Source organism: Thamnophis sirtalis, unplaced genomic scaffold, assembly GCF_051295495.1.
Source record: "Thamnophis sirtalis isolate CommonGarterSnake01/CBP01778 unplaced genomic scaffold, rThaSir2_p1.2 scaffold_10, whole genome shotgun sequence".
NCBI classification, from domain to species: domain Eukaryota; kingdom Metazoa; phylum Chordata; class Lepidosauria; order Squamata; family Natricidae; genus Thamnophis; species Thamnophis sirtalis.
Window position 1 is genome coordinate 8243531 of NW_028261390.1, and position 242500 is coordinate 8486030.

The window sequence follows — 242500 nt, forward strand, 5'->3', positions numbered from 1 at the left end:
CATGAATTGTGGGGGAGGTTCAGCTTATGCTGCTTGCAGCTTTGCAATGATTCTAAGCTAGGCCCTCGCTTGACCTCTCCTTCCAGCCCAACTGGCAGTTTCTGAACAGATACGAAAAGGATAACATTTGAGTTCATTTAGATCAGGGGTGTCAAACTCAATTTCATTGAGGGCCGCATCAGGGTTGTGTTTCACCTTGGTGAGCCAGGGTGGGCATGGCCAGCTTGACCTCACTCCTCTCGGAGACGCCTGTGGTGGGCTGAGCGCTCTGCCAGTGAAAGCGGGCTCCTGAGCTCTGTTTTCATTTGCCATGGCCTCCTGCAACCCTCTATCAGTAAGAACGGAGCTCGGGAGGGCTGCACATGGCCCTCCCAACCCCCATTTTCACTGGCAGAGGCACAACGGGCCTTCGCTGTTTCCAGGGCAGTCCCACAGGCCAGATCTAAGCAACCTTCAAGCTGGATCCGGTCCCCGGGCTTTGAGTTTGATGCCCCTGATTTAGATATATACTACATAAACACCTTATACAGGTGTTCTTCGTGTATGCCAGGGGTGGGTTCCTTTTGACATTACTGCCGGTTCGGCACGCAAAAAGTTTGCGCTCCACACTGGCACACATTTACACCTAAAAAGGTCTGCACATGCGCACCACATTAGAAAAGGGGGGGGAAATTACATTTGTGCAATGAAGATTGTTCTGCGCATGCGCAGAACAGAAAATCAAGATGGCGGCCCCACCAATAGAACCGGTTCAGGGGCGTGGCAGACCGAGTTACTACCTACTCAGCCGAACCGGTAGAAACCCACCTCTGGTGTATGCCATTAAGTTCCTCCCTTTGGTTACATTAAACACAATACTTCTATATTAATTTTTAGATAAACTCTAGGCCACCCCCCACCATATGAAGAGGTTTTTACCCCTATAATACAGGGGTTAATTAATTGGGAGATTTTAAGCCTTGTGGACCTAATGCATTTAGAGAGCATTAGACTAGAGGAAAGATGCTTTATACCTTCTCTCGTTTTCTGTCTTGGGTTATGACCGCATCTTCTATGGTTGCCAACAGCTCTAAAGTCAAATGAAGTTGAAAAAATATGGCACTTTCCATAAATTATTTTAACCATGCCATAAAGCAATTATCGTATAACAGTTTAGTTAAGGTTGTTAAAATGTTGATAATGTGACATTAAATAAGTTTCCTTTGCCAACATTTAATCTTAGAAATACTATCTTGTTAATAAGGAGATAATAAATACCCGTATTTTTTGGAGTATAAGACGCATCAAGGTTTTAAAGACGCATTTTTTTTTTAAAAAAAAAGTTTTTGCACTCTGCAGACCTCCCCAAAACAGCCTGGTTTTTTGCAAAAGTGGGTTGGTTTTTTTTAAAAGGCATGAATAGCCTTTAGGAGGCTTGTAGAGTGCTCCTGGGTGGTGGGCTCCTCCAAAAATGAGCAAAAAACAGCCTGTTTTTTTGTGAAAACGGGCCTGTTTTTTGTCAAAAAAAATTGTATGCATAGCCTTTTGGAGGCTTATAGAGTGCTCCTGGGGGCTGGGAAGGGGGGGGGGAAATTGAGCAAAAAATGATCTGTTTTTCACTCATTTCTGCCCTCCCCAGCCCCCAGGAGCACTCTGGAAGCCTCCCAAAGGAGGCTGATTCTACGAACTACTAAAATTTCTGCTACCGGTTCTCCAGAACCTGGCGCAGCCTGCTGAATTTCACCCCTGCCTTCTGGGTGTTGCAGGGGAAAGATACTGAAAAATTCTCATTCCCTCCCACCCCACTAACCTGCTTTCCAGCTCTATTCTCCTGTTCAGGGCAACAAAAGATCAGCTGGGAGGCTGGGAGGCAGCGGGGGTGGGGCCAGCCTATCTGCTAGTTCTCCGAACTACTCAAAATTTCCGCTGCCGGTTCTCCAGAACCTGTCAGAACTGGCTGGATACCACCTCTGATTGGGATGTTCTGAAGACGGAGAGGGCTCCAGTCTGGAGGAATTTCGAAGCGAAACACCCCAGCTGCTCATTTGTTATATTTCTGCTGAAAGATTCCCAACCTTCCTGGGATCCTTTTAGTGGAAGAGGAGGGGGGTGTCCCATTGTTGTCAGCCTCCCATAATGAAGGTAGTTATATAAATCAATCAAGAGAGGAGGGGGCTTCCCTTCCTTGTCATCCCGCTCTTTATTAAAATGTTTATAGATTACTCTTGTCATTTTACTTCCACTCACTTACCCCTGGGAGTGAATTATTTTCATTGCTTTCATCTTTCCCATTATATTTTATGGAGGCTGGGGGAAGAAAAAAAATTAGAGATGGATTGGAGCAATTTTTAATAAATAAATAAATAAGTAAGTAAGTAAGTAAAGCAGGGATTCACAGCAGTGGTGAAATTCAATTTTTTGCTATCAGTTCTGTGGGTGTGGCTTGGTGGGCATGGCAGGGGAAGGGTACTGCAAAAATCCCCATTCCAACCCCACTCCAGGGGAAGGATACTGCAAAATCTCCATTCCCTCCCAATCAGCTGGAACTCAGGAGGCAGAGAATAGATGGGGCGGGGCCAGCCAGAGGTGGTATTTGCTGGTTCTCTGAACTACTCAAAATTTCTGCTACCAGTTTTCCAGAACCTGTCAGAACCGGCTGAATTTCACCCCTGGTTCACAGCCTTAATTTTTCAACCACAACAGATAATCCTCGACTTACAACAGTCCGTTGAGAGACCGTTTGAGGTTACGACGATGCTGGAAAACAGGAACTTACGACCATTTTTCCACAGCGACAGTCTTTGCAGCAACCCTATGGTCATGTGATCAAAATTGCTTATTTGTACCCTATGACTATCATCAAGCGTTGTACCTTATGATTCTTGACGAATGTATCTTGTCTTTTTATGTACAGTGAGAGCTTATGCACCAAAGACCAATTCCTTGTGTGTCCAATCACACTTGGCCAATAAAGAATTCTATTCTATTCTATTCTATTCTATTCTATTCATATCCCATTCCATCTATTCTATTTTATTCTATTCTATTCTCTTCTATTCATATCCTATTCCATCTATTCTATTCTATTCATATCCCATTCCATCTATTCTTTTCTATTCTATTCTAATCCCATTCCATCTATTCTATTCTATTCTATTCATATCCCATTCCATTATTCTATAAGCAAGCAAAGAAAGAAAAAAACGGAGCACGTAGCCACCGAAAATTTTCACTGCTGCAATAAATGGGAACTACGTAGCCCTATATATGTGTGAATGCTTATTGTGCCCACACGCATGTTCACACAAGCCAGCGCACACCTACATTTTTAAATTCCTTGGAAATTACCTCAGAGCTCAACACGATGATAAAAATGCATCAAGGCCAAAACTGTAATAAGACTCCAGTTTCCAAGATCACATTAGTACAATAATGAATTTCACACAGTTGTTTCCTAATTTGCCTAATCAAATAAAATCAGGCCAACCGTTACATTATCCAAGCCCCTCCTCCCCATTCTAACAAGATAACGGAAAGCCATTCGGAGCTGTAATCCGGCTAATTTTCCTTATGCAGTTAAGTTGGCCAAAGTATTCTTTTTTTTAAAAAAATAATAATAATCAGATGCTTGTGTTAACAGGAAGCGTATCCCGAATTCTCTGCTCAAGAACCCAATGCCTGAAATGTGTTTGCTGTTTTCGTATGCCAATGTGGCTGAGAATCTTCAGGCCAAGACCTGTGACTTCTCAAAATAAAATAACAATAAGACTTAGACTTATATATCGTAATGCGTGGGGGGGGGGGTGCGTGGGGGGGAGAGAGAGACTTCTGGTTTGCTTTGAACGAAAGGGATCTAAAGTGCATTCCTAATCCATGTTCTTTCTTTTCTTCTCTGGAGAAGCGTTTACATTCTGCCCTACTTAATGCATGAAATCCATCCTTCCTTCCTTCCTTCCTTCCTTCCTTCCTTCCTTCCTTCCTTCCTTCCTTCCTTCCTTCCTTCCTTCCTTCCTTCCCAAGCAATAGCAGTTACACTTATATACCGTTTCACAGTGCTTTACTGCCCTCTCTAAGCAGTTTGCAGAGTCAGCCTATTGGCCCCAACACTCTGGGTCCTCATTTTATCAACCTCGGAAGGATGGAAGGCTGAGTCAACCTTTAGCCAATCAGGATTGAACTGCTGACAGTGGGCAGAGTAAACTTGCAATGCTGCATTCTAATCACTGTGCCACTACGGCTTCCTTCCTTCTCATTTCCATTCTTTTCTTCCTTCCTTCCTTCCTTCCTTCCTTCCTTCCTTCCTTCCTTCCTTCCTTCCTTCCTTCCTTCCTTCCTTCCCAAGCAATAGCAGTTAGACTTATATACCGCTTCACAGTGCTTTACTGCCCTCTTTAAGCGGTTTACAAAGTCAGCCTATTGCCCTCATCAGTCTGGGTCCCCATTTTATCAACCTCGGAAGGATGGAAGGCTGAGTCAACCTTTAGCCAATCAGGATTGAACTGCTGACAGTGGGCAGAGTAAACTTGCAATGCTGCATTCTAACCACTGTGCCACTACGGCTTCCTTCCTTCTCATTTCCATTCTTTCTTTCCTTCCTTCCTTCCTTCCTTCCTTCCTTCCTTCCTTCCTTCCTTCCTTCCCAATCAATAGCAGTTAGATTTATATACCGCTTCACAGTGCTTTACTGCCCTCTTTAAGCGGTTTACAAAGTCAGCCTATTGCCCTCATCAGTCTGGGTCCTCATTTTATCAACCTCGGAAGGATGGAAGGCTGAGTCAACTTTGAGCCAATCAGGATTGAACTGCTGACAGTGGGCAGAGTCAGCCTGCAATGCTGCATTCTAACCAATGTGCCACTATGGCTTGCTTGCTTGCTTGCTTGCTTGCTTGCTTGCTTGCTTGCTTGCTTGCTTGCTTGCTTGCTTGCTTCCTTCCTTCCTTCCTTCCTTCCTTCCTTCCTTCCTTCCTTCCTTCCTTCCTTCCCAATAGCAGTTACACTTATATACCACTTCACAGTGCTTTACAGCCCTCTCTAAGTGGTTTGCAGAGTGAAGAAATTGACCCCCCAACAAACTGGGTCCTCATTTTTGCTGACCTCGGAAGGATGGAAGGCTGAGTCAATCTTGAGCCAGTTCAGGATCGAACTGCTGTCAGTGGGCAGAGTCAGCATGCAATTCTGCATTCTAACCACTGTGCCACCACAGCTCCTATATCATATATATATATAACTGTTATTGTTTTAGAACTTGTAACAAATTAAGGGCTAGGCATTTATTCCACGTTCTAGAAACAATAGAGTCTACATTTTCTTTTATTTATTTATTTTTTATAATTTATGTAAACATTTTTCTAAAGCATATATTAGTGCTTAGTAAACAGTGTATTGTCTGGGTCAATTTATATTATATGTAAGTGAATGACTGAATCAAACAAACAAACAAACAATCAAACAATCAATCAATATTAAATTGTCTGCAAACAGATTTACTCAGATTAACAGAGTTGGAAGGGACCTTATAGGTCATCTAGTCAAACCCCAGGAGACTCTACACCATTTCTGACAGATCTCTTCTTGAAGGCCTCTAGTGTAGTCTCTTCTTGAAGGCTTCCAGTGATGAAGCTCCCTCAACTTCCAAAGGAAACTTTTGCTCCATTGGTTGATTGTTCTCACTGTCAGAAAGTCCCTCCTTATTTCTAGGTTGAATCTCTCCTTGTTCAGTTTCCATCCATTATTCCTTTCCTGGCCTTCAGGTGCTTTGGAAAATAGCTTGACCCCTTCCTCTCTGTGGCAGCCCCTCAAATATTGGAACAGCGCTTATCATGTCTTCCCTGGTCCTTCTCTTCACTAGACTAGCCATGCCCAGTTCCTGCAACCGTTCTTCATACGTTTTGGTCTTTGGCTCCAATCAAACCAAGTTGACCAAGCTCCAATCAAGCAACCTATCAAGAGATTATGAAGGACTCTTGAAAGCACGACAGAGACTCCCTCCCTTCCTCCCTTTAAATGGATCAAGGCAAGGACATTTTGAGCATTGTTGTTTTTTCTTTACCCTCTCTTGGTTGATGTTTGCATAATGGACATTGCAATCCTTCTTCAAGGCCATCTTCTCCATAATGTTTGCCTCCTGAAAGATACCAACTTCGTTCCCTGCCAACTTTCTGAGTCCGGAGCCGGTTGCAAAGAAGAGCATCTGATATTATTCCAGTCCCTTCATTTCTACGGTTTTCCAGTCGCCTGTCTGTGAGACATCACTCTAGCCTTCACAGCTGGTACCCTAAGCTTAAATAGCAACTGCTTGTGACTTCTCAACCTGTTGTTCCATTTCTTTGGAAGAGAGTTAATCTTCCGCCTGCTGGCGTGCAGTCCGGCTTGTTAATGTGATTTCTGTGTTTTTGGCTTTTGTAAAACTGGGGAAGAGCTAGAGTGACTCCATGGATCTTCTCCCTGGGCAGCCGTCTTGACGTTCGGTTCTCGCAGCTGCGTTTCTCCTCTCTCCTATGTGGGTGCTTCAGGACTCAACTCTCTCCCACCGCTATTTGTCACCTGCGTGAAGCCACCGCGGGAGGTCATTTATTAGTGGAGGATGAGATCTCACATATGCGCCGATGATAATTATAATCGTTCTGCTTTAGGTCCTACGAGCGATGCTGTTGAGATTCACACCTAACGTCTGGAGGTGGGGTGACTCTGGATGGGGAGGAACAGGTTGTGACTCAACCCTAGCATGACTAAGTGGCTGTGGGGGTTCTTTTGGGCCACCTGGATTGGGGGCTTTCCATTTAATAGCAATAGCAATAGCAGTAGACTTATATAGCAATAGCAATAGCAGTAGACTTATATACCGCTTCATAGGCCTTTCAGGCCTCTCTAAGCGGTTTACAGAGAGTCAGCATATTGCCCCCAACAATCTGGGTCCTCATTTTACCCACCTCGGAAGGATGGAAGGCTGAGTCAACCCTGAGCCGGTGAGATTTGAACCGCTGACCTGCTGATCTAGCAGTAGCCTGCAGTGCTGCATTTAACCACTGCGCCACCATTTCTGGCTCAAGATGAAGGCAGAACCCCCCCAAGGATGAGTTGGTATGCAATCTGGTCCTTCTAGGTTCATGGTTCCTCCTCAAGGCACACGTGGTACCTGTAGCTAGGAGGGTCTTCAAATAAATTCATCCTGTGCACCCATTCCTGGATCATGAAGATCTGCTCATGGCCATTCATGGTCACTAACTGGCAAAGTCCTCTCTATGGAGCTGCTGCTCTTTGGAAGCCTCAACTGGTCCACAATTCAGCAGTAGATAGAGCTAGAGGCATATCAAGATTTGCATACATGACATCCACTGGACAAGTGGTCACCAGTACTCACCTTCTGAGTGCAATTTTAAAGGCTGGTTATCATCTTTAAAGCTCTGAAGGTCACAGATTACCCGAAGAACCATTATCTCAGCCTGTCCTACCAACACCAGAGGCTGGACAAATTCCAGGTCTCCTCTCTGAAATATTATCTGTGGCAGTCAGAAGATGCCAGTGGCCCCAAATTCATTGACCTTCTGGGAGATTGAATTGAATTGAATTGAATTTATTATATTTCTATGCCGCCCTATTCCCAGAAGGGACTCAGGGCGGCTCACAACCCAAGTCATGGGCGGGGGGGGGGGATACAAATAGGGAAAAAAAGGATAAGACAATACCACAATTTAAAAACAATCAACAGCCACACCATTCGAGCGGGGACAAGAACTTATCAGCCCCAGGCCTGTCGGAACAGCCAGGTTTTTAAGGCTTTGCGGAAGGCCTGGAGGGTGGTGAGGGTCCGAATCTCCACGGGGAGCTCGTTCCAGAGGGCCGAAGCAGCCACAGAGAAGGCCCTCCTCTGGGTGGTCACCAGTCGGCATTGGCCAGTGGATGGAATTCGGAGGAGGCCTAATTTGTGGGATCTCATCGGTCTAGTGGAGGTAATTGGCAGCAGGCGCTCTCTCAAGAGATTGTGAAGACTCCTCAGGCATCAACGTTTCTCAACCCTGACAATTTTCAGATGGCTGGCTAGAGAACTCTGGAGGTTGAAGTCCACCCATCTTAAAGTTGTCAAGGTTGAGAAACACAGCATTAGACACTAGGGGAATGTACGATAATAAAAATGTATGAGAAAAAATAACAGAATAACAGAGTTGGAAGGGATCTTGGAAGTCTGGAGACAATTCGTTCCACTGATTAATAGAATGGAATAGAATGGAATAGAATGGAATAGAATGGAATAGAATGGAATAGAATGGAATAGAATGGAATAGAATGGAATAGAATGGAATAGAATGGAATAGAATGGAATAGGAATAACAGAGTTGGAAGGGACCTTGGAGGTCTTCCAGTTGAACACCCTACTCAGGCAGGAAACCCTACACCACTTCAGACAAATGGTTGTTCAATCTCTTCCTAAAAACTTCCAGTGTTGGGGCATTCACAACTTCTGGAGGCAAGTTGTTCCACGATTAATTGTACTAACTGTCAGTGGTGGGATTCAAATAATTTAACAACTGTTTCTCTGCCCTAATGACTAGCTGGGTAGGGAGGGCTCGGTGGTCATGTGATCATGTGGGCGTGGCCAACTCAATGTCACCCACGTCGAAGGGCGCTTCGCCTTAGCTGTTACAAGGTAATAAGGGTTAACCGGAGAGGCAGTTTCTGTAAGCAGGGCAGTAAAGATGAGGCTAGAAACAACATCAAAATGTTTCCTTCCTGCCTTCCTTACAGGATTAGCCCTGTAAAGTGGGGGGAAAAACAAAAGGAGATTTCTTCCAACAACCGGTTCTCCCAAATAGGTGCAAACTGAATCCCACCACTGCCAGTAACTGAACTACTAATAAAAAAAGTTATTTGAGTTTCAAAAACCTTCTTAGCACCTTTGCTAAGCGTCAATGCAGAGTCTCATTTGGACTGTTGCAATTTTTAAAACAAAAGTCCCAAATAAATAACAGCTTTCTGAGAGTGCCCTATTGAGGCCATCTATCCACATTAGATCATCCCAATTCTTATTTAGCCTGTGCCAAGGTATTTCCAGCACTGTGAAGTAATCATTGCAGAACAAAACCGATGTATTATTTTTTGACTGTACTCCCTAACATCGCGAAGCAGATGTAGAATCAAAACTATGACACAACCTTAACTGAGCCTACAGAAAACAGATTTGCAAAATAAGAAAAACGGATTCATCAAGTCCAATAATTAACTTGTTGGAAATTATACATGGGATATTAAAGAGAAACTCGCCAGGAAATGTGCTCATGTTTATCAGACAACGGGCTTTATATTGAATTATTTTTGATACATACTTCCTGCCAGTGGTGGGATGCTGCTGGTTTAACTGGTTCGGCGAGTATGTGTACATGTGCTTCGTATGCGCAGTGCTGAAAATGGAGCCTTTAGAAGCTCAGCTGCTTACCTTTCAAGTTAGCAATGGTAAGTAAAACAGCTGGAGGGGGGAAATCAGCTGTGCCACGTGATTGAGATGAGATAGAAAGCAGGAAATAAAGTGCAGGATAGAGCAGGTGTAGATGGGCGGGGCCCAGTGGTGGGTTTCAAAAATTGTTCGAACCTACTCTGTGGGCATGGCCTCCTTTGTGGGAGTGGCTTGCCACCCATGTGAACGGATGGGAGTGGCTTGCTGCCCATGTGAACGGATATGAAGATGCCGACGACACTTGTCAGAACCGCCTTAAATTACCTCACACACAGCACTGGCATGCATAAGAATATGGTGTAAACTTGTTTTTTAAAAGGCATCTTTGGTTTGCATTAAAACAACTTCAACACACGCAATGTTCTGATTGCACCACAAACGCAGTAGTCATCCTTACCTTTCACAGAGGCACTGAGTTTTATAAATATGAGCATGATAGTGTAGAATAATCATATCCAAGGACCAGTGGTGGGTTTCAAAAAATTTTGGAACCTCTTCTGTAGGTGTGGCCTGCTTTCCGGGTCCACTGGTGGAACCTCTTCTAACCGGTTCGGTAGATTTGACGAACCCGATTCTACCGAATAGGTGCGAACTGGTAGGAACCCACCTCTGATTATCTGAGCTGCCGGTTCGCCTGAACCAGTCCAAACCAACTGAATACCTCTTCTGCTTCCTACCCATTGGTTGAAAATGTTTTTTCATGGTCCATTTTGCCACTTGAGGTCACTTGATCGTTATCGCTATCAAATTCCACGACTGAAACTTCTTTTCTCTTTGAAATGAATGGAATTTGAAGCTAGATTCTTGCCTGATAATGACATCAACATTGAAACCTGCTGATGGGTGTGAGAATGCGCAGAGCTGCGCCGAAGAAAAGAACAACTCAGGAATCAGGGTAGACTTGGGAGTAAAGGGGAAGGTAATTGGCCTCTCCTGTAAGAAATAAAAGTGGAGCAAAAGAGGAGTGGGCTTCTGCAGGAAACAATTTGATCGTTCGTTCATTAGATTCCTTTCAGGAGTGTGAAGATCTGTCCGTGAATCTCCGAGACTCTGTGCCCAGCCTTTCCTCGCACAGCACCTCATTTGGACAATATTTACATGGCAGCTTTCCAAGATAGATAAGGTCTGTGGTCATAAATCCACCTTTGAAAGACTGTTTGGCAGGCCTTGCTGAATGTAAATGGGAGGAATTCACATGCATTTAATAAAAGGGGTTTTGTCAGGACCAGGAATCTGCCTCGTGGTTTTTGGGACAGAGTAGTGGGGAAGCTGCAGACTTTCAGCAATAGCAGTAGACTTATATACCGCTTCATAGAGCTTTCAGCCCTCTCTAAGCGGTTTACAGAGAGTCAGCATATTGCCCCCAACAATCCGGGTCCTCATTTTACCCACCTCGGAAGGATGGAAGGCTGAGTCAACCCTGAGCCGGTGAGATTTGAACCGCTGAACTGCTGATCTAGCAGTAGCCTGCAGTGCTGCATTTAACCACTGCGCCACCTATTCTTTTGAAGACTCAAAAGAATAACAGTACTTGCAAGCTTTCCGTCACTATCTTATTACCAAGAATGCCATACGGCCACTGAAAGAAAAATTGCGACCTTTTTTAACCAAATTGAATAGAATCTGATAGAGGGACTAATCCTCTTTTTTTATTTTGCCTTTTCTCTGACTGCTTAAGGCAAGTATCTTAAGGTCTCCTCCAATTTTATTTCCATAAGAGAAGAGCATGAATTTTCAACCCCTGCTAGTCCCTTGTCCACTGAACTGAGCTTGAATGGAGATTTGTATGAGAAGACATGGGGGTCTTCCATCTGAATTGTAGTTTTAAGTCACAGTCCATTTTACTTGATGTTCCTCACAGCTGCCATGAAGCCCAATGGAAAAGTAATTTACTGTGGGCTTTTTAAATATATTAATGTATAAGCAGCATGAACGATCCTGCTGCCTTTGTGAGGCTTTAAGTATCTTAGAAATGATGGCATCAAATATTAATTAGCTAATTTATTTACAGCCACTTGTATCCTGCTTTATTATGTCCGGATCGAGTGCTCTCAAAGCAGCGTGGAAGAATGCATTCTCTGCAACACATTTGTCTCTTCCTCATTATTGACTTTTGAAGTCTCCTATTCTGGAAATCTTTAAAGAAGATACTTTTGGGGGAAAAAATGTCCTTTGGTTTCAAACTATAATGGGGAGTTAGACCAAACCAGGGACCTTTTTTTCCCATCCAAGATAGATTCAGGGCAATCGAGCACCGACGGAATTCCAAGGAGAAAAATCTGTCCTTCCTTCAAAATAATTTTCTTACATTGCAATAGATAAAACGGTCAGAATATTCATGACCTGGCAGAGACATGGTAACAAGGTCAGCCAATGAATAGACATGGTACCAGGTCAGCCAATGAGGCTTATTTGGAAACATAAACTTAAGGAAGGAGCCTGGGCGTGGCTTACCTATGTAGCTCTGAGATCTAAGCCAACTCAAGAAAAATGCTTAACAGGGATCTCAGGAGGGGGGGAAAAAGCCCCTCTTCACTGAATTGAAAATTTGCACATTTATCTCTGTCCCACCTTCTAAAAACAAAATGAAGGTGGGCTTATTCTCAGTTTCTTTCTCACTTTCCTCTTTGCATAACTAAGTCAATGGAGCCGAGGTGGCGCAGTGGTTAGGGTGCAGTACTGCAGCCACTTCAGCTGAGTGCTACTTCTGCAGCTCGGCGGTTCAAATCTCACCGACTCAGGGTTGACTCAGCCTTCCATCCTTCCGAGGTGGGTAAAATGAGGACCCAGATTGTGGGGGCAATATGCCAACTCTGTAAACCGCTTAGAGAGGGCTGAAAGCCCTATGAAGCGGTATATAAGTCTAACTGCTATTGCTATTGCTATTTTCAACTCCCAATGCTTTTTTTCCTTTTATTCTTTCTCTATTCCTTTACATTCTCACAGAGCACTTCCAGATTATTCATATAAATGTCCATGGCGTGAGTAAAGTTTTTTGGGGGAAAAAAACCCTAGGAATGTCACTGGAGATGGGGTTTAAAGCATCAAGAAGGTAGCCAAGCCTGCATGATCGAAGTATTATCGCCTTTAATGCATCTGACACATATAAAAAGGAGCAGGCCTTTCATTATTGTGGCTGCCATTTTGAATTTTTGAGTCTCCTGCAGAGGCCTTTTGTCCCAACTGTATCCACAGGGAAGACTTCCTTTCACAATTTCATGTATACATACCTGCAGTGAATGAATGCCAACTAACCAATCACTGCAGGCTTTTAAGAAGAGATTGGATAGACACTTGTCTGAAATAGTATAGGATCTCCTGCTTCAGCAGGGGGTTGGACTAGAAGACCTCCAAGGTCCCTTCCTGCTCTATTCTGATTGATTGAACGAATACTCATGACTAGACATATTAATCCCATTAAGATGTGTCAGATATTTATCAGGCTTTGATAAATCCTGATATTCTGTATTTTGAATATGTAGAATCAGAAGGAAAATGGGGCAGATAAACAAGATGTTTAGAAAGCACAAATATTTTTCATACATTTCATCAATGTTATGCATGAGCACCGTAGGATATTGTGTTTGATATATGAATGACTAGGTATTGGTTCAGTAAGATTTAAACAACAAAAGATTTGTTCTTAATACTTCACTTTATAATACATAACTGTAATTCAGCACTTAATTTAAGGCTCCAAGGGGGGAAAGTGGAATGTTAAAACTGCTATTCAGGACTTACTGAAATTCTCTATATTTGTATATAGAGAAACAACAATTCTCTGTTTTTACATCTCATATCATTTCCAATACATGTTTGAGAAATTCAGGATAAAGAACTGTTTACAATTATTTTCCTCAACTGCATCTTTAGGTTCTGTTTCTATGTGGCTGAAATTATTTTCAAACCCTTTAAAATTTTATAATTTTACAATATTTGAAAACTAAAAATGAAACGAACACCCATTCAGCATTGGTATAAATACATAGCTTTAATTCTTTTTATATACGTTATTAATTTAATAATGCTTTGGTTATTTATAGTAAAGCTAATAGGACATGGACTTGGTAAGTACAGCCGAAAACCTTTTAAAACAGATCTTAAACTATGTTTTTCCCCCTCCAAGTCAACAATGACATTAGCAATCATTTATGTTATTTTTAACAGTTGAATTAAATAATGAAAAGTTGTACCCTGAAAAACCTTTGCTGTACCACAGAACGGTATATAAAGAATTAGAATAGAAATTATTAAAGATGGAAATACTGCATATGATCAATTTTATATATGATCTGTTTGAATAGCTAAGCTCATTAACCAATGCCTTCTCTGTTAATATATCTATTTTGAGATTGGTGCAATCTCTCAATATACTTTTATTAAAGGAAGGAACTCAATGTTGCCAGTAACAAAACGTACTAAACGGTTTTCTAAACAAACAAAATGTATTAAGCCATTTTCTAAACGTTTGTCTTGAAATATTTTGGATATGCAATATGAATTAATTTCAAATTCTGTATCAGAATTTTCCAGGTATTGATCCAAAACTATAGGAAGTGGATAGGAAAGTGAAAAGATTTGATGTTTTCCTTGTTCTTGCACAATAAAAGAAAAAAAAACCCCACACAGATAAACAAAGTTATTTGCTTGTGAAAAATTGTAGGTATTAAGCAATCTGAACACCAAACAATTCTATCATTTTATATTCTTACCAGGTCTGTGGATCTGGTTTGAAAGCTAGGAGCTAAACCCGAGTTGGAGGATATGGTGGTGCCATATTATTGTTACCGCCACTGCTAACCCCACATTTAACCCACTGTAAAGGTGAAGATTCCCCTTGCACATACGTACTAGTCATTCACAATTCTAGGGGGCAGTGCCCATCTTCATTTCAAAGCCAAAGAGCCAGCGCTGTCCGAAGACATCTCCGTGGTCATGTGGCCGACATGACTAAATGCCAAAGGCGCATGGAGCGCTGTTACCTTCTCACCAAAGGTGGTTCTTATTTTTCTACTTGCATTTTAAAAGCTTTCGAACTGCTAGGTTGGCAGAAGCTGGGGCAACTAATGGGATTCGAACTGCCGACCTTTCCAATCGACAGGCTCAGCGTCTTAGCCACTGAGCCACCACGTCCCTCTTTAACACACTGTATAACCAGACAATTTTGCAGAATTATTTAAGCATAAAATCCCCTGAGTTAGCTTGTGGCTTGCCTCCTCACCCTTCACAAAGCGGTATTGGGAAGGCAGCTTCAGTGGTGGAAACCATTAATTGGAGAAGACTATAAATCCATTTAAAAGATGCAACAGCCTTTAAGAACTGCATGTTGAACCTTAAGTCTTTTATCCGAGTGAACTCACATGCTTCCGGTGAGAAAGGTCACCTTAAGCCAGTGGTTCCCAAACTTGGCAACTTTAAGTGAATTGGCTGGAGAATTCTGGGAGTTGAAGTCCACAAGTCTTAAAGTTGCCAAGTTTGGGAACCACTGCCTTAAGCCAAGACTAGGCAAGAATGTAGGACCAACAATTTTGGAACAAGGTTCTTCTTAATCCAGCGTTTTCCTTCTTCACAGTGGTCAGTCAACTGGATGACTCAGTGATGCTCCAAAAGAAGGACCAAGGGTCCTTCTCTCTTTCCCTATTATTGATATCTAAAAGAAGACCTCTCCAACATAGAGTCTTCAAGACAGGTAACCTTTGGTAGACTTCATAGAGTTATCAAAGTCCCCTTTGAAAGCCAGACAAGTTGAGGGCAATCGCCATCTTTTCTAGTAATGAATCCCACAGATTAATTACGTGCTGTCTGAAATGCTTCCATCTCTTTGTTTTCTAAATCTCCTTCCAATAAGATTTACCGGATGACCCCAATTTTAACATTGTGAGAGGAGGAGAACTTTTTCTCCATCTACTTCTATACATTGCATGATTTATACTCAACTTTTTCTAAGCTAAGAAGTCCCAAACACTCTGCCTTTTTCTCATAAGGTGTTAAGAGCTCCCTGAAGATTTTGGCTACCACCTTCCGCACTTTCTCCAGCTTTTATCACATCCTTTTCAAACTTTATAACCAGAACTGTAAATCACGTTCCAGATGCAAATGTATCACAGATTTGTACATGTTCACTCCAGAGGTGGTATTCAGCAGGTTCTGACCAGTTCTGGAGAACCGGTAGCAGAACTTTTGAGTAGTTTGGAGAACCGGGAAATACCACCTCTGACTGGCCCTGCCCCCATCTGTTCTCTGCCTCCCGAGTCCCAGCTGATCGGGAGGAAATGGGGATTTTGCAGTATCCTTCCCCTGGAGTGGGGAGGGAATGGAGATTTTACAGTCTCCTTCCCCTGCCACGCCCACCAAGCCATGTCACGCCCACCGTCACACCCACAGAACCGGTAGTACAAATTTTTGAATCTTACCACTGGTTCAGTCTAACAGTTTGATTTGCAATCCTTTTGTTAATGATCTCTACAATGGAATTTATCTTTCTCACAGCTGCCATACTTTTTGAGTTGACCTCAACTTTCATTCTTGGTTGGTTACCGAGAGCTCTATTTTTGGTTTTTGCCTCAACTTTGACCCGTCTTCCGCTTAACCTCAAGCAACATCACTTATGAACAAGTTAAAAAGCTCCCGCCGCAATACAGATCTTTGAGTGATCCCATTTCTCAGTTCTGCTTCCTGAGAAGAAGGCCTATTACTCTTCACTTTCTGTTTTTTGAGGATTGTGGCAATCCATAAAAGGACAGGCCCACCAGTTAGGTGCACACAAAAGCTTTTGATATTGTCAAATGCTTTCTGGATATTAATGTGTATACATTGTCAACGGAGTCATTTACATCCTGTGCTTGTTGATATCCTAAAGTAACTCTAAAAGCTGACCGGTGCAAGTTCTACCTTGCGTAGACCATGTGACTTTCCTTCACCAATGTTTGTTCTTCAATTCCTCCACATGAACTTGCCTAGATGCTTAGCTTACCATGTTAAGAGTTCCACAGATCTTCTCTGTGTTCCTCTTCCAAACATGATGCCAGATTGGTTACCTCCCAGATCTTTGGCACTGCGCCAGTGGTGGGTTGCAGGTGGTACACCCCAGTATGGGCGTACCGGAGCCTGCCCGGAGCACCGAATACCGTTCCGGTGTTCTGGACGGCCCATCCACCCGCCCGAGCTCCTTACCTGTCTTTTAAGGCTTCCATGCTTCCATGGATGGCACATACAGCACCTGCGCGACGCTCCACTGAGCAGCTAGAGCACTGTGGAGGCTCGCAGAGGTGCTAAGATGTATGCGCACGCTGCACACGGGCCCGTCCCAACCGTTCTGGTTGGAACAGGATTCGGAACCCACCACTGCACTGCGCCCAATTTTTATATTTAACTTCTCAAGTGAACTCTAGTGATTTTTAGACCAGGAGCGTCCAACCTTGGCAACTGAAAGACTTCTGGACCTCAACTCCCAAAATTCCCCCTAGCCAGCCACTTCCACATCCAGGAGAAGTTTGAGAGTTGAGGTCCACAGGTCTTAAAAGTTGCCAAGGTTGGAAATTCCTTACCTTAGACCAGGGGTCAGCAACCTTAAACACTCAAAGAGCCATTTGGACCCGCTTCCCACAGAAAAGAAAACACCGGGAGCCACAAAACCCTTTCCGTGCCTGACGAATTCCGGAGCAACCACAAAACTAGTTGAATTAATCGTTCTGTTTTCTTCTGAAACTTTTCTTTTCTTGGATTTAACTATGGTTGGCCTACCAGGGGTTGAAAAGATAAATAAATCACGTTCTAGCAGGTGTCGCACATTGGCGGTTGTGACACACATTTTGAGCCACAGTGAGCCACAGCAGAGGGATGAAAGAGCCACATGCGGCTCCGGAGCTGCGGATTGCTGACCCCTACTTTAGATCAACCGAGCTAAGGCACAATCTAGGATGTTGAGAAACATGATTTCTTTTCTCTGGCTTGAATCCACCTCAATTGGGGAGAAGCTCAAGTCCTTCATGATTGTAACAGCTTCTCTTCCCGATTTCTTTCACCACCCTCAACATTTTGACCTTAATATCTATCTGCCTATCACATTTGTGGCCAGACAGTGCCTCCCATAGTGATTGCGCAGAAGACCCCGGCTGTCCAACATTTTCTACCACATTAGACTTTATGCCCTCTTCTATCTAAAGAACAGGACCTCTTCCAGAATGCCCTTCCTCATCAGCAAGAGGGCTGCCCGGCGGGGGGAAAGCCTCGCTCAGAGAAAGCGGCAAATCTGGTCATCGGCCAAGGGAATAATTTCATGCCCCTTGAGATTTCAGTGCCAAGCAACAAAGGAGGGATAATTAGACCAACACGCATGCCTTCTCCTTCTCCATCTTGCGCACAAGCATGCCCGCCCAACGTGAAATATTTCCCCTTTCCCCCTCCAACGTGATGGTTGTTGAACTTATTTTTAGTGTCATTTGATAAGCTTCCCTGCTTCCAGAAAGACATCCCACTGACCCAGCCACTGGTCATTGTCTATATCGGTTCCCGTCAAAGTAGGCGCATTTTGTCAGGTTTCGCCTCGAATATCCATTTTCCATCTGAAGTACAGTATCGAAAGTGACTGGATCATTTGAGCCTCTTTCTTCAGCTGCTGCCTTCCTCCCCCCCCCCCAGCCCACCCCACCGAGCTCCCTTTCACGCTAACTCTGTTTGGCATGGCCGATGTGACACGACATGCTTTTTCCTCCCTTTTTTTGGAGGGGGGGGGGTAGGTTATAAATATATAAATATATAATTATAATACCTACTTGGTCAAATGTTTCATGGTGGCTGGCACCCTACACATTTGTTGTAGAAATGGAGAGGGGGAAGGGGGAAAGGAAGTGTCTTGCCTACTCCCCTCCCCTCCCCCCCACTTTCTCTTGGTCCCACTGTTGAATCTCCACCAAAGCATGGTAGCCCCCTCAAAACTGAGCAATGCGCATTCCAGGGATAGGTCATTCAATGTCAGAAGGCATAAAAAAGATGAGCCAAACCTTCACAGGCTGCTGCTTGCTGTTGCCTTTAATTATATTAATTAAATTTTGAAATTCTCGTGCAAAGGGAGTTGGTGGTTTGTGACGTTGAAGAGCCCTTGGAGGTTCGGCGATGGTTCAGGCGGAGGGAAGAGAGAAAGAGAGAAAGAGAGGGAGAAAGAAAAAGGAAAAAAAAATATAAAGACCCTGAGATGCCAGCTTTGCGGTGGCTCTTTATTTTTTTCCCCCTCCCCATCCTGTTACAATAATCCATAAGCCCAGAATTACTACGTATGTTTACAAAGGACAATGTTTTTATGCGCTACTGAGCACCAAGTGCAGAAAAGGGGAAGATACACAATTAGGCGCAGTGCACAACCCTCGACGCCCGAGCGCCCTCGATCTCCACTCAAAATCTTTGGTTACAGGCGGTTCTTCCCGGAGAATAACGCTCTATTAATTTTACTTCCAGTCCCGGGTGCATCGTCGAGAAGAAAAGGTGTCTTCAGAAACCAGAGGGCAAAAGTTTCGCTCGCCACTCGATACCTCCAGGCGCCACGACTGCGTTGGGTCGTACATGTGTACTCCGCAGCGTCAAAGTGACAAGATTTTAAAGTCAGAGGTTTCCCGTAAGGCACAATCTAACCGGGTGGGAGAGCAGGGGGGGGGAACGTGGACCGAGACTCAAAAGATTTCCATGAGATGACACCGCTGTAGGGCAATGAACTCTCCTTCTGTGGTGTGGGGTTTTTTTTCCCCCCCCCAGCCCGGTGGGAATTTTGCTCTCCTCCCTGGGGTAAATACATTCATATTTAAATAATAAGTTCCGTCCTCGTGCCCCTAAAAGAAGAGCACCTCCAGGGAAGAGTCCCATCAAGTCTTGAGTGCTAACATCAGAAAAGGCCAACCTGGTCAGGCACTTGTTCATGGTTTCCTGTGCTGTGGAAAACAAGACACACGACGCCAAAATTCTTCCTCTGGCCACTTGCGGAGTGTATAATACTGTAAGGAAACGCTCTACGAAGCAAGAAGCTGAAAGATAATGGCAGGTGGAAGAGCTTAAAGTGGCAATGGATGACTTTTGCAGAGCCAAACGTCCAAGCTCGGAGCGAAGAGTCATTCTGAGGATCTCTTGATAAGTGCTTCACTCAATGTCTTCATTGGGTTATAATCGTCATCATCATCATAAAATGATGGCCTTTCATTTTTTTCCCTCCTCTTCTTGTTTTACTGAGACTGCACTCTGGAGAAGTTTATGCACCGGCCCTGCCAAGACAATAAATAATAATTATAATTATAATAATTATAACAACAACAACAACAATAATAATAATAATACACCAGACATCACACTGGTTGAGAAAAACAAGGTGACAATCATAGACATCACAATACCAGGTGATAGCAGGGTCGACGAGAAGGAACAAGAAAAAATTGTGAAATACCAGGACTTAAAAATCGAAATTCAATGATTATGGCACAAATCAGCAGTGGTAATTCCAGTGGTAATTGGCAGACTGGGTGCTATTCCAAAAGCACTGGAATTACATTTAAAACAGTTAAAAATTGACAAAATCACAATCAGTCAAATGCAAAAAGCCGCACTGCTTGGATCTGCACGCATATTACGAAAATACGTTATGACGTCCTAGGCCCCTGGGTGGGGCCCTAGTAATCAATGCCAAATCCGGCCAAACAACTGGCCGCTGTGATACAATTGTGTTAATAACAATAACAATAATAATAATAATTCTGATTCTACAAAAATCCACCCTACTTGGAACAGCTTACATCCTTTGACGTTACCTTAACAGTTCCTAGATCCTTGGTTAGGACTCGAGCTGTTGAGCTACCAACCAGCCCCAAAGACTGTGAATCTCACCAAAGATTAACCAAATAATACTAATAATAATAATAATAATCCTCCTCATCATCAACATCATATCATCATCATCATCATCATCATGCAATATTTAATTTGTGGCACAGGAAAAATGATCATTGTAAAATGTTAGCAAGGTTAAGTAATGGCTCTTACCCAAAGGGTGATTTATGCAGGAGGAAATGGAATAGGCTATTATTGGCAACAAAAACAGTGGTCATTTTTAAGAGGACAGGTAATTTAAATAAATATGCATTGTGCCACAGGAAGGAAAAGAATAAACAGCCTGGGACCCGCTTTGAAGATGAACATATTTCTTCCATCTAGCCTTGTTTACCATCAACTCATAATTTTGGTTATGATCCGGATCACCGATCGTCGAATTACAGCCCGCTAATGCAAAGTATCCAGCCCGTGGAGTGGTGGGATTCAGCCCCGCCCCTGGCCCCACCCCTCACCATCGGCTTTATCTTCCAGCAAGCATCCACTCCAGCTGCACTTCTGGTTAGTTATTTCACCGGTTGAACTGCATTTCTGATCACGCTGCCGCCAAAGATAAGGCCGAAGGGTGCTGGGGAGGACCAGCTGACTGAGGGGTGCTCTCGCCAGTGCAGCCACGTGATCCAGGGCAGAGGTGGGTTCCTACCGGTTTGGAACGGTTTGGCCGAACAGGTAGTAACTTGGCGGCCTGTGTCCCGGAACCAGCAGCGACCCAGGGCCCGCTACGCCCCTGCACCGGTTCTCCTACGGCGGTGCCATCTTGTTTTTCAGTTCTGTGCATGAGTTCATTGCAAAAATTTCTTTTTAAAATTTTTTTAAAGGTTTTGCGCATGGGCAAACCTTTTTATCTGCAAATACGCACGCAAAGTGAGCGTGCATGCGCAAAATTTCTGCACTCACCAAACCAGCAGTAATGCTGGCAGCAACCCACCCCTGATCCAGGGTTGGCGGGTGAGTAGAGGAGGGGCTGCTGCTGGCTTGAAAAGCAGCTGTGGTGCCAGCGTGTGAAGTAGTGCTTTAAAACTCTTTTAAAACGCTTTAAAAACGCTTTAAAAACAGCCTTTCAGGGTGTTTTTCACAGCCATAGGGCCGGTGGGTGAGTAAAGTACAGCAAGGACAAAGGCAAAAATGGATTGCTAAATTGGCCACGCCCACTTAGTCACATGACCACCTAGCTACGCCCACCTAGTCACATGACCACCTAGCTACGCCCCCCCGCCCAGTCCAGCCCCCCCCTCCAATAGTCTGAGGGACCGTGAGTCGGACCCCTGTTTAAAAAGTTTGAGGAGCCCTGAAATGATTGCTATGCGCTCTGCTCTACATGGGGTTGCACTTGAATGCTGCTTGAAAACTCCAACTGGTCCAGAATGCACATGGCCCCCTCTATGTTTCCCCAGGTGAAACCTCTGCACTAGCTTCCAGTTTCTTTCCAGGTGCAACTCTAGGTGGTGTTTATCACTTTTAAAGCCCCTATGTGGCACAGGACTATAACAAGGAGACTTCCCACATTCTATCAGTTTAGGTTAGACAGGCTCCTAATCCCTTCCCCTGAATATTGTGCCATCGGATAGGAGCTAGGAAGTGTGCCTTTTCCATGGCTGCTCCTGCCCTATAGACACTCTGGCCCCTGACGTTTGCCCAATCTTTACCCTCCCAGTCTTCCATAGAGCTTTGAAGACGGGGTGTTTCCTCCGAGTATTGGGGAACAATAATCCATTTAGAATGTTGATGTGGCAGAAGGTTTTACCATTTGTTTTAATGCTTTAATCTGTTTGGTTTTACTGTTCTAATGTGATTTTATATATTTTTGATAGATGGATGGATGGATGGATGGATGGATGGATGGATGGATGGATGGAGAGATAGATAGATAGAAAGAAAGAAAGAAAAGATATATTAGGTAGGTAGGTAGGTAGGTAGGTAGGTAGGTAGGTAGGTAGGTAGGTAGATAGATAGATAGATATAGATAAGATATAAGATAAGATATAAGGTAAGATAGATAGATATAGAGAAGATATGATAGAGATAGATAGATAGATAGATAGATAGATAGATAGATAGATAGATAGAGATAAGATATAAGATAAGATAGATGATAGGTAGGTAGGTAGGTAGGTAGGTAGGTAGGTAGATAGATAGATAGATAGATAGATAGATAGATAGATAGATAGATAGATAGATAGATATAGAGAAGATATGATAGAGATAGATAGATAGATAGATAGATAGATAGATAGATATAGATATAGATATAGAGATAGATAGATAGATAGATAGATAGATAGATAGATAGATAGATAAGAAATAAGATAGATATAGAGAAGATATGATAGAGATAGATAGATAGATAGATAGATAGATAGATAAGATATAAGATAAGATAGATAGATAGATAGATGATAGATAGATGATAGATAGATGATAGATAGATAGATAGATAGATAAATAGATAGAGATAAGATATAAGATAAGATAGATGATAGGTAGATAGATAGATAGATAGATAGATAGATAGATAGATAGATATAGAGAAGATATGATACATATATATATATATATATATATATATAGATAGATAGATAGATAGATAGATAGATAGATAGATATAGATATAGATAGATAGATAGATAAGAAATAAGATAGATATAGAGATATGATAGAGATAGATAGATAGATAGATAAGATATAAGATAAGATAGATAGATAGATGATAGATAGATAGATAGATAGATAGATAGATAGATAGATAGATAGATAGATAGATAGATAGATATAGATAAGAAATAAGATTGATAGATATAGAGAAAATATGATAGAGATAGATAGATAGATAGATAGATAGATAGATAGATAGATAGATAGATAGATAGATAGATAGATAGATAGATAGACAGACAGACAGACAGACAGACAGACAGACAGATAGATGGATGATAGGCAGACAGACAGACAGACAGAGACAAACCAACTTAGGCCACCATATCAGCCAAAGTAAACAGCTACAAAGGGGGTGGAAATAAAAATATTTTTTTCATATTTGATCCCCTGCCTTCACACCTGCAAAGCTTTTGCCTGCTCTGACTCAATCAATAAAAGTGGGGATTAAAAAAAATGTCAAGATGGTGGGTACAATAATGTGATCACAGCCCCTCCCATTTTAATGCCCCTCCCGCTTTGGGACCGATGCTTCAACCTGCGACAAATGAGGACCTTTTTATTTTTCCACCCATTTTAGGGGGGAAAAAAAACCTGTTTCAAAGCGACCCAATATTGTTTTACAGAGGGCTTGTAGTTTTCACCTGCAATAATATAAAATGTTGCTGCTACTGTTGATAATGGAGATGTTACTCGGATCAACCTTATGCTCTTGTTTTATTGTTTGATACTGTTTTGTATTAGACGCTCTTAACAGATTGCCCGATGAATGTGGTTTACTGAGCAATCTAAAAACATAATAAATAAACAGATACAGACACCAATGCGTGCACGGAAGAAGATTTTAGCCTTCCTCTAAACATCCTTCAGAAAAGCTGGACTCCATCACCCATCAATTCTAGCAACTCCACTATTGAAGGGTAATTTCAATATCAAGATCTACCAAGGAACCACACATGCTGGTTGGTTTTTGCTGCAATTAGAGTAGCTCAACTCTGCCTCTCGACAAAAATTATCATGATGCAAATTATATGTGACTTATGCTTTTAGGTGAAGCATAAACCTGGACAGCCGCTTCCCTGATATGGTATAGGGCAGTGGTGGGTTTCAAAAAAATTTAGAACTTCTTCTGTTGGAGTGGCCTGCTTTGTGGGAGTGGCTTGCCAGCCATGTGACTGGGTGGGAGTGGCTTGCCAGCCATGTGACTGGGTGGGCGTCCAGGTGGGTGGGTGGAGCCTCCTGCCACTGCTACTACCGGTTTGGCCAATCTGGGCTAAACCGGAAGCAACCCACCTCTGCTCCACTCCACTGCTCACACAGAATACCTTATACTACCAGACTTGAAATTTTGGGCTTTAGACAACTTAGAACTACACCGCCTTCAGTCTGACCTGAGCACAGTACATAAAATTATCTGCTACAATGTCCTACCTGTCAACGACTACTTCAGCTTCAACCACAACAACACAGGAGCACACAATAGATACAAACTCAAGGTAAACCGCTCCAAACTTGATTGCAGAAAATATGACTTCAGCAACAGAGTGGTCAACGCCTGGACTGTATTACCTGACTCTGTGGTTTCTTCCCCAAACCCCCAAAACTTTAACCTTAGACTGTCTACTGTTGACCTCACCCCATTCCTAAGAGGTCTGTAAGGGGCCATGCATAAGCGCACCAGTGTGCCTACCGTCCCTGTCCTAATGTTCCCTTCTATTCATATCCATTTCATGTATTCATAATCCTGTTTATACTTATATCTGTTATCTAATACATGCTTGATGAAACAAACAAATGAACAAATGAATGAATATATGAATAAACAAAGTAATAAGCTGAAATTAATGTTTCTACCTATATGATCCAATAAAAACATTGGACCATTTCTCTTTGTTTCTCAACCTACTGTATCTAATGAATGAAGAAAAAGATTATTCTTAAGGTAGGACCCATAGTTTTAGAAGGTTTACTATGTTTGAATACCGTGGCTATTTATAAAAAAAAAAGGCAGCATTTCCAATTATCGCCCAGACAGAGATTCTAGGGTGCATTTTATCCCTGTAAGCCTAACGTGTAACATTCTTTAAATGCATCTTCCATTAATGTAATCATGATTTGCACCATCACCCAGCAGAAGGCCTTGATTAAAATCAAGGGGGTGAGCAGATTGTTCGGCAGTGAGGAGCCAGATTAAAACATGCATCGTGGGCTGAGGAAACTTAGCTGATTTACATATATTAGTTGCATGCAATTAAGATGATTTGCACATGCATTGTGGGAACAATTGCTGCACTTTGGTCTAGGAGTGTTTTTTGTAAATGGAAAAATAGGGCCCTGGACTTTGAAAAACTAAGGTTGTGCTTTGAAGCTAATTGACATACGGAGGAAAGAAGAGGAGAGGAGAGGAAAGGAAAGGAAAGGGGAAAAGAAGAGAGGAAGGAAAGAGAAGAGAGGAAAGGGAAGAAGAAGGAAAGAGGAGAGGAAAGAAAAGGGGAAAAGGACGAGAGGAGAGGAAACAGAGGAAGGAAAGAGGAAAGGAAAGGGGAAAAGAAGAGAGGAAGGAAAGAGAAGAGAGGAAAGGGAAGAGGAAGGAAAAAGGAGAGGAAGAGAGGAAGGAAAGAGAAGAGGAAAGGAAAGGGGAAAAGAAGAGAGGAAGGAAAGAGAAGAGGAAAGGGAAGAGGAAGGAAAGAGGAGAGGAAAGGAAAGGGGAAAAGAAGAGAGGAAGGAAAGAGAAGAGGAAAGGGAAGAGAGGAAGGAAAGAGGAGAGGAAAGGAAAGGGGAAAAGAAGAGAGGAAGGAAAGAGAAGAGGAAAGGGAAGAGGAAGGAAAGAGGAGAGGAAAGGAAAGGGAGAAAAGAAGAGAGGAAGGAAAGAGAAGAGAGGAAAGGGAAGAGGAAGGAAAGAGGAGAGGAAAGGAGGTAAGGAAAGAGGAAAGGAAAGGAAAGGAAGGGAATGAAAGGAAAAGAAAAGAAAAGAAAGGAAAGAAGGAGTGGGAGTGGGAGCGAGATAGCAGAACCCTGCTATCATGTCTCCCCTAGTCCTTCTTTTCATTAAACTAGCCATGCCACGTTCCTGCAACCGTTCTTCATATGTTTTAATCTCCGGTCCCCTAATCCTCTTTCTTGCTCTTCTCTGCACTCTTTCTAGAGTCTCAACATCTTTTTCACATCGTGGCAACCAAAACGGAAATACATGACCCAAAACACCGCCAATATCGTACCTATGGGTCAGTTGCCAAGCATCTGAACGTTGATCGCGTGGCCGCGGGGATGCTGCAACCATCGTTAAATGTGGAAAAAAAATGGTCATCGGTCACTCCCCCTCCCCCCGTGATGTAGTAACTCCAAACAGTCACTAAACGAAACTGTTGTAAGTCAAAGACTGTCCCATTTTGACTTCATCCTGGCTTTCAAAGATTGCCAGGCTTCCTTAAGGAGAAGCTTTCAATCGAAACACACCCAGGCCAATTCCATCCCAGCCCACCCCCAGTTGTGAGCCTAACTCAACAGAAAAAGCGGAACGTTGGGGAAAATGTACTGGAAGTGCTAATTAATTCTGAAGGTCGGCGCTGTTATATCACCACTGATGTAACAGCAAGGAATCCACGCCAGCCCGGTAAGGAACCATTTGCAACTGTAGGTAATAGAAAATGACAAGAGGTGCACTTTGCAATGCACGGATGCAGAGGGCACATTAAAAACCGCCCTATAAAACCGTAACAACTTTTAGCACGGAAGGAGATCTTCCTTCACCAATCCCCACTGCTCTAGATGCCAGAGCCAGGACTAAGGGAGGCATAAAGAAGGCCCCCAATATTCAGGGCTCGGCGTCTGATTTAATTCTTGATGTCATGGTGCTGGGGTGAGTGGGGGGGGCAAGGGACATATTCTTCTAGCGCCCTGTTTTGTCCAGGCAAGCAACATTTGGGGCAGCGCCAACTTGTGCTTTACAACGAAATCTCTGAATCTTTCTGAGACCTTAGACCAGGGGTCGGCAACCTTAAACACTCAAAGAGCCACAAAGGTCCTAACCGGAAGCCCGCCATTCAATTCTGGAGCCGACCGGAAGTCCGGCTCCCCCACTGTAGAGTCTCCTCCTAGCGCGGCATCCTTTTTCCTCTACCTGTCCTAATCAGAAGCCCTATCAATGGTGGAGCCGACCGGCAACAGGGAGCCGCAGCAAAGGGATGTAAGAGCCACATGCGGCTCCAGAGCCACGGATTGCTCACTCCTGCCTTAGAGCAACTCTTCTATGTTTTAGCCTCCAGTCTCCTAACCAACGAAGAGGATTAGGGGACTGGAGGTTAAAACATATGAAGAACGGTTGCTGGAACTGGGTAGGTCTAGTTTAATGAAAAGAAGGACCAGGGGAGACATGATAGTAGTGTTCCAAGATCTCAGAAGAAGAGGGAGTCAAACTATTCTCCAAAGCACCTGAGGGCAGGACAAGAAGCAATGGGTGGAAACTAATCAAGGAGAGAAGCAACTTAGAACTAAGGAGGAATTCCCTGACAGTTAAACAATCAATACATCCAAATTGAATGTAGATGTATCATGCCTTGTGAATCATTGGGTCATAAACCTTAACAATACCAACATGTAGTTAGTATAAAATGGAGCTAAATTAGTGTCTTGGGGCTATCGTAATTATAATGTGAGTTATGCGAGCATCCTGTGATATTCGTGAACGATCAAGACCAGCTTGGATGGACCACTTTCAGAGGCAAATCCTGCTTTGTGGCTTAAGGAGGTGGGTTTAAGGAACAGTACCGAGTACCAAGAGCCGAGGTGGTGCAGTGGTTAGGGTGCAGTACTGCACGCCACTTCAGCTGACTGTTATCTGCAGTTCAGCGGTTCTAATCTCACCGGCTCAGGGTTGACTCAGCCTTCCATCCTTCCGAGGTGAGTGAAATGAGGACCCAGACTTGGGGGCGATATGCTGACTCTGTAAACCGCTTAGAGAGGGCTGAAAGCCCTATGAAGTGGTATATAAGTCTAACTGCTATTGCTATTGCTATTCCCTGAAAATAAGACAGGGTCTTATTTTCTTTTGACCCCCAAAATAAGCACTTGGCCTTATTTTCGGGGAGGTCTTATTATTTTTGAGGTGCAGGAGGCAACGAACGTGGTCAACTCATGGCTGCTGCTGTGTTGCAATATTTTCAGGGAGGGCTTATTTTGGGGGGAGGGCTTATTTTAGAGCATAAGCTTATTGGGCTTATTATAGGTTTATAGGTTTATTGGATTTATATGCCGCCCTTCTCCCAAGGACTCAGCGGTGATACAGCGGTGATACCGGAGGGGGCCACAACGAAGGACACCCCCCCCACTCCAACTGCGCCCACGCCAACTACCGAAGCCATCTTCCGCTGGCATCAATATCCTTGCCAGCTGCCTCAGCCACTCCCTGCTGATCCAGCCTATCACGTCCATAAGCAAGTGGCAGAAACCCCAGGCAGGGCGTCCCGCCGCCAACCACACCCACGCCAGCAGCTGCAGACGCTCTCCATTCTCCACCAACCGCCCCGTTTCACTCACGACATGCCGGCTACGCAGCAGGAAATCGCAGCTCAAGGGTACCCCTGAGGTCCCAGGGAGTTCTCATAGATGGACCTGGAGTCAATGATGGGATAGGGTACCCCCTGCAAGCCCTGAGAAGGACAATCATCTCCCTGAAGCTCTCCTCAAATGCAACAGGACACCATCTTGGGCATGCTCAGTAGAATAGTATCCGGGGAGGTCTTATTTTCGGGGAAACAGGGTATGAATAAAGTGTCACAAATCTAAAAAAAGGGGAGATCAACTGCGTACTTTATAACTTTCTTTTGGTGTGCAGATAATCCTTGACTTACGACCTTTCACTTAGGGGACCGCTCAAAGTTACAGCAGCACTGAAAGAAAGTGACTTCTGACCAGTTTTTGCACTTCTGACCGTCGCAGCATCCCCATGGTTAGGTGGTCAAAACAACTTCTTTCTCTTTTTATACATACGGACAGGCAATAGATATTTTAAAAAGGAAGATTAACAACTAATACAAAATGCTGGCTGTTGTGGCCTGCCAGTGGAGCTGGAGGCAGACTCACAGTGAGGAGGTTGGGGAGGAACATGGGCCAATCCTGGAGTCTGGGGAAGGCTCGGATGAGGGCTCTGTGTCGGAGCTGCCAGGAGAAGGGAACAGCTAAGGAACAAGGGTCGACTCGGCAGTAAAGCCACAAATGGACGGTGAATGGCCCCTCCCATAGGGAATAAAAGAGGAGCGAAAGGGGAGTGGAGTTTGCAGGAGTCAATTAGTTCAATTCATTCGGGTGAAGATCTGTTCCTGATTTCTTGCCAAGTAATTGCTGCTACAGAGTGGCGTTTGGAAGATATCGGCCTGGCAGCTCTCCAAGCCTGATAAAGGTCTGTAGTTGTGAAATCTCTTGAAAGACTGTTGGCCGGGACTTTGCGGGAAAGGAATTCCCTTTAAACTAAATAAAAGGGGTTTTATCGGGTCTGCGCCCTAGAGACGCAGCTGAATGTGCAAAGTACCGTTCATGGATCCGAAAAGTGGACCCTGCATCTTTTCGAATATGCTAGGGAGGAGGAGGAAGAGGAGGAGGAGGAGGAGGAGGAGGAGGAGAAGAAGAAATGGACACAATCACCCTGTTAACATGGGGCACAAAACCCTAACTACACACCTACCAGCAATTTAACCTTGTGAATGCCAGGTTCACACGACCAAAAGAATACTTCCACTAACCTCATCTCCCGTCACAGAACGCCAACGAAAAAACGAACAAAGACTGGATTTTTTCAACTGAGAGACTGTATACCGGCTGCACTGAGAATGCTCCATGGAGGATACGATAAAGAAACTACATGGCTCTTCTGTATATTAAATGGAAAATGGTCATAAGGCTTCATTTGACCCCCAAGGTATGGGTCAAATTAATCGCTGCATATGCTAATGGAATTCCATTCTTTACAGGGTGGTACAGACTGATCCTTTAACCCTGTACATTTCTTACGTTCCTTCCAAGCACCTCGCCAACTCTTCATAAATTAAATCTGCATTCAGCCGCCGCACGCCGTAGCGCTAATAGAGTTCCTTTAATAGCAACAAGAATTCCACTGTAATAAAGTACTAATATTCATGATGATGATGTTAATAGCAATATTACCAGCAGGATCTGTAGTGATCGTAATTGCGGAACTGATCTTAATCACAGCAAAGTCTATTGATGGCGCGGAATTCATACCGCTATGCTCCAGACTATGCATTCCAAGGCCATATAAATACAATAACTTTCAAATACAAGGAAAGCATCTGAATTGCAAGGACACAGAAACAAGATAAACAGGGCAATTCACGGCAGGAAAAAAATCTATTCAACCAGTGGTGAAATTCATTTTTTTACTACTGGATCTGTGGGCGTGGCTTGATGGGCGTGGCAGGGGAAGGATACGGCAAAATCCCCATACCCTCCCCACTCCAGGGGAAGGATACTGCAAAATCTCCATTCCCTCCCCACTCCAGGGGAAGGATACTGCAAAATCCCCATTCCCTCCCCACTCCAGGGGAAGGATACTGCAAAATCCCCATTCCCTCCCCACTCCAGGGGAAGGATACTGCAAAATCTCCATTCCCTCCCCACTCCAGGGGAAGGATACTGCAAAATCCCCATTCCCTCCCTACTCCAGGGGAAGGATACTGCAAAATCCCCATTCCCTCCCCACTCCAGGGGAAGGATACTGCAAAATCCCCATTCCCTCCCCACTCCAGGGGAAGGATACTGCAAAATCTCCATTCCCTCCCCACTCCAGGGGAAGGATACTGCAAAATCCCCATTCCCTCCCTACTCCAGGGGAAGGATACTGCAAAATCCCCATTCCCTCCCCACTCCAGGGGAAGGATACTGCAAAATCCCCATTTCCTCCCCACTCCAGGGGAAGGATACTGCAAAATCCCCATTTCCTCCCTACTCCAGGGGAAGGATACTGCAAAATCCCCATTTCCTCCCTACTCCAGGGGAAAGATACTGGAAAATCCCCATTCCCTCCCCATGCCTGGGGCGAGCCAAAGGTGGTATTTGCCAATTCTCCGAACTACTCAATATTTCCGCTACCGGTTCTCCAGAACCTGCTGAATTTCACCCCTGTATGCAACGCATAAATTTTAAGTGCAAAGAAGAATGTAAGAGAAGCATTTCCTTTCATTAAGTGCTACCAATGAGAAATAAAATCACTTTCGGCTTGATAAAACTGTATCCCTTTCTTACAGTGTAATAACTATTATAACTGCTGATTACATTTCTTTTGAAAACATTACCTTCCTAATCTCCTATCCCTACACTTATTTTCCTTAAATCTCTACGGTTGTTTCAATTAATTTACCAAGAAGCAAATATTATTATTATTTTGCTCCTAAACGTAATGAGGTTGGAAAACATGTTATAAAGGGAAGACATGGGCCTCAAGTAGTAAGAAAAGAACGATTCGTATTTGTATTTGTGTTTTTTTGAATTTAGATTTTCAGAAGAATGAAAGAAGTATCTTTACTAAGAAAAAGGGAAACTTAATGACAGGAACAGGGACGTGGTGGCTCAGTGGCTAAGATGCTGAGCTTGTTGATCAGAAAGGTCAGCAGTTCGAACCCCTAGCGCCGCATATCGGAGTGAGCTCCCGTTACTTGTCCCAGCTTCTGCCAACCTAGCAGTTCAAAAGCACGTAAAAATGGAAGTACAAAAATAGGAACCACCTTTGGTGGGAAGGTAACAGTATCCTGTGCACCTTTGACATTTAGTCATGCCGGCCACATGACCACGGAGACGTCTTCGGACAGTGCTGGCTCTTCCGTTTTGAAACTGAGATGAGCACCGCCCCTTAGAGTCAGGAACGACTAGCACGTATGTGCAAAGGAAACCTTTACCATTAATAGCAGGAATTGAAAATACTTAGGTATTTCATCCACTGTTCTTTCACCAACCGAAAAAAAAACCCATCTGTGTTACAATACACATAACTTTCTTCATCTTTTGAAAGAATGTTTTAAAAAATCATTTTGTTGCAAGCTCACTTCTCTGATCCACCCAAAATTAGATCTTCCTGCACATCCAAGGTGGCGCAGTGGTTAAATGCAGCACTGCAGGCTACTGCTAGATCAGCAGGTCAGCAGTTCAAATCTCACCGGCTCAGGGTTGACTCAGCCTTCCATCCTTCCGAGGTGGGTAAAATGAGGACCCGGATTGTTGGGGGCAATATGCTGACTCTGTAAACCGCTTAGAGAGGGCTGAAAGGCCTATGAAGCGGTATATAAGTCTACTGCTATTGCTATTGCTATCTGTTTCTTCCTTCCTTCTCTTTTTTAACAATACAGGAGAGAACATTCAATATTGCTCGGAGTGGTGCTATCCGATGCATCTACTCGAATTGCTGGCTGGGAGTCACTGGAGTTGCCAAGACAGATGTCAACCAGGGGTAGGCTGACCTGATTCCTAATCTGCCCTATTTCTATCGTTAAGAATGGCTAATTGACAGGATTTCTTTGAAGCGTTTTTAAATGATCTGCTTGTCCCAATAGATATTAGGCCGGTCACTATGGGAACAAGATGTAGAACAGGACTTTAGTCTTTTTTTGTCATTTCTGTTGATCTAAATGAGTAAGGTGGAAGGGACATTACTCTGCTAAGCAAGTTAATGGAAGGGAGGGGGAGAGGAAGGAAGGAAGGAAAGAAAAAGAAAAGGAAAGAAAAAGGATAGTTGGGGGCAGTATGCTGACTCTGTAAACCGCTTAGAAAGGGCCATTATAAAGCACTATGCAGCGGCATATAAGTCTAAGTGCTACTGCTATTAATGAGTAAGGTGGAAGTCCTATTACTCTGTTAGGCAAATTCACAAAGGAAGGAGGGAGGGAAGGAGGGAGGGAGGGAGGGAGGGAGGGAGGGAGGGAGGGAGGGAGGAAGGAAGGAAGGAAGGAAGGAAGGAAGGAAGGAAGGAAGGAAGGAAGGAAGCAAGCAAGCAAGCAAGCAAGCAAGCAAGCAAGCAAGCAAGCAAGCAAGCAAGCAAGCAAGCAAGCCGTAGTGGCACAGTGGTTAGAATGCAGCATTGCAGGCTGACTCTGCCCACTGTCAGCAGTTCAATCCTGACCGGCTCAAAGTTGACTCAGTCTTCCATCCTTCCGAGGATGTCTGCATTGCTATTACTATTAATCTTCTCATCGTTCCTATCACTCATCTCCTCCCACTTATGACTGCAGGACTGTAACTTTGTTGCTTGTATCCTTATGATTTATATTGATTATTTCCTGCTATGATTTGATTGCTTATTTGCACCCTATGACTATCATTCGGTGTTGTACCTTATGATTCTTGACGAATGTATCTTGTCTTTTTATGTACAGTGAGAGCTTATGCACCAAAGACCAATTCCTTGTGTGTCCAATCACACTTGGCCAATAAAGAATTCCATTCCATTGTTCTATTCTATTCTATTCTATTCTCAGGAGAAAGAATAACTTAAGTATCCACCGAAGGCTGGCAGGATTTTTTCTTCTTCTTCTTCTTCTTCTTCTTCTTCTTCTTCTTCTTCTTCTTCTTCTTCTTCTTCTTCTTCTTCTTCTTCTTCTTCTTCTTCTTCTCCTTCTCCTTCTTCCCTTTCTTCTTCCTCTTCCTCTTCTTCTCCTCCTCCTCCTCCTCTTCTTCTTCTTCTTCTCCTTCTTCCCTTTCTTCTTCCTCTTCCTCTTCTTCTTCCTCCTCCTCCTCCTCCTCTTCTTCTTCTTCTCCTTCTTCCCTTTCTTCCTCCTCCTCCTCCTCCTCCTCCTCCTCCTCCTCCTCCTCCTCTTCTTCTTCTTCTTCTTCTTCTTCTTCTTCTTCTTCTTCTTCATTTGTTTGTTGGATTTATATGCCGCCCTTCTCCCAAAGGACTCAGGGCGGCGTACATTTTCTTCTTCTTCTTCTTCTTCTTCTTCTTCTTCTTCTTCTTCTTCTTCTTCTTCTTCTTCTTCTTCTTCTTCTCCTCCTCCTCCTCCTCCTCCTCCTCCTCCTCCTTCCCTTTCTTCTTCTTCTTCTTCCTCTTCTTCCTCTTCTTCTTCTTCTTCTCCTCCTCCTTCCTCTTCTCCCTCCTCCTCCTCCTCTTCTTCTTCTTCTTCTCCTCCTCCTTCTTCCCTTCTTCTTCCTCTTCCTCTTCTTCTTCTCCTCCTCCTCCTCCTTCTCCTTCCTCTTCTCCCTCCTCTTCTCCCTCCCCCTCCCCCTCCCCCCCTCCTCCTCCTCCTTCTTCCCTTTCTTCTTCTCCTCCTCCTCCTCCTCCTCCTCCTCCTCCTCCTCCTCCTTCTTCTTCTTCTTCTTCTTCCCAGCAAAAGATTAACCTGACAACTCTGAAGTGTATCTCTGACAGCAAGTCTCTGGTAGGCCCTGGGTTTTGATTTACTTGGGGGGGGGGAAATCATCTCAGCATCTTGTCAAGAACAACTGTAGACGCAGCATAAATGCCACCAGAGGAACTGAGCTAACCTTTCATGCCAAGCTGCAGTCTTAAGCAGTGGACGGTTGGGGCGGGTGATCTGAAATGACAGTTCAAAACAGTCTCCTTGCCTTCCGATGACACTCTTCACAAACAAGCCTTGCATTTCAACCTTCAGAGATTGTCAAGACCTGGGCAGTTTCATTGACGGCTCAAAGAAATCCAGGACAGCCTTAACAGGGCCATAGAATTGGACGGCATCTCCAAGGTCATCTATTTCACTGCCCGCGTTTTGTCCACAGGAGGCCACTGTACAAAAACAGGCCCTTCTGGTTCCAACGGAGGGCAAAAACTGGATGCAAATATTTTAGGATTTGCTGTAGCGGTTAAGGTACCAAGCCAGAAATCAGAAGACTGGGAGTTCTAGTGCCGCCTTAGCCAGGAAAGCTGGCTGGGTGACTTTGAGCCAATCACCAGGAGACTGTGAGTTCTAGTCCCACCTTAGTTAGGAAAGCTGGCTGGGTGACTTTGAGCCAATCACCAGGAGACTGTGAGTTCTAGTCCCGCCTTAGCCAGGAAAGCTGGCTGGGTGACTTTGAGCCAATCACCAAGAGACTGTGAGTTCTAATCCCGCCTTAGCCAGGAAAGCTGGCTGGGTGACTTTGAGCCAATCACCAGGAGACTGTGAGTTCTAGTCCTGCCTTAGGCATGAAAGCCGGCTGGGTAACTTTGAGCCAATCACTAAAAGACTGTGAGTTCTAGTCCCGCCTTAGCCAGGAAAGCTGGCTGGGTGACTTTGAGCCAATCACCAGGAGACTGTGAGTTCTAGTCCCGCCTTAGGCATGAAAGCCTGCTGGGTAACTTAAATCAAGACGTTTTGGTACTTGAACTAAAAGGCATTCATAATCGTTACAAGATTGGGGAGGGGGGGGAGAGTAAATCTCTTTGAAGCAAGCAAATTGTGGAAGGCAAAAACGTATGAAGACCAGTTCCTGAAATTGGGTACGGCTAGTCTACAGAAGAAAGTTGGACTATAAGGAAGGCGCCAAAGAATTGAGGCCTTTGAACTATGGAGCTGGAGAAGACTCCTGCGAGTCCCTTGGACTGCAAGGTGATCAAACCGGTCAGTCCTGGAGGAGATCAACCCTGACTGCTCTTTAGAAGGCCAGATCCTGAAGAGGAAACTCAAAGACTTTGGCCACCTAATGAGAAGGAGGGAACCCCTGGAGAAGAGCCTCATGCTGGGAAAGATGGAGGGCAAGAGAAGAACGGGACAACAGAGAATGAGTTGGCTGGATGGAGTCACCAAAGCAGTTGGTATGAGCTTAAATGGACTCCAGAGGATGGTAGAGGACAGGAAGGCCTGGAGGAACGTTGTCCATTATTTAATTAGTTTGTATGCCGCCCACTCTCGAGAGACTCAGGGCGGGTCCATGGGGTCGCAATGGGTAGGACACGACTTCGCAACTAAGAAGAATGACTAGGGGTGACATGATAGCAGTCTTCCAGTATTTGAGAGACTGCCATAGAGATGAGGGGGTCAATTTATTTTCCAAAGAGCCAGGCGGCAGGACAAGAAACAATGGATGGAAACTAATCAAGGAGAGAAGCCACCTGGAATTAAGGAGAAACTTCCTAGCAGGGAGGCCAATTAAGCAAACGATCATCTTGCCTTCAGATGTTGTGGGTGCTTCATCACTGGAGGTTTTTAAGAATTGACTGGACAGCCACTTGTCTGAAATGGTATAGGATCTCCTGCTTGAGCAGGGAGGGTTGGACTAGATGACCTCCAGGGTCCTTTCGAGTTCGATTCTGATTCTGACTTGGTCAAAATCACCCATGCTAATCTCTGAAAATCTCCAGGCCAAAAACCAGCCGAAGTACTAAGCCTTGCAATACCATAGCACCGATGGCTTAAAAACCTACCCTCTTTCCAATTGCAAAAGGGAATTACAGCTCCAGATTACCAATTTTCTCTGTGGCTATTAAAAGATTCTTGTCAAGCGTTTTCTTTCTTTTTTGCCTTGCCTGAGCGGATGAGGACATGGCAGCTTTCAATAATAAAGAAAACATATTTGGATGAGCGATATATTGGCACTTTGCTAGTTTTTAAATATACAGCGTAGCATATGTTCAACACAGAACATATGGGGGGAAAAGAAAAACCAACACTTGATTCCTAGGCAAAACGCTGTAAACTGCCACGGTGCAAAAGCCTACAGCATAGCAGGATAAAAGTCAACAAATTCAGCTGTTAAAACTGGTAAATGGACCCCTCTGATCTGAAATGGTCTATCTTGGGGTGTGATGTCCAGTTTCTATGGTCAGAAAAGGTATAACGCAGAATATCAGACACTGGTTCTATGAGAGAGGTGTGATCTACTATGGGTTTTTTCTGGGCATGCGACGGGTGTTTCATTTCAACCTTGGCGACTTTAAGATGGGTGGACTTCAACTCCCAGAATCCCCCAGGCAGCAAGCAAGCTGCCTGGGGAATTCTGGGAGTTGAAGTCCACCCATCTTAAGGTCCCCCAGATTGAAACGAATCTTTGAGTATTACCTATTAGCAGGGGTGGGATTGAAAATTCTTAGCAACCGGTTCTCTGCCCAGTTGCTGGGTGGGCATGGCCATGGGGGGGGGGGGGGCACTACTCAATCTCCTCACGGCAGGGGAGGGCGTTTTTGCTCTCCCCAGGCTCTGGTGGCTTTGTTTGAGCCTCTGGGAGGGTGAAAATGGGCTCCCCCAGGCTCCGGAGGCCCTCCGAAGGCTGGAAACGGGCCCATTTCCAGATTACCGGAACTTCCGGTAGGCCCATTTTGCACCCTCCTCAGGCTCCAGAGGCTTTCCTTGAGCCTCCGGGAGGGTGAAAATGGCCTCCCCCGGGCTCCGGAGGCCCTCTGGAACCCAGAAACTTCCTGCCAGCCCATTTTTTCGCCCTCCCAGAGTCTCTGTGGGCCCTGTATTTACCTGGCATGATGAATGGGCCGTGTGGAGACTCCTGGGAGGAAGCACGAGGGGGGGCTGCAAGAGGGGGGGCTGCAAGTGTGGGGGGCACCCAGTTTTGGCTGGCAGAGGGCTATCAAAATTAAAAACAAAAGGAGAAATGTTTTCCCTTTTGCCTTTGAGCACGCAAAGAGGGGCAGGAAAGGAGAAAGTGAACGACAAAGAAAAAGATGGGAAGACACCAAGGAAGGAAAAGTAAGGAAAGAAGGGAAGGAAGGAGAAAGGAGAATGAAGAGGGAAGGAAGAAGAAGAAAAGGAAGGAAGGAAGGAAGGAAGGAAGGAAGGAAGGAAGGAAGGAAGGAAGGAAGGAAGGAAGGAGATTATATTGAGAGTGAGGGAGGGTCTGAGGGAAGTCCTGCCTTAGTACTTCGCCACCACAGGTGCCCCTCCCCAAGGTCCCGTCCACCATGGCCATGCCCCTTGTCCACGACCACCACAACCACATGTGCCCCTGGCCACACCACCCGGCCTTTCCAGGTCAAACACAACCCTGATGTGGCCCTCAATGAAATCGAGTTTGACATTCCTGCCCTAGACCATTTCAGGCAAAGGGTTGTCCCATCTCTTCCGAAAACATCCAGTCTCGGAGCACCCACAATAATCTGGAGGCAAGTCGTTCCACTGGTTAATTGTTCTGTCAGGGAAATTCCTTCTCAGGGAACCAACCTAGAACTAAGGCGAAAATTCTTGACAGCCAGAACAGATTAAGATTAAGATTTAATTTATTTGTATGCCACCCTTCTCCGGGAGGGACTCAGGGCGGCGAACAACTCAAAAGGGGAAAGGGGATACAAACACAATACACGTAATTAAAATACACAAGAGTCACACAGCCATACAAGTCGAGAGGGGAGAGGAACTCATCAACCCCAGGCCTGCCGGCACAGCCAGGTTTTGACGGCTTTTCGGAAGGCCTGGAGAGAGGTGAGGGTCCGAATCTCCGCGGGGAGTTCATTCCAAAGGGCCGGAGCTGCAACAGAGAAGGCCCTCCCCTGGGTGGTAGCCAGATGGCATTGGCTGGTAGACAGAACCCAGAGGAGGCCGACCCTGTGCGATCTAACGGGTTTGTGGGAGGTAATTGGCAGCAGGCGGTCTCTCACAATTAATCGGTGGAACCATTTTGCAACCCAAGAGGTTATGGATCAGTGGTGGGATTCAAATAATTTACCAATCAGTTCTCCGCCCTAATGACCATCTGGGCAGGTGGGGCTCGGTGGTCATGTGACTGGGTGGGCTTGGCCAACTCAACGTCACTCAGGTCAATGGATGCTTCGCCTTAGCTGTTACAATGTAATAAGGATTAACTGGAGAGGCAGTTTCTGTAAGCAGGACAATGAAAATGAGGCTAGAAACAACACCAGAATGTTTCCTTCCTGCCTTCCTTACAGGATTAGCCCTGTAAAGTGGGAAAAAACAAAATTCCAACAATCGGTTCGCTGAACTACTTAGAAAGTTACCAACCAGTTCTCCCGAATAGGTGCGAACCGGCTGAATCCCACCACTGTTATGGATGCTCCGACGATTACGGTCACATCAACCAGAACTGAAATGGCACAAAACGTAAACTATGAATGGGAAAGGGGAGGAGGGAGGTTTTTTTGGAGGAGGGCTGACAGGCCGTAACCCTTAGCATATTTAAAATATCTTGGTGCAAAGAGCAGCCTTGTGGCCAAGAAACGACGGAACACAACTTGTGCTGCGTTGCGTTTTTGCAGCTGGAGAGATGCTCGGAGGGCGTGTCGGCAGAGATGCAACCACTGTGAAGCAGATGTCATTCACAAAGATGAAGATAGAAGAGTATTGGGCCTGATGCATCAATCAGGAGTGATTTTTCTCCCTGACACAAGGTCATCCGTCTATAACACAGCGGTGACTTTATTGCCGGGCGAGATTTCCAGATGAAAGATTCACTTTGCCAAAAAGGCCTAAACTTTTGAGATTCCCGAGTGAGGCAGCCATTGACTTGTTAAAAAAAAACTAAAAAGAATTTCAGGGCTGCCATCCATCCTTGAGAAAGCCTTATGTCGACTGTTCAGCATCCCAACTCCAAAATTTTGGAAGCGTGAAGAGGAGGCGTTTGTGGTTCCACAGAAATAGCAAAGGTAAAGGTTCTCCTTGCACAGATGTGCTAGTCGTTCCCGACTCTAGGGGGCGTTGCTCATCTCCGTTTCAAAGCCGAAGAGCCAGCGCTGTCCGAAGACGTCTCTGTGGTCATGTGGCCGGCATGACTCAACTCCCGAAGGCGCACGGAACGCTGTTCCCTTCCCACCAAAGGTGGTCCCTATTTTTCTACTTGCATTTTTTACGTGCTTTTCGAAGTGCTAGGTTGGCAGAAGAGAAATAGTAAAAATTGCTGCCAAAAAAAGAAGAAAGAAGAAACGTACATGAAATTTAGCACCGTGTGGGAACATGACGAGTCGGCTGAGGCGCCATCAAAACGAATTGAAAGATAAAGTTGGAATGGAGAAGATGGACTGATTATATTCAAAATAAATATGGGACGAAGAAACTTCAGTTAGCTTATGAATGAATGAACAAGGAATGTTATAATTTACCTAAAGTTAGCTTTACAAAAGGGGAGTTAAAGTACAAGCGAAGGTACGATGCTAAGGTTCCACCACAAAACCGCGTTCGACTAAACCGCGCTTGACGAAACCGCGTAGCTGACGTCATCAACAGCGCGACAACAGCGCGGAGACAGAAGTACGCTGTAAACGCTAAACCTAAAATTAACACCTAAACCTAAACCTAACCCCACTAAACCTAATCCTAAACCTAACCCTAAACCTAATCCTTAACCTAACCCTAAACCTAACCCTAAACCTAACCCTTAACCTAACCCTAAACCTAATCCTAACCCTTAACCTAACCCTAACCCTAACCCTAACCCTTAACCTAACCCTAAACCTAACCCTAAACCTAATCCTAAACCTAACCCTAAACCTAATCCTTAACCTAACCCTAAACCTAACCCTAAACCTAACCCTTAACCTAACCCTAAACCTAAACCTAACCCCACTAACCCTAAACCTAACCCTAACCCTTAACCTAACCCTAAACCTAACCCCTACCTTAAGTTGAATCGGCTTGCTTTCAAAGCGCTATTTAAAGCGCCCTTCTTTCTCCGCGCTCGCTGTTGTCACCCTGTTGATGACGTCAGCGACGCGGTTTAATCGGGCGCGGCTTAGTCGAGCGCGGTTTTGTCGTGCCACGGATGCTAAAGTTAGTTAGTTTATTTTAGTGTATGATTGTTAAATGCTTATACCCTGTATTTGCTCTGGGAGGTTGGGGGGGGAGGGGATGTGGGATTGGGGGGGAGGGAGGGAAGGGGAAAGGTATACAATTGTAAAACTTATTAAAACTTTTAATTAAAAAAAACGAATTGAAAGATACACGTGGTGGGATTCAGCTGGTTCGGAACAGTTCAGGCAAACCGGGTGCTAATTTTATGTCTGGTTCACCGAACCAGGACTGGCTGGCCCCACCTACCCCACCCCACCACCCAGGAGTCTCCACGCGGCCCATTTTGGATGCCAGGTAAGTGCAGGGCCCACATGGAGGCTCCGGGAAGGCGAAAAACGCTCTGGAAAGGCCTCCCAGAAGTTCCGGAAGTCCGGAAACGGGCCCGTTTCCAGTGTCCAGAGGGCCTCTGGAGCCCGGGGGAGGCCATTTTTAATCTCCCGGAGGCTCGAGGAAATCCTCCAGAGCATGGGGATGGTGAAAACGTCCACCCTCACTGTGGTGCAGGAGACTGAGTAGGCCACGCTCCCATGGACATGGCCCACCCAGCAACTGGGCAGAAAACTGGTTGCTAAAATTGTTGAATCCCACCCCTGAATACGTTTCTTAATTTGAGAGAGGACCTAAACATGTGCAAATTCGCCAGTGTGCAAAAAAATGCAGGAACATTTCTAGATCTCCTCCCCTTTCGTAAAAGCACAATGTGAACTCCACTACCGCAAAATTTTCTCGCTGGCAGCTCAGTTTTTGCCTCATCTGAGTTCTCTTATAATTGTGTTAATCTTGGGTTGTTTTTTCAACCTGAAAAAAAGATGTGTTGTTCACGGACGCCCCGCACGCCTATATTAAATCTTTGGGGTAAACTGGTTTGAATATGAAGTGCCAACCCAGAATTAAAAATAACAAGAGATTGAGAGGGAATCCTTTCAACCCATAATCCCAGCTCAATTAATAAAGCATCTTTAATCACTGACAGTTAGGCCCACAAGCAAATACCAGCAATACCAAGAATATCTCTAACAGAGATCCTAAAATTCTCCTGCAATAAGTTGAAGTTCGGTTTGCACATTGCATTAACCCATTTTTATTCTAAGGGTTAGATTGTGGATGAAATATGCCCTATTCAGGTAGTCCTCAACTTGCAACTTTGTTTAGTGGCCATTCAAAGTTGCAACCCCGCTGAAAACAGTGACAACAAACTTTCCTCCCACAGTTGTTAAGTGAATCACTGCAGTTCTGTTAGCAATAGACTTGTATACCACTTCACAGTGCTTTTTACAGCCCTCTCTAAGCAATTTACAGAGTCAGCCTCTTGCCCCCCAACAATTTGGGTCCTCATTTTACCCACCTCGGAAGGATGGAAGGCTGAGTCAACCTTGAGCCGGTCAGGATCGAACTCCTGGCAGTGGGTAGAATTAACCTGCAATACTGCATTCTAACCACTGCGCCACCACGGCTCTTATAACACGGTTACTGTGAATGTCCATTTGCTTTGCTTGTCAGAAGATCACAAAAGGGGATCACGTGACCCCGGGACCCTGCCAACGTCATAAATATGAATCAGTTTGCCAAGCATCGGAATTTTGATCATGTGACTGAGATGGGAGTACGGTCATACGGGTGAAAAAGTCACTTTTTTCAGTGCCGTTGTAACTCTGAACGGTTGTGAAGTCGAGGACTACCTGTAGATCGGTGAGATACAGGACTCAGACTAACCCGTCTTGTTCCTTGCCTTTGGCAATGTTCGCTTTTGCAGAAATATATATATATATATATGCAAGCATAAGACAATGGACTTTGCAAACATCGTATTAAAAAATAAATAGCTTCGGCTCTTCTGAGTCTATGAGCACCTGATGGTTAAACGCAACCAGAGTGTGAGACTCCAGCTGCAGATGTTCTGTGCTTAGTAGGAAGCTCTTTCCCTGAGACCCATTAAGGGCCAAGCAAGCTTTTTTTTCTTCTTATCTTTTTAAAGGCTCTGGGAAGAGCGCTCTCTCTCTCTCTCTCTCTCTCTCTCTCTCTCTCTCTCTCTCTCTCTCTCTCTCTCTCTCTCCCCCCTCTCCCTCTCTGTCTTTCTCTCTCTCTTTGTCTCTTTCTCTGTCTCTGTCTCTGTCTCTTTCTCTTTCTCTACCCCCCCCTCTCTCTGAATGTTTCTCTCTCACTCTTTCTGCCTCTGTGTATGTGTGTGTTTTTCTCTCTGTCTCATTCTCTCTGTCTTTCTCTGTCTCTGTCTGTCTATTTCTGTCTGTCCGTCTCTCTCTCTCTTGTTCTCTCTCTCTGCCTCTCTCTCTCTGCCTCTCTCTCTCTGTGTTTCTCTCTCTTTCTCTGTCTCATTCTCTCTGTGTGTCTTTCTCTCTCTCTGTGTGTGTCTTTCTCTGTCTCTGTCTGTCTCTTTCTTTCTCTCTGTCTTTCTGTTTGTCTCTCTCTCTGCCTCTCTGTGTGTTTCTCTCTCTTTCTCTCTCTGTCTCATTCTGTCCCTCTCTCTGTCTTTCTCTCTCTTTCTCTCTCTCTCTGTCTGTCTCTATGTATGTCTCTCTCTCTCTGCCTCTCTCTCTGTGTGTTTCTCTCTCTTTCTCTCTCTGTTTCATTCTCACCTTCTCTGTGTCTTTCTCTCTCTCTTTGTTTCTTTCTCTGTCTCTCTGTCTATCTCTTTCTCTCTGTCTTTCTGTTTATATCTCTCTCTCTCTCTGCCTCTCTCTCTGCCTCTCTCTGTCTGTCTGTCTCTCTGTCTGCCTCTCTCTGTCTCTCTCTCTCTCTGTGTGTGTGTCTGTGTCTCTGTCTCTCTGTCTCTGTCTCTGACTCTCTGTCTCTGTCTCTTTCTCCTTTTTATTTGGAGTGCACTTCCAGATAAATGCCAGTCATTTGGCCAGGGCTGACTCACAGAAGGTGCAGCAGGCACAGATGGTACTAATGCATAAATGTAATCTAGCAAAAGAGAGAGAGAGAGATGCCAATGCCAACCCAGAAAAAGTTCCAAATAGCTACAGTGCTTTTACAGGAATATATAATGTGATTGGCAAGATGAACTCCGAGGTTTGCATGAGCTGGCTGTTCCCGAATCAACCATCTAAAATTCTAAGGCAAAAAAAAAAAGGTTAGGGGGGGGGGAACATTTAGGATTGTCCTTGCCAATAAAGCAGCAAAAGTTAATGGGCCCAAAGAGACTCTGGAGAGGGTGCAAAAAAGAGCAACTAAGATGATTCCGGGGGCTGGAGGCTAAACATATGAAGGAAGGTTGCAAATGTCTAGTTCCAGGGTCCCCAAACTTGGCAACTTTAAGACTTGTGGACTTCAACTCCCAGAATCCTATGGCTAGGATGGCTGGAGAATTCTGGGGGTCGTAGTCCACCAGTCTTAAAGTGGCCAAGTTTGCAGACCTCTGGTCTAGTTTAATGAAAAGGAAACTTACACGAAATTTAGCACCGTGTGGGAACAATGGACACCGATTGCTGGAAAACTGAAAACTGGATTTAATCGCAAAGGCAAGAAAATAATTCCAGAATGGCAATAACTCTGGAAAAGAAATTAAACAATACTGCTGCACGGAACAAGGTACTTTGACTACTTAAAGAGTTTTCAGTCAGTTCACGGGCAAATTTAATATATATTTCCCAGGCCCCACCCCACAAATTTAAGTGATTTAAATCTCTATACACCAGTGGTGGGATTCAGCCGGTTCGCACCTATTCGGGAGAACCGGTTGGTAACTTTCTAAGCAGTTCGGAGAACCGGTTGTTGGAAGAAATCTCCTTTTGTTTTTTTCCTACTTTACAGGGCTAATCCTGTAAGGAAGGCAGGAAGGAAGGAAACATTCTGGTGTTGTTTCTAGCCTCATCTTTATTGCCCTGATTACAGAAACTGCCTCTCCGGTTAACTCTTATTACCATTGTAACAACTAAGGCGAAGCGTCCATCGACCTGAATGACGTTGACTTGGCCATGCCCACATGATCACATGATCACCGAGCCCCGCCTATCCAGCTTTGATTTTGATTTGATTTTGATTTTGATTATATTTATATGCTGCCCTTTCCCCCCGAAGGGGACTCAGCTGGTCATTAGGGCAGAGAACTGGTTGGTAAATTATTTGAAACCCACCACTGCTATACACCCTTTTGAGTGTGACAGACAGGAAGTGAAAGGAGGCTGGAAATGGCGGCTTTATCACGATTTTGCAGACCAGAGAGAAGTCATTTTGTAAAGACATTAAAAGATCGGTTGACTTAAGCCCTTAAACACATTAAGTATAAACACATCAAGTATATCCAGCGCTCAAGCTTTTGATCCCACTTAACTTTCCCTCGCAAAGGACGTCTCCGTTTCGGAGGAGAAATTTCACTCTCAGGAACCATCGAATTGCGGTTTGGATCCAAAGTTACAGGAAAATGCAGAAGGAAACAAATAACCAAACCAGAAGCCGTTCAAAGGACCTTTGCAAGCAGAAGCAAGCCACCGCTTCAAAATGAAGCAAAAACCGGCGGCAGGAATGAAGGTCACGATTCCTGGTTGAAAACTCAAAAATCAGTTTAGAATTATTATTTTTTAACAAAACAGCCTTTGCCCCTGATACAGAAAGGCATTAACGCTAGCAAGATTTAATCCTCTGCTTTCTTTTGCGTGTGGGAGATTTAAGAACATTTACTGTTCAGATCACCCACCATGTATACTGGGAAGTTCAAACAATATTTTGCTGCGCCATCATTACATTAGAACTGACAATCTGTTTGGATATCGCTTTTCTTGGATGTATGTACTGCTCGAAAGCATTGGCATTTCTAAGAAACCTATTAACAGATTAACAGAGTTGGAAGGGACCTTGTAGGTCATCTAGTCCAACCCCCTCGCCGAAGGAGGAGACCCTACTCCATTTCTGACAAATGGCAGTCCAATCTTTTCTTGAAAGCCTCCAGTGATGAAGTTCCCACAACTTCCGAAGGCAACTTCTATTCCATGGGTTGATTGCTCTCACTGTCAGGAAATTTCTTCTTATTTCCAGATTGAATCTCTCCTTGTTCACTTTCCATCCATTATTCCTTTCCTGGCCTTCAGGTGCTTTGGAAAATAGATTGACCCCCTCCTCTCTAGCAACCCCTCCAATACTGGAACATTGCTATCATGTCTCCCCTGGTCCTTCTCTTCACTAGACTAGCCATGCCAGGTTCCTGCAACAATTCTTCGTATGTTTTAGCCTCCTGTTCCCTAATCATCTTTATTGCTCTTCTCTGCACTCTTTCTAGAGTCTCAACATCTTTTTGATAGTATGGTGACCAAAACTGGATGCAGTACTCTAGGTGTCTTACTAAGGCTTTATAGAGTGGTATTAGTACCTCCCCTTGATCTTGGTTGCATCGCTATGTTAAATTGTTAAAGAAATAAACAAAATATTTAAATTTTGCTTGATTGCAATTGCTGTCAGGTGATAAGGGGTTTATACTTGTTCAGATGTAGCATAGCTGGTTGGGGAGGGAGATGGACTATTAAAGGTAGCTACCAAATGCTATTTAACTTCCTGATGTTTATTCCACACAAATGTATGCATACAGTACACATATACACCTTGTTAGGCAAGCTCCCCATTGGGAGAGCAAGTACGTTCAGAGAAGCGTTGTGAGAGTTGTGTTGGAGAACACACAAACCAGCGTACAGAGACACTGCAGTTTAAATAGGCTTTTACTTTCGTGGAAATAGAGGCATCAGAGTCCATCAAACAGTCCAAGTCATACATGGATAAGACAGTCAGTCATCAACGTCTTTCAGTTAAGGGATAATCCAAATAATAGTCCATTATCATACAGACAGTCTGGTACTCAAAGTTTGCTAGCAGTTGCAAAACTTACAATAGCTCATGGCACTTTCTAACAGCCAGCTTCCAAAACACTCAGATCAGATCAGCCCAGCATCTAACGAACAGAGAGCTAACAGTCATTCTGGCTCCCTCTTATGGCCAATTGAGGAAAACAGCAACCAATCACATTTTACAGTATGATTTAAAGAAACAGATACAACATTATTACAGTACATGATTTATATATTGCCAACCCAACCATTAGATTATATTCCTAACACACCTGCATTCGTTTTATTTACAAATGGTCCTCGACTTGTGACCACGATTGAGCCCAACGTTTCGGTTGCCAAGTGAGAAAGTTGTTTGTGTAAATTCTGCCTCGTTTCATGGCATTTTTTGCCACACTTATTACATGAATCACTGCCGTTCAGTTCGTAACACAGTTGTGAAGGGAATCTGGCTTCCCCATTGACTTTGCCTGTCAGAAGGTCACAAAAGGGGATCACATGACCCCGGGACACTGCAACCGTCATAAATATGAGTCAGTTGCCAAGAGTCTGAATTTTGATCACATGACCATGGGGATGATCCAACTACCATCAATGTGAAAAACGGTCCTAAGTCACATTATTTCAGTGCTGTTGTAACAGTCACTAAATGAACTGTTGTAAGTCGAGGACTACCTCTATTCAGTTTGGGCCTGTTTCACCTGTTATTTTATCTCACTTTGTTTCCATTTTTAATCCTTCTCATCAGTCTCGTCAATGGGCTTTTTCCCCTTTTCTTTTTTTAATTTGGTTTAATTCGGCGAAACATTCACACATAAACCAAAACATTTTTTCAGCGATTGCTTTTGAAAAAGGTGTAAAAAGAAAAGATTTGAAAAAGAGTCACCCTTTGTTCCCATCTTCACCAGACAAAAGATTTTATCGGGTGTCTTATGATTTCCTCCACCTGATGATTTATGCACCTGGGGGCAGGACAAGAAGCAATGGGTGGAAACTAATCAAGGAGAGAAGCAACCTAGAACTAAGGAGAGACTTCCTGAGAGTGGGAAAAATTAATCAGTGGAGCAACTTGCCTCCAGAAGTTGTGAATGTTCCAACAATGGAGGTTTTTAAGAAGAGATTCGGCAGTCATTTGTCTGAAATGATATAAGGTTTCCTGCCTGAGCAGGAGGTTGGACTAGAAGACCTCCAAGGCCCCTTCCAGCTCTGTTATTTGTTCATACATCACATTTATGTGGCCAAATTTTATTGGGGGGGAAACAGAATCACCCATTTTAGACCAGCAAGCTTCTGCAGATGGTATTCTCCAGTTGCACATTTTGGATGAAACAACGGCATATAGTTAACCGCGAGTGTTTCTGGTTTAAACATGGTTCAGATGAACGAACCAGTAGGGAGCTATAGGGCTGAACATTAGCTTAATTCGTTTAGATTAATTCATATACTGGCTTTATGGATCTTCTCTGTGGAGCAGGCTGGATATTCAATTCTACGGCACCACGAGTACAAAAGAAACGAACATTTAATCCAGCACAACACGGCTTTAAATAGCAGCAAATTCTCAGCTCAGGGCTCTTAAGACTGCGAAGTAGACAAAAACAGACAAATGCATGCAAAGCAAACAGAATATCTTTCCCATCACAAGAGAAGTAGGAAGTGATCCACACTAAGATAAAAAGATGTATTAATATCTCGCTTGAATGCCACTCTGTAATGATAGACTAAGGCGATGGTTTCCCCAGTTGCAATGGATGGCTGTGAAGATTGGACTGTAAGAAAGGCTGAGTGCTAAAGAATGGAGGTCTTTGAACTCCGGTGCTGGAGAAGACTCCTGCGAGTCCCTTGGACTGCAAGGCCATCAAACTGGTGAGTCCTAGAGGAGATCAACCCTGACTGCTCTTTAGAAGGCCAGATCCTGAAGAGGAAACTCAAATGCTTTGGCCACCTAATGAGAAGGAAGGACTCACTGGAGAAGAGCCTAATGCTGGGAAGGATTGAGGGCAAAAGAAGAAGGGGACGACAGAGAATGAGGCGGCTGGATGGAGTCACCGAAGCAGTCGGTGTGAGCTTCAATGGACTCCAGAGGATGGGAGAGGACAGGAAGGCCTGGAGGAACGCTGTCCATGAGTCGGACACAACTTCGGAACAAACAACTTATAAACAGAGAACAATCCCCTCGTCTCTTCTAGCACTGATGATGTTACAATGAAAATAGCAATAGCAATAGCAGTTAGACTTATATACCGCTTCATAGGGCTTTCAGCCCTCTCTAAGCGGTTTACAGAGTCAGCATATCGCCCCCACAGTCTGGGTCCTCATTTCACCCACCTCGGAAGGACGGAAGGCTGAGTCAACCTTGAGCCGGTGAGATTAAAACCGCTGAACTGCAGATAACAGTCAGCTGAAGTGGCCTGCAGTACTGCACCCTAACCACTGCGCCACCTCGGCTCTAAATAAAATCTGGACGACCAAGAATGACTAAATTTAGGGATGAGGTTTTCCTGTTCCATGTCCAAGTAGAAGCCCTTTTATCACACGATTGGGGGAAAGAAAGTTAAAAGGAACCCGGGAAATTCTCCGTGGGTAAAATTCAAAACTGGGAAGATGAAAAGTTTAGGAAGGAAATTTGCTACCCAATACTATGCATGTGTTATTCTTGTCTCAACTGCGGGAACAATTGCAGGATATATAGCATTTTCTATTTCCATTCCCAAACGCGTAAATTGCGCATACGTCATTAGGAACTACTCTTAGGTAAGCAGCATAATTTTTGGGGAAGGCGGATGAACCAAAACAAACAAACAAACAAACAAACCCATTGCTCTTCTTAGCGCTTATACAGAAGCTAATTCTACTTTGCCCACTGTGAAAAAGATAAAATTCAACAGGAACAGAATCCTTCTTATCTACCCAAATAAAAGAATTGCAATTCAAGGAAATGCTTTCCCCTTTAAGGCCCTATGGCTAATCTTACTTGTAGGTCCTGAGGATTTTTGCCCTTCCCACTAGATCTGATAGGGTGATCATATCTCGGTGTCAGGGTTACAAGTAGCACACACACACACCCCCAACGAAATCAAAACGCCAAGGCAGGCATTTTCCTCAAAGTTTGAATTTATTAGAGATGACCTATTGGCACATCTGGGAAAACCCGAATCTGAAAGCCCCCAGGTTTTCCCCACCCAAAGTAAAGTCAAAGTTCCTTCCCCAATTTGCCTCCGGAGGCTGTGGGTGCTTCATCACTGGAGGTTTTTAAGAAGAGACTGGACAGTCACTTGTCTGAAATGGTATAGGTTCTCCTGTTTGAGCAGGGGGCTGGACTAGAAGGTCTCCAAAGTCCCTTCCAACTATTCTATTCTATTCCATTCTATTCCATTCATATCCCATTCATCTGCTCTCTTCTCCTCTCCCCTCCCCTCCAGTCCAGTCCAGTCTAGTCTATTCCATTCCATTCCATTCCATTTATCTCTTCTCCTCTCTTCCCCCTCCCCTCCCTTTCCCTTCCCTTCCCCTAGTCTACTCTAGTCTAGTCTATTCCATTCATATCCCATTCATCTCTTCTCCTCTCCCCTCCCCTCCCTTTCCCTTCCCTTCCCCTAATCTAGTCTAGTCTAGTCTATTCCATTCCATTCATATCCCATTCATCTCTTCTCCTCTCCTCTCCCCTCCCCTCCCTTTCCCTTCCCTTCCCCTAGTCTAGTCTAGTCTATTCCATTCTATTCATAGCCCATTCATCTATTCTCTTCCTTCCTTCCCTTCCTTCTATTCTATTCTATTCCATTCCATTCATATCCCATTCATCTCCTCTCCCCTCCCCTCCCCTCCCGTCCAGTCCAGTCTAGTCTATACCATTCCATTCATATCCCATTCATCTCTTCTCCTCTCCTCTCTCCTCCCCTCCCTTTCCCTTCCCTTCCCCTAATCTAGTCTAGTCTAGTCTATTCCATTCCATTCATATCCCATTCATCTCTTCTCCTCTCCTCTCCTCTCCCCTCCCCTCCCCTCCCCTAGTCTAATCTAGACTAGTCCATTCCATTCCATTCATATCCCATTCATCTCTTCTCTTCCCTTCTCTTCCTTCCCTTCCTTCTATTCTATTCTATTCCATTCATATCCCATTCATCTCTTCTCCTCTCCTCTCCCCTCCTCTCCCTTCCCTTCCCCTAGTCTAGTCTAGTCCATTCCATTCCATTCATATCCCATTCATCTCTTCTCTTCCTTCCTTCCTTCCCTTCCTTCTATTCTATTCTATTCTATTCTATTCTATTCCATTCTATTCTACTCTATTCCATTCCATTCTACCCCACCCTACTCCAATCAGCTTACTGTCCCAACTGTAGCTGACTCCCAGTCATGCCTTCCCAGGGCAGAGAACCGGTTGCTAAAATTTTTGAATCCCATCCCTGGCCACAGCTGCGATAACCTTTGGACTTTGCTTTCTTCTAACACTCGGTTCAAAAACCACTCCATTAGAAACAGAACAGCAAGGGGGGGGGGGAATCAGCTCTTTGCACTAGAATAATGACCTTCCGTTTTATTTCTCTGCTCACATTTTATTTGTCACAGCTGAGCACTGGCCATCATAATGGAGCGAAAACTCAGGTTTCCCTGGGAAGCTTGGAGTTCCCCATAGAAACATTTTTCCCTGTGAATAACTTCATAATTTTGCAACATTTGGGTTTCCCCCAAGCAAGAGGATCGTTTTTAATGCATTTTAAGTGCCATCTTTGCAAAATAGGCAGCAGTATTTATACCAGGATACTGGAAATAGAAGGCATGATTCTAAACTCTCTTGCCTGGAATAAGAATAGAATAAAAAATAGAATACAGTAGAGTAGAGTGGAGTAGAGTAGAGTAGAGTAGAGTGGAGTGGAGTGGAGTGGAGCAGAGTGGAGTAGAAGAGAACAGGAGGGGACCTTGGAGGTCTTCTAGTCCAGCCCCATGCTCAAGCAGGAGAACCTATACCATCTCAGACAAGTTTGAATGTTTGAATGTTTGAATGTTTATTTCATTTATATGCCGCCCTTTCCCCCCAAAGGGGGACTCAGGGCGGCTCACAACTCAAACCAGGGAAGGGGGGATACAGACAAATTAACAACAACACAAAAAACAATACATGATTTAAAAACACACAACAATCATACCATTCGAGGCGGGGGCAACGGTTCTTTAGCCCCAGGCCTGTCGGAACAGCCAGGTTTTAAGGGCTTTGCGGAAGGCCTGGAGGGTGGTGAGGGTTCGAATCTCCACGGGGAGTTCGTTCCAGAGAGTCGGAGCGGCCACAGAGAAGGCTCTCCTCCGGGTAGTCGCCAGTCGACACTGGCTGGCGGATGGAATTCGGAGGAGGCCTAATCTGTGGGATCTGATCGGTCTATTGGAGGTAATTGGCAGCAGGCGGTCTCTCAAGTACCCAGGTCCAATACCATGAAGGGCTTTATAAGTGACGACTAGCGCCTTGAAGCGTATCCGGAGACCAATAGGCAGCCAGTGCAGCTCGCGGAGGATAGGTGTTACGTGGGTGAACCGAGGCGCACCCACGATCGCTCGCGCGCGGCTGCATTCTGGACAAGCTGGAGTCGCCGAATGCTCTTCAAGGGCTGCCCCATGTAGAGCACGTTGCAGTAGTCCAGTCTAGAGGTCACAAGGGCGCGAGTGACTGTTGTGAGGGCCTCCCGGTTCAGGTTAGAAGTGCCTGTCCAGTCTCTTCTTGAAAACCTCCAGTGACGAAGCACTCATGATTACTGAAGGCAGGATGCTCCAATGGTTAATTGTCCTCCCTGTTAGGAAGTTTCTCCTTAATTCCAGGTTACTTCTCTCTTTTATCAGTTTCCAACCATTGTTTCTTGCCCTGCCCTCCAGTGCTTTGGAGAGTAATATTTCCCATTTCCCCATCACCATCTTTTAAAAACAAAAATTGAAGGTAGAAGGGTGGAAATATTTGGGGATTCTGTGGCAGCATAAACAAGTGGACGCTTCTAGAGTTGTGGATAAACCGATGGCATTTTCACGTCACTAACTGCTTAATTGTGTGCCTAAATTTAGGTGGTTGCCCGTATTAAATGATTACTGTATATACTCGAGTATAAGCCTAGTTTTTCAGCCCACTTTTTGGGCTGAAAAAAGCCGCCTCGGCTTATACTCGAGTCAGTGAAAAATTTGCCCGAAATGGAGGAGAAAAAGGGGCGGGGCCATGCCGCTGGGTGACACTCATGAATGGCCCAGTGCCCCTGTGAGTTTCCCCTCCCTCTGTGTCAGTTTGCCGCGCAGTGCGCACCGCACCATCCCCCCTCCTCACGTTCTAATGTAATGCAGGGCTGTCTTACGATTCCCCTTCCTCCCCCTCCTGCCGCTCTGCAACGATGTCCCACCTCCTCCTTGTTATGGCAAGCAGCCACATAGCGATGTCCCACCTCCTCTGGTACAGTGATCCAATGATAGGAATCACTGTGCCCTGTGTCATAGGAGGCGGGACATCGCTCCCGCGGCTGCACGGGACATCATCATCACAGCGGGACATCAGCATCATGAGGTGAGTGAAGTATTTCATTGAATACACCGCTAGTTTACTGTTTTTCTTTGAAATAAATATTCAAAAACATTATTGGTATCTATTTTTATTTTTGAAATTTACCGGTAGCTGCTGCATTTCCCACCCTAGGCTTATACTCGAGTCAATAACTTTTCCAGTTTTTTGTGGTAAAATTAGGTGCCTCGGCTTATATTCGGGTCGGCCTATACTCGAGTATATACGGTAGAACACATTTTAAAACTCTCGTGCTTTATTTCAGTTATTTCATTATCCAGTTGCCTGCGTAAAGACTTGTATCTTTCTTGAGTATCTTTAATCTCTCTATTGAAATTAAGCTGCTTTCCTTTAGATCTGCACACTTTCTTCTTCTTCTTTTTTTTGCAAAATAATGCAAAGACCTGATTGGAATGACCATAATAAAAAGATGATTCTGAAATGATCTCTAGACAGAAAAATCTCAATATACTTGGTCTGTACCAATGTCTTGGCACACTGGGTTAAAACTTGGAAAGAATATTCTTCAATTATTGTTCAATTTTTGAATTGAATTATTGTATGCAATGAAAACATTTAGGAGGACTGAGGGGAAAAACAGCTGCTTTTTGCTTGCAATGGTATTAAGGTAAAAGTTCCCCTGCACATGTGCTAATCGTTCCTGACTCTAGGGGGCGGTGCTCATCTCCGTTTCAAAGCTGAAGAGCCAGCGCTGTCCGAAGACGTCTCCGTGGTCATGCGGCCGGCATGACTCAACGCCAAAGGCGCATGGAATGCTGTTACCTTCCCACCAAAGGTGGTTCCTATTTTTCTACTTGCATTTTTTACGTGCTTTCAAACTGCTAGGTTGGCAGAAGCTGGGACAAGTAATGGAAGCTCACTCTGTGACGCGGCGCCAGGGATTCGAACTGTTGACCTGCCGACCTTTCTGATCAACAAGCTCAGCGTCTTAGCCATTGAGCCACAGCGTCCTGAGCAAACAAAGTCTAGATGCAACTCTAGATCAGCAGTTAGTCTCTCTTTTTATATATATAAAGAAACTATCCTGCCTTAAGAGCAGGCAACTCTTTTAAAACAGGGGCCACGTGGATGCAAAAATATATTGTCCTGTTATGCATAGCAAAATCTTGAAGCCGTGTGTGTGTGTGTTAGTTTTTGCTAGTCTCAGTTACAGTGCTTCAAAATAAGGTAAAGGTTCCCCTCGCACATATGTGCTAGTCGTTCCTGACTCTAGGGGGCAGTTCTCATCTCTGTTTCAAAGCCGAAGAGCCAGCGCTGTCTGAAGACGTCTCCATGGTCATGTGGCCAGCATGACTCAACACCAAAGGTGCACAGAACACTGTTCCCTTCCCACCAAATGTGGTTCCTATTTTTCTACTTGCAAGGTGGCGCAGTGGTTAAATGCAGCACTGCAGGCTGACTGCTAGATCAGTAGTTCAGCGGTTCAAATCTCACCGGCTCAGGGTTGACTCAGCCTTCCATCCTTCCGAGGTGGGTAAAATGAGGACCCAGATTGTTGTTGGGGGCAATATGCTGACTCTGTAAACCACTTAGAGAGGGCTGAAAGCCCTATGAAGCGGTATATAAGTCTACTGTTATTGCTATTATTATTGCTATTTTTACGTGCTTTCAAACTGCTAGGTTGGCAGAAGCTGGGACAAGTAATGGGAGCTCTTTTATATTTATATTTATACCTGCTGCCTTCTACACGTTCTAAATGTTTGACAAACTAATACAAATGCAAATACAGATTCGAAACAAAACAAAAGGTGTTCGGAATGTCCTCACTTCCGAAATGTCAAACCAGCCAGAAGACCCCAAGCTTCACGGGAACGGCAGCACGAAAGGGCCTTGTTATTTCCCTTCAACCAAACTGTTCCTAACCTACCGTATCCAATCATCCTTTGCATTGTATGATGTCAAAAACACTTATTGTACAAGCCGAGATCTGTGTTTCTTTTGCCACAGACAATAAATCTTTAGTGTCTTCTTCTGATACGCATCACTTCACTTGATCTCAAGAGGCACTAAGGACTTTCTCTTCCCCTCTCCTTCCTTCCAACAAGGTCACTTCCTTGGCAGGCAGGTTTGAGCTTGAGTTACAGGAATAACCTTCCCCCCCCCCCCGCCCCACTCAACAGTCTTCTTTGTGTATTTACCAAATTTTGGGAACGTCTATCCATCTGCCAGGTCCCGGCAGAGCTAAAACTGCCAGAATTTACCAGGCCAGCTAGGAATTCTGGGTGTTGCAGTCCCGATAAACGTGGAGGCCCTCAGACTGGGGAAAACTGGCGCATAAATAGTCACCAATGCCGCCGTTATTGGGTCAAAAACATGATTCATACTGTCCAAGGATGCTGCAGGGATGATCAAAAGAATATGCGAAAAAGACTTAACTAATTAAGATTTTCTAAGGCGGACCAAACAGATAGGAATGAAAAAGACGAAGAAGACATCATAAAAGGCAATGATATGTTTACGGCTGTAGAGAAAGTGCTTGTGTTTAGAATGAGGATACATTATTTAAAGCTGCTGGGTATACTGAGCAGGCTCACAAATATTGTTGCATTCTGCATTGTTCATTAAAATATACTTGACTAAGCCCTGACTGTACCTCAAAGATCATAGTAACAACAACATGAAAACTTCAAACCTTTATCCTACTGAGATTATCTCTATCTCGGTCTCTATTTATTTAGTTCTCTCTCTCCCTCTCTCTCTCCCTCTCCCTCCCTCCCTCCCCCTCTCTCTCTCTCTCTCTTTGTCTTTGTGTCTATCTTTTTCTCAGTGTCACTATCCCTATTTATCTATCTGTCTGTCTCTATCTCTATTTATCTATTTCTATCTCTGCCTCTATTTATTCATCTCTGTCTATTTCTATTTCTATCTCTCTCTGTCTATCTCTATCTGTCAGTCTCTATCTCTATCTATCTATCTATTTCTATCTCTGTCTCTATTTATCCCTCTCTATGTCTATCTCTATCTGTCTCTAGCTGTCTGTCTCTGTCTCTATCTCTATTTCTATCTCTGTCTCTATTTATCCATCTCTGTCTTTGTCTATCTCTATCTGTCTCTATCTGTCTCTATCTCTATATCTATTTCTATATCTATTTATCCATCTCTGTCTCTGTTTCTGTCTGTCTCTCTGTCTCTCTGTCTCTCTCTTTTACACATACACACATACACTATATCTATTTCTATGTCTCTATGTCTATCTTTTCCTCAGTCTTTATCACTATCTTTATTTATCTATTTCTATCTCTGCCTCTATTTATCCATCTCTCTCTGTATATCTCTGCCCCATCTATCTCTATCTGCCTGTCTGTCTATGTCTGTCTGTCTGTATCATCTAGCTATCAATCATCTATCATCTATCTGTCTGTCTCTGTCTATCTATCTATCATCTATCTATCTATCTATCTATCATCTATCTATCTATCTATCTATCTATCCATCCATCCATCCATCCATCCATCCATCCATCCATCCATCCATCCATCCATCCATCCATCCATCCATCCATCCATCCATCCATCTATCTAAGCTGGGTTGACAAAACCACAAAAGAGGAGGCAATAAGTCACCCAAGAAAGTCAAGGGAAATAATCAAAGCCATTAAAAAATGAACGTTAGAGTATTTTGGATATGTGATGCAACACTCAGAAAAATATAGCATACTTCACTTAATCCTCCAGGGGAAAATTGAAGGCAAATGAAGTCCAGGCAGAAGAAGAACATCATGGCTTCAAAACCTAAGGGACTGGTAGCACTTTTTCGTGTGGCTGTTGACAAAAATAAGATTGCCGACATGATCGCCAACGTCCGATGACGAATATGGCACAAGAAGAAGATGATGGATCTATCATCCATCTATCTATCTGCAGCATCACATGCCTCAATGAAAGTGGCTTGCAAGGCCCTCTTAATAAATCAATACATCTCCTTTTGTGTAATCACTGATATTTTTGAAGTTTGATTTATATTTATTTATTTGTGGCATTTTCTATGCTTCAGTGAGTTGTTCCTTCAAGAATACCAATAGAGAAACACCACCGCTGTCCTTGGAAGACTGACATTGACCAAAGCATCCAATCATGGTGCATTTACAGGCTGCAAAAACCCTGCCACCTCATTATCAACTGAGTTTTTGCATCCCAGGTCTGATACCTCTACTTTATTATCCTCGTGCCAAGAGGGAGAAGAGATTGCTGGGTCTCTTCTGAACCATTTATACTTTTTTTTTAAAGAGGGACTTTCCTCCCTTATCAAACAATACCAAGAAGTGCAACTTTAATTTGAAGACCGTGATAAATTCTAATCAAGTTTGAGGAAGCAATAGCGGAACAAAGATGAGAGTTGAGCCAAAGATTATGCAATTTTTCCCCACTTTGGGTCTTTTTCAAATGTTGACTTCCCTGTTATCTGAAAGAGATGATCTCAGAAGCCAGCAAGACACCAGGAGGTAGTTTTCAATGTCAGATTTCTTCCCCAAAGCAAAAATAATCTCCCTCATGGGGGAAATCTGTTGTAATCACTCAAAGAGTAGTTACAGCCTTCCAGATAGAATTCCTGGCCCATTCAGTGGTTCTATGGCCCAAGTAAGACTCTATGTCTTAACTTCCTTAAACAGAGGAGGAAGATGACCTCACACAACAGAATAACAGAGTTGGAAGGGACCTTTGAGGTCTTCTAGTCCAACCCAATCTCCAGGCAGACCCAATACCATTTCAGACAAATGGTTATCCAACATCTTTTTTAAAGAAAACTTTCAGTGTTGGAGCATTCACAACTTCTGGAGGCAAGTTGTTCCACTGCTTAATTTTTCTAACTGTCAGGAGATTTCTTCTTAGTTGTTGGGTTGTTGCTCTCCTTGATTAGTTTCCACCCATTGCTTCTTGTCCTGCCCTCAGGTGCTTTGGAGAATAGCTTGACTCCCTCTTCTTGGTGGCAGCTCCTGAGATACTGGAACACTGCTATCATGTTACCCCTAGTTCTTCTTTCCACAAGACTGTTGTTGTTGTTAGTTGTGAAGTCATGTCCGACCCATCGCAATCCCATGGACAACGTTCCTCCAGGCCTTCCTGTCCTCTACTATCCTCTGGAGTAAGCTCAGGCCGACTGCTTCGGTGACTCCATCCAGCCACTTCATTCTCTGTCATCCCCTTCTTCTTTTGCCCTCCATCTTTCCCAGCATGAGGCTCTTCTCCAGGGAGTCCTTCCTTCTCATTAGGTGGCCAAAGTCTTTGAGTTTCCTCTTCAGGATCTGGCCTTCCAAAGAGAAGTCAGGGTTGATCTCCTCTAGGACTGACTGATTTGACCACCTTGCAGTCCAAGGGACTCGCAGGAGTCTTCTCCCAAGACTAGACATACCCAGTTCCAGCAACCGTTCTTCATATATTTCAGCCTCCAGTCCCCTAATCCTCTTCGTTGCTCTTCTCTGCAATTCTTTCTAGAGTCTCCACATCTTTTTTACACTGTGGCGACCAAAACCAAGAATAAAAAGGTACTTTTTTCATAGCCATCTGGAAACAAGGGCCTTTTTTTTTGCTGCAGTGAACACCGTGGAAATAACTTTGAATTTGGAACCGGGAGGGGGAAGGAGCAGTTGAGAACTAAATTAACCGACATTGCTTTAGCTACCACCTCATGTCACTTATCTGTCTGGGCTGACTAAGAGGAGAATGTCCGTTAAATGGAGGATGACAGCTAGTAATTATTGGAAAGCAGTAGATCGTAGGTGAAACAAGGACGGCTGGGATAAGGTGTCAAAAGCAGGTCATTAATGCTGACAAGGCCGGAGTTCAGCTTTAACAGCTGTCTCTCTCTCCCAGGTGTGCTGACCCTGCCTGCTATAATCGGATCTCCGTAGAGGCCTAACTGGGCATAGCTTAGACCCAGGAAAGACACAAAGGAAAATCTTGGATAATATTAATTGCCTTTAAAAAAAAAAAAAAAGGAACCACACAGAGACAGAAAAAATAGTTCACGTCTTGTGAATCAAGACCTGGGATATCTGGATTCCCTTTAGAGAGCATGTGGCTTTCCAGGACTATCTAATCTCCTCCACCTAAAATTTCAGGCTGGGTGAAAACACTTTTGGAGTTCAGTAGGTGGAAAGGTTGGCCACTTACTCCCACATGGGTATGCTGTAACCGTCGTTAAGTGTGAAAAAATAGTCACAGTGCTGTTGTAACACGAATGGGGAACCAGGGCCCTGTTATGACTTGTGGACTTCAACTCCCAGGATTCCTGAGCCAGACGCCCTTTTATAACATGTGGACTTCAACTCCCAGGATTCCTGAGCCAGATGCCCTTTTATGACATGCGGACTTCAACTCCTGAGTTGATTTATTGGAATTATCTTGGATTGAAGTTAAAAAATACATTATAAGATCTGAGTTTTTCAAGTCCACGATATCTTTAGTGCTTGAATTTTTCCTGCTTCGCTTCATCTATTCTTTTGGAGCTCCACATTTCCCCTGGTGTTTTTTTCCCGTCTTCTCAATAGCTATCTTGCAAGCAAGGTTGGCTATGAATTCTGTATTAAAATCACCTGATTGGGAGGGGGAGTCTCAAAAAGAGGACATACAAGGGAATGTCTCTCCACGCTTTTGATTCCAGTGGGTGCATTCGAAGTGTCAAGGTTGGGCTATGAGAAGTCTCAGCAATGGGTTGTCTCGATGGATATGGCCTTCATGATCACCTGTCCGAGAAACAAACCCTAAACTGCATCTAGAGTTTGTTGGCTCAGGACGCGGTGGCTCAGTGGCTAAGACGCTGAGCTTGTTGATCAGAAAGGTCGGCAGGTCAACAGTTCGAATCCCTAGCGCCGCGTAACAGAGTGAGCTCCCGTGACTTGTCCCAGCTTCTGCCAACCTAGCAGTTCGAAAGCATGTTAAAAAATGCAAGTAGAAAAATAGGAATCACCTTTGGTGGGAAGGTAACAGCATTCCGTGCGCCTTTGGTGTTGAGTCATGCCGGCCACATGACCACGGAGACGTCTTTGGACAGCGCTGGCTCTTCGGCTTTGAAACGGAGATGAGCACCGCCCCCTAGAGTCAGGAACGACTAGCACATATGTGCGAGGGGAACCTTTCCCTTATTTTGAAGCACTTGTAACTGAGACTAGCAAAAACTAACACACACACACACACACACACACACACACACACACGGCTTCAAGATTTCGCTATGCATAACAGGACAATATATTTTTGCATCCACATGGCCCATGTTTTAAAAGAGTTGCCTGCTCTTAAGGTAGGATAGTTTCTTTATATAAAAAGAGAGAGAGACTACACTCTGAACTACTCAATTTCTGTCCTAGGAGCCTGTTCATCAATCTCTTCCCAGGAAACTCTCTTGAGTCCTGTAACCTTCATTAGCTGGCGTTTGCTTCACTGTTCAAACCCGTCAGATTCTATCCTTTTACTTCGCTCCTTATCACCGCCTCTTCTTCAGACAATTCATCCCTAAGAAACCTGCTCTGACTCTTGACTTTGGGTCTTAATTGCCTCTGCTGTCAGTTTGGGAACGGTGTTCCTTCAACAGGAAGAGAGGCGCAGAGCAGTTACTGAACCACCTGCAGGCGTCCGGCCCAGCTGTTGGGAACTAACTCAAGATAACTGAAGGCAGCTTTGCAAAGAAGGGGTTGTTTCAAAGCCATAAACTTTAACATTTCCAGCTTGGTTCCAAGGGATCTGATCAAAAACTCCGCTTCTCCGAGTTGCAAGAGCACAACTCAGTTTCTTGCATCAGCAACGGGGACTGCATAGTTGCTGGAACGAGGAATTGAGGATTTGGAAATGGGCATCACTATGACCATAGTCCCTTGGTACAGTGTTTCTCAACCCTGGCCACTTTAAGACGAGAGGGCCTAAAATGGCCAAGGTTGAAAAACACGGCTTTAGTACTTAAAAGGCAGCCACATCTGTAACAAAACAGTTTGACATCAAGTTATGGGGAGGAGAGCTCATTGTTGGGAAATCTGAAGGACCAGGTTAGAGAAGATCTTCATGTAGAAAATCTGTGCAATTGCTAAGAGTCGACACCAACTTAATGATAGATAATAACAATGACAACAGCAACAACAGTAATTGGTGAAGTCAACATCAGATGAGGATTCTTCCAGGGGGACTCACTTTCACCACTATTGTTCAACATCGCATTAATTCCACTGACAATAATTCTACGAAACACAAAACTGGAATATCAAATCTCAAGCCAAAATGGCAAGATAAACCATCTACTATGCATGTATGACTTAAAAATATGTGTGAAAGGCCCCACTTTTTAAGTTATCAAAAATGAGAAGGTGAAGATCTTGTAGGACTTTCGAATACAGATGGATCGTCATTTAGAACACAAAACGCTAGATATCAGTCATCAAAAACCGAAGTGTACAATTTATTGATATCGCAGTACCAGGAGACAACAGAGTCGAAGAAAAAGAACTGGAAAAAATCATGAAATATCACAACCTAGCCATCAATGACCTGGTTATGGATGAAACATGTAACAGTGATATCCATTGTCATTGAGGCACTTGGTGCCATGTCCAAGAATTCTACAAAACACATCAAGAAATTGCAGTTTCCTGAAATAACATCAGCAAAAAACTGCGCTACTTGGAACATCCTAGATTTTAAGAAGATAGTTGGTTGATATCTAGGATGCTGGCAGCAACCTGTACCAATCATTAGCACCAGTCAGTGGTATTTGTGATATATTTTTAAATGTTGTTGACTGAATTTCATGTTTAATGAATAAAAGAATAACAACCACAATCACAACAATTGACATTGGCAATTATGTTATGGCAAAGGAAGTACTTACTTAAACTGCATAATTTTGAGGGTACAATCCCAATATAACTGGAGCACCCCTTGAACATTATACACACTGACAAATTTGCCATCAGTCAGTTGCAGAAGGCGGCTTTACTTGGAACAAATTCCATCTTTCGACAATATCTGCAACACCATCAAACATCCAGATCTGCCTTGGTAAGGACTCGATAGGTAGACGAAAATGGCAAACCCAGTCTGAACATCTGGCTGACTGAGCGATGATCAATAACAACAACAACAACAACAACAACATGGCATCGGACCTGGGTACCTGAGAGACCGCCTCCTGCCGATTACCTCTCTCAGACAATTAGATCACACAGGTTGGGTCTCCTCCGGATTCCATCTGCCAGCCAATGTCGGCTGGCGACTCCCCGGGGGGAGAGCCTTCTCTGTTGCAGCTCCGGCCCTCTGGAACGAGCTCCCTGTTGAGATCCGGATCCTTACTACCCTCCCGGCCTTCCGCAAAGCCACCAAGTCCTGGCTGTTCCAGCAGGCTGGGGGGAGCTGAGAAGCATCTACCTCCACAGAAATTGTGAATGTTGGTTTTGTTTTTAATATGTTGTCTTTGTCTCGTTCCCCCCTTTCCCTTGTCTTTTGTGAGCCGCCCGGAGTCCTCCGGGAGTGGGCGGCATACAAGACAAATAAATAAATAAATAAATAAATAAATAAATAAATAAATAAATAAATAAATAAACAAACAAACAAACAAACAAACAAACAAACAAACAACAACAGAAGGCTTTATTTTGGCAGCTCAAGAACAAGCCTTAGCCACAAGCTACATGAAGGCAAAAATTCAACATGTTACCACCAACAGCAAATGTCGCCTCTGTAATGAGAAAGACGAGACAGTCGACCACTTGATCAGTGGGTGCAGCAAAATTTCACAAACTGACTACCTACAACGCCATGACCGCGTTGCTAAGATCATTCACTGGAAATTGTGCCAAAAAGTTTGGATTTGAGTACAGCAAAAACCACTGGGAACATCAGGCTCAGAAGGTTTTAGAGAATAAGAAAGTCAAGATCTTGTGGGACTTCAGAATTCAGACTGACCGGCACTTGGCCCACAACACACCTGACATAACAATAGTTGAAAAGAAAAAAGTATGGTTCATTGACATTGCAATACCTGGAGATGCACGAATTGAAGATAAACAGCAAGAAAAAAATCACAAAGTACCGGGACTTGCAAATTGCAGTTGAGCGACTGTGGAAAAAGAAATCGTGTATTGTCCCGATTGTAATTGGAGCCCTTGGAGCAATACTTAAAGGGCTACCTCGCTATTTGGAAATTTTAAATTTATCAGACTTGAACATTCTGATTTTACAAAAAACCACCCTACTTGGAACAGCTTATATCCTCCGACGTTACCTTAACAGTTCCTAGGTCCTTGGTTAGGACTCGAGCTGTTGAGCTACCAACCAGCCCCAAAGGCTGTGAATCTCAACAAAGATTAACCACATAATAATAATAAACAGTAGTTTACATTGGAAATTACATTACTGCAACGTAAGTATTTCCTTAAACTGCATAATTTATATGCTGATGTCACAATGCAAGTGTCATCTTTAACCACCCCCAACCCAGTTGTTTGCCAAAGATTTTTTGCAAGGAAAGGAGCCTGAACGAAGTGGAAACACATTGGCAAAAGAGAACTGGAACGAAAAGGCCAGGGCCCTGCCACATTTCGAAGAGAGCTGAAACCTATTACAAGATGAAGCCAGAGCAATCTATTCTAAAGAGCCTTTAGGATGACACTTGTCTTCCTCCGGTGCTAATTTAATGCCCGGAAAGGAGCTTTGGGTAATACCTCTAATCACAACAGCAGCCTCATTCAGCACAAGCAATTTGCTAATACGTTCTGGCCCAGCCATTCCTGTGATCAGGAAACAATAAGAGGAGCGGCTTCCTTGTATCTCAGCTTGGGTTGGCGGCCTCTCCGTAGCAAAGCAGTTCTGTGGAAGCTGGTCCTCGCGGATCTTTACAGCTCTTTTAAAACTCTTTTGCAAAGCAGATCCCCCTAGTCCAGGCATGGCAAACCTATGGCACGGGTGCCAGAGATGGCAAACAGCATCCTCACTGTGGGCACACAAGCCACCATCTCGGCTCAGCTGCACTTGCGCACGGGGCTCCCACCACCCAGCTGATCTTCGGGGTTCTGCCACGCATGCAGGGACACAAGCAGGGGGACCGCCCGTGCATGTGCGGGAGGCAGGGTGCATGTGGGAGAAATGCGCGCATGCACAGGAGTTCGGGAGGGCAGCATACAACCCTCCTGAGCAATGTTTGTCAGAGGCCCTACGGGCTGGTCCTTTGCTGTTTGCAGTTGGCCCCGTGGCCGAGATCTAAGCCTCCTCCTCCTCTGCCGTTCCCTTCTCCTTTTTTCCTTCAGTCTTTCCCAACATCAAAGTCTTCTCCAAGGAGTCCTTTCTTTTCATTCCGTAGCCAAAGTATTTGAGCTTCAGCCTCTGTCCTTCCAAAGAACAGTCCTTTGACGTTTATAAAGTGTGATTTATAACTTTCGTGTAGTGCAGTTTCGACCAATTGAGGTTTATTCAACTTTAGTTATGTACCAAACTACTTAGCTGTAAAGACTAGGGCCGTGAGGGTCAACCTTTTCTGGACCGAGTGCCCGAAGAGTGCAATGCGCTTGCAGCTCCCATGCATGCCCTTCCCCTCCTCCCCCGTGCAGGCGTTCCAGAGTTGTGCTGGAACACACACACACACACAGACACAAACACAGACACACCCCGAGGGGTGTTAGGGGTGTCTTACCCCCACAGTATTTGTTTTCAGAAGGTAAATCATCTGTGTACCAAGTTTGGTTGAAATTGCTTGAGGCGTTCCAGTTATGTTGGAATATGCACGGATGTGCATGCATACACACAAACACCAGTGGTGGGTTCCGGATCCCAGCGGCGTCCACATGGACGCGCACAGCACACGCACGCATGCATCTTAGCACCTCCGTGATGCTCCAGCTGCTCAGCGGAGCGTCGCGCAGGCACTGTACATGCTGTGCGCGGAAGCACTGAAGAATTAAAAGACTGGTAAAGAGCTCGGGCGGGCAAGTGGGCCCTCCGGAGCATCGTACCGGAACTGTATCCAGTGCTCCGGGCAGGCTCTGGTACGCCCGTACTGGGGCGTACCGCCTGCAACCCACCACTGATACACACAGTCATTTATATAGAGAGAAAGTAGACAGATTCAGCAAAGCTGTGGAGTCAAGATTCCGAAGAGAATAACAACATAAAAAGCATTCAGATGAGTTCTCCTACGTAAGCATCAAAGGTGGGTTCTTACTGGTTCGGTCCGGTTCGGCCGAGTTGGTAGTAACTTGGCCTGACACACACTCAAACCGTTTCTATCAGTGGTGCCCAAATGCCGCCATCTTGTTTTTTACTTCTGTGCATACGTATGCATGCGCGCCCCCGAAGCGCGTCAATGAGCGAACTGGCAGAAGCCGGAACCCACCCCTGGTAAATATAGGCAGTCATCTACAATTGCACAAGACAAGAATGTCATTTCTGATGACCACAGCAATGTGCAAACAGGCATTTTTATGTTGGACCAAACATAAAGCCAAGTCTGGCTAGGAAGGGTGAGAAAAGGATGGATGTATAATTTGGCACAGGCCTATTTCAAAACTGTGCAAATTAGCACCAGATCTCTGGATCATGTCGCATTGCTAGCACTGTGCACAAACAAGTGTACGCTTTCCCAAAAAACCTCTGCTCTTCGCAACCCGAAGGACAACGGTGGTTTGTTAAAGTCTCATAAGCAAAGGCAAACAGTTTAGGAAACGCTGGCGTAACAATTCTATCTTACGGAGATAAATATACTTTCCATTTACCTTGACTAAGATGCCACCAGAATACAGATTTTTCTTGAGGTTTTAAAGGCCTCAAACCAATGGAAATACCATCACAGAAGAATCCTGGGAAAGATTGAAAACTCTACGCACATTTTCAGTTTTTATTTTGCGCTTATTCAGAGAGCACTAAGAACGATTTAAGAGTCTGAAAATGACTCTCATGCTACATGCCCATCGTTTTATCACTTCTTGCTAACCAGAGCTGGGTTTATGTGACTATAATCTGACATTAAAAATGCCTCCTTTCCTTATAGGTGCAACATATACCATAAAACTGTCTGTAGCACATTCTGCTGATTCAAACACGGTATTTATCTATGCATCCTAATATTTAACCAATATTTATCCAACTGCTTCCTAATATTTTGTATGCAAACAGTTTCAGTGATCTACATTTTCCAATGGTTAATTAGCCCAAACAATGAGATGTGAAAACAGGGCTAAGAGATTGGGGGTGAAAGACATCATCAGTTTACCTTCCACTTATTTCATAATGTAAACACACCCACACAACTACACCCTACCCACAAACACAGCTTAAAAGGGATAATGGTAAATTTACCGTTGGTAAAGCATCCCAATATTGAAGTACAAGGGAGAACCAGGGGATTCAGCTGGTTCGGACTGGTTCGTGTGATCTGGATGCTAATTTTACATCTCGTTCGCCGAACCGGTAGATGAAAAGATTGGCTGGCCTCGCCCATCCCCTCCCAGGAGTCTCCACGTGACTCGTTTTAGATGCCGGGTAAGTGCAGGGACCGTGCAGAGGCTCTGGAAGGGCGAAAAATGGTCCTCCCGGAAGTTCCTGGCATCCAGAAATCCGGAGCTCAAGGGAGGCCATTTTCACCCTCAGAGGCTCGAGGATAAAAGAGGAGCGAAAGGGGAGTGGGCTTTTGCAGGAAACAATTTGTTCGTTCATTCATTTCAGGAGTGTGAAGATCTGTCCGTGAATCTCAGAGACTCTGTGCCCAGCCTTTCCTTGCACAGCACTGCGTTGGACAATATTTACATGGCAGCTTTCCAAGCTAGATAAGGTCTGTGGTCATAAATTCACCTTTGAAAGACTGTTTGCCAAAGCGTTTGCTGAATGTGAAGGAGAGGAATTCACATTCATTTAATAAAAGGGGTTTTGTCGGGACCAGGAATCTGCTTCGTGCTTTTTGGGGAAGCCTGGGTCAGAACAAATACAGCCTCCATATGGAAGAAGCAAATAAGAGTGAAGAGGCTGGAGTCCTTGGGGATGGGGGTTATGTTAAACAGCAGCCAAAGGCCAGAGGTTAAGCTGCATCTTATCATTATGTTCGCTGCCTGCCGAAGACTATTTAATAAAGAGCGCCAGGCCGGGCCATTTAAATGGAAGCGATTGATTTTCATTTAGCATTTGTCCACTACTACCAAGGCGTCGCTTGAAAAAATCCATTTCAGGGTGACCCAATGCGAGACAAGTCATATGTATCTCTATATATTTAACGGCAGGAAGGAGCAGGGCCCGTAATTGAATTAATGCATGCTCCCTCTCCTCCTCGGGCGGGAGGGTTAAATAAAAAAAGCATACTTTACGTTTAGGCGGCATTAAGCCGGTGACACCAAGTGACAAGCAAGAGCATCGTCAGCATTTGAATGCTCAGAGCCGTGACGCGGTTAAATAAAAATAATTTTAAAAAGAGAGAGATGGGCCGGGAGATCGATGGCGCCCCATCCTTCAAGCAGGTCTGGGCCTCGTGAACTTGGGAAGACGGGGCCATCGAGGGCAACCACACCTGCTTGGCTCCATTCCAGACCGCCAGGAATAAAATGGAGGGCGCCAAGCTCTCGCTCATCCTTCCCGTAAGTGGTTTCATATTTTCATTACTTTATCAAAGTTGGAAGACTTTGGGACGAGGGCAGAGAAGAGCAACGAAGATGATTAGGTGTATTACCTGCGATGGCGAACCTATGGAATGTGTGCCACAAGTGGCACCCAGACCTCTCTCTGCGGGCACGCGACCTGTTGCCCCAGCTCAGCTGCATCGCGCATGCATGCACCTCCCGCCAACCAGCTGATTTTCGGGTCCCTGCTGTGCATACGTATGTGCGGGAGGCAGGGCGCATGTGAGAGGTGCGCCGCCTGCACATCCCCATGGCCCATTTTTGCTCCCAGGAGGCTGCAGGGACACCTACTAGGCTCAAAACAGGGTGCGGCGTGTGTAGTGCACCCTCCCCGGCCTATTTTTGCTCCCAGGAGGCGCAGGGACACCTACTAGGCCCAAAACAGGGTGCAGCGTGTGTAGTGCGCCCTCCCCGGCCTATTTTTGCTCCCAGAAGGCTGCAGGGAGACCTACTAGGCCCAAAACAGGGTGCGGCGTGTGTGATGCCCCCCCCCACAGCCTATTTTTGCTCCCAGGAGGCTGCAGGGACACCTACTAGGCTCAAAACAGGGTGCGGCGTGTGTAGTGCGCACTCCCCGGCCTATTTTTGCTCCCAGAAGGCTGCAGGGAGACCTACTAGGCCCAAAACAGGGTGCGGCATGTGTGATGCCCCCCCCCCACAGCCTATTTTTGCTCTCAGGAGGCTGCAGGGAGGCCTACTAAGCCCAAAATGGGGCACAAGGGGGTCATGCGTGCATGTATGAGGTGTGTGTGTGTGTGTGTGTGTTGCGCATAGGGGCAGGCTCACTCACGCATTGCATTATGGGTGCGGGCGCTCAGGTACGTTTTCGGCACGTGACAACGAAAAGGTTAGCTATCACTGGTGTACACGACAGGCCACTCAAATTCAAGGGTCTGTTTTAGGCCCAGTACTCTTCAACATCTTCATCAATGATTCAGACGAGGGGATCATCAAATTTGCAGACGACACCAAGCTAGCAGGAATAGGCAACGCTCCGGAAGGTGGGCTTAAGATACAGAAGGATCTTGACAGACTTGAACATTGGGGGCTATCTAACAAAATGAAATTCAATGGTGAAAAGAGTAAGGTTCCACATTTAGGCAAGAAAAACGAAATGCACAGGTACAGTATAGGTGGTACCTCGCTCAACAGTAGTAACTGTGAGAGGGATCTTGGAGTCCTAGTGGACAACCATTTAAATAGGAGCCAGCCGTGTGCAGCAGCTGCCAAAAAAGCCAACACAGTTCTAGGCTGCATAAACAGAGGGGTAGAATCAAGATCACGTGAAGGGTTAATACCACTTTATAATGCCTTGGTAAGGCCACACCTGGAATTCTGCATTCAGTTTTGGTCACCACGATGTAGAAAAGATGTGGAGACTCTAGAAAGAGTGCAGAGAAGAGCAACAAAGATGATTAGGGGACTGGAGGCCAAAACATATAAAGAACGGTTGCAGGAACTGGGCATGGCTAGTTTAATGAAAAGAAGGACTAGGGGAGACATGATAGCAGTCTTCCAATATCTCAGGGGTTGCCACAAAGAAGAGGGAGTCAAGCTATTCTCCAAAGCACCTGAAAGCAGGACAAGAAGCCATGGATGGAAACTAATCAAGGGAGAGAACCAACCTAGAACTAAATTTTCTAACAGTGAGAACAATGAATCAGTGGAACGACTTGCCTCCAGAAATTGTGAAATGCTCCAACACTGGATGTTTTAAAGAAAAGATCGGACGAACCGTTGGTCTGAATAATGCCAAGGCACTATAAAGCGGTCATTAACACTTACATTCATCAGTTCATCAATCAATTGAATGCCTAGTTCTAAAAGAAAGAAGAAAATTAAGAGGGGGGGGTGTGGAAAGAAGAAGATGGTTTCTCTGTTGCTTTTAGGAAGGAACAGAAAAAAATAAGCAGTTCTGTAGTGGGTTTTTTGGCACTATGCCTTAGCACCTGGGTTGTGTTACCAACCGCAATCCATCAGCTACTTCCCATTCCACTTGAGCTCCTGCCAACCAACTTTTGAAATTCCTGCAGCACCTGACCTTTCGACCTCATCCCCATCCATTGCCTGCCTCTCTGATTCCCAGAACTTGTGTGTGTGTTTGTGTGTGTGTGTGTGTGTGTGTGTGTGTGTGTGTGTGTGTTTGTTTGTCTTTTTTTTTTCCTATGAAACTACTTTAACAGCCGAAAAAAGTTTATTATTTCACTGGTTGGGAGGATTGATATGGCTTCAATCATTATTATTTTTTTGTCTCTTGTGCTGCTGGTCCTTTTAAACCTTGGCAATCAGCTTTGGCTCCGAATCGCGGATTGGCGTGTAACAATCCGATTGTTTGTTTTGGCACCGGCCCTAAATTGAGCTTCGTTTTGCCAGTCAATCATGTTGGCCTCCTTGCCTGGCACTTCGCAACCGGGCAACTGGGTGCAAGATAAGAGAGATGAGATCACTTGCAAAATTCGGACCCTCCCGCCCCCCCCCCCCCGGTTAATACAGTAGTCGTCGACTTACGACAGTTCCATTTCGTCACCGCTCAGAGTTACAACGGCACTGAAAAAGTGTGACTTGCGACTGTTTTCACACTGATGAGCATTGCAGCATCCCTGTAAGGGCTCCTCTCCTAACTTGAGAAAGTGAAGACTCTTGAAACGGATTGTTTCAAAAGGAACCTTTAATTAAGAAGAATGGAAGCCATTCGAGGCAAAGCAACATCTGAATCCCTTTAGGCCAGTGATGGCGAACCTGTGGCACGCGTGACACAGGTGGCACACGGAGCCATTTGTCAGGGCACGTGAGGCGCTGCCCTGTCAGCTGGCCAGCGTGCACGCGGGCGCTGGCCAGCTGAGTTCACCCTTTTTTTAAAAGCCATTTTCTGCCCTCCCCAGGCTCCAGAGGCTTTATAGGAGCCTGGGGAGGGAGAAATGAGCCTCCCCCGCTCCCTCCGGAGGCTTCATGAGCTTCCCTGAAGCCTCCGGAGCGCAAAAAATAGCAATAGCAATAGCAGTTAGACTTATATACCGCTTCATAGGGCTTTCAGCCCTCTCTAAGTGGTTTACAGAGTAAGCATATCGCCCCCACAGTCTGGGTCCTCATTTCACCCACCTCGGAAGGATGGAAGGCTGAGTCAACCTTGAGCCTGGGGAGATTAGAACCGCTGAACTGCAGATAACAGTCAGCTGAAGTGGCCTGCAGTACTGCACCCTAACCACTGTGCCTCCTCGGCTCCTTAAAAAAACCGGCCCTACGGGCAAACCAGAAGTTCGGGAACAGGCTCAGAGGTTTTGGGCTCAGCTGCGTACGTAAATCAAGGATTACCTATATTGTTGGAAATGTACTTAGATACTGGGTTCATACCAGCATATGCGGTGGACTTGCCCAAAGATTAAAACAAAAAGAAATTGGACGAAAATACATAAATGGTTAGAGAAAATGATAAAGCAACGTACAGATTTAAAGAGTATTTGCCAGTTCTCCGAACTACTCCAAATTTCCATTACAGGTTCGCCCGAACCACTCCGAACCGGCTAAATACCACCTCTCGTGTATGTGAGGCTATATAGCAAGTCCTGTCTTAATAACAGAGGGATGATTCAACAGGAGTCGACCTTCTCTAACTTCACAAGGCACAAGACAGCACCCAATACCTGACATTAATTCAGAGGCTGCTTTCGCCCCGGCGGACGGCGAGTAGTATTTTATAAAGCAATCTGACACACGCTAACAGCCCATAATGGGAAAAGGTTTCTATCCGGGAAGCGGCTACGTGTGTTAAAGAACAAAGAATATAAGATGCGCTCAGCGGGGGCTTCATTTCACAAATCAGGCGGGCCACGGGAAGAGCTTGCTAGAGCGCACGGCTGAGCAAGAACCAGAACTGGCGAGTGAATCTGGGCTCTAAGAGGCCTTTGCAATCCAACAATCCAAGGGCAAAGTTCCAACCGTCTTTCCAATCGCTCCATGGTGGCGCGCATGCTCCCACGACAACAAGGTCTAGGTTTAATTGCCATCACCTCCGATTCGAAAGGTCAGATAGCAGGTGACATGACAGACCTTTGCGTGAAACCCTGGAGAGTTTCCATCAATCAGAGTGAGCAACAGGCTGCCAAATGGGCAAAAAGGCCCTTCTTTGCGTAAAACAGCTCCTAAGGCAGAGTTTCCCAACCTCATAACCGGGGGGGGGTGCAATGTTTTTCAAGGGCTGCCCCAAAGAAGAGGGAGACAAGCTATTCTCCAAAGCACCTGAAGCCGGGACAACAAGCCATGGATGAAAACTAATCAAGGAGAGAGAAGCAACTTAGAAATGAAGGAAAGTTTCCTGATAGTTCGAACCATTAATCATTTCGCTTGAAGTTGCGGGTGCTCCAACACTGGAGGTTTTTAAGAAGAGATTGGACACCCCTTGTCTGAAGTGGTATAAGGACTAGAATACTTCCAAGGTTGCTTCCAACTCTTGTTATTCTGTTCTGTTCTGTTCTGCTCTGCTCTATTTTCTATTCTATTCTATTCTATTTTCTATTCCATTCTATTCCATTTCATTTCATTCCATCCCATCCCACTCCACTCCTCATTCCACTCCTTTCTGTTCTGCTCTGCTCTCCTCTATTTTCTATTCTATTCTATTTTCTATTTTATTCCATTCCATCCCATCCCATCCCACTCCACTTCCTATTTCACTCCTTTCTGTTCTGTTCTGTTCTGTTCTGTTCTGCTCTACTCTATTTTCTATTCTATTCTATTTTCTATTCTATTCTATTTTCTATTCTATTCTATTTTCTATTCTATTCTATTTTCTATTCTATTCTATTTTCTATTCTATTCTATTTTCTATTCTATTCTATTTTCTATTCTATTCTATTTTCTATTCTATTCTATTTTCTATTCTATTCTATTTTCTATTCTATTCTATTTTCTATTCTATTCTATTTTCTATTCCATTCCATCCCATCCCATCCTACTCCCCATTCCACTCCTTTCTGTTCTGTTCTGTTCTGTTCTACTCTTCTTTACAATATTCTATACTACACTCTATTCAGATTTGTGGGCAAATGAGGGGGGGAGGGGATGGTTCCATGCATGTGGCTGGCAAACGCACAGGTGCATTTCCATTTGCACAAGTGGCGGGCAGCGTGCGACCACCACTCACCCAAAGGGAGCATACATGCAAATGCTCGCCGCTGCTTGCGTGAGTGGGGATGCACGCACACACTCAGCCACCACTTCCGCGACCCAGTTCCAAAAGGCTCAAGGCCTGGTAATGGGACACGACCTGGGGTTTGGGGACCCCTGTTCTAATGTACCAACCCTTGACCTGTAAGGCTCATATCTCTTGTCTATCGGCTATGTATCTTCATACAACCCAAATGATTAAAGCTTCACAGTTTTACAGTATCCAATTTTCCAGAAACGTATCATCCTCGTTACATACACACACATATACAAGAGACACAGTGGCTCAGTGGCTAAGATCTTGTCAATCAAAGAGGTAGGCAGTTCGGCGGTTCGAATCCCTAGCGCTGCCTAACCGAGTGAGCTCCCGTTACTTGTCCCAGCTTCTGCCAACCTAGCAGTTCAAAAGCACGTAAAAAATACAAGTAGAAAAATAGGGACCACCTTTGGTGGGAAGATAACAGCATTCCATGCCCCTTTGGTATTTAGTCATGCCGGCCACATGACCACGGAGACGTCTTTGGACAGCGCTGGCTCTTCGGCTTCGAAACGGAGATGAGCACCGCCCCCTAGAGTCGGGAATGACTAGCACATATGTGCGAGGGGAACCTTTACCTTATACACGCACGTGCATGCACACACACACACACACGTATGTATGTATGTATGTATGTATGTATGTATGTATGTATGTATGTATTGTATCACAACCCCTGGTATGCCGAAATATGGGAGGAAGCATACTGCTTCCTTTCTCTGTCTATTGGCTCACCCCAGGAGACCACCCAGACAGAAAGCCATTATTTTTAATGGCTGCAAGGCTCCTAGGGTGGAGCTGAAAGATAAAAGGGAAGCAGTATGCTCTCTCCCACATTTGGGCATACCAGGTGCTTTGACATAACACTTTGTGTGTGTGTGTGTGTGTGTGTGTGTGTGTGTGTGCGCGTTTACAGAAACAAAAAATCAAATTTTCAGAAGCAGGTACTCATCTCTTCTAGGTGCAAAATAAAATAAAATAAAAATAAACGGAGGGCAGAGGTAACACTGAAGAAGACCGACTTTGCGATGAGAAGAAAAATCTTAACGAGCAGACCCAGAGTAATTTCAAAATGTTAATAACTCAAACCCTTACTATTTCCTCCCTCCCCTCCCAACTTTTAGCAACTTAATGAAGCCGTACTTCATTAATATGGGCCACGAGCATGCAAAAAATTAATTGTGAAATTAATAAAATCACAAAGAGTTATAGGGGCCCCATAAAAGAGTGAGAAGATGTAAAATTGGATTAAGTGCCTACTTGAAACCAACTACCTCCTTTTTGGCTCACACGCAGATGAATTTCTCTTGGCATTTCTTGAGCCAAGATATCTCAGAGGTGCTTTTGCAAAAGGTAACTGGACTGGGTTTTTTTTTTCCTTGAGGGAGGTGTTTTGTTTCTAATCAAGGAGCTGGGCATGGCTTGTCTAGTGAAGAGAAGGACCAGAGGAGACATGATAGCAGTCTTCCAATATTTGAGGAGCTGCCACAGAGAGGAAGGGGTGGTCAAGCTATTTTCCAAGGCACCTGAAGGTCAGGCAAGGAATAATGGATGGAAACTGACCAAGGAGAGATTCAACCTGGAACCAAGGAGGAACTTTCTGACAGTGAGAGCAATCAACCAACAGAAGTTTCCTTCAGAAGTTGTGGGAGCTTCATCACTGGAAGCTTTGAAGAAGAGACTGGACTGCCATCTGTCAAAAATGGTGTGGGGTCTCCTGCTTGGGCGGGGAGTTGGACTAGATGACCTACAAGGTCCCTTCCAACTCTGTTAATCTGTATTAATCTATATTAATTCAAGAAGCAAAGACGGAAGTGAAGAAGGTTCTTGGATGAGAAATGAAACAACTTCCTCAAAGAGATATATTGGATTATACTAAATCCAAAGCGTTTGAGGTCAATAGCTACTTAGGCGTCAGAAACAACTGCCTGAATTTACTTCAGGTTTCCCTGAATCCATCCATCCACTCCACTCAATTAGGCTATCCAAATAATAATTTCCCAATAAATACAGAGAACTGCTTTTAATAACAGTCAAACAAGTTCTTTACAAGGCTGTTATCATTTTTTTTTTAATGAATTTATCTGTGTAGTCCCCTTAAAGTCATTGACAGAGAATGTACTCGCTTTACAGTTAACGAAATTGATGCTACTACACTGTTCTTACACAGGCCTGGTTCTGGATTTTAAAAAAAAATCTGTACAACGGCACTACACAACGGCATATTCTGAAACACCACAACTGATGTGCCTGATCTCAAACCCAAGATGTTATGCAATCTGCACCAATCTCTATGCTGATAGTTGAGCCAAGCTGTGTTACCAGGAGCTACAGACAGATTGAAATAAATATGGATATTTATGTAAATTATTATATTTTGCATATAGGGGCTGCAGATGGGAGGGGTATGTGTTCACTTCTATACTCCCATATGCCCGTGGGCCCCACAAGCATAGGGGCCCCATACTAATCTGTGTATGTTAACCCTTCAATGCATATAAATATAAATACAGCAACTGCTGAACTTTTTTGGAGTATAAGACGCACCTTTTCCTTCCCAAAAAGAGGGTGAAAATCTGGTTGTGTCTTATACATTGAATATAGCATTTTTTGCCTCTTGAAACCCTGCCCCTGCAGATCCTGTTTTTCGCAAAAATGGACGTGCAGACAGTTTGGGAGGTTGAAAAGTGCTTCTGGAGGCTGGGAGGGGGGAGGCAAAAACGAATGAAAAATGGACCGTTGTTTGCTCCCCCCCCCCCCACAGCACCCAGGAGCACTCTACAAGCCTCCCAAAGCCTATGCACGCCCTGTTTTTTGCAAAATACGGGCCCGTTTTTGCGAAAAACTGGCAGGTTTTTGCTCATTTTTGCCCCCCCTCCAGTCCCCAGGAACATTTTGCAGGCCTCTCAAACTCTCTGCATGCCCCGTTTTTCACAAAAAGAACGAGACATGCAGAGGGTTTGGGAGGCCTGCAGAATGAAAAATCTTTTTAAAAAAAATTTACCTCTTCAAAATCTTATATTCCAGTGCGTCTTATAGTCCAAAAGATACGGGATATGGCTTAATGAGTGTTATTGTGTTTTTCAGGCCTGGTGTATCCTTCAAATGCTTATCCTGTTGATTAGTTGTTGCTGCACAGCGTGTTTTTAATGCTTCAACCCCGATTTTGTTGGAAGTGCCAATAAAATAAATATATGTTTCATTTTATCGACTCTTTACATTTTTATTCCTGTGAGTAGTTGTCGTAGGGGCCCCAGTAAACTGATTTGCCCGGGGCCCATAATGCTGTTAAGACGTCCTTGTCCATACTTAGACACAAAGAGTTCCATAAACACCGAGGAACTGTTATGTGAGGAATGGAAACAATAATGGAGAAAAGTACACCAATTTTTTCTCTTCAAATGGCACATTTCTATTTACATTTATAACTATTGTTAATATCACACATTTTACGAGCACTACATTTAATATTGATGGCCATATGTATGTGCATTCATCTGTAAATATTGATCTGTATGTGTATCTAACTCACATTTCTCAATATTGTTTTCTACATCCCAATATGTCAACATAATTAATTAGAGGTCACACACGGCAGCCAGTCTTCGACTTACAACAAGTTTGTTTAGAGACCAAAGTTACAACGGCACTGAAAGGGGGACTTTTGACCATTCTCCACACTTACGACCGTTGCAGCATCCCGCTGGTCACGTGGTCAAAATTCAGATGCTTGGCAATTGACTCATATTTATGACGGTTGTGGCATCCTGGGATCATCTGATCCCCTTTTGCGACCTCCTGACAAGCCGAGTCAATGGGTAAAGCAGACTCACTTAACAACCGTGTTACCAACTCAGCAACTGCAATGATTCACTTAAGAAATGTGGCCAGAAAAGTCATAAAATGGGGCCGAACTCACTTAAGAAATGTCTCATTGAGCAACCTAAATTTTGGACTCCATTGTGGTCGTAAGCAGTGGAGGGCTTCAAAATTTTTTTACTACCGGTTCTGTGGGCGTGGCTTGGTGGGCGTGGCGAGGCTTGGTGGATGTGGCTTGGTGGTGTGTGGCAGAGGAAGGATACTGTAAAATCTCTATTCCTTCCCCACTCCAGGGGAAGGTTACTGCAAAATTCCCATTCCCTCCCAATCAGCTGGGAGGCAGAGAATAGATGGGGGCGGGGCCAGCCAGAAGTGGTATTTGCCGGTTCTCTGAACTACTCAAAATTTCACTACCGGTTCCTCAGAAATCGTCAGAACCTGCTGAATACCACCTCTGGTCGTAAGTTGAGAACTTCAGGATTGCAGATTTCTTACAAGTAAAAGATAGAACAGAAGAGAACTGGCATATCTCTAAAGAGTTATTTCTAAAACATAGATGGGAACATGCTAATTTTAAGAACATTTGTGAAATTGACCTGGAGCACTATGTATTAACATGTGAATGTCAGTATCTATCCTCTACCCCTCCCCCTCCCAACATTAATTATTCCCATGTCCAAGTGTTATGTACCTCGGTCTTTAATCAACAAAAATCCTCATTCAGACAGGGCTTTTAATACATTGTCAATAAATCCTGTATCTACACAAACACATCATAATTCATAAAAGAGCATCTGATGCTTCTATACAGACAGTGCATTAAGGACTTTCCTAATTAATAACCCAGATTAAAACGTCTTGGCAATCAATTAAGATTAATGACAGAGATCGCTCTCCATTTTCCGCATGCCTGCCCTCCTTTCTCCTCCCTAAAATTGCTCCGGCCCTTTCTCAGCGTCCCCCATCTCAGACTGCGAAAACCCCGGGATGTGAAACTTTAATCCTGTTATCTGCTCCCTTCTTCATCTGAAAAGCTTAGAGATTAACACGGCAGATAATATCAAATTTACAACCGGCCCTTTGGACAGCTGCCCTATTTTCTGGAGTTAATGGAAAAGGAACTAATCTGGTTAAGAGCGTAAGTCTACTTCATAAATCTGGGTGCCCAAGACAGTTAAAGCTGTCACATCTCCTCTGGAGAGGGGCAGCTGAATTAAACTGTCAGGTTCCTACATGCTGTTTCTGGAAGGCTAGGCAAGACCTTCTGTAAACTGGACTAATGAGATACTCCGGCATTAGCATAAACCGCCTCGGTTCGCAATACTCCAGGCGGGGAGTTTGCATTTTACGATGGAGCACAGTTACACAGCGAAGTCAACTCCTGTCCCAAGAGCAACACTGCCATTAAATACGAGTGTTTGGTTCTGCTGAAACGTTAAAAGTGGGAAAGAAAGAAAGAAAGAAAGAAAGAAAGAAAGAAAGAAAGAAAGAAAGAAAGAAAAAAGAGAGAGAGAGACAGACAGACAGAGAGACAGAGAAATAGAGATGATAGATGGGTGATGATAGATAGATAAATAGATAGATAGATAGATAGATAGATAGATAGATAGATAGATAGATAGATAGAAAGAAATAGACACAGACATAGACAGATAGGTACAGATATAGATGGAGGCAGAGATAGAGATGGATAAATAGAGACAGACAGAAATAGATAGATAGATAGATAGATAGATAGATAGATAGATAGATAGATAGAGACAGATAGAGACAGAAAGAGATAGACAGAGATAGAGATGGATAAATAGAGGCAGAGATAGAGATAGAGATAGAGATAGAGATAGATAGATAGATAGATAGATAGATAGATAGATAGATAGATAGATAGATAGATAGATAGATAGATAGACAGATATAAAGACAGACAGAGACAGATAGAGATAGACAGAGATAGAGATGGATAAACAGAGGCAGAGATAGAAATAGATAAATAGAGATAGACAGAGATAGATAAATAGGGATAGTGATACTGAGAAAAAGATAGACACAAAGACAAAGAAATAGACAGAGAAATAGAGAGAGAGAGAGAGAGAGGGAGGGAGGGAGGGAGGGAGGGAGAGAGAGAGAGAGAGAGAGAGAGAGAGAGAGAGAGAGAGAGAGAGAGAGAGAGAGAGAGAGAGAGAACTAAATAAATAGAGACCGAGATAGAGATAATCTCAGTAGGATAAAGGTTTGAAGTTTTCATGTTGTTGTTACTATGATCTTTGAGGTACAGTCAGGGTTTAGTCAAGTATATTTTAATGAACAATGCAGAATGCAACAATATTTCTGAGCCTGCTCAGTATACCCAGAAGCTTTAAATAATATATCCTCATTCTAAACACAAGCACTTTCTCTACAGCCGTAAACATAGCGTTGCCTTTTATGACGTCTTCTTCGTCTTTTTCATTCCTATCTGTTTGGTCCGCCTTAGAAAATCTTAATTAGTTAAGTCTTTTTCGCATATTCTTTTGATCATCCCTGCAGCATCCTTGGACAGTATGAATCATGTTTTTGACCCAATAACGGCGGCATTGGTGACTATTTATACGCCAGTTTTCCCCAGTCTGAGGGCCTCCTCGTTTATTGGGACTGCAACACCCAGAATTCCTAGCTGGCCTGGTAAATTCTGGCAGTTTTAGCTCTGCCGGAACCTGGCAGATGGATAGACGTTCCCAAAATTTGGTAATACACAAAGACGGCTGTAAATGCCACACTGGAGTGAGGCCGCCAAGAATATGACTTCAGACCACAACTCAGCCCCAAATTTCTCTTGCTAATTGAAAAAGTTGCTAAATGAGTTTATGACCTTTTATTGCCACTGTTGTTAAGTGAATCACTGCAGTTGTTAATAACAAATGAATCTGGTTTCTCCATCGACTTGACTTGCTGGAAGGTCGCCAAAGGAGATTGATCGCGTGACTCTGGATCTCCGCAACCGTCATAAATATGAGTCAGCTGCCAAGTGTCTGAATTTGGATAAATATCGACTATTGAATGAATAGATAGAAGGAAGGAAAAGAGAAGGGCTATATGGTTGTGAAACAAAGATAGACAGGAAAAGAATTAATCAATCTGAAATGAAGAGGGAGAGATTTATCAAACATATGGATGGGATTGAAGAGAACATATTAGAAAGTATGAATTAAAGTCATCCCCATTATTGTAGTGCGTATAAAATAATGAATCCAAAGGTGGATTATAGTGGGATGACCCCTCTTGGAACTGGTGATAATAGGAATATTGAAAGAAGCAGGGATAGATTTTGGGGGAAACGGTGCGATGTTTTCAATGACTGCAAATTCATTCAGGGAAGTTCATTGTTAATCCACAGGAATGAATGGATGGACGCATGCACTGAAAGCATACTGAAGAAGTCAATGGGCCATTCAGAATAACAGAGTTGGAAGGGATCTTGGGGGTCTTCTAATCCAACCCCCTGCTCAAGCAGAAAACCCCATACCATCTCAGACAAATGGTTGTCCAATCTCTTCTTAAAAACCTCCGGTGTTGGAGAACCCACAACTTCTGGAGGCAAGTCGTTCCACTGATTAATTGTTCTCACTGTCAGGAAATTTCTCCTTATTTCAGGATTGCTTCTCTCCTTGATTAGTTTCCACCCATTGCTTCTTGTCCTGCCTTCAGGTGCTTTGGAGAATAGCTTGACACCCTCTTCTCTGTGTCAACCCCTCAATTTTACAAGGATGGTACAAAGCAGCTTAATTCATTAATAAAAAAATAAGAAAAATAAGATCGAGGCTGGTATTTATTTCACCAACCTGGAGGTACCAGCCTTGAAATAAGAACTGATGATTTGTTAGATACTAGAAAATAAGGTAAGGTCGAAATCAGATTTTTAGAATATGAATCAATTCTTTAAGAGAGTTGTTGTTGTTAGTAGCGTCCAACTCATTGCAACCCCATGGACAGCGTTCTTCCAGGCCTTCCTGTCCTCTACCATACCCCGGTAGAGCTCACGCCCACTGCTCACGCCCACTGCTTAAGATTATGACTGCTTAAGATTACGGCAACTGCTTCGGGGACTCCATCCAGCCACCTCATTCTCTGTCGTCCCCTTCTTCTTTTTCCCTCAATCGTTCCCAGCATGAGGCTCTTCTCCAGGGAGTCCTTCTTTCTCATTAGGTGGCCAAAGTATTTGAGTTTCCTCTTCAGGATCTGGCCTTCTAAAGGGCAGTCAGGGCTGATTTCCTCTAGGACTGACCGGTTTGATGGCCTTGCAAGCCAAGGGACTCGCAGGAGTCTTCTCCAGCACCATAGTTCAAAGGCCTCCATTCTTTGGCGCTCAGCCTTTTCTATGGTCCAACTTTCACAGCCATCCATTGCAACTGGGAAAACCATAGCCTTAACTATAGGCACTTTTGTTGGCAGGGTGATGTCTCTGCTTTTTAGTATGCTGCCTAGATTTGCCATAGCTTTCCTCCCCTTTGGGAGAGTAGCATTGTACATTGTTAGACTCAGTGAATGTATTCAGCAGGTGATATCAACCAGGGGTGAAATCTAGCAGGTTTTGACAGGTTCTGGAGAACCTGTAGCAGAAAATTTTGAGTAGTTCAGAGAACCAGCAAATGCCACCTCTGGCTGGCCGCAGAGTAGGGTGGGAATGGAGATTTTGCGGTATCCTTCCCATGCCACGCCCACCAAGCCACATCACGCCCACCAAACCACGGCCCACAGAACCGGTCTCCACTGATACCAACCATTCATAGTTCATCCCCCCCAAAATACGTGCATTCATGCAATGTAAGCATCCAGACAAATATGGCAATAAGTTTTCAACCCAAAGCAAAACGCCACAAAGAAGAACCGAACAAAAAGAGTTGTAGTCCCATCCCCCGTGTCCCGTCCCCCCCCCCCGTCCCCACAAAAGAAAAGTGTGTAATTTAGGTGTCTGTGTGTCAATCCTGATCTCATAAATCAACGTGCAGGAGCCAGCTCAGATTAGCAGCAAAAGAAACCTCATGCTCACACTGAACTTCGTGCCAACTTTCTGTCTACGGTTGCCCCCCAACCCACTCAAAAGACACCCCGAGGAAGAGGCAGAAAAGAACAGCCGACGCCATCTTTTCTAACAGCATGTCAAGATGTCGTTGCGACAGTGCTGTATAAAAAAAAAATTTAAAAAAGCCTCCCTAAAGCGGCTGCAGTGGTTGGAAGGTGAAGAGGAACCTCAATTAAATTCAAGGAGCTTTCTAGGAGAACGGACTCCTGTTTTATTTCTGTTTTATTTTCAACAAAACAGCTTCCAAAGCATCGCACCCTTCCCTTCTCTTCTTCTCTTCTTGATGGGAAATAATTAGCCAGGGCCTCTGAGCACGCGCGGAGGAGGAGTCCCACTTATAAATGATCTTCTTGGGGGGGGTTCCAAAAAGAAACTTAACTCCGATCAAGTCAACAAAGCCGGCTGTGAAAAGGCAAGAGCTCCTGTGGATGACCTCCAGATGTTTGAGGGAAGGTCTTCAAAAGAGTTTGTGAGCTAAGCAGGAGGAGGGGGAGGAGAGGGGGAGGGAGAGAGAGAGAGGCTTGGGCCCCCCACTCTCCATCCTTCCTTACTCCCTGGAAATTTGGTGGCAGATGTTACCGCATTGCACTCCTCTGTAGCGGCTTCCTTTGCTTCTCTGCCCGCCATGACGGGAGTCAAACTACATTAGGGTTTTTTTTCTATTCGTGCCTCGGGCAAGTTTGGGAGCGCAGCTGTGTCCATCTCCAGTCTACCTTTTCGCGGTTCAGCCCCGCCTCAGGCAGCAAATGTGGAGACCAAACAGCCCCTTTCTTCCTCCTTAACTAGATCTGCTGACAACCCAGAGGTCTCCCTGCAAGCGGAGGCAAACCGAAGCCACTGCCTGGAACAGATGCCAGGGACAACCTGCTAGCTCGCACCTGTGCAGGCTGCGCTCACCTCACCAAGTGCCGGCTGAAAAATTTATGACTCCGAGGGGTTCCATCTGCAATCAAAGCCATTTTCTGATCAATGGAAGGCAGCTCTCAAACCAAGCCGGCCTTCCCCCCCCCCCCCCCGCCCATTAATAGCTGGCATTTGTAAGAAAGGAATGAGGGATTTGGGGGGGCGCAAATGAAGGAGGAGGAGGAGGAGGAGAGAAGGGGCTTTTCTCCTCCTCCCGATTCTTCTTCGTGCTTCAACTTCAATGGGCCAAGGGGGAAAGAGCCGAGGTGGCGCAGTGGTTAAATGCAGCACTGCAGGCTACTTCAGCTGACTGCAGTTCTGCAGTTCGGCTGTTCAAATCTCACCGGCTCAGGGTTGACTCAGCCTTCCATCCTTCCGAGGTGGGTAAAATGAGGACCCGGATTGTTGTTGGGGGCAATATGCTGACTCTGTAAACTGCTTAGAGAGGGCTGAAAGCCCTATGAAGCGGTATATAAGTCTAACTGCTATTGCTATTGCTATAAAGCTGGGATTCTGATGGGAGAAGAGCAAAGGTGGGATGGCACGAACGGGTTTTTGGGTTCGGTGGCATTTCAGCCTCACGGGAAGGGGAGAAGGCTCCGTTTCCAGATTTATAATCGTGCGCGAGGCTCTGAAGAAATGTCTGTGCTGGAGGAACTTATGAATAGACAAATAAATTTCCCTTCAGGGTATAAAACGTGGGGTTTTCCCCAGATAGGGCGGATGTATTTACAACTTTGCAAATCCCCATTCAATGATCATCTTTGACTCCCTAGCTAGCCGACAACCAATTTCCTGCAATTAACTGAAAAGGCTTTCTTTTCTCTTGCCTTCCACCAAATGTTTACCAGTGAAATGAGGAATGAGTTGGGGGGGAGGAGGCGGGGAGGGGGCTGATGATTAGGGGACTGGAGGCTAAAACATATAAAGAACGGTTGCTGTAATTGGGTATGTCTGCTTTAATGAAAAGAAGGACTAGGGGAGACATGATAGCAGTGTTCCAATATCTCAGGGGTTGCCCCAAAGAAGAGGGAGTCAAGCTATTCTCCAAAGCACCTGAGGGCAGGACAAGAAGCAATGGGTGGAAACTAATCAAGGAGAGAAGCAACCTAGAACTAAGGAGAAATTTCCTGACAGTTAGAACAATGAATCAGTGGAACAACTCGCCTCCAGAAGTTGTGAATGCTCCAACACTGGAAGTTCTGGGCATAAATTGTTTCAACTCCTACCCTCATAACGACGCTATAGGGCATTGCACATCAGAACAACTAGACACAAGGGCAGGTTTTTCCCTGAACACCACCACTCTGGTAAACAAACAATTCCATCAACACTGTCAAAGTATTTACTAAGTCTGCATCTCATTGTTCCTATCACCCATCTCCTCCCACTTTTGACTGGGTGATTGTAACTTTGTTGCTTGTATCCTTACAATTTATATTGATGGTTTCCTAGTATGATTTGATTGCTTAATTGTACCCTGTGGCTATCATTAAGTGTTGTACCTTATGATTCGTGTCGAATGTATCTTGTCTTTTATGTACACTAAGAGCATATGCACCAAAGACCAATTCCTTGTATGTCCAATCACACTTGGCCAATAAATAATTCTATTCTATTCTATTCTATTCTATTGTACTTTACTCTAGTACTCTATTCTACTGTACTGTATTATTCTGTTTTGTTATTCTATTCAGTTCCATTCTATTCTATTCATATCCCATTGCATCTGTTCTGTTCTATTCTATTTTATTCTATTCTATTCCATCTATTCTATTCTATTCTGTTCTATTCTATTCATATCCCATTCCATCTATTCTATTCTATTCATATCCTATTCCATCTATTCTATTCTATTCATATCCCATTCCATCTATTCTATTCTATTCTATTCATATCCCATTCCATCTATTCTATTCTATTCTATTCATATCCCATTCCATCTATTCTATTCTATTCATATCCCATCCCATCTATTCTATTCTATTCTATTCATATCCCATTCCATCTATTCTATTCTATTCATATCCCATTCCATCTATTCTATTCTATTCTATTCTATTCATATCCCATTCCATCTATTCTATTCTATTCATATCCCATTCCATCTATTCTATTCTATTCATATCCCATTCCATCTATTCTATTCTATTCATATCCCATTCCATCTATTCTGTTCTATTCTATTCATATCCCATTCCATCTATTCTATTCTATTCATATCCCATTCCATCTATTCTGTTCTGTTCTGTACTGTTCTATTCTATTCATATCCCATTCCATCTATTCTATTCTATTCATATCCCATTCCATCTATTCTATTCATATCCCATTCCATCTATTCTATTCTATTCATATCCCATTCCATCTATTCTATTCTGTTCTATTCTATTCTATTCATATCCCATTCCATCTATTCTATTCTGTTCTATTCTATTCATATCCCATTCCATCTATTCTATTCTATTCATATCCCATTCCATCTATTCCGTTCTGTTCTGTTCTGTACTGTTCTATTCTATTCATATCCCATTCCATCTATTCTATTCTATTCATATCCCATTCCATCTATTCTATTCTATTCATATCCCATTCCATCTATTCTATTCTGTTCTGTTCTATTCTATTCTATTCATATCCCATTCCATCTATTCTATTCTATTCTATTCATATCCCATTCCATCTATTCTATTCTATTCATATCCCATTCCATCTATTCTATTCTATTCATATCCCATTCCATCTATTCTATTCTGTTCTATTCTATTCTATTCATATCCCATTCCATCTATTCTATTCTGTTCTATTCTATTCTATTCATATCCCATTCCATCTATTCTATTCTATTCTATTCCATCTATTTTATTCCATCTATTCCATTCCATTCTACTCTCCAGTTATTTAAGGAGAAATCAATTGACGAAAGCACTTCTGCCCCAGAAGTGGGTCTCTTTGAACCATTTAACAGATTCATTTTTTTAGCAGGATTCCCCTGAAAGTAATGGGTTTCAACAGAGCTTCTTGCTGATGACACCTGGAGAAAATTGCCCAGTTAATGTGCAGTTCCACCACCTGTCTCTGAAAGCACCGGTGGCATGAATGAAAGATGTTCAAAGGATTTGAATGATATCCCAGTCTTGCCTTTAACTTGTTCAATTTCAAAAGCAGTGTTACTGAACACTGAAATCTTGATGAATTCTCCCTTAAAGAGTTTTTGAAAGCTCGGCTAACTTTCTGGCTCCTTTCGTTCGCCGTCACGGGCTTTTTAAACATACTACGTGAGAGTTTCTACACATCTTAGTATCTACTAATGCCAACGTTATTGACAAGTTTCATCCCTGACTATTCACGATACACAATCCAGGAAGTCTGTCTTATGACCCTCAAAAGAAGACAAAATTAAAAGTCCAAGAACAAATCTCCGTTTTTAAGATCTACACTAGCTTGCCCAGAACTAGGCATCCTTCAGATGTGTTTTTGGGTGACAACCAGAGGTGGGTTCCTACCAGTTCGCACCAGTTCGGTAGAACCGGTTCGTCAAATCTACCAAACCGGTTAGAAGAGGTTCCACCAGTGGACCTGGAAAGCAGGCCACACCTACAGAAGAGGTTCCAAAAAAATTTGAAACCCACCACTGACACACACACACACACACACACACACACAGAGAGAAAGAAAGAGAAAGAAAGGAAGAAAGAAATAAAAAAGAAAGAAAAAGAGATGAAAGAAAAACAGGAAAAAGGTTCAGAGAGACAAAAGGAAGAAAAGAGAGAGAGAGAGAGAAAGAAAGAAAGAAAGAAAGAAAGAAAGAAAGAAAGAAAGAAAGAAAGAAAGAAAACATATAGCCAGCAAGCCACTCCCACCAGGTCACATGGGCAGCAAGCCACTCCCACAAAGGAGGCCACACCCACAGAGTAGGTTCGAAAAAATTTTGAAACCCACCACTGGTGACAACTCATAATATTCCTGATAACCAGAAATTCTAAAGGTTGCAAACTCAAAGTAACTAGAGGTCACTAGGCTGAAAAAGGTTTGTCATAGAAAATAATATTTGTAACTCAGGGTTGAACTGGAGGGTCCTGGTGCTGTCTTGAATTTGGTTGTTTTCTTGCAGGCATTTCATTACCCAACTAGGTAAAATTATCAGTTCCCTTCATCAGATAATAATTCCTGATTCATACACACAAGGAGAGTCATATGGACAGCATTACCCAGAGGATACTTCCTAGATTTCAAAGCACTAAGGTCAGGGGTGTCCAATCGTGGCAATTTGAAGGCTTGAGGACTTCAACTCCTAGAATTCCTCAGTCAGCCATGAGGAATTCTGGGAATTGAAGTCCACAAGTCTTAAAAGTTTGGAGACCCCTGCATTATATGATCAGCTACCACCGAAGCTTGAAGCATGGGTCAGAAGAGGAAGCTAGAATCATAGCTTTGGATGTTGTGGGAACAAAACACAAGACCAGTTCAGAATTTACACTACAGATGAAGACACCTATTCCTCCTCTTCACCAGATAGCATCTTACACTTCCTATTCCCAATCTCTTGCTTTCCAAACACACTGTTAATGCCGTTTTCATCATTCCTTCTCCGAGCTGTTTGCCACTGAAGTGATCGACAAGGCCAACAGATAAGCAAGCAAGTAATAAAACATCTGGAAGTACTCAACTGAATAATAGGTGCTATGTCAAATAGTGGGGGAAAGCCATCCTATCTAATAAGGAGCTCTAGTTAGATAATCAAATGTGTGAATGTTCCATCCAAAAAAAAAAAAGAAAATAGTTTTCACATCATACAAGATATTCATGGTATAGTATTAGTACTAGAACTAGAGAATAGAACAGAACAGAACAGAATAGAGAGTAGGAGTAGGGTAGAACAGAACAGAATAAGGAGTAGGAGTAGGGTACAAGTATGAGTATGAGTAGGGTGTAGGGTAGAGTAGAATAGAATAGGGAGTAGGAGTAGGATAGAACAGAACAGAACAAGGAGTAGAGGTAGGAATAGGGGTAGGAGTGTGGTAGAATAGAACAGAACAGAACAGGAGTAGGGTAGGAATAGCAAAAGCAGTTACTTATATACCTCTTCATAGGGCTTTCAGCCCTCTCTAAGCGGTTTACAGAGTCAGCATATTGCCCCCAACAATCCGGGTCCTCATTTTACCCACCTCGGAAGGATGGAAGGCTGAGTCAACCCTGAGCCGGTGAGATTTGAACAGCCGAACTGCTGAACTGCAGTCAGCTGAAGTAGCCTGCAGTGCTGCATTTAACCACTGCGCCACCTCGGCTCCTAGAACAGAACAGAACAAGGAGTAGGGGTAGGAATAGAGGTAGGAGTGTGGTAGAATAGAATGGAACAGAACAGAACAGGAGTAGGGTAGAACAGAACAGAACAAGGAGTAGGGGTAGGAATAGGGGTAGGAGTGTGGTAGAATAGAATGGAACAGAACAGGAGTAGGGTAGAACAGAACAGAACAAGGAGTAGGGGTAGGAATAGGGGTAGGAGTGTAGTAGAATAGAATAGAACAGAACAGAACAGGAGTAGGGTAGAACAGAACAAGGGGTAGGGGTAGGAATAGGGGTAGGAATGTGGTAGAATAGAATAGAACAGAACAGGAGTAGAGTAGAACAGAACAGAACAAGGAATAGGGCTGGGAATAGGTGTAGGAGTGTGGTAGAATAGAATAGAACAGAACAGGAGTAGAGTAGAACAGAACAGAACAAGGAATAGGGCTGGGAATAGGTGTAGGAGTGTGGTAGAATAGAATAGAACAGAACAGGAGTAGGGTAGAACAGAACAAGGAGTAGGGGTAGGAATAGGGGTAGGAGTGTGGTAGAATAGAACAGAACAGAACAGAATAGGAGTAGGGTACAATAGAGTAGGGTAGGGTAGTTAGGGTAGAACAGAAGAACAGAACAGCTTTACTGTCCAAATGTGATTGGACATGCAAGGAATTTGCCTCTGGTGCCTAAGCTCTGAGTGTACATACAAACAACGAAGTAACATAATCAGTGTACATACACACATACAAACTACATCTATGTACAAACAAGTATACAGTCCATATAAACCACAAGGTAATATAATCAACAGGTCCCAATAGGAGAAGGTAGCAGAAAAGATGAGAAGGGAAAATAATAATACAGCCATACTACATGGGGGCAGAAGATCTATGCATACATACAACTCCTATAGTACCATCAGAAATTTCTTCCTCTGAACTAAAGCATCCCAAAAAGCTAGAGAAGCGGTTGAGCACATCCTTCAAGGCGCTGAGGAACCCCCCCCCCCAGATACAGCTGTTCACCAACCTCATCTCCTTGCTGCGGTCGCATCAAAGACACTCTGTCGTACTGCCGCCTTAGCAAAGCCCAAAGGGCATCCAGCCGACCCTGTAAAGAGAAGCCCAGGAAGACTTAGGATGAGTTGGCAGAGGTGAGAACCATTTCCCCCAACCCATTAACCATCCTTGAATATGTCTCGGGGCATCCTCTCCAGCCAAATGACGCTGCAGGACAACAACCGCTCCTTAAATGGGAGGCCATTAGGTATCAATTCTCTTTAATGGGAACACATTGAGCCAATGATGCATGAGTAAGTACTTCCTAACGGTGTGTTCAATGAGTTGGAAATTCCTAATTCCGGGCTTTTAAAACATACAGGCTAAGATCAAACAAAGCTTTTCCGAGTAATCCTAAAACTCGTTGATTTTCAAAATGATTGACTCCATAGGGCAAGCTTTCAAATATGTATACAGGTAGCTCTTGGGGCGGTGGCTCAGTGGCTAAGACGCTAAGCTTGTCGATCAGAAAGGTCGACAGTTCAGCGGTTCGAATCCCGAGCGCCGCATAACGGAGTGAGCTCCCGTGACTTGTCCCAGCTTCTGCCAACCTAGCAGTTTTGAAAGCACGTAAAAATGCAAGTAGAAAAATAGGAACCACTTTTGGTGGGAAGGTAACAGTGTTCCACGCGCCTTCGGCATTTAGTCATGTCGACCACATGACCATGGAGACGTCTTTGGACAGCGCTGGCTCTTCGGCTTTGAAACAGAGGTGAGCACCGCCCCCTAGAGTCAGGAATGACTAGCAGGTATGTGCGAGGGGAACCTTTACCTTTACCCAAAATTTATGTTGCTTAAATGAGACATTTGTTAAGTGAGTTTTGCCCCATTTTTACGACTTTTCTTGCTGCATTTGTTAAGCGAATCATTGCAGTTGTTAAATGAGTAACATGGTTGTTAAGTGAAATCTGTTCTGCCCACTGACTTTATTTGTTAGAAGGTTGCAAAAGAACCTTCTAAGACTGTAACCGTCATAAATGTGAATCAGTTATGCAGCATACGAATGTAAATCACGTGAGGATGCTGCAACGGTCGTTAAGTGTGAAAAATGGACATGTCACATTTTTCAGTGCCGCTGGAGCTTTAAATGGTCACTAAACAGACTGTTCTAAGTCTAAGACTACCCATATTTGGCTAACAGGCCAAATATCTTGCTCTTGTGTTATCTTAGATGGTTTTTAATGTGGTTTTATTTGCTTTACTGTTTTTATTGTTTTAAAATGGTTTTTTTTAAAAAAATAATTGTAATATTTCTGAACCATGAGCCACCTGGAGTCATTGACTGAGCTGGGTGTGGCCAAAGACATGGAATGAATGAATGAATGAATGAATGAATGAATGAATGAATGAATGAATGAATGAATGAATGAATTGAATGAATTGTATGAATGAATGAACTGTATGAATGAATTGTATGAATGAACGAATGAAACAAATACGAAGAAAATATGATATATTCAATGATAAAGGGGTCGTCAAGTACCTTAATGGGTGTGTACCATTTTTCCTGGGAGGGCATTGAGGTAGGTCTTGGTTTTGGTGGTCTGTTCGGAATTGGTTCATCTCCTTCCTCGGGGAGCGTCACCACTGCGTTTTTCGCTTTCTCTAGCCGAGCTCCTTCCTCAGTTGACCCTTTGTCACCCCAACGAACCTAAACGAAACAAATCTCCGTATCAGACTTGGCCATGGACTTGAACACAAGAAGCTGGCCCCCTCTTGCCATTCAGAGTTGGGGGAAGTCACCCCTCCTAGAAGAATGAAATATTTTAGGAAATATTAAAAAGGCAGAAGATTACATTTCCCTGGATGAGAAGTGGAGAAACATGGTGGGTTTTTTTAGAGGCAGGAAGCAGACTGACTCTTAATAGCCCCCAGCTTACTCAATAGCCCGCAGCAGATGTCAGCACTTAAAAAGATAGATAGTTCTGTTCATAAGCAAATACCCTCACCCAAGATCCAACAAAGGTAGGATTAGCCCTCAGCCATAATAGGAATTGCCCAGCACCCTTTCAGAACACAAGCTGCTTCATTGCATCACCTCAGTTGCACTACACCCTCCAGGCGTCAACCAAACTTAACTTAGACAACCTACAAAGTTAGCTATGACCCTTACAACAGCCAATAGAACACATGCTCCCGCACAGGAACAGGAAGCTCAAAGGCAAGGCCCAAGAGAGGATATAAATAATCCTCGGTGTCAACTCCATGTGGTCAGCTACCCAGAATCACATGTGCTTGGTGGTTCTGCTTCACCGTTAAACCATCTTTCCCATCAGCTCCATGCTTCCAGTGTCTTTCTCCCCGCTTGGAACTGAACGCAGATGGATATTTCTTCTCAACATTACCAAAATATGGTAACATCATCAGTGCTAGTAAGGAGTTGGGTTTGCTCTCAGTTTATATCCCAGTGGCTCACTCTGTCGGTGTTGATGGGAGTGATCTCGGAGGTTCTTTGGTGGGGCTGTTTACTGTTAGCTTTTTGACAGTTCCTTGATTGGGATATGGTTGGTCTGATGTTAATCTTTAAAAGTTCATCTGTGCTGATGTGGGTGCTGATCAAAAAATAAACAGACCCATTGTAACCCCATGGACAATGTTCCCCAAGGCCTTCCTGTCCTCTCCAATCCCCCGGAGTCCACTTAAACTCACGCCGACTGCTTGGGTGACTCCATCCAGCCACCTCATTCTCTGTCGTCCCCTTATTCTTCTGTCCTCCATCTTTCCCAGCATGAGGCTCTTCTCCAGTGAGTCCTTCCTTCTCATTAGGTGGCCAAAGTCTTTGAGTTTCCTCTTCAGGATCTGGTCTTCTAAAGAGCAGTCAGGGTTGATCTCCTCTAGGACTGACCGGTTGGATGGCCTTGCAGTCCAAGGGACTCGCAGGAGTCTTCTCCAGAACCAGAGTTCAAAGGCCTCCATTCTTTGGTGCTCAGCCTTTCTTATGGTCCAACCTTCACAGCCATCCATTGCAACTGGGAAAACCAGAACCTTGACTATATGCACTTTTATTGGCAGGGGGATGTCTCTGCTTTTTAGTCTGCTGTCTAGATTTGCCATAGCTTTCCTCCCCAGGAGCAAGCATCTTTTGATTTCTTGGCCATTTTTGGGGTATTTCTAATTTAATGAAAATAAAGACTAGGGGCAACATGATAGCAATCTTCACATTTCATCTTCAGGATCTGGCCTTCTAAAGAGCAGTCAGGGTTGATCTCCTCTAGGACTGACCACTTGGATCGCCTTGCAGTCCAAGGGACTCGCAGGAGTCTTCTCCAGCACCAGAGTTCAAAGGCCTCCACGTTTTGATGTTCAGCCTTCCTTACGGTCCAACTTTACTTATTCATACTATTGGAATAATCAGAGCACAGCAAGCATAGAATTGCTGTAGAGAACAGGTCAGGACCGATTCTCACAGCAGTGGGGGAAAAAACAATGGACCACCCATTGGCTCTAATGAGGTCATCATGCTTTGCAGGCATCCCTATAATGTCTACTCCACCTCAATTCCTGGAGGAGAACCCAAAGTCACAGCTGCTTTCTAGCAAAAGTCCTCAAGGCCGTGCACTTCGCAATCATAAAACTGGTATCATTAATCAATAATACAAGAGCCCAGAGAGGTTGCTGCCATCTCTTGATATTCTACGTCCTTCCAAACCCATCAGGTTCCATGGAATCCGCACAAGGTCTTGCAATCATTAGCAACTGAACCTGACAATTCGGGAAGCTCAGCTGTTCTCCCACCAAAGTAGAAGCCCAATTGGCCTGGCTTAGCTTCACACCCGGCAACACAGAGCACCAGGGTCGCCTGTCAGCCACGTCCAATGGTGGGATTCAGCCGGTTCGCACCTATTCGGGGAGAACCGGTTGATAACTTACTAAGCAGTTCGGAGAACCAATTGTTGGAAGAAATCTCCTTTTGTTTTTTCCCACTTTATAGGGCTTATCCTGGTAGGAAGGCAGGAAGGAAACATTGTGGTGTTGTTTCTACCCTACTCTTTATTGCCCTGCTTACAGAAACTGCCTCTCCGGTTAACCCTCATTCCATTGTAACAGCTAAGGCGAAGCATCCATCGACCAGAGTGATGTTGAGTTGGCCATGCCCACCCAGTCACATGACCACTGACCCCGCCTACCCCAGCTGGTCATTAGGTCAGAGAACTGGTTGTTAAATTATTTGAATCCCACCACTGGCCATGCCCCTTCCAAAGTGTGAAGCTGTCTCCCTCCCCTTAACTCATACGACATGGGCACAACAGGTATAATATCAGAAAGTTATGATATGAAAAACGGGCCATTTTTTTGCTCATTTTTTGCCCTCCCCAGCCCCCAGGAACATTCTACAGGCCTCCCACACACTGCACACCCTTTTTTTTTTTTTTTGCAAAACCCGGGCCCATTTTCGGCAACAATGGACCGTTTTTTGCTCGTTTTTCGCCTCCCAAACCTTCCACATGTCACATTTTTGCCCTCCCCAGCCCCCAGGAGCACTTTGCAGTCCTCTCAAACTCTCTACATGTCCGTTTTTCGCAAAAAAATGGGGCATGCAGAGGGTTTGGGTGGTCTGCAGAGTGCTCCTGGGGGCCGGGGAGGGCAAAAACTCTTTTTTTTTAAACTTACCTGTTCAAAATCCTGTTGCATCTTATACTCCAGTGCGTCTTATAGTCCAAAAAAATACAGTAATCAATATGATCATAAATAAGCTAATATAATTATAAATATTGCTATAATCATTAGGTGTATTATCATTATCACGATCAGTATATCTACTGTTCTTTTTCTTTTGTAAAATGAAGTGCCTGGACAATACACTGTCTTCAAAATATTTATATATAAATAAATAAAAATGACTTTTAAAAAAAAGAGATGTCACATCTCGTACTGCAGGGTTCAATTCCGCGCAACTCACCTCCATTCTTTTAATCCCACCAACTCCTCGTCCACCATAGTAGGAAGCATCCACTGTCGGCCACTTTTTGGAAGGCAAAGGATCTTCTTCCTCCTGACGAAAATCGAAGAACATTTTATTTTGGGGGTGGAAGGTGGGAATTAATTTAGGTTTTTTTTTTAAAAAAAGTAACAACATTCCTCATAAATATCTAACGGCAGTTTATTCACAGGCCACTTTTTCCTAATGACGGTGCGAGTCAAAACAGTTGGAACCCAAGGAAAACACAGGTAGTCCTCGGCTTACGGCCATCACTGAGCCCAGAATTCATGTTGTTAAATGAGACATCGGTTAAGTGATTGTTTGCCCCATTTTAGGACTTTTCTTGCCACAGCTGTTAAGTGAATCGCTGCAGTTATTCAATTAGTAGCACGGTCACTAAATGAATCTGGCTTCCTCGTTGGCTTTGCTTGTCAGATGGGGTCATAAAAGAGGGTCACCGTCGTAAGTATGAAGCAGTTGTCAAGCATCCCAGTGTAAATCACATGACCACAGGGATGCTGCAATGGTCATAAGTGAGAAAAACAGTCATGTCATTTTTATTTCAGTGCCGTTGTACCTAGGAATGGTCATTAAGTGAACTGTTGTAAGTCGAGGACTACCAGTATTAAGGACAATAGGCCAGGGATGGCTAACCTTTTTGTCATCACATATGCATGCCCACACTCATAATGCAAAGCGCGCATGACATCCCCCATGCGACCTGCCCCCTGCACATGTGTGCACCGTGCTCCTCTCACCCCGCGCATGCAGGCACAACCTCCTTCCCCGTACCCCGATTTGGACCAACAGGCTTTCCTGCAGCCTCCTGGCACCAAAAACAGGCCACAGGGGGGGGGGAGCGCTGCATGCCCCTGTACTCCACCACCACATGCGCATGCAACCCCACACACATGGGCATACATCTCCCAAATTTGCCCTGCCCCATCCCGCACATGCGTGGCAGAGACCCAAAAATCATCTGGCCAGTGGGACCTGCACATGTATGCATGGTGGAGCTGAGCTGGGGCAACAGCTTGCGTGCCATAGGTTTGCCATCATTGCAATAGGCTATGCCAGGGGTCAGCAAACTGCGGCTCTGGAGCCGCATGTGGCTCTTTCCTCCCTCTGCTGCAGCTCCGTCACCGGTTGGCGCCACAATTTTGAGAGGAGCTTCCGGTGGGGGGAGGGGGGGAGAAAAGCACAGTGCACCAGGAGAAGACTCTATGGCAAGGGGAGGGTTTTCCAGTTGTCTCCACAATTGATAGGGCTTTTGGTTATGACAGGTAGAGGAAAAAGTACGCTGCGCTAGGAGGAGACTCTATGGTGGGGGAACTGAACTTCCGGTCAGCTCCAGAATTGAACAGGGGGCTTCCGGTTAGGACATTTGTGGCTCCCGGTGTTTTCTCTTCTGTGGGAAACGGGTCCAAATGGCTCTTTGAGTGTTTAAGTTTGCCGACCCCTGGGCTATACCTCTGACACAAAATATAAATGTTAAATTAATGTTCCTCGGGGAGTTTCCCACATAGCACCTATATATATTTTAATGGCATAAAATATTAGTTCTACTGCAAGCTAAAAACAGGATAAAGCCTGTTGCTGTATTCTTTTATTTTATTTTTTGGATTATAAAAGGTTTTTAAATTAACCCCCCCCCCAAACTAATTGAATAAAAATTGTCAACATATTTAGCACAGCTTAAATATAGCCATTAACAAATTTCCATCATTTAAAACCTTTCCATCAAAGCAAGGCATTAAAAAATCTACCGCAAATACACCAGAATCGGTGTCAGAAGCTAAACGAGTTAGGGACCAACAAAGTTTCCACAATCTGCTACCCTTCTAAATTTGAGGGACTTAACTTCTAAAATTCACACCCCATATGGCCGTTCTTGCTGGGAACTTTGGGATCTGCAGTCCAACGTATCAAGAGTGCAACGGGTTATAAAAAGCTGATTTGAAATGCTCTCGCGAACTTTCTGAATATTGATTTAAAGAAAAAAAGATTCCTTGTGTTGAGCTGAAGGATGGGTGACTACAGAGAATTATCTCTGTAGTTTTCTCATCAATCACTGAAGAGGTTTGCAAACGCCTTCTTTCCAGAATGTGAAACTTCTTTATTCAAAAAAGGATAGTTTGCTTGCTTCAAACAAGGCACGTTTAAAAAACGAAAGGCGTGCCTTATAATTCACTGAGAATGCACTAGATCAGCGTTCACCAACCGGTGGACACTGGTGGTCCGTGAGAAAATTTTGGTGGTCTGCAGAAAAATCATTTGCATTTTTTATATTGCACTAAATCAGGGGTCCTCAAACTATGGCCCCTGGGTTGGATACGTGCAATGAATGCTTGTGTTGCTGCAGAGAGTCTCCCCCTTCGGGGTCTTTTGATGCAAGTCAGAGGGGGGCAGAAATTCCGACTTGGGGTCTGCTTTAAGAGCCAAGGTGGCACAGTGGTTAAATGCAGCACTGCAGGCTACTTCAGCTGACTGCAGTTCTGCAGTTCGGCTGTTCAAATCTCACCCGCTCAGGGCTGATTCAGCCTTCCATCCTTCCGAGGTGGGTAAAATGAGGACCCAGATTGTTGTTGGGGGCAATATGCTGACTCTGTAAACCGCTTAGAGAGGGCTGAAAGCCCTATGAAGCGGTATATGTCTAACTGCTATTGCTATTCAGCCTCCTGATGGGAGGCTTTGGGCGAAGGCTGGAGGGAAGTGCCACTGGTGGCGAAGAGACGGAGGGCCTCGTTCCAGTGGGACTGCATCATGGCCTGGAACTGGCTGACCATATCAGCCCGCTGAGCTTCCAGGCACCGATACCTGGCCTTGCCCTCCCACAGATCTTCCCTCTGCTTGGAAAGCCTATGCTCATAGTCCTCAGTGAGGCTCTTCTACTGAGCCTCCTTCTCGATCAGATCCAATTTAAACTATCTTGCCAACTCTTTCTCCTGGTGGCTGCTTAGCTCCAGCAACTGCTTCCTGTTGGGGCCCTAAGGAGCCCGGGCGGGGATGGGAGGAGTGGCTGGGAGGGGAAGGGCGAGTAGAGGCCGGTGAGGTGCCCCTTGACATGAGTGACATCGAGTTGGCCACATCGACCCAGTCACATGACCACCTAGCCACGCCCACCCAGCTGGTCATTAGGCAGATCATATTAGTGGGTCTGCGGAATTTAAAATTATGAATTTAGTGGTCTTTGAAGTCCAAAGGTTGGTGACCCCTGCACTAGATGACATCAGTTAGACATCCAAAGACACTGTCCCCGCTCTTGTCAAAATGGTGAATGCAATATCCTACAATGCAAACCTAAACCCTTGGAGCATTTGTGTGATGTACAATGCCTGCACAACAGAGGGAAGGCTTGCCTTATAAGGGTGTAACACTGCTTCCATCAATTTGACCATCATTTATTTATTTATGTGTATTCTCCCTGTATTATTTTTACAAATAACTCAAGCTGGCAAACATATTCAACAAACCTTCCTCTACCTATTCTCCCCAGAACAATAACCTTTTGAGGTTGGTTGGGATGAGAGAGAATGATTGGCCCAAGGTCAACCAATTGGCTTTCATGGCTAAGGAGGGACCAGAGCTCACCATCTCCTGGTGATTGGCCCAAAGTCAACCAATTGGCTTTCATGATTAAGGAGGGACCAGAACTCGCCATCTCCTGGTGATTGGCCCAAAGTCAACCAATTGACTTTCATGGTTAAGGAGGGACCAGAACCCACCATCTCCTGGTGATTGGCCCAAAGTCAACCGATTGGGTTTCATGGTTAAGGAGGGACCAGAACTCACCATCTCCTGGTGATTGGCCCAAAGTCAACCAATTGGCTTTCATAGTTAAGGAGGGACCAGAACTCAATATCTCCTGGTGACTGGCCTAAAATCAACCAATTGTCTTTCATGGATAAGGAGGGACCAGAACCCACCATCTCCTGGTGATTGGCCCAGAGTCAACCAATTGGCTTTCATGGTTAAGGAGGGACCAGAATTCACCATCCCCTGGTGATTGGCCCAAAGTCACCCAGTTGGCTCCCAGCAAGCCAACATCTTTTCCAATCCTCCGTGCTAGCTGATTTAGAAAGAAAATGTACTGGGGAAAAGAACTGGGGTGCATATTCAAACACCCCCTATTGTAGCCTTGCCCCAAAGGGGTTGGCACTACAGCTCCCATTTTCCCCTGCCAGTATGGTCAGCAGTCATTCTACGATTGCAGCTGCAACATCAGGAAAATAACCCAGATTTGCATGTTTACTCTGGTCAACAGCAGTTAGAGAAGTACAAAGAGGATTGATTCTCGGCGTTTCCCAAGGAAGAAGGAATTGTCACTATTCTTGTAGGATCGCACTGAAGTTAAGGCTGCACTGCTAGTGTGTCCTAAACTCCCCTTTTAGGACCTCTGTCTGAATGTACAAATACAAAGCGCAGAACTAACAGGGGGTTTATCAAGTAGAACACCGAAGCAAGAAATACAGATGTGCAAGGCGTTTAATGCAGCCTGATCCGAAGATTATGACCACAGTTTACAATACTGTTTGGTGGAGTAAAATACTCTGCGAATTAAGACGCACGCTTGCTGACATCCTCACCCACAGAATGCATAAACTGAGCATTCCAGTTATGTTGCGAGGAAAATCAATTTGCGGCGGAATGTATTTTGAAGTGCTCATTGCAATCCAATTCCTGTTCAGCTGCCACACAGCCACACTTTCCTCGCGCACTTTGGGGGGATAACCAATCTAACTAACATAGTGTAACCCCATAAAAGGGAATGTCGTGCTTTTAACCGGCTAACTCCCCTGCCTTTTTATTGATAGCTAACCCGATTGGATATCCAGCTAAAGTTGATGGAGATGATTATACAATTTTATGGAACCTCCCAAAGAGTCAGGGGTTCAAACCGTTCAATATAATCAGGGTGCAAAAAAAAAACAACAACCCCAAAACCCAGAAGGATGGAGCGAATAAACATTAGGGTTCAAAAAGCAAAAAAATACAGTTCTGTTTAATTCTTATCCACCCCAACTGTGGCTAAAATACAGAAGTTGAACATCTGTATTTTTCTTTCAGTTTTCTACTTGATAAACTCTGTGTGCGTGTGTGTGTGTGTGCGTGCGTGTGTGCTGTGGCTTGCCAGCGGTTCAGCAGAGCTGGTAGCAGATTCGGACAGTAAGGAGGTTGGGAAGGAACCTGGGCCAGTCCTGGAGTCTGGGGAAGGTTCGGACAAGAGCTCTGTGTTGGAGGCAGAGAGGGGGCCAGGGCCGTCCAACAGTTATCAGCTGTCTTCGGAGTCGGAGATCAGTGGGGCAGAAGAACAGCTGGAGCCTGTTCCCGATGCGCACATGTGCAGAGCTGCCAGACGAAGGGAACAGCTAAAGAACAAGGGCCGATTCGGGAGTTAAAGGCACAGGTGGACCGTGAATGGTCCCTCCCTTAGGGAACAAAGAGGAGCAAAAGGGGAGTGGAGTTTGCAGGAGACTATTAGTTTGGTTAATTAGTGTGGAGATTTCGTGACTCTCAGAAACTCCTTGCCAAGTATTTTCTTGTACAGCGTTGCATTTGGAAGCGTGACCCAACAAAAGGGCGAACGACAAAACCGTGCCCGACTAAACTGCGTCACTAAAACCACGACATCATCAACGCGGCGACAAAAGCGCGGAGACAACAGCACGGAGACAGAAGGGCGCTTTACAACAGCGCGTCAACAGAAAGCCAATTTAACTTAAGATAAGGGTTAGGGTTAGGTTTAGTTTTAGTTTTACAGCGTGCTTCTGTCGCTGCGCTGTTGCCGGCGCGATTCAGCACTCATTCGTCGGAGCGCTTTAGAACACACGGTTTTGTCACTGCGGTTTAGTCGGGCACTGTTTTGCCGTTCGCCCTTTTGTCGGTGAACCATTTGGAAGATATCATCCTGGCAGCTCTCCAAGCCTGATAAGGTCTGTGGTTGTCAATTCACCCTTGAAAGACTGTTTGCCGGGACTTTGCTGGATGTGAATGAGAGGAATTCACATAAGCTTAATAAAAAGGGGTTTTCTTGGGACAAGGTGTCTGCTTCGTGATTTGGTGAAGCCTAGATCAGAACAGTGTGTAGGCAGTACTGTGAAACCTTGATTTTTTTCCAGACCTCCAGGAAATAGACTTCACACGCAACAGACTAAATTGCATGGTGAACACATTTCACTGGCACGATGACATCATTGTACCAATGATGTCATCAGGATTACATCATCATCATACAACTCATTTAAATGATGCCAAGGACAATTTCAGTGATGTAGGAGGGAGGCGTGCTGTGGGCCCCATCAGCCAGGGTATTCTGGCTGGCAGGATCCAGGAGAAATTGTATTTCTAAGTCATTGGCAACATGGCTGTTGTGGCCCGCTAGCGGCCAGCAGAGCTGGCAGCAGAGTCGGACAATGCAGAGGTTGGGGAGGAACATGGGCCAGTCCTGGAGGCTGGGGAAGGCTCGGACGAGGGCTCTGCATCAGAGGCAGAGATAGGGCCAAGGGCATTTGGCAGTTCTCAGCTCCCTTCGAAACTAGACAGCAGTTGAGGCAGAGGAACAGCTGGAGCCTGTTCCCATTGTGCGCATGCGCAGAGCCATCAGAAGAAAAGAACAGCTAAGAAATCAGGGTCGACTTGGGAATAAAGTCACAGGTGTACAGTGAATGGCCCCTCCCATAGGAAATAAAAGAGGAGCGAAAGGGGAGTGGAGTTTCCAGGGAACAATTCATCCCTTCGTTCATTTCAGGAGTGTGAAGATCTGTCCGTGAATCTCAGAGACTCTGTGCCCAGTCTTTCCTTGCACAGCACTGCGTTTGGACAATATTTACCTGGCAGCTTTCCAAGCTAGATAAGGTCTGTGGTCATAACTTCACCTTTGAAGGACTGTTTCCCAGGCCTTTGCTTAATGTGAATGAGAGGAATTCACATTCGTTTAACAAAAGGGGTTTTGCCAGGACCAGGAATCTGCTTCGTGCTTTTTGGGGAAGCCTAGGTCACAACAATGGTGATCTACTTTTGCAAACAACAAGCCATCGGAGGATTTTGGAAGCTTACCTCTATTGGAGCTGCAGGCACGGGTCGAGGAGGATCCTTAATAACCTATTGACGAAGGGGACAAATTAGATGAAAAAGGACATAATGGCAAAGGGTTGACCCCGTGACCATGAGGATGCTGCCTTGGCCGTGTGAAAAGGGTCATTAAAACCACACCATAGCAAGTCATTCTCATTGTGATACTTCTCCGTTAGTCATCTCCACCATCAGCTAAACATGGTTACGCGTAACAGAAAACTCATCCCCATGACTGTTGTGGATCGGCAAAACAACGAATGATTGTTAAAGATACTTAGTCATCATTAATTTGTGTCTCGCCGGCGACTCCAGACGGATAAAGACACAACAGAAAACAACTAAGATATAAAATCTATAATGACCATCAATTTAAAAATATCTAATAAACTAAGAACACCGTATAGACTCCAGTTAACCTAATGATTTCCTGCCTGGGAGCACACACAGGTCTTTGAAGCTTTTCAAAAAAAACCGCAGAGCAGAGGTGGGTTCCTACCAGTTCGGCCCAATTGGGCCAAGTAGATAGTAACTCGGCCGCCCACAGACCCAAACCGGTTCTATTCTTGGCAGCACCATCTTTATTTATTCTTCTGCGCATGCGCAAAGCCATCCACATTGTAGAAATGTAATTCCCCTCCTTTTCTTACGTTCTGCGCATGCCAGTGGTGGGTTTCAAAAATTTTTGGAACCTCTTCTGTAGGTGTGGCCTGCTTTCCAGGTCCACTGGTGGAACCTCTTCTAACCGGTTCGGTAGATTTGACGAACCGGTTCTACCGAATAGGTGCAAACTGGTAGGAACCCACCTCTGGCGCATGCGCAGACCTCTTTAGGGGCACATGCACAGCGAGCAGAAGTAATTGCCCGTAGCAACCCACCCCTGCCGCAGAGATACAGCCAATCGACTCTCAGGTTGCTAATGCATTTGGCTCTTCGCTTGTCTTATTTAAAAAGAATGTGGTTATGGCTCATGGCTTCTTCCATGGGCTGTAAACGCAGGTACGATCACAACGGAACCCTAATTTTTCTGTTGCTAAGCGAGACTGTTGCTAAGTGAGCTTTGCGCCATTTTACGTCCTTTCTTGCCACTGCTGATAAAATGAATTGCTGTGGTTGTTAAGTGAGTAAGCTGGTCGTTAAGTGAATTTGGCTTCCCCGCTGAGTTTGTTCGTCAGGAGGTTGCTAAAGAAGGTCCCACGATCCTGGGACCATCATAGATATGAGTCAAGTTGCCAAGTGGCCAAACTTTGACCACGTGACCATGAGGATGCTGCCTTGGCCGTGTGAAAAATGGTCATGTCACTTTTTGCAGGGCCACTGTAACTTTGAACAGTCATTAAATGAATGGTTACAAGTTGAGGACTATCTGCAATGGAGCCTTCCAGTTAATGAAGTCAAATTTCCAATTGGAAGCCATGCTGCTTCTCTGTAAATGTTGACTGCAGCCAATCTCAAGATTTTATTTATTGGAGGGCCCTGAGCTAATCATTTTTTATTCAGGAGTATGGATCTGGTTTATCTCTTCTCTTTCTTCACTTTTTTTTCATCTCTAAATAAAAAAGACTGTATGTATGTATGTATGTATGTATGTATGTATGTATGTATGTATGTATGTATGTTCCAGCATAACTCTGGAACGCCTCGAGCAATTTCAACCAAACTTGGTACACAGATGACTTACTCTCTGGAAACTAATACTGGAGGAGTAAGACACCCCTGGTGTGTGTGTGTGTTTCTGTGTGTGTGTGTTCCAGCATAACTCTGGAATGCCTGGCCCGTAAAGGAGAGTGAGTGCAGCGTCCTAGAGCGACAATGATGTCAGTTCCTCCACAGCTTCCTCTGGAAAGCCAGCCATGACATTCACCCTCCAGTGGACCAATGGGGAAGCGCCTGATGGAATTGGGGCAAAGCGCCAAGATTGCATCACATCCGGGAAAGAGGGGAAGGGGAAGAGAGAGGGATGATGGGCATAGGAGTAGGGGGAAGAAAGGCCCCTCTCAATGGCTCTCTTTCAGACAAACTCTTCGACGTCTATAAATAACCGGGCAACGCCAAGTTATGAGCTAGTTCTATATGAACTACGGTAATAGAATATATATTTTTTTCAGACTTGGCAAAATGCTTAATATTTGCCTGAAAGAAACAAACATGGCTAAGAAGACCTCTCCCCCACCAAATAACTTTTAATTAAATCAACTTTATTAACAGTTGGCTGGACCCCTCCCGAAAGCATTGGGGGGGGGGGGCTTAAATTGCTTTAAATCCATCTTTTTTTTTTCCACAACCCGGTTCAGGAAGCTATCCTTATATTCCGGCGGGATTGGGGAGGGGGGAGGCAGGAAAGGAATGGAAGAGCGTCTGCAACTTCTCCATCCCTGAGAACTTGCACATGTTAAAAGACATAATATTGCCAAGATGTCAACTATTTCTATTTCATTCACATTTCCTTAAACACCCATCTCAGGAGCCCAGGAGACTAAATCTCCATTTTGTTTACCATATGCAGAGTTTGAGTCTTCTCCAATTTTTAGGGCTTGGTATTATTATCATTGTCAAGAAACAGGCTGCCGAGTGTTTATTTAGCCAAACAAGAGGGAGGAGGGGATTAAAGACTTCGTTTTATGGAGCACAGCCGGTTTTCCTCCATCACAGATCATTAAGCAGACGGACGGACAAATAAGACAGATATGCAAATCGGTAGGTAGGCAGGCAGGCAGGCAGAGAGACAGGTAAAACTGTTGAGTTCATCATTTTTTTATTATTATTTTTAAATAAATTGGTGGTTTCAGGCAACTGTCCCTTGATGTGCTCGTTAACACATCTTCAATGCTTCAAATGTGGTGGGCATTACGAAATGTCAGCGCCAGAGCGCAAAGACCAGCTTGACGCATTCAGATGTTCGCTAACGTTGACAAAGGAGCGAACGAACTGTCAACAGCCAACTCTCTTTGACAATGGTGAAAGAAAGGAAGGAAACGGAAAGGCCATTCCGCAACCTGGCGATGTGCGCGGACTGCAGAACAAGCCCGAAATGAATAAATAAATAAATAAATAAATAAATAAACCACCAATGGGCTCCTGCCAACAATGAAAACAGGATGCCCCAAATCACTGGGCACACTCTAGATGCCAACTGGTTGCTGCCAACGAGGAAGACAGAACGGTTTAGGAGGGAGGAGAGGCGGGTGGGGGAAATTTCTACCTTCAATGCAATTTTGTTTGGTTCCCATCCTGCATTAGTGACACGGGTGGGGTGGGGGGGAAGCTTGCCGTATTTTTCGGAGTATAAGACGCACCATTTCCCCTCAAAAAAGAGAGTGAAAATCTTGGTGTGTCTTATATGCTGAATACAGAAATTTTGGCCTCACGAAACCCCACCTCCTTTGCAAAAATTGTCGTGCATAGCCTTTAGGAGGCTTCCGGAGTACTCCCGGGGGGCTGGGGAGGGCAGAAATGAGCAAAAAACGGGCTGGTTTTGGGAGGTCTGCAGAGTGCAAAAACTTTTTTTTTTTAAATTTGCCTCTTCAAAATCTTGGTGCATCTTATACTCCGGTGCGTCTTATACTCTGAAAAATACAGTAACTAAAATGGTAAAAAAATGGGCTTTTAACTGCAACGAGGCCAGTTGTTGAAAAGGGCCGGCTTATGCTGTTGTACAGAGGAATTATTGAGTGTCATCTGCACCTCCGTAACTGTCTGGTTTGGTTCTGCAAAATATGAATACCTTACGATTGATATTGATTGTTTCCTAGTAAGATTTGATTGCTTATTTGCACCCTATGACTATCATTAAGTGTTGTACCTTATGATTCGTGATGAATGTATCTTTTCTTTTTATGTACACTGAGAACATAGGCACCAAAGGCAAATCCCTTGTGTGTCCAATCACACTTGGCCAATAAAGAATTCCATTCCATTCCATTCTATTCTATTCTATTCTATTCTATTCTATTCTATTCTATTCTACAAACTGAAATATGCAAAAAAATAACCCTGCAGGAATCAAAGTTAGAATAACCCTGGAAGTCCTCAATTTAGGACATTTGAGCCCAAAATTTCCACTGCTAAGCAAGAAGGTTGTTAAGTGAATTTTGCCCCGTTTTACAACTTTTCTTGGCACAGCTGTTAAGTGAATCTCTGCCATCGTTTGGTGAGTAACATGGTTGTTAAGTGAATCTGGATTCCCCTTTGACTTTGCTGGCCAGAAAGCCGCAAAAGAGGATCACCCAAGGATGCTATAATCGTCATAAATAGGAGTCAAGTTGCCAAGCATCTGAATTCTGATCAGGTGACCCTGGGGATGCTGCCACGGTCGTAAGTGTGGAAAACGGTTGTAAGTGTGGAAAACGGTTGTCAGACACTTTTTTCACTGCTGTTGTGACTCGGAATGGCTCCAAAATGAATACTGTATTTTAAGACTATAAGACGCACCGGAATATAAGACGCACCATGATTTTGAAGAGGTAAATTTTTTAAAAAACGTTTTTGCACTCTGCAGGCCTCCCAAACCCTCTGCACGTCCATTTTTGCAAAGGAGGAGGAGTTTCGGGAGGCCAAAAATGCCTTATTCACTGTATAAGACGCACCCCAGATTTTCACCCTCTTTTTGGGGGGAACAAGGTGCGTCTTATACTCTGAAAAATATGGTAGTTGTAAGTCAAGGACCACCTGTACTCAGCATATATGCTATCACCACAATAAAATATGGTCCCTTATATAATTGCGCTAACTATAGCTTTCTCAAAAACTATGCTTTGGGATAAAATTGGGATTCCAGAGCTCCACGCTGTTTTCTTATACTCCCCTATTAAGATTAAAAATGGCTTTTAGAGGTTAAAGGGGGATTTTATCCAGATATTAACATGGGTTCCATGTTTACATTTTTAAATTAGTTTGGTGGTGAATTCAAGGGAATGCTAATTAGCACTAAAGGGTGAGGGAGCATAAACTCCAGAAGTCAACCAATTAATAGGCCTTGTTGATGAGCTTGCAGTTCAGGCACCAGGGGCAAGCACTGTGTAATTCCAATCTAATATTTATATTTGCATTCAATCTGCAAGGAAAGATGCCTCGATAACCTTCTCCAATTTGATTATGAGCAAATCAATGAGACTACATTGGCTATGCTGATCGCCAGAGGTGGCCTTCTGCAGTTTCTGACCAATTTTGGAGAACCGGTAGTAGAAATTTTGAGTAGTTCACAGAACCGGTAAATACCATCTCTGGCTGGCCCCGCCCCATCTATTCTCTGCCTCCCGAGTCCCAGCTGATCGGGAGGAAATGTGGATTTTGCAAGTATCCTTCTCCTGGATTGGAGAAGGAATGGAGATTTTACAGTTTCCTTCCCCTGGAGTGGGGAGGGAATGGAGATTTTGTAGTCTCCTTCCCCTGCCCCGCGCACCAAGCCACGCCCACCAAGCCATGCTATGTCCACCAAGCCACGCCCACAGAACCAGTAGTAAAAAAAAAATTGAATCCCACTTCTGCTGCTTGCCCAAAACAGAGTGAAGACTACAGATCAGTGTTTCTCAGCCTTGGCTACTCTAAGATGTGTGGACTTCAATTCCCAGAATTCCCCAGCTGACCCAGAGAGGGTGGGGGAAATTACTTACCACTTTGCAACACAGGGGCCAAAACCACCATAGAGCAGCAATCCCCATCAACAGTAACAAAATGAGGATAATGATCAGTGCCACGATGCCATTGGTCTATCAAAAACAAAGGTGAAAAGTAATAGTTACTTTTAGTAACTAAGGGTAAAATTAATAATGTCAAGAGTTTGTTGCAGAAAAATCACTTCCAGAAAGCAGGTAACACACAGGTAACTGATTCAGCTGCATTCATTAACTTCTTCGTATACATATTAACACATTTATTTATTTATTTATTTTATTTGTCTTGTATGCCACCCACTCCCGGAGGACTCCGGGCGGCTCACAAAAGACAAGGGAAAGGGGGGAACGAGACAAAGACAACATATTAAAAACAAAACCAACATTCACAATTTCTGTGGAGGTAGATGCGTCTCAGCTCCCCCCAGCCTGCTGGAACAGCCAGGACTTGGTGGCTTTGCGGAAGGCCGGGAGGGTAGTAAGGGTCCGGATCTCAACAGGGAGCTCGTTCCAGAGGGCCGGAGCTGCAACAGAGAAGGCCCTCCCCCGGGAAGTCGCCAGCTGACATTGGCTGGCAGATGGAATCCGGAGGAGACCCAACCTGTGCGATCTAATTGGTCTGAGAGAGGTAATCGGCAGGAGGCGGTCTCTCAGGTACCCAGGTCCGATGCCATGTAGGGCTTTATAGGTAGCGACCAGCACCTTGAAGCGGATTCGGAGACTAATAGGTAGCCAGTGCAGCAGTGCAACACCAAGATAAATGTACATTACCAATATAGGTTTTTTTGTAGTAGTAGTTACAGGCAAACATAGGCAGCCGTACAGCAGAGGGGAGTTTTCAGCTCAGAGTTCAGAGCAGACGGAGTCTTAAGTTTTTGTTTCAATCCTTCGCACAGATTTAGAAGGTTGCAGGCTAAATCGCACCCTGGCCCCTAGAATAACAGAGTTGGAAGGGACCTTGGAGGTCTTCTAGTCCAACCCCCTGCCTAGGCAGGAAACCCTACACCACTTCAGACAAATGGTTATCCAACATCTTCTTTAAAACTTCCAGTGTTGGAGCATTCACAATTTCTGGAGGCAAAAAGGACCAGGGGTGACATGATAGCAGTGTTCCAATATCTCAGGGGTTGCCAGAAAGAAGAGGGGACCAACCCAGTGGTGGGATTCAAATAATTGAACAACCCTCATGGCCTGCTGGGTAGGCGTGGCTCGGTGGTCATGTGACCATGTGGGCGTGGCCCACTCAACATCACTCACATCGATGGGTGCTTTGCTTTAGCTGTTACAATGTAGCAAGGGTTAACTGGAGAGGCAGTTTCTGTAAGCAAGGCAATCTAGATTAGGCTAGAAACAACACCAGAATGTTTCCTTCCTGCCTTCCTTACAGGATTAGCCCAGTCAAGTGGGAAAAAAACAAAAGGAGATTTCTTCCAACAACCGGTTCTCCCAACTGCTTAGAAAGTTAACAACCGGTTCTCCCGAATAGGTGCGAACCGGCTGAATCCCACCACTGGACCAACCTATTCTCCAAAGCCCCTGAAGGCAGGACAAAAAGCAATGGGTGGAAACTAATCAAGGAGAGAAGCACCCTGGAACTAAGGAGAACTTTCCTAACGGTATGTACAATTAACCAGAGGAACAGCTTGCATTTAGAGATTTATTTATTTTTTTAGAGATTTTATTAATATTTGTAGGCCGCCCTTTTCCCTGAGGGGACTCAGGGCGGCTCACATAAAATCAGGGAGGGGGAATACAAACATTGACATAGAGACATATAATAAAATAGTAAGCAACATACATTCATCATTCGGGAGGGGCGGCTATCCTTGTCCCCAGGCCTGACGGGCTAGCCAGTTCTTAAGGGCTGTACGGAAGGCCTGGACGGTGGAGAGGGTACGAATCTCCACGGGGAGCTCGTTCCAAAGGGTCGGGGCTACTACTGAGAAGGCCCTCCTCCTTGTAGTTGCCAGCCGACACTGGCTGGCCGATGGAATACGGAGGAGGCCTAATCTATGAGATCTTATTGGTTGCAGGGAGGTAATTGGCAGAAGGCGGTCTCTCAAGTATCCAGATCCACTACCATGCAGGGCTTTATGGGTGACTAATAACACCTTGAAGCGCACAATTTAGAAGTTGTGGTGCTCCATCACTGAGTTTTTTTAAAGAAAAGACTGGCCACCTGTCTAGAATGGTATATAGGATCGCCTGATTGAGCTGGGGGTTGGACTAGAAGACCTCCAGGGTCCCTTCCAACCCTGATATGCTATGATTCTATCCTCTTCTTACGTTTTATTTCCTCTGAGCACCACCAAATGAGCAATTTAATGGACGTTAACAGCATGTGCCTCTCAATGGGAATCTACGCACTTATGACTGTCTCTAAACCAACTCTGGATTTTAGTGGTTTTGCAATGTTTGGGATTTCATCTCCTGCAGACAAGCTGCGGCTTCTTCTCCGAGCAGAAGTCAGCAAATATGCTTCCTGTTTATGAAAACGACTTTAAAAGGGTCGGGATAACAAATGCCGATTAAGTTCGGTCTAAAAGCATTCTGTGGATTTCCCTTATTAAGCAGCACAAGCTCTTTCAGGTTCTGAATCAGGAAAAAAATTTTTAAGAATCCTGCATTGCTGCAGACCATTGCTGCAGACGTATAAACACTAAATTCCAGCTGCTTTAAAACAAATATCTAAACATGCTATTATTTTTTACTGGTTGTCCAAGAGTGGATTGTTAATATTTTTCTGGCAAAAGCTTTCATTAACCCAGTGTTTTTCAACCTTGGCAACTTGAAGATGTCCGGACTTCAACTCCCAGAATTCCCCAGCCAGCGAATGCTGGCTGGGGAATTCTGGGAGTTGAAGTCCGGACATCTTCAAGTTGCCAAGGTTGAGAAACACTGCATTAACCCACTACAAATAAACATCACCCAAAAAGTAAAACAAACAAACTCCATTAAAAAAAAACCTCAATCTGCATTTTTGTCAGCTGCAATACCGACAGGCCCTTGTGTTTGTGTGTTACTAATAAAAGAGAATATTTGTGGCTCAGCGTTGACCTGAGGGGGTCCCTTGGTGCTCTCTGAGCTTGCCTGTTTTCTTGCAGACATTTCATTACCCAAGGGGACAGGGTGGCTCAGTGGCTAAGATGCTGAGCTTGTTGATCAGAAAGGTCGGCAGTTCAGTGGTTCGGATCCCTAGGGCCGAATGAGCTCCCGTTGCTTGTCCCAGCTTCGGCCAACCTAGCAGTTCGAAAGCATGCAAAAAGGCAAGTAGAAAAATGGGAACCACCTTTGGTGGGAAGGTAACAGCGTTCCGTGCGACTTCGGCATTTAGTCATGACCCCGGAGACGTCTTCGGACAGTGCTGGCTCTTCGGCTTTGGAATGGAGATGAGCACCGCCCCCTAGAGTTGGGAACGACTAGCACGTAAGTGCGAGGGGGGGGAACCTCATAACCCAAATTAGGTAACATCATCAGTGCTACTGCATCGGTCTGGCATGGATGGTGTTACTTAGTTTGGCCAATAAAATGTCTGCAAAAAAAGCAAGCAAACTCAGAAATCCTGATGTGTGTGTGTGTGTGTGTGTGTGTGTGTGTGTGTGTGTGTGTGTGAGAGAGAGAGAGAGAGAGAGAGAGAGAGAGAGAGAGAGAGAGAGAGAGAGAGAGAGAGAGAGAGAGAGAGAGAGAGAGAGAGAGAGAGAATGAGAATGAGAATGAGAATGAGAATGAGAATGAGAATGATCCTTATTTTGGAAGATGATCATTATGATATACATTTGCTTGCAATCAATCTCCTGGGGCCTTTTTCCAGAGGCGAAGGGAAGAGCACTGTTTGTTCTTTAAAGAGGCTACAGATGCATCTCAACAGAGCCTCTCAAGGGAAGTGGGTTTAGGAGCCTTTTATGAGCTGTTGAGTGTATTACCAGCAAAATAATCCTCGTATGTAAATAACAGCAGCGTGTGCCAAAAAAAAAGGGAGGGGGAGAGAGGTTTCCTGGGTGACCGAGGACAATTTGTCTCTTCTTGTAATGAAAACTGGAAGTCGTCTTTATATATTTTCTTTTCCTTTATCCTAGTATTCCTTCTCTCTTTTTCCTTTCTTTTTCTCTGCGCTTTTTATTTTATAGGTGTCATATATGTAGTATATGTGGGGATTTTTTAATTTATTTATTTAGTTCTATCATGGTAATGTAGTGACCCTTTGAGAGCTGTATGCCATGAAATTTCATTTTATTGTTTGCCAATCAAAGTACATTCAAAGTTGCAATAAAGATTATTCTGTTCTGTTCTGTTTTATTCTATCCTATTCTTTCCTATTCCTATTCTATCCTTATCCTAGTGCAGTCCAGTCCAGTCTAATCTGATATTCTATTCTATTCTATTCTATTCTATTCTATTCTATTCTATTCCATCCCATCCCATCCCATCCCATCCCATCCTTTTCTATTCCTATTCTATCCTTATCCTAGTGCAGTCCTGTCCAGTCGTCTGATATTCCATTCCATTCCATCCTATCCTATCCTATCCTTTCCTATTCCTATTCTATCCTAGTCCAGTCCAGTCCGGCATTCAATTCTATCCTATCCTATCCTATTCTATCCTATCCTATCCTGTTCTTTCCTATTCCTATTCTATCCTAGTCCAATCCAGTCCAGTCTGACATTCTATTCTATTCTATTCCATTCCATTCCATTTTTGTTATTTCTCTATTGTTTTTTTTCTTTCTTCAAATTTAGTTTGCATTCGTTTTTATCATTCTAACCAAAAATCCTTAATAAAGATATGGATTACCTAGTTTTGTTCTAAAAATATAGCCCCTCAAATATCCATATGCTTCTTTCTCCCTCTTATTGGCTGTGTGTCAAGGCAGCCTCCCTCAGTAACCAAGGAAGAAACCACTCAACTCCATTTTGCAGAATTAAGAGTACTTTTACTGGCGGTGAGTAGATAGCAGCTAAGCAAAGCAAGATCTGAGGCAAACGCGCGTGTAATCATAGAATTGAATTGAATTGAATTGAATTTATTATATTTCTATGCTGCCCTTTTCCCCGAAGGGGACTCAGGGCAGCTCACAACCCAGGGGATGGGGGTATAAGGGGGGGGGAAAAACACGAACAAAATAATACCACAATTTAAAAACACACAACAACCATACCATTCGAGGGGGGACAAGCTCATTAGCCCCAGGCCTGTCGGAACAGCCAGGTTTTAAGGGCTTTGTGGAAGGCCTGGATAGATATCAATATGTGACCCAACCCCCGCCCCTTGGTAACCCCATCCCGTAGCCCAATCCGCACACCCCACAGGTGTCACGTTGGGGACATCTTCCAAAAGCATCATTAGGTTGGTATGTCGGACAGTTGGCCTTGGCGGCAAATCCTTTATCTGCGGCATGTGCAGTAGATGGTGAGAACAGCTCCCTTTTAACAGTCACTCCTGTACTGATACTTCCCCACCCAAATACCATGCGCCCCCTCCCCGTTTCAATGGCAGCCGAAAGCAAACAGCGAAGCAGAGGCTGACACTGTGTACTTACACATTCTGATGCCGTAATGGTTAAAGAGCTGGAAATAAGGGACTGCCCTTGGTTCAAACTGACAAACACATCCATTGTTCTGAAAGAAAGAAAGGAAAAAAGAGGGAAGGTGGAAACAGAACATTTAATGGTATGCTTTTTTTTTCCTAGAAATTTTTTTTATTTTCCATTTTCACATGGATATAATCACATGTATACTATTACATAATCGCATGTATATATAATCACATGTATACTATTACATATTCAATATCATGTTGTATTATTAAGTAATTACATCAATTCATCTTACCATCAACTACCAAAGGGGGAAAAAACCAGTTATTGGCTCTTCTGCTCTCCATACACCATATTTATACCTTATCCGACACTTTCTTCCCCCTTTCTCCTCCCCTTTCTACATCCTTTCTTCCCTCCATCATTTTCTACTCTACTTCCCCTTCCTTTCTCCTTCTCCTCTCTCCCCTTACCACTCCTCCTTATACACCTCATCTTCCCACTTCACCCTCTCTCCTATCCCTCTTCCTATCTTCTTCTCTCCTCTACTTCTGACTCTTCTACATCCTTTCTTCCCTCCATCATTTTCTACTCTACTTCCCCTTCCTTTCTCCTTCTTCTCTCTCCCCTTACCACTCCTCCTTATACACCTCATCTTCCCCCTCACCCTCTCTCCTATCCCTCTCTTCCTATCTTTCTTCTCTCCTCTGCTTCCCACTCTTCCTCTAATTCACTTGGTGTATTTCAGCTTCTGAGCAAACTCCCTTTTGTGTTGATGGTATTTATAATTCCATTTCAATATACATAAAAAAGAAAAAAATAGCAGTATACATGTACACTCATAATACCTTAAAATCCAACACCCCTCCTCCAACTTAGTAAACTCCGCTCCCTCCCACCCTCCCCTCCAACCTGCCCTCCCCTTACTTCCCAGAACCAATACAAGGTATAAATCCTTAACAAAACAGTTCAAAATATACTTAAAGAAAAATTAGAAAATTAATAACGTCTTTGAATTGAGCTTAGCTCCTCCTTGCTAGGCTAACTATAAACAATTTGTATCATTTCTGATCTTAATCATAAGCTATCTGAAATTTCCTAGACCCATATTTATTTTGAATGTAGTCAATCCATTTTTTCCAGTCTCGTTTACATCTCTCGTTTGAATAGTCCTTAAGATATGCAGCTATTTTAGCCATCTCTGCAAAGTTTGTGACTTTCAATGTTTTAATGATATGCTTACAGACTGGGCAGACCAGATATAATTAAAATGGAGAAGGTGACAATGGAGCCAAACCTTGACCGTGTTTCCTGGTTTGCTAAACAGCTGAAAGCAGAATTAAACTAGAAGGTAGCGCTTGACTTACCACCACAACTGAGCTCAAAATGTTCCATTGCTAAGCGTGACATTCGTTAAGTGAATTTTGTCCCATTGTGCGACCTGACAGTTGTTCAGTGAATCGCTGCAGCGGTTCAATTAGCAACACGGTTGTTAAGTGAAACGGGCTTCCCCCATTGACTTTGCTTGTCAGATGTTCACAAAAGAAGATCACATGACCCCCGGGACATTGCAACCGTCACAAATGTGAGTCAGTGGGCGAATTTTGATTACAGGGACCATAGGGATGCTGCAACGGTCGTAAGTATGGAAAACGGTCATACGTCACTTTTTTTGATTGCCAATATAGCAATAGTAATAGCACTTAGACTCATATACTGCTTCACGGCGCTTTTACAGCCCCCTCTAAGCGCTTTACAGAGTCAGCCTCTTGCCCCCAACAATCTGGGTCCTCATTTGGAGTCAACCTTGAGGTGCCTGGTGAGATTTGAACTGCCAAACTGCAGGCATTCGGCAGTCAACAGACGTAGCCTGCAGTACTGCATTCTAACCACTTTCCAACAATTTTTGAAACCCACCACTGCTAGGGGGTGACGAGACAGCAATATTCCCATATTTGAGAGGATGCCATAAAGAAGAGGAGGTCAACCTATTCTCCAAAGGCACTGACAAGAAGCAATCGATGGAAAATAATCAAGGAGAAAAGCAATCTAGAACTAAGGAGTTTCCTCATCATTAGAACAATTAATCAGTGGAGCGACTTCCCTCCAGTTGTTGTGGGGGGCTCCATCAATTGAGGTACTTTGGAGAATAGCTTGACTCCCTCTTCTTTGTGGCAGCCCCTGAGATATTGGAAGACTGCTATCATGTCTTCCTTGGTCCTTCTTTTCATTAAACTAGACATACTCAGTTCCTGCAACCGTTCATCGTCTGTTTTAGTCTCCAGTCCCCTAATCCACTTTGTTGCTCTTCTCTGCACTCTTTCTAGAGTCTCCACATCTTTTTTACATCGTGGTGACCAGAACTGAATGCAGTATTCCAAGTGTGGCCTTACCAAGGCATTATAAAGTGACTTGGATGGATATACGAAGAACGGTTGCAGGAACTGGGCATGGCTAGTCTAGTGAAGAGAAGGACTAGGGGAGACATAAAAGCAGTATTCCAATATTTGAGGGGCTGCCACAGAGAGGAAGGAGTAAAATTATTTTCCAAGGCACTTGAAGGCCAGACAAGGAATAACGGATGGAAACGAACAAGGAGAGATTCAACCTGCAAATAAGGAGGAATTTCCTGACAGTGAGAACCATCAACCAATGGAACAGAAGTTGCCTTCAGAAGTTGTGAGAGCTTCATCACTGGAAGCTTTCAAAAAGAGACTGGACTGCCACCTGTCAAAAATGGTGTGGGGTCTTCTGCTTGGGCAGGGGGTTGGACTAAGGCTGGTCACCAACCTTTCAGACCTCAGGGACCACTAAATCCCTAATTTTAAATCCCATGGACCATTAATATGATCTGCCTATTGACTGGCTGGGTGGACGTGACTAGGTGGTCATGTAACTGGTTGGGCATGGCCAACTTGATGTCACTCCCGTCGAGGGGCGTCTCGCTGGCCTCTACTTACCCCTCCTCTCCCACACACTCCTCACCTGCCTGCCCAGGCTCCTTAGGGCCCCAACAGGAAGCAGTTGCTGGAGCTAAGCAGCCACCATGAGAAAGAGTTGGCAAAACAGCTCAGTTCAAATTGGATCTGACCGAGAGGGAGGCTCAGCAGAAGCACCTCACTAAGGACTAGGAGCATAAGCTTTCCAAGCAGAGGGAAGACCTGCAGGAGTGAAAGGCCAGGTACCAGCGCCTGGAGGCTCAGCGGGTTGAGATGGTCAGCCAGTTCCAGACCATGATGCAGTCCCACTGGAATGAGGCCCTCCGGCCCTTTGCCACCAACGACGCTTCCCTCCAGTCTTTGCCCAAAGCCCCCCACCAGGAGGCTGAAACAGACCCCAAGTCAGAATTTCTGCCCCCTTCCGACCTGCACAAAAAGACCCTGAAGTGGCAGACACAACACACTTTTCATTGCACGTATCCGGCCCAGGGCCCGTAGTTTGAGGACCCCTGATTTAGTGCAATATTAAAAAATGCAAATAATATTTCTGCGGACTACCAAAATTTTCTCACGAACCACCAGTTGGTGACTGCTGGACTAGATGACCTACAAGTTCACCTCCAGCTCTGTTGATCTGTATAAATATTCCTGGTCCCCATTCAAGTGACATTATCAATGGTTTGCATTCAGTCTGGAAACAGACTGGTAGGCTATGTTACCTTAAGAAACATGGAATGGAAGGAAGACAGTACTAGGGACTCATCCTGCTGGCCTATGGTCCAATGAGACCTAAAACCCTGGACTCAACTCAACTTGCTCAACTGTTCATCTCAGAAACATAAAAGTAATAAAAATGACCATCTGAGTTCTTGAGATTTGAAGAATTACATGGATTCGCTCACTCACGTCCATAAAAATGTCAGGGCTGGCAATAAACTCACTAATTACCACTCCAGCAACACAGATATAGCATAAAGGCCACTAATTAGGACTTGGTGGGGCTTTCTAGGAAGAGAAATTAGGCAGCGGAGAAACATAAATAGGAAAGCGGTTTCTTATTTCTTCAAATAACTTTGGAAAAACCCCAAACACATGGTAAGGATTAGAGATCAGCTGCTCCTGGCCCAAATTTGCACAGCCTCAGCAAGTTCCCTTATATGCTTATCTTTAAGATGGAAGAGTCAGATTTTCTTAGATGTTTGTGGATTTACGATCTCGGGAGCATTTTATCTACTAAAGGCTAAACCACAGCCTTCCTTGAACCAGTTCTGTCAGCTATATGCCAATTTATCTCAACTATCCTTTATAACAGTGTTTCTCAACCATGATGATAGAAGCTTGAAGATAGAGTAGAATAGAATAGAATAGAATAGAATAGAATAGAATAGAATAGAATAGAATAGAATAGCAGAGCAGAGCAGACAACTGGCAGTCAGCAGAAGTAGCCTGCAATACTGCATTCTAACCACTGCGCCACCATGGCTCTGCCGTGTATGCATGAACTACAACTCCCAGAATTCCCCAGCCAGATGCAGTGGCCCAGCCAGCAGTTCACCCATACTCATTTACCTTTTCACAATTCTTAGCATACTCGAACAGCTGAGAATGCTGGGAGTTGAAGTCCATACAGCACACCAAGTTGGCAATGGCGGAGCCAAAGTCTACTTGTAGTCCTATTCTTCTGCATGACTGGGGCAGGTCTGGAACATTCAATCATATACTGTATCAATGGGTGTTGCGCCCTGCCAGTGGCCATAGGAGCTGGCAGCAGAGTTGGACAGTGAGGAGGTTGGGGAGGAAGATGGGCCAGTCCTGGAGTCTGGGGAAGGCTCTGATGAGGGCTCTGTGTCGGAGGCAGAGAGGGAGCCAGAGCCGTATGCCAGTTATCAGCTGCCTTCAGAGTCAGACATCAGTGAGGCAGAAGAACAGCTGGAGCCTGTTCCCAGTGTGCGCATGTGCAGAGTGGCCAGATGAAAGGAACAGCTAAAGAACAGGGGTTGACTTGGGAGTAAGGCCACAGGTGGACGAGGGCCACTCACGCCCTCGTCACCTCAAGACTTGATTACTGTAACACGCTCTACATGGGGCTGCCCCTGAAAAGTGTTCAGAGACTACAATTGGTCCAGAATGCAGCCGCGCAAGCGATATCGGGTGTACCTAGATACACCCATGTTACACCTATCCTCCGCGAGCTACACTGGCTCCCTATCGGTCTCCGAACGCACTTCAAAGTGCTGGTTATTACCTTTAAAGCCCTACATGGCCTAGGACCCGGATATCTGCGAGACCGTCTTCTGCCACATACCTCCCAACGGCCGATAAGATCTCACAGGATGTGCCTTCTCTGGGTACCGTCGATCAGACAATGCCGGCTGGCACCTCCTCGGGGGAGGGCCTTCTCTGTAGCTGCTCCGACCCTATGGAACAACCTACCCCCAGAGATCCGGACCCTTCCCACTCTCTCGGCCTTCCGAAAGGCCACTAAAACCTGGCTATTCCGGCAGGCCTGGGGCTGTTGACCTCATGAATGAAGTCCAGCCCCATCTAGATTGAGTTCATGATGTGTTGCTTTTTAACCTGTTTTCTCTTTCCCTATTTTTAATTTTTATCTTTTTAGAGTTGTCTTCTGTAAGCCGCCCGGAGTCCTTCGGGATCGGGCGGCATATAAATTCATTAAATTTACAATTTACAATGAATGGCCCCTCCCAGAGGAAATAAAAGAGGAGCGAAAGGGGAGTGGAGTTTGCAGGAGACAATTTGTTCGCTTAATTGGTTCGTGACTCTCCGAGACTCCTTGCCAAGTTTTGCAGATATCGGCCTGGCCGCTCTCCAAGCCAGATAAGGTCTGTGACTGTAAATCCTCCCTTGAAAGACTTTGATGGATGTGAATGAGCAGAAATCACAGTCAATTAATAAAAGGGGTTTTTGTCGGGACCAGGAGTCTGCTTCATGCTCTTGGGGAGCCTCGGTTAGAACAATGGGTGCCAAGCTAATACAGGCACTACCCAAATGTTTATCGCTTTTTGAGACAGGGGAGACAGCAATAAGAGCCACTTACTGCTCTCTATGCCAGCTTTCTCTGCGGCATTGTAATTCACTGTACTAGACTGCTTCTCTTAAATAACCAACAAAGAGCACTGCCAGCGAGGCACAACACTAAAACAAATGAGTCCTCCTCGGATCAGGCCAAGCTTTGCTAAATGCGCCCTGCCGACCTGGCACCCCAATGAAATGAGCAAGGAGGGGACCCTTCCCAGGCCAAACTGTGATGCCAACACTCTTGCAAATCTCAACCACCCAGTCATCGGACGCAGCAAAGCACGACACCCCACATGGACAAGTCAATGGGATATTTTTTTAGTGCTGCACACCAGATTTGACCCACCCACCACCCCGAAGCGTAGGCGCAGCAAGCGATAACCATGCTTTCATCTAGTTTTGAAAGTTTTATTTCAAAGTGGCATCCTAATTGATCTTTGCTAGATCGTTTGGAGGCTCTGCACTGATTTTCCTCATCTCTGCTCTCTCGGGGAAATATTTCAGACATTTAGAATAGAATAACAGAGCTGGAAGGGACCTTGGGGGTCTTCTAGTCCAACCCCCTGCTTAGGCAGGAAACCCTATACTACTTGAGACAAATGGCTATCCAACATCCTCTTAAAAACTTCCAGTGTTGGAACATTCACAACTTCTGTTCCACTGATTAATTGTTCTCATTATGAGGAACGTTCTCCTCTATTCTAAGTTGCTTCTCTCCTTGATTAGTTTCCACCCATTGCTTCTTGGCCTGCCCTCAGGTGCCTTGGAGAATAGCTTGACTCCCTCTTCTTTGTGGCAACCCCTCAGATATTGGAAGACTGCTATCATATCTCCCCTAGTCCTTCTTTTCATTAAACAAGACACACCCAGTTCCTGCAATAGATCTTTATGTGTTTTAAACTCCAGTCCCCTAATCTGGATGCAGTATTCCCAGCGTGGCCTTACCAAGGCATTATAAAGTCTAATTGGGCCTATATCACACAAGATCAGGCGGGGTCTCCAAACTTGGCAATTATAAGGCTTATAAACTTCAACTTCCAAAATTCCCCACCCAGCAGGGAATTCTCCAGATAACATGGAATAATTATTATGAATAACACTTTAAAAAAATGTAGAATAGAATAGCATAGCATAGCATAGAATTCAGAATAAAATAGAATATAGAATAAAATAGAATATAGAATAGAATTCAGAATATAACAGAATAGAATAGAATTCAGAATAGAACAGAATAGAATAAAGAATGAAAGGAATAGAATGGAATGGAATGGAATAGATGGAATGGGATATGAATAGAATGGAATGGAATAGAATAGATGGAATGGGATATGAATAGAATAGAACAGAATAGAATAGAATTCAGAATAGAACAGAATAGAATAAAGAATGAAAGGAATAGAATGGAATGGAATGGAATAGATGGAATGGGATATGAATAGAATGGAATGGAATAGAATAGATGGAATGGGATATGAATAGAATAGAATAGAATAGAATAGAATTCTTTATTTGCCAAGTGTGATTGGACCAGTGGTGGGTTCCAGATCTAGATGATTAGGGGACTGGAGGCTAAAACATATGAAGAACGATTGCTGGAATTGAGTATGTCTGGTTTAATGAAAAGAAGGGTGACATTATAGCAGTGTTCCAATATCTCAGGGGTTGCCACAAAGAAGAAGCTATTCTCCAAGGCACCTGAGGGTAGAACAAGTAGCAATAGGTGGAAACTAATCAAGGAGAGAAGCAACTTAGAACTAAGGAGAAATTTCCTGACAATTAGAACAATTAATCAGTGGAAAAACTTGCCTCCAGAAGTGGGTGCTCCAACACTGTAAGTTTTTAAGAGATTGGACAACCATTTGTCTGGAATAGTATAGGGTTTCCTACTTGAGCAGGGGGTTGGACTAGAAGACCTCCAAGGTCCCTTCCAACTCTGTTACTCTAAATTCTAAATCTTCAGTAATACAAGGCTGATGAATTCAAAGCATTACCCTTGTGTCAATGTTGCCCTGAATTATCAATGGATGATTGTGCATGTTCTTGGAAGGAGAGAGATGTATGCTTTAAATATGTATCATTCATATCCTGACGTCCCTTTCTTTTACTTCAATAACTTTAAAATAATGCACAAGCTGATTCACAAAAGTAGGCCAATGTTTTTGAAAGCACACTTAACTATACCATATGCCTCTTTAAATCATTTCTATCAAACAAGTTGTAGAGTTCATTTCAATCTCTCTCTTTTTTTTCCTTTTGCAACCGCTTACTGGTATTTATCCAATTTGTTCCTTTTCTTCTTGCCAAATTGCAGGTTTGAGATCTCTATTAGACAGAAGGACAGCTGCGCTATTGTTGACTGTTGTGGGGGAAAAAAACCATTTTTTAAAGGGGAAAAAAAAAGACTGCAGAAACAGAAGAAGCCAGTGAGAATTGCTCCGTCAGTCAGTATAAAATATAACAAAGTTTGGACATTTTAAAAAGTACTAAATATTGCTCTTTGTGGCTTGTCTCGTTGGCCATCAGCAGAATTAATTAAGCTACTTATTAAGAAGTCTATTTTCTTGCAAATCAGGCAAACAAAGCATTGGCGTTCCTAGTCTCCAGAGCATCCACTGTCGCACAAAACAAGATTTTCAGATATGAATATGAAGTAGTGATGAATTGCAAACATATAAATTCTGTAACAGGGTTGTCAAAGTCGGGAATGCCCTCTACCTGATTCAGTTGTCTCAGCTACAAATTCTCACAGTTTCAGTCACAAATTGACTTCCGTGGACCTCACTTCCTACTTAAGTGGTCCATAGAGGGAGCTTGCATAAGTGCACTTAACGTGCCTATCGTCCCTGTCTCTGTATTTTTATTCTCTTATTCTTGTTCCCGCTTTTGTTTGACAAATGGCAAAAAATAAAATAAATAAAATGAATAATAAAATAAATAAAATAAAGCATAAAATAAATAAAATGAATAATGAAATAAATAAAATAAAGCATAAAATAAATAAAATGAATAATAAAATGAATAAAATAAAACATAAAATAAATAAAATAAAACATAAAATAAAACATAAAATAAATAAACTAAATAAACTAAATAAACTAAAACTAAATAAACTAAATAAACTAAAACTAAATAAACTAAATAAACAATAAAATAAATAAAATAATAAATAAAATTAATAATAAAATAATAAAATAAACTAAATAAAAACTAAATAAAAACTAAATAAACTAAATAAACTAAATAAACTAAATAAACTAAATAAAATAAATAAAATAAATAAAATAAATAAAATAAATAAAATAATAAATAAAATTAATAATAAAATAATAAAATAAATAAATAAAATAATAAATAAACTAAATAAACTAAAATAAAATAAATAAAATAAATAAAATAAATAAAATAAATAAAATAAATAAAATAAATAAAATAAATAAAATAATAAATAAAATAAATAAAATAAATAAAATAAATAAAATAAATAAAATAAATAAAATAATAAATAAATAAAATAAATAAAATAAATAAAATAAATAAAATAAATAAAATAAATAAAATAAATAAAATAAATAAAATAAATAAAATAAATAAAATAAATAAAATAAATAAATAAAATAAATAAAATAAATAAATAAAATAAATAATAAAATAAATAAAATAAATAAATCAGTGGAATTTGTACCCTCTCTTTTCTTACTCTTTCTCTCTTCTCTGTCTTCATTGCTGCAATTACTCATAACTGCAGGGATTCAGCCGGTTTGGCCCCGTTTGAGTGAACTGGTAGTTCCGGGGTCAGCCTACCCGCCCCTGTTCGATTTTGTCCTATATTTCCTTCATTTGAAGCCCAGCTGATCTGCGCAGCCGAGCGAATGGCCGTGTCTCCATTGTTTTACTCACTGGGGCTGCAGGAAAAGGTAAGATTTAGTGCTGATTTCAAATGCAACGTGTGTGAGCGCAGCACCGGTTGAATCCCACCAATGGGAAGTCCCCAGATGTTCCAAGCTGAGCAGCCATACATTTGTCACGGGAATAACTCTTAAGACAAATCACTACTATTTTTGAAAGAGGGATGCTCACCGCCACATCTAAACCAATGGAAACATGTGGGTGGGACTTGCCAAGATGCTCTTTGTCCAGAAGCAGAGATCAATCTCTCAAGCCACTGAACGCTTTCTCATGTGGGTGGCCTGGGCTCTATTGCAACCACCCAAAGGGCCTTTGCAAACCCCAGAAACCAAATGCCTAGTCCAGGGGTGCTATTCACTTACTTCCCCTAAAAGGTAACGGTAAAGGTTCCCTTTGCACATATGTGCTAGTTGTTCCCGACTCTAGGGGGCGGTGAACATCTCTGTTTCAAAGCCAAAGAGCCAGCACTGTCCGAAGACGTCTCCGTGGTCATGTGGCCTGCATGACTAAACGCCGAAGATGCACGGAACGCTGTTACCTTCCCACCAAAGGTGGTTCCTATTTTTCTACTTGCATTTTTTACATGCTTTCAAACTGCTAGGTTGGCAGAAGCTGGGACAAGTAACCGGAGCTCACTCCGTTACGCGGCGCTAGGGATTCAAACCGCTGAACTGCCAACCTTTCGATCGACAAGCTCAGCATCTTAGCCACTGAGCCGTGTGCCGTCCTTACTTCCCCTACCAGGTCACAAATGTGAGTATGCGCACTTTGCTCGCTCGCACTCCATCCATGCGTGTCCTTGGCCTCCCGAGCATGTGTTTTGGCTTGAAAATGTGCCTAAATAGGACGGCATAGAGACGGGGGGGGGGAGGAGGAGATACACACCCATGATTTCCACTACCAGTTCGGGTGAACCGGTCCAAACCGGCTGAATACCACCTCTGGTCTAGCCTTATTTCAAAAGTTGCGATTTCCCCCCAGCTCACCCCCTTCCAGCCCCTGCCTAGCAAAGGACTTTTGTCAGAATAGCCAAAAGAAAAAAACTGTGCACTACGGAGATGCTGCGAGCTAATGAGGGTGGAGCAAACAGCTGGCTTTGAGGACTTGTCCAGCAGCACATTGTTAATTATTTAAAGGAGAGGACAGAGGGAGCCATCAGCACATCTGTCACCCAACGCCAGGCAGAACCGCTTCTCTTCGCAGGACCAGATGTGTTTATTCCGGAGCGCTACTAACTAGCTTCTTAATGGTTCGGCATCTTGCGCCAAAAGTTAATTAGACAAACACACTCCATAGCCGTCACCTTGCACAGCAATCCCTACCCTGCGTGCTTCTAAAACAAATAAAGATAAAACAACAGCACCATAATGTTGACCGGTCCTTGGGTACCATCACTCAGCCTCCAGGGTGAGGCCGAGAGGAACCACTACATAAAATCCACTACATACATTTGAGAAATAGAAGTGGGGGGGGGAGTCACTTCTTCCCTTTTAAAGAAAAAAAAAAGGCCATTGAAAATTCAATGTTGGGGCCTTCAGGCCCAATGGAATGACTAGCAATTATCAAACCAGCAAAGTTTCCTTCATTAGCTGTAGCAAAAAAAAAAAGATCAAAAGCTGACAAATTGGTGAATAAGTTGAAGAAGCACCAACAGAGGTCTGTAATGAACTCCAATATCTGTTGGAACACGTTCAGGGAAAGGAAGGTGCATAGGAAATACTGGAAAGAAATTGGATGGATAATAATATTCTGCAATATCTCACGGTGGTGGTGAGTGTTTATGGAGATTCTCAGTCACCCCAAATGGACTTTCTGGTTTTTCTTTGAAGATATTTGCTGATTCTGTTCTACAGAGGAATCATTGAGTCTGTCATCTGCACCTCTATAACTGTCTGGTTTGGTTCTGCAACCCAATAAGACAGACACAGACTTCAGAGGATAATCAGAACGGCAGAAAAAAACAATTACTGCCAACCTGCCTTCCATCGAGGACCTGTACACTGCATGAGTCAAAAAGAAGGCTGTGAAAATATCTACAGACCCCTCACATCCTGGACATAAATTGATTCAACTCCTAGCCTCATAATGATGCTATAGAGCACTGCACACCAAGACAACTAGACACAAGAACAGTTTTTCCCCGGATGCCATTACTCTGCTAAACAACTAATCACCACAACACAATCATATTATCTACTGTTGCTTGTATCTTTAAAATTTATATTGTTTTATTTGTTTCTGAGTATAATTTGATTGCTTATTAGTAACCTATGACTATCACTAAGTGTTGTATCTTATGATTCTTGATGAATGTTATATTTTATTTATGTAAACTGAGAGTATATGCACCAAAGACAAATTCCTTGTGTGTTCAATCACATTTGGCCAATAAAGAATTCTATTCTATTCTATCCTATCCTATTCTATTCTATTCTGTCCTGCTGTGCTCTGCTCTATCCTATCCTATCCTATTCTATTTACTCTACTGTCCTATCCTATTCTATTCTATTTACTCTACTATCCTATCCTATCCTATCCTATTCACTCTATTCTACTCTACTCTACTCTGTTCTATCCTATTCTATTCTCATCTAAGAAGCTTTTTCAGCTCTGAAAGTCAGAGTAGTAGAATTGACTGAATGTATTTACTCCATTCACATAGTTTGCTTGAATATAATCTAGCACTTTCACAATTTGGAAAAACACATTACAATAGACCATAATAGGGATTCCATGGATTTAGCCAAAAGTGAAATCACTTATGTTTTACAGCAGGGATGTCAAACTCTCGCCAACATGTTGTTGTCAAATCACAACTTTTTTTTCCTGCGCTAAACCAGGGGTGGGTGTGGCCAGCGCATGACACATCCAGCCCGTGGGATTTAAGTTTGACACCCCTGTATGACAACATTTTAGGATGACGTTTCTTCTGTAAACCAAGATTTAAACACTCCATGGCTTGGTTATAAACCCAATCAGAAAAAAATAAAAATCGCTAACAATTATGATCCTATAGAGGAAGTCCTCGAAGTACAACCACCATTAAGCCCCAAATTACACGAGACATTAGTAAAGTGAGTTTCGCCCAATTTTACGACCTTTCTTGCCACGGTTGTTAAGTGAATCGCCACAGTGGTTAAATTAGCAACGGAGTTGTTAAGTGAAATCTGGCTTCCCCATTGAATTTGCTAGTCAGAAGGTCAAAAAAAGGGGATCACGCAACCCCGGGACGCTGCAGCCATCGTAAATGTGAACCAGTTGCAAGGCATCATTGCGTGACCATGGATGTAATTGTGGGAAAGGGTCGTAAGTGTGAAAAAGGAGTCCCTCCTTTTTTCAACACTGTTGCAACTAAACTGGGAATGTTGATCTCGTGACCATGGGGATGCTGAAACTGTCATAAGGGTGAAAAATGGTCGTAAGTCACTTTTCTCAGTGCTGTTGTAACTTTGGTCACTAAATGAACTGTTCTAAGTCGAGGACTACCTGTATACACTGGAGAGTAACTCCTGCTAAAGTGAGTTAAGGTTCACTTCTGAATAGCTTGCACAGGACTGCACTATCTGCATTATTTCTCCTTTGCAAAGTGGTTCCAGGCGCCAGCTTCGGCTGACAGCACAGGAGGCCACCACACTTGTCTACCAAACATATCATATTCTTCCAGAATGACTCAGCTGTGCCTGGTTCATGGATCTGACAATCCCCATGCCCTCCTCTTTAGCCAGATGCTGCTGTGACTTAATAAAATAAAACAAAACTTGCTTTCAAAATCGGTTGGATGCAATAACGCATAGATCTCACTTGAGCTTCCAAGTTGCTTTACAGAAAGAAATGGGTACATTATTACAGCACTGAAAAACAGCTTGCTGGTAAAAGTGGGGGCCGGCCAAGAGAACGGAGAGTCCTCAAGCTACGACGTAGAACGGTGAAGGCTGTTGTTTTCCTTTTTAACAAAAGGCAAGATGGCAAACCGTCCAATGTAAATGAGCTCTAAAGCTCATCCCACATTTCTGTCTGTCTGTCTGTCTGTCTATCCATCTATTTCACCAAGTATGCATTACTATCTATCTATCTATCTATCTATCTATCTATCTATCTATCTATCTAATCTATTTTGCCAAGTATGCATATCTATCTGTGTATCTATCTATCTATCTATCTATCTATCTATCTATCTATCTATCTATCTATCTATCTATCTATCTATCTATCTATCTATCTATCTATTTTACCAAGGATGAATTGCTATCTATCTATCTACTGTATCTATCTATCTATTTATTTCACCAAGTATGCATTACTTTCTTTCTATATCTATCTATCCGTGACCCGTCAAAAGCGCGGACGACAAAAGCGTGATCGACAAAATCGCGCCTTTGACGTCATAACAGCGCGGCGAAAAAGATCGAAAAATTCAAATAAAAATTAATAAAAATTAAATTAAAGCAAGCCGATTCACATAAAGGTAAGGGTTAGGTTTAGGTTTAGGGTTAGGGTTAGGTTAAGGGTTAGGGTTAGCTTTAGAGCGTTAGCGTTAGCGTTAGGGTTAGGTTAAGGGTTAGCGTTAGGTTTTTCGTTACTTTAACGGTTAGGTTTAGGGTTAGGTTTAGGGTTAGGTTAAGAGTTAGGTTTAGGGTTAGGTTTAGGGTTAGGTTTGGGGGGGTTAGGGGAAGGTTTTAGCTTTATTTTTACATTTTTTTGAACTTTTTCGTCGCGCTGTGATGACGTCACAGCGCGCTTTTGTCGAGCGCGATTTTGTCCTACGCGCTTTTGTGGTGGAACCTATCTATCTATCTATCTATCTATCTATCTATCTATCTATCTATCATCTATCTATCTATCTATCTATCTACCTACCTACCTACCTACCTACCTACCTACCTACCTACCTACCTATCTCTATTTTGCCAAGTATGCATATCTGTCTGTCTGTCTGTCTATCTATCTATTTCGCCATATCTATCTATCTATCATCTATCTATCTATCTATCTATCTATCTATCTATCTATCTATCTATATCTATATCATGTATTAGATAAAATATATAAATATAAACATGATTTTGGATACATGAAATGGATACGAATAAAAAGAAACATTAGGATAGGGACGGTAGGCACATTGGTGCGCTTATGCACGTCCCATAAAGACCTCTTAGGAATGGGGTGAGGTTGGTAGTAGACAGTAGAAGGTTAAAGTTTTGGGGGTTTGGGGAAGAAACCACAGAGTCAGGTAGAGCATTCCAGGCGTTGACCACTCTGTTGCTGAAGTCGTATTTTCTGCAATCGAGTTTGGAGCGGTTTGCTTTGAGTTTGTATCTATTGTGTGCTCCTGTATTGTTGTGGCTGAAGCTGGCAGGTAGGACATTGTAGCAGATAATTTTAGGTACTATGCTCAGGTCAGATCAAAGGTGGCGTAGTTCTAAGTTGTCTAAGCCCAAAATTTCAAGCCTGGTGGCGTAAGGGATTCTGTTGCGAGCCGAGGAGTGGAGGACTCTTCTCGTGAAATATCTCTGGACTCTCTCAACTGTATTAACGTCCGATATGCCGTGCGGGTTCCAGACTGATGAGCTGTATTCAAGAATTGGTCTAGCAAATGTTTTGTATGCTCTGGTTAGAAGAATACTATATTACCAGAGAAGAAGCTATGCAAGATTAGGTTAACAACTCTTAATATTTAATAGGAGCCAAGGTGGCGCAGTGGTTAAATGCAGCACTGCAGGCTACTTCAGCTGACTGCAGTTCTGCAGTTCGGCTGTTCAAATCTCACCGGCTCAGGGTTGACTCAGCCTTCCATCCTTCCGAGGTGGGTAAAATGAGGACCCGGATTGTTGTTGGGGGCAATATGCTGACTCTGTAAACCGCTTAGAGAGGGCTGAAAGCCCTATGAAGCGGTATATAAGTCTAACTGCTATTGCTATTGCTATTAATGCCTTTTTGGCAATTTTGTTACAGTGGACACAGGCACTTAGATCATTAGTGACCATCCACTGGGGTTTTCAGAAGCACAGGATGGAGGATGGTACAGGATGACCACAGGATGGAGAATCTAGCGGACTCTACCACTGACTTCAAACCACAAGTAAGGGTTGAATTGCAGAGCGATGGTGAATTATATTTGTCTCCTAGAACGTTTCCAAACTTAGAGCAGCTCATACGGTGCCTCGCTCCCACCCTGTAATTTTCTTTTAAACAGACCTGTAAAGTAGGCCAATCCAATGAAATCCGGGACAGAGAAAGAAAATTCAAACCAAAGTGTCTATTTCAAAGGCTGTCACCCACTGGATCAAAATACAAGTTTATTATAGTTGCGTATTTAATGAAAAGTTATTTGTGATTCGTGAATATCTGCATTCTGTTCTGCACAGGTCAAACAGCACTTGGAATACTGGTAGTCCTCGACTTATAACCGTTCATTTGGTGACCGTTCAAAGTGGCAACAGCACTGAAAAAGTGACTTACGACCAGGGGTGGGATTCAGGCGGTTCGGACCAGTTTGGGTTAACCGCAGTGGTGGGATTCAGCCGGTTCGCACCTATTCGGGAGAACCGGTTGGTAACTTTCTAAGCAGTTCAGAGAACCGGTTGTTGGAAGAAATCTCATTTTGTTTTTCCCCCACTTTACAGGGCTAATCCTGTAAGGAAGGCAGGAAGGAAGGAAACATTCTGGTGTTGTTTCTAGCCTAATCTTTATTGCCCTGCTTACAGAAACTGCCTCTCCAGTTAACTCTTATTACATTGTAACCGCTAAGGTGAAGCGCCCATCAATGTGAGTGATGTTGAGTTGGCGATGCCCACCCAGTCACATGATCACCAAGCCCCACCTACCCAGCTGGTCATTAGGGCAGAGGTTGTTAAATTATTTGAATCCCACCACTGGTTAACCGGGTGTTAATTTTACATCCGGTTCACTGAACCAGTAGTTGTAAGGACTGGCTTCCCCCCACTGCCCTGCCCCTCCCAGGAGTCTCCATGCAGCCCATTTTGGATGGCTCTGGGATGGCAAAACATGGGCCTTCCAGAAGTTCTGGAAGTCTGGGAAATGGGCCTGTTTCTGGCCTCCAGAGCCCGGGGGAGACTGTTTTAACCCTCCTGGAGGCTAATCTACTCCACATTCAAACTGCACTGGAGAAGAGAGGGGAGAGAAGCACTTTGCAAATGGCTAGCGAGTTAGCAACTCAAGTTCGCACCACTCGAACTTTGGGTGGCGTCCAACAACAGCACCAATTATGCCAGTAGAAAGTCAGGAGTTCAAATATGTACATTCGCTTTGGGGGATATATCATCTTTGTGATTGGTTACAAAGCAGCCTTGGCCAAATTTGGTTTCTGCAAAACCACAAGACTTTATATGTCCATCCAAGGAGCTAAAATGAGAGAGAGAGACAGAGAGAGAGAGAGACGGAGAGACAGAGACGGAGAGACACACAGAGAGACACAGAGAGAGAGAGAGAGACAGAAAGAGAGAGACAGAGAGAGAGAGAGAGAGAGACGGAGAGAGAGAGTCAAAGAGAGAGAGACAGAGAGAGACACACACAGAGACAGAGACACACAGAGAGAGACAGAGACAGAGAGAGACGGGGAGAGAGAAACAGAGAGAGAGAAACAGAGACAGAGACAGAGAGACAGACAGACACAAAGACACAGAGACAGAGAGACATATAGAGAGAGAGACAGAGACAGAGAGGCAAAGAGACAGAGAGAGACACAGAGACATAGAGAGAGAGATACAGAGATAGAGACAGAGAGACAGAGAGACAGAGAGAGACATAGAGAGAGAGAGACACAGAGAGAGACAGAGAGACAGAGACAGAGAGACATAGAGAGAGATAGACAGAGACAGACAGAGACAGAGACAGAGAAACACACAGAGAGAGACAGAGACAGAGAGAAAGAGAGAGACAGAGAGAGAGAGATAGACAGAGAGAGAGAGAGAGAGACAGACAGAGAAACACACACATAGAGAGAGACAGAGAGAGGCAGAGACAGAGAGAGACATAAAGAGAGACATAGAGAGACAGACTGAGAGAGAGAGACAGAGAGAGACAGAGAGAGAGACAGAGAGAGAGACAGAGACAGACAGAGAGAGACAGAGACAGAGAGAGAGAGAGACAGAGACAGAGACAGAAACACACACAGAGACAGAGAGAGGCAGAGACAGAGAGACAGAGATAGACATAGAGAGAAAGAGACAGAGATAGAGAGAGAGACATAGGGAGACAGAGACAGAGAGAAAGAGACAGAGAGACACAGAGACAGAGAGAGAATCAGAGAGAGAATCAGAGAGAGAAAGAGACAGAGATAGAGATAGAGAGAGAGACGTAGGGAGACAGAGAGAAAGAGAGAGCGAGACACAGAGACACAGAAACAGAGAGAGAATCAGAGACAGAGAGAGAGACAGAGAGAGAGAGACAGAGAGAGATATAGAGACAGAGACAGAGACAGACATAGAGAGAAAGAGACAGAAACACAGAGACAGAGAGAGACAGAGAGACAGAGACAGAGACAGAGAGACACACACAGAGAGAGACAGAGACAGAGAGCTTCCAGTCTACTCAGTGCTTTCCTGGCCCTGCCATTATAATTTAGTGAGCATTGACTGTAGCAACCCTGTACAGCCTGACAATTGTAGCCCAACACAATAAAAATACAACATGTTCTCCTCGTTTGCACCAAGGTTGGAAAGACATGCGATAAAAACTCAGCACATTTTGTGCTCATTTGGCAGGTTGCGCTGTAGTGATCATCTTGGAGCTAAAACAGATGAGCTCGGCATGATGTTCGGAATGTACCATTTCGAAAGAGTGGGGAGGGACAGAGAAAGGGAGCAATGCTTTTGTGCTTTCGACAGATTAAAAACTATGCATTGTGTTGGCCTAGAATTTTCTACTCAACATGCCAGCTAAGAGTTACTATTCTAACTCTAACTCCCTATCCATACTTGCCCCCCCCCGGGGGGGGCAATGGCACAACCCCAACATGAACCTTTTCTGCATCTCGTTTAGCCTTCAGGCAATAATACTGTGGGGCAATAAAACCCACCTCGGAAGGACGGAAGGCTGAGTCAACCTTGAGCCGGCCAGGATCGAACTCCCGGCAGTGGGCAGAGTCAGCCTGCAATGCTGCGTTCTAACCGCCGTGCCAATCACATGACCTGAAATGTTGCAATTGGCGTAAAGACATGCCAATTGCCAAGTACCCCAATTTCGATCACGTGACTGTGGGGAAGCTGCGATGGCTGTTAAGTGGAAGAACTGCTCGTCAGTCAATTTTCCAATGTCATCGTAACTTTGAGCGAGCGCTAAAGAAATGGTTACAAGGGCTATCTGTACATCCTTGGAGTAAGCTCCCCCCTCTCACCCTGCCTTATGCCTCAACATGGGATTAAAATACTTACTGTCCAGCCTCATGGAGAACGGGTGCCGGACAGAGCATGAAATTAGATTCCACTTTTTCCGGTTGTACATCTAAAAAAATACAAACAAAAGACCAAAAAAAGATCATATATTGTATAATCGGATAATATCTGATTATCAACAAAGAGGATAAAAATGTGTTGTTTCTCTGTGTCATATAATATATGTGGGTATCAGTGGTGGGATTCAAATAATTTACCAACCAGTTCTCTGCCCTAATGATCAGCTGGGTAGGCGTGGCTCGGTGGTCATGTGATCATGTGGGCATGGCCAAGTCAATGTCACTCAGGTCGATGGGCACTTCGCCTTAGTTGTTACAATGATAATAAGGGTTAACTGGAGAGGCAGTTTCTGTAAGCAGGGCAATAAAGATTAGGCTAGAAACAACACCAGAATGTTACAGGATTAGCCCTGTAAAGTGGGAAAAAACAAAATATTTCTTCCAACAACCAGTTCTCCGAACTGCTTTGAAAGTTACCAACCGGTTCTCCCGAATAGGTGCAAACTGGCTGAATCCCACTACTGGTAGGTGTATAGTTAGTTAGTAAGTAAGTAAGTAAATTGATGGATGGATGGACGGATGGATATAGCTAGCTAGCTAGCTAGCTAGCTAGCTAGCTAGCTAGCTAGCTAGCTAGATAGATAGATAGATAGATAGATAGATAGATAGATAGATAGATAGATAGATAGATAGATAGATAGATAGATAGATAGATAGATAGATAGATAGATAGATAGATAGCTAGATAGATAGATAGATAGATAGATAGATAGATAGATAGATAGATAGATAGATAGATAGATAGATAGATAGATAGATACCGTATTTTCACCCATATAACCCGCCCACGCAAATAACCCGCCCACGCAAATAACCCGCGGGTTTTCCGGACCGTGTAAAATATTTTCCGTATACCCCGCCCACGCATATAACCCGCGACGAGTAAGAGAGAAGGGAAACAGCTGAGATGGGGGGGGAAGAAACGGAGAAAGAAGCCTGCGCAAGCTGGGGAAGAGGAAAGGAACGGAGGAGAAGGAAACAGCTGAGATCGGGGTGGGGGAAGAAACGGAGAAAGAAGCCTGCGCAAGCTGGGGAAGAGGAAAGGAACGGAGGAGAAGGAAACAGCTGAGATCGGGGTGGGGGAAGAAACGGAGAAAGAAGCCTGTGCAAGCCTCCGATCGTGTAAAATATTTTCCGTATACCCCGCCCACGCATATAACCCGCAGGGGGGCGCTGTGCATGTAAAAACCGCATATAACCCGCGGGTTATATGGGTGAAAATACGGTAGATAGATAGATAGATAGATAGATAGATAGATAGATAGATAGATAGATAGATAGATAGATAGATAGATAGATAGATAGATGAAAGAAAGATAGATGAATGATAGATAGATAGATAGATAGATAGATAGATAGATAGATAGATAGATAGATAGATAGATAGAAAGATAGATAGATAGATAGATATAGTTAGATGATAGATGATAGATGATAGATAGATAGATAAATAGATAGATAGATAGATAGATGAAAGAAAGATGAATGATAGATAGATAGATAGATAGATAGATGATAGATAGATAGATAGATAGATAGATAGATAGATAGATAGATAGATAGATAGATAGATAGATAGATAGATAGAGATAGATAGATAGATAGATAGATGAAAGAAAGATAGATGAATGATAGATAGATAGATAGATATAGTTAGATGATAGATGATAGATAGATAGATAGATAGATAGATAGATATAGATAGATAGATAGATAGATGAAAGAAAGATAGATGAATGATAGATAGATAGATAGATAGATAGATAGATAGATAGATAGATAGATAGAAAGATAGATATAGTTAGATGATAGATAGACAGACAGACAGATAGACAGACAGACAGACAGATAGCTAGAGATAGGAGTAAGTAAGTAAATAAATAAATAAATAAATAAATAAATAAATAAATAAATAAATAAATTTTTAAAAGGTATGCAGGTGGGTATATGCATACAAATGTATGTAGTACATGGATGCTTTTAAATATTTACTTACTTACTTACTTACTTACTTACTTACTTACTTACTTACTTACTTACTTACTTATTTTGTCATGTTAATGTAGTGTATATTGGAGATCCTTTGAGAGCCGAATGCAACGAAATTTCATTTTAATGTATGCCCATTAACGTACATTCAAAGTGACAATAAAGTTATTCTAGAGGCTTCATCAGTGAACCAGCAAATTTTCTGATACAAGCAACCAGGCTGAGGAGCTTCTGACAGCAACGCAGCCGATTTCTACCCATGTTATGAGAATGGGTCGACTAATCAGCGGTCTCTCTTGCCTCCAGAAGTTGTGGGTGCTCCAACACTGAAGGCTTTTAAGAAGAGATGAGATATTTGTCTGAAAGGGTATAGGGCAGGGGTGTGAAACACAAGGCCCGTAGGCCAGATCCGGCCTGCGATATGGTCAGATCTCAGGCCGTTCTAGAAAATGTGAGGGGCGCGGCCTGCATTGCTTCAGCCCGATCTACCCAATGCAAAGAGGAAACATGGCAACAGTTTGGGAAGTGGCATCAAACTAGCCATGCCCACCCAGTTGGCCAGACCTACCCAGTTGGCCATGCCCACCTGCCGCTCACAAAGGCAAACCACAGCCTTGATGTGCTGTTAGGGCCCTAAGGAGCCCAGGCAGGAAGGCAAGGAGTGCTGGCAGGGGAGGGGTGATTAGAGGCTGGTGAGGCGCCCCTCGACGTGAGTGACATCGAGTTGGCCACGCCCACCCAGTTATATGACCACCTAGCCATGCCCACCCAGTCATTAGGCAGATATTAGTGGTACGTGTAATTTAAAATTATGAATTTAGTAGTCCCTGAGGTCCGAAAGGTTGGTGACCCCTGATTTTGTGGACATCGGAGGACATATATGTAATCTGATTACTCAAATGCTCTGTGCTGTAGGGATACTTACTCAGAGTTGTTCCATTCACCATAAAACTGCAGACGACACTCTCTGGTGTCCTACCCAACGTGAATCCTGTTCCACTTAGAACAACTTGAAATTCCTCTGAAAAGCAGAACCAACAACAAGTCATCAGCAAGCGGAGATGTGCCAAGTTTCCTTACTTTCTGACTTTCGAGAGCAAAATAAGCTCTTAATATTTTATACTCGGCATTTGATGATGTTTATACTTAATGTCTATGATTCTGGAAAGAAAGCAGAACAAGTTTAAAAAAAACGCTTGCCCTTGTAAAACAGCTGGAGAAGGAGGGAAAGAGTGGGAGGTCGGTTGATAGATATCCCCAGTGATAATTCTTTTCACCAAATTTCCCAGTGAATTTTGAGAGGGTGTAATTTGGATTGCAGATGTGTTTATCCAAACCTTCATCTTCTTAATGTCTCTCTTTGTTTAAATTGAGAAACAAGAGAGACACAATCTGCAGCCCTCTACAATCCTTCCAGTAGTTGTCATTAAACTATATATTTTAATTGTTAATTTAATAGGGAATAATTATTAAACACGAGCTGATAACCTGGTGTTGTCTGGGTATTTATTTATAGGGGGGAAATGTCCGGACCGAATGTAATTTCTAATGTTGGGTTCTCCCCCTTACCAGAGGAGGTAAGTACTTGTGGAGTACTGTAAAGCCGTTACCATGGCAACTCCACTGTGCTGTACTGTAGAAGCCAATATGGCAGCACAACAGACTGTATCTTAACAGAACACACACCCCGAGGAGTGTTAGGGGTGTCTTGCCAGAGAGTAAGTCATCTGTGTACCAAGTTTATGCTGGAAAACACACACACACACACACACACACACACACACAGAACCATTTTTAATATATAGATACATAAGGGAATAATCATATGGATATAATCATATAATAATCATATAATTTAAAATAAATTAAATCAAGCTTACTGGGGAGCTTTCTTTGGCTCTACCACAAAAGCCAATTGACTCCCCTAACCACAACTGAACTCCAAATTTCTTTTGGTACACAAGAGAGTTGTTGAGTTTTGACCCATTTTATGACCTTTCTTGCCGCAATTTTGAAATGAATCACTACAGTGGTTAAGTTAAGTGAACGGGCCTTATCACTGACATTGTTTGTCAGGTGATCACATGATCCTGGGACCCTGCAACTATCATAAACTACATGCCAGTTGCCAAGTGTCCAAATTTTGATCAGGTGACCATGAGGATACTGCAAGGGCCGTCGGTATGAAAAACATTTTAAGTTACTTTTTTTTCAGCCATTTTTAACTTGGAACGCCTGCAGTTTTGCACAGACTTAGCCCTAAAAAAGGTTAGTCCACCCTTGAGGTACCCTTGAGTAGGGGTGGGTTCCGGCAGGCATTACTGCCGGTTCGCCCGTATGCACGCTGCGCAAGCTTGATGCGCGCTGCGTGTGCATGCACAGCACCATTAAAACTGTCCTGCGAATGCGCCAAACCGAAAAACAAGATGGCGGCGCCTATGGCGCCACCCAGACAACTGGTTCAGGGGTGTGGCAGGCCTAGGTTGCTGCCGGTCCCAGCGATCCAGGCCGCCAAGCCACGACCGGTTCTGCCAAACCAGTCTGAACCGGTAGGAACTCACCAATGCCCTTGAGGTAAAATATGCTGCCTCTGAAAATATTCTCCTGCCAAGCTTCACGTTGGCACTCTACAACTTAAATGAAATTTTCCACACAGACTAAATCTTTACTGTAAGGCATAAACAGTATGATTTGCAGCTGTAGCCTCCGACAGTGAAAGTCGATCCCCAAACTTCCCTGGATTTAAATCCAAATGCCTTCGCTATCTTCTCCTTTACCTTGCAACAGTAAAGTGGTTTTTATTTCCTACACACATTGGTGAGTGGCAGTTGCCTGTTTACGTTCTCCATCTAGCTACTAACGAAATGCTAGCATGTCTAAATTTAGGTGTTCAATGCATCTCCAGGGCTTGTTTTACTCCTCCTCCTCCTCATCCAAATGAAAGATGGCAAGAACACGCTCCAAAGAGGAGGAGAATACGATAGCAATTTATTTACAGGGGGTACGCAATGGGTTCACTGACAAAACCGCGCTCGACGAAACCGTGCCCGACTAAACCGCGTCGCTGACGTCATCAACAGGGCGACAACAGCGCGGAGACAGAAGCACGCTGTAAACCCTAAACCTAAAATTAACCCCTAAACCTAAACCTAACCCCCCCTAAACCTAATCCTAAACCTAATCCTAAACCTAACCCTAACCCTTAACCTAACCCTAAACCTAACCCTAAACCTTAACCTAACCCTAAAGCTAACCCTAACCCTAACCCTAAACCTAACTCTAAACCTAACCCTTACCTTAAGTTGAATCGGCTTGCTTTCAAAGCGCTATTTAAAGCGCCCTTCTTTCTCCGCGCTGGCTGTTGTCGCCCTGTTGATGACATCAGCGACGCAGTTTAGTCGGGCGTGGTTTAGTCGGGCGCGGTTTTGACGGGTCACATCCTCAATGTATGACCCCTCCAATGGAGCCCCAAACCTCTGTCGCTAAGCGAGACAGTTCTTAAGTGAGTTTGCCTCACTTTACTAGCTTTCTTGCCACAGTTGTTTAAGTGAATCACTGCCCTTGCTGAGTTAGCCACAACGGCTGTTAAGCGAATCTGGCTTCCCCATTGACTTTGCTTGTCAGAAGGTCGCAAACGTGGATCACTTGACCCCAGGACATGTCATAAATATGAGTCAGTTGCGCAGCATCCAAATTTAGATCACGTGACCACGGAGATGCTGCAAAGGACATAATTGTGGGAAAGGGTCATAAATGCGAAAAATGAGTAACTTTTTTTAATGCCGTTGTAACTTTACTCACTGAACTGTTTGTAAGTTGAGGATTGCCTGTATTTTATTCATTTATTCATATCAAATTTGGAAACCACGCACCTTGCTTACAGAGGGTCTGGAATCCTAATTCTTGCTGGACTTTTAAACATGAGATTCCCCACAATAGCTCTTTCAGAACGTGGGGATCTTCGTAGCTATTTTACACAACTAATTTAACAAATCCTTTTGTATTCTCATTCTCTTGCATTTTGGTAATCTAATGACTGTAGGCCTTCCGAGTTTAAGGATTGATATTATATTATAGTTAGGCAATGTTGTTTTTGGTTCACGTGCCACTGACAGATTGAATGCCAAATTATGGTGGGTTTTTTTAAATATAGATGTTATGTTGTTTGTTATTTTATTCTGGAATTTTTAACTGGGTATTTCTTGAATGTCTTTTAACTTGCTCTGGTCTTTGACTGTAACAAACATTGATGACTTGACTTTAAACATGGAAAGAGGAATTGGGGGGAAGAAGAGATGAAAATCTGTGCTCTTAGGCACAAATGAATTAAAACAATTTTTTTACAAAGAACCTGGCTCAAGAATACACAAGGGGAAATGGAATAAGTCAGTCCAGTCACTCACTCCATCACCGACAGTCAGTCTAATTGAGAACTTGTGAAATTAGGTTCTGTAAATAAGAAACAGCTGTTCCAGCCTTTTCATTTCTTTTTTTCCTGCAATAATCCTCATATTTCACATTTTGGTCAGGAAATATCACTAAATGTCCACGAAAAAGAATGATAATAATTTCTAGCAGTTGTTACTAAGGGTCATGGGGAATAAAAGCTGTTTCCCCACAAGAAAAAAAAGGATATAAAATCAAATAAATAAATATAAAAGGTTTTAAAGGTTTGGTCACATGATGATTTCTTTGCAACTCTCATAAATTACGACTGTGATGGTCAGGCTCCATTATAGTCAAACTCAAGGACTAACGGTAAACTTTGGTTCAGCCTGGGCCAACTTGATGTGCTCACCAGCTGTGTGGACTTCAACTCCCAGAATTCTCACCAAAGGCCAGCCTGGCTGGGAAGCATTAGTGGGTTACGACTGGTACGCCCCAGTATGAGCGTACCGGTGCCTGCCGGGAGCACCAGATACCGTTCCGGTACGGTGCTCCAGAGGGCCCACTCACCCGCCCACACTCCTTACCTGTATTTGAGCTGTTCGGGGCTTCTGTGCATGCGCACGGAGTGTACGGCGCCTGCACAACGCTCCACTGAGCAGCTGGAGTGTCGCAGAGGCTTCGCGGAGCGCTGTGGGCGGTAAGTACGCGTGTGAGCGCTGCACGCTTGTGCGCGTGTGCTGCGCACGTTTATGTGGTGGACGCCTGGCCCCGTTGCACCGTACCGGTTGCTGGGAAGACTGAGACTCATGAAAATCAGTGTTTCTCAAACCTTAGCAACAGTGGACTTCAAATCCCAGAATTCCCCAGGCAGCATGGTGTGGCTGGGAAATTCTGGGGAACTCTGGGAGTTGAAGTCCATCCATCTTCCAACTACCAAATTTGAAAAATACAGACATAAATTGTGCTCCCAAGGAAGAAAAGGTACTTTAGCTTCTTTATTTCACAAAAGTATTGAGGAGATGACCTAGAAAGACGTTGATTATAATTCAGAAAATCCTAGGTGTTGAGAAACTTAATGAATCTCCCCAGGTTGTGCGTCCCACCACATACGCAATGCAACATTATTGTAAATATGCCTTCCTTTTAAATCTGCAACTCCCAAGGAGAGGAAACTGCAAGAGTTTAAAATCTGTTAACACAGGCTTTGGCAAACTGGAGCAAGGAAAGGAAAGTTCCTTTCATTCGCATCTTCCTACTCAGCATATGGAAGTACAGTTACACATTTTGCCCAAGGATGTAACAGCAGGATTGTCAATATTTTCACATTGTTTTCCAGTCGCACACTCACCTCCTACACAAACGCTTGAGGGTTCCAGATTTAAGATTTCCGTGCACGATTGCTTCAGTATCTGTTTGGGGTAAAACGGGAAAAAATATTTCTGACAAATGTATATGACAGGGTGTGTTTTTTTTCCAAGGCAACAAGAATTCAGTTACGAGGAATTATTTTAGCAAGGTACTGCAAAGGGTGATACCTGTTTAGGTAGAACAGGGGTGTCAAACTCAAGGCCCGGGGGCCGGATTCGGCCCACGGGGTGCTTAGATCTGGCCCCAGGGCCACCCTAGAAACCGTGAAGAACTGGCCCATGGTTCCTCTGCCAGTGAAAATAAAGCTCAGGAGGCCTCCCGAGCTTCATTTTCCGTGACCTGTCAAAACCACGCTCGACTAAGCCGCGCCCGATTAAACCGCGTCGCTGACGTCATCAACAGGGCGACAACAGCCAGCACGAAGGGCGCTTTAAATAGCGCTTTGAAAGCAAGCCGATTCAACTTAAGGTAAGGGTTAGCTTTAGGGTTAGCTTTAGGGTTAGCTTTAGGGTTAGGGTTAGGGTTAGGTTTAGGGTTAGGTTAAGGGTTAGGGTTAGGGTTAGGTTAAGGGTTAGGATTAGGGTTAGGGTTAGGTTAAGGGTTAGGTTTAGGGTTAGGGTTAGGGTTAGGTTTAGGATTAGGTTTGGGGGGGTTAGGTTTAGGTTTAGGGGTTAATTTTAGGTTTAGGGTTTACACCGTGCTTCTGTCTCCGCACTGTTGTCGCCCTGTTGATGACGTCAGCGACGCGGTTTAGTCGGGCACGGTTTAGTCGGGCGCGGTTTTGTGGTGGAACCTCATTTTCACTGGCAGAAAGTTGCAGGAGGCCATCGCAGCTGAAAACAGAGGTCAGGAGCCCGTTTTCGCTGGCACAGCGCTATGGCTACCACAGGAACCCCCAACACAAGTGACGTCGAGCTGCCCACACACCCCAGCCATGCCCACTCCGTGCCCGAGGTCAAACACAACCCTGATGCGGCCCTCAATGAAATCGAGTTTGACACTTATGAGATAGCGGTTGTTAGATTGTGTCCTCATTCGAAAAAGGAATTCATAGCCACCATGGATTAGGAAATCTGGACAATTTATTATGTAGCCTCCCTTCTGTAAGGGAACCTGTGTATTGTGTGGGTCAGAAGGAAGGCTGAGAATATTAAAACATTCGAGAGGGTCCAGGTGTATTTTACAAGTGCAGTGCTCAACTCCTCTGCTCGTAATAAAATTCCGTATACCACCAGGCTTGAAATTTTAGGCCTGGATAACCTTAAACTACACCGTCTACATTCCAACATGAGCTTAGTGCACAAGATAACCTGCCATAACGTCCTACCTGTTAACGACTACGTTTACTTCAACTGCAATAACACAAGGGCTATCAATAGATACAAACTAAGTGTAATCCGTTCTAATCTTGATTGCAGGAAAAACGATTTCAGCAGCAGAGTAGTAAATGTGTGGAACACCCTACCTGATCCTGTTGTTAGTTCCTCTAACTTCCATACCTTTTACCTTAAGCTGTCTACCGTGGGCCTTACGCGCTTCTTAAGAGGTCCGTAAAGGGGGCATGCATAAGCGCACCAGCGCGCCTACCGTCCCTGTCCTACTGTCCCCATTTATATGGTACTCTTTTTATTGCGTTTACGGCTATGTTTTGCCTATTTATATCCATTTATTTGTGCCATTTTTTTCATGCATTTTTCCTACTTGTCTCCTTGTTGACAAATTAAATAAATAAATAAATAAGTAAGTAAATAAATAAATAAATAAATAAAATTATCTACAGACTCCTCACATCTTCGATGTGAACTTTTTCAACTCCTCCCTTCGTGATGCCGCTATAAGGCACGGCATGCCAAAACAACTAGCATTAAGGACAGTTTTTTTCCCTTGTGCCATTACTCGGCAGGACACCTAATTCTCTAATGTCTATGTCCATTCACCCATGATGAATGGCTGTAGTATGGAGCCGAGGTGGCGCAGTGGTTAAATGCAGCACTGCAGGCTACTTCAGCTGACTGCAGTTCTGCAGTTTGGCTGTTCAAATCTCACCAGCTCAGGGTTGACTCAGCCTTCCATCCTTCCGAGGTGGGTGAAATGAAGACCCGGATTGTTGTTGGGGGCAATATGCTGACTCTGTAAACCACTTAGAGAGGGCTGAAAGCCCTATGAAGCGGTATATAAGTCTAACTGCTATTGCTATTGCTATACTACTATTATTATCTTTCTTATCTTCCTTACAATCCCCTCTTATTGCGATGATGATGATGATGATTACAAGTAGACTTCAACTTACGACCACAATTGAGCCCAGCATTTCTGTTGCTAAACGACACACTTGTTAAGTGAATTTGCCCCGTTTTGCGACCTTTCTTACCACAGTTGTTAAGTGAATCACTTAACAGCTCTTGTCAGAATGTCGCCAAAGCGGATCACAAGACCCCGGGACATAAATATGAACCAAACTGGCAGGCATCCTGCGACCACAGGGATGCTGCAATGGTCGTAAGTATGAAAAACAGTGATAAGTCACTTCTTCAGAGCTGTTGTAACTTTAAACAATCACTAAATCAACTGTTGTAAATCGAGGACTACCTGTACTTAAGTTTGGGATCTCTGGCAGACTCCCACTTAATAGCAATAGCAGTTAGACTTATATACCGCTTCATAGGGCTTTCAGCCCTCTCTAAGCGGTTTACAGAGTCAGCAAATTGCCCCCACAGTCTGGGTCCTCATTTCACCCACCTCGGAAGGATGGAAGGCTGAGCCAACCTTGAGCCGGTGAGATTAGAACTGCCGAACTGCAGATAACAGTCAATTGAAGTGGCCTGCAGTACTGCACCCTAACCACTGCGCCACCTCGGCTCATAACTTAAGTATTGTGTGAGCATCAAACACTACCAATGACAAGATTTGTAATAAACATTTGAAAAAAAGCCTCAATCTAACTCCGGATAGAAGGACTGAGAGGTTTCCTGCCCTTAACGCGACTGTAATTCTGTAATCCTTAACCAATTCCTGTTGCAAAATACAGGAAGCTGGTTGCAACCCCATTACAACATTTCCCAGGATTTCAATTTCCTTTTTAATGTACACATGTTTACAGATGTGGGAAGTACATTTTTCAGAACTGTATTTACACGATTCTCACCATCTTTACCTCACAGAAAGACAAGCCTTAATTATATCTGTTTTTAAAAAAAAAAAAAAACGGTATACTATATATAGATCACCAAGACTGTTGCAGTTTACAGTGAAAATAAATTTCAGTTCAAACCCAGTCCGTTAAACTTAAACTAGTTAACAGATAAAAACAAAGCAAGCTAAAAAAACAACAACGAGGAAACAAAAACAGTCATTAAAAGCCTGTTTTCAAGATGTGCTTTAAAAGTCAGTAAAGATAAAATTATTAAAAAATATCAGGACCGTCCTCCCTGCAAAATTATGAGTTCCATAATTGGACAACAATAGAGACCTCTGCCAAAAGAAAGTATGTTTGTTTGTATGTGTGTGTGTATTTGTGTGTGTACGTGTGTGTGTAAAATGTTGTTGTTGCTGTTGTGTTTTGAGTATTCACACACGCATACACGTGCCCAGCTTCTCATTGTGTCAACATAGGATTGCCAATTCCAGCTGATACCAATCCTGCATATCCCACCACAATCACAACATTAGCCAATGTTTTTGTTGTGCGCGGGGGGGGGGGGTGTATAAACACCCAGCCGCCTTCCTCCAAAATTGGCAATGTTAACGTATCTAATATTAGTTGAATTAATCACTGCTAATCAAAATTCATGGCCTATAAAACTAGGCACCCCCATTTATATAAAGGGACCACAGATTCATTTTACTGTACTCTCCACTTGTAGCAGAAATTGATAGATATTGAGAGCGGAGCAATAGGCTCCACCAAGGTCCTCCGTCCTGGCGGGGAAATACTGAAGCCTGAGTCCTGTCTCATCATTCACCCGATCTAACAGAAACAAAAAAAGAAGAAGGAAAACAGAACAGGGAAAAAGAGACTGGGAAATTTAGCACTGGGAGCCCAAGGCTAACTGGGAAGAAAAGCAAAGAGAAACAAGGAAATGCAGCTTTTTTTTTTAATTGAAAATTTTAGAAAAAAAAAACTTTTACAAATGTTTATCTCCCCCCCCCCACCCTCCCACCCGAACCCCCCCAACCTTCCCCCCCCCCCGCCTGACTACCCAGAACTAGTACAGGGTATAAATCTTTAACAAAGATATTCTAAAATGAACTTAAAGAAAGTTACTATCATCTTTCATTTGTGCTTTAACTCCTCTTTGCTAGGCTAAATCTAAACAGATTATATCATTCCTTGTTTCTTCAGTCATAGACTATCTGGAATTTCTTAGTCCCATATTTAGCAATAGCAATAGCAATAGCAGTTAGACTTATATACCGCTTCATAGGGCTTTCAGCCCTCTCTAAGCGGTTTACAGAGTCAGCATATCGCCCCCACAGTCTGGGTCCTCATTTCACCCACCTTGGAAGGATGGAAGGCTGAGTCAACCTTGAGCCGGTGAGATTAGAACCGCTGAACTGCAGATAACAGTCAGCTGATGTGGCCTGCAGTACTGCACCCTAACCACTGCGCCACCTCGGCTCTTCTCTTCTCTATTTATTTTGAGTATAGTCAATCCATCTTCTCCACTCCAGTTTATATCTCTCATTTGAGTGGTGCTTGAGATATGCTGATATTTTAGCCATCTCTGCTAAGTTTGTTACTTTTAATGTCCATTCTTGAATAGTAGGCAAATCTTCCTTCTTCCAGTATTGCGCCACCAACAGTCTCGCTGCCGTTGTTAGGTTCAAAATCAAATTAGTCTCTATAACTGTACAATCAATAATTATACCTAACAAGAATAACTGAGGGGTAAACTTTATCCTTTTTTAAAAGAACATTTTGCATAATCCACCATATTTTTATCCAAAATGCTTTTTACCTTTTTACAAGTCCACCATATATGGTAATATGTAGCATCGAGAGGAAATGCAGCTTTTGAAGAAGGCAGAAAAAGGGGAGAGAATTCTTCTAGTTGTCTTCGAGCACAGAATGGGACAACTTCCCACAGCCAACTCGCTGCAGGATAACTCGCCACCGGCAGCTCCCGGTGGGACAACAATCTAACAATTCTATTTCATTGTTTAAAATAAATTTGGAAAAAAAAATGTTTTCGTTTTTCACCTTTCATTCTGTCTCGCCTTTTGCATAATCCTTTCTTTCATGGTTTGATTTCACCATTTCTTTAGTATTTGGGTAACTCTTGTCCTGCAGAAAGTTGCCCTGCGGCGAGATGGCCGTGGGAAATTGTCATCGCCCCCCTTTAAGCGTAGCTGTCAGGCCTGCAGCCATCTTTTTTTTGGGGGGGGGGGTCTTTGGCCTGCCACACTTTCTGTTATTCTACTAGGCGTTTTCTATTGTGGGAAAATGGGAGGGCGGGATTGTATGGAGTTAGATGCTAGGTAGCCAAAGCAAAATTCTTTCTAGAAAGCCAAGGTCATCCTTTGTCTTTGCACCTCTGCACCTGACTGGAAGTGGATGGGTGGAACTGCCAGCATGGCAGTGGGAGATTGGACCATGGGATGGGCTTGTGGGTGTGGGGGCAAGATCTGGAACTTTCAACTAGGTGGGGAAAACCGGGAAGCTTTCAGATTCGGGTTTTCCCAGATGTGCCAACAGGGCTCTCTTAATAAATTGGAACTTTGAGCAATACTTTGCCTTGGACTCTGATTTACTTTTGGATGCTCTTTGGAACCCTGACAAAAGCTTCTGTAACTCTGTAAAGTCAACCTGGTCCAATATTGTGCAAGGCTGGAGATTACAGAAGAAAGAGAAAAACAACAGGTCACCGAGATCTCAGTTCTCACAATGCGCACACACACACAAACACACACACACACCACCAGCCAGCACATCTTTGGTTTGTACATGGCCTGGAGTTCGATCCTGACGGGGTTCAGGGTTGTCTCAGCGGGGTTCAATATGACTTACAGCACCTTCCCTTCCCTTTCAAACTTTGCCCCTTTCCCACTTCCCAAAGTGCCGGCACCAGATGATTTTACTTCTGGTCAGATACCGAGTTGGCTCCACATCCAGTTGCCCTGGAGCAACTTGTTCTTTGCCCACCTGGCAGCACCCACCCGGCCACAGCCATGTGGTTGCGTCCCCTGGCCATGCCCACCAAGCCACACTGAGTCATCCAAACCAAATCACCCACCTCCAGCTAGCTGCACCTACTCCTCCGCGCCAACCTGTGTGCCCACCCAGTCATGCCCACCTGGCTCCTGTGTGCCGTCCCATTCCGGACTCAGCCTTCCATTCTTCCGAGGTCGGTAAAATGAGGACCCAGATTGTTGGGGACAATATGTAAATAATTCTATATTGTTAAACCGCCCAGAGCAGGGGTGTCAAAGTCAGGGCCCAGGGGGGGGGGGCACGGGGGCTTATATCTGGCCCATGGGGCCACCTGGGAAGCAGTGAAGGACCGGTCCATGGTGCCTCTGCCAGCGAAAACAGAGCTATGGAGGGCTACATGCGGCCCTCCTGAGCTCCGTTTTTGCTGGCAGAGAGCTGCAGGAGGCCATTGCAGCCAAAAACGGAGCTTGTGAAATCTGCAGGCAGTGATCCCAAGCTCCGTTTTTGCTGGTAAAGGATTGCAAGTGGCCATCGCAGCCGAAAACGGGGCTCGGGAGCCCAGTTTTGCTGGCCACCACAGGTGCTCCTGACACGAGTGACATCAAGCTGGCCACGCCCACCCTGGCCATGCCCCCTCCCCCTCCCAAATCAAATACAACCCTGATGCGGTCCTCAATGAGATCGAGTTTGACACCCCTGGCCCAGAGTGTGCTATAAAGCACCTTGGGGGCTCTCTATATAAACCTAAATGCTATTGCCGTTTACAAAGCCAGAAACAGATAAACCAATTTCCCTGGGTTTTTGAGAGTCAAGGCCCATTCATCCGTCTGGCTTTACGTTAAGCCCAAGTCTCTTGAGGGAGAGATTTCAAACCATCATATTAAAAGATACACCATGACCGGGCAGGGCAGGGCAGAGTGGAAGCTGTCCAGATAACAACAAAAATGCACACAGCCAATCCGTTGCCAAAAGTTACATTTAAAAGAGTTTTATATATAAGGCCACTGCGGGAGAGCAAAGCATCTGTGCAACACGCCATAAGTCGAAGCTTGTCGGTAAACTCTCTTGAGAGAACACTTCAAAGGGAGCGGAAGATGGAAGATGCGATAGCACCTTCGCTTCCTGTATTAAACGTAGAGCCTTCTTCCTCTTCTGAACTCCCTTGCGAAGCACTTCATGATTTTGCCAACCACATTTCTTCTCAAGAAAAGACATTTTGCAGAGCAAAATGCATTGCAAGCAACAACAGCAAAACACCACACCCACCCAGCAGAGTACCCCCCCATCTTTATTCAGAGATTTAAGCAGAGATCTAAGCCACTTTTCTTCAAATAGATTCATTTGTAGAGAAAGGGATCTGAGAAAATGTTTGACACCCTTCTTGTTGAAATTCATCCACAATACATAACCAAATGGGTGGAAGGAAGGAAGGAAGGAACAGAATGAGTAACATTTTGACCGCAGAATATGCTAAAAGCCAATTCATTTTGTGTCGTCGTTTGACTTCCAGAATTTAAGAGGTTTTGGCAACCATTATTGCCATCAATCATGATGTTTTTCCCCTTTGCGAAATCAGTGTAACATCTGGCATCTTATCTTCCCACCAAACAATAGACAAGAGTTCAGATTTAGGGTAAATCTACAGTATAGCTGGATCTAGTAAATCTAGTATAGCTGGGGTGGCAAGGATAGCTGATGCGCAAAATATACATTGCAACGCTTATTGCAAAGCCTCTCAGCTATCTAACGACAACCCGGCCTTCACGTGGTGCCCCCCGTTCCCACCAATCGGGCTCTGTCGACCCTTGGGACTGGCGCCCCCTTGGGTATATCCAGCCGAAACAGCTTCCATGGATCGCCGTATCCATTCCAATCAGCCCTTTTTAGGGCTAAACAATATCGGTTGCCTCAATGTGCAAACATTGCTACAAACAGGGAAGCAGGCCCTTCTCGCTACCAGCGACTGGCTGCACCACCTGACAACCCTAGCACAGGACCGAAAACAGTGGCGTCAAATCTCCATGGAAGTCGCCTATACCCACGATGGGTGAAGAGGCGTCAAGTACAAGTACAAGTATAGCTGGATCTCCCTCCATCACCCAAAAAGAGACACAAATATCCATTTCAATTTAATTTGGCCATTGAAAGCAACGGGGGAAACTGTCCATGAATGAAAAGGGCCTCCAGTTGGCGCTAATTTCAAAAGAACCCCGCTTAGATATTCAAGGTGAGGCAGAAAATATTCAGACCATCTCGGCTTAAGAATAACGGGACGGGCATAAATTTTTGTAGACATTCCTAATATTTAATATTTCTTTCGACGGGGGTGAAATCAACTTACCTTTGCTACCGGTTCGGTAGCTTCACTCACACACGCCACCTCCGCACATGTGCAGAGCGTTAAAACGGGATGAGCCCGCTACCAAGGTAAGTTAAACAGCGAGGGGGGGAGAATCCGCTGTGCTAGGCGATTTAGATTAGCTAGAAAGCAGGGAATCCAATGATTCTAGCTAATATAAACCGTGCGTCACAGCAGATCATCGGAAATACCGGTTCGCGCGAACCAATAGCATTTTTTTTTTAACTACCGGTTCTGGTGAACCGGTCTGAACCGATAGCATTTCACCCTTGTTTTTGGATTTTCATTGTGGATTAATAACACAAAGACTTCTACCTCAGAAGTAATCTACACCGGACACAGAGATTTGGCAATGGTACTGTTTCTTCTAAAGATTGGCAGCGTATCGGATTCCGCTCATAAAATATTTTTCAACATATCATGCTGTGGGAAGCCCTATCCTACCTCCTAGGACAGGGTGTCAAACTCAAGGCCCGAGGGGTGGATCCGGCCCGTGGGGTGCTTAGATCTGGCCCATGGAGCTGCTCTGGAAACCACAAAGTACCGGCCTGCGGTACCTCTGCCAGGAAAAAGAGGGCTCACAAGGGCCAAGGCGGCTGCCCAGAGCGCCATTTTCGCTGGCAGGTGGTTGCAGGAAGCCATCGGGGCTGAAAATGGAACTCAGGAGCCCGTTTTCGCTGGCAGAGTGCACAGGCCACCACAGGAGCCCCGCCATGAGTGATGTCTAGCTGGCCCTGCCCAGCATGGGTTCAAACACAACCCTGATGTGGCCTTCAATGAAATCGAGTTTGATACTCCTATCCTAGAAAAATGCCGAAAAATGACTGCTGATTTTCAGCAAAATCCCCCTCGCAAAACACAATCACACAACCACAAGACGCTGCAAATAGCCACAAATATGAGCCAGTTGCTGAGACCCGAAGGGCAACCATCTGATCATGGGGAGAAGACAACAATCAGAATTTGAATCTGAGTCGTAAATAGTGCCTAGGTAAGTCTGTTAAAACTTTCAGCAGTTGCAAAGCAACCGGTCGTAAGTCAAGAATTACCTGTATGCCCAATTGGCTACCTGGAGTTTAGCTTAGTTTGAAAGAGACTCCTTCGAATCAATATTTAAGAAAACGTTTTTATTGCCTGTATCGCTACTGATTTAACACATAGCCGATGTAAAATGCTGCCACTTTTAAGAATGCTCTGTGCCCTTCGCTACATGGAAATATTCAGGAGCGCAAAGCCCTCGGCATATGCAGCCCATGTGCAGCTATGAATTGTGATCACTTCCTTCAAAAGTGGTTTCTAAGAAACTTAAGCTTTGATGAAGACATTCTGAGATGTTCCGGCTGTCAGATTCAACTTGAAAACACAAGCATTCAAAAGGGGAATGACATAAGACAGAGAGAGGGGGGGGAGAGGGAGAGACAGAGACAGAGAGACAGACAGAGAGACAGAGAAAGAGACCGAGGCAGCACCAAATATACATTAGGATAAATTCATGTTCCCCTTTTAATGCATCTGGTTTTCTGATTAAAGTTGCAGTCATGGAGAACTTAACAAAACAGGGATTGGAGGAAGATCAGCCCAGGTTAAAGCAAAACAAAGTAATAGAATAATAGAGTTGTATTTGGTTACTCCGAACGCAAACATTATGCAAACTACCCAAGTAGTTTACACAAAGAATACACACCACTGGCAGAAGAAGAAGAAAATGGAATAATGGCACCAGCAAAGCATGTTCTGCTAATGCGTTTGTCATGGGACTGTCTTAGAAGATCCCTTATTTGAGCCCACGTACAGAAATTGCTTGAGGTTCTAAGGCCTTTGTAACTTCTTCTGGAAATCCTGTGTAAACGGCTCCATGATTGCACCAAGGAAGAACAAGGTAGAAACGTCACAGATAAGTAAAGCACGTACTAGCAATAGCAACATATACCGCTTCACGGTGCCCTACAGCTCTCTCTGAGTGGTTTACAGAGCCAGCTTCTTGCTCCCTACTACTCAGGTTAACTAACCTGAGAATGAAATATTTGCAGGAAACGAAGCAAGCTGTTAAAAAGATGTGGAGGTTCTAGAAAGCAAAGAGCAGCAAAGACGCTTAGGGGACTGGAGGCTAAAAACATATGAAGAAAGATTGCAGGAATTGGCTACGCCTAGTTTAATGAAAAGAAGGACTAGAGGAAACATGATAGCAGTGTCAAGGAGAGAAGCCACCTACTCTAAGGAGAAACCTCCCAATAGGACAATTAATCAGTGGAACGACTTGCCTCCAGAAATTGTGGGTCTTCTGGCATTGGAGATTTTCAAGAAGAGATGGTGTGTTGGTGTAGAAGACCTCCAAGTCCTTTCCAACTCTGTTATTATGAAAGCTGAAGGAACATCTCAATTCAGGCCAAGAATACCTACAGTATATTCTCCACTTATGAGAGACACAAAGGAGTCCCAGCACTGAAAGTTTCCAGGGACCACGTGGAATTCGAGCTTAGATTAAGCCTTTTGTTGTGGCCCGCCAGCGGGCACCGGATCTGGCAGCAGATTCGGACAGCGAGGAGGTTGGGGAAGAACATGGGCCAGTCCTGGAGGGTGAGGAAGGCTCTGATGAGGGCTCTGTGTTGGAGGCAGAGAGGGGGTCAGAGCTGTATGCCAGTTATCAGCTGCCTTCAGAGTCAGACATCAGTGGGGCAGAAGAACAGCTGGAGCCTGTTCCCAGTGTGCTCATGCGCAGCGTTGCCAGAGGAAGGGAACAGCTAAAGAACAGGGGTCGACTCGGGAGTAAGGCCACAGGTGGACGGTGAATGGCCCCTCCCAGAGGAAATAAAAGAGGAGCGAAAGGGGAGTGAAGTTTGCAGGAGACAATTAGTTCGCTTAATTGGTTCGTGACTCTCCGAGACTCCTTGCCAAGTTTTGCAGATATCGGCCTGGCAGCTCTCCAAGCCAAATAAGCAGTGGTGGGATTCAAAAATGTTTACTACCAGTTCTGTGGGCGTGGGTTTGTGGGCATGGCAGGGGAAGGATACTGCAAAATCGCCATTCCCTCCCCACTCTCAAAATTTCTGCTACCGGTTCTCCAGAACCTGACAAAACTCGCTGAATACCACCTCTGCAGATAAGGTCTGTGACTGTAAATCCTCCCTTGAAAGACTTTGCTGGATGTGAATGAGCAGAATTCACAGTCAATTAATAAAAGAGGTTTTATTTTATTGGGACAAGGAGGTCTGCTTCATGCTCTCAAAAGCCTAGATCAGAACCAGGGATGGGTTTCCATTATTTTTACTATGGGTTCGCTCGCGTGTGGGACACCTCAGCGCATGCGCAGAAGCATCCAGGTGGGCGGCCAGAGCCTCCCACCGCCACCACTACTGGTTTGTCCAATCCGGGCCGAAATGGGGACAACCCACTTCTGATCAGGACACCTTTGAAGGGCTGAAGAAAGGAGAGAATGAATGTGGTTATGGAAAAATAGGGGGCGGATACACGTCTGGAGCTGGGCTTGTTACGAGAGTCGATCGGATTGGTTATGTAATGAAAGCGATCGCAATTTAGGGTATCTGACAAGTCCTCTCCAAATCACCGTTCAAGTGTATGCGTGTGGCCCGGAGGGAATCAACCCGAAGCCGAGCCAAGAGAACCTGGAAACTTATCCGCAAAGTCTCCCCGTTCTTAAGCGGCCATCTGAACACCAGAACCTTATAAGACTTGTAATATGTCAGTGGATGTCAAATTAAGCCCTGCACAGTCCTGAAGGCTAGGAAGAAAGAAATGCTTCATTTCCAGGCCATTGGGCTGCTTTAACAACTAAACAATCTCCACTTTCTTCCCCTCCTCACACACACATACACCCCGCCCCTATTCTCTGCTATTCCCCCATTCCTGCTCAGTGCACGGAAAGCCTTAACAAGTTTGCTGCAAATCGCAAGAGCCGAAAGCAGCTCAGGCGTTAGGCTATTCCATGTGGATTTTTAAAATAAAAACGGACTGATGTAATCGGAATAATTTCCCTTCAACGCTCGGTCCCGTACACCTCCCCTTTATTTGTCTCTTTCTTTCCTTCTCGGACTGTCGAAACTCTTCATGGCTCATTTCCTGATTCTTTCTACAACAAGCAAAATGTAAATATGGTGCTTCCCCCACTCCTCCTGTCTTCTCCTTCAAGGAAACATCCCAATTAAGGGCATTTGGAATTAATCAGATGGTTTCTGTTAATGGAGAGTTTTTTTTTTTTAATTTTGTTTTATAAAATCAAGAGCACTTGGTAAGGATCGACTTTTTCTGGCCCTTTGCAAAAAGCCTGTATTTTCTGCTCGGCCGCACTTGGAGTAGAGGGCTTCCTAAAAGAATTAGGGACACGGTGGCTCAGTGGCTAAGACGCTGAGCTTCTCGATCAGAACGATTGGCAGTTCAGCGGTTCGAATCCCTAGCGCTGCTTAACGGAGTGAGCTCCCGTTACTCGTCCCAGCTTCTGCCAACCTAGCAGTTCGAAAGCATGTAAAAAAGGCAAGTAGAAAAATAGGGACTATCTGTGGTGGGAAGGTAACAGCATTCCGTGCGCCTTCAGCATTTAGTCATGCCAGCCACATGATCACAGAGACGTCTTCGGACAGCGCTGGCTCTTCGGCTTTGAAACGGAGGTGAGCACCGACCCCTAGAGTCTAGCACATATGTGCAAGGGGAAACTTTTTGCTTTACCTAATGTGCATCTTAATGCATACCTGGGGTATTTTTAGAGCCATCTTCCCCTACATTGTGTCTTCAAGATGTATTGGCATTGTCACATCTTGGAAGGACCAATGCAGAGGTGGGCTGCTGCCAGTTTGCACCAGTTCGGGCAAAGCAATAGTGGTTTGTTGGTGTGGGTCGCAGAACCGGCCGCGACACAGGCTGGCCACACCTCCAAACCGGTTTTCCGGTCGCCGCTGGCTTTGCCGGCATGGCTTTTGTCCTTTTTTTTAACGTTCTGCACATTCGTAGAACATTTTACAAGCAACTGCAGCACGTGCAGTGAACCGGAAGTAACGCCGGCAGCAACCCACCCCCTGCACCAATGGTGTATAAATGTAATGATTAAGAAAGCAATGTGAAATAGCAATAGCACTTAGACTTGTATACTGCTTCACGTTACTTTCCAGCCCTCTCTAAGCAGTTTTCAGAGTCAGCCTATTTCCCCCAACAATCTGAGCCCTCATTTTACCCACCTGGGAAGGATGGAAGGATGAGTCAACCTTGAACCTGGTGAGATTCGAACTGCCAAACTGCAGGCAGCCAGCAGTCAGCAGAAGTAGCCTGCAGTACTGCACTCTAACCACTGTGCCACTGTGACTCATAGATAGATAGATAGATAGATGATAGATAGATAGATAGATAGATAGATAGATAGATAGATAGATAGATAGATGATAGATAGATAGATAGATAGATAGATAGATAGATAGATAGATAGATAGATAGATAGATAGATATAGCAGTGTAATAGCAATAGCAATAGCAATAGCATTTAAGACTTATATACCGCTTCACAGAGCTTTCCAGCCTTCTCTAAGCAGTTTTCAGAGTCAGCCTATTTCCCCCAACAATCTGAGCCCTTATTTTACCCACCTGGGAAGGATGGAAGGATGAGTTAACCTTGAACCTGGTGAGATTCGAACTGCCAAACTGCAGGCAGCCGGCAGTCAACAGAAGTAGCCTGCAGTACTGCACTCTAACCACTGTGCCACCATGGCTCATAGATAGATTAGATAGATTAGATAGATTAGATAGATTAGATAGATTAGATAGATAGATAGATAGATAGATAGATAGATAGATAGATAGATAGATAGATAGATAGATAGATAGATAGATAGATAGATAGATAGATAGATACATACATACATACATACATACATACATACATACATACATACAGCGATGTAATAGAGGAAGGATAGAAGGCTGAGTCAACTTTGAACTGGTCAGGATCGAACTCCAGACAGCGGGCAATGAGTTAGCTTGCAACCATCATAAATATGAGCCCGTTGCCAAGCGTCCGAATTTTGAACACATGACAACTTGTCTTTCTGTGGCTTTGGTTTTGCTATTTTTGGGAGCCTGACGTTAATTTACTGGTGGTCATTTAGATTGACACAGGGGGGGGGAAAGGCTTGAGTCTCTAAAATGTTTTGATTCCCATGCATACCCAGCTCCTGAGGGGATGGGTGAGAAGACAGTTCCGTGTGACACCCAGAAATCTTCAGCCAACATCACTGCAAAGCATTCTGCCAGCTCCAGTCCCCATTTCTGAAGGATGCTTGGGTGGGCAGGAGAAGGCTGACATAACAGGATGCAACCACCAAGAACTGAGAGCTGACCACTCAGGCGGCAAACCATACACAAATCAAGCTAAAAAAAATGACAAGCAAGATCTTAGGTCTCGGTGGTTAGCTACAAGCCGATTGTATCTGCAGGATAATAACAGTGATTGTACCCATCTGGAGGACTACTTCTCTTTAACAGATTAACAGAGTTGGAAGGGACTCTGTAGGTCATCCAGCCCAAGCAGGAGACCCAATGCCATTTCTGACAGAGGGAAGTCCAGTCTCTTCTTGAAAGCTTCCAGGGATGAAACTCCCACGACTTCCGAAGGCAACTTCTGTTCCATTGGGTTGATTGTTCTCACTCTCAGAAAGTTCCTCCTTATTTCTAGGTTGAATCTCTCCTTGTTTAGTTTCCATCCATTATTCCATACCTGGCTTTCAAGTGCCTTGGAAAATAGCTTGACTCCCTCCTCTGTGGCAGCCCCTCAAATATTGGAACATTGGTATCTGTCTCCCCTGGTCCTTTTCTTTGTGACCCGACAAATGCGCGCCCGACAACAGCGCGCCGACAAAACCGCGGCAATAAAACCGCGACGTCGACAGCACGCCCACAAAGGTGCGTGGACAAAAGAGCGCCGACAGAAGCGCGATTAAGGTTAAGGTAAGGGTTAGGGTTAGGGTTAGGGTAAGGGTAAGGGTTAGGGTTAGGGTTAGCGTGAGGGTTAGGGTGAGGGTTAGGGTAAGGGTTAGGTTTAGGTTTAGGTTTAGGGTTAGGGTGAGGGTGAGGGTTAGGGTGAGGGTTAGAGCTAGGGTTAAGGTTAGGTTCAGGGTTAGGTTCAGGGTTAGGTTTAGGGTTACCTTTAGGGTTAGGGTAAGGGTTAGGTTTAGGGTTAGGGTTAGGGTTAGGGTGAGGGTTAGGGTGAGGGTTAGGGCTAGGGTTAAGGTTAGGTTCAGGGTTAGGTTCAGGGTTAGGTTTAGGGTTACCTTTAGGGTTACCTTTAGGGTTAGGTTTAGGGTTACCTTTAGGGTTAGGTTTAGAGCGCGCTTCGGTCGGCGCACTGTTGTCGGCGTGCTTCTGCGCTCATTCGTCGGCCTGATTTCGAACTCGTGGTTTTCTCCCCGCGGTTTTGTTGGCGCGCTTTTGTCGAGCGTGCATTTGTCAGTGAACCCCTTTTCTTCTCTAGACTAGCCATGCGCAGTTCATAGTATGTTTTAGCCTCCAGCCCCCTCATCATCCCAGTTGCTCTTCTCTGCACTTTTTCTAGAGCCGTGATGGCAAGCCTATGCACATGTGTTACAGGTGGCACACAGACCCCTCTCTGTGGGCCTACGAGCCATAGACCCAGTTCAGCTTTGCTACGCATGCGTGCGTGCCAGAGTTGGCTGGCTGAATACCACCTCTGACGTAACCTCATTAGCTCTACTTGATCCCGCTCATACTACCTAAACTTTGCATAAGAAATTCAACTTTTTTTCCTACACAATAAAGTGAAAATAAAGTATTTTCCAAGATTATCTTCTTTCGCCACCCAGTTACAGCTGTGAGTCATATTTCAAGGTTCAACAATTGCAACATTTGGAACTGTCACAACTCCCTAAAAAAAAAAAAAACCTTAAAGTGTACAAACACATGCACACAAAAAATAATAAAATGGTCATATGTAGTGATCGGGCACATTTTCGTGGCCTAGATATTCTAGCGGTACTTCGGCATTTTTTTTCCGCAGGCCCGTCAACTTTCCGCTTGTATTTATTTTGACAGGTCTGCGTTCGCGTGAAAGTTTTGTAAACTTGGGAGACGTTAACGGCAGCAGAAAACTCGGCTAAAGGTTACTTGCAATTCAACTGCAGCAGATATGATCTATTGGTGTTCCACTCGGCTGCGTTTGTCCAGATAAAGCTTTCTCTATTCAGAATAATCAGATCCTGCTCTCATCATTATCGATTTGCTTTTTCTACAGCCAAAAATCAAAAATAATTCCACAAGATATGAGTTTGCCCGTTTTTCACAAGATAACAAAATGGCATAATAATATATACATGCATGCATGCATGCATGTAGGTCTTTGGTTATTTGGGTTTTCTCCCACGTAAAATTGGAGGTGTCTTGGTGACGTTTCGACGAAGTCTCATTCGTCATCTTCAGGCTTCGTGCTTCTAGGAGCAATGTGAGATCTCGGGTGTTTCTTCCTTTACATTGCTCCTGGAAGCATGAAGCCTGAAGATGACGAATGAGACTTCATTGAAACGTCGCCAAGACACCTCCAATTTTATATATATATATAATCCAAGGCAAGGCCCCAGATTAAAGTAAAACAACATGATATAACTACAGGGCAGGGGTGGGTTCCGGCCAGCACTACTGCCAGTTCGCTCATGTGTGAGCTTTGCGCAGGGCCGTATGCCAGTGATCAGCTGCCTTCAGAGTCAGACATCAATGAGGCAGAAGAACAGCTGGAGCCTGTTCCCAGTATGCGCATGCGCAGAGTTGCCAGAGGAAGGGAACAGCTAAAGAACAGGGTTGACTTGGGAGTAAGTAAGGCCACAGGTGGACGATGAATGGCCCCTCCCAGAGGAAATAAAAGAGGAGCGAAAGGGGAGTGGAGTTTGCAGGAGACCATTAGTTCACTTAATTGGTTCGTGACTCTCCGAGACTCCTTGCCAAGTTTTGCAGATATCGGCTGGCAGCTCTCCAAGCCAGATAAGGTCTGTGACTGTAAATACCCCCTTGAAAGACTTTTCTGGATGTAAATGAGCAGAATTTGCGTCAATTAAAGGGTTTTTTGTCGGGACAAGGAGTTGTCTTCATGCTCTCAGGAAGCCTGGGTCAGAACACTACCTGTATAGCAGCAATTCCTGGCTCACAGCTGATGTAAAACCATGTCTTGATGTACCAGCTGAACTGGCAGCTATAAGCATTTGACTCAAATCCTTTAATCCACAATGAACAACCCAAAACGAATTCATTAGCAAATATTTTCCAAACATTCTCATTCAAATTTAATGCATTTACATTTGCCGCAGCATATATCTTCCCTTAATGGAGAGTTGTGTATTTATTGCAGCACAGAAATAAATATGCAGAGTTAAACGGTTCCACAAAGCTTTCACACTGCACTTTTCTTTAAGGAAACGAACTCCATCAATACAGTTGTTCCCAGTTGAAGTGTAATTTAAAGACGTAATTCATCTACACAAAAACCATTAAACAAGCCGGTAGGCTCTTATTGAACAATCCTTTTTAGGAATCAAACCCTGCCAGTATAGTTACATTCCAAAATAAGTTCCCTAAAATAGAAACATGTGAAGCTCTCCAAGGGAAATACCATGCACAGAGTCATATATCTTCTCATACTAACTCGCTCAAAAATATGAATCTATCTCAGCTCCCTTCCTATGAATGGAGATCTATAGGAGAAGAACAAACAGAGCTAGGGGGAAGAATTAAGTGCATCATAAGCTTAGAATCATTACATCGCCACAAACAATCAAAGTCCAATTCGTGGTATCTGGCTCCAATTCAATAACGGTAAAGGTAAAGGTTCCCCTTGCACACATGTGCTAGTCGTTCCCAACTCTAGGGGGTGGTGATCATCTCCATTTCAAAGCCGAAGAGCAAGCACAATCGGGAAGACGTCTATGTGGTCATGTGGCCGGCATGACTAAACACCGAAGGCGCACGGAATGCTGTTACCTTCCCACCAAAGGTGGTTCCTATTTTTCTACTTGCATTTTTACATGCTTTCGAACTGTTAGGTTGGCAGAAGCTGGGACAAGTAACGGGAGCTCACTCCATTAAGCGGCGCTAGGGATTCGAACTGCCGAACTGCCGACCTTTCTGATCGACAAGCACAGCGTCTTAGCCCCTGAGCCACCAAGCTGATTTCAATCAAGCCTTTTTACTAGTGATTTAAATCATGCTTTAAATCGCGATTTAAATCAACTTCATTTAAATCAAATCCACCCTGCTTCTAACAGGAGAAAACTCTTCTCTCTTCTACCACCAATCAATCCTTAAAGGTGAACAGATTGCCTACTAAATTGTGACTGCCAGGAGATCTAACAATCATGTCCCATTGGTAAGGAATTTCGGGAGCAGTCGCTCAGGAACATTTGAAAAGCCAGTTTTCTATTCATCTCTCAGAAAACCTCTAGATGCTTGATTGTGCAACAAAGCAATTTTAATTTGTTCAAAATCAACCGATTCCACAAGAAAGCATTGAAGGTAAGAAAGGCCAGGGAACCCATCCTTAAGACAAAAATGAAATAGCTGCGAAAATTAAAAAAAAAATAACAAACTTTGCAAATTAAACAAGAGGCACTTTTTCAAATACTCACCGAATTAATTATCCCTCGGAGAGCTTGAAATCCTTCTCTTACTGGGAAGACTTGATCCTTTGAATCTGCAATGCTTTCCAGCTAGGGAAGTAAGCACAAATGCAACACAGATGAGGACTACCAACCTTTAGGCACAGCTGGACAAGACACGCACACCCAGGATTTAGCAAAGGACAGGGAAATGCACGGCTTAGAGAAAACCACAGGTATAGACAAAATTCTGTTTGCTAATTGTAATTTTTCTTATTCCCGCAGCAAACCAAACTAAACACAATGTCAAGGAAAATTCCCAGTGTTGCGGCCTGCCAGCTGCCAGCGGAGCCAGCGGCAGACTCTAAATGATGAGGAGGTTGGGGAGCAATGTGGGTTAGTTCTGGAGTCTGGGAAAGGCTCTGGTGGATGCTCTGCATCGGACACAGAGATAGAGCCAGGACCGTCCGGCATTTCCCAGCTGCCTTTGGAGGCTGATATGAGTGAGGAGGAAGAATCGCTGGGGCCTGTTCCAGATGCACGTTTGCGCAGAGCAGTTAGGAGAGGTGAGCAACGGAGGACAAGGGGTCAACTCGGGAAGCAAGGAACACATAGACCTGAATGTCCCTTCCCTGGCTGGAAAGGGGAGTGGTGGTTGTAGGAGACAACAGTTCGGATTTCTGAAGATTTTGCTTCATGCCTCAGAGGCTACTTGCCAGAACTTAATTTGCAGCCTTTCAGCTGGGAGCTCACAGCCTTGCAATTATCGTCACGATCATCATGAACTGATAAGGTCTGTTACTGCGGTTAACTCCTTGAAGGACCTTTTTCAGTTGGTGAATGCAATTAATTCGCAAGAGGTAAATAAAGAGCGGTTTCTTTGTGACAAGGAGTCTGTTCCTTGTTTTTGCAAAGGCTGAGTCAGAACACCCAGCTATGAAAGGTCACCAAAAAAACCTCCAAGGAGCAGTTTAATTTACACAATGGTTTTCACTGAATCCGCTGGTTCCTTTCTTTGAAAGCAAACTAACCATTATGTTATCCATGTTTCTCTCCAACTCCATTAAGAAAGAGTATGATGCAAGGCATCGGAGAGCAGCCAAACAATCAAAACAATGTTGAACCCAAGTAAATTATCCAAATTTAGCAGAAACAGGAGCTTCGGGCTAAGGGTCAAACTACATGTTACACGCTGAACGAATAACAGAGGGACGGGCTAGTTGCAGGTCATAATCTATGTGCCTCTTAGTTGTATGAGTGGACCTGACTGTATATCCTGGAACACACACACACACACACACACACACACACACACACACACACACCAAATAAATTATACCTCTGAAATTTGGCAGCAATTCACAAAGCAATGATGGTAGGATTTTCCACCCATTTTAAGTCATCATCTTCATGTAACGACCCCATCATCCCTTGCGGGGTGGAGTCTGGGAAATTGAATGCAGCTAGCAGAGTGTTTTCATGGCCAGATGCCCTTCCTGTCGCCAATGCGGAGTTTTGTTCAGCAGATATATTCACAGTGTGCCCTGAGAGAGAAATATCCGCCTCTACCTAGGATCAAACTCAAATTTCTGCAGGAGCCAATCTGAATCGGTCGCTAGGAACAAATGTTTATTTTTCTAAGCTCATATTGGTGACCATCAACTGGGAACCTCTCTCTCTCACACACATACCAGAGTACAATGGACTATTCTACCCATTGTATTTGTATAGTTCGTGGTTGTTTTTAGCTTTTAGTTGTTAATTAGGATGTTAATGACTGAGTACTGTTTCCTTGTGCCCCTGCACCCTCGGCTCCTAAGTATCTGATAGGCTGGTGATAATTCAGCACTCCAATTGACTGTCAAGAGGCCCGTTTCCCAGGTTTCAATGGCTATTTTTGTCCCAGCTCGGCCAACAATCATAGTAGTTGTGAAATTGAATGCAAGTCCTTCTTCACTGCAACATGAGGCTACTAAAGAATTTGGGTCTCCTCGTCCAAGGAAATTTTGTCAGAATATTCATGAACCGGCAGAGACATGGTAACAAGGTCAGCCAATGAATAAGGCTTAGTAACAAGGTCAGCCAATGGGAGCTGAAACAGTTTGGAGTCTGGGTGTGGCTTAGTTCTGAACCGAAACTAAAAGAAACACATTCTCTTCCTCTTCCTTGTGTTTTTGGCCAGTAACTCTCTACCACGTTGGAAGAATCAGCTATTGGTATTGTATATTTACTCATTTGTTATTGTGTATATAAAAAAGTTAATGAAACTTGCTGAATCGGTTAGCTGTGTGTGCTTTTAGGAAGTGATTTTTGCAACAAACTCTGACAAATTTCTCAAATAAGAAAGCACCTTTGCCGGATATTTTTTTTTTTTTCATTTTGATATGCAGACTCTCAAATTTTTAAGACGGAGGAACCTTACCTGCTCTTGATTAAAATTGAGGACTCCAACGCAGTAAACCCGAGCTCCCATGGACCTAGCACTTTCTGCCTGTAGCAGAGAGAATAGAAAGGGGGAAGAGTTATATCTACGTTTGCCCCCACCACCAAAAAATAACAAGCATATGCAAATGTTGAACTCAACAGGAAATGCTGCTGCACTTCAACCCTCACCTCTTTTTTCGCATACAGTGGAATCAAGCCTTCCAATTTTCCATCTGTCAAGGCAATGATCACACTACTGGACCCTTGTGCTTTTGCAATCTGGTCATTGGCCTGGAAAAAACAACAGAATTTGTGCTCTTACAGTTGCATTTGGAAGTGAAGAATGGCAAGAAATAGAGGACAGAAATGGTGACTGGAAAGGAGTTAAGAGTTCATCAAGCGGCACCCAAATTTGTATGTTTAATGTCAGTGTGAAAGATATACAGGTAGTTCTTAACTTACAATCGTTTGTTTAGTAACCACTGGAAGCAGGGGGGGGGGGGGGGTATACACTTACCTTCCCTACCAGGTCGCAAATGTGAGCTCCCACCTCCGCGCATGTGCTTTTGGCGAAAAAAGGGACTAAATGGAATGCTGTAGAGTGAGGATGGGTGGGCGTGGCCATCCACGATTTCTGCTACCGGTTCGTGAACAACCCATTTCAAGAAAGCATTTGCTTTTACTTTTGTTAGCCATGAAATATTTCTTCAATTCATGGAGTGATTCTTTGTGGCCCTTTTTTCGCCCTCCCCGAGCCTCTGTGCTCACCTTTGCATCCAAAACGGGCTATGTGGGGACATCTGGGAAGAGCGGGATGAGGTGGGCAGGGCCAGCCACTAGTGGTATTTAGGGGTTCTCCGAACTGCATAGAATCTTAGCTAGAGGTTCTCCCAAACCCCTGCGAACCCCCAGCAGCTCACTCCTGACTAGGGATGACATGATAGCAGTGTTCCAGTATTTGAGGGGATGCCACAAGTAAGAGGGGGGGGGGGGTCAACACTCTAAAGTCAAGACAAGAAACAATGGATGGAAACTAGTCAAGGAGAGAAGCAACCTAGAACTAAGGAGAAATTTCCTGACAGTGAGAACGATTAATCAGTGGTACGACTGGCCTCCAGAAGTTGGGAATGCTCCAACACTGGAAGTTTTTAAGAAGAGGTTGGATAACCATTTGTCTGAAGTGGTATAGGGTTTCCTGCCTATGCAGGGGGTTGGACTAGAGGACCTCCAAGGTCCCTTTCAACTCTGTTTTTTCTGCTCTATGAGTCACAGTTCTTTGTGCGTTTATCCATGTGTGCATTTGCATTATTTTATATAAAAGAGCTTTCCAGGGCAGAAGCATCACCATCCTGTGTGCTGCCCAGAATTCTTCAGGAGCAAAGCAGGTTAGAAATACTATCATTTTTTTAAAAAACGATTCAAAAGGTTGAAAGTTCTCAAACGGCAGTCAACTATGCTGCCTCTCCAATTACAGAAAATGCAGAGAACTTACTTTTTGTAATCCTTCGTGCATATACGTTTCACCTCCTGGCTTAACATTCTGTAAATCTTCAATACCCCTCTGAATTTTTTGCCTAAAAATAAGGGGGAAAATCATGAAAAGGTTTCTTAAAATTACTGGCGTTAACTCAGTTCCTAGTAGCTTGGTAGATCTTTGGAGCAAACAAATAAGATACGGAGAAATCTGCAGACTTGATTTTGATTTTTGATTTTACTTTATTTGTATGCCGCCCTTTTCCCTGAGGGGACTCAGGGCGGCTCACAATTCAAGGGAGGGGAAAAACAGACAAGTTACAAACATGAAAACCATACACCGTTAAAAAAAACACAACAGTCATAGCATTCGAGTGGGGTTGCAAGTCTTTAGCCCCAGGCCTGTCGGAACAGCCAGGTTTTAAGGGCTATGCGGAAGGCCTGGAGGGTGGTAAGGGTACGAATCTCCACGGGGAGTTCGTTCCAGAGGGTCGGAGCAGCCACCGAGAAGGCCCTCCTCCGGGTAGTTGCCAGTCGACATTGGCCGGCTGATGGAATTCGGACTTCACATTTCCGAATCACGCTCTGTTTTATCCCTCTCTCCCACAATTGGAAAAGTAGACTAGAGGGGAGGGGGGGAAAGGGCGTTGGTACTTACCTGATACGCCTCTTCTCATAGTGGGGGGGGGAGTATCCAGCATGGGTTGACTTTATCCTCTCGTTGATTGGACTGAGTCATCAGAGCTCTTGGTATAAGCCTCTGGTCCACCAGGCTCCGCCCAGTTTGTAGACGAAGAACTCTATCCGACTCGTTGAACCATCCACTCCAGACCTTGTTAAGGTTTCTACTTTTTATTGAATCCTACTTTGGTCATGTTATTACAACCTACAACCTAGTAAATGTTACCCTACCATGACAGGGGGGGTCTGGATACTCCCCCCCCCACTATGAGAAGAGGCGTATCAGGTAAGTACCAACGCCCTTTCTCCATAGTGAGGGGGAGGAGTATCCAGCATGGGACGTACCAAAGCCAACGTCCCTAGGGTGGGTAATAAGTTGAAGACCCCTGGCCAAATTAAGCCTGGTGAGATGTCTCCCTTGCCCTGTGGACAGCCTGTAGTACCCTGCGCTCAAGCAAAGCCTCCACCGAGGCAAAGGTGTCCAGCTTGTAGTTCCTCACGAAGGGTGAGGAAGAAGACCCTGCGGCTGCCCTACATGTCTCCGCCAATGAGGCCTGTGTAGCCCAGGATGCCAAGGTGGCTGCACTTTGTGTGGAATGTGCTGTGATGGGGCTTGGTGCCTGCATGCCCTGGGATTGGTAGGCTGTAGCAATGCAGGTCCTCACCACCTGCCTATTGTGGTGGAAGTCACCTTTTTACCCAGAGACCACAGATGGTAGGAGACCAACCGGGCCTCGGACTTTCTTTTTGGGCAGGTTCTATCTAAGGTGTGCCACTTCTTCTCTAGGGGGTGAGCAGGGTCCAGACAGAAATTGGGCATGCCCAGGTCCTGTAATTTGTGGAAACATGAACCCACCTTAGGAATGAAAGAAGGGTCCAGCCGCGGCACCTCTCTGTCCTGGTGAAAGATGCATAGGTCGTCCTCCATGGACAGGCCCTGCAGCTGTGATGTCCGCCTGGCAGATTTGATGGCCACTAGGAGAACCACCTTAAGGGTTAAAAACTTTAGAGACATTGTTCGCAATGGTTCAAATGGGCCCCCTTAAAGCGTCCAGCCCTTTATGCAAGACCCAGGAGGGGCACCTGTGTATCCTGAGTGGTGTGAGGTTGGATGCCCCCTTCAGAAACTGACTTGCTAAAGGTTGTTGACTGAGTGCCTGGGCTCTACCCCATAGAAGCGCTGAGAAATGGCCGAGACTTGTCTCCTAAACGTGTTAGGGTCTAACCCCTTGTCCAGGCCTGCCTGAAGAAATCTGAGCACTAAGGGCTCTATCCCCCTGATGGAAGTCTTTCCTCCTTCAGGATGCTCCGCTCAACCACCAAGTGGTCAATTGGAGCCATAGGGGTTCCGGGTGTTCCAGTGACCCCTGCCTGAGGGAGAGCCTATCCTGAGGAATCCTCTGCACTCTGTCCCCCAATAGCGACTGAAGGTCTGCCAACCATGGTCTCCTGGGCCAATAGGGGGCAACCAGTACCAGCTCCGCCCCCTCCCACAGAATTTTTGGATGACCCTGGGAATCCGGGGCAAGGGTGAGTAAGCGTAGAGCAGTCCCCGAGGCCACGGGCCAGGAACCTTCCATCCTTCCAAGGTGGGCAAAATGAGGACCCGGATTGTTGTTGAGGGCGACATGCTGACTCTGCAAACCGCCCAGAGAGGCTGAAAGCCCTATGAAGCGGTAGATAAGTCTAACTGCTATTGCCCCTTCTGACCCCAGGCTTTGGTACCTGGCGTAAACCTTGGGAGCTGGGTGTTTGGGGGGGGGGTGGCAAATAGCTCGACTTCCGGGTGGCTGAGGTGGTCCATCGCCTCTCTGAAGATCACCGGGTGCAATCTCCACTCCGAGTTGTCCACTTCTGCCCGGCTGAGCCATTGGCTCTGATGTTGTGTCCCCCCCGCTATATGTTCCGCCCTTAAGGAGAGAACATTCCATACGGCCCACTGACCCGGCCTTTTGGCCTCCCTCATGAGGGCCTTCGACTTGGTCCCCCCGTCTGTTGAAGTGGGCCTTGGGTGCAATATTGTCTGTGGGGGGGTTCACTGTCCCTGCACTATCTGGTCTTCTAGGTGGGCGCCCCCCACCCTCCGAACAGGTTGGCACCTGTGGCTACCGTCATCCGGTCTGGCGTTCTGAAGAATTCGCCCTTGGTTATCGCCGGGGACGTCCACCCGATCAGTGAGCGTGGGACTATTGCCGGGAGAAGAACCCTGGCCTGGGAGTAGCTCCTGTGCCTTTGCTGGAATGGCAAGGGAACCCTTGTATGTCTCTGATGTAGAGACGGGCCCAAGGAATAATGCCAAAGGCTGAAACCCTGGTGCCTAACCATCTAGACCATGTGGCTAAAGGCACCCTGTCTCCCTTGATTACCTGGATGACTAGTCGTCTTAGCGAGCACTGTCTTTTGGGTGACAGGAATATCTTACCTGCCACTGAGTCTATCAGAGCCCCTAGGTGAATGAGCCTAGTGGAAGGGTAGAATTGGCTTTTAACCGGATTCCCCGAGAACCCGTGCTCCCTCAGGAATGGCAAGGTGATATCTAGATCCCCTAATGCCCCTTCAAAGGATGACTGTATGAGGAGGTCATCTAGGTGGCCTAGAATCCTAACTGGAATCTGCCTCCAGCTCGCTGCTAAGGCAGCCATTACCTTGGTGAAGTCTTGCGGGGAGGGATACCGGCCGAAGGGCAAGGCCTGGTTATGGGAGTGCTGCCCCAGGTAGCTGAACGTGAGAAACCTCCTGTAATCCCTAGTGATGGGAATGTGTAAATAGGCCTCTGTGGGGTCTATAAAAGTGCGGAAGTCTCCCTGTCTGATTCCCTCCAAGATGGAGTGGAGGGAATGTATTTTGAACCTCCTGTAACGATTGAAGCGGTCCCGCCACTTCAGATCCAGAATTGCCCTCCATCCCCGATGTCTTGGGGATTCCGAAAGGGATGGTGTAATGCCCTTGGCCCTGCTGTCTAGAGGCACTGGCTGGATGGCTCCATGTCCAGCAGGAGTTGTATAGCTGCATCAGTAATCTCCGTGCCGGGTTATTTGAAACCGGGCAGCTCTGGAAAAACCCCAGGGGTTTAGACAGGAGTTCCAGAGCCGGACTGTGCCTCATGGTGTTCTGAACCTATTTATCTGATGAGGCACGGTCGCAGCAGTCGGTGAAGTATGCCAACCGCCCCCCTAGGGGGGGGTGACTCGGTTCTGGCCTTAGTTTTTGCGGGAGGGGCATCCCCCCCGCCACATCCTCCGCTCCCTCGGAAGGGCCGCTTCTGCTGCCTGCCCCTCTGCTGCCTATCTTGGCATCTCTGCCTGCCGGAAGAGCCTCCTCGTAATGCCTGGCACCTGAGTACCCCGCCCCTGAACCCCTGAAGGGATCCTAACCCCAGAAGGAGGACCTGAAGTCTTGTCCCCGGGAACAGGGCCGTCTGGAGTAAGGCACCGTCCTGAACTGTCCTCTCTTAGGGGCTGTGGGGAGATACTTCCTCTAGTCCTTATTTTCGACCAGATAGGGGTCCAGAGCGGGTCCAAAAGGGACATCTCCTGTGAAAGGAGTGGATGCTAGGCGCCACCTGTGGTGAACCTCTGCCTGCCACTGTCTCAGCCACAGCAGCCTGCGAGATGCAACAGTGGAACAATTGCCCTGGAGGCAAGCCTGGGTGCAGACAATGAGGCATCTGCCACAGATTGGATGACCGCCCCCAGCTTATTGATGTCCTGGTGCGCTCTGACCTCGGTAATGGGGATGCGTTGTTGCAGCTCCTGCAGCCAGAGCAGAGGAGACCTGTTGAACAATGAGGCGGTGATGGCGGCCTTCACCGCCCAGGCGGCTGCCTGATGCCTCTTCGGAGGGTGAGGCCTGCCTTCCTGTCTTCCCACGTCAGAGCCTGCTCAGGTTCCCCTGGCAGAATCAGGGGTGTTGCAGAGCCAAAGCCGAGGCGCCCCTGGTGGGTGGGATAGCACCCCCTCCATGTCTTGATCCACATTGAAAAGACCTTGTCTGTGGATGTGAGCATGGGAATGGCCCCTTGGCACTTGACCGATTCAAGAAAGGCCCTGGGAGTTGGCACTGTGTCGGTCTCAATGGCCTGCTCCTCAAACCTGGTTTCTGCAGAAAACCCCCTGCTGCTGAGGCGGTGCCTCTGCTGCTCTGTTCCCAAGCCTGGCGGCTGCTTAACCCTTAAAAAGGAGTGATTAATATAACAAAGGCTGGAACAACCCGGTGAAGGTCAGCTTGGGGGGGGGGCAAGCCTATGTCATTGGATAGGTCATCCTCCCTGACTTCCCCCTCCTCACAATCCAGCTCACTCTCCTCCCATGATAAGGCTGAGGAACTAAGCTGTCCTTCCCCTGGGTTTCCAGCCCTTCAGGTATCCTAGGAGAGGATGCCACTGAGGCAGCATTTGAGGCTGCTGCAGCAATGTCAGGCATTGCTGGAAGCCCTTCATCATTATGTCTGAAAATTGGGGGCCCCTGTGGTGCTTGCTGGCTGGGGCCCCTTGCCTGTCTGGGGGGGGGGGGGTGGCAGAGGCTGATCTCAGGGAGGCAGCATGGGGGAGGGGGATTGCCACCTCTGAGGGAGACCCCAAGGACTAGGGGTGTCAAAGGGGATTCTTGCCTGCAAATGGTTGTCTCCCCTGCAGTCCCACCTGCTGTGGGGCCTCCAGGAGCCTTTCTTTCTTTCCCTGGCATGGGATGGATTTGAGGCCACTTGCCCTCTTGCAAATCTGTTCCAGTCTTTAATGCCTCCTCCTTTCTTATTTAGATGGCTTGGGAGGTTTGTGACTCCCCCCCCCCTGCTTTCAGCTCTGCCCTGGGGGAGAGGTGCTTCTTTTTGTCTCTGCCTTTCCTCCCCCCCCCCCGCCTGTTTCCAGCTCGGCGCTGGGGGAGAGGTGCTTCTTTTCGTCTCTGCCTTTCCTCCCCCCCCTTCTCTGGGCCGCCTGAGGGGTGGTCACTAACCTGGTGGGACTGCCGGCTGTTGTTGCCAGTACCTGTGTCCTGCCAGTCTCCTGTTGCCTCTGGGCGCCGCCATCTTGGAACACATGGTCCCTTATGGCTTCAAGATGGCGCCTTTGCCAGGAGATGAAGGCGCCCCTTTTGAATATTCTGGCTGGGCGGCTTGTGCTCCGAAGAGCTGCGCTGCTGCCGTTTTCTTCACTTCCCATGCCGCTGGAGTCCTTGCTTTGCCCGTGAGCCCCCTCCAATGAGGTGGGTCACGTACCAATGGGGCGGGCGCTCCGCGTTTGCAAGGCTCCCTTCCAGGGGGCGGGGGGGCTCCGCGCCGTCCTAGCCTGTCCCTTCTCACGATCCGCGGCTCTTGGGGAAGTCTCCGGCGCTGCTGGCGTCCTTGCAGCCGGGCGTGCCTGCCAGAGGCTTCTGCCCTCTGTCTCCTGCTCACCCGGCAAATTCCTGTCTGAGTGTTGCTTTTCTCACTCAGAAGCCTGGGCGGCGGGCTGCCCGCTGAGGGGCTTTTGGCCGATCCTTACAGTCCCGGGAGTTGCCAGCTCGCCTGGGATGCTGTAGGAGGGAGACACTGGAATTTTCCTTCCTTTTCTTTCTTGAATATCTTCGACCTGTTGGAGATCTAGGATGGTCAACTGTCCATTTGAGTGGACTGAGTCTAAAACTGGGCGGAGCCTGGTGGACCAGAGGCTTATACCAAGAGCTCTGATGACTCAGTCCAATCAACGAGAGGATAAAGTCAACCCATGCTGGATACTCCTCCCCCTCACTATGGAGAAAACCCCCCTTGCAGGAGCCATTTAAATCTGTACTCCCCGTTCTGGTTGCAGCCGAAGACATGCTGTGCGCTATAGATGGCAGCTGAACAAGTTACATAAAGTCAATGCAATCTGTTTAATCCAAAATATTTTACACTCGGCGTCTATTGAAAACAACCTGAAACTGATTATGTACGAATGCCGATTACCAAGCAGACGCTCTCCGGTTGCCAGGGGATGTCTGGCAGACTGTCCGCAGGCTCTGGCAGTTCTTCTGCCAAGAAACAAATGACAAATCAAGTTCCAGGGTTGCGTTCTTTTTTTCTTCCCCCCCCCCCCGAAACCAGATTTTGCAATGCGAAAAATAGCTCTCGTACAATCAGTTCAGTTTTATTTATCCAGCATAGAACGGAGACCTCCCCGCACTTTTTGACACCTGCAGCCCTACGCTTCAACTGTGGAGCCGAATGAGTACAAGGAAAAAACACAGTGGATTCCACGGGTAAAAAAAGAAAAGAAAAGAGGAGATTACCATCTGGGTTGTAATGCTCTGGAACAGGAGGAGGAGGAGGAGAAGGAAGAGCAGGAGGAGCAGTGGGACAAGGAAGAGGCAGAAGAGAGGGACGGGGAGGAAGAAGAGGAGGAGAGGGACAGGGAATGGAGGAGGAGCAGAGGGACAAGGAAGAGGCAGAAGAGAGGGACAGGAAGGAAGAAGAGGAGGAGAGGGACAGGGAATGGAGGAGGAGCAGAGGGACAAGGAAGAGGAGGAAAAGGAGACAGGGAGACGAGGAGGAGGAGAAGGGGAACAGGGAAGAAGAGGGATGAGAAGAGGGGGAAAGGAGGAAGAGCTGGAGGAGCAGGAGGAGGAGAGAGATAAGGAAGAGAAGAGGAAAAAGAGTAGAGAGAGACAAGGAGAGGAGGGGGAAGACAGGGAAAGGAGGAGGAGAGGGACAAGGAAGGAGGAAGAGGAGGAGAGGGAAAGGAGGAGCAGGAGGAGGAGGGGGACAAGGAAGAGAGGAGGAGGAGGAGAGAGAGAAAGAGACAGGGAGAGGATGAGAGGACAGGGAAAGGAGGAGGGAAAGGAGTTGGCGGAAAGAGACAAGGAAGAGAAGAGGAGGAAGAGAGGGACGGGGAGAAGAGGAGCAGGAGGGGAACAGGGAGGGAGAGCAGGAGGAGAACAGAGAAGGGAGGAGTAGGGGAGATCAGGGACAAGGAAGAGAAGAGGAGGGGAGAGAGACAGGGAGAGGATGAGAGGACAGGGAAAGAAGAAGAGCGGAGGACAGGGAAAAGAGGAGGAAGAGAGGGACAAGGAAGAGAAGAGGAGGAAGAGAGGAACAGGGAGAAGAGGAGGAGGGGAACAGGGAGGAAGAGGAGGAGGGGAACAGGGAGAGGAAGAGGGGGACAGAGAGGAGGAGGACAGGGAAAGGAGGGGGAGAAGGAGAAAGAGAACAGGGAAGGGGTGAGAAGGGGGGATAGGAAGAGGAGGTGGAGGAAGAGGAGAAGGAAGGAGACAGGGAAGGCAGGAGGAGGGGACATGGAAAGTAGGAGGAGAGGAAGAGGTGGAGAAGAAGAGGAGAAGGAGGAGGAAGGTGACAGCAGGAGGAGGAGGAAGGATGTGGTGGTGGTGAGGGAAGTGGGGGATCACCAACGGTGGCTGCTGTTTGAGTGAAGGAAATGAAGAAAGTGTAGAAGAAAAATAAAAGTTGCTTATCTTTGTTTAAACCAACCAATGAAGCTTAATCTTACAACACTCCTATTTTCTGGAGCGGAAGGCACACAGAGACTTCATAATGTGTTCTTTTCACTCATCTACATCAGTTTTCTTAACTCCAAGACTGAGCCTTTAGGCTGATGTTGAACACATGAACACTGACAATGTTTTGAACTACAAACCTTGGTTATTTCTCTTGTAATTTTTCTTATTTTGAGATACAAGTGTGGAATTGTATCATGATTGATAAGTTTCTCTAAATCTAAACAGACAAATGAGGAAAGATGTATATTTTCCAGAAGGCTATTTAGATTCTTCAGCAAAAAACGGTGCTTTTAAAGAAAAAAAACCAAGGTGGAAAAAGACGAGAGACCACACACACACACAAAAAAAAAAAAACCTTACAGGTAGATCAAAACTAACTTGAAATCAGAACTAAAGACAGGCAAGGAAGGTAAAGCTGAGAACGGCATGGGGTGAGACGCCAAATGTAACAAAAAGAACTTCTTTCAATATGTTCAAAATAAAAAAGACGAGAGAAAAATCAATAGGCCAGATGCTCAATAAACCCAGAAAACTATCGAAACAGAGAAAAAGTCAATCCCTACTTCCTTCTAGCAAGTGAAAATGGGTTTCATTGGGGAACTGGGAAAAAGAAGGTGAAGGGGATGCATTAAAACTTGCAAATGAAAAGGGAGAACTGAAAATATTCCAGAAAACATCAGGTTTCAACAAAAATAAGACACACACACACCCCGGATAATAAGCCCAATCGGGCTTTTGAGTGCATGCACTAAAATAAGCCCTCCCCAAAAATAAACCCTTCCCTAAAATATTTAACTGCATGCGCAGCAGAGACCGGCCATTTTCGGGGGGGGGAGATGCTCCACGCATCCCACTTGCACCTGCCAGTGGATGCCGCGCCCTCAAATCCTAGCTACCGCACCCCTTCTCTTACTGGCAGCTGCCAAAAGAGCAGCAGGCCCAGTGGCGCTAGGGCTGGTAAGAATGTGCCAGAAACAGTGGATGCTTCCTTTGCATTGAAAGTATGTTTTAATAAATGTGGGACATCTCCACTAAACCCGTGTCTAACAGTCCAGAGCAGTCCGTGTCTTAACAGTCTAGAGCAGCCCCTGTTTAATAGTCTAGAGCAGGGGTGTCAAACTCAAGGCCCGTGGGCCAGATACGACCCACAATGTGTTCGGATCTGGCCTGTGAGCACGGCCACCCTGGAAAATGTAAGGGGCCGACCCACTTCGTGTTGGCCCAGTTTACCCCGTAGGAAGAGGAAACATGCCAGCAGTTTGGGGAGTGACGTCAATCTGGCTATGCCCACCCAGTCAGCCACCCCAACTCTTCCCCTCACCCCCAAGGTCAACCACAGCCCTGATGCAGTCCTCAATGAAATTGAGTTTGACACAGGGATGGGCTACTGGGGATTCGCAGGGGTTCAGGAGAACCTCTAGCTAAGATTCTGTGCAGTTCGGAGAACCCCCAAATCTCACTTCTGGCTGGCCCCACCCACCCCGCCCCTCCCTGGAGTCCCCACGCAGCATGTTTTGGATGCAGGTAAGTGCTGGTCCCATGCAGCGGCTTGGGGAAGGGTGAAAAATAGGCCCACCAGAAGTTCGGGAAGGTCAGAAATGCACCCGTTTCCAGCCTCCAGAGCCTTCTCCCTCCCGGAGGCTCGAAAAAACCTCCGGAGCCCGGGAAAGGCAAAACTCCCCCCTACCTCCACCATGGTGCAAGAGGCCGAGTTGGCCACATCCACCATTGTCACACCCACCCAGCAACCGTGACCCAACAAATGCGCGTACAACAATAGTGCGCCGATAAAACCACAGCGAGAACACTGTGATGTCATAAACGCGCCCACAACGCGCCAACAAAAACGCGCCCACAAAAGCGCGATTTAAGTTAGGGTTAGGGTTAGGGTTATTACGTTGTTTTCGTATGGCGCGCTTTCGTCGGCACGCATTCGTCGGCGCGCTTCTGTGTGCATTCATCGGCGTGATTTCGACCTCGCAGTTTTCTCGCCGCGGTTTTGTCGGCAGGGTTTTGTCAAGCGCGCATTTGTCGGTGAAACCCCAGCAACCAGGCAGAGAACCCCGTGCTAAATTTTCTGAAGCCCACCCCTTGTTTGACACCCCTGGTCTAGAGGAAACTATAATGTATATTGCAATCGGTGGCAACATACAGCTTCAGCAGAACAGGGTAAAATATAATGAAATCTGTTATTTCCTGTTGCAGACATCCAGTCCAAATGGCAATGGGGAAAATAAAAATGATGAAACCATGTGCTGCAACGCCTTGACACTGAACCCAAGGGCTTACGGCACAGAGTTGTGAGGCCGCCGTGTATGTTTCTTCACCATCCGCTCTATGGTGGATGCTCGTTTCTGGACTCTTTCCTGAACACAAAACCTTTCTTCGTTGCCGCCGCCCGCCCACCCACCCACCCCTCGCTCAATTCTGAATCCTTTCTCCGTCGCTGGAAGTCATCGCGTACACATCCAAACATATTTAAACAATAAAAAGCAGACATTTGCACAGCGGAATAGGTGATGGTTTGCTACAGCGAAGGCAAACACCCAACTTCTGCAGAGCTCGGCTATCTTGTAATAACCCAACGAAATCTGGAAGGTTTGCGCAACCCGCTTAGCATCCGAGACCAAAGCAAAGGAAGACAATCCGTTGACGGCAACTTGGGAGGCTGCTTCACAGCTACAAATAGAACATCGCGGTGGAACATATGCAGCAGCATCTCACACCTCTGCCTTTCAAGCAATGCCGCATTTTTATCCCTCACAGTTTTCACGCTGCTTGTCTTCCTTCCAAGCCCCTACTTAATGCTCGTGGCGCCAAGTCCTTCGTTCTCGATGTCGGAACTGGAGAAGGAGGCACGTGGCTCTCTCCCAATTAATACGTTAGCAGCTCCCGCGAATGATTGGGTTTCACCACAAAACCGCGGTAGACTAAAGCGCGGTCGACGAAAGCGCGTACCTGACGTCATCACAGCGCGACGAAAACATCACGCTGTGAGCGGTAAAGTTAAAATTAACGCGAAAACCTTACCCTAACCCCCCCAAACCTAACCCTAAACCTAACCCTAAACCTAACCCTTAACCTAACCCTAAACCTAACTCTAAACCTAACCCTTAACCTAACACTAAACCTAACGCTAACCCTTAACCTAACCCTAAACCTAACCCTAACGCTTAACGTAACCCTAAACCTAACCCTAACCCTAACCCTAAACCTAAACCTAACCCTTACCTTTTCGTGAATCGGCTTGCTTTAAAAGCGCTTTTTAAAGCGCCCTTTTTTCTCCGCGGTGGTATTTGTCGCGCTGCTGATGACGTCAGGTACGCGCTTTAATCGGGCGCGCTTTAGTGGACCGCGGTTTTGTCGTGCCACGAATGATTCTACGTGACTCAGCATCTAGAGCAGTGGGGGCCTCCCCCTCCCCACAACCTTTTTGGCACCAGGGACCGGTTCTGTGGAGAGAGGATTTATCCGTGGACTGGAGAGGGCGTGGCTTCACGTACTGCCAGCACCCCGCGAATGGGGCGTTGTTCCCACCCAGCCAAACCAAGACAATTATCTACATCGCCAAAGCTAACCTACGCCATAGATGCCACAGGTGGTACGCGGAGCCATATCTGAGGGCAGATATGTCAGCTCCAGCACACTGGTCAGCTTATTTTCGGGGGAAGGCTTATTTTAGTGCATGCACTCAAACGCCCGATTGTGCTTATTATCCAGGGAGGTCTTATTTTTGGGAAAACGGGATAGCTTAACAGCTGCAGTGATTCATTTAACGAATGTTGCAAGAAAGGTTGTAAAATGGGGGGACGGGGAATCACTTGACAATTGTTGTGCTTAGCAGCGGGAAATTTTGGGTTCAATTGTGGTGGTAAATCCAGGATTACCTGTATATGAGTCTGAGCCAGAGGTATCTGACTTTAAATGCCCTTAAGGAGATACTCAAAATAGCAATTCAACATTCAACATTCGTATGTCAGGAAAACAGATAATCACTAAGAGGCCCTGAATTTGATCTAACACTACTTATCCAATTATTGCAACTGCATAAATCTAATTGCTGAAAATGTTCACAGTTCTGTTGCTTAAAAAAAAGTATTTAATGGCATTTAAAAACAGGCATTAGAAATTAAAAGGCGCTTGTTCCTGGGGAGGAAAGCTATGGCAAATCTAGGCAGCATACCAAAAAGCAGAGACTTCACCCTGCCAACAAAAGTCAAGGCTATGGTTTCCCCGGTTGCAATGGGTGACTGTGAAGGTTGGACCATAAGAAAGGCTGAGCGCCAAAGAATGGAGGCCTTTGAACTCTGGTGCTGGAGAAGACTCCTGCGAGTCCCTTGGACTGCAAGGCCATCAAACTGGTCAGTCCTAGAGGAGATCAACCCTGATCGCTCTTTAGAAGGCCAGATCCTGAAGAGGAAACTCAAAGACTTTGGCCACCTAATGAGAAGGAAGGACTCCCTGGAGAAGAACCTCATGCTGGGAACAATGGAGGGCAAAAGAAGCATAAGGGGACGGCAGAGAATGAGGTGGCTGGATGGAGTCACCCAAGCAGTTGGCATGAGCTTCAATGGACTCCAGAGGATAGCAGAGGACAGGAAGGCCTGGAGGAACGTGGTCCATGGGGTTGCAATGGGTCAGACACAACTGTGCAACTAACAATAATAAAAACAGTCAATGCCCATATTTACTCACCTATCTTGTGTGAGTGGCAGAATCACAGTTGCTTGCATGGAAAACACGATGAAGGATATTCTCATTCGAGGGCTTTTAAAGAGGAGGAAGAGAAAGAAAAACATTAAATTCAGCCATGTAAGCCAGAACATTTCAAGGATTCTTTCCTTTGACCACACAGAGAATTATCTAGTATCTGTTGGTTGGTAATTCTATATTTCACCAATCCTGAAAGCAGAATGTATATACTGCTCTCTAAGTTTAGTCATTCATTTGCAGACATTTCAATATATCAACCGATAATGTTACCTAATTGGGTACTGAAGTGCCTGTAAGGAAGCAGTTCAGAGGTTGCACAGTTCAGTCCTGAGTTACAGATATTGTCTTATATTGGATCTGATTCAGTGGTGAAATTCAAATCTTTTTACTAACGGTTCTGTGGGCGTGGTTTGGTGGGCGTGGCGTGGCTTGGTGGGCGTGGCGTGGCTTGGTGGGCGTGGTTTGGTGTAAATAAAGAAATAAAGAATAAATAAAATTTATTCTTGCACACAGCCCTCCCAAGCTCCGTTTTCACTGGCAGAGGGTTGCAGGAGGCTGTTGCAGCAGAAAACAGAGCTCGGGAGCCTGTTTTCGTTGACGGAGTGCTCGGGCCACCACAGGCACCCCCGACACGAATTATGTCAAGCTGGCCATGCCAACCCAGCCCACCAAGGTCAAATACGACCCTGATGCAGCCTTCAGTGAAATCGAGTTTGACACCCCTGGACTAGGGTCTCAACATTCATGCTAACCAGAACTGGGCACAGTATTCCAAGCGGGGTCTTACCAGTGCTGATCTTTAATCTCGCCATAAATAGCAATAGCACTTAAGACTTACTGTATATACCGCTTTACAGTGCTTTTACAGCCCTCTCTAAGCGGTTTACACAGTCAGCTTAGAGTCAGAGTCAGACCCACCTTGGAAGGATGGAAGGCTGAGTCAATCTTGAGGCAGTCAGGATCGAACTGCTGGCAGTAGGCAGACTTAAACTGCAATACTGCCTTCTAACTACTGTGCCACCAGGAGGGAGAGTGAGAAAGGGAATTAAGAGAGAGAGGAAGGAAGGAAGGAAGGAAGGAAGGAAGGAAGGAAGGAAGGAAGGAAGGAAGGAAGGAAGGAAGGAAGGAAGGAAGGAAGGAAGGAAGGAAGGAACAGCAATAGCACTTAGACTTATATACCGCTTCACAGAGCTTTTACAGCCCTCTCTAAGTGGTTTACAGAGTCAGCCTCTTTCCCCCAACAATCTGGGTCCTCATTTTACCCACCCCGGAAGGATGGAAGGTTGAGTCAAACTTGAGGCGGTCAGAATTGAACTGCCAAATTGCTGGCAGCCGGTGATTAGCAAGAAGTAGCCTGCATGCTAACCACTGCGCCACCGCAGCTCTTAGGCCTCAACTGACAACTATTCATTTAGTTTGAAGTCACAACAGCACTCAAAAAAGTGATTTACAACTGGTCCCGACACCTACAAGTGCTGCAGCATCCCTATGATTGCACCGTCCAAATTCAATCACTTGGCAACCGATCAACATGTACCCATGATAGCTCCACCATCCTGGGGTCATGCGATCCCAAGTTGTGACTTTCCCAACCTTTACTTTTCACAAAGTAAAGTCAACGGGAAGCCTTAACAACCTCAATAATTCACTTAACGACCATGGCAAACAAGGTTGCTGAGTGAATCCCAGTTGTAAAGATTGTGGGGCTTGAGTGGGTCTCATTTAACAACCCTCTTGCTTAGCGACAGAAATCCTGGTCTCAATTCTGGTTGCGAGTCCTCGGCTACCTACATATTGTTTCTCCTTATGTAAAACACAAATAAATCAATTCAGCGGAGAGATCTTTTCCCTATAAAGGATCATCTCAGAGCTGTCTTCGTACAGTGCCTAGGTCCTACAATTGGCATGAGAGTATAAGGTCATTTTACAGCCCAGGCAGATCCAGAAGGACCCCGTCAAGGATTGGCCCCCCAAGTTGTCGCGAAAAATGAAGGAGGGGCTGTTATCACACAAAGCGGGCTGCTTTGTCTCAGCTAGCGTGGCACAACAAAACCGCGAAGCCCTTATCCGCGGAGATATAAGCGCGTCGCTAAAGCTGCGACATCATCACCGCGCGTCATCACCGCCGCGACAACAGCGCGGCAACAGAAGGGCGCTTTAAAACGGCGCCGCGGCAGAAAGCCGATTTCAATTAAGGTAAGGGTTAGGATTAGGTTTAGGGGTTTGTTTTAGAGTTAGGTTTAGGGTTAGGTTTAGGGTTAGGTTTAGGGTTAGGGTTAGGTTTAGGGTTAGGGTTAGGTTTAGGGTTAGGTTTAGGGTTAGGTTTAGGGTACTGAGTGCTTGGGAATGCACGGATTTGCCCTCCGCGATTATGTCATCGCGGTAGGGTCGCGTTTTTCCTTAGCGTTTCGAACGGCGTGAATTAGTCTTCACGCTTATGACTCCGCGGATAAGGGCTTCGCGGATTTGTGGTGGAACCTTCAGCTAGTTATCATTTAATCTGAGGTCTAGAATTGTATTTACAAAAAAAAAGTGAAGAGATCCCTACAGATGAGAATGTGATTAAGAAAATATTACAAGGTGCAGAAATGAACAGATTAACCCTTGCAATTAAAGGAAAGGAAGAATCACCTGACTATTAGAGTACATGGAGGTTATTTTATCAATGGTTGGAGAATAAATATGAAAATTAGAAATGAAAGCAGAGGAGTGAAATACATGACTTAGGGCCAGTGTACACATGGCTTAGGGCCAGTGTGCCTCCGAGACCGCCTACTGCCACATACCTCCCTGCGGCCGGTAAGATCCCACAGATTGGGCCTCCTTCAGATGCCGTCAGCCAGACAGTGTCGGCTGGCGGGGTTCCACCACAAAACCGCGTTCGACTAAAGCGCGCTCGATGAAACCGCGTAGCTGACGTCATGAACAGGGCGACAACAGCGCGGAGACAGAAGCACGCTGTAAACGCTAAACCTAAAATTAACCCCTAAACCTAAACCTAACCCCTGTAAACCTAATCCTAAACCTAACCCTAAACCTAACCCTTAACCTAACCCTAAACCTAATCCTAACCCTTAACCTAACCCTAAACCTAACCCTAACCCTTAACCTAACCCTAAACCTAACCCTAACCCTAACCCTTAACCTAACCCTAAAAGTAACCCTAAACCTAACCCTTACCTTAAGTTGAATCGGCTTGCTTTCAAAGCGCTATTTAAAGCGCCCTTCTTTCTCCGCGCTCGCTGTTGTCGCCCTGTTGATGACGTCAGCGACGCGGTTTAATCGGGCGCGGCTTAGTCGAGCGCGGTTTTGTCATGCCACAGGCTGGCAGGCCCCTGGAGGAGAGCCTTCTCTGTGGCTGCTCCGACTTTTTTGGAATCAGCTACCCCCAGAGATCCGGACCATACCCACTCTCATGGCCTTCAGGAAGGCTGTTAAAACCTGGCTGTTCCGGCAGGCCTGGGGTTGTTGACCTCATTGTTGAGGTTCAGCCCCGATTAGAATGAATGCATGTTGGGTTTTTGATTTTAAACTGTCTTTTTTTTTTCTTATTTCTTTTTCTCTCTCTTTTTTTCTTCTTTTGTAAGCCGCCCGGAGTCCTTCGGGATTTGGGCGGCATATAAATTTTAATAATAAATAAATAAATAAAATAAAAATAAATAAAGTCTATTGATAAAGTTAAATAAGTCAAGAAAGGGATTGTTATAATAGTATGTTATGTATTGGTTTTAAGAATAGAAAAAAATAATAATGAATATGGCTGTAATTTTAATTATTATCGCACAAAATATTTGTACCCAGATGACACGCTGTTTAATGAAAGATGGTATGTGTGTATTAAAATAAAATAAAAAAATTATTTAAAAAATGTAAAAAAATTATTTAATCCCAGGGAGCCATCTCAAGCATATTCCTCAGTTGATTTTTCTTTGTCTAAAGATAGATCCCATCATTGTCAAATACTTATTTTTTTTACCCTTTTGTGTGTCTGTATTTTTTTTTTTTAATCCCACCATCAAGGAATCCCATTCGGGGAGAAATTCGTAAGCATATTATTATTATTATTATTTAAAATATCCTCACCACACGTTTGAAGCTCTTGGGGGAAAAAAAACCGAACGTGTGTTATGTAGTAACTGCAGGCCTTCATCGTTCAGGCCCAGAAAAAGGGGAGGAAAAAATAAAAAAATTGGGGAACAGATGTACAACCATCACTTGGAGTGATCTAATTCTTATAGTGAAACCTGCCCAGAATTTTTACCATATGCTGCACTGAACAGCATTTGTCAACCCTGAAACTTTCCTCTTTTTCTCTTCGGAAAGAAAAGGAGTGTGTGTGGGGAGGGGGGGGGGAGAACAAGGACAAAATCTCAAAAGCTGTTCAGAACGATTCCACCAAATCCTTTTTTTTCGTCCCAGGCGGTTCAGAAATAAAAGGGTGGAGTTCTTCTCGAAATCAAGAGTGACCAAAAGACTCAGGAATGGGCAAATCAGATCATTTTTTTGGAAGGAACAGCCATCTCTGTTGCCAGTAACTGAAATTCCAGATCTCGTGACCTCTGCCAATTTATTAACTTACATTGTCCCAGGGAAGAGAAACCAATCGGATTTCTTTCCTTATTCTATAGAGGCTTTGTGTTCTGCCCTACGAAAATAGATGCGCTGCAATTAAGAGCCCCTCTTCCACATGGTTTTGCACCAGCTGGCCAAACACAATTGACTAACTGTACTGCATTTTCCATAGGAAACAATTAAGTGTGGCAATGTCTACACAATTGCTTCCAGGACTCAAAGGGTCCTGTGTTTAGCTAGAACCTCAGCATCATCTACACTTCTAAAGTAATCTTGTTCTTGTCTGAGGAGTACCATGATCAAAACCATGCTGCCATTGTAAGGCAGATGTTGCGTACATCTGTGTAATGTCCTTGGAAAGAAGTCAGAAAACTGTAGATAAATGTCTGGTGTCCCACAGCTGCTTCCCTTGAAAATGCACGAAAAGGTGTGATTGTATTGTTGGAAGAAATGTCCACCTGGGTTCAGTTCCACGTGGGGAGAAAGACACTGGAAATATGGCGACTGGTTGGAAAGATGAGAGAGAGGGGGGGGTAGATTTATATCCTCTGTTGAGCTTTGAATTTGAGCTTGTGTTTTCTGCACCTAATAACGGCAGCAAGACCGTTGGTGGCGCAATACTGGAAGAAGGAAGACTTGCCTACAACTCAAGAATGGACATTGAAAGTTACAAACTTAGCCGAGATGGCTAAAATATCGGCATATCTTAAAGATCACTCAAATGAGAGATATAAACGAGACTGGAAAAAATGGATTGACTATATACAAAATAAATACGGGACCAAGAAATTCCAGTTAGCCTATGCTTAAGATCAGAAATGATTTAAATTGTTTAAAGTTAGTTCAGCAAGAAGAAGCTAAGGTAATTTCTTTATTTCTTTTTTCTCAATAGATTTTAGACTGTGTTTGTTAAAAATCCATACCGTGTACGTGTTTTGGGAAGTCGGGGGGGGGAGGAGGAGGGGGGTTGGGGGGGAGGGAGGGAGGGGCATACAAAAAAAATTGTACTTCAATGTTTTACTGATTGAGAAATGATGAAATATTTGTGTTTTAAAAGAAATAAAACTTTTGTACAACAAGAAATATATATATTAAAAAAAACGAATTTGAGCTTGTGTTCTGATTGATTGTTGTCAGACTCCCATGGGGCCATGCAGGAGTAACTTTGTAGGTTATCTTTTGAGTCCGGGCATGGTTGACTCTTGCTGGGTGTTGATGTAATTAAAGGGCTTTGGACAATTCCTATTATGACTCTGCCTGAAGGAGGCAGAATACACTGGCTCAGGCCTTAATGGTCCGTTGACAAAGGTGGGGATGAGTTTCTGCCTCCCTTTTAGAGGGAAATATTCTGCCCTTTGAATATTTCCTAAAATATTTCATTTTTCTAGGAGAGGGGTGGGTGCTAACTTCCTACAGTATAATGAGAAAGAGGGGGGAAAGAGGGAAGAAAAACTAGGTTACCAAAATGGATATCCTGTTTTTTTTGTTCTTTTTTCACCACAGGACTGATTTAGAACAGCTCCTTTCTGCATTCTAATAAATAGTACTTTTTATCTTAATAGATTTTAAATCTTTTCCCACCCCTCCTTTTTTTATTTTTCATTTTTATACCTTTTGGTCAGAATTACATTTGGTATCCTATCACACAGGCTCAAGCACCACTCTTAATGGCCATTTCTGGAGATATTCTTAGCAAGTGTTGGAAATCTTATCTAAGCATCTTCCAGCTTCTTTTTTCAACTTGACCCAACAAAACATATGCTCTTATGTTGTTAAGAGCAAGCCAGATCTCGTTTCGAACTCATTTGCAACCTTATGAAACTATTCGTAGTCTCCAGGGAAAACAGGAAATTAAGAGAAAATAGTTACCAGGAAAAAAGGAAATATGGTTCCTTCTAACTCTTTCGACAACTTACCTCACAAATCTTTCCGTCAGCTGCTTCACAAATTCAACAATTTCTGTCCAGTGTTCTTTTACGCTCCCTGATCTACCAAAAAAAAACAAAAAACAGTGCCAATAATCAGTCAAATTTCTTTTTTTTTCCCTAGAAATTTTTTTTATTTTCCATTTTCATAGCATATAATCACATGTAAACTATTACATAGTCAATATCATGTTGTATTATTAAGTAATTACATCAATTTATCTTACCATCAATTACCAAAGGGAAAAAAAACCAGTTATTGGTTCTTCTACTCTCCATACACCATATTTATACCTTATCCGACACTTTCTTCCCCCTTTCTCCTCCTCCTTTCTACATCCTTTCTTCCCTCCATCATTTTCTACTCTACTTCCTCTTCCTTTCTCCTTCTCCTCTCTCCTTACCACTCCTCCTTATATACTTCATCTTCCCCCTTCCCCCTCTCTCCTATCCCTCTCTTCCTATCTTCTCTCCTCTACTTCCGACTCTTCTACATCCTTTCTTCCCTCCATCATTTTCTACTCTACTTCCCTTTCCTTTCTCCTTCTCCTCTCTCCCCTTACCATTCCTCCTTATACACCTCATCTTCCCCCTTCACCCTCTCTCCTGTCCCTCTCTTCCTATCTTTCTTCTCTCCTCTGCTTCCCACTCTTCCTCTAATTCACTTGGTGCATTTCAGCTTCTGAGAAAACTCCCTTTTGTGTTGATGGTATTTATAATTCCATTTCAATATACATAAAAAAGAAAAAAATAGCAGTATACATGTACACTCATAATACCTTAAAATCCAACACCCCTCCTCCAACTTAGTAAACTCCGCTCCCTCCCACCCTCCCCCCAATCAGTCAGTCAAATTTCTTAAAATACTTGTTTGAAACACTGTTTTCATGAAGGATTCAGACTTTCCTGCCACAGGTAGTTTCTGACTTATGACCTATCATTTAGTGACGGTTTTGGAGTTACAACAGACCTCCTCAAGGCTACCTACAGCCCAGATTCCAAGTTCCAGGAGACACACACACAAACACACACACACACACACACATTTTATACCTACCGCCAATTTTTGTATCTCTGTTAGTAGTAAAATTTTCTAAGCGCCCACCGGTTCCACAGTACAGTAATGGTGATTTGTAAAGTAGGGAAGTAACTTTACTTTATAAAATTTATAAAGCAGAGTTACAGCAAACCCCTACCGCCCACCATGAAAGCTGGAACGCCCACTAGTGGGTGGTAGGGACCAGGTTGACTACCACTGATCTAGATGATGGAATTAATTAGTAAAATGTTAATATGACACAAAGGCTGAGAGTTTTGGTCAACACTTGGAAGACTGAATTGGGAGGAGCAAGACAGGGAAAAATATGGCATGACATTAGCAAGAAAGGAATGTAGAAGACACATGCGGAATGAAATTCCGTGACTTGGAAACATCTAAGATGGACTTGGGTTGAGTGAGTCATTGACAGCAAGCTGGGTAAAGAGCCGAGGTGGCGCAGTGGTTAAATGCAGCACTGCAGGCTACTTCAACTGACTGCAGTTCTGCAGTTTGGCTGTTCAAACCTCACCGGCTCAGGGTTGACTCAGCCTTTCATCCTTCCGAGGTGGGTAAAATGAGAACCCGGATTGTTGTTGGGGGCAATATGCTGACTCTGTAAGCCGCTTAGAGAGGGCTGAAAGCCCTATGAAGCGGTATATAAGTCTAACTGCTATTGCTATTGCTATGATTTAGTAATGTGGGTCAGGCTAACCTAGTTATGAGCTTTGATACCATCTTTGATACAAAACCAAAGATGGTATCGACGACGCAAGAAGTCATTATCTATCGTTATTTATCACACAGGTAGGATCACACCTTATTTGGAGCACTGCTTTTTCAGAAGAACATTGACAGATTAAAGAGGCTGCAAAGAAAGACAGTAAAGATTGGGATCGCGGTGCCAGATGAAGGAATTTGGGATCCTGAAGGAAACAAGAGGTAAGGAGGCATAAAGTACATAGAGAGAAGCTACAAGGATTGTGTTCACAAGAACTATTGCTCCATGTCCACAAAAAAACAAGACCCAAAATAATGGATATAAATTATACTAACCTAATTTTATTTTTTTCTTAAAAATCAGAGGTTGTTTTGTTTAAATCATCCTTGGCAACTTTTAAGACTTAAGGACTTCAACTTCCAGAATTCCTCAGCCAGCATGGCTGGCTAGGGAATTCTGGGAGTTGAAGTCCACAAGTCTCAAAGTTGCCCAGGTTTGAGACATCTGTTTTAAATTGAAAACTTTTTAAAAAGTTTTTGTTTTTTTACAGATCAACTAGACACAAGGACAGTTTTTTTCCCCTAATTCCATCACTCTGCTAAACAACTAATTCCCACAACACTGTCAGATTATTTACTAAGACTGCATTACTATTATTTTTCTCATCCTTCTTAGCACCTCTCTTCCCACTTGTGATTATTACCATGTTGCTTGTATCTTTACAATTTATATTGTTTTATGTGTTTCCTAGTATAATTTTAATGCTTATTAGCAACCTACGACTATCACTAAGTGTTGTAACTTACGATTCTTGATGATTGTGTTCTATTTTATTTTTCTTTATGTACACTGAGAGCATATGCACCAAAGACAAATTCCTTGTATGTCAAATCACACTTGGCCATCAAAGAATTCAATTCTATTCTATCCTATCCATCATCTAATTTCTATTCTATTCTATCCACCATCTAATTTCTATTCTATTCTATTCTATCCATCATCTAATTTCTATTCTATTCTATCCATCATCTAATTTCTATTCAATTCTATTCTATCCATCATCTAATTTCATTTCTATTCTATTCTATCCTATCCATCATTTAATTTCTATTCTATTCTATCCATCATCTAATTTCTATTCTATTCTATCTAATTTCTATTCTATTCTATTCTATCCTATCCTATCCATCATCTAATTTCTATTCTATTCTATTCTATTCTATTCTATTCTAGCCAAATAACTCCCAGGGGTTTCATTTGGATGTTAAAGAGGAAGTGTGAACTAAGGCTGAAAACAACCCCAAGAAAGGATTCCCCAGTCTAATTTCTCCCCCCACTCGTTAAAATGATTGACATCACTTGCTTGGGAAAGAATGGGCCTATTGAAAATAATGCCTCCAGTTCTTGTAATGGCCCAGAAAGATACTCTAGCATTGAACACCATGGAGAAAAGAAGTAAAACCAAGAAGGCTGCATTCCTTCCACCAGTTTCCCAAATAGGTTACCCACAAAAACCAGCAGTGCTATTTCCGCTCCACGCTCAGTGCGAATGCCTTTCAATAGAAAGGCACAACTCACTACGGAACAACAATCATTGCAGGACAATACAACAATTTTCTTTAGCGGATTAAAATAATTTTTTAATAAAAACATTTGAATTTTTTGTCATTCGCGTTTCATTTTGATCCTCCTTTTGTTGTGTCCTTTCTCCAATGATTCTATTTCACCCCTTCTTCAATATTATGTAACTTTCATTGTGTGGCAAGTTGGCCATGGCCAATTCATGGCACGACAAAACCGCGCTCGACTAAAGCGCGCCCGATTAAACCGCGTCGCTGACGTCATCAGCAGGGCGACAACAGCGAGCGCGGAGAAAGAAGGGTGCTTTAAATAGCGCTTTGAAAGCAAGCCGATTCAAGTTAAGGTAAGGGTTAGGTTTAGGGTTAGGTTTAGGTTTAGGTTTAGGATTAGGTTTAGGGGGGTTAGGTTTAGGTTTAGAGGTTAATTTTAGGTTTAGCGTTTACAGCGTGCTTTTTTCTCCACGCTGTTGTTGCGCTGTGATGACGTCAGCTACGCGGTTTCGTTGTGCGCGCTTTAGTCGAACGCGGTTTTGTGCTGGAACCGGCCAATTGACCCATGGCAATTTGGCCACAGCACGTTGCCCGAGGCGAGTTGTTCGTGGCGAATTCGCCACTGTGAGTTGGCCATAGTGAATTGTCCTACGCCCGATTTTATGGTTTTTTTTTTAAACTCGTACAGTTTTTATTAGTTGACAATATAACCTACAAAGAGATTATACAAAATCAAATATTAGGGAAATTAGGAAAGGAAAAAAGGGAAATGAATGGTGAAGGAAAGGAAAAAGAAACAAAAAGGCATTAACTTCGGACTCCTTTGGTGCAGTAAAATAAGGCATTAAGTTATAGCAATAGCAATAGCAATAGCAGTTAGACTTATATACCGCTTCATAGGGCTTTCAGCCCTCTCTAAGCGGTTTACAGAGTCAGCAATCCAGGTCCTCATTTCACCTACCTCGGAAGGATGGAAGGCTGAGTTAATCTTGAGCCGGTGAGATTAGAACCGCTGAACTGCAGATAACAGTCAGCTGTAGTGGCCTGCAGTACTGCACCCTAACCACTGCACCACCTCTACCCTCAACTTTGTACTTTTTCATAATAATAGAAACCAGCGATTTCTGTAACAACAAGAAATGTCTTCTTTCCTAGACCCAGTAATGAGATTCAATTTTTTTTACTACCGGTTCTGTGGCCGTGGCTTGGTAGGCGTGGCAGGGGAAGGATACTGTAAAATCTGCATTCCCTCCCCACTCCAGAGGAAGGTTACTACAAAAACCCCATTTCCTCCCAATCAGCTGGGATTCGGGAGGCAGAGAATAGATGGCCAGTCAGAGGTGGCATTTGCCGGTTCTCCGGACTACTCAAAATTTCCACTACCGATTCTCCAGAAACTGTCAGAATCTGCTAAGTTTCACCCTCGATCCACCCACCCCTTCCCATCTTCCCATCTAAGGAGCCAAGGTGGCGCAAGTGGTTAAATGCAGCACTGCAGGCTACTTCAGCTGACTGCAGTTCTGCAGTTCGGCTGTTCAAACCTCACCAGCTCAGGGTTGACTCAGCCTTCCATCCTTCCGAGGTGGGTAAAATGAGGACCCGGATTGTTGTTGGGGGGCGATATGCTGACTCTGTAAACCGCTTAGAGAGGGCTGAAAGCCCTATGAAGTGGTATATAAGTGTAACTGCTATTGCTATTGCTATCTTCCCGTGGGATGGCCAAAGAACTGGGAAAGGCATGGACCTAAATCATAAATGGTGGGATTTAGGCTAGAAAATTCCCCCATCCATTTCATCTGAATCCACAAAACAAAACAAATTCCTATTTACATTACGAGTCACCTTTTCACGCTATGTACAAGCCAGTGGTGGGTTTCAAAAATTGTTCAAACCTACTTTGTGGGTGTGGCCTCCTTTGTGGGAGTGGCTTGCCGCCCATGTGACCAGATGAGAGTGGCTTGCCGCCCATTTGACCGGATATGAAGATACCGACGACACTTGTCAGAACCACCTTAAACTACCTCACACACAGCACTGGCATGCATAAGAATATGATGTAAACTTGTTTTTCAAAAGGCATCTTTGGTTTGCGTTAAAACAACTTCAACACACGCAATGTTCTGATTGCACCACAAACACAGTAGTCATCCTTACCTTTCACAGAGGCACTGAGTTTTATAAATATGAGCATGATAGTGTAGAATAATCATATCCAAGGACCAGTGGTGGATTTCAAAAAATTTTGGAAGCTCTTCTGTAGGTGTGGCCTGCTTTCCAGGTCCACTGGTGGAACCTCTTCTAACCAGTTCAGTAGATTTGACGAACCGGTTCTACCGAATAGGTGCGAACTGGTAGGAACCCACCTCTGGTACAAGCAATGGCTGTCCTCACTGTATCTTTCTCTCACTTGTTTCATTATTACTTGGGCTGAGTTTCAAAATCCCCCTTTGGCAATGCAAGCCTCAACCCAAAAATAAACCACAACCACTTTCATACTCGCAGGTGATCAAAAGATGAAAACTGTCTAAAACTATTGTTAAAACTATTGTTATGCAGAGAAGAGCAACAAAGATGATTAGGGGACTGGAGACTAAAACATACGAAGAACGAAGAACGGTTGCAGGAACTGGGCATGTCTAGTTGAATGAAAAGAAGGACTAGGGGAGACATGATAGCAGTGTTCGAATATCTCAGGGGTTGCCACAAAGAAGAGGGAGTCAAGATATTCTCCAAAGCACCTGAGAGTAGAACAAGAAACAATGGGTGGAAACTAATCAAGGAGAGAAGCAACTTAGAACTGAGGAGAAATTTCCTGACAGTGAGAACAATTAATCAGTGGAACAACTTGTCTCCAGAAGTTGTGAATGCCCCAACACTGGAAGACTTTAAGAAGAGATTGGATAACCATTTGTCTGAAATAGTATAAGGTTTCCTGCCTAGGCAGGGGGTTGGACTAGAAGACCTCCAAGGTCCCTTCCAACTCTGCTATTGTATTGTATTGTATCTCACAGTGATGTTGCCAGAAAGGATGATGGCTTCTATGTACCTTGTGTGCTTGCTGGCTTTTTTAGATTGAGAAAGAAACTTTGCTTTAGAACAGGGGTCTCAAACTCAAGGCCCATGGGCCGGATCTGGCCTTTGTTGTGGTGGTGGTTGTTAGTTGCGAAGTCGTGTCCGACCCATCACGATCCCATGGACAACGTTCCTCCAGGCCTTCCTATCAGGGGTGGGTTCCAGCAGAGACTACTACCGGTAGTAGCTCAGGAGAGCTCACTCAGAAGTGATGGGAATTGTTTTATCGATGGTTAGAGACTCAATATAAGAATTAGAGGTAAAAGTGGTGGTGTAAAATATAGAAAATGCATCAAGAGAGTTAATATAATTAATAGAGTTAAATAAATCAAGAAGAGGATTATTACAGTATTAGACATTTAAGCTACAGGTGTTAAGCTAGGAATAGAACGATTTGTAAACTTGAATTTTCATTGCACAAAGTATTTTGCACCCAGATGACACACTGTTCCATGGAAGACGGGTTGTTTATACCAAAGTAAAATAAAAACTTATTTAAAGAAAAAGAAAAAGAAAGGAAGATGGTCAACCTCACTTAACCCATGTCTCGCTTAAGGACAGAACTTTGGGGCTCAACTGCAGGGTCGTACATTCAGGGCAGCAGAATTTTGTTTCCCCCCCCCCTCCTCGTTCAATACAAAAAAGCACCAATGAACCTCTGCCAGCTTTCCTCTTATCCTTTGCACAACTTTTTTACACGACTGCAACCGCGCTTCACCCCAGGGCGCCTCTTCTCCAGTTCAGACTAGGGAGAGCATTAAAAAAAGAGGGGAGGGGGATGCAGGGTCTCCCCTGGAACAGCTGCGCGCGCGCACACACACACAACACACACACACAACACACACACAAACAGACAATGCCAGGGAAAACTTGCACGGGGAAGTTTTGTTTTCTCTCCCACCGGATCGCCGCGGGATACAACGTTGCCCCGCGGGTCGAGAGGCGGGCAAGGGGGGATGGCGGGACCCCCGGCCTGCTCCCCTCGCTTTGACTCACTTGTCCAGCACGAAGTAGAGGTCGAAAGCGGCCCCGCAAGAGGGTTCCTCTTGACCCAGGCTCGGCGGCGGCCGCGGCAGAAGAACGAGCAGAATGCCGACCAACCCTATCGGGCCCAGCCGAGCCATGGAGCCGCCGATGAGGAGGAGGAGGAGGAGGATCTGCAGCCCCGGGCAGGGAATCCTTTGGCTTGCGAAGCGGGAGAGGGCGGCCGAGCGAGCGGAGGGAAAGTCCCGTTGGAGCCGAGAAAAGGAGTGGGGAAAAACCTGGATTGGAAGGCTCGCTCGGGCTGCTCCTGGTGCCGCTTTGGCCGGCGGTTTTGGCTGCCCTTCTACCCCGGAGAGAGTCCGCGGCGGTTCGTTGAAGCTTCTGCAAAGCAAAGCGGAGCAACTTCTGCGCGGCTTTGTCCACGCCTTCGGGGGCTGGACTCTTCCCTCGCGTTTTTTTTTTCCCCTTCCTCTCTTTTCTTTTTTTTCCTCCCTCTTTTGGCGCTGCTGCGCTCAACTCGCTTCCGACGACCCAGCGGCCCGTTGAGATAGCAATAGCAATAGCAGTTAGACTTATATACCGCTTCATAGGGCTTTCAGCCCTCTCTAAGCGGTTTACAGAGTCAGCATATTGCCCCCAACAACAATCTGGGGGCTTCCCAACTTTTTCCTTCTGCAGGAGTGAAAACCCACGCTTTCTCCTAAGGGGGGGGGGGGATGAAATAGCCTGGGAAATATTGAAAAGGCAGAAATATTATATGTCCCTGGATCAGAAATGGAGCAACACGGTGTGTGTTTTTTTTCCGGCAGGAAGCAGACTCACTCTTAATAGCCTCCCCCTTTGTCAATGGGCCATTTAAAAAGAATGAGCCGGTCTATTCTACATAACAAAGACCTCCCCCCTTCAGCTCCAGGGCGATGGGATTAAGGCGTGATAGTGTTAGCCCTTTACCCATCTCACCACAGGGCACCTGGGAAGAAGCAAGGCTCAACCAAGCTTGGATTCAAAGCACAGCCTAGAGAGTTGCCCCTGCATGGTCCCCACGGGAGTCTGACAACCAATCAGAATACAAGATCAAGATCAAAGGCCAGAGTGGGCATAAAACCAGGGACTTTCAGCACCTCTGCCCCTTTTTCTTCTTCACCCAACATCTGGAAGCCTGTGATCCCCCTTTTTTCTATTCAGGAGCTCAAGGCCCTGTGATCCTGTCCACCGTTAAACCATCTTTCAAGCAGCCTCCATGTTTCCAGTTTCCATGTTTCCCCCACTTGGAACTGAACCCAGGTGGACATTTCTTCCAACACTTGGGGGGGGGGGTTATTCCCTTAGGAAGGTCAGTTCATCAGGGAGGTGGCCCTTGGAGGCAGTCCACTGCTTCCAACGGCAGCTGAGCCCGAATTATTCCGTCATCCAAGGGAGACAGATTGAACAGATTAACAGAGTTGGGAGGGGTCATGGAAGTCATCTAGACCAACCCCACCACCCAACCAGACCCTACCCCATTTCTGAAAGATGGCAGTCCAGTCTTTCCTTGAAAGCTTCCAGGGATGAAACTCGCACATCCGGAGGCAATTCCTGTCCCACTGGTTGATTGTTCTCACTCTCAGGATTTTTTCCCCCATATTTCCAGGTTGAATCTCTCCTTGTTCGGTTTCCATCCATTATTCCTTGTCTGGCCTTCACGTGCTTTGGAAAATAGGTGAGACTCCCCCCCCCTCCTCTCTGTAGCAGCCCCTCAAATACTAGAAGGCTGCTTTCATGTCTCCCCTGGTCCTTCTCTTCACTAGACTATAACAGAATAACAGAGTTGGAAGAGACCTTGGAGGCCTTCTAGTCCAACCCCCTGCCTAGGCAGGAAACCCGAAACCACTTCAGACAAATGGTTATCCAGCATCTTCTTAAAAACTTCCAGTGTTGGAGCATTCCCAACTTCTGGAGGCAAGTTGTTCCACTGATTAATTGTTCTAACTGTCAGGAAATTTCTCCTTAGTTCTAAGTTGCTTCTCTCCTTGATTAGTTTCCACCCATTGCTTCTTGTTCTGCCCTCAGGCGCTTTGGAGAACAGCTTGACTCCCTCTTCTTTGTGGCAACCCCTGAGATATTGGAAGACTGCTATCATGTCTCCCCTAGTCCTTCTTTTCATTAAACCAGACATACCCAGTTCCTGCAACCGTTCTTCCTATGTTTCGGCCTCCAGTTAAGTGAGTTTTGCCACCTTGCTTGCCGCCATTGTTAAAGGAATCACTGTGATTGTGAATCACTTCTCCAGGCCATTGATACCCAGTTCCTGCAACCGTTCTTCCTATGTTAAAGGCACGGAAGCTAAAATCTATGAGGAACGGTTGCAAGAATTGGGTCTGGCTAGTCTAGAGAAAAGAAAGACTAGGGGTGACATGATAGCAGCCTTCCAGTATTTGAGAGGCTGCTACCCCCCCCCCCCCCAAAAAAAAGCATAGCCCTTTTTAGGCTTCTTGTTGCCTATGATTAAGCAAGCCAGATCAACGCAAAACTCACCAGCCATCTGCCATCTCATCTCCCATCGTCTTGAGCCCCATTAAATAGATCTATCGTTATTTTTTATCATCTATTAACTATCCATCTATCTCTATATACCTATCTATCTATCAGTCCATCCTTCTATCTCGGTTATCTGTCTGAATTTCTATCTTTATCATCTGCCCATCTACCTCTATCTAGTATCTATGTGCATATAGAATAGAATAGAATTTTATTATTTGTATGCCGCCCTTCTCCGGGAGGACTCAGGGCGGCGAACAATTCAAAAGGGGGAAAAGGGGAACATAAAAACGAAGTACAGATAATAAAAAGCAACAGTCGCACAACCATACATGTCAAGAGGGGAGGGAACTCATCACCCCCAGGCCTGCCGGCAAAGCCAGGTTTTGATGGCTTTTCGGAAGGCCTGGAGAGAGGTGAGGGTCCGAATCCCTGCGGGGAGTTCATTCCAGAGGGCCGGAGCTGCCACAGAGAAGGCCCTCCCCCGGGTAATAGCCAGGTGGCATTGGCTGGTAGATGGCACCCGGAGGAGGCCAACCCTGTGAGATCTAATGGGTCTGTGGGAGGTAATTGGCAGCAGGCGGTCTCTCAAGATATGTACATACATGTCTGTTTATCTGCTCATCCTTCTCCCCAAATTGCTGGCCTTTTAGCAGAGGCATTGTCCTGTCTGTTACGCCTTGAACCTTTTGCCAAACCATGTTTTTAAGTTATTTGGCTATCCTGGAAAAAGCAGCTTATAGAAAAGAGCTCTTAACAAAATGCCTGTTCAGACCCAGCTCCCCAAACACGAAAAAAAACCTCTGAAGTTAATTCAAAGATTCCTTTATTAGGAGTACCAGAAGGCCCAAAAAGTTTCTCTCTCTTCCGCAGGCTAACAAGTCTGTTCGACAGGGAGATGAACAGCTGTCTGATACATCTACTCATCTCTGACCCCTGCCTTTTATCCCCAGAGCTAGGATGGGGCTTCACTAGCAGTGGTGGCTCTTCTGTTCCAAGGACCGGCCCATAGATTTCCACTGCTCTCCTCTCCTCTGCCACATCTATTCATCTCCGCTCCTGTCTTTTATCCCCAGAGCTAGGGTGGGGCTTTGATAGCAGCAATGGCTCTTCCGTCCCAAGGACCGGCCCATAGATTTCCACTGCTCTCCTCTCCTCTGCCTTCTGTGCAGCCATGCGTCAGGCACTGGACCCAGCTGTTCCTCCTCTTCCTCATCAGCCACCTCCAGACCTGGGGGGCTGTTGACTCTCCATCGAAGGGCTAACAGACAACCCAGGCTCTGCCTCTCTTTCTCTCTCTCTGCTAGCTCCATTCCCTCTTCCCCCTCGGAGCTCTCAGGTTGCCATGACGGAAATCCTGACTCCCACTGCCTCCTCCTTCTCCTCTGATTTGGCTGCTGGAGGCACCAACAGGCCTCAACAATGCCATTCACTTTGGATGGCCAAGCAGAGACACAAGCGAAGAGCGTTCTGGCAATCTCAATCAACATGGACAATTCCGTTGTGGCTTTTGACTTGTGATACAGTGACCCAGCAACGCCCGAGTTCATGAAATGTGTATCATCTTGATATAAACAAACTGCAGGCAAAGGTGTTTTTTTTTTTTCGTGACGATGAACAAATCGCACGGCAGTGTTTCCAGATCGAAAATCTGTGCAGGGGAAGTTCACCTCTTGGTCCAAAGTCATTTTCTCAGCTAAATTTTCCCCCATTCCATTATAACGAGTCTAACTGACTCATTTCCTATGACCAACAGAGTTACAAAAGGCATCTCTGGGCCCGCAGTGCTAATGCTGTGATTGAAAATGCTGCTCCTTCCCTTTATCTGTATCCCCAGATTTTATTTCCCATTTGCAGAAATTTTCCCAGCGCAAGTATTGCAGCATCCGTACATTACTAGCCCAGCGCCATTATGGCATCAGAGTCCGTAGGAGAAAAAACAACATTTTGCAATCTGCTTTGATGAAAAGGAAAGAGAACTTAACAATTATAATAGAGATATTCCTCAACATATGGCCACAATTGAGCCCAAAATGTATGTTGCTAAGCGAGGTTTGTTTTTTGCCCTGTTTTACGACTTTCCTTGCCACGTTTGTTCAATGAATCACTGCAGTTGTTGAACTAGTAACACGGTTGTTAAGTGAATCCTTTGACTTTGCTTGTCAGCAGGTCGCAAAAGGGGATCCCATGACCCAGGGACATTGCAACCATCATAATGTGAGTCAGTTGTCAAGCATCCAAATGTAATCATGTGCCGATAGGGACATGGGTGGGGTCCGGTAGAGACGACTGCCAGTTTGCTCAGGGACACGCTGCGTGCACATCAGGGGTGGGTTCCTGCCAGTTCTAACCTCTTCTATAGCATGACCCGTCAAAAGCGCGGAGGACAAAAGCGCGGTCGACGAAAGCGCGCATGTGACATCATCACAGCGCGATGAAAAAAATTAAAAATTGAAATAAAATTAAAATTAAAGCAAGCCGATTCACATAAAGGTAAGGGTTAGGTTAAGGGTTAGGGTTAGGGTTAGGTTAAGGGTTAGGGTCAGGTTTAGAGCGTTAGCGTTAGGTTTAGCGTTAGGTTAAGGGTTAGCGTTAGGTTTAGCGTTACGTTAACGGTTAGGGTTAGGGTTAGGGTTAGGTTTGGGGGGGTTAGGGGAAGGTTTTAGCTTTATTTTTACATTTTTCGCTCACAGCGCGATGTTTTCGTCACGCTGTGATGACGTCAAATGCGCGCTTTCGTCGAGCGCGATTTTGTCCTCCGCGATTTTGTGGTGGAACCCTTCTATAGAACAGGTCCCAAAAATCTACAGTGCTGTTTAGAACCGGTTCCAGCTCCCGTCCCCCGCCCGTCTGCACATCATCAAGATAAAGAGTGAGAGGAGGAATTCTGGGAATTGAAGTCCACAAGTCTTAAAGCTGTCAAGTTTGAACACCCCAGGGGTTTTTTTCCCTAAAGTGTTAGTGGTGCACACTTCAATGCCAGAGTTCCTGAGCCAACATGACTGGAAGAGGAATTCTGGGAGTTGAAGTCCACAAGTCTTAAAGCTGTCAAGTTTGAACACCCCTGGGGGGGTGGGTTTCTAAAGGGTTAGGGGTGCAAGGGTCTTGTAGCTTGACAGCTTTAAGACTTGCACACTTCAACGCCAAAGTTCCTGAGGCAACATTTTGGTTGCTAAGCAAGAGCGTTGTTAAGTGAGTTTCACCCCATTTTACAGGTTGGCCACGCCCACCTGGTCACATGACTGCCAAGCCACTCCCACTCAGTCACAATGGCTGGCAAGCCACTCCTACCCAGTGTTATACTTCGGAGCGTCTTATGTTCTGAAAAATACATTAGTTTCTTTTTTTCATATGTCCCTCCCATCAAGAAGCACAGAAGGGCATATCCTTCTTTTCTTATCCATCAACGACTCTGCAAAGTTGGGGACCGTAAGGAAAAACGACTAGGCCAAGATCCTCTGGGAATGGCTATTGGAAGAGCTTCCCCTGGTTCAGCCTGTTAGTCTGGCTCTGGCTTGAGAGCAGCTATATTTGCACAAGGTGGCTCCTTCAGATTACCATGAAAGGCAGCTGCTCGTTGTATCTATGTGCCAGCCTGTGCTAAGACCAAAGCCAAGTGCGACGCTTGGCAGCGCAGTTCCACATTCCACATTCCTTACATGACGGCGCAATCTTAACCATGCCACTTGCAGCCGAGAGAAGACGAAATTATAAAAGGTTTAGCAATAGAGGACAGAACCCAAAATGCATATTGCTAAGTGAGAAATTTGTTAAGTGAATTTCCGCCTCCCCCACCCATTTTACGACCTTCCTTGCTGAAGTTGTTAAGCGAATCACGGCAGTCGTTAAGTTAGTCACATGGTTGTTAAGTGAATCTGGCTTCCCCATTGACTCAAAAATTCTGTCTCCAATGCCAGAATGGGTCTCTTATTCACCCAACAGTGAATTTCACTCAGTATCTTTGTACAGCTTAATCCCCAAATTACCGTATTTTTCGGAGTATAAAACACACCTATTTCCCTCAAAAAAAAGAGGCTGAAAATCTGGGTGAGTCTTATACACTGAATACAGCATTTTTTGCCTCCCAAAACCCTGCTCCTTCACCAAAATGGTCGTACAGAGCCTTTAGGAGCCTTGCAGAGTGCTCCTGGGGGCTGAGGAGGGCAGAAATGAGTGAAAAATGGGCTGTTTTTTGCTCAATTTTGCCCTCCCCCGGGCACTCTATAAGCCTCCTAAAGGCTATTCATGCCCTTTTTTTGGCAAAAAATAGGGTGTTTTGGGGAGGTCTGCAGAGTGCAAAAACTTTTTTTAAATTTGCCTCTTCAAAACCTTGGTGCGCCTTATACTGCGGTGCGTCTTATACTCTGAAAAATATGGTACAACCACAGTTGTACAGCCCATAATTTCTGTTGCTAAGCGGGACAGTCCTTCAGTGAGTTTTGCCCCGTTTTACAATTTTTCTTGCCACAGTTGCTCAGTGCAGTTTTTAAGTTAGGACATTGCAATCTGGCTTACCCATTGACTTTGCTTTAGCAATAGCAATAGCAACAGCAGCTAGACTTATATACCGCTTCATAGGGCTTTCAGCCCTCTCTAAGCGGTTTACAGAGTCAGCATATCGCCCCCACAGTCTGGGTCCTCATTTCACCCACCTCGGAAGGATGGAAGGCTGAGTCAACCTTGAGCCGGTGAGATTAGAACCGCTGAACTGCAGATAACAGTCAGCTGAAGTGGCCTGCAGTACTGCACCCTAACCACTGCGCCACCTCGGCTTTTCAGAAGGTCTTCTGACCTAGGCCTCCCAAGATCATGAAGCCGACGCTTCATCCCGATAAAACCTCTTCTATTTAGGTTAAAGAGAATTTTTCTCCAGCAAAGTCCCGGCCAACAGTCTTTCATGAGAGTTCACAACTACAGACCTTTATCAGGCTTGGAGAGCTGCCAGGCTGATATTTTCCAAACGCAGCAATTACTGGGCAAGAAGTCAGGAACAGATCTTCACCCGAATGAATTGAATTAATTGTCTCCTGCAAACTCCACTCCCCTTTCGCTCCTCTTTATTCCCTATGGAAGAGACCATTCACCGTCCACCTGTGGCTTTACTCCCGAGTCATCCCTTGTTCCTTAGCTGTTCCCTTTGACTGGCAACTCTGCGCATGCGCATACTAGGAACAGGCTCCCGCTGTTCTTCTGCCTCACTGATGTCTGACTCTGAAGGCAGCTGATAACTGGCATACGGCCCTGGCCCCCTCTCTGCCTCCGACACAGAGCCCTCATCAGAGCCTCCTCCAGACTCCAGGACTGGCCCATGTTCCTCCCCAACCTCCTCACTGTCCGAATCTGCTGCCAGCTCTGCTGGTGGGCCACAACACATGCCCCCCCCCCTGAAAGTCCTGTGGCACTGCAGCCTTGAACAGAGGAACAAGTAGACCTGGGATTGGTTAGCACTTTGCCTTTTCATTTATTGATGACATATTTTGCCACTTTTTAAATGTTATCTGCAGGGGGTTTTTACTGTTTCGTTTTTAATTTGATGTGTACACCACTCAAAGTCCCTCTCAGAGAAATTTTAAGTGTAGCATTCTCGAAGTTTATTGAAATCGAATTTAAAACAATAATATTTCAAGAACAATGTATACAAACACCCACCCATAAAATAAAAGCTTGCTGAATATAAAAAGAAACTTGCCTGGGAAGAAAATACCTTGGTCTCTGCAAACGAGGAAATGACAAATATACAACATTAGACTGAATCATTCGCAGGAAAAAGATAATTCACACAGGATATTCAAATATATGACTGTGTGACATGTAGAGAGGATGGTACCGGAGTTAGGGAATGTGAACCTAGACATTTCCCGCAAGCAACCGTCATATATATGATCTAATCAATATATTTTAATGTATAGCAGCCCTCCAGATAGAACAGGCCTCAGCAAGATGAGTCCTAGCGGACAATCAAATATGAGCCAGCAATGTGAAGCAGCTGCCAAAAAAGCCAACACATTTCTAGGCTGCATCAACAGAGGGATAGAATCTGCAGGCCACTTCAGCTGACTGTTATCTGCAGTTCAGCGGTTCAAATCTCACCGGCTCAAGGTTGACTCAGCCTTCCATCCTTCCGAGGTGAGTGAAATGAGGACCCAGACTGTGGGGGCGATTTGCTGGCTCGATTTGCTAAAAATCTGTAAACCGCTTAGAGAGGTCTGAAAGCCCTATGAAGCGGTATATAAGTCTAATAAATAAATAAAATAAATAAATAAAGATCACGTGAAGTGTTAATACCACTTTATAATGCCTTTGTAAGGCCACACTTGGAATATTTGCATTCAGTTTTGGTAGCCATGATGTAAAAAAGATGCTGAGACTCTAGAAAGAGTGCAGAGAAGAGAAACAAAGATGATGAAGGGACTCAATAAAACGGTTCCACCACAAAACCGCAGAGGACAAAATCGCGCTCGACGAAAGCGCGCATTTGACGTTATCACAGCGCGACGAAAACATCGCGCTGTGATCGATAAATGTAAAAATAAAGCGAAAACCTTACCCTAACCCCCCCAAACCTAACCCTTAACCTAACCCTAAATCTAACCCTAAACCTAACCCTTAACCTAACGCTAAACCTAACGCTAACCCTTAACCTAACGCTAAACATAACCCTAACGCTGTAAACCTAACCCTAACCCTTAACCTAACTCTAACCCTAACCCTAAACCTAACCCTTACCTTTATGTGAATCGGCTTGCTTTAATTTTAATTTTATTTCAATTTTTAATTTTTTTCGTCGCGCTGTGATGACGTCAAATGCGCGCTTTCGTCGAGCGCGATTTTGTCCTCCGCGGTTTTGACGGGTCACGCAATAAAACATATGAAGAACAGTTGCAGGAACTGGGTGTGTCTAGTTTAATGAAAAGAAGGACCCAGGGAGACATAATAGCTGTGTTTCAATATCTCAGGGGCTGCCACAAAGAAGAGGGAGTCAAGCTATTTTCCAAAGTGCCAGAGAACAGGACACGAAGCAACGGATGGAAACTAATCAAGGAGAGAAGCAATCAGGAATTAAAGAGAAATTTCCTGACAGTGAGAACAATTAACCAGTGGAACAACTTGCCTCCAGAAGTTGTGAATGCTCCAACACTGGAAGTTTTTAAGAAGAGATTGGACAACCATTTGTCTGAAATGGAATAGGGTTTCCTGCCTAAGCAGGGGGTTGGACTAGAAGACCTCCAAGGTCCCTTCCATCTCCGTTATTCTAAATTATATTCTGCAGATGGTAAGTTTTATCCTGCAGACAAACTATTGCTTCCTTCTCAATGCACTGAAAGTTTTATTTTGATTCCGTTTGATGAAAAAGAAAGCAAAGCCCAGCAAAAGAGATGGGAAAAGATAGGAATGTTAACAAGGAAATGATACCAGCGTGTGGGCCCAAAACACGATGACTGACGTTGGAGGATTAAAGCCAAGTCTGGAAACAACTGATTACGGATAGTCCTCGAGTTACAACCATTTGTTTAGTGGCCATTCAAAGTTACAACAACAGGACTGGAAAAAAAGGGACTTATGACCGTTTTTCACACACTTATGACTGTTGCATCCCCATGGTCAAATGTGATCAAAGTTCAAACTCTTGGCAATTGACTCCTATTTATGACGGTTGCAGTGTCCAGGGGGTGGGGTCATGTTTTTTGCGACCTTCTAAGAAGCTAAGTCAATGGGGAAGCCAGATTCATTTACCAGCTTGACCACTGCAGTGATTCACTCTAGCGACTGCGGCAAGGAAAGTCATAAGATGGGGCAAAAATCACTTAACAGCTGTCTTGCTTAGCAATTGAAATTTTTGGCCCAGTTGTAGTCATAAGTCCATTTGAGTTGAGTTGAGTTGAGTTGCGTTTATTTATTTGCACACTGGCCACAGTGGTGGGCTTCAAAAAATTTTCGAACCTCCTTTGTGGGTGTGGCCTCCTTTGTGGGAGTGGCTTGCGGGCCATGTGACCTGGTGGGAGTGGCTTGCCGGCCATGTGTTCCCTCTCTCTCTCTTTCCTTCCTTTTGTCTCTCTGTCCCTTTTTCCTTTTTTTCTTTCATCTCTCTCACTTTTTCTTTCTTTTTTTCTTTCTTTCTTTTTTTCTTTTTTTCTTTTTTCTTTTTTTCTTTTTTTCTTTTTTTCTTTTTTTCTTTTTTTCTTTTTTCTTTTTTTCTTTTTTTCTTTTTCTTTTTCTTTTTCTTTTTTTCTTTCTTTCTTCCTTCCTTTCTCTTTCTCTTTCTCTCTCTGTGTGAGTATCTCTCTCTCTCTCTCTCTCTTTCCTTCCTTTTGTCTCTCTGTCCCTTTTTCCTTTTTTTCTTTCATCTCTCTCACTTTTTCTTTCTTTTTTCTTTTCTTTTTTTCTTTTTTCTTTTTTCTTTTTTCTTTTTTCTTTTTTCTTTTTTCTTTTTTCTTTTTTCTTTTTTCTTTTTTCTTTTTTCTTTTTTCTTTTTTCTTTTTTCTTTTTTCTTTTTTCTTTTTTCTTTTTTTCTTTTTTTCTTTTTTCTTTTTTTCTTTCTTTCTTTCTTCCTTCCTTTCTCTTTCTCTTTCTCTCTCTGTGTGAGTCTCTCTCTCTCTCTCTCTCTCTCTCTCTCTCTCTCTCTCTCTCTCTCTCCTCTCTCTCTCTCTCTCTCTGTCAGTGGTGGGTTTCAAAAAATTTTGGAACCTCTTCTGTAGGTGTGGCCTGCTTTCCGGGTCCACTGGTGGAACCTCTTCTAACCGATTCGGTAGATTTGACGAACTGGTTCTACCGAACTGGTGCGAACTGGTAGGAACCCACCTCTGACTGGCCAGCTGATTTTCGGCCTTCCGGAGGGCAGGCGATGCCATTTTATCCTCCCCGGGCTTCAGGAAAGCCTCATGAAGCCTGCGGAAGGCAAAAAATGGCCCAATGGCCAAACTGGAAGTTCATTTCCAAACTTCCAGTAGGCCTATGCATGGGGCATGTTTTTGGCCTTCCACAGGTTCCAGAAGGTTTCCTGAAGCCTGGCCAGGGCGAAAAATGGTCCAAATGGGCAAATTGGAAGTCCGGAGGCTTCAATGAAGGCTGCGCACATGCACGGGGTGAGCGCGGGGGGAGGCTTGTGCACACATGCGCAGATGGGAGGGCATTGCATTATGGGTGTGGGCAGAGAAACGTTCACCATCATTGTCATAAGTCGAGGACTACCCATGGTAATCCAGAGGTTCTCCATCATAAAGTTCCATTTGGTTCTGGCTTTCTTTTCTTGAACGGTTTCTAGACAGAATATCTGTCTGTCAACCCATGTATTCTGATGAATCATGCATTAACATTCCTCATCACACACCTATTAGTCAACACTCAAATAAACAGGAACAGTTAAAGAAGAAACAATGTCCCATTCATCTAAAGAGGAGAGCAAACTGCACTCCCTGAGGCACTGAATATATTATCTAGTCTGGGAATGAAATGTCTGCAGGAGGACTACAAGAACCTAATAACCTTCAGATCTGCAAGAATCTCTTAATGTGGCCCACAAATATTTAAGGACAAGTAACTGTGAAAGGGATCTTGGAGTCCTAGAGGACAACCATTTAAATAGGAGCCAAAAAAGCCAACACAGTTCTAGGCTGCATAAACAGAGGGATAGAATCAAGATCACGTGAAGGGTTAGCACCACTTTATAATGCCTTGGTAAGGCCACACTTGGAGTACTGCATCCAGTTTTGATCACCACGATGTAGAAAAGATGTTGAGACTCTAGAAAGAGTGCAGAGAAGAGCAACAAAGATGATTAGGGGACTGAAGGCTAAAACATATGAAGAACGGTTGCAGGAACTGTCTAGTTTAAGGAAAAGAAGGACTAGGGGAGACATGATAGCAGTGTTCGAATATCTCAGGGGCTTCCACAAAGAAAAGGGAGTCAAATTATTCTCCAAAGGACCTGAGCGCAGGACAAGAAGCAATGGGTGGAAACTAATCAAGGAGAGAAGCAACTTAGAACTGAGGAGAAATTTCCTGACCGTTAGAACAATTAATCAGTGGAACAACTTGCCTGCAGAAGTTGTGAATGCCCCAACACTGGAAGTCTTTAAGAAGATGTTGGATAGCCATTTGTCTGAAACGGTGCAAAGGTTTCCTGCCTAGGCAGGGGGTTGGACTAGAAGACCTCCAAGGCCCCTTCCAACTCAGCTATTGTATTTGTATTTGTAAGTAATCTATCACTCCTTTATTTAGAAACCAGAAATCCCCTATGGATTTCTTGATGAAATAAGGGGGCGGGAGGGGGAATGAAATTGTGATTTATAGGTTTGATGATTAGAACGGATAGATTATGGAAAGAAGGAAATTATGACTCAATCTTAGAGAGACAAGGTAAAATATAATGCATTTATAATTGCTGCTTAAAAAAATCAGAGGATGCTTCTTTGTAACTTTTTTCTCCTCTCCTCTTTTTATTTACTTTCCCTTTCCTTTTTATTGTTTTCATTCTTTTCCACCTTCTTATTCCTTTTTTCTTTTTCTTATATTCTTTCTTATCTGTTCACTGTTTTTCTTTATTCGCTCTATTTCTCCCCTAAAAGTTGTATCTTCTCAAAAATGTCTTTAATTAAAAAAAATATTTAAAAACAAACGAATAAAGCGGAATTAGTTCATCTGGTTGTGGTTCTGCCCTACCTTGCAAGGATGAATCAGTCTTGCAGGTTCGAAAGTAAATTTCTCTCCCGCCTACCCTCTACAACTTAAGAGACTAGGGATGGTCCAGAGATGGGTTGCTCCCAGTTCAGACCGGTTTGGGAGAATCAGTAGCGGTAATATTGGTGTGGGTCGCCAAACTGGTAGTGATGGCTGGCTGGCCACGCCCCCGAACCGGCTCGCTCCAATGCTCGCCATGCCTCATCTTTGCCACGTGTATCCACACAACTGCCTCCTACACACAGGTAAGCAGCGCGGGCTGCTCAGGGAGTCCCAAAGCTTTGCAACCACCTCCTCCTAAATGGGATCGAATCTCCACACCTCCTCGATGCAAGGAGGTAGGAGGCAGCAGTTTCGTTTCCTGCTCCGGGGAGTGGGGAGCAGCCAAGTGAGCATGCCAGGATCTGCCGGCTGCGTCTAATCTGCAGTTTACTTGTGAGCACGTTTACTCGTGAGCAAGGTGCTCGGCAGTTGGTAGACTGCTGGCTTGCTTCCTCGGCTGCTGCACACACACACACACACACCCTGGAGCTCACAGGCAGTGAACAAAATCACACACTCTACGGACCCTCCAGTTCTCCTGCATTCAGCTCGGCCCAGCTGCTTTCTTTGGTCTTTTTTTTTAAAAAAAAAATTACAGCATATTTTGTTTCCAATCTGAAACATAAATTTGCCAAGCCACACCCATAAAATAAGCCATGCCCACAGAACTGGTAGTAAAACATTTTGAAACCCACCCCTGGGATGGTCCCGTATGAGTTGTTCATCAGGCCCCCACAATTCCTTCTGGGGGATCACCTTCCTCTTAGTTGACCATCTATGGAGATTCTCCATCATCCAGGTCATGGTTGTCCCAAAGGTGCTTTTTCTACTGGACTTCCTTGTTGTTGTTGTTTTTTCTTTGAAGATGCTTCGCTTCTCATCCAGGAAGCTTCTTCAGCTCTGACTGGATGAGAAGCGAAACGTCTTCCAAGAAAAACAAGAAAGTCCAGTTGCCTCTTGAAAAAAAGCACCCTTGAGACATTGGTAAAACTACACTTGGAATATTGATCACCATGGATTTTTTTTTTAAAAAAAGATGTTGAGAGTCTAGAACTGAGGGCAGCAACTACACAGCTCTGGAGCCGCATGTGGCTCTTTCATCCCTCTGCTGTGGCTCCTTTTGAGAGGAGCTTCCGATTGGCAGGGCGGGGTAGAGAGGAAGCACAGAGGCAGGTTTTCCGGTCAGCTCCACAATTGATAAGACTTTCATTTAGGACAGGTACAGGAAAAAGGACGCCGCACTAAGAGGAGACTCTATGGTGAGGGAACCGGACTTCCGGTCAGCAGAGGAAAAAGGATGCCATGCTAAGAGGAGACTCTGTGGTGGGGGAACCGGACTTCCGGTCAGCAGAGGAAAAAAAGATGCCACGCTTGAGGGGACTCTACGGTGGGGGAACCGGACTTCCGGTCAGCAGGATGCCACGCTAGGAGGGGACTCTATGGTGGGGGGAATCGGACTTCCAGTCAGCAGAGGAAAAAGGATGCCCTGCTAGGAGAAGACACTATGGTGGGGGAACTGGACTTCCAGTCAGCTCCAGAATTGAAGGGGGGGGGCTTCCGGTTAGGAGCTTTGTGGCTCTTTGAGTGCTTAAAGTTGCCAACCCCTGCTCTAAAAAAGGGGGAGAGAAGAGCAACAGAGATGATTAGATTGTGGGAACTGGAACTGTCCTGTTTAACAAAGAGAAGGACTAGAGGTGACAATAGCAGTCTTCCAATATTTGAGGGGCTGTCACATAGAGAAGGGGGTCAACCTATTCTCCAAAGCATTTGAGGGCAGGAGAAGAAGCAATGGATGGAAGCTTAACAAAGATCTAATCTAGAACGAAGGAGAGATTTGCTGTCCTTGAGAACCACGAATCAATGGAGCAGCTTGCCTCCCAAAGTTGTGGGTGCTCCATCACAGGAGGTTTTCAAGAAAAGATTTGTGGTGGTTTAAGCAGGGGTTGGGCTAGAAGACCTCCGAGGTCCCTTCCAACTCTATTATTCTGTAAGTTGAAACCCAACGCATCGGAAACGCGCCAGGGCGGAGAAGTCGTCTTTGCACTATTTTTAATGCAAAAATCAACTAATATTTACCGCGCCTGGGGCAGGAAATTCTCCCCAAGTGAGCGCGTGCGAGAGAAGAGAGAGAGAGAGAGAGAGAAAGTGAGAGAAAACAGCAGAGGAAGCAAACATGGGGATCTCAAGTCAATTTGCCTTCCCCAAGATCAGGGGAGGGGAGAGAAAGTTGCACATGGGAGGAGAAGTGTTAAAAACAGCTGTTTCTAGCGCTGCTGCCTGAAGAAAAATTATGTAAATATTTATGCAGAGACATCTTTGCCGAGTACATCCAAGCTGCATCATCTTGCCAGGGTGTGGATTCAACAACACAGTTTGGATCAACAGCCTGAAAAAGCAGATGTGCCAATTTCCGGTCCTTGAAGATGACGGTCCCTAATTACACTCTCCTTGCACAACTCATTGGTCTGATTCCATTTTGTTTTGTCACTGTGGCAGATTAACATGCTTACAAAAGATGCCTTGTGTTTGGGGGAAATCCCAGCTACCGCCAATGCAGCAAAGTATACAGCAACCCCGTGATGGCAAACCTATGGCACGCCTATAGCAATAGCAATAGCAGTTAGACTTATATACCGCTTCATAGGCTTTCAGCCCTCTCTAAGTGGTTTTACAGAGTCAGCATATCGCCCCCACAGTCTGGGTCCTCATTTTACCCACCTCGGAAGGATGGAAGGCTGAGTCAACCTTGAGCCGGTGAGATTAGAACCGCTGAACTGCAGATAACAGTCAGCTGAAGTGGCCTGCAGTACTGCACCCTAACCGCTGCGCCACCTTGGCTCCTATCACAGGTGGCACACCAAGCCCTCTCTGCAGGCACGCGAGCCAGCTCAGCTCCAGCATGGAGCCTCCTGCCAGCCAGCTGATGTTTAGGTCCCTACCACGCACGTGGGAGATGCGCGCCAGGGGTGGGTTCCTGCCAGTTCTAACCTCTTCTATAGAAGAGGTTCCACAAATCTACAATGCTGTTTAGAACCGGTTGCAGCTCCCTCCTCCCCCTCGCCCGTCCACACATCATCAAGATGAAGAGCGAGAGGAGGAATTCTGGGAGTTGAAGTCCACAAGTCTTAAAGCTGTCAAGTTTGAACACCGCTGGTTTTTTTTTTTCCTAAAGGGTTAGGGGTGCAAGGGTCTTGTAACTTGACAGCTTTAAGACTTGCCGGCTTCAAATGCCAGAGTTTCTGAGCCAACATTTTGGTTGCTAAGCAAGAGCGTTGTTAAGTGAGTTTCACCACATTTTACAAGGTAATATAGTTTCATGCCATTTCCTTTTTTCTCTTTCGTTCTACAGTCTATATGCCAGCTAGCATCCTGATTTGATTTCAGCATTCTTAACCCTCTTATTTTACTCGTAACTATTATTTTTGTGTGTTGTTATATTCTTTCATTGATTTTTGTTTCCAGAAAGAAGCCTTAACCACGGCAGTAAAACTCATTGACTTCATCGGAGGAAGCTCTCTTTGAATCAATCTCTTTTCTAAAGACTTTTTAATAATAATAATAATAATAATAATAATAATAATAATAATAATAATAATAATGGGAACAGAAGACAAAGTTCTCTCCACACAGAGTTTTTCTGGCTTTCCAGGTGACACGCTTTGAAGTGCATGAGTGAACTTTGAGGAGAAGTTCACATTTTTGGGGCAAAAGGAAATCCAACGTTCAGAATGATGGACAGGACTTTATTCATGGCTTGAGATAAACCTTTCGATTCATCTCCGTTACGGATGCTACTGGGGGGAAAAAAGCCTACAAACTTTTCCAAACTTTTATTTTTCCCGGGGAGAGAAGAACGGAGACAGACATCTAAAATGAACTTTCTAATGTTGGAAGAAGTACTTCCAGCTTGCAGTCAAGAGTGACAAGGCCTTGTGCCTGTCTCCGCAGGCAGAAATCTGCAAATACATTAAAAATCCAACAGAACATTTTTAAAAAAAGGTTATTCCTATTAGAATAACCTTAAAAAATTAATGTGGATTTGTAATCATTTCTTGGCCAATGTAGAGAATCATTGGTGATGTCAACAATCTTGCTAAAGATGACCCCATTGACTTGAAGACAAAGAAATGATGCAATGTGAATTTAGTTCAAAGAGTTTTTGGAAGATGCTGGCGTCACTTGTCACAAACCTATCATGGTTTGGTAAAGAGAAGTAGGAAAGTTCTGGTCCTGTTTTCTTCTACATTACATGCAGGGGTGGGCTGCTGGAGGTTTGCACGGATTCGGGCGATCCTCTAGCTAGGATTCTGCCCAGTTCGGCGAATGCCCAAATGCCACCAATGGCTGGCCATGCCCACCCCGCCCTGTCAGGGTTCCAAATAGCATCCGAAATTAAATCAGAGTCCGAGGCAAAGGATTCCTCAATGTTCCAATTTATTAAGAGTGCCATGTTGGCACATCTGGGAAAACCCGAATCTGAAAGCTTCCTGGTTTTCCCACCCAGTTGAAAGTTCAAGATCTTGCCCCCACACCCAGAAGTCCATCCCAGGGTCCAATCTCCCACTGCCATGCTGGCAGCTTCCACCCATCCAGTTCAGGTCAGGTGCAGAGGTGCAAAGACAAAGGATGACCTTGGCTTTCTAGAAAGAATTTTGTTATGGCTACATATCATCTAACTCCATACAATTCCTCCCTCCCATTTTCCCACAATAGAAAATGCATACCAGAAGTTTGGGAAGGCCAGAAACGGGGCCCAGGTAGGGCAACCCCCCCCCTCCCATGACTAGGCCACACCCACCCAGCAGCGGGGCAACAAATCTGTTGCTGCAATTTTTGAAGCCCACCCCTGATTACATGCCTTTTTGGGGTGGGGGGGATGTCAAGATTTATTGCTAATAAAACCAAAAGATGAAAATCAGTATGGAGACCTACAATGCCATGCCGAAGATGGTCCCATCATTTAAACTTCTTATTCAAGCTAAACTCTCACAGGAAGGGAAGAAACAAGGATCAATGAAGGAAGACAGGAAAGCCCAAAAATAGTAGTTAAGGAGAATTCACACACACACACACACACACACACACACACACACACGTATGTATGTATGTATGCATGCATGCATGCATGCATGTCTCACTCACTCACTCGATGCCTCTTCACCCAACGTGGGTATAGGCGACTTCCATGGAAATTTATGGCGATCCATGGAAGCTGTTTCGGCTGGATATACCCAAGGGTCGACAGAGCCCGATTGGTGGGAACAGGGGGCACCACGTGAAGGCCGGGTTGTCGTTTGATAGTTGAGAGGCTATATTTGGCGCATCAACTATCCTTGCCCCCCCATGCATGCATGTATGTATGTATGTATGTATGTATGTATCCAAGTGGTTTAAATTTACTAGGGGTAATCAGCCAACATAGCAGACAGATGAGTAAGATAAGAGGGTTAAGAATGGTGAAATGCAAATGAAATATAATAGAAGGGGAAAGAATATAAGGTGAGCGATATTGTTTGGCAATTGCTATTAGAAAAAACAGGAAGCCCCTGTTCATATTGTATTATGTAAATGTGGTGTACGTCTTTGTGTGTGTGTATTTTACGTGTTTGTAAATATTTTTTTAAAAAAATAAACTCCTTATTCAAGCTAAACTCTCACAGGAAGTTAAAAAGCAGAATTTGGTTGATAATACTGGGGACTATTGAGAGATTTAATAGGGTTTCATGCCAACAAAGGTAACCTAGTTGGTGTGGCCAATTATCTGGGCTGAATATGACAGGAGGACGTCTAGACAATCCACTTCTCTTCTGCACCTTGTGACTAAATTCTTATACAGGTAGTCTAGCTGTTCCCTTCATCTGGCACCTCTGCGCATGCACAAACTGGGAACAGGCTCCAGTTTTTCTTCTGCCTCACTAATGTCTGAGTCTGAAGGCAGCTGATAACTGGCATACGGCTCTGGCCCCCTCTCTGCCTCTGACACAGAGACCTCATCCGAGCCTTCCCCAGAATCCAGGACTGGCCCATGTTCCTCCCCAACCTCCCTACTGTCCGAATCTTCTGCCAGCTCCTCTGGCCGCTGGCGGGTTGTTAGGTAAGCTCCCCGTTGGGAGAGCGAGTGCGTTCAGAGAAGCGTTGTGAGAGTTGTGTTGGAGAACACACAAACCAGCATACAGAGACACTGCAGTTTAAATAGGCTTTTACTTTCGTGGAAATAGAGGTATCAGAGTCCATCAAACAGGCCAAGTCATACACGGATAAGACAGTCAGTCATCAATGTCTTTCAGTTAAGGGATAATCCAAATAACATAATCATACAAACAGTGTGGTACTCAAAGTTTGCTAGCAGCTGCAAAGCTTACAATAGCTCACAGCACTTTCTAACAGCCAGCTTCCAAAACACTCAGATCAGATCAGCCCAGCATCTAACAAACAGAGAGCTAACAGTCACTCTGGCTCCCTCTTATGGCCGATTGAGGAAAACAGCAGCCAGTCACATTTTACAGTATGATTTAAAGAAACAGGTATAGCATTGTTACATGATTTATATATTGCCAACCCAACCGTTAGAATTATATTCCTAACAAGGGCCACAACACAAATGTGAAGGAAAATCAGAATAGATACCATGATATGGTATATGTTGCAGAATGCAAAAGTCAACTTTCTGGAATCTTCAGATTTAATTTTTTTTTTTTATGACAGCGGTGCAAGGTTTTACCCCTTGAAGACACTAGGCAGATAAATTTAAAATTAGACGTAAGATACCAGCAGGCTGGGTGGGAGCAAAAGGAACAGCACAAGGCACACATTCTAACCAAGATACTCTTACTACAAGCTCACACACAGCGCAACTAATCATGGAAATAAAGTGTTATGCCTTCATTTCCATTCTGTGGAGACAGCGCATATTAATTTCCCCTAACACACCAGGACTCCCGAGTTCCATGCAGTAATTTCCATCTGAGCAGAGAAACCACAACAGGCGTGTGTGGGTGGGTGTACACTCGGCGGCAGTGTGTGTGTGTGTCTGTGTGTGGTGCTAAAGTTGTAGCGAGTTATATAGGCTTAAGAGAGACGGGGAAGGGTGGGAAAGCCTTGCAAAAAATAGATCCCTTCCCCCCTCCAATCTTAGATACTCCATTTCTTGCATGCCCCACCTCCCATCCAATTTAATTTTATAATCAAGGCAATGGAACTCTTTTTTTTCCTAATGACCTTCACTGTGAATAGCAGCACAAAAGGGATTGGGAGGCTTATGAGTGAGGCTAAATTAATAGAACAGAACAGAACAGAGTAAAGTAGAGTAGAGTGGAGTAGAGTAGAGTAGAGAAGGGTAGAATAGAATAGAGTTGGAAGGGACCTTGGAGGTCTTCTAGTCCAACCCCCTGCCTAGGCAGGAAGCCCTACACCACTTCAGACAAATGGATATCCAACATCTTCTTAAAAACTTCCAGTGTTGGAGCATTCACAACTTCTGGAGGCAAGTTGTTCCACAACTTGGAATGATTGCAGTATCCTAAGCTCAGGTGATCACCATTTGCGACCTTCCCACCTGGCTTCCAACAAGCAAAATCAACAGGGGAAGCAGGATTTACTTAAGGACCATGTGACTCACTTAGCAACAGCTGCAATTCCCTCATGAGAAAGAGGTCATAAAAGTGGGCACAGTTCAGAAATTCAGATCCCAACTGTCAAGGACTCTTGTCATTGATAGTTTGACAACATAAATCAGTGGATGTTGACCAAAATAAACCCTACCGTACTAAGTGCTATTTACTCCTGAGTAGGACCATTTCTCCGTCTGTAACTTATAACGTTTTCATGCTCTCATTCATCTGAAATGAAACGCAGTATGCCTTCCTTATTCTTCTTTTGCACAATAGTGCTTGGATGAGTCAATAAGTCACTGGTGGGAAATGAACTTTGATTCATACTCTTAGCCCACAGTCCTGGGTATATTCATTTGAAAACATTCTCACAGGTCACCACATTATTTAAAATAAAAAAAATATGTAGAGACTCTGGAAAGAGTGCAGAGAAGGGCAGCAAGAATGATTAGGGAGCTGGAAGCTAAAACATATGAAGAATGGTTGCAGGAATTGGGTTTGTCTACTCTAGTGAAAAGAAGGACTAGGGGGACATGATAGCAGTCTTCCAATATTGCCACAAAGAAGAGGGGCTCAACCCACATTCCAAAGCACCTGAGGGCAGGACAAGAAGCAATGGATGAAAACTAATCAAGGAGAGAGGCAACCTAGAGCAAAGGAGAACAATTAACCAGTGGAATGACTTGCTTCCAGAAGTTGTGGATGCTCCATCACCAGAGGTGGGTTCCTCCTGGTTCAGCCCAGTTCAGCTGAACCAGTAGTGGCGGTTGTGGAAGGCTCCGCCCACCCGCCCGGATGGGTTCCCGTGAGAGTGCATATGCGAGCATGAGCAAACCGGTAATAAATCGGTTAGCAACCCACTACTGTCCATCACAGTAATACATTCATAGCAAACAGAACTCCGAGGCATGCAGGTTCCTCCAAGAACAGCTTTATTAGACGTATCATATTGGCACAGTCTGGTGAAAACCGACATTAAGGGTTCCCCGTGGTTTTCACCTAGTTAAAAGTAAACGTTTTCCCCCCCTTTCCCAAACAATCAGTCACATGGTCCAATCAAGGTGCTGTCCGATTGCTTGGAAACTTCACTCCTCCTCTTTTCAGCCACCTGTGTGGGAATGTCCTTGGTTCTCAGGGGAAACTATTTTGTTTTGGCTACAAAACCCCAGCTGTTCTAGCTGGGAGAACACGGTCAGACAAACGGAGGCGAGCCAGGACTTCAAGTCAGCTAACAGTTTATTTCTAACAGGTTGCCTAACGCGGCACTTCACATTTTACGCGTATTAGCAAACTGGCAACAGCTGAGCCCTGTTTGACAGCTCTTTATATACCCCAGCTGTCAAACAGGTAACCAATCAGTAAAAAGGGCATGCCCCCCCTAGCCAAACGGACCAGAGAGGAAACTGTAGTACACAACACCAGCTATATCTATTGCACCGCTGTGGCAGCCTTGAAGCCTCCAAGATGGCCTCGGTCAGACCAGCTTCAGAGTTGGCACATCCATCAAAATACCTTGCCAATATATTTTGTATCCAACACCCAGAAGTGACTGTATGTTAGCCATTATCAATCTCTTACCTCCTGCAATTCTGGAAGAGAGAAACAATGGCAAACCAATGAAGAAGGACCATGTAGTCCCATGATAGCAAACCTATGGCATGCGTGCCACAGGTGGCACATGGAGCCATATCTGCCATCATACAAGTTGTCACGGTCTATCATGCATGCGCACACCAGCCAGCTGATTTTCGGCTTTCTGGAGGGCTGGGAGAGGCCGTTTTTGACTCCCCAGGCTTCAGGAAAGCCCCCGGAGCCTGGGAATGGCACCTCCCCCCTCTTGTGCGGCAGAGGCCATGTGCTCATGTGCAGGTGGGCGGGGCACATTGAATTGTGGGTGTGGGCACGCGCATGGGTGCAATAGTGCGCATGCACACAATTTTGGCATGCCTTTACAAAAAGGTTTACCATCACTGATGTAGTCCATACCCTTGAACCAAATAGTTGTATCCTAGTAACAACCAATTCACAGTAATACAGATGCCAATTTTATTCTCTTCCTTCTAACAGACGTTTCAAAGATTACAAAATTCTGCCTGATCACCGCTGCTATTTATTATGAGTTTTCCATGTGTGTGAGGCAAAGTCCTTCCTCATTTAATTTTAACCTTGCTTGACTTTACAATGTTAAGTAGCGGTCAAAGTTTTCTAACACATTTACATTCATTTATGCCTCCGTTACTAGAGTTATCAATTAGCTAGCTTAAAAAAAAATCAGTCACCGCCGAATTAAAATTTTAAGTATTTCAGGCCTTTTATTTAAGTGATTGATAACTTGTTTAATCATTCCAGTACTGTAGGAAATTAACTCTGTATATTTTAGATATTTTATAATAACTTATTTAATAATCGTTGATACCTTTTCATCCTAATTATGTTATAATTGCATTTAATTGCGGCAGCTGACTGTAATAATAAACCTGCTATGGCTACAGAAGTTGGGTAGCCTGCTGAAGATCCCTGCCTGTCAAGAGATATGACAGGAGGGACTGCATTTTCTATCCGTACGCTAGTCCTCATGAACAACCTCAAAGTGTATTCCTATTTTCAGAGTCTTTCAGAGACTTCTTAAAACAGTTTTTTCTCGTGGAGTCTGAGTATAGGTAGTCGTACGACCACAATTGAGCACAAAATTTATGTTGCGAGACAGTTGTTAAGTGAATTTTGCCCCATTTTACGACCTTTTCGCCACAGTTGTTAAACGAATCATGGCAGTTCTTGTTAGTAATACAGTTGTTAAGTGAATCTGGCTTCCCCAATGACTTTGTTTGTCAGAAGGCTGCAAAAGGGGATCACATGACCCCAGTGTTGAATACTAGCGCGGGAAATACAAGCGCGCGAATAAAGGACTCCTTCCCTGATTGGTTCCCGGGCGGAGCCGGTTCAATCCTCGCCCTGATTGGTCGAGCTACTCGACGCCCCATTGGCTCCTCGTTCAAACCCGGGGGTATAAATGTTTGGCGCGAACCACGCCACGTTGAATCGCAGTTTACTATGAGCTGAATAAAGTCACTTTCACTTGTCTCTTGTCGCGTCCTTCCCTTCGCTCCAAGATACAAAACTGGCGACGAAGGTGGGATCCCGATTCCCGCGACCACGGAGAAGAGCAAGCCAGCTGCCACCGCGTCTGAACCAGCTCGAACGCTAACTTCAGACTGAGAATTCCGGCAGCGAACGCGAAGTTTTTCTCCGCCTTTCCTCTCTCCCCCTCCGGCTCCACACCTCGATGGCATCTTCGCTTCCTCCTTTCGCGCCATTCGGCGGAGCCAGCGGAGAATCATGGGACAGTTTCATGGAACGTTTCGAGTGCTACCTGATCGCCTCGAAGAACCAGGCTCAGACCGACGAGGAGAAATGCAGCTTCTTCCTATCCTGCTGTGAGCCTTCCATGTTCGCCTCTGCGAGAGCCCTGGCCGCCCCGAGGCCAGCCTACAAACTCGGGTGGAGCGAGCTGATGTCCAGGCTGAGGAACCACTACGCTCCCTCACCCTCTCTCTTTGCACGCCGTTTCGCTTTCCGCCGCCGAGTGCAAAAGCCCAACGAATCCATCAGCCAGTTCCTGGAGGCTTTGCGCACAGTGGCCGCACAGTGTGATTTTGCAGACCTGGAGGAGAACCTCGCGGAGCAGTTTGTGTGCGGGGTCCGCGACGTGCAATTGCGCAGCCGAATGCTCCGGAATCACAAGATTACCCTGATGCAAGCCGTGGAGACAGCGCGAGCGGCCGAACTCTCCGAGCAATCCACGGCCGACATGGAACGCCTCCAGCTAAACCCCCCCGCGCAAGCCGCCGCGGGGCCGTCCACCCAGACGAACCTCGTCGACGATCTCTCTCCTGCTGAAGACGAGGAGGAGGAGGAGGAAACCGTAGGGCAAATGAGGATGCAGCCGAAGCGGAGGCCACCCCAGCAACCGCCGACGCCCGTTCAGCCAGCCTCAAACGCACCTTGCCGCGGATGCGGCGGCCGCCACAGCCGCGCAGCCTGCCCGTTCCGCTCTGCCGTCTGCCGCCGCTGCCGAGGAGAAGGGCACCTCGCCAGAGTATGCCGGGCTCTCCTGCCAGCCCCGTCGTTTATGCAGCCCAGCGACCAGCGCCAGGCACCGCAACGCCGCCAGCAGCCACGTCCCGCGAGGCGCTCCGAGGACTGCCACTCAACCTACCAGCCCCCCAGCGCCGACTGCGTGGTCTACCAGGCATCCCACGTTCCCGCTGGCAACCGGAAAATAAGCACCGCCGTCCGGCTCGAAGGTCAGCTGTGCCAAATGGAGGTGGACTCCGGTTCATCCCGTTCTCTCCTTTCTTGGGCTTTGTTCTCCCGCCTTTGCCCCGGGGTCCCCCAGAGAAAGCTGCGCCCCGCCGGGGTCTCCCTCCTAGACTATCAGGGAAATGGGATTCCCACAGCTGGGATATACCACATCCGGGTGGAATATGGGAATTTTAAAGGGAAACTCCCAGTTTTAGTCGTTAGGAACAACCTGCCCGCTCTCCTGGGGTTAGAATGGTTCCCCGCCTTGGGCCTCACCATAGAAGGGGTACACAGGGTAGTTCCCCTCCCCGTAGATAGCGTCCTAGACGAGTTCGCTGATGTGTTCGATGGGAAATTGGGTTGTTACAAGGGTACCCCCATTTCTCTCTGCCTCGATCCCCAGGTCGCTCCCGTTAGGTTGAAGGCACGCAGGGTTCCTTTCGCATTGAGAGCAAAGGTAGACGCGGAACTTGATAAGCTTATTGAGCAAGGGGTACTCGAGCCCGTAGATCACGCCCGTTGGGAAACCCCCATAGTCCTCCCGGTCAAACCCGACGGATCGGTGAGAATATGTGCCGACTACAAGTCGACCATCAATTTGGCCCTGCAGGCAAACCCGTATCCGGTTCCCGTAGTGCAGCACCTACTCCACTCCTTAGGACAGGGCCGCATCTTCGCTAAGCTAGACATGGCACAGGCCTACCAGCAGCTTCCCGTAGACGACGATGCGGCTACAGCCCAGACCATCGTCACCCACCGCGGGGCTTTCCGTTGCCGCCGTCTCCAATTCGGCGTTTCGGTTGCCCCTGGGATTTTCCAGAGCCTCATGGAGCGGTTGCTCCACGGGCTCCCAGGTGTCGTTCCCTACTTCGACGACGTCCTGGTCGCAGCCCCCAGTCACTCGGAACTCCTGAAAACACTGCGGGAGGTCCTCACACGTTTCAGGGAGGCAGGACTGAAATTAAAGCGCAGCAAATGCGAAATTGCTGTTCCCAAAGTTGAATTCTTGGGGTTCCTCATTGATGCCCAAGGCATCCACCCCACTCCTTCCAAAGTTGCCGCCATCAAAAACGCACCCGCTCCCACCTCTAGGGCGGAATTACAGGCGTTCCTGGGGCTCTTAAACTTCTACGCCCCTTTTATCCCCCACAAGGCGTCACTAGCTGAGCCGCTACACCGACTACTTGACCGGTCAGCGGCCTGGAAATGGGGTAGCCGTGAAGCGCACGCGTTCGCGGCTATAAAGGACATTTTAACTTCATCGGCAGTCCTAATCCAGTACAGCGATAGGATGCCTCTAATTCTGACTTGCGACGCCTCCCCCTATGGCATAGGGGCGGTCCTGAGCCACGTCCTCCCGAACGGCTCAGAAGCCCCCATAGCTTTCTATTCCCGGACACTCTCCTCCACGGAGCGGAACTACAGCCAAATCGATAAAGAAGCCCTGGCTGCAGTGTCCGGCATTAAGCGGTTCCATGACTACCTTTATGGTAGAAAGTTCACCCTAGTCACGGATCACAAGCCCCTCCTGGGGCTACTGGCGGGCGACAAGCCAACTCCCCCCATTTTGTCCCCCCGCATGACTCGGTGGACGGAGTTCCTAACGGCGTATTCGTATACGCTGTTATACCGTCCGGGAAAACAGCTAGGGCACGCAGACGCCCTGAGCCGTTGCCCTCTGCCAGAGACGGACACAGCCCACGTGCCCGCACTCTCTGTTCTGTCCATCGCCGAATCCGACCTCCCCGTCTCGGCCGCGGACGTTGCAGCCTGCACAAAGGCTGACCCCGTCCTATCTCAGGTTGCTTCATGGGTTTTGAGGGGGTGGCCCACGGAAAAGGTAGCGGAAGAATTCCGCCCATTTAAAGCGCGACAAGCCGAACTCGCCCTTCACGGGGGTTGTCTTGTCTGGGGGGATAGGGTAGTGATCCCCAAAGCCCTACGGGCACGAATCCTGCCCGCACTCCACAAAAACCACCCAGGCATAGCGCGAATGAAAGCCTTAGCCCGTAGCTACGTGTGGTGGCCCTTGTTAGACTCGGAAATTGCAGACTACGTTGGCCGATGCAGGGTCTGCCAAAACTCTAGGCCGAATCCCCCCACAGCCGCCCCTCGTGAGTGGGAAATCCCTAGAGGCCCATGGTCCCGTATACACATCGACTTCGCCGGCCCCTTCCACGGCCGGAACTTCATGATAGTGGTCGATGCTTACTCCAAGTGGGTGGAGCTGGTAATCATGACCTCCACCACAGCGGAGAGCACAGTGAGGGCCCTCCGTAAGATGTTCGCTACCCATGGGTTACCGGATGTGATAGTTTCCGATAACGGGCCCCAGTTTACCTCCACCACGTTCCAAGAATTCCTGGCCGAACAAGGAATCAGACACGCGGCCACGGCCCCTTATCACCCAGCTAGTAACGGCCGGGCGGAGCGAGCAGTTCGCTCAGCGAAAGAAGCTTTGGGCCGCATGGACCAGGGCGACTGGCAAGAAAGAGTAGCGGCCTACCTCTTGAGCCAGCACTCCATACCCTGTCCGACGACCAATAAAAGTCCCGCGGAGCTCTTGATGGGTAGGAGATTGCGGACCCCCCTAGACAGGCTCCATCCATTATACGCAGGGGATCCGCCAAGCAACCTGGGGGCCCTTCCTTCCCACGCGTTTAAGCTAGGGGACCCTGTATGGGCCCGTTCCTTTTCTGGGGATCCACGGTGGGTTCCCGCAACCATCACAGCTCTGACCGGCCCCTGTTCCTTCAGGGTCGCCCTGGCCGACGGAACACAATGGAGGCGCCACGTGGACCAGTTAAGGCGTCGCCTTCACGCAGAAACAGACGGCCCAAGCCCCTCAGACACCCGCTCACACCAGGAGCCACCCTCGTTGACCTTTTCCCCAACGGACCGTTTCCACCCGGGGAACGGGAGGCATGCCGATGCGAACTTGCAGGACAGGCGCGCCCCAACCGGCTACTCTTTTCCTCGAAGCCCTTATCGAGACTCTGAACCTACACCCCAACTAGACTGCGCGGGGCCGCTACCGGACACTCCTGTTGCCACGGAGACGCTACCCCGGACAGATGGACATCGGGCACGGGACCCGGGGCCAGCGCCTCCTCTCGGGGTCACGCCGCACGTTCACCGCCCCACCACGGACACTCCTCCACCGGCGGTTCCCCCCCCGTCGACAACCGCCGGGGAGCCACGAAGATCGGGACGAGAACGCCACCGGCCCGCCTACCTACAGGACTATGTTTGCCCTTCCTAAAGGAACTCTTTGACTGGGGGGGGAGGGGTGTTGAATACTAGCGCGGGAAATACAAGCGCGCGAATAAAGGACTCCTTCCCTGATTGGTTCCCGGGCGGAGCCGGTTCAATCCTCGCCCTGATTGGTCGAGCTACTCGACGCCCCATTGGCTCCTCGTTCAAACCCGGGGGTATAAATGTTTGGCGCGAACCACGCCACGTTGAATCGCAGTTTACTATGAGCTGAATAAAGTCACTTTCACTTGTCTCTTGTCGCGTCCTTCCCTTCGCTCCAAGATACAAAACCCAGGATACGGTCATAAGTGTGAAAAGCAGTCAATAAGTCACTCTTTTCAGTACCGTCATAACTTCAAACGGCCACTAAATGAACTGATATAAATTGAGGACTACTTGCAGTCACGTCCATCCACCCCTTCATGGCAAGGCAGAAGTAAGGAAGCAAGAATTGCAAAGGCTGTGTTTTTAATATCAGACTTAAGGGGTAAGGTGTAGGATTTTCGAAACACTGATAGAATTGCCATTCATTCTCTTACAGGTTTACAGCCAGTTGCTTAGCAACTGGTTGAAGTTACAATGGATTTGGGTGGGCTTCAAAATTTACAGCAATGGGTCCTCTGCTCGGTCCTGGGCGGGCGTGGCCATGGTGGGCGTGGTTGCTGGGTAGGCATGGTCATGGTGGGAGTGGCCTAGTTGGCCTCCTGCACCACGGGAGAGGAGCGCTTTCACCTTCCCCAGGCTCCAGAGGCTTTCCCCGAGTCTCTGGGAAGGTGAAAACTGCTTTCCCCGGGCCCCCGGAGGCCCTCCAGAGGCTGTTAGTGTCAGCCACAAAGAATTAGAGTTATGCATTAAGTTCCAGTGAAGCTGATTTATTGCTCATGCCAACTCACAAGAATCTGGGCAACTAACGGTCAGCACTAGATAAGAGTCAATGGAATTCTAGGGGGCTGGAATTGGTTTATTTGTGGGAATATAATGATTCCAGGCTGATTCCTCTCTTGATTCCACCTCCAGAGTCCTACTCCTACTCTTCTCCTTCTTCTTTTCCTTCACCTTCTCTTCCTCCACCACCTCCCCTCCTCCTCTTCTCCTTCTTCTCCTCCTTCACCACCTCATCTTCTTCTCCCCCTCTTCTCCTCCTCCTCCTCTTCTTCCTCCCCTGCTCCTCCTCCTCCTCTTCTTCTCCTTCTCCTTCTTTTTCCCCTTCCCCTTCTCCTCCCCCTCCTCCCCCTCTCCTTCTCTTCCTCCTCCCCTTCTTCTTCTCCTATCCTCCTCCCCCCTCCTCCTCCTCTCTCCTCCTCCTCCTCCTCCTCCTCGTTAATTCATTAGGATGAAGTATTTGACTTTTGTGGTTAAATGCAGCACTGCAGTTCAGCAGTTTGGCTGTTCAAATCCCACCAGGCTCAATAGCAGTAGACTTATATACCGCTTCATAGGCCTTTCAGGCTTCTCTAAGCGGTTTACAGAGAGTCAGCATATTGCCCCCAACAATCTGGGTCCTCATTTTACCCACCTCGGAAGGATGGAAGGCTGAGTCAACCCTGAGCCGGTGAGATTTGAACCGCTGAACTGCTGATCTAGCAGTAGCCTGCAGTGCTGCATTTAACCACTGCGCCACCTTGGCTCAGGGTTGACTCAGCCTTCCATCCTTCCGAGGTGGGTAAAATGAGGACCCGGATTGTTGGGGGCAATATGCTGACTCTGTAAACCGCTTAGAGAGGGCTGAAAGCCCTATGAAGCGGTATATAAGCCTAACTATTGCTATTTAAAAAAAAAAATTATTGCTATTTCTTCTGGCTGGATCTGTTTTTGTAACATAACAGCCTTTTTAGTTGTAAGGTCAAAACAAGTCGACAGGATGGTCAAAAGTGAAGCTATTGAAGCACTGCTACTTTGCAACTTCTTCTCCCTATCTTAGCTGAAAAGGTTGAAGTATTTGTTTATTTATTACAGTTTCTTATTCATGTATTATGATTTGGAGGCCACCTTTCCAAGGCAACCTTGTTTAAAATAAATAAGTGAACGTGTGGGTGTGTATACACACACACATGCTAGTCTTTGTAACCAAGATCTCCCATGACGGCTTACAACACCTGCTTCCTATTTCAAGGATCTGCTCCTTATTGCGGATTAAGCGGTAGTGTGTTCCTTTTCAAGTTAATAAAGAGCGCAATTTGTTCTTCATTTTATTTAGCCCTGCTTTTTTGCACTTGCGGTTAAATTAAAGCAATTTTAATTTAACCTGCCATCTGTTTAAATTGTTTGAGATTTCATTGTTATCCAGTTCTGCTGCTTCCTTTTTAATGGTTTGTTTCAAAATTGTTTTTGCTCTTTATCAGGGGTCGGCATTTACTCCAAGGTACTCACGCAAAGCTCCACAGATTATTTTATATTTTATTACATCAATATTAATTAATTATAATAACTAACTTAAGTCCTATTATTTCCAACGGTGGCAGTTATGATTAACCGAGTCCAGTGCTACTTCTTAACCCCAGAAGCAACCTGCATATAAACCCAGTATATAAATATTAAATCTATGAATCTTCAAATCCAGCACCTGTCTGTATTAATGCTTGGATTTTTTTTCCCCACATGGACATGAGAGGAAAAGGTGCTTTTTCAACAGTGGACTTCTGAAAGCTTTTGCTTTCCTTTTCAGGGTCCAATTAAACTCTGAGAAAAAACTGGACTGTGTTACTTGTTAGGATAGTTTTCAAAAATCCGATTCATTGAATTTATTTATTTATTATTTATTTGTTAAATTTCTAGGCCGCCCAATCCTGGAGGACTCCGGACGGCTTACAAAGAAAGAAAGAAAGAAAGAAAGAAAGAAAGAAAGAAAGAAAGAAAGAAAGAAAGAAAGAAAGAAAGAAAGAAAGAAAGAAAGAAAGAAAGAAAGAAAGAAAGAAAGAAAGAAAGAAAGAAAGAAAGAAAGAAAGAAAGAAAAGCAAAATAAAAGAATAATTTAAAAATTCCCAACACGCATACATTTCTTATCGGGGCTGGACCTTAACAATAAGGTCAACAGCCCCAGGCCTGCCGGAACAGCCAGGTTTTAACAGCTTTTCTGAAGGCCATGAGAGTGGGTAAGGTCCGGACCTCTGGGGATAGCTGGTTCCACAGGGTCGGAGCAGCCACAGAGAAGGCCCTCCTCCGGGGGCCCGCCAGCCGACATTGTCCAGCTGACGGCATCCAAAGGAGGCCCACCCTGTGTGATCTTATCGGCTGTTGGGAGGTGTGTGGCAGTAGGCAGTCTCGCAGATACATTCAATGCATCAGAATATGTATATTCTAATGTTCTTCATGTTTTGTCACACCAAATAAAAGTTGTCTTCCACTCCAGGGGTGGGTTCCAGATCCCGTTCCAACCGTACCAGTTGGAACGGGCCCGGCAGCGTCCACATGAACGTGCGCAGTGCACGCATGCGTGTTAGTGCACACATGCGTCTTAGTGCCTCCGCCATGCTCCAGCTGCTCAGTGGAGTGTCGCGCAGGTGCTGTACGTGCTGTGCTCATGCGCGGAAGCACCAAAGACTTAAAAGACCAGTAAGGAGCTCAGGTGGGCAGGTGGGCCCTCCACGGTACCGTACCAGAACGGTATCCAGTGCTCCGGGCAGGCGCTGGTACGCCTGTACCAGGGCGTACCGCCTGCAACTCACTACCGTTCCACTCACAAACATTTGTTTAGTGACCATTTGAAATTACAATGGCACTGGAAAAAATGAGGTATGACCATTTTTCAGATTTATGACCACTGCAGTGGTCACATGATCAAAATTCATGCGTTTGGCAACTGGCATGTATTTATTGTGGTTGCAAATGTCCCTGGGTCATGTGATCCCACTTTTGTAGCCTTCTGACAAGCAAAGTCAATGTGGAAGCCTGATTCACTTAACAACTGTGTTACTAACTTAACAGCTGCAATGATTCACTTAACAACCGTGGCTAGAAACATCATAAAATGGGGAGAAACTCGCTTAACTACTGTCTTGCTTAGCAATGGAAGTTTTGGACTCCGTTGTGGTTGTACATCGAGAAGTACCTATTGTTCTGACCGAGGCTTTCTCAAAAAGCACGAAGCAGATTCCTGGTCCCGACAAAACCCCTTTTATTAAACCAATGCAAATTCCTCTCCTTCACATTCAGCAAAGGCTTTGGCAAACAGTCTTCCAAAGGTGAATTTATGACCGCAGACCTTATCTAGCTTGGAAAGCTGCCACGCAAATATTTTTCCAAATGCAGTGCTGGGCAAGGAAAGACTGGGCACAGAGTCTCTGAGATTCACGGACAGATCTTCACACTCCTGAAACAAACTAACGAACGAACGAATTGTTTCCTGCAAAAGCCCACTCCCCTTTCACTCCTCTTTTATTTCCTATGGGAGGGGCCATTCACTGTCCACCTGTGGCTTTACTCCCGAGTTGACCCTGATTTCTTAGCTGTTCTTTTCTTCTGGTAACTCTGCGCATGCGCACAATGGGAACAGGCTCCAGCTGTTCCTCTGCCTCACTGATGTCTGACTCTGAAGGCAGCTAATAACTGGCATATGGCTCTGGCCCTCTCTCTGCCTCCGACACAGAGCCCTCGTCCGAGCCTTCCCCAGACTCCAGGACCAGCCCATGTTCCTCCCCAACCTCCTCACTGTCCGATTCTGCTGCCAGCTCTGCTCATTTGATTAAAACTGAAAAGAGTCCTTATTTCGAACCTCTCCGTGGCCCCAACCTATACCAGCATTTATTAAAGTTCCTGTTTCTTGTATGACTGCCTTTCAACTTTTGAGTGACTTCACGAGAAGGTGGAACTCGTAAGCACTCTGAGAAGATAAAAGGAGAGAGAGAGAGCTGACTTGGGAATGGAAAAACAAATCCTGAAAATAGTCAGAAAGAATGGCTGAGAGCAATTTTTCCCGTTGATTTTCTGATAAATTTCACAACTGATGGCCAAATATGCCCTTTTTCAGGCTCGTGCCTCGGTGTGCATGTTTTCCAATGAGACAAACCGAGACAGAAAGATCATTTTTGTTAGGACTCAGGCTTCAGTGATAACAACAGCTCTTTATTCAGCAAACTATGTACAGATCCAAAGCTGGCCTATTGCTCCAGTCTCAATATCTAACAAATTACAATTTCATTGCAATTTATCAGAATATTCAGACGAAAGGATTCCTCATTCAAAGATGGAACCCCGATCTTTAGCTTAAATCCCTTTTTACAGTTACCATGACAAAGAAATCTGAAAGAGGACAGTTGATTGGCCCGGATAATAGCAGGCATGTTTATCAAACTGAGGTCTGAAGGGGAATAAATTGTAAGGAGAAAGCTTGCTTAGGGTTCTCAAAAGAGATAAGCCAGGCCCCAATTTGTACGAACAAACTTTTCTTGTCTGGAGCTAGTCTCCAGCTTGTTTATCAGTTTAGGAATGTTAAAAGCTAATAAATCTTGAACGTCACTATAAAGAAAGAATATAAAGCAGATTAAAATACAAAGTAACTGATCTGTTAGTTAACAAATAATCACAAATAATAAAACCCATGTTATTTGTCTCTCATAACCAGGCAGGCCAGCTTTGGATGCCATTTTGAAATAAACAGCCATTTTGAGAATTCAGTCTAAGCCTTTGAATGTGCCCACTGGACCGAACATTAAACTATTCTTGTGCTAAATCTTCCTGGGTACAATATTCTTTTCACTGGAACGATATCTGAAAAATGGGGGGCTTTCTTTCAGTTTTGATGAAGACTAAATTCTCATTTTGGGTCCCATTTGATCTTTACACAACTCATAGATACCGTATCCAGGCAACACTGTATCCAGTCGTATTGTAAATTAAATTTAATAATCCTGGGTAGAGAAAGAAGGAAGGAAGGAAGGAAGGAAGGAAGGAAGGAAGGAAGGAAGGAAGGAAGGAAGGAAGGAAGGAAGGAAGGAAGTCCCACTAAATTATTACTGCACAGAATGAAATTTTATGCTAAAATAAAAATAAATATCTGTTCCTGGGATTTCTTCCTAGGAGAAGCGGGGAGTACACAATGAACATCCTGCATAATAAAGAAACTGCAATAGATTAGAATTTAGTGGGCCTTATCTAATGAGATATCAGCTATTGTCTGCAAATGTGATTAAGCTTAACTAATGGCCTTCTGATTCATATATTTATACCCCAATCTCTGAAGAAGCAAAAGGAGAATTTAATTAACAAATAATTAAAAGCAAATAAGGGCTTTTTTTTTAAATGCCAATTGGAATGTAGCATTCTAAGATATTTTAGGAATATATTTGAAAGATAGACAGGGTGTGAATTCCCAAGAGAAAAAAATGACAAAATAAGAACCATTAATAGTTTTTTTTTTAAAAAAAGGCAGGAGGGGAGGTTTTAACAGTAACCTTCTCTACATCTTGACATTCAGGCATAAAAAAACCTAATTTTCCAGCTTCAACTTTTATGCCACTCAGTTGTTTCCATGCTAATGAGTTAGTATAAACGAAAATTAGTTTTTGTAGAAGTGAATGAGTCTTAATCTGATTAGATAGTTCATCCTGGATTAATGGCTATTTTTTTTCCTACTCGGCCAATATCCTGTTTCTTTATCATTTTTTGATGAAAAGTCTTAACTTTACCCAATTATCATCAAAGGTTTGCAGCCATTTGTTCTGTGAATGTCCAGAGAGATTGCCCCAAGCACCATTTTGTCATTCTTCATCGCCCCCCCCACACCCCTAAATGGCACCATATATCTTCAATTGGCGCTGTTTTTCTCAAGAAGCCACATATGGGTTTCAGCACCTGAGCCTACATCACATGGCATAAACATGCTACAATATCCTTTCCCTCCATCTCTGCTCTTTCCCTTTTCCATTGTTTTCATTTGTTCCACAGCCTCAAATAGACTTTAGCTGCTCATTCAAGATTTGGTCACTGTAGCTGTAGCAATAGAAGTAGTTTTAGATCCACATTATATGGCATCGATTTGTTAGTCTGGTCTACCTAATAGAAGAGTTAAAGTATGGAGGCCATGGGATTGGCAATGGACATGGCAAAATCTATGCCATTATACTTTTTTTGCTATCTCAAAGATGGAGCAGTTCAAATAACAGAATAATAAATCTTGAAGTCTGAAGGGACCTTGGAGGTCTTCTAGTCCAATGGTCCCCAACTTTTGCAGCTGTGGGGGGAGAGAAGAACTGGGCCATGCAAGTGGCGGTCCTGCAAGAATGCACATGGGCACAGCTCAACTTGCATGAGAGGTGGGCTGGCACCAGAGGTGGGTTCCTGCCAGTACTAACCTCTTCTATAGAAGAGGTTCCAAAAATCTACTGTGCTGTTTAGAACCGGTTCCAGCTCCCTCCCCCTGCCCATCCGCACCACGCTTGCCCCGCCTACCGCTCACTGATTGGCTGGCTCACCAATCCCCCGCCCCCCTCTAGGAGTCCTATTTAAACCTTAAATTCTTAACGCTGTCACGTTTGAACATCCCTGGGGTTTTCTAACGGGTTAGGGATGCAAGGGTCTTGTAACTTGACAGCTTTAAGACTTGCGTGCTTCAAATGCCAGAGTTTCTGAGCCAACATGACTGGAGGAGGAATTCTGAGAGTTGAAGTCCACAATCTTAAAGCTGCCTAGCTTGAACACTCCTGGGTTGTTGTTGTTTTTTCCTAAAGGGTTAGGGGTGCAAGGGTCTTGTAACTTGACAGCTTTAAGACTTGTACACTTCAATGGCAGAGTTCCTGAGCCAACATGACTGGAGGAGGAATTCTGGGAGTTGAAGTCCACAAATCTTAAAGCTGCCTAGTTTGAACACCCCTGGGGTTTTTTTTCTAAAGAGTTAGGGGTGCAAGGGTCTTGTAACTTTAAGACTTGCATGCTTCAAATGCCAGAGTTTCTGAGCCAACATTTTGGTTGCTAAGCAAGAGCGTTGTTAAGTGAGTTTCACCACATTTTACAAGTTGGCCACACCCACCCAGTCACATAGCTGGCAAGCCACTCCCATCTGGTCACATGGCCGGCAAGCCATTCCCACCTGGTCACATGGCCGGCAAGCCACTTCCACAAACAGGCCACACCTACAGAAGAGGTTCTAAAAAAAATTGAAACCCACCATTGGCTGGCACATACATGCATAAGTGTGCAGTTCGCCTTATGCAGGTTGAACTGCTTGCCAATGTGCACACGTGCCAGCGTGCTGCTTGTAAAAGTCGAGCTGCATGCACACATGTGGGCATCAACCTGCTGTAGGAACTTAGCACCCATCGCTCTCCCACCTGGTCACATGGCCTGAAAGCCACTCCCACAAACAGGCCACATCTACAGAAGAGGTTCTAAAAAAAATTGAAACCCACCACTGGCTGGCACATAGATGCATGAATGTGCAGTTCACCTTATGCAAGTTGAACTGCTTGCCCATGTGCACACGTGCCAGCGTGCTGCTTGTAAAAGTCGAGCTGCATGCACACATGTGGGCATCAACCTGCTGTAGGAACTTAGCACCCACCCCTCTCCTAGGAAAATGAAATATTCTAGGAAATCTTAAAAAGGCGGAATATTATACCTCCCTGGATGAGAAATGGAGAAACATGCTTTTTAAGGCAGGAAACAGACTCATTCTTAATAGCCCCCACCCTCCTCAATAGCCCACAGCAGATGTCAGCACTTAAGAAACAGCTGGGTCTATTCATAAGCAAATGCCCCCACCCAAGATCCAACAAAGGTAGGATTAGCCCTCAGACAGAATAGGAATTGTCCAAAGCATTTTCATTACATCATCACCCAGCAAGGTTCAACCAAGCTTGGGACTCACGACACTACAAAGTTACCCCTTCATGACCCCATGGGAGTCTGACAACCGATCAGAATACATTGCTTACACAGGAACAGGAAGCTCCAAGGAGGGACCCAAGAGAGCGCTCTCTCTCTCTCTCTCTCTCTCTCTCTCTCTCTCTCTCTCTCTCTCTCTCTCTCTCTCTCTCTCTCTCTCCCTCCCTCCCTCCCTCTCTCTCTCTCTCTCTCTCCAATTCTTACTAAAGCTCTGCTGAAGAAGGTAGATCTGTTATGTAGAATAGACTGGCTCAAGCCTTAATGACCCATTGACAAAGGTGGAGCGGGGAGGACAATGAATTTCTGCCTCGCTTTTAGGGGAAAATATTCTGCCCTTTTAATATTTCCTAAAATATCTCATTTTCCTAGGAGGGGGGTGGGTGCTAACTTCCTACATTTGAACGAGACTGTGTAAGAGTGCAGTGTTCAAGCACTTTCCAAATTCATTTCATCGATTTTCTTTCCTGAAACATTCAAAATTACAACTTGACAGCCTGGTGATCTGTTCTTTTCTAAAGACAAAATGATGGTGCTCAGCTGTTTTCCTTTTTTCTCCTTCCAAATTCAGACGACCCCTCTTTCTCTAGGAATCTGACATTCCTGTGGAGAACAAAGGAGTGGAATGTCGAGGAAGAAACACCATGAAGAAGGTGGGCATTTTCCTGGAGTCACACAGTAAGTAACACAGTTGTGCCCCCCCCCCCAAACAAAATAATTATGTTTTTACGTGCAAGCTAAAACGGAAACAAAATCTTACCCACTCTTTCAACCAATCCTGAGTTTGGAGAAGGCTTTCAAACTTTCTTCTCACTCCACCTACTGCTATTTATAGAGAACTGCATGAAAGGAAAAAAAAAGTCTGTTGTGTGACCAACTTTTTTCCCTGTTTTTCCTGAGTGGGAAGGCAAAGTCTGTTACTCTGTGTGTGTAGTGTATAAAATAATCTCTAGACGCATAAAAGTGCAGCTAGGCTCCTAAAATGCATGTTCTCTGCAAAAGATACACAGAGGGAGGGAGAGAGAAAGAGGGACAGAGAAAGAGAGAGAGAGAGAATGAGGGAGAGAGAGAGAGAGAGAGAGAGTGAGGGAGAGAGACAGAGAGAGAGAGGGACAGAGACAGAGACAGTGAGTGAGAGAGAGAGACACAGACAGATGGACAGAGAGAGAGAAAGAGAGAGAGAGAGCTCTTCAAATATTATTAAATAGAGACTTTGAAAATGGACTCTTAGAGGCAAGTGCTGTAAACATTACACAAGGGAGAAATACCCATTGTTGCTTGTGCGTGTGTGTGTGTGTGTGTGTGTGTGTGTGTGTGTGTGTGTGTGAAGTTAGCCAGGCAAATTTTCTAGAAGAGATTTTGTAACCAAGCTAACGGATGGGGAGATAAGTTTAATTCCCACTCCCTTGCATGTCTGATATTTGAACAACTAATAAAGTATGATGTCATATCACCCCATCTGCTTCTACAAGTTTCTCTAAGGAGCTTGTAGAAGGCATGTCTATACGCTTCTATTTTTAGTAATCAGTTTTGTGTAGTCCAAAAAAAAAATATGTAAGGAGAGGAAGAAATTGGGGGTGCACATAAAGGATACCAACTCAGATATTTTGCCTGAACTGGTTCAGAAGCGTGCTATTCAGTTAGACGATTTGATTTGGAAACCCCATTCAGTCTAGAAACTCAGTTGGATCTCTTTCCAAGCAAATGAGCAAATCCAAATTTACATGGTACAGGTAGTCCTCAACCTACAACAGTTCAATTAGTGACCGTTTGAAGTTACAACGTCCCTGAATAAAAGTGTCTTACGGCCATTTTTCATACTTACAACCATCACAGCCTCCCAATGGCCACACGATCAAAATTTGGATGCTTAGCAACTGACTCATATTTATGACGGTTGCAGTGTCCCGAGATCATGTGATCATCTTTGGCGATTTTTTTTTCGCCCAAGCGAAATCAATGGGTAAACCAGATTCACTTAACAAGCAAGTTACTAATTTAACAACTGCAGTGATAGAATAGAATTCTGTATTGGCCAAGTGTGATTGGACACACAAGGAATTTGTCTTTGGTGCATATGCTCTCAGTATACATAAAGAAAAATAAAATGGAATATATTCATCAAGAATCATAAGATATAACACTTAGTAATAGTCATAGGTTACTAATAAGCAATCAAATTAAAGTAGGAAACAAGTAAAACAATATAAATTTTAAAAGATATAAGCAACATGGTTATAGTCATAAGGGGGGAGAGATAGATACTAGGAAGGAAGAGAAGAAGAATAGTAATACAGTTTTAGTAAATAATTTGACAATGTTGTGGGAATTAATTGTTTAGAAGAGTGATGGCATTTGAGGAAAAACTGTCCTTGTGTCTAGTTGTTCTGGTGTGCAGAATTCAATTACCAATTCATTTACAAATCAAGTTACTAACTTAACAATTGCAGTGATTCACTTAACAACTGGCAAGAAAGGTCATAAAATGGGGCAACATTAACAACTGTCTCACTTAGCAACAAAAATGTTGGGCTCAATTTGGTTGTTAGTCGGAACTATCTGTACACTACTGGAAATCACAAACGTTTTGGTTCAATTTTTATTTTTTTGCTGGAGCAAACCACTGTGTCTACATTCAGACAACATAGTTATAGAATTCATCCTTTTGGGGGATAGTATCTTGAATCATAGACAAACTAGTTGGCTTCACATAACATAATGAGCTGTAAGTAGACTAACATGTCTATATAAAACAAGCATAGCCAGTTGCATCATACATCTTTAACTGATCATGTTCAACTTTCAGCCTCACTGCCCTGATTACAATATGGGGCATAATGAATATCCACAGTCGTGTGAATATTCATTACCTTGTTAGGGCCATATATATTGCCATTAAGTTTGGAGTGCAATTCTCAGCGGGTGCCAGATAGCACTAAAAATGTAACATTTAATTACATGTTTAGAAACTGAAAAACATTTGAGGAATAATAGTTTTTCATTTATTTTATTGTTTTTCAATTAATAAAAAAGAGGGGGGGGGAAAGAGCAAAACACCAAGATAGAATTGATGGAGATACATAGAAATGTATTTGTATTTGAATAATAATTGCATTAGACAAATATACTTAGAATTGTAACTGTTTATTGTTATAATGGTATAACATACCATTATTGTTATAATGGTATAACATACTACTTGCTCATTACATATTCTTTTTCTTCTTCTTAGCTTTCATGGCTAAGACGAGACTAGAACTCAGACTCCAGGTTTCCACCCTGATGACTTAACATGACAGATCAAATAACAGATGACTACTGATCTCCAAGTTGGTGTATAAATGTTAAGGGTTATTATTATATCCATGAATATTCATGCCTAAGGAGGGATTATAATTCACAGTCACCTGGTGATTGGCCCAAAATCAAGCAGCCAGCTTTCATGCTTAAGGTGGGATGAACTCACAATCACTTAGTGATTGGTCCAAAATCAACCAGCCAGCTTTCATGCTTAACATGGCACTAGAACTCACAATCACCTGGTGATTGGCCAAAAACCAACCAGCCAGCTTTCATACCTAAGACGAGACTAGAACTCACAGACTTCTGGTTTCCACCCTGATACCTTAACATGACAGATAAATAACAGATGACAACTGATCTCCAAGTTGGTGTATAAATGTTAAGGGTTATTATTATATCCATGAATATTCACGCCTAAGGAGGGATTAGAATTCACAGTCACCTGGTGATTGGCCCCAAATCAAGCAGCCAGCTTTCATGCTTAAGGTGGGACGAACTCACAATCACTTAGTGATTGGTCCAAAATCAACCAGCCAGCTTTCATGCTTAACATGGCACTAGAACTCACAATCACCTGGTGATTGGCCCAAAATCAACCAGCCAGCTTTCATACCTAAGACGAGACTAGAACTCACAGACTTCTGGTTTCCACCCTGATGCCTTAACATGACAGATCAAATAACAGATGACAACTGAACCCCAAGTTGGTGTATAAATGTTAAGGGTTATTATTATATCCATGAATATTCACGCCTAAGGAGGGACTAGAATTCACAGCCACCTAGTGATTGGCCCAAAATCAACCAGCCAGCTTTCATGCGTAAGATGAGACGAACTCACAATCACTTAGTGATTGGCCCAAAATCAACCAGCCAGCTCTCATGCTTAAGGTGGCACTGGAACTCACAATCACCTGGTGATTGGCCCAAAATCAACCAGCCAGCTTTCATACCTAAGACGAGACTAGAACTCACAGACTTCTGGTTTTCACCCTGATGCCTTAACATGACAGATAAATAACAAATGACTACTGATTCCCAAGTTGGTGCATAAATGTTAAGGGTTATTATTATATCCATGAATATTCATGCCTAAGGAGGGACTAGAATTCACAGTCACCTGGTGATTGCCCAAAATCAAGCAGCCAGCTTTCATGCTTAAGGTGGCACTAGAACTCACAATCACCTGGTGATTGGCCCAAAATCAACCAGCCAGCTTTCATACCTAAGACGAGACTAGAACTCACAGACTCCTGGTTTCCACCCTGATGCCTTAACATGACAGATAAATAACAGATGACAACTGATCTCCAAGTTGGTGTATAAATGTTAAGGGTTATTATTATATCCATGAATATTCACGCCTAAGGAGGGACTAGAATTCACAGCGACCTAGTGATTGGCCCCAAATCAAGCAGCCAGCTTTCATGCTTAAGGTGGCACTAGAACTCACAATCACCTGGTGGTTGGCCCAAAATCAACCAGCCAGCTTTCATACCTAAGACGAGACTAGAACTCACAGACTCCTGGTTTCCACCCTGATGCCTTAACACGACAGATCAAACAACAGATGACAACTGAACCCCAAGTTGGTATATAACCGTTAAGGGTTATTATTACATCCATCTTAGGTTAGTTTTGTTGATTCCTATGTGAGCAGTCCCAGGCTTCAGGAGATCCTTTGAGCCTTTTCCCAAGAGAAGATGTCCTCAACCCCACCGTCATTTAAAAAAAAAAAAAATATTGCAGAGCGTTAAATAGTGGGGGACATTTTTTTTTTTAAAAAAAAGGTGAACGGCCCAAAACGCCGAGCGTTTCAGCAAGAGGGAACACGAATCCAGAACTGAAAGCAATTGTAGTTTAGTAGCTGCACTGGTTACAGAATGGCCAGCATATTGTAGGCACTGTGTTAGAGGTATGTTATGAATAACAAAAGTACTGGAGCATTTACATATTTGTTTTCAGCATTGTTGGCAGTTGGATTTCACTGCTCCGTGCCTCGCTGCCAGAATCGCTAAACAGCTCCACATATGGCTTCTGAAGTACCATATGCCCTCAAAAATGTTAGCTGATGCCTAATGTTGCTGCTGGGCCGGCAGTGGCTGTACCGTCTTTATTTAGATTTGTGTTTGCCATTTCAAACAAAAGAGGAGGACTAGGAAGGCAGCTAGAGAGCCAAGAGTATCTGTGTTGTGTGTTCAGGAGTGCTGGAGGCAGGGCAGTTTCGGGAATCGGGGGGCAAAATCGTTCCGCATTCTGCTGGAAGTCAATGGGGCATAGAGGTGCTCATTGGGATGCCTTGATTGTTTTTTGCCTGGTTTGGGGGATCTGGGGGTAGGATAGAGTTATAATGGGCAGAAGGGACAACAGCCAGATAAAAGAAACCGGGGGACAGGGCAGAAATGACATTTGAGTAAACATCTCAGCCAATTTGGTGTAGCAGTTAAGATGCTGTCCTAGAAACCAGGAGACTGTAAGTTCTAGTCTACCTTAGGCACGTAAGCCATTGGGGTGACCTTGGGCCAATCATAAGGAGACAGTGAGTTCTAGCTCCGCCTTGGACATGACAGCTAGCTGGGTGACTTTGGGCCAATCATCAGGAGACAGTGAGTTCTAGCTCCGCCTTGGGCATGACAGCTAGCTGGGTGACTTTGGGCCAATCATCAGGAGACCGTGAGTTCTAGCTCCGCCTTGAACATGAAAACTAGCTGGGTGACTTTAGGCCAATCATCAGGAGACCGTGAGTTCTAGCTCCGCCTTGGGCATGACAGCTAGCTGGGTGACTTTGGGCCAATCATCAGGAGACCGTGAGTTCTAGCTCCGCCTTGGGCATGACAGCTAGCTGGGTGACTTTGGGCCAATCATCAGGAGACAGTGAGTTCTAGCTCCGCCTTGGACATGACAGCTAGCTGGGTGACTTTGGGCCAATCATCAGGAGACCATGAGTTCTAGCTCCGCCTTGGACATGACAGCTAGCTGGGTGACTTTGGGCCAATCATCAGGAGAGAGTGAGTTCTAGCTCCGCCTTAGGCATGAGTGATTTGGGGCCAATCACAAAGACTCTATGAGTTCTAATCCCGTCTTAGGCATGAAAGCTGGCTAGGTGGCTTTGAGCCAGCCACTCTCTCTCTCAGCCTACCCCATAGGGTTGTTCTTGTAGGGAAAAAAGATAAAGAAAGGAATATCCGGTATGTTAAATAATAAAGGATAAAAATCTAATAAATAAATGACCGTCCCAGGAAAAAGGGGAAGAGTCACATTCAGACTTGAAAGATTCTGTTGCCATAATCTTATAACAGCAATAGCACTTAGACTTATACACTGCTCCATCTGAGTGGCTTACAAATGTCAGCGTATGGCCCCCAACAATTTGGATCCTTATCTTACCGACCTTGGAAGGATAGAAGGCTGAGTCAACCTTGAGGCCATCAGGTTTGAACTCCTGGCTGTGGGCAGAGTCAGCCTGCAATTCTGCATTCTAATCATTGCAACTACCACCGCTATTAAAATAAAAGTAATATTAGAATGCAAGACTTTAGCAATAGCACTTAGAATTATATGCCGCTTCATAGTGCTTTTACAGCCCTCTCTAAGCGGTTTACAGAGTCAGCCTCTTGCCCCCCAACAATCTGGCTCCTCATTTTACCCACCTCGGTAGGATGGAAGGCTGAGTTGACCTTGAGCCTGGCGAGATTCGATCTGCCAAACTGCGGGCAGCTGGTGATCAGCAGAAGCAGCCTGCAGTACTGCACTCTAACCACTCCTAACCACTGCGGCTCAAGGATTGTTTCCTATTCTGGCTTACCTGACAGGGGCGGAGGAGTGGGCTAGTCAAGTTTGTGTAACTGAAGATAATTTCTCAGCCCTCCCGATCAATTACCATTGCAACAACGCTTCGAGCAATCTGAATATTTGCCTACTGTTGGAGCATGCAGAGTTTGTGGCCAGCAGGTCCCGCCAAAGTCCTTCTCCCGCTTGGCTCATTATTTTGAAAAGTTTCTTTTAATTAAATATTTTTTTAAAAAATAGAAAGCTGGACTGCTGCAAAGAAACTCCCCCCCCCTCGTCTTCTGCAACATATTTATTCAAGAATGCCGTATGAGAGAGGAGTGGGGATGGGGGCAGGGTTGGGAGAAACATCTAAACAATTTGCCTTCTGCTAAATGGATGTTTTCTTCCATCCTATTAGGGCTGCCATTTGGAGCACATGTAAACATCTGCCGTGACAGCCATATTGTACGGACACCTACCACACGCTGTCCAAATGTTAAAAGGAAACCTGCTCTAAAATGGAGGGCTTCCTTGAATCTAAAACATTGCACAAACACACACAAAAACCATTTAGCAACCATGCTTAAAGAATAATTTCCAAGTTGTTCACCATCGTAGCATGGCCCCAGAGCAAATATGGAAATTAAAAGCCATATGGGCGTGCTGTTTTACACTGCATGTGTCTCATTTTGCAGAAGAGAGGGTCTTAGAGTTTAGAGTTTAGAGTTTTATTTCATTTGTATGCCGCCCTTTTCCCTAACGGGACTCAGGGCGGCTCACAACTCAAAGAAGGGAAAGGGGGGTACAGACAGTTTAACAACAACACAAAACAATACATAGTTAAAAAAACGCAACCATCATACCATTCGAAAGGGGGCGACGAATCTTTAGCCCCAGGCCTGTCGGAACAGCCAGGTTTTAAGGGCTATGCGGAAGGCCTGGAGGGTGGTGAGGGTACGAATCACCACGGGGAGTTCGTTCCAGAAGGTATCTTCTGTCTCATGTGCTACTCGGCAGGGGTGGTATTCACTTACTTTCCCTACTGGTTTGCAAATGTGAGCGTGCGCGCCCACGCATGCACTGGGACTTCAGCGCATGCGCTTTGAGTGCATATGTGGCTTGCACCTCTGCACACGGCTTGAAAACGTGCCTAGATAGGATGGCATAGATCCAAGGTGGGTGAGCGGCCCCACCCACAATTTCCACTACCACGACTTCCACAAATCAGTCCGAACTGGCTGAATACTACCTCTGCTCAATTATGGGTCAATTATGCTTTTTAACAGCTAAAATGGAAAGGCTTTTAAAAGTGGTTCCCCCCCCCTCCATAAAATTAACACTTGGAATGCGGACTTGACATTCGTACTCATAGCTTACCGTTGTAGCAGTGTGCGGTGGCAGCCAAAAAAGCCAGTGCAATTCTAAATTGCATTACCAATCAAGATCAAGTGAGGCAGTGGTGGGCTTCCATTGTTTTTACTACCGGTTTGCTCATGCGCTCGTTCACTTGGGCATGCTCGTGCGCACACGTGACACTTCTGAGCATGGGCAGAAGTGTCCAGGCAGGTGGGCAGAGTCTTCTGCCACCGTCACTACCAGCTTGCCCGATCCAGGCTAAACTGGGAGCAACCCACCTCTACAGTGAGGTCCTAATACCACTCTATAAAGCCTTAGTAAGACCACACCTAGAGTACTGTATCCAGTTTTGGCCACCACGCTAAAGAAAGATGTTGAGACTCTAGAAAAAGTGCAGAGAAGAGCAACCAGGATGATTAGGGGGCTGGAGGCTAAAATATATGAAGAACGGTTGCAGGAACTGGGCATGGCTAGTCTAGTGAAGAGAAGTTTTGAGTTTGAGTTTTATTGAACACTTATAGGCCGCCCTTTTCCCTGAGGGGACTCAGGGCGGCTTACAATAATGAGGGAGGGGAGTGCAAGACAAGACATAAAAGAAAATGTGAGTAAAAAATAATTAACAATAAAAGCACAACATTCACTCAGCATTCGGGCGGGGAGAGAGTAAAGTCCTATCCACAGGCCTGACGGGATAGCCAGATCTTGAGGGCCGTGCGGAAGGCCTGGACGGTGGTGAGGGTGCGGATCTCCACGGGGAGATTGTTCCATAGCGTCGGAGCTGCAACTGAGAAGGCTCTCCTCCGCGTAGTCGCCAGTCGGCACTGACTGGCGGATGGAATTCGGAGGAGGCCTACCCTGTGCGATCTGATGGGACGCAGGGAGGTAATTGGCAGAAGGCGGTCTCTCAAATGGACCAGGGGAGACATGATAGCAATGTTCCAGTATTGGAGGGGCTGCCACAGAGAGGAAGGGGGTCAAGCTATTTTCCAAAGCACCTGAAGGCCAGACAAGGAATAATGGATGGAAACTGAACAAGGAGAGATTCAACCTGGAAATAAGGAGGGATTTCCTGACAGTGAGAACCATCAACCCATGGAACAGAAGTTGCCTTCGGAAGTTGTGGGAGCTTCATCCCTGGAAGCTTTCAAGAAGAGACTGGACTGCCATCTGTCAGAAATGGTGTAGGGTCTCCTCCTTGGACGGGGGACTTGGACTAGATGGCCCACAAGGTCCCTTCCAACTCTGTTAATCTGTAATCTGATATACTTCCATTCGCTGGGCCATCATAACATCCCAAACACTGTCTTCCTAACCGGCAAACGTTCCCCTTGAACCCTGGACCGTTTTTTTTTTTGCCTATTTGCACAGCCCAGCAAGAGGAAAAGTCGAGAGCTCCCAACGTTTTCAGAGCCAAGGAAGGCATGGCAAAGCGCCATGTCTGGAGGGATTTGCCTTTTCCTTGGCAGCAGGCAGAGGGCTGTCATCAGGCACAACTGGCAGGACTCGGGTTTTGAAGAGTTGGCTAATGAACTCTACCCGCATTTAGCAGATGTGTCTCGGTGCGACATTCCAGCTCTCCGACACACTGGAGCACAGCTGGACCTCAGGCAGCTGAAGGGAAGGCCCGGGCAGCTTTCCACCTGAAATGCAGGATTTAATGGAGCTCAGAAATCTCTGCAGGTGGGGGAGGGAGGGGAGGGGCCCAAAGCTTGGGAAGCAGGCACATCGCTACTCCCACCAACGCCCCACATAAATCATATTACTGTCATTGCCACATAGATACCAATGGACCTTCTGGGGAAGGAAGGAAGGAAGGAAGGAAGGAAGGAAGGAAGGAAGGAAGGAAGGAAGGAAGGAAGGAAGGAAGGAAGGAAAAACCATCCCTCTGCTAGAAAACTGAAATACCCTGGGGAATATTAAGAAGGCAGAACATTATATTTCCCTGGATGTGAAAAGGGAGAAACATGTTTTTAAAGACAAGAGTAGCTCCCTGCAGCTTCCTGCCCTCCTTCCCCCTTTTATCAATGAGCCATTAGGGTTTGGGCTAGTCTACTTTACATAATAAAGTTAGGATTAGCCTTCTACAGAAATTCACCACATGGCACCTGGAAACTCAATCAAACTTGGACTCAAAACACAGCCTAGAGAGTTGCTCCTGCCTGGCCCCATGGGAGTCTGACAACCAACCAGAATACATTTCTTACACAGAAACAGGAAACAGAGAGGTGGGGCCGAACAGAGTATAAAAACCCAGGAAGCCCCCTCTTCTCTCTTTTTTTTTTCTTCACCCAACATCTTGAAGCATGGGATTCCCCCTTTTCTGTTCAGGACCTCAAGCCATGTGGTCCTGTCCACCATTAAACCATCTTTCCAAGCAGCCTCCATGTTTCCAGTGTCTTTTTCCCCACTTGGAACCGAACCCAGAAGAAAGAAAGAAGAGGGAGTCAAGGTATTCTCCAAAACATCTGAGGTCAGGACAATCAGCAATGGATGGAAACTTATTGAGGAGCGAAGAAATCTAGAACTAAGAAAAAATTTCCTGACCGAACAATTAACCAGTGGAACAACTTGCCTCCAGAAGTTGTGAATTCTCCAACACTAGAAGTTTTTAAGAAGAGATTGGACAACCCTTTGTCAGAAATGCTATAGGGTTCTGTTCTGTGGAAGGAAGGAAGGAGGGAGGGAGGGAGGGAGGGAAGGAAGGAAGGAAGGAAGGAAGGAAGGAAGGAAGGAAGGAAGGAAGGAAGGAAAGAAGAAAGGAAGGCCAAATCTCTGCAGCTTCTTCTACCAGTATATTAGCTATGGCTAAAAGTTGCACCATTGATGGCAATCCCTTGAGTGTGCCGTTTCAATCTTCTAGCAAAGAGAGCTGAAATTGGCTATATATAAACCTGAGCATGTCGTCAAATCTGCATTCCTTCCAACATTTCCCAAGAGAGAAATCCCACCAAAGGCCACGAGGCTTTCTTGTACAAATCACCACGCATTTCTTTCTGCTCTTAATTGCTTTTTAATGGATAGTTTGTGCCACTTTAAAAGGGGACAGGGGAGCGGAGTGCGGCTCTGCATTCTTTATGTTTGAATGCAAGTTTCCAGATCTTATGTGAACATAATTGCAAGAGTGTGAACAATGCCTGTTAATGTAACATCAATCCAAAGAGGAATTGAATTCATATTTAAAAGGTAATATCCCTGGCTCTTGTATCACTGATCCAGTGGGGGGATTCAGCCAGTTCGCACCTATTCGAGAGAACCGGTTCTTAACTTTCTAAGAGGTTCAGAGAATCGGTTGTTGGAAGAAATCTCTTTGTTTTTTTCTGCACTTTACAGGGCTAATCCTGTAAGGAAGGCAGGAAGGAAACATTCTGGTGTTGTTTCTAGGCTCATCTTGATTGCCCTGATTACAGAAACTGCCTCTCCGGTTAACCCTTATTACCATTGTAACAGCTAAGGCGAAGTGCCCATTGACATGAGTGACGTTGAGTTGACCACGCCTGCATAGTCACATGACCACTGTGCCACACCTACCCAGCTGGTCATTAGGGCAGAGAACTGATTGTTAAATTATTAGAATCCCACCACTGCACTGATCCATCTTCCACCTTGACTAAATCATACAGAAGACTACAAAGATATATTTAATTGGTTAGAATAGCAATAGCAATAGCAGTTAGACTTATGTACCGCTTCATAGGGCTTTCAGCCCTCTCTAAGCGGTTTACAGAGTCAGCATATCGCCCCCACAGTCTGGGTCCTCATTTCACCCACCTCGGAAGGATGGAAGGATGAGTCAACCTTGAGCCGGTGAGATTAGAACCGCTGAACTGCAGATAACAGTCAGCTGAAGTGGCCTGCAGTACTGCACCCTAACCACTGTGCCACCTCGGCTCTAGAACAAGTCAATCCCAAGAGAACAGTGACTTTCAAACTTGGCAACTTTAAGAGGCGTTGACTTCAATTCCCAGAATTCCCCAGCCAGCTTGCGGGGAATTGAAAAAAAAAGTTTGATATACAGGTAGTTCTCAGCTTCCATTACTAAATGAAGTGGTCATTAAGTGAGTTTCGGCCAACTTGAAAACCTTTTTGCCACCATCATTAAGTGAATCCAGCTTCCCCCCTTGACTTTGCTTGTCGAAAGCCAACTGGGAAAGTCATACATGACAGTCTCATCACACATGGGACTGTCATCAATGGAGGCTGGTTGCCAACACCTGGTTGCCAAGCAGCTAAATCAGGGGTCAACAACTCATGGCTCTGGAGCCGCATGTGGCTCTTTCATCCCTCGGCTGCGGCTCCGTCCAAAATATGCGTCACAACAGCCAATGTGCGACACACACACCCGGCATGTGATTTATTGACCTTTTCGACCCCGGGTAGGCCAACCATGGATAAATCCAAAAAAAGAAAAGTTTCAGAAGAAAGCAACATGCTTAATTCAACTACCTATGCTGGTTTTGTGGTTGCTTAGGAAATAATCAGCACATGAAGGATTTTGTGGCTCTTTTCTCTGAGAAATGGGTCCAAATGGCTCCTTGGGGGTTTATGGTTGCTGACCCCTGACCTAAATTCTGATCACATGACTATAGGAGGTGCTGTGCTGGTCGCAAGTGTGAAGACTGGTCATAAATAACTTTTTCCAGCACTGTCATCACTTTGAATGGTTGCTAAACAAAGGGTCATAAGTCAAGGACTAGCTGTAGAGCAACACCTGGCTTAGAACAGTGTTTTTCAACCTTGGGGGCTTGAAGATGTGTGGACTTCAACTCCCAGAATTCCCCAGCCAGCAAAGCTTATAAGAGTCTTATAGGTTAAAGATGTATTGAAGGGAATTTTGGCTCACGAGAGAGCTTGAAGGAACTGTCAGTGGCTAAGATGCTGAGCTTGTTGATCAGAAAGGTCAGCAGTTTGGCGGTTCGAATCCCTAGCGCCGCATAACGGAGTGAGCTCCCGTTAATTTGTCCCAGCTTCTGCCAACCTAGCAGTTCGAAAGCACGTAAAAATGCAAGGAGAAAAATAGGAACCACCTTTGGTGGGAAGGTAACAGCGTTCCATGCAGCTTCGACGTTTAGTCATGTCGGCCACATGACCAGGGAGACGTCTTCGGATGGCTCTGGCTCTTCGGCTTTGAAACGGAGATGAGCATCGCCCCCTAGAGTCGGGAACGACTAGCGTATATGTGCAAGGGGAACCTCACCTTTACTTTAGAGAGCTTGAGGGAGAAACACTACCAAATCTAACATGTCAAATATCTAGATAGTTTATCCATCCTGCTAGGTTGGAATCAGAATGAAACAGAATAAGATCTTAGTGTCTTTCAACCTTAGTGGTTTGAAGATGTGTGGACTTCAACTCCCAGAATTCCCCAACCCACAAAGCAAAGCTGGCCAGGGAATTCTGGGAGTTGAAATCCATGTAGTTTCGAGAGGCCAAGATTGAGAAACACTGGCCTTACAATATTTGTGTGGGTGTCTGTGTGTAGACACCGTCCTCTTAAATGTGCTCCATAAACTGATTTAATTTTTTTTTTCACCTCCATGCTCTCCCCACCGTCCTGAATCCTCCAGTAAGCAGTAATCAAAAATGGATAGAAAATACAAATATGTCTCTTTGCTATATCGGCCTCTTAATCCTAAGAGTAATTCTGAAAATGCAGCATTATACGAGGACTCCCGTTAATCCCTTACAAATGCTTTTTTTTTTCCTGACCTGCTACATTCATGTTAACGGTCTTTTAAGTCTGATTGTCCAATGATCTGGGGAATGTCCATATGCAAAAGTAAGGAGATGGAAAACCATGCAAGGAAAGAGCCATTAATATAATCTGATGTCTGTTCTCTTCCCCCACCACCACCAATAATTTTTTTTTAAAAAAAACAATTCTCTTATGGAAACCAGATAGCTCTACAATTAATCCTGCATAATTACACAGGGACGATATTAAGTGTATTGGTTCCCCTTGGCTTTGCTTTTTTTTCAATAACAGGGATGCAAAATTATCATACATTTTGTTAGCGTCCCTCGGAAGGAAGCCATGCTCGGGGCATGGATTTTGAGTAATGATGGGCGGCAGGGAGAAAGAAGGAACAAGCTGAACATCTTAACGGTGCGGTTATTTTCCTCTAGCAAAAGGAGGCCCCGAAGAACAGGGCCTTAGCTAGATCGCTCGGGTAAGTGAGCCAAACCACGCCTCAGACTAGGACAGATCGAGGGAGCCATGTTTAAAGCGTAAAAAAGTGCAGTTAGGCTCCTAAAATGCATGTTTTCTGCAAAAGAAACACAGAGGGAGGGAGAGAGAAAGATATCTATATCTATATCTATATCTATATCTATATCTATATCTATATCTATATCTATATCTATATCTATATCTATATCTATATCTATATCTATATCTATATCTATATCTATATATCTATATATCTATATATCTATATATCTATATCTATATCTATATCTATATCTATATCTATATCTATATCTATATCTATATCTATATCTATATCTATATCTATATCATCTATATCTATATCTATATCTATATCTATATCTATATCTATATCTATATCTATATCTATATCTATATCTATATCTATATCTATATATCTATATATCTATATCTATATCTATATATCTCTATCTCTATCTCTATCTCTATCTCTATCTCTATCTCTATCTCTATCTCTATCTCTATATCTATATCTATATCTATATCTATATCTATATCTATATCTATATCTATATCTATATCTATATATCTATATATCTATATCATCTATCTCTATCTCTATCTCTATCTCTATCTCTATCTCTATCTCTATCTCTATATCTATATCTATATCTATATCTATATCTATATCTATATCTATACCTTTATTTATTTATCAGCCAAATACAACAAAATGTAACAAAAAGGCAACAATAAAAATATTGGGTTTCTGCCTGGATGGTCTCTTGTGACGAGCCGAAGGACAGAGAATGGAAGTAGTGATCTTCCTCCCATATTTGGGCATACCGGGGGTTGTAAAAAAAATCTTATATATATATATATTTTATAGATATTTTCTTCACACCATTTTATGGTGCAACCTTATATTGCTTCTTGTTTTGGGTAGATGATCTCACTATTATGTGGTCACCCATCATCTTCCAATTACTTCTGGAATGGTTCCAATTTTCCTCTCTTGAATCTAGTAAAACAGTGTTTCTCAACCTTGGCCGATTGAAGATGTGTGGACTTCAACTCCCAGAATTGCCCAGCCAGCATGAAGTCCATACCTCTTCAAGCTGCCAAGTTTGAGAAATTGGTCACCACACTATAAAAAAAAAAGATGTGGAGACTCTAGAAAGAGTGCAGAAAAGAGCAATAAAGATGATTAGGGACTGGAGGCGAAAACATACGAAGAATTGTTGCAGGAACTGGGCATGGCTAGTCTAGTGAAGAGAAGGACCAGGGGAGACAGGATAGCAATGTTCCAGTATTGGAGGGGCTGCCACAGAGAGGAGGGGGTCAAGCTATTTTCCAAGGCACCTGAAGGCCAGACAAGGAATAATGGATGGAAACTGAACAAGGAGAGATTCAACCTGGAAATAAGGACATTCAACCAATGGAACAGCTTGCATTCAGAAGTTTATCACTGGAAGCTTTCAAGAAGACTGCCATCTGTCAGAAAGGGTGTAGAGTCTCTTGCTTGAGCAGGGGGTTGGACTAGATGACCTACAAGATCCCTTCCAACTCTGTTAAACTGAGATCTGACATCTTATTCTCTGATTCCATTCTGATCTATTCTGATTCCAACCTAGCAGGATGGATAAACTATGAATATTTGACATGTCACATTGAGTGGTGTTTCTCTCTCAAGCTTTCTAGCCAAAATTTGGTTCAATACATCTTTGCCTAAGAATATTATTTTTAGCCATTTATTAAGTCAATAGTCTGCCTTTTGAACAAAAGCTAATAACTTTATCAGCATTCACAGATATGTTTACAACCCGGGCAAAATTAATTGA

General features: G+C 44.8%; 1 protein-coding gene across 1 annotated transcript; it reads right to left on the reverse strand.

Annotated features, from left to right (window-relative positions):
- Positions 1–18611: 18611 nt before the first annotated feature.
- Positions 18612–189035, reverse strand: ANTXR2 (ANTXR cell adhesion molecule 2). The gene is made up of 17 exons (XM_087724004.1): positions 188860–189035; positions 181455–181526; positions 174949–175020; positions 162126–162207; positions 160823–160924; positions 160632–160700; positions 158240–158320; positions 139088–139148; positions 134276–134371; positions 131282–131351; positions 112006–112084; positions 106470–106565; positions 100843–100887; positions 93766–93858; positions 90349–90516; positions 88837–88917; positions 18612–19674 (listed from the first exon to the last, which is right to left on the reverse strand). Exons 1-17 carry the CDS (start codon positions 188985–188987, stop codon positions 19636–19638), a joined length of 1434 nt encoding a protein of 477 aa, XP_087580130.1. The 5' UTR covers positions 188988–189035; the 3' UTR covers positions 18612–19635.
- Positions 189036–242500: the final 53465 nt, after the last annotated feature.

Coding starts and splice junctions, on each gene's coding strand:
- ANTXR2 (XM_087724004.1), bottom strand. CDS start 188,987: ATGGCTCGGCTGGGCCCGATAGGGTTGGTCGGCATTCTGCTCGTTCTT. Junction 106,566..112,005: donor CCATTACGGCATCAGAATGT/GTAAGTACACAG, acceptor TGTTTTTGATAG/ACCAATGGCATCGTGGCACT. Junction 88,918..90,348: donor AATGGTACACACCCATTAAG/GTACTTGACGAC, acceptor TTCTCTTTACAG/GGTCGGCTGGATGCCCTTTG.